The sequence below is a fragment of the Oxyura jamaicensis genome, chromosome 10, assembly GCF_011077185.1.
Source record: "Oxyura jamaicensis isolate SHBP4307 breed ruddy duck chromosome 10, BPBGC_Ojam_1.0, whole genome shotgun sequence".
Taxonomy (NCBI): Eukaryota; Metazoa; Chordata; class Aves; order Anseriformes; family Anatidae; genus Oxyura; species Oxyura jamaicensis.
This window is the reverse complement of record NC_048902.1, coordinates 6972928-7256029: the sequence shown is the minus strand read 5'-3', so window position 1 is coordinate 7256029 and position 283102 is coordinate 6972928. Positions and strand designations below refer to the sequence as shown.

The following is a 283102-nucleotide window of genomic DNA, read 5'->3' as shown; positions in this document are numbered from 1 at the left end:
ACATGGGAGCCTCTGGGAAATATGAGAAAGTATGATATGGAGAAAAGGAAAGGAACTAAAAGCTTTTTAAAAAAGACACCTGGAGGATGCCACCACTTTCACAGAAAAACAAAAACCCAAAAAACATATAAATAAATCCTGAGATCCCATGTGCATGAAAATGTCCAAATGATAAGCTTTCTTTAAATCAAAGACTGCATCACTGCATCCATGGGGCTGAACTGGCTGATTTTTTATTTATTTATTATTATTATTTTTATTTTTCCTTCCTCTAGTAGAGAGAATACGGAAAGTATAGACCCATGTAAATGTGCCTACTTTGCCTTTAATTAACAATTTCAATTGCCTGGAAATTTCCAGCTGGCTAAAAAAGATAGGCTTGGAAAGCAAGCAGCTTGTATAGTCACTCCCTTTTTAATTGGTATGTGAAGAAAGACTGTATACAAATTAACTTTGTATTCTGAAAAAAGAAGGCAGCACAAACTCTGTTGCTCTGACATAACACTAATCCTGCAATGTTACCTGTTATTCCCCCTGCACCCCCCTACCACCACAGGGACTGTCTCACCTCTCTCCTTGACAAATGGTGCAGGAACTCCCTAGCAGCAGTTTTACTTAACTCTGGGGAGTACCCACTGTACTGGTTTTGAATTCTGCTATTTTAATCAGGCTCTTCAGAAAACTAAGCCAGCCAACACAAAGAACTGGTGAAGCATATATATATATATATTTTTTTTTTAAAAAAGAAACATCACTGCTTCTCCTGTGAGTACGTGATGTGGCACTTCAGGCTTACCGACAAGATGATATTTTTTCCCAGGGCAAGGCTAGAATCCATTTATATCATGATGTTCCTGTCATGTCATAAGTCCCTTGACACAGGCAGCATTTGCCTTGCGAAGGACCTGCTTTTCTGTGCATGGATTGGGCTGGTCAAAGGCAGTTCTCACTAGTGATGCTGATGACATGCAAAAAGGCAGGTGGATATATTCATTTGGAAACAACTTCAAATATACCCTTTCCTAACAAAGTTGGAATTGCCTTTTTTTTTTTTTTTTTTTTTTTTTTTAAAAAAAAGGAATATGCAGGAAATGACATCTAACTTCATGCTACAACTGGTTCTTCCAGTTCTATGAAAACATGCCTCTTAAAAGATGATTAAGGATTCGAATTAGGTCAGTCAGAGTGAACTCATAGGCTTGTATGTGTCATTGGAAAAGTGAAGTGTTCCTTCAGAGGGAGGCAAATGTAAATAAAATACAAACTCATTTTGCAAAGTCTTTGAGACATCTGCAGCCCTTCTAACACTGGAAGGTTTATTTTAGACAAAGGAAGCAACATGGCTATGGCACATCATCACAAATGTGAAATAGAAATCACAGAATCATAGAATGGCTGGAAGGGACCTTTAAGATCATCTAGTTCCAACCCCCCCCCGCCCCCCCCTCCCATCCCACCATGGGCAGGGATGCCACCCACTAGATCAGGTTGCCCAGGGCCTCATCCATCCTGGTCTTGAACACCTCCAGGGATGGGGCATCCACAGCTTCTCTGGGCAACCTGCTCCAGTGACTCACCACCCTCTGAATGAAGAATTTCCCTGTATTCACCTAGAAAAGAAAACAATAGGTACTGATTATATTAGGTAGGTTTTACTACCCCCATTAGTGTATTTCATCCTGTAAGGATCTCAGAGAGCTTTGCAAAAGGCAGCCAAGGGACAGTATTTCTAAGAGAAGTGTAGAAATGGCAAAGCTTCCCCCAAGGGAAGTGGTCATATATGCTCCAGCCATAAGGCAACAGAAGGACTTAAAATAGAGGTAGGAATCCTGACGATCAGTTCTCTGCACAGCCCAGTGAGCAGCAAGTGAGTACACAAATACCCCCAGAACATGCCATTCATGCTTGAAAAATGCATGCTATGACCTTATAAAGGCTTTCCATAACATTTCTAATATAACCACAAAGAACACTTTAGCTTTTGAAATTAAAGAACAGAGAGACTGTTGGAAAATGAACCTCTTCTAAAATTCTTTTGATAATTTTCCCCTTCAGAACTAACATGTTTCTTTCTGGTTTGTCATTCAAGAGGGCAACTCGATGAAATCTGTGAACTCCTTAAGGGTGGAAGTATTTATAGTACAGTCTTCTGCACCTGCCCTGATCTATAATCTGAGGGTCTACTCAGATGCCACACCAAATGCTAAGGAACTCATGATCTAACTCATGACCTAAGGTCTTAAAATATCTCTGAGGTCTTTTTTTGCACTGCCCCCTTCACCCTAATTTCACTATTTTTTAGCTAAGCAAGGTTATGTCTCCCAAGGTTCTGTACTGCGTTTCATTTTTAAAGATCAAGAGATGTGCTTTCATTGGTAGTTTTCAAAACCTATTTTAAGTCTTTGAAAATAAATAAGAGCCAAGTAATAGACCAAAAAAGACCACTTTTGGTAAGACGTCTTCCCACATCCTTCTTTTTATAGTGACAGAGCTTTAGACCAAAAAAAAGAAAGAAAAAAAAAAAAAAAGATAAGCAGTTAATCTAAAACTGATTGTTTGTACTCACACATTGTTGTATTTATGCTGCACCCTGCAAAGTCTCTGTTGAAGTCACTTAATGGAATGTGGCTACAGACATCCAGTACTTGAAAAATAGTCTTGCAAAAAAGAAGAAAATTCAGTCCACTTCAATTTAAAGCATGAGAGGGTGAAAGAGAAAAGAAAAATCTAAAAAGGTTAAGTAAAAGCAGAGGGCAAGTAATATGTTATGGGGACGGAGGGACAAAGACTAAAATCAGGTGTACCCAGACAGCCACCTGAAAAGCACTGTGGATCAGCAAACCCAAAAGGAAGCAACTCACCCCTGGTGAAAGGGCCTAGTCAAAACTTTACATTGGCAGAGAAATTGCATGAAATTCAGTGGATTTCCTCCTGACTTACACTGTACTAAGTGATACCAGACTCTGTTCTGTTGAGTGTAAGGTAAGAAAAAAGTTGAAGTATCTACTGACCTGGACAATAAGAAAGGCTAGCTATGCCTTCAGAAGGCATAACTCTATCCTTATTAAGCAGTCCATTTGACAGTGCTCTGAGCTATATATAGATAAATACACTATCGTTGTAGCATCTACAGCCACATCTACATGATTATAAGCTGTATCAAACTATAGCTTTGCAGTTGTGCTAGCAATTCTTTCTTTTCTGGCAGAAAAGTATATAGTTACCACTATATGCATGTTACTGATCTGTACAGCAACATATGATGAAAGTAAATAGTGAAGCAGAGTAGGAATGGTAAAAGCAGCCAAGAAACCTTATGATTTTTCTGATGTCCACCCCTTGATACAGAGGGATACAAAAGGAGATGTTGTAGACACATACCAGGGTGAACAGCTACCTCCCTTCTCTTGGCTGCAAGCGAGAACACTGAAAGTGTTTCAGGAATGTCCTGTAATCAACCTGAGTTCACAGCAGGGAATATACAGCAGTAGCAACTCCTGCAGCACAGAAAGCCAGAAAAGAAAAAGCAGCTCCCATAAGTGAATCAGCAGAAGCCTCTAGGCTGTACATGTGAACACTCCTTTCCAGACACGAACTAGTTTTGTGGAGGTTCATGCAATCATCAGTCTGAATGTGGACAGCATGAAGACAAATACATCCATGTTCATGCAGCCTAAATTCAAGTTACCTGCTCATGACTGATGACCTAGGAAATTAAACAGAAGGCTTCAGAGATTCCTAGTCAAGAAGAAATACCAGCACAAGGAATTTAGGCTGTGTGAATCCGGCTCTGGGAAAACCAAATTTGCTGAGGCAACTAGAGATATCAGAACACTTGATCTTCACCACTTACTCCATTTCAATCACGGCACAGATATAACTCAAGAAAATAAGTGAGTAATCAAATTGTCAAAATGTATTATATGAGACTAAAAGGTAAAGAGATTACTTCTGAAAGACAGTAAACTTCCTTATCTGATCTCAATATTCACCCTTCTGGTGGGAAGATCCTGAAAACCTGGCTGTACCTTGAATTTATTTATTTTTGTTTTCCCTGACAGCTAACCTACCAGATCTGGTCAAAATTTTTTTAATACCAGAGACTACAAGACTACATGCCTCAGAAATGGGAGAAAAAAAGCAAGGGGGTGGAATGGGGGGGGGAGGGGGGGGGGGGGCTTGAGGAGAATCAAACTAATTTCAGGATGTTTTTGGAGCAAATGCTTAGTTGAGCTTTATGCTTACTGAGCTTTAGCCTCCCTGTTGACACTTGGCCGTGCCAGTGAACATGAAAGGTAGTGATTTCTCTGCCCACTTACCAGACAGCAATCAGCTAATTTTAACAGTGTTCAGTCAATACTAGCAGGGGCCAACTGGTATTGAGGCCTTAGATCTAGTTGCTTATCCTTACTGTCATTCATTCTGTTCTTTCATGCATTTAAATACTTAATCTGGTCAAAGAAAACAACTCAACTGAAACTTAGAGGGTTTTTTCTTCTGATCCTTTTTTTTTTTTTTTTAGGGAAAAAAGACGGTGAAGAAAGATGCATTCAGCATTATTTTATAAACAATCATTCATCACGTTGCAGAACAAATAGTATTTTATCCTCTTCACATCAGGCCTTGTATTTGTACAGCCTGAAACTTGCTGCCACAGCAAAATAACTGTGAAAGTGCTTAGTCTCAGTTCAGATGATAGTCTGTAGGCCAGGTACGGCCTCTACCCTTACAACATCTATCTTCATGTATCCCACAATCTCTGCTTGTTCTTTCCTACCCTCGCCAATAGCAGACATGCATTTTATATCACTGAGATCTTTGAGCTGGCAACTTGACATGTTATTATTTAAACATGACAGATGAGATTCAGCAATAATAAACACAGTAAAACCAGTCCACTGCAATAACAAATATACATAAATCTGTCCTCTCCTTAGTTCCTTATCCTTTCTCCTTGTATATCTGAAACTCTTCACTAATTTCTTGGCAGTTGATATTCTTCTAGTTAAAGAACTTACTTATGTTCCCATTAGTCTTCAAGCTATTTTTTCTATGGAAAGCTGCTTGGGCAGAAGTCACGGGTCTGCATTATTTACATTTACACACTTGTTCCCCAACATGAAACAGAAAAAAGAATAAATTGCCTTATCACTTTCCTGGAATTAATTCTGATTTCATATTGAATGTGTTGAATGTGCTTCCCCAAACCTCAGAGGACAAACCTGCTATCACAATGAAAGACTCAAATTAGCAGATCCAAAGGGAAAGTGTGAAATGAGTTATCAAAGTCCACCAAGAATTGCATCTTTCTCCATAAAAATGATCTTTCTGTGAGCCAGTTAAGATCATATTACATACCATGATGCCAAAGTGAATGGCTTGGGAAAGCTGCACAAGAATACTGGATACAAGACTGCCCTGGGAATGCTGTACAAGAGCAGAGAGAAGAACCTCTGTAGGCTCTTTGTAAAAGTACTGTAATAGTTGATTCAGTATAACACAACATGCATATTGAAGCATTCAGATGGCAGTTTCAAGCATTAACATCACTGTATGGTGTTTGGAGCTCACAGCTTCTTCTATTCTGACAGTAAAATGGCCTCTTCATTTCAAATTTCCAGATCAATTTTACTGAGCATTGTTTTGAAGTATGTCTGGGGCCTCATGGCATTCTGTGATTGTCATACTTCTCAGCTAATCGTTGGTGTTGTAACAACACTTATCAAAACAGCAGCTTGCAGGTGCCAACAATAAAAACATCTGAAGAGGTAATCCTCTGCATGTCAATGCGTTTAACATCCATTTCAACCATCCCATGGTCTGAATGAATTGTTAATCAAGTAGAATTGAAAACTGGCACGGAAATGGCATAACTGTTACAGCTGGATAACAGGCTAGGAGCCAGCCAGAAGCTAAAGTTTCATTAGAAGCTATTTTAACATTCATTGGTCTGTGGGGACAACAAGCTTAGCACACAATTGGACTTTTGCTATAGCTCTCTGCCTGAGTGATTCTTCAAAGTTCATGGCTGAAGTTAACATTTTACCAAGAATCAACTGCACACTCTTTCTGTGCAGCCAACAGCAGGTTTAACCAGAGACAGAATTCTCCAATGGCATTTTTGCAAGAGTTTAACATTGTTGATTACAATTTCACTTCAGCTGTTTATGAGAAAGAATGACAATTTCTAACAGAGGCTGCACAACTTTATATTTTACTTCTGACACCAGCATATCAGACACAAATCCTTATGAAACTGAAACCTGCCCACAGCTTTTATTCTTTAGCATTGCAGCTCTACAGCAGTGGGCTTCAAAAACACACAACTGCCAAGAGTTAGAGAGCTTTAGATGTTCTGGACTCCTTCATTTGGGCTATGGAGATGAGTAGGACTGCACATTCTGCCTTATTTCACCACCAACTGAATAAGGTTCTGCATGCCAACAGCGATTCATTCTAGGGACCTTGTTGAAAACTGACAACTACTACAAGCCCAGGGTGTGTAAAATAGGCAGTTTGGGGATTCCTGGCAAGTTGCCAGTTCAGCTTTTAGATTTTGTTACTGCCCTTGATAGTCTGAATGGTTTTCAAGACAAGATTTGGCTGATGTTTTCTGTCTGCTTCATCAACAAAATATCTGGTAACATGCAGCAGATCTGTAACAAGTGCATATTGACACTAAATAAACACTAGGAAAAAAACGGTGTATTTTTCACATTCTACTAATATATTTGACTTTGAGTGTATAACATGTAAGTTGTATTTAAACATATGTTGGTTTGCTGAAATAAATCCTGTGTCAAAAGTTGGGATTTATGCTAAGCAGTCAAACTTTATTTGCATTAGACAAGCAATCTGCCATGCTTTTGTCAAGGCTGTTGCACAAAACATAATTGTTTTGCATGTTATTTTCCCTGTTAAAGCAAGTCATGAATTTCATTGTGTTGTTCTCCACAAGCCCGCAAATCAGAACAGTAGATCATGTACATCAAACACGAGACCTTTGCTTTCACACTAAGTACTTTCCATACTACTTAGCTGTGAAGAAAGATATAGGTGTCTGTATACTCCAGGGTATAAATGTAATTCCTGTACTTACAGCAATGGTATCTTTTAAATTTACTGTTATTATTATTATTATTATATTTCCCTTCCCACAGCATCACTTATTACCAGGTTCATTTTACAAATCCTTTGGGCATGCTCACATAATGAGCACCCTGTAAAAATCCCCAAGCAAGCGTTAAACAAGTTAGTATCAGAACTGAAAGAAGTTTAGCTGCTTGAACACAGAAAGGTACAGAGCTAATTAGCACTCACAGCACTGCAGCACCCAAACTCTGCTTAGTATCTCTGCATGATACTATGCTGCCCAATGTAAAATCAGCAGCTAGCTTGGAGCCCAACTTGGCATCTCTAATATGGATCTATTTTCTGCAGAGCAGACATGGCCCGTGTTTGCTCCAGTTAAGCAGGCTATCTGCAAGACCTCCTCTATTCTGCAAAATACAACCTCAGCATGGATATATAGGATAAACAGCTACTGCTGGCTGCTGAGGACTCTAAAAATAAGAAAGATAATGCACTCCTTCCTGTACCATATGTTAAAAACAGAAATAATAAAATATAATTTGGTCCAAAATGTGATGTATGGCATATTTCATTGTAATGAAAACTGTATTTTCAATCAAAAACAATGGGATCCTTCTGCCACCAATCTGAGGGGAATTAATTCTCAATATTGGTGTAGGAGCTTGGTGTTGAGAATACACTCTTTGTATTTCTTTTAATCCTTTTTGAACTTTGGAAAACCTTACATTTCTCTCCTTCCTCTATGCAGTTTATTTTGTTTAACAACTGGTTTTCAAAGCATGAAGACCTTAAGCTCTTGAGGATTCTAACAAAATGGTTGGGTAGGGGAATGCATTTTTTTTTCCTAATTAAGTAATTTATTCATAAATGAAAACACCAACTTCCACCAGAGCTTTGAATCTCATGCTTAAATTTAAACAAATACTGTAAACTAAAGAGAAATTTAACTGTCTTCATAGACTGGATTCCAGAAATAATTATTAATGTCGTAATTATTTCTAGCAGTCTATGCAGCACATCTTAGCATCGGTATGAAGGGAAGAGGGTCTTAATGGAGAAAATTTTTCTAACAAATTAAAAACATCAACATGAAGCATTATAAAAATCAGTGGAACTAAATGACATAGTGAATCACACCAATTCCTTTAACAGTATTATCTTCAAGATATTACAGCTGGCAACGATGAAAGTTCTAAGGACCCAATTCAGCAAAGTATTTCAGAGCTTGCTTAACTTTAAGCACATACTTTAATGCAAACTCACTGGCTAGAATTAGCACCCAACTGGAATTATCAGCCTTAAAACAAAAGGAAATGCTTTTTCATACAAAACATAATTAAACTATGGAACTCATCGCCACAGGATGCTTTGGAGGCCAGCAGTATAAATAGGTTCGAAAAACCATTACAAAATTACATTAACCTACTGAAGACTGTTAAATTTGATTGGTTAGATACAAACATGGTTCACGAAGTCCCTAACCTGTTGCTGGAAGGAGGCAGAGACCAGACAGTGCACTTGGGAAAGGAACATCTCAGAGCGCTGCTTTTTTTTAAAAAAATATTATTATTATTATTATTCTCCCTTAAGAATTTGCTAGTAAGTATCCTTGGATTATCATATTTCTTTTACCCAGTACTCATATTGATTTCTTGTCCTGCCAAAACACCTCTTTATCTGAGAAGCTACAGAAGATGACAAACCTGGAATGCATGACTTTCCTTCAAAAGAATAAATTCAGCAGATAAATAGGCAAGAACCTACAAAACCTACAAAATCAGTCCAACTGCTTTAAAAATACAAAACAAGATGAGAAAAGCGCTAGAAATATGATTTTCACAAGCATGCATACATACACACACAAAAAAAAGAATTTAGAAAGGTCTTTAGAATCTGATGTGTTGTTGAGGGTGAGGTTGTATGATATTTCTGAGCACATATTGTAGCTCCCTGTCACTGAAAGAGGCAGGTCTGATCCAGGCAGTAGGATCTTATTCCTTCCTTTGAATCAGATTTAATGCTTGTCTAACCTTTGGTGAGCTGAACCTGGCTCACTAAATCTGCACAAAATAACCCAATAACTTACAAGAAATCAGTCATTTTTTATTGTTGTTTTTTGCTCTTTTCCAGTTCAATGATCTGAATCAGCTCACAAAGTGGTCCGATAAGACCCTGATCTGGCACAAGGGAACAAATGACCAACGGTGGAGCACTGAGTTGTTTCAGTTAAGGTATCTTATGGAGCTTTGCCCTAAGTAGTCTGGATAACTGCTTCTGCAATCTGATGGGTCAATGATTTTCAATTAGAATACACACAGAATTATTCCAAATAAGGAGTCATGCCTGTAAAGTTCATTTTAGTCTATGGTACTTGATTTTCTTCATTACCTTGCAACAGATGTTTACCTTCAACTCCTGAAGACTACAGAATGGGATCTTCTACAGAAGAGACTGGCACAGACAGCATGTCCAAACATATGGTGAGAATCTGACTGATATATAGTGTTATAAACGTACAGACATGGGAAGTGACAGATAATAGGAGCACCAAAGATTAATGTACCTCCTTGTGTTCCCCCCCTAGGTTGCTCATAAACAAGAACAAATTTGCTGCTGTTTTACTGATGAAACCCTTATCCCTTCTCATGCATTTATATAAAGTAAACTATTTTGTCAGTGAAAAACTACCTTGTCATTCTCATAATGACATTCTCATGTCATTCTCTCTCTACCTTGTCATTCCCAACCTGAAGCTCATGTTTTGGACAGGAAGCTTTAACAACAGCTGAATTATCATGGCACCACATAGTCACTCCTTTGCACAGATCTGCCCAGAGGGAAAAATTTAAGAGCTTGCGATTTGTCCCTCACCTTTCACCTCTGCTCCCGAGTTTGTCTACTTCCTCCCTGCTGCCCCCCTTGGGCAGGGGGGGCACAGATGGAGCAGCAGGGGGTGCAACTACCAACATGTATATTATGTTAAATATCAGGGATTCCTCACTAACTGCTGTTTAACTCAAAAGTTGCTGCCTTTGAAGCATTACATCTTGTTCCAGAGTGTCAGACCTTGCTTGTGGCATCTGTAGCTGAAGTTAGTGCAGGGCTTGTGGTATATCACAGACCTGAGAAATGCAGCATTGCTGCCTGGAGGTTCTATATCTTACTTAGTATAGCATTTAGAGGTTTTAATAAAACATCTCAATTTGTCTAAATCTTTGCAAGGCTAAACAAATGCTATATGTAACTTGAAATTTCCTCTGTCTTCCCTGCTGTAGAACACATAACACATGGGTTTTCTAACACGTGCAAATTATATTTGCTAACAGAACATGTGTGCTGAGGCAGAAGGGCAGCTCAACATCATTCAGCCAACAAGGCAGTTATGTTTCCTGAGCAAATTCTTGAGGACTTTAAAATGGCCTTCTAAAGCACAATTCAAACGTCATTTTAGCTGGTTGTTAAATATTTGCAGAAAAAAAAATAAAATAATAATAATAATAATAATTATATTGCTCTGATCAGCAAGACAGACCAAAGCATTAAACTACCAGGCCAGACTCTGGCCAGCTTTGCCAAAGGCTGACCCACGCAGTCTCAGGCAAAGCCATCCTATTCACACTTGGTCTCAGTAAAACATGTACTATGGTACTGCTCTTTCTCATGATTCAAATTCATTTTCTCAGATCTTAAGGCAACAGGACATCATCTTGCATCACAGATACCAGAGTACCAGAACTAACATTGGTTCACAGGTAACGTGCAAAACAAAACTCGGATTGAGAACAGTGGATTCTTTGTTAATCTCACAGCACATTTGTTTGAACTTAGAAAAATCTCAGGGTTTATGTTATTTGGTACTGGAATTCAGCATCACACCTACATGGCTTATTTTTAAAGCAAACCTAGGCACCTTAGATAAAAAGAAAAATGAACAAGTCACTCACTGAGTGATTTTCTCTGCCAGCACATCTTGCAGCTCACAAAATTCAGGGAACACTCCAGTGGGGCCACAGCTGCTGCATTTTCTACAGATCCTTTTCTTAAGCTTCAATGTTTTCCTTAATTTAGAACTAAGAAAATTTCCTATTTTTTTTCTTAATCTCTCACTAAATTAAAAACGTATTTTCTTAATGTTCTAATGTTCTTAATGTTCTTAATATTCTAAACATTCTCTCTCTCTCTTCCTGAGTTCTCCGATCACAGTTTAATTGTTGAAGTCATGAGGTAATAGCCATGTAGAAGCTAAATTTTTATTTCCCAGACCAGCAGAAATTTGGCAGTAGAAACATGACTGCAAGAGCACTGGGACTAGAGAAATGTCTGCTACTACTGTCTTCACAACAGGCCATTTATTCCAGAAACAGCTGAAAATCTATCTGTTGGAAGAGAGTTACAATGACTGTGGGGAGAAAATGGCTTTCAGTACATCACGGGGCGCTTAATTTATATTACATATGGGTATAGAAAGCACTCACTGTGGACAGAATACATAACTAAGATGAAATTTTCCAGAAGTTCTCAGAGAAAACCTTAACTGCTATCAAAAGTCAATAGGCATCATTAGTTATAGGCTTTTGTGAATGCCTAACTAAATGAAAGAGAAAAATGAGGAAGAATAAGCATACAGCTATGCTTTTATCTGTCCCTGTCATAGGCTCTGATAAAGTGGAAAAACATAACATATAATAGGATTGCCGAAGAGAGGCCCTATGGGGGCAACGTAGGAGGAAGAGTCCTGTGGCCCCTGTCAGTTCCCTAAATATTCACTCTGAAACCAGAACTATGTCAGGAATCCCTATCTTTCAAAAAAATAAAATAAATAAATAAATAAAAAACCACAACCACAAGTTTTTTCCTACTTAAAAATGGCCAACAAGATTGAATTCAAATTCAAGGAAAAAAATTCCTGGACTGCATCTTTTAATGCCAAGTTTCTGCCTGGAACAAATTTTTGTGGTTGCATATTAATCCCCTAAAAACAGCATAGAAATGTTGACAGCTGTTGTAAAAGTTATTCATGTTGGTCCTTTACTTCCATAAAGTTGCTAAGATCTTGTATTCAATTATCTATGCCTAATTATCCTGCCAACGTTTAAAAAGAAATCAATCCCCACTACATTCTTTTTCAAGAATAGGAGCCAGTATGTTTGTAGCACCAACATGGGTTACCATGGGCTAGGGAACTCCCAAGCTCTTCATCAGTACAATGCAAAAACCAACCAAACAAAACAACAAAACAGGACTTGCTGAAGCCCTTGTGGATTTTGGGACACTGGTGACACAGAGACATCTTATTCCACTGGGAACCAGCTGCTGGGAAAAGGGGCCTCACTCCTCTATTTCTGCCTTTGAAAATCTGCTCTTGAGCTAATTCAGCATCCTACACTTACAGATAGTGACTACATCTCCTATAGAAGCTTGCTGTGTATGAATTAGCCAAGAATACTGCTGAAAACATTTCAGCAGAATAAAGGACCTAAAGGCACTGCAAACTTTTAATTAAAAACAGACAAAACAAACAAAAAAGCAAAACAACAGAAGTTAATTTTAGCCTATAGCTGGTAGGAAAAGATGACATTTGATTATCATGGAATTTTCCAAGCTTGCTGATAATTCCCTTGGAAACAGCTTTATCAGAGTTCTTTTTAGATGAGGTTTTGTTGTACATCACTAGAACTGCTTTAACATACAGCAACTTACCTACTTTTTGTTGTTGCTTTGTTTGCTTTTTTTTTTTTTTTTTTAAACACCAACACCAGTTGGTAAAACAATGTATTTCTTTACTTACGTATTATATGTGCCGTAAGATTGGAAACAGAATAATGAGAACACAGCATTAAAGCCATCATGTAAGCAAGTTTAATAAAACAATGACAAGGGCCAAGAGTCTTTTCCTTTTCATTATAAGCTCGTTTCAAAGCAGACTAATAGGAGGAGATGATGCAGAGCTTGCAGAAAGAAATTACAGCCTTGTCCATTACTCATGGGGGTAGGAATTTCCAGATTTCTAGCTAAACTGATAAGAGGAAGCAGGACCAGGACCAGGACCAGGACCAGGCAAGGATACACTGGAGGCAGATTTTGAGTGGAAACTGGCTGAAATTTCAATGGACAGTTTGACCAAATTGAGTTAATTGTTTCCAGCAGGACCCCAAAAACAATACCCTGATTTTATCTGAAAAATAAGCTATAGATGATGCAATGAGGGTTAGAGATGCAATTGCTTAGATGTTATAATTCCTAACTGCAGAGTGCCATAGAATGTATACTATTTGAATTTTTGTTAGCAGACAGCAGTTAGGATTTAAAAAAGGAAAAGAAAAAAAGAAAGAAAATTAAGCAACCCTCTCTTGGTGGAGTTGTAACTGAAACTTCTGACAGGAGTTTACCACAAGATAGTACAATTAACATCTGAAAGTTTGGCAGGGATATATTTATTTCTACCATAATACTTATTTCTACAAAAATGTAAATGTTTGAGTTAAACTGTTGTCTTCTTGTTTTGGATTGCTATTTTAAGACTATCAACATTTTACAATGTCATGTAAAAGCCTCACTGTTATTTTTTTCAATTTGCAGAAACTTTCAGAATCTGTATTCTTGGGTCCAATTTGTGGTTTTGTTTGTTTGTTTTTTCCTCCTTCCAGCAAGACATTCTGGAATGGAGTTCTTGTTGACAAACAAACTGATGATGATGACTTTGTATTTCAGTTTGATTGTGAAGGAAGAAATCATATTAAGCCACAATTTTTTAAAAATTGTATTCAAAAATGAGGAAGCATGTCAAAAGAATATTGGTTCTAATTAATTTATTGTAAAATTATTGTGATTCATAATCCTAAATTTGAAATGCATTAATAAAAGTCCTTAGATTCAGCTACTTCAGCAGTGATTATATTCACAAACATCGTCAGAAATTGAGAGGGGATTTACCAGTTACATGCTCTCTGCTGTAATTTTAACTGTGTAGAAATGAGTAAAATGGGCACATTAACATCAAGCAAATTCTTTACTTTTTAGAGCGAGGTAATGTACCTTGCAAAGAATGTTCTGAATTTCAGCTATTCATAACTGAGTATAATTGCTCATGGGCAAGAGGTGAGCTAATTGCAGGCAGCTCTGTTAAATCTCTATTCATTCAGCTGATAAGGTCAAAAAGGTTAACACTCAAGTGGAAAAAAAATAACTATAAAATTAAAATGCTATTCTAAACTGAAAGGACTACCTTCACCTGTGTTACTGGCTTCAGTTTTAGGTAGCAAGTAGGCAAAAGCAAAGTTAAGGAGGGAGACTAGTGAGGGAACTGGTGAAGGAAAGACTTCTCTTTGAAAAAAGCATGGATGAAAGGAACATAAATGTTTATTTTAGAAAGGAGATTAACAACAATTAGACTCTACAAAAACAATAAATGCTGCAGGAAAAATACATGAATTTCTTTTTGGCTATTCTCATGTTAAAAGAAAAACAAGACATTCCATAGGGAGTTGGTGGACAGAATTCCTAAAATGGATGAACAGAAATCTTGGATGAAATATGTTTAATCAATGGAATGTACTGCTGCAGGTATAATTAAAGCTAAGACTTCAGCAGATACAAATTAGGACTGAATGGCTATGAGATCATCAGGCATCCAAAACACCAAGGGAATTTTGCACAGCACGTTTGCAGCCTTCTGCATTGCCTCTTTCCCTCCTTCCAAGAAACAAATGCAAAACAAAGACTAAAACAGAATATGGTTCAGGGAGCAAGTCAGCAATTAAAAAGAAATCTAAACCATAGGCAGGTTATGTCAGAATTGTACTTTACAGATTTTCGGCATTCTCTTCAAAATATCTGGCTGAGACAATCAGAGATAGACTTCTGGACTACATAAATCATTGTTCTGAGCTCGCATGTCAGGTTTAGATTTTGCCTTTATATTGTGGGTATTTTGCTTTTCTGTCTCCCTATCTGTTAGAGACACAGTCAAAGCTTCCTGTGTTTATGGAATGTCTGCAAAAACCACTAGCTTTTTGGTGGGGAGAACTGACCACAAGTGCTGAATGTTCAGAGATTGTCTCAAAAGTAATCTGATGATTAAAAACAGGCTTTGGGAACCGGAATACCCCTTTCTTCCTTCCCCAAAATCAGATTACTGATTTAAACGCATGCACTTTTGAAAAGGAAGATGAAGGATTTTTTTTTTTTTTCAGTTAGGGAAAGAATAAAGGAACTTTTCTTCATAGTAGCAAGAACTTGGGATTATGTCAGTTCTGAACTTTGCAAATTTTTTCATTTGTGCTTGCATCTCCGTTGGGCATCCTCTCCCACTGTGCACACACATGCAAGTAATCTCTAGTATTTTCTGTGGAGGAGGGGGAATAACAAGCAAAAATAAACAAACAAAAACACCCCACCACTCTGCGCAAAATGCTCACTAACTCCTTCATTAGTCTGTTGAAAAAACTACTCAAGCAATGGCTTTGGTCTCTCCATCTCTTATACCCTCTCAACCGGTGAGAGTTCATTGAAGCTTGGAACAAAGTGGCATAGCTTTTGCTAGAACCACAGTCCAATGCCCTGAAGCAATACTAAAGAAGCACCAGGGCTACAAATATTCCCACTCAATGGATATACTCTTCAAACCACAGTGAGCTGGTATACACTACAGCACTGCCTTGCTACACCTTACTATTAGCCTTACTGTAGAACTGAGGAGCTGAAGTGCAGAAAGGTGAAAACACCTACCTACTGTAGGAATGCTCCTGAGATAATGGACTTACACTCTGGTCTCCTAAATATGAAAACAGTGATACAATTGTTGGAACATCTTTTCCTAGAGGTACTATTTATTCCCTACCTTGCTTTCCTGACTTCCTTATTTAGATGAAGACACCAGCCAGATACAGAAAAAAATTCATGTTAAAATGAAAAATGAACATTTTTGATGTAGTGAAGAAAACAAACAAACAAACAAAAACACACACACACAAAAACAACAACAACAACTACAAAAAACTTTTATTTGCAAGGACTTGAGAGTACAAAGCTCATGCAGGAGGAGCTCAGGACAAAAAACCACATACACACATACAAAAACAACCAAAACAACCAAAAAACAATAAAACTGCTGTGTGACAAATTCTGAGACCTTAGATCCAGTAACTTTCTTTCACTGCAGTGAAAATGTGTCTTGGGCTCTAATAAAAGCTGTGCAGAACAGCCCTACAAACTAAATTTCCAGGAACAAACATTCCCTCTCTCCTCACCCCTCCAACCCCCTTCCTCCAAGACAGTTGGTCATCTGAAACAGCATAAGAGTGGGCACTTGCCATTTGGTAACTCAGACTGCACAGTGTAACTGAGGATGTGAAGAACATGTTCAGCTGAAACTATAGATTTTAGGTAGATTTTAGGTAGGAATTATTTACTCACACTGAACTTCAGCCAGAAGACAGGAGTTATCAGCACTTGCAAAAAAGAGCAGGTAGCTTAGACTTCTGCTTATCACATCCAGTATCTCCTGCAGTATTTTAGAGCCCCCAGTAATGGCGCATCAAGGAAGGAAGACATGGGAATTTCAGCTTCATATTTGCTGTCAACCTGACATTTTCCAACTGCTGCTAGTACTGTCTTTGCTTCTGAAAACAAACAAACAAAAAAAAACAAAAATAAAAACAAACAAACAAAAAAACATTAAAAGTGGAGAATAAGCAACAAAGCACACAAAATCAGCAGCAACATTAAAAACTATAGAGCCATAGCAGTACGGATCAATTGCTTGTAAGTGGAAGCACGTAGATCTATCCCTGATGGGAATTTGTGCAGGACTCTCCTGCCAGGATGGTCCAATATTCCCTTTAACAGTCTTTCAAAAGTGTTTTCAGAAATGAAAAGTATCATTTATTAGGAGCTAAGGTGAAAGCAACCTTGATTGCTGGTGTGGAGGGGGTGTGGGGAGAGGGTTGATCAATACTTCTGTTAAGTACTGCCTTTTAAAAACCCAGTTTTACTAAATTTCAGACGCTGCTTGCTCCCTTATCAGGCTGCTTGTGGTGTCATTCACTCAACCAAGTGTATTTTGGAGCAGCCAGTTTCCTGTAAGATGTACATTTATAAGAAGCTGGTGTTACTCCCTGCCTTTCCCACTCAGACTCCTCTTTGAGCTATCCTCAAGTGCCTCAGCCAACTTAATTAGTCCAGTCAGACCAGGCTCATTTCTCTGGCACTGGAATTTGACAGCTCTGGTCAGCAGACAGATGTCTGGGGCTAGGTTTTTTAATATTGATGTTTTAATTTTGAAATAATAAGGAAGGAAAGGAAAAAAATAGGACTGCTAGCCCATGGAGGTGGTGCCATCCATCCACTTGAGATGCAAGTACAAAAAATAATATGATCCCATACTTCACAACTTTAGCTCCTGCAAGGTTTGAAATAATGTGACAACTGTCAGTGATAAGGACTGTTTTTATTTATTTATTTATTTATTTATTTATTTATTTTTCAGTAACAAACTGCAAAGTAGAAGTTTAGTCAGAGATGTGAAGACAGGCAACAGTTACAGAACACTGTCCCTTGACTAAGGCATGATAGTACATGCAATGAGTTATTTCTTTTTGTTTGTTTTAAGGCATAAGCCCAATACGGTAATTCTTCAACTGCATAAGCTACCAATTTATTATATGAATTATATTTCCCATTGGTAATTATGTGAAGAGAAGAGAGAGAATACTCCCTAGAAAACAAACAAACAAAAAAAACAAATAAACAAACGCCAGATACTCTGCAATGGCCGAACTATTCTACAGGGATTATGTTCACATTCTGTGGTGATGGGCAGCAGCATAGGCCTCTAATAAGTTGTTGGGTTTTTTAAACACCTTTTCAACTTTGTTCTTAAAAATGTATTTTTTTTTAACACAAGTATTCTTTCAAATGCATTACAGTGCATACAGTACATTCTGGAACACATATGGAAAGAATAACAGAATTAGATATTTAAACTGATAGACCTTCACAACGGGAAGACGGATGATACAGTTTGAGATAATTTTTCTGGAACAATCATCAAGGATAAGAAAGAGAAGCTCATGAAAGAAGCATTAACGAAGGATTAGGAAAACAGTAATAGGGTGTATTTGAGGTGACAGATTTTTGGGAGACTTTAATTAGATTATTCCCAAAGAAAAAACACCAGGAAATCAAAATTATGCATAATTAGATTATCTCATGGTAAATTCCCATTGAAAGAAATCTGTTCTATAATACAGTTATCAATGGAAAGACAAGAATGATCCTCCTGCCTGAAAATTAGAAGGTCTCCAATGAATTTGTCTTTCAAACACACAAATGTTTCCTTTTAGCTGTTCTGAGAGTGAGGCTATGTTTTCAAGCAATGCAATTAATTTCTGGAAATATCAATGGGATTTTGTGTCAAACATCTTTTAGTAACTGATGGCTTCAGTAATACAAGATGTGAGATTATAAAGCCACAATATAGTGAAGAACTAATGAGAACATTTCATCAGATATTCAAGGGCAAAATTCTCTGTTGGAATTCAGAAATTTTTCTGCTGCACAGTTGTCCTTAAACACAGAAGTTAGCCTCCAGAATTAATTCAAAAGATTTCTCATTACTCTTAGAGCATGTAAGTCTACTGCAGAGCAAATGCAATCAAAATTCTTTGCTTTGACACTGACTGCAGTACTATAGACCCCTGGGAGACATAACAGGTAAGTCGAGCAGAAGTTAGAAAACAGATGGAATGTAACAACGGAAGATTTTGCTAGTAATCTGAAAGCACCTGGAGACCATCAGGCTCAGAAGTCTCTGTACAAACTAACCAGGTATTCCATCTAAAGCAGAAGCTATAGACATATGCATATTTAAAACCCTGCTAGAACTGTTGAATGGTTTTACCCTTGGTGTCTTTTGGATATGGACTGTGTGATACGGTGTTTTATCAAAACATAATCCAGTTCATATCTTGGAAGCAAGAAACTTGCATTGTCCTGCAATCACTGGTTAATAAACTGTGTTTCTCAGTATAGCTAACACGCTGGGAGGAGCGCAGACTTCCTGGGGCTATATTGCATCATGCTGTGGGCGTGTGTCTTTTGCATTGGACAGGCTGAATTTAGCAAGAGAGATCAGAGGTTTTGCACCCAGCTGACAGTACACAGTGAACAATGCCAGAGTCTGGGCTCAGAGCTGTGCCCCAGAAGAATCTTCTCTTTTCCTTGCATTGATTTTCTGCATGCCAAAACCACACTTTGGTATCACGTTTTAGCTCCAGTAGGTTGAGTGAAGTGACTTTTATGCACATGCTTGTGGTAAGCAGTTAAGGCAGGTTTTGGAACTGATAGTTATTTATATGGCAAGATATGTTACTCTAAATACTGTGATCCAGAGGGACATAAATTAAGTTTCATGTGGGCAAAAAGACCTGTGAGCAAGACTTGCGACAAAACACTTAAAAATTTTTGCAAAATTTTTTTGCAATCTAAAATTAAGATTATAGAAGAAATCACCTGAAAAAATATGGCAAATATGGCAATTCTCTGTGAATTAGACATTTTAAGTATGTTGTAAAACAGCATGTCCCATAGAAACATTAAAAAAAAGATATATCTTGCCAGAGGCTCATTCTGGCTTAAAATGCTCTAGCGATCACAGCACTTGATGCAGTGATCCTATGAATTTCCCACAGCAGGCAGTGGGAATGACAAACATTCTTTTCAAGGCTGTCCCCAGTAGTGGACCCCTTGCACAGACTGCTAAAACAATCCCTTAATCCCCTCCACTCAGCGCTGACCTAAAAGAGCAGAGGATCAAAACACAACCCCTAGGATGACCTCAGCTTGCTCTGTAACACCTCACCAAGGGTCAGAAGTGTCAATAAGCTCCCTGTGGGCCCTTGCTCTGCTCTAAGGAATGTGCTCTGTATCAGGCAAACGAGAAAGCTCCTTTAGAAATACGTAACATATACACAGGGACTATTGGCTGCCTTCTTTATGAGATCTATATGCAAACCAGAAAGCTAAAATTACATGTATCCAATCAGCTTATCCAGGCCACATTTTTCAATGCTTATTGTCTACATTTCATTTTCCAAATAATTTCTCAGTTTCTCAAAATGTAGCAGAAGACACTACTGAATGTAATGCATTTGACGGATGTATTATGACAGATGTAATTGCATTTATAAACTGCGTTATTACCACCCGAGAGGGTGATTGCACACTGGAACAGGCTCCCCAGGGAAGTAGTCACTGCACCAAGCCTGTCTGAATTTAAGAAGCGATTGGACTCTGCACTTAGTCACACGGTCTAAAATTCTGGGTAGACCTGTGTGGTGCCAGGAGTTGGACTTGATGATCCTTATGGGTCCCTTCCAACTCGGGATATTCTATGATTTTATGACACAACAATTAACAGCAATTACACAAATCCCGAACTGAAAAATAAAAACATCTCAAGCAGTCCACAGCTGCTGTCAACTTGTTAAATGCACTGTTTTCCATTTTTAAGCCTTAAGGCCAGGAACAAAATTGCACAGTGAAGACCACGATCCAGATTCTCTCCTACTCCTTCACATCCAGGGTTAGAAGAGAGGGAAAGAATTTAGGTAGATCTGTAAATCCAATTAAAACGGCTCTGACAGAAGCATCTGTTCAAATTTCTTGTCTCAAAGCTACAAAAGGTTCGTTCATTCAGTCTTAGGAAAACTATGAATTAGCTACTTGTTATCCTATTAATTATGCCTCTCTCTCTAAATTCAGTGACAGCAATACAGAAACATGAATGTATTGGCAAATGATGCTCTACTTACCCCCTTTGACATACTGAAGTTAACTTACAAGCTATTCATGGCTTTGAGGATAATCACTTATCTTTTGGCATATTTACTCTGTTGGGACTCCCTAGCTATCCACTTACCTAAACATGAGATCTTTCTCTGAAGAGATAAGCTAGAAAACCTGGATCTTTTGGACCAGTTATCAAGATTTTCCTCAGTATCAGTTTACAACCTTTGCTGCCTGTGACAATACTCGGCTAAATAAGCAAATACTGTATTAAAAAGATATCCCATACTTGCATGTTGCAGACTCTATTCCAAAATAGAATTCACAGGTTGCTAGAGGGACTCAGGGATCACAGCATCACAGAGATGTGTAAGCTGATTCTGAAAAAAATAAAAGGATCAGAAATCACAACATTACATCTTGGGAGCATACCACTTTTCTGTTGCTTAGCACGTTAGCAAAGAGGCACATTTTTACATCAGTCTTTTTTCACCAGTACTCCCCAGACCAACAGCAGTCTGGGGGAAGCAGAAAACAAAGTAAGCCAAATACAAAACAACACGCATTTGCACACTCCTGTGCACTTCCTTGCAGGAGACACTAAGTAAAATGGAAAATACTATAAATTACAGAAGAACAGTTTGCATTTATCCTCATATTTGTGATGGTGACAATGTGTGTGATGATCTTCCTGTTGTTTTCCAAACAACTTGGTGGTCCTTGGACATACAAAAACCTGCCCTAGGGCGCCAATACATTTTATTATTTGACAGCATGCTGGGCAGATCCAGTTCAGCGTATCGTGCACCCATAGTACATGGTGTATGTGATGGCCCAGTACATAGCTTTCTTTGTCAGTTGAGCATATCCTGAATGAATCCAAAAACTGATGACTTTTTTCTCCTGCTCAGTTCACTTGCAGCTAAGCCATAAAAAGAACATCTCACATACAAAACATTTGGATCCATGGGATGGGAGATTCACTTAGTAGAAAGGGCAGACAAGCTGTATTAGACACTTACAGATGTCAAAGGATCAAGGGAGAGTTTCTGCCTGGAGGATTTTATTGCTCTTCTGCTGGGATTTCTACCAGGAGAAGCCAGTTGCAAAGCCCCCAGCAAAGCTGACAGCCTAGGACTTGTTCCATGCACTTAGTATCCCTACACTGTTTTCTAGAATAAAACCAGGAGAGATGAGCTTTATAAAAGCAAGGGTAGCATGAGGGTTGTGTCACTGCTCTGGCACATTCTATCCTCTTTCCACCATGCATACATTTGGAACTAAAAGTCCAAGGAATGCTAACTCAGGTCCTAGAGAACTTTGATGCTTCCAGAGTAATTCCATTTTCTATCACGGTTTGGTTTCAGAGGCAACTTAAAAATAGATCACCATGTCAACTAGACCTTGGGTTTCCATTGGCAGAGTAGCAAAGAGCATTGTCTGCCTCAAAAATCAAGTTCTGGATCAGCTGACAGAAGCAACAAGAGAGATGCTGCTTTAGACAATGTCATTTTTGGAGATTACACAAGGTGCTGCAGATGGCCAGGCCTGCACATCCGAAGCATGTGATAGAATCAAGGTCCAGATGGGTAAGACAAGGAAATTTTCAAGCGCAGTATCAACCAACTAATCACAAAACTTAGCAATCTGAGATGAAACCTTACTGCTTATCATAAGCCTGCTAGAATATAAAGATTCATTTGTCTCTTTCCTACCTGAATATATGCCAGCTTGGATTTACTGGAATTCCTAATTTAAGATCACATTTGTATCACAGCATTTATCTCAAGTCAGGTTACTTGCTTCCTAAAGAGGCAGTTATCACTAGAGTCAACAGATGCTACTTTCTGCATTTAGTCTTCCTGACTCACAACATAAGAAATTAAAACATACTTCTTCCTCAGCAGCTCCCACATGCCAGACCTTTCTGATGCTCATCCAAGTCCCAAACGAGCTCACTTATTCTCTCACAGACTTTTTTTAAAGTGTTAAGGGGCCTTAGAAATTATCAGGCCATTTCTTAGGATGCTGTTTGATGCACTGAAAGGTCACCACCTCTGGGCTATGCTGCCATCATTCCGATGGCATCAGTTTCCACAAACACATCTGAGCTAGCTTGGTAGCACTGTTGGCACAGAGGTACAGAGCTAGCTTAAGACTGCATCTTATGTATTCAGCCAGCTTCTTAAATAGATTTTACAGCCTATTTTGCCTTAACTGTAACTACACTCAGTGGTGAAATAACCTGTTTAAGGACAGAGGTATTAAATCTTCGGTCAGAGCCTTCCATTCTAATTTTATCTTCTGCTCTAGTCTAGTCTTTTGAAGGAAATGTCTCCAATAAAGGCATTTTCTAGGCATTTTCTTTTAAAATAGAAAAAGCAGAGATGGAGAAGCAGGATCATGCTTAAAACAGCTTGGAAGGAAATGCTGGGATCCCCAGGGGGGTTGAGAAACATGTGGGTTTGGGATAAAAAGAACCAAGCCAAGAGCTAGCTGGCCACTTCCAGCTTTCACACCATAAATCGTTACATTCCTTAATAGTCAGCCAGCTTTCACATACAGAAAGAAACTGAATACAGTAGGACGTAGCAGACAAGATACAGCTTAGTCAAGGGCACACTGTGTCAGGGATCCTTTCATACTCATAGCTGCAGTGCAAAGACGCAACTGGCACAAGGCCCAGCATCTCTGTAAATCAATACAGCTGTTTATTCAAACCAAATGGCTGGCAAGAATATCAAGCTTTGATTGTTGTAGCCATTTCCAAAAGGAAATTAATAACATTTCAGGAGATGACAGCTAACCCATGTGAGAACAAAAGAATTCTTTCCAAGTAAGTTTTTATTCATTTATAGGGCATGCTTTCAGTTCACTGCTTCAAGGCAGCAATAGACAGTACCCATTATGATCAGAATTGATTATCGTAAAACCCAACAGATTACCAGACAGATATTCCTCCCCAAGCATTCCTGACAGTAGAAATTTCCAAAATCTATTTGCAGTTATGAATGGCATGTATTTAAGCTTCTTGGCAATGTGTGGGAATCAAATCCCAAGATTTACGTTTAACTGCTGGGTGTGCTGAAGAGTGGCATGGACATGTGCTGCCACAGTGACACATCATCCCCTGGGTGAGAAGCCAGACTTGGCACGACTCTGCATGCAGGTTCTGCCTGCGTACAGGAGTAAGTGCAACAAGAACACTAATTTTCTGCCATGTGATATCTCACTCTAATCCATTTTTTCCCTTTGTGGTTATGACAGCAGATACATAAATCTCTCTGTTACAATAAAGTAGGAAAAAACAAGAGAAAGACAATGTGCATTGTGAACCTCCTTTTCCACCCTATCCTGGATCATACAAATGTTGGTAGTATTTTTTAATAATTGCTTTTCATTGTACAAGTGCTCCTTCTCCACTTCCAAGGTTATTATTAATTTTATTAATAACCTCCCAAGAGATGGAAACTGATACTCTTAAAAAAACGCTACGACCTTTGACATTTTTAGGCTATGTTGTCACATCTTATTGGAAAGAATTTAAGATGACAGGGCAGGATAAATGAGACAACTTCAAGTGAGCACTGGGAACAAGGCTAAAGCCTGTTCTTTTTGCACTGACTACCAATATTGTTTCACCATGTGTGAGACATGCAGTTGGTGCAAGAGGGTAGCCCAGACACCAGTCTGGCCCAGCGTTATAATAACAACAAACTTCTTGTTTGAATGTTACCAATTAGGGTGCAAGGGGACATCTGGTTGGAGCAGCACTACATATCAAGAGTGAGAAAGCTAGAGATTCAGCAAACTGTAGATTATTCTTTAGCCTGCATTTTTGTCATACCTATTACAGGAGTTAGAGATTCCAGAATATTATTAAAAAAAAAATAAAAAAATCTGTAGTTACTGACAAACAAGAAGCTTCAGCTATGAATAAGGTAGAGAAATTGAGCTAATTTGACAAGAGACCTACCAAGCTGAAAGTAGGCAACAACAGAACATTAAGAACCACAATAATAGCAAGGGCCAATAATCTGCTCTGTAGAGATGGGATTTCCCTCGGGCTGTGCTAATGCACCCAATTAAGAAGCACAAGGACCATCTTGATATTCTTAGTCTGTAGCTCAAAAGAAAAAAAAAAAGAAAAAAAAAACAAACAAACAAAAAAACCTGTGTCCCTGGGGATCACAGGCTGTTAAAATGGCAGAAGAAAAGTTCTGTTACTGTGTTGTGGAAGAGATTTGTAAGACATGACAGGCAAGGACACCATTAGTAATTTAAGTGGCTGGTAGAACATTCACTCCTGCGCTGACACAAGTTGCTGGAGCCTCCTGGATACAGTGATGATCCTGAAATTGATGCAAGGTCATTCTGTATACAGTTCTTTAACTGGGCATAGAATATACCTATCCCTCTCAGAAAGCTCAGAGACTCACACTGAGAGGTGTCAGAGAAACAGTATTTCATTCAGCATTTTTTCTGTTACTATGTTATTGATAGAAATTTTAGACAACCATTCCAAACATTTTCCTTCAGCATTTTAATCGTGATCATAACCATGATAATCTAAGAGAGAAGGAGCACTGAAGACTCTCTCAGGTATGGGTGCTCCAGACAACAGCCTGCAGGATTCCCTCCAACCTATCCCTTTCTCTTGCAGGATCTCTTGCATACACGTTGAGTAGATGCCCTATTGCACCTGTACAAAGCCAAGAACATTGAACCATCAACCACCGCCTCGCACAGGCTGTAACTGAGGTCTGAACTGCATTATTAAATGATTGTTCTGCCCTACATAACACACAGCCTGCAAACATAGGCACTCTGTTCCACAAACATTACATTACATCTTGCCTTCTCCCCTAGCTAATGCTTCTGCCCTGGATTAATCTTCATCTGTTTCAGGAACAGAAGATGGAACAGGAAATAAACCTTACATTGCTCCAAGCACAAGGTCTCAAAATGAGTGATATAAGATTAAAGGCTTATTTAGCGATGTAAAGACAAAGCTATATCAAAAACCAGAGATTAGAACATTAGGCAATTAGGAACAGAGATTCTGAATCTCTTCTCCTATACCACATCAATCCAGAAACGAGTGAGATTATTCCCTTACTCGACCCAAAAAAATTGTAAAGCTAGTCAGTGTATTTCCCCACACAGTAGTGCATTAATTAAGTATAGTAGTGCATTAGTATGCTCTATGTTATAGATAGGAGCACAGTCTATACCTCTCTTTAGAAGTTCTGTCCTGAAGAATCTTATGACTGCTTTCACAAGTCTACTCCCTCAGGAAAAATGTGCTTGTTCTGGTCTTTGGTGGTCTGTTGCAATATTCCCAACCCTGTAATCAACAATGAAGTACAGACATAACCTTACTGCTGGCCTGAAGACATGGACCTCACGATACTGTATATATGACCGAGCACACACAAAAAACCTGCTTCTCAACATCCTGAAAAGCACTTATGATTAACAAGAACAAAAATGATATATATGGTATCAAGAATACTGAGTGATCTAAAACACATTAAAACACTGAATAGGTCCTTACATTTTAATTTTTCAATTCCTTTCTTTACACTAAGTTGCAGAACCCAGATGTCACATCTGCTACAGAAAGACACTTATATTTCAAATAGTGACAGGGGCATGGTCCAACTCAGAGAAAGATCACAATCCTCCTGTCACTTCAGTCTCTCAAGTCCAAATCTCATTTCGTTTTTGACCATGCTGATCAGATCTTATGACTAGCGATCAATAGCATGAGGGTCTTCATTTATAGATTTCTATATATAAATCTATAAATCTATATTTCACAGAATTATAGAATATGATTCAGTGTTTACACAATGCAGCATGGTAGCAAATATGTTACCCACTCTTCTCTACATCGAACCAAGCATATTGCTGTCATTCAAACAAACAGAAGACAAAAAGCAGAGGCCCAGAACATTTTAATATATTAGATCCTTCAACTACAAGACCAGGAGAAATTTTAGCCTGGCTCTTCATAAAGACAGTTCTAAAAGCAGCGCTTAGTGGATAGAAGTGTATAAAATCACCACCACCACTCAGGAAACTAAGAGTTACACCCAGCCTAAACCACAAAATACCAAGTTAGTGTTATATTCCAAAGCAGTTATCTAGCTGCAGAAGAAGGCTGTGACAGTGTGGTTAGAATACGAATGCCTGTGTATTTGACTATTTGATTGGTGATGGTACCCTCCTTGCTATCAGGTAAAAAGACTATTCTCGAAACGTGCCACATGTCCGAACAGTGGCCACTGACTTGAGATAATCCTTTCACCAACATTGACTTGACATTCAGAAGATGAGGCCTTTAGAATAGACCTTCCCTATACAAACAAGATCGATTCCTCCCTGCCAGATTAGGGGTGCTCAGGTGGGAATACTGAGTAAAGGATTTGCCAGTGACTGGAGGGAATCATGCTGACACCTTACAGGGTCTGCAGGAGAAGGTTAGCGTGGACCTCTTGACCCTGCTTAAACTGTAAGAAATGCTAAGGTATGTTATTTTACCCCTCCTTCCCTGAATATATTTCTATAGATAGCAAGAACAGAACTACAAAGGCCTACAAAGGATGCACGATGCCAGGTTATCTGGAAAAGTTCTCTCTGACTCAAATTGCTAGCCTGCAAGTGAGACCCATGGGTTCTGCTTGGAAGTCAATCATGCTGCTTTAAAGACATCCAGGAAAAAGCAGAGGTGGATCTTCAAGGCAGCTGGTTCCGTAACTGTGGTATATCTTTTCATCTGAAATATTTGGAATTTATTCACAGGTGATGATACAACAGGTGTAAAAGTTAATGGTTGCCCAGGAAGCAAGGGTTGTAGGAAAGAAAGGCTGTTTAGCAATATATGGCAAATGTTGTGCCAATTTTCAAGAAGAGTAAGAAAGAAGCAATTACAGGCCTGTCAGTCTCACATCAGTGCCTGGTAAAATTATGGAAAAGATGATCCTTGAAGTTGTTGAAGTGCACCTGGGGGGCAATGCAGTCATTGGTCCCAGCCAACATGGGTTCGTAAGGGGTAGGTCCTGCCTAAAAAATTTGATTTCCTTTTATGATAAGATCACCCATCTAGTCGACCAAGGGAACCAGCTCATGTGATCTTTTTGGACTTCAGCAAAGCTTTTTACATGGTTTCCCATAGGATCCTACTGGACAAAATGTCCAGCATACAACTTAAAAAAAGCATCATACGATGGGTGAGCAATTAGCTGATGGGCAGGGCTCAAAGGGTTGTGGTAAATGGGGCCGCATCAGGCTGGCGGATGGTCACTAGTGGGGTCCCTCAAGGCTCCAATTTAGGGCCAGTCCTCTTCAATGTTTTTATAAAAGATTTGGATGTAGGACTAGAAGGTGTTTTGAGCAAATTTGCCGATGACACCAAACTTGGAGGAGTTGTGGACTCGGCTGAGGGTGGCAGAGCCTTGCAGAGAGACCTGGACAGGTTGGAGAGCTGGGCGATCACCAACCGCATGAAGTTTAACAAGAGCAAGTGCTGGGTCCTGCACCTGGGATGCAGCAACCCTGGCTACACGTACAGACTGGGTGACGCGACGCTGGAGAGCAGCCCCACAGAGAGGGATCTGGGGGTTGTGGTTGACAGCAAGTTGAATATGAGCCAGCAGTGTGCCCTGGCAGCCAGGAGGGCCAACCATACCCTGGGGTGCATCAAGCACGGCATTGCTAGTCAGTCGAGGGAAGTGATTGTCCCGCTCTACTCTGCACTGGTGCGGTCTCACCTCAAGTACTGTGTACAGTTCTGGGCACCACAGTACAAAAAAGACATTCAACTGTTGGAGAGTGTCCAGAGGAAGGCGGCGAAGATGGTGAAGGGCCTAGAGCTGAAGACATATGAGGAGCGTCTGAGGTCACTGGGCCTGTTCAGCCTGGAGAAGAAGAGGCTGAGGGGGGACCTCATCGCACTCTACAACTTCCTCGCGAGGGGGAGTGGAGAGGCAGGTGACCTATTCTCTGTAATCACCAGTGACAGGACCCGTGGGAATGGTGTCAAGCTGAGGCAGGGGAAGTTTAGGCTGGACATCAGGAAGAGGTTCTTCACCAAGAGGTTGGTCACACACTGGAACAGGCTCCCCAGTGAAGTAGTCACTGCACCAACCAAGCCTGTCTGAATTTAAGAAGCGATTGGACTGTGCACTTAGTCACAAGGTGTAAAATTTTGGGTAGACCTGTGTGGTGCCAGGAGCTGGACTTGATGATCCTTATGGGTCCCTTCCAACTCGGGATATTCTATGATTCTATTATTCTATATCATCATACATGTTTGGCTACAGCGATCGCTGAGAAGTATTCCGTATGATGATTTTGGAATGGAACACATAGAGTTCTTGTAATGAGTATAAGTGATAAATTTAAACTGTTGTAGGAACTTTTTACACTCTAGCCATAAAAATGAAGCCTGATTATTCAAGCCTTTTCTTGTGCATTTACATATCTATACATATATATCGATGCACTATTTAATCAAGTTTATTTCACTTCATTTCCAGCATTTTTTCCAACTGTCTAGAAGAACAAAGTTACCAAAGACATGAATTTCAACCATGCTCTGGTAGCAATTCTGAAAAGGACAAACATAATACTGATGTCTACAAACTCCCAGCTGCCCAGCTATGCTGTCCTTGTGCCTGTACCTCTGATCACAGCTCTGCCAAGCCCACAAATGGAGGTATGGTTCTTTTTCTTTCGATAGAGCAAGCTCTGCAAGGAGGTTGTTAGTAGTTTTTTTAATATTGTTAAAAACCTCTCCTAGCCAACAGTACACATAGCTTAGCATCTAACCTTTGGCTTAGTTCAATTTAAATATAATTTCAGTGGAAACAAGCTCATCCCTACACTCACTAGGAAGCTATAGTACATACCATAGCAAAGAACAAGAGGACATTTGCAGCTTTTTAACTACACACAAATAATGCAGAATTTGGCAAGCTTGCTATTCCCATTTCTATCACACCTCTACATGCTTTCACAGTCTTTCATCACTCCAAAGCTAAATTCCAACAGTTACACATGTGAAACTCAGATGTCAAGAAAGATGAGAATTCAGTGGCATGGGCTGTGCATGCTATGCAAATTGTTATTTTCATAAGAAACATTAAGTAGCACCCTGTTTCCAAGACAGCATTTGCAAAGGCAACAGGTGGAAATTTAGTTTTTGACAGCATATTTTTTTCACCTAATATGAAACATGTAGAAGACTTGTAATGGGATATAAGTTGCTCAGTCTTCAGGAAATTCCACTGGTGCTCTCTGGTGCACTGGTTTAGGAAAAGAAAAAGGAAAAGGAGAAAATAAGAACTGGAACTGGCTAAGCAAAATATTACTTCTGGATTCTACACTAACAGATGCATTAGACCCACACAACTTGCAGAGGAGAAGTGTGGAGACCTGCACATTTGTATACCCTCTTGCTCGAGAGAGAACATATGGAAACAGAGTTGAACAAAAATTGTAAAGCTTAATTTTGAAAAAAAAATGGAAAAATCAGCTCGTCGTATTTGCTTAGTATAAAAAATAACATCTCACATTACTGTCTATGTAGAAGGTTGTTTAGATTTCCTAAACTTTAGTAAGAGGGACTTCAGTAGAAAACTGATTCTAAGTACGAAAAACACATTTTGTGGCTTACGTAACTAGTATTTCTCAGCAGGAACATTTTCAAATCTGGAGTTAGTTCTTGCACTGGCGACTGTGCTTTATTTTTATATTTTCTGTAGCCGAAAGAAGAAAGCAGACTTCTCTGGCCCAAGACATTTCTATCTCAATTGTCATGCACTGCTGTGCTAGGGCAATGCTTTTTGCAAAAGCAGATTATTTATTTTTAATCAAACAGACTACTGTAATGTTCTTCTTAAAAAAAAAAAATCTGAATTTCTTTAAAAGCACAACAACAAGAACACTTCTATAAGCCACTATTGCTTTATCTCCTACCCAGCCCCTTTCACATTGGTCTACTTCCTAGGTTGTTTATTTACAGTTCCCTTCATAAACACATGAAACAGAAACACTTTGAGCTAATCAACTGATGTCAATCCACCAAACTCTCTTACAGTTGATCAGTGGTGAATACAAGTGGTTGGTTGCACAGTTAACCAGTTAGTAACCCCTCTGGAACCGTCCCCAAAAAAGGGCTTAAGATTCTGTCAGATTCAGCCCTCCAGCCCATTCCTGAATTCGTTATGCACAAAATTAGCAGTTCTCCCATCTACAGTGAAACATAGCTCATAAAACAGTTTGGATCTCAAAGAAACATCTGTGGAAATGTATTGTGACTTCTAGTGTCCTTTGTCAGGTGTTGTATCAAACTCTGCACAATAATCTTGGTGCTTTGGCATCTTGGCTCTAATGTTTTTTTTTTTTTTTTTTTTTTTTTTTTTTTTTTGGTGGGGGGAGGAAGGTGGGGAAGGGTTCCTCAACTTCTTCCTCCCATTATTATTATTATCTTTATCTTTCTAGATGTAATCTGCTGCTTCTTCCACCAATGAATCCAACTTAGTCTTCAAACAAAGACATTAAGAATATGGTACTTGGAAGTGTCAGTCAAAGACAGAAAACAGAACTCTTTATATTTGTTGACAGTATCTATGTTTATACTGTGTTATAATGTCTAATATGGGCAGCCACAAGAATAAAACCTAAGTCCATGGAAGTGGAACTGTAAAATCCACACTAACCAGTTTGAGAGCAAAGGATATTGGCAGCTTAGGCACGTGTGTAGTTACCTTCTTACTCACAGGTGCGATCACTGGAAAGCTTTTTAGCTGAACATCCATCTGGTCACTTTTAGAGAGCAATAAAGACATAGGCACCGGCAAACAGCAGGGGGGATTACAGAATAACACGTGTTAACAGATTTCATAATTTGTGGATGCAGCAACCAGTTATCCAGGCAAAGCTGATGAAAGTAATGATGGCCTGCCTCATCCACTGCTCCAGCTATAGTACTGCCACCTTTCCAGTGCTCTCAAAAGTTATTGGAGTCTCCATTTGCTAACTGGAAGTATGTATAGCCTAAGAAACCTCATTTCATGTGGCACAGCTAGGTACAGATTACAGGACTCCATTGAGATGAAGTGTGAAAGTACATTTGTGAGCAGCACTGAGAGTAACTGCTAAAACACAGACACAATCTAGGTTTTACACTGTGTAGTGTTAAAGGCATTTCCTTTTGCCCACAGTGAACAACAGTCTACAAGTCTTTATCACCCCTGGGTATAAAATACAAAGAGGCTTCTAGCTCTGGAGACTGAACACCTACAACAACGTAATCACCCATGTATCCACCAAGGAAGTCATTAGGAGTATGTGAGCAGTTTTCCATCAAACCGTCCAGCAAGAGCTGAATATTTTAATCCCCTCTGTGAACACTCATGTATGTGGCAAGGAACCAAATACTTCTTAAGTGACCAAGACGCTGCTAAAGCGTGACAAAGAAGGGAGAAAAAAAGAAGAGAAAAGAAGTGAAAGACTGTCCTTGGAGATGAAAAGGAGGAAGCATCAGCTAACAGAAATCTGCTGAGTTACTGCCAGACTGGCTTTGAGCTGGAGCAAAGGAGGACTTTTAAGACCTCAAGCCCCAACTCCTTTCTTTCAAGAAAATTATGCTATTTGTAAAAATATTATGTATGCCATGTCTTAGGCAGTTGAGAGGACTGATTTTTTCATTCAAAAGTTTTGCACAACAACTTTTCAATTTCAGGGCTATTAACTCAATTTCTGATTCTTCTTCCTCTTAACAAACTGCCAGTCCTTGTTGTAAGCAAATACCTATAAAGAGTCTTTTGTGTAATCTGACCTGCTGAATTTAACAAATTATTTTCACTCTAATAATACTGACTATTGCAGAAGGTATACAAAATTTCCTAGGGACACGCTGAAACACAAAGCTGGAAACGTGGGAGAAGACGTATCATGAATTAAAGGAAGCACCTGTGAACCAGTGGTGGATGGGTCCTCACCTGGAGGACCCTGGAAGTAGCATCCATGTTATCTTGAGAAAAGCTGGAGGGAAAACATGGTAGGGAAAAGACAGGGATAAGTCTATCATGCATCCTGCTCTATAGACATCTCCTCCTTTTCTGCATAGGCAGGAGGCCACGCTCATGCCTTTTGTTTCCGTCAGGGAGGTCACATTGCTGGCAGTCTAAATATTGAACCTGGAGTCTCCCAAGCTAAAAACATGAGCTGACACAACCTGAAATAAGGAGCTAACACTTTCTGGCTAGGGCAACAGCTAACTGGTAACTTTCTATGGGTTGCACACAGAGGAAGATGTACACCAGGCTCACTGAGAAGTTTCAGTTGTCCAGTTTTGGAGACTACTACTAGTAAGCCTACGTAAAAAGAACATGCAGAGGACAATTTCTGCCAGCTTGCTGTCAATTTGGGTAAAATCAGAGCCCTTGCAATAAAATCTGAAATCAGAGCAGACAATGTGCGTTCCAGTCTGAAAGCCCAGTGACTTTTCTTTCATCCATCCAGCCCAGCCATACCACACCACAGGCATTTGTTTTAGCAAGTAGCTTGAGATATACATTTAAAACGCTTCCCTCACTCAAAAATGTCCAGATGAAGGCTTCTCATTTAATGCTGGGGAACGACTAGTAGTACCTTAAAGGTTTGAGCTGTTGAGGCATTATTTACCAGAGATTTGTGACTAATAACACTAAATAAATACACTTATCAATTATAAGAGGTGTTTGCTCTGCAAATGCAGGGAGGTACCTCAGATTTCCAGTAATTCCTCTTCACCCAGTTCTACATGCTCACCAGGTCTTTTTATTACAGCTTCAGGGATTCCACACATTCAGGCACTGATAGTAAGAAGATGGGTTAGTGATGTGACCAAAGGGAACTGGAAGCCAGGGTTACAACATGCTTCTTTGCTTGAGGCTAACATTAATTTTCAGACTTCTTGCTATCAATCCAATCATGTTTTTAAACAATATAGCTTTCAGCTACCTAATACATACCAGCATGCTAGTGACTTCCCTTCGAAAGGCTCTTCTCCAGTCTGTTAGCTGGTCACAAACACATTGATTGACAGGCAGCATTTTTGTCTCTGATGCTTTTTTTTCGATACCACTGGAGAACTCTGGGTTTAAGAAGGGGACACTGTACCTGCACCATCAGGAAGCTCTCCTTTAATGGTTTGCTACACTTTCAGCCCAAGAAGCTTCTAAACACAGAGCAAAGCTTGTTTTTAAAGGGTTGAATCAATTGATTAATATTTGCCATGGGCTCTGTCAAAGTGATATGTATGGCAGGGAACCTGTCATTCATTTTGCTCTCTGGGAAGATCTCCTGATGCCAAGGCTATAGATAACACTAGTAAGGCTTTCAGAGAAGGATCTTCCCCTTGATTATCAATCTGTCCTTATAGGAGGCCAGGATCAACCTGAATAATTTACACTGGCAGTCTGACGTTTGCACAATGCCTGTTTGCATTACACCTTGCTCATACCAACACAATGAGCTACTGGCTTTCATTATCACTAAATACATTACCAAGCTTGAAAGAATGTGGCTGAAATCAAGGAGGATCCCATAGCAATCCTCTGCTGAGCACAATTAATATTCCTTCTGCAAAGTAGCTGCACTTGTTTTAAAACCTCAAAACCAGAGTCAGCCTGAACTGTGATAGGAAAAATGGGACTGAGGTGCAGCACGGAACCATTACAATTACACATTAGCAAACACCAGTTCACACAGGCCTCTGAACCGGAAGGCTGACGTTCATTTTACTTGCTTACTCAGCTTCTTAGCTTGCTTCTACAAGAACACCACTCATCTGCCAAAAATCTTCTGTCTTTAAGGGCTATGTCATTTCCATCCAAACATCATCAATTTCCTATAATGAGCTTATAAAATATCAAGATTACCTGAATATTTTGAAGAAATATTAAATGCAATATTTAATGCAAATAAATAATGAAATTATAGGTTCTAGGTAATTCATTTGAGTTATGAATGCAGTCTGTTATGTAATCAGTGACTCCCAATTAATGAGTGGCATATGGTTTTCTCGGTCCTCAAAACATTTAAAAAGTTTGCCACTCAAAAATCCTAAGTGAAGGCAACATATCAGTCTGTGACATGTTTTTAACAAACACTTATTTGTTAAAAGTATAAATATGTTCTGACATCTGATGAAGTCAAAAAACATAATTTCTGAGTCTGGACATGGAGAAAGAGTACATGATACTGTTTCTATTGTAGCTGGCATTGAAACTGGGCTGCTGAAGATCTGCACTCCCTTTGTTGACTACCTGCTTACTAACAGCTTTTTTGACTGTAAGAAAAATAAATATTCATTTTACCAGTGTATGCATAAGCTCCTTGAGGCAGACCCTCTCTCCCCAGTACTTCTACAGCTCTAAAGTAGGGGTTCTCTCCTTTGATATAATTGAGGTCTCCGCAGATAATTGTAAATGAAGTAAAATACGACTAGTGACCTGCAAAACAAATCGAGGCACGATATGTACAGTATATTTCTTCCTTTCATCTGTTTTTGAAGGGCTTTACATACCTGAAGAACAGATTCAGTGATGCACATACATTTCTAACACTTCCACATGACTGAGAGTGAACTCTGTCCTGATCTTCCAGATTATGGACTAGCTATGCACATGCACCTCCCCTTTCTGCATCAGTCTTATGGCATATTTAGTTCAATTGATATGTTTTGCATTTTCTGTGTTTTCATTTGTGTGACCCCATGCTATATGCCTCCTAAATAATAGCTAAATAAGGATTTGTAAAAAAAAAATTAAAAATAACCACGTGAGATTATGGGAATACTGTTGATCTCCCTAAATCCTGAGATAAACTCTTCCAAAGAAAGGAATGTTCTAATGTCTTCATTTCTACAGTTTCACAGGAAAGGTTCCTTGATGTCAGGTTTCTTTCTGGATTTTGAATTCACATGACACTTCTAGGCTTTTCTTCATGCATAGTAATTTAAACAAGGAACGTTACCCTACCCTGCCAAAGCTGAGATTCTCACTCGCTCATGCTGCTCGAGAGGCTGGGTTTCACTGAAAATCATTCTGTAACACATGACAAATGCTCAAACTGAGCAAGCTGGCAGAACTGGCACAATAAGGTGAAACAGACAGTGTTTCAACCATGTGCATTATTGCTTAACAGTCACAACAATAAACCCTTATTGAGAGATTCATAGTCTTTCACACAGAAAAAAATAAGAGAGTTGCAGTGCAGGGCCCACTGACTGTGAACAGAACCTAGACACAAAACTGGCATCCCCAAACCAACAGATGGTACCGTAACTGTTTCAGAGTTTTTGGCCATGGGAATTCTGCATTTTGTCATTCTAGGCATGAAGAATTATTAAACCATGCACCTGACCAATCAGCATAACTGATGAATTCCAAGAGCTTTATCATATCAGGACAACATAACACTGTTCTTATCTCTCCCAGTAAGAACAGAAGTTTGTCTGTGAATGTTCCAGGTGAAACACTGGTGGAGATTAACTTTTAAAAATTCTTAGGCAGAGATCTGATATGAACATTTCAATCTGTTATATTTATTACTTTTATTTGTTATTCAAATCATTTTTTTTTTTTTTCAAATGGTGCTATGGGATTATACCTTTTGCTCATTCTTCACTGAGGTCACAGACTCAAACACTATGCTTAGGTTTCAGAAGCCATAAGGGAGTAATGACTATTTCCTTTGCTCATGTCTGGAAATAAATGGGGCAATTGCATTCTTCTCTGTGAATGTGAACACTTGCAATTTTGCTACTCTGAACAAAACACAGCTCACCTCACCACTGCCCAATGCTCACATGAATTCAAATACAGCAAAGAGAATGAGCTGTAGCATTTTATCCTCCACTGATACTATGAGCATCCACCACACGTGGCTCACTTTCTTACTCTACCAGACCCCTTAGTGCTATGGAACTTAAAAACACAAAGCCTCAACTGGAAACTAAGTTGTTGCCAGCTGCTTCATCATTCTGGTCTCCTACAGAACTTCTGTGAATGGTATTTAAGCTGTAAATGATTCTGGTGTCTTCTCTCATGTAACAATAAATAAATAAAAAATAATAAAAAACAAAAAACATACCACACAAACAACAGCAAAGCAATAAAAACACACCAACACAAAAAGCCACCCAAAACCCAAACCCACAAACTGTCAAACACAAAAACCTCAAAAAAGCTTCGTCAGAGTATCTGAGAAAGCCATATTTATTCTAATAACTGCCACGTTGAATCAAAGTTTGTATTACTGCATCTAACCAGTGCTAACTGTCCCTCCACATTCAGAGAAGCATCTCCAATAACCAACCAAATGAGGTGACGACTGGTGGCACTGGGCAGCAGCAGCACGCAACTTCCTCTCTCAATCTCTATGGAAGAGACCTGTGAAAGGCAGAGCTCTTCAGCACTTTTTTTAAATTTAAATTTAAATTTTATTTTTTAAGGGTGCAAACAGAGAAGCCTCAAATCCAGCTGCTTAAAATCTTTCTGGAGCTGGTTTCCAACTTCAAAAGAACATTTCACATAGCTGCCTCTCTGTAAAGACCTTTAAGGACCGTTTCTACAATGACAACCAAAATGATAGAAACTTCATAGCCCCAGCTCATCTGTTTGGGAAGGGAGTCTCAAACCCGCCTCTGCTATTGTATGATCATCAAATCTGACCATAACTGGCTTTCAACTTTGACCTCATCAGCTACTCAGAAACCCCTGTCCAAACACTTTCCGACTGGTTTTCATGCATGCAGCTGTCTTCATTTCCTGTTAAGTACACAAGAGAATGTGACTCTATCAACTCCGATGATTCAAATAGTTCCATGCTTGACCACAAAACAAATAAAAAACTGAGTACAATAAATACTATAGATCTTTAGTCTCTAATACTAGCCTGTTCACCACTCCTTATACACAGCTGTGCTAACTGGATTTAAAGATCTCTTTGAGATTTAAAAATACTTACTTCCTTTGTCATAATTTGTTTAAGGACTGCTGCTATCTGCAATTCATAAATGCCAAAAGCCCCATGTCAAGTTTTTCTTGGTTCTAACTTGCCCTCAGGCACTGAAATTGGCTCCTGATGCTTTTAAAGAGAGGGAAGCTCCCCAAAAAAGTCGCTCAAACCCAGGGAGATGTGTCTCATTGATCCCATCTCCTGTTCCCCATCTCAGAGAGAATCAAAGACTATCCTGAGTTGGAAGAGACCCACAAGGATTGCTGAGTCCAGCTCCTGGCTCCTATTATTACAACAGTTCAAGAACCAAAATGCCGAAGCACACAGAAGACTTAGTTCTAGAGATGGAAGTTACTATGCCAAAATTAAAAACATTCCTTACTGCATACCTGGATACAAAGCTAATCCATAGCTGAACACTGGGGATACAAGAAACGTAACATGACTTGAGAAACTCCTGTTTTTAAAGCTGAAAAAGGAGGGACAAATTCTGCCAAATGCTGTAAAGCTTTGAAATTCACCATGATATACAAATTTCTGCATCTTTTCCAGGGGAAAGGAAGGAATAAAGAACACTTCAAACTTTGTACAAGCTACTCCTGCATTTTGAGCCTTTTAAACTTTGCTGATGCAGGAGCTGTGAAAAGTCAGAGTTTCTTCTGGGAACATGTGCCTGCTGCTTTATGTTGACACTAGGAGATATAAATAGCTGTGAGCTGTATCGATAGCTATTTTCAGAATGGATGGGGTCAGGCATGGTGGTATTAATTCCTGACAGCAGGAAAGAGAGGCAGCATAATTAGCACAAATGAAATATGAGAAATCCTTCATGTAGGAAAGGCTGTACAATGTCTAGAAAGGAAAAGCTAGCCTATGCAACTTCTCGTAGCGAGGTAAGGTCAACAATTCTGTCTGGATTTCCAGCTCTCTGACATCACCAGCTCTTTAAATCACAGTGAGCTGAGAGAAAGGAAAATGTTGTTAATCCTTTGATGTCATCCCGGAACATGGCCTCCTCGTCTGACTTGCTTCATCCAGAAGATAAAAAACACTCCACATTGTTCATTTTTGCCACTAACACCAATGTTAACCCACAGGCTGTTCATTGCTCTGCTGTGCCTCTACTTGTTTTATTGGGAAAGGCAATGGGATGGAGATGGCAGGCAGACAAGAAAAAAATATCAATCTTAAGACCAGTTTTATATCAAATTCAGCAGCCATAAGAGCAGTCTGATGGTGCTAACTCCCCAGTAGCTGTAATCACAGAGGTAATGAGAATAAAGATGCTCTGTCAGCCTCCTTTTCTCCCCAAGACAGCAAATAGCACTGCATAGGGCCAGCTATGCTGACTCTATGTCCAGCAGTAAGTACCTCTAGCACATGGTAAGCTTCTGCTTCTTGATATTCTGAAAATACACAGCTGGAACAGAGATGTGGTTTGGACATCAGCAACAATGGTCTACATATCTTCTGTGCCAACAGATATTGGACAGAAGAAATTCAATCTTGTTCACCCGCCTCTGTTAATGTAACTCCTGGATTTTCTACAGATACCTCTACTTTCATATCCACCTTGCACATTCTACTTTGCTCCAGGCTTGAACACTGAAAAATCTGTTCTGTAGCTACCTGTGTATTCCATGGACATGCTCTTAAATCTGCAGAAGCAACAAACAATACAGTATATTTTCCTCTAAGGTCATCCCCTGAAAGCTGAAATGATTATACAGCCATCTCTTCAGTCTACGTTTTTTGAACTTCTGACACTATAAAGAAGTTCTGTCTAGCCCCACTCATATAAATTAAGAAATAACTCTGGGAAAACTCAAAAACATGGGATACATTCTATGCAGTCTCTAGGCAGAAAATAGATACAGTATTTATGAAACCTTTTGTGTATGTATTTCTAAAACGTAGCCACCATGGAGACACAGGAAAATCATGCAGAATACCATAAATGATTATTCTGATACCAATTTACAGACAATCTTACAGGATACTGTCTTTACTTGAGCAACATGTATTGCTTCCCTGTGTTTCCTTTCCCATTATTGTTACCCAGTACCTATTACAGAGGTCAATGTCTTGACCCTGTTTGTGCCGATAAATAAATTACAGGTGATTCCTCTCTGATGATCTGCATTGTAAAGGGCAACAAAGTTATGCAAAACTCCAGATACATACAGAGACAACAAACACTTTAAGAATCAAAACTGACTTTGAGGCTAGAAGTCACTCCACATTATCTGTCTGGTTACATACTACCCATTTAGCTCTACCAAAGGTTCCTTTCCTTTCACAGTAGTAAAGGAAAAGCAGAATAGAATCCATCATCTTCTGAATGAACTTACAGCTTAGTCATACAAACTGGAACCTTTATTCTGAATGCGGAGTATTCTGTATCATTGGTGTAGAATAGAATATTTTATCCTATACCATATTCACTGCCAGTAGTCTGGCAAAACTGCCAGTTCAGTTCCCTCACCACCTCTCAGCTGAGCTCAGGGAACCCTCTCACTTCCACTTGCAGGTGTAACTGTGGTGGTTTTACCGTGCTAGGCAGTTGAACACCACAACCGCGCTCTCACTCCCCCTCCTCAGATGAGGAGGGGAAGAAGTAAAGGAAAGAACAACTCACTGGTTGAGATAAGGATGATTTAATTAAAGAGAAAATATATATATATTGTTAAGGAAATATTATTATTAATTAAACAATTCAACTAAAGGGAACATAAAGGGAAAGGGGAAGAGGGAGGGGGAAAGGGAATAACTAAACAAAACAAGTAAAGGCTATGTGGCAGTGCAGAGGAAAGAAATTACATCCCACAAATGAGCAATGCTTGACCACGTCCTTGAAGCAGGGCCTCAACGCACGTAGCCGGTATTCGGGAGGAGGACAGACATTTTCACAACGAGAGCCCACCCCTCCCCTCTTCTTCTTTCTTCCACCTTTTATTGCTGAGTGTGACATCATATGGTATGGAATATCCCTTTGGCTGGTTTAGGTCAGCTGCCCTGCTGATGTTTCTTTCTCACTTTTTGCCCACCCCCTAGGAGGGTCAGAGAGAGTCCTGATGCTGTGCCAGCACTGCTCAGCAGCAGACACAACACCGGTGTGATACCACTGCTCTTCTAGCTCCAAGTGCAGAGCGCAGCACTGTATGGGCTGCTGCAGGGAAAGTTAACATCCCAGCCAGACCCAGTACAGTAACTCAGAAAGATATGCCAAAGAGGCTATTCCAAATGTTCACTAGCCAGGGCAGGAAAGAGAAAAATCCTAACTGCAAACCATCTCCCACCCCTTCCCTCTGGGGCTACTTCCAAAACCTACATGCGAATCTTAAGCCAGTTCAGAGGGCAGAGTAACAAAACCCCTTATCTGCCCTTCCTGCCTGGGAAGCTGGAAGGGAAGGGAACACCCTTCTCATGATAAACTCAGCCCCATCTTCCCCTCTGGGCTCCCAGCTGACCCAGATCTGCAAGACCATCAGCAGGAATGGTAACTCCTTACTCTGCACAACACCTGTAACTCAGCTGTGTTACTACACAAAGCACACATAAGGCTATTGATTGTAAAGCCACTGGCTCAAATTCTGAGCAGGGAAACAAATGTGTAATACCTAGGATTTTTTGCATAATTGCTCAGCTATGTAGACACGATATCCTTACAACCAAGCCACTGTGGACAGAGGAGAAATAGTAGAGACAGTACTGTTCTTTCCTGAAAACACAACTAGAGATGTTTCCTGGGGGGGTGCAAGCATTCTTGCACCACTGGAACTTAATAACTTAATACAGTTCTTTCTTATTTTTGAAAGGAATTCACATAGTCCAGCTATAGCTTTGAACAGAAACCTCACCCATATAAAATTAGGAAAAATGTGTGAAACAATCTAAGAACTTTTAACGTAGTAAAAGCTAGATCAAAGAGAGATTTTTCCAGGACAGAAAGAGCCTGTGAGGAAACAGTGGTCACCCATGAAGCAACTTAATTTGATTCAGTGTGTATAGATCATAACAACACTTTGCACTTCTAACACAAGGATGAAATGGCATTTTGCACATTCCGACTAATCAGTTTAAAAACAATTCAAGACAACACAAGCATTTTATAAACTGGATTTTTTTCATATATTTTTTAAATTAAAAAAAATAATGAAACAAACTCCCAAACTAACCAAGAAATCTTTAGAAGGTAACTCAGGATATCTGCTTTTCAGGACAGTATTTCCTATAGCCAACATGCCACATGAGGTATGGTTCACCTGAAGAAAACAGGGGAGAAGTGAGAGAACTGCTTAATTACAAGATAAGATGAAAGAGCTCATTTATCCTCTTATACAGCCCTGAAGAAACTCCAGCATCATTACCATCTTAATTTATGGATGCATCTCAATATATGATCCAAAACAAAGCATGAATAACTAAATAAAAGTATTCCAAGCAAAAGACTCTGAAAACAACTCAAGTTCTTATAGCCAGAGCATAGAATTGTCTCTGGAATTTCAGGTTTAAATTACCAGTCTAGTACCATGCTATGAATTATTGCATTCACCTCCTGAAAAGAGGACAGACCTGTTACATCCCTAGTGATTGGATTTAGAAGCAGAACAGATTAGTAATTATTCAAATAGGCACTTGTCATGAACTACACACAAACAGAAGGAGTTAATCTAACACTGACACACCTTCAGAAAAATCTGTTCTCACTGATTCACAGATGAACTATGATGCAACCCCAACTGCTCTGCTCCCAATTTGTAATGACAGCATTAGGTATATTGCACAGAAAGTCTAGTACCTTGTTCCACTGCTACTTTTCCAATTCAGGATGGGTTTGAAGGTAGTCTTAGACTCAGGACCAGGGAAGAACAAGCTCTTACAGATGATGATGCTCTCTGCTATCATACCTCTAAGATTTATAATAATTTTGATTTTTCTATCTGGGGATATCAACTACAATAGACACTTGAGAAGAACAGTACCCTACATAGGCATCAAAATAACTCAATTATCTTAACCTAGGATTTAAAGGACAAGAAGAAAGGACAAGGATTTAAAGTCCAAGAAAGAGCTAGAGAAGGTTAGCTAAGTGTCTGAAATTGGCAAAAGGTATTAATAATTTTTTACTGTGTGGCTTTGTCCAACAGTTTTCACTTGAGATTCTTTTTCTCAGAAAATCAGAACACACATGCCTTACCTCCTCTAGAAGCATCAACAACTGGAGTTATTGGCACAGTTGGGTGATTTCTGAAAGCCTTCCCATTTATCCTTCACAACTTCCACAATATCGTATTGATGTGGTTTGAACTGGATGTTCCTGATAGCATTGAGAGATCTCTTTGAAGCAGAGCATATCTTGCTGATTACATTTGAAAAACATCTTGCAATTTCTCCAAGCAGCATAATTACATTTTAATCCATCCATTTGTTTATTGGAGTTTCACCCTGAAACTCGGGTTACCAGATGAAAAATTCTGTATCAAAACAGGATGAAGCTGGAGGAAAGCCCTATGCAATTATTTTTCAGAACAAAAAATGCAGAGCAAGAAACTGGATGACTATTAAAGGACATGCACGCTTGATCTGTAGCTACAAAATTTCTAAAAATGTGAGGATAGGAGAAATCTTTAAAGTTTGTGAAAAAATTCAGCTGTCTAAAGCCTCCCCTTTATTCAGCCCTTTCTCACAGCTAGTCTTTCAAATCGATAAATCTCCTTCGTACTTTGACAACTTCCATGTTAAGAGACATTCCTGTGCTTTTCATCATACTGCACGGATTGCTACATGGCAAAATGCAGCATGTTTGGCAGGACTGTAGGAAAGAGTGTAATTTTACTGAGGCGTTTGGACGTACTTCAGATATGGCATTCCATAAAGCTCGAAGGTGTTTTGGAGATGGGAGAAAAAAAGAATTCACCTCTTTGTGCAACTGTTTGTCCTCCAAGTAGATATCTGATAGGGAAAGACTGTTCAAACAGTGGCCAGAAGAAATAAAGTCCAGGTTTTCTGGTACTGCAGATCAGTTCTCTGGTTCCACCTATCTCTTGTTAAATAGGTACAGGCTTTTAGTGTGCTGCTTATACTTAGGGAGCCACTCACACAGCAAAGGAAAGTAAAAGCTTGATATGATTTGATTTCAAGGCTCCCCCAAAACAAACACTTTGTAAAGAACAAGACCCAAGGTAGAATGCTATTTAGTACTGACTCAGGGATGTTTTTTTTCTCTTCTAGTCACATTCCAAGGTAACTGAAGACATCCCAAGCAAGAGGGAGGGAGCAATGCAAACTAGAGAAGCCTAATCAGTCCAAATCAATGTCTGCAGAGTCCATTAACAAATGGCATACAGAAATGCTCTTCTATGAGTTCTACATAATATTCCATTTTTATCCTCAATGCCCACCATCAATAGACACCCTAAAGCACTAAAAGAGCTTGAACTGGCACATCAGCAGCAGGCCAAGCTCAAGACCCCTGTATTACCTAATAGCCCTAATATAACAGAGAGAACAGCATCATTACAGTATCAGTGTTTTATTTTTTGCAATTCTAAAACTGTAATTTCGAATTTGCTAGTGCTAGTGCATTTTGAAGCTTCTCAGGAAGCCTGTATTAGGCATATTTTAACAGAAATAGAACCTGAGATTAAGCTTCAAAGCTGAAATTAAATTCTTAAAAAACTCAGTGCTAGGAAAGTTAAGAATTCTCAGTGCTAGGAAATGTTAAGAATTGAGCTATTTGTTTGGGGTCAGTTTGGGTAAGAGCACGTTTGTCAAGGGAGAAAAGAGATCAGAAGATAGCTTGTGCTTGGTTGAGATTCAGGGTTAGTTTAAAGCAATCCTGTTTTCAGCACTTTTCTACTCCCTCCTCAAAAATGTAAATGAATATACCAAAGCCAGGGTGGCACTTTTGAAAAATTCACATTTTAAATATAATACTGGTGGTGCTTCAACTGAATGATAGAATGAAAATACCATTTCTACCTGCAAAAACTGCCAGTGCAAGCTGCTGCTCTGAATCCAAACCAGACACTTTATTTGGCATGAAATCACTAACGCATGTAATTCTTCCACTTGCATAAAACTGCATTTTATTTTGAGTATGACATTATGGTGAATCACATTGTTTTAATGGTATGATTTCCTTAATGGGAAGAAGGCATTCGATCAGTACAGGAACAACTCTCCATTACTGGCCCCTGCTGAACCAAAGGGCACATGTTTCAAATATAGTAAACACGAATTGCTAAAATGCCGTGAGGCGAACACTACTGTATTTTCCTCCATTAAAGTTCCTATCTTCCTACAGGCTTGATAAGGTCACAAAGGAATATAATGAGCACAAAAGATGTCTCAGGCTTTTCTCTTCTAGGTTTTCTCTTTCTGAGAAACTCTGTATCTTTTGCCTTCTGAATACCACTCCTTTTTCTTGTGTAACTACTGTGTAATAATTAATGAGAGGACTCAGCAAAATGCATTAAACTATTCCTTCCTCAACTAGATCAACACTTATTAAGAGGGTGGAGAACTTCTAGTAGCCATTGCCAGCCTGCTACAGCTTGTTAGATACTGGTCCAGAGGCGACAATCAAAGAGCCACCAGTTCCCTTCTGCAACAGTTTCTGTTACGGGACAAACCCTGGCCTGCTCCCTCATGGAGCCTGCTTGTGCCCTGGAGGTCCTGGGACAGCATGGGTCAGCGGCCCTCCGGCAGCTGGAGCAAGCATGCAAGGAATTGCTCTGACCTACAAGTAACAGAACAAATCAAAGCAGAGGGAAGAAAAAAAAAAAAAAAAGAAAAACAAAACAAAACAAAACGCTAAACCTCCAACAGCAGAACTTGGGGCAGAAAAGCGCACCAAGCCTCCTATTTTTGACTGGCAGGCTAGGCAGCAATAAACAGCTCAGCACCTCAGACAGACTCCTTTTTTCCCCTCACCTCTATCCCCGGCCCTCAGCGCTTGCTGCTAACGGCGGCCGCAGGCGGCGGGAGCGGCGCGGCCGGGCCCTGAGGCGCGGGGGAGCCTCGACGCAGGGGGGTGGCCGCCCTGTCCCGGTCCACCCCTGCTGGCAGCCACCGAGGGCAACAAACGCGGGGGGACAGGTAGCTGGGGGGTGCTGGCAGCTGGGGGCCCTCCCGATGAGCCTTCTTTGTTCTGTCATTGTTTCTGCCCGTCCCCAGAAAAGGGCGGAAAAAGCTCCAGGTCCGTCAAGCAAGGGTACAAAAGACTGGAGAAAAGTGTGGCCTGACAAAATTTTTACCTCAGTAAAAAGATAAAAAGTATATGAAGTGCTAGTCCTGCTTTAATTAAAGCTAGAGAAGGGAAGAGGCCAGCAACCACTTTCCAAGTCAGCAGAAAAAAACCTGCATTTGACTGAGGAAGCTGGGGGAGGGAGGGTGGCACACAGGGATCCCCACTGCATTGTCTCATGTCCCATACTACTGGAGACAGCCCAGCGTGTACGTGCACACCCCATACTCCATGGACTGTGAGCAAACACCACATTTAATTGCCTGCCTGCATTGTGGAGTACGGAACGTTTATACCGAAAAATCTGAGTGCCAAAACTTGTATGTGAGAGGGCCATGAAAGCACAGTTTTGCTCAACAACATGTGGGTTGTATTATATGGGAATGGCCACAAAAAGCTTTCTAATGTGTAGAGATAAAGCAAACTACTGCACTGTTGTAAAGATCAGAGATCATCCATCAGTGGCACAGGGAGATTATGAAGCCTCAAAGGCTTTGACTGCACTCCAGAGAGACTCACCACAGTGGTTTGAAGCATTACTGGTCCCATGCAATCACCCTGCCTCCAAGCAAGACCTGGCATCCCTCACAGCACAGAGAGCAGAAGAGACATGTTCCTGCACTTCAGCTGGTGCAATATGTAGCCCATCTTACGATGAAAACAGAAGTTGATGGAGCAAAGATACCAACCAGAGCAAGGGAAGGGCTCAAGCACAGACTCTGCCATGAGGGCGGTAAGCTTTGGCAGATGGGCAGAGCAGACAGCAGAAGCCATTATGGCTTATGTGGCTTTACTGAGGTGCATCCTTACCTTGCTTTAGGGAGATGAGTCGGTGCTTGTCTGTCAGAGCCCCCAGCTGGGTAAAATACACCAGGCCTTGCAAGGAGCAGAGCCCAGAGCCAAGATCATCTGGAACCACCTCTGAGACTCTTCCCTGGGAAAATAACAGCTGAGGTAAGATTTTGAATACCAGCCATAAAAATCCAACAATTTGTTCTGTATAAATTTGAGATGGTGGCTATTGTCCAGCTTTTGTCCCTTTCTTTACTTTGAAGTAGCTTATTTGACTGTAGCTGTTTTCTGTTAGACAAGATAAACACACTTCAAGATTCCTGAACTTGCAGAGAGTTTTGGACTCATGTAGCAGCTCAAAGTGTTGCACTTAAATCACCTGCTCATATCAGAGCAGTATGATGACCCATGAGCTCCTGAGTGGAGACACCTGTGCAGCCATGCACCTTGTTTCCTGTACAGTTTCAGTAGTCACAGTGAGGGCAATGTGGGAGTTGTGCCTAATGATATACCTCAAACTGTCCCTCTCTGTGGAGGAGCTGGAAGACAGCACAGTCCAGAAGAGAAAGGTAAGTTATATTACAGTATTCTTAGGGAGCTATTTCAAGAGAAGCACCAAGCTTACTATTATGCTAGCAATAAGGAGTGGAGTTTAAACTGCAAGTTATTTTCACCTGGTTAGCTAGCTTAGGAAGAACAGCAACTGCTAATCAGAGTTATTAGAATCATCAGTAAAATTACATCCAGTATTATCTGTTACCCATAGTGCAAATCTGAGTAAGGACTTGTCTAATGTCTGGACCAACAAAAAAAGAGTTTTGAATAGTATAATATGGTTACTAAAACAGTATCTGTGCAAGAAGAATTTGCTTTCTAGTATCTGTACAATTACAGAATATATAACCTGCAAATATAGGGTAGGCTAGAGTTTTAACACGAAAACACAGTAATTTTTTGTTCATTATTAAATACAATGTTATAAACAGTTGTGCCTAAAACATCCCCCACACAACTGACTGACTGAAGTAAGAGAGGTAGTATGACTTAGGATGTCTTCAAGAAAAATTGTTAGAGTATCATACGAAAACAATACACTCACAGGTTTCTAAAGTGAGGCAGGCAAATAACTAGGTAAGTGCTCATCAGCCTTCCATATTCTCTCTTTTAGCAGCCTCAAAAGCAGCACTGCAATAGTATGTTGAAGTCCCTTGCTTCATGCAAACCATGCGGTCCAGTTGGACATGTGGTTCTTCACTGTCACCACAGTGTTGGTGCTCTGAGCCTCTGTCCCAAAGTTTGCATGGGGAGACAGGTCAGCTCAGATGTTAAAACCCCTTGAATAGCTTTCTGTCTTAGAAGACAAAAAGCCTTAGGGCCAGACTCAGCAAAACACTGAACAACCTCTGGAAGGATGACACCCTATGTAGACAAGAGATAACAGACTAGGCGCCAGCAGATGGCACCCAAGAATGTGAGCAGCACTCCTGAGCTCAGAGGAGCCGCAATGCCCCTGGTTCTGAGGCACTGCCAAGTACTTGCAGGCTCTACGTGCCCAGTATGTTCCTAGACTGAACTCAAGCAGAGTAATAAATAGCACTTTCAGTGTTTCTCACCTTCAATCAGGGCTCTAATTCCTCTCTCCAATTTGGGAGGTCTTTGCATGTGTGCTGCATGTGACATGTGACCAAGGCACTCTTATTATAGATAAACTGAGCTGATTCTTCTTTTTTTCCTCACATTTCAGAAGTTTTCTTGCTTCTTTCTTGGGCTATGGCAGTTGGGTTGAGGAAATTAAACTTGAATGGATTACAGCTTAAGAGCTGTTTTTAAAGGGTAGCTTTGATATCTAGCTCACTACTCTTTACTAAGATCAACGCAGAACTTTATTTCTGCTAGTCGTATGAAGTTAATCACCTTTTTTGTTAAATTTTAATTAATGACACTAAACAGGTTTTGTCTGATAGAATTTTACTGTTGGAATCTAGGAAGTGTTTGGAAAGAAAAATCAGGTTCTGCCTGTTTATGGCACTGATCTCCAACCCCCTAAGGTCTACAACTAACCTGCCTACTCGCAGGAGGTCATGACTTGAGTTGATGTGGCTGATAAAGTTACAACTTAGAAGGGAGATGTTAACTAAGGAAGGGAATCTTGTTACTTGAATTAACCAAGTTAGACCCTCAGTTTGCTGACAAGAACTTTCTTCTATGATTTATACCTAGACTAGGAAATTTGAGTGCTTTTTTTTTCTCCTTCCTTTTTACACCGTAATAAGGGTGAATATATCCAGCATTCTTACACTCTAGAGTTTTCAGAGTGCCTGAGTCGTACTTTGCCTGTGTTTCTTTGGTCTAATATGGGTAGGTAAAACAGAAGTCTGTCAATGCCAGAAGCTTTTTCCAGAACTTTCCCTGTAAGGCTTCAGACTGAATATTAAAGTCTGGGCTAAAGTCCAGCACACTGAATCCACAGAGGTTTTATAAGCTAAATAGAAAAATTAAAAAACATTTCTGCAGTTTCAAGTCTATCCAAAGCACTATGGGACTGAATGTTGCATGAATCTGAAGCTGTTTGAAAGGGTCATATGCAATTTCCAGTATAAATATATCTGTACAGTGGTTAAAATCTTAGCATTTAAATGCTGAAAGCTTGGTATACAAGTTAAAATGTCAGGATTTTTCTTTTGGTCTAAAAAAAAAAAAGGTTTAAATTGGTAATACCGTTTCAGAATAAGTTTGTGGTTTATATTGTGGTGGTTTTGTTTGTTTGCTGTTGTTTAATAACCCATGAAAATAGGGATTAATTAGAAAGCTGACATTTCTGTACTGATCTGTCTCTCCCTGAGAAAGGCAAAGAAGCGAGCTCGCCACACACACATGCAAGCAGCAGCTCTGGCTTCCAGCCCACTGAGAGATGAGCCTGCAGAAAAACTCATTGTCAGTTTCCTGAGATTTCATGAGCCAGTCACAAATATCTTGATTATTTGGATTTAGTTACCATAGCTCCAGTTGGGATACACTTGTGGATGGCTTTTCATCCAAACTGTACAGCCATCCTGACTGAGGGAAGAGTTGGTTAAAAAAAGGGGACCGAACTGGTTAAAAGAAAAGAAAAAAATACTTTGAGAATGACATGTCTCTGTTTATACCTAGGGTAACAGGTAAGATAGTAGCCTGGAATCATGCTTTGAGATTCAACTCCAAGTTCAGCTGTTTGTTTAATGTTCTGCCTTTGAGGAAGACCTTGTATACTGAGTTTTCTTTCTCCCATCTCAGTTTTGGCTGATAGTTCTAGTTGGATTTACTAGGGCTCTTCTCTAAATGTTTGTTAGTGCAATAGACCTGCTTGCATTCTGGTCCTTGCTATGTGGCTCCAAGGTACCTTGCAGTGAGACTGAAAGTTAAAATAGTCTGTACTGAAGACTTGACCTGTCTTGCAGACAGCTCATCACTGCGGAGCCCGCAGGACCACTGGAATGCTAATAACTTTAATTCAACGTTGCAGAGAGACAGTGTGGAGGCACTGCTGAAGCTGGTTGGGCTCTCTGACTACTATCCCTTGCTCTTACTCCACAGGAGTGCAAACGATACCTCTAGGAGAAACCTGAACAGTATCAGAAGGGACTACAGAGCTCTGGGGGTCGTAGTCAAGGGCATGGGGGCCCAAACAGTGTTCTCAGTCCTGCTGGTGAAGTAAAAGGACATGAGGAAGAGGGCACTTGGCTGCAGAACTGGTGTTGGCAACAGGGTTTTGGGTTCTGTGACCATGGGACCCTGTTTGAGAATCAGCATCTGCTTGGGAAAGGTAGGATTCACCTCACTAAACTGGCCAAAGACAGCTTTGCTGGGAGGGTGGCTGAGCAGACAGACATTAGAGGGGATGGAGCGAGATACAGCCAGCACAACTGGAGATACCAACAAGGCCAATTAAGAGGCACAAAAAATGAAGCTGAAGCAATAGGAAACAAACAGAGAGATGAAACAGTAGAAATAAAAAGCAAGCAGAGATGACTGGGTGCTGCTCCTAGAAGGGTGACCATTTCTCAGCATGTGCAACAACTACAATTAAAGGAATTCAGCACAAGCTTGCTGAAAATGAGCAAAAGGTTAAGTCATAGTGGATTTTGTAGAAGAGGAACAATAAATAGAAATGGGATGCAAGCTGTACGCTGCAGGAAAGGTGACCTGCAACGTACCTGTATGCACATTTTCCCAAGTGTAAGTTCCTTGTATAGTCAATAATCACATGTAGACTGTGGATTGATCTTTAAGCCTTTAGCCAAAATTCCACATAAGGCAAATGATGATTTGACTGGAACTTGTAATGGAGAGGAGGGGTTCAATGCTTGATTCAGAAGCTGGCTTGCACTGGTCTAAATTTGAAGTAAGCTCATTGTTTCCTAAGGTAGAGGAAGTAGTCCAAGTCTTCTGGGATGTTTGCATGAGACAGACTTTTGCCCTTGCTTTTGTTTTATTTCCCTTCTTGTCAGAAGAAGCTTCAGTTAGAATGCCTTAACAACAAGAGGAAAGTCTTGATTCTGATCACACAAAGCATTTCACACCAGGATGACTTCACAGACTTCAGCTGAATTACTTCAAAATATGCTAGGGTAAATGACTTCAGAATTAGGCCCAGGGTACTCATGACATCACACTTCTTCAGGAATTATGCTTTTTTTTTTTTTTTTTTTTTTTTTTGTGATTGGCACAGGCATGTGGAGAACTTGGAGATCACGTCCACTTCAAAACAATATAGCTATGGTGGAGAAAGTTTACAAATAGCAGTGGCTCATTCCACCTGTGCATTCTCCCCTCTCTGAATGCTAAAATGTTGCCTGCCTACATTAAAGCTGCTGTTGGCTGCATACAGAATTCAATTTTCATAATTCATTTTAAAACAAATGAAACATCTACCACAAATGGCAATTCACAATCATCAAAGCAAGCAAATGGCAAACATGCATAAATAAGAGAACAGCATCGTTTGATGGAATTTAGTCTTAATGAGATAGCCAAGAGTCACACAGCCCGTCTCGCCTGTAGGATACCAGTGCAAGTGATAGGTCTTGGCAGACAGCTTCTGAAGAGAGGCAAGAGCATCATACTGAGCTCACAGCTGCAGTCAGTCCTGGCAGATACGATTTCATAGCCATACTTGGGATTTCTCACTGTCGAGGTTCCAGCTGCTCTCTCAAGCTGAATAAGGAAGTGTGAGTGAACACTGTCTCACATTGCCCTTCTCATACTGGGAGTATTTGAAATCTCATCCTAGACAATGACAGGACAAGATAAAACTGTGGCAAAACAGTATCATGGAAATTTTCATTTTTAACCCTTCCCCTCTCTTCCTGCCTGAAATTACTTTTTTGAAGGTAATTCTCCACAGTAGTCTGAGTGGAAAAGCTATAAATATCAAAGCATATTTCTTTCAGTGCTGCAGCTAGTTTCCAACTGAGCTAAACAGATTATATCTGGAGTTAAATAGGCATCCCTGAAACCTACTGTTGTGGAAAACTTCAGGTAAGGCAAGGCTGGTCTCTTGACATTAACCTCATTTGTAAGTTTCACACCTTCCCATATTTCCTTTTACAATATTAATGTCACTTTTAAAGGCCAGTGAACATGCTCTTGTTCATGTAACTTGACAGTAATGACAAATATTAACTTATCTAACATTCCATTTAGTGGGATTTATTTTTAATATATTCCTTAATGTGGATTTTTAAAAATTAATTCTGAAGGTTCATCTGGTAGTCCTTTGACAGAGCTTAATCTTGGCATTCATTTTTTTTCATGTAGTTAATCTATTTAAGGGGTATTTTTATGAGAGCTTGAAGAAACATTGTTTCTACCCATTTCAATCCATACATAAACGTCATCAACTAGAAAATCTGCTGATCATGTCAAAGTGCGGGGCAAAGAAGCAAACAGAACACACAATTCTCTGCTGGCCATGTTCTTTGAATTTAGGGTTCCTCAGCTTTGGGACTGGGAAACTTGCTCCTTAGAACATCTCCAGTTATCTGTGCTTGGGCTCGTATTTTAAATAACAGGGGACAGTAGCTGGCTATAAAGCTACAGTAACATTTAGGACAGACTATTTACTGACAATAGCTGCTTTCAGTGACATTGCGCTGAATCATGCTAGCTAGATGTCCAACCCAATAAATCTAAAGTGTGACAGAGGGGAGCTCTTTATATACATACATACACCTATGCACTGATAGGCAGGTCCTATTCTAACTACATTAGGAAGAAGTGTGTAGAAGTGACAAATTTGTAGAGCAAATCTTTTGTTACTAAAGACCATGGTTTGCCCTACATACCCTTCAAGGAGTTTTATTTCAGATTTTCTCTGTTTTTAGGGGGGACTGAATGCCTGTTTGTGATCTGGCCATAGCTTCTGGTTTCATCTAAAAAGCTGCCCAGTCTGTGTGCCCCAAGGCCATCCAACAGTACAAACAGCAGCACAGTAAAAGAGGTTGTCAGAGATCCTCGTTAAAACGACAATCCTGATCTGAATTACAATGCTAATGAAGATAGATGATACGTCCCCAGTGGCAGTGCATAACTTAAGTGGGTGAAGCAGTGCAGTACCACTCTTCTGATAACATTTTGCAGAGAAACCTTCAGCACTATTAGATGTAAATCATATTTGTATAAATCTTAAGTAACTTCTCTTAAGTACATGCAGCCTGACTTTTCCCTTGTGCTTAAATGCCATTTCAAGTTCATTTCTTCTTGGGTTTAAAATAACATTTAGATTTCTTGTGGCACCTGAAGCTTATAATACCACACCATAAATGTACCGTGCTTTCCACTGTCTTTACAGCTGAGAAACTGTTTCCTTTCCATCCTTTTTTTAAATATATATATACATATATATGAACAGTCTTTATGTTGTTAACTTGGTCAATCTCTATTTTCTACTGCCCTGTAATTTAGAAGGGAAAATAAAATATGCTAAGCTGATGCTAAAATACCATGACATACTTCACTGATTTACTAGGGAATAAACAAAGGACAGATCTTGCCTTTTATAGATGCAAGCTGCCCCGTGCCAGAATCGTATAATCTGCCTTTGCCAAAGTTTCATTACACACAACACAGCGTTTACAGGCCTTCAGAATCACAACCTCAGTTAACTTCCATAGAAAAAATAAATCTGTGTTTAAGTACCTCACCAGAAGACATTTTCTATCATGGGCAGACTGTCACAAAGGAATGAACAGGAAAAAAATATATTGCTCTTGAATGCAGATTCTCTGCCTCCTCCCAGGAGGCAGTATGTATTTATATGTAGACAATTCTGATCTATCATAGCCAATACCTTGCTTCATCAGTGCCAAGGACGGTAAAATAAGTTCTGATGCCCAGGGCTGGCCTGAATATTTAAAAAAGAACAGTAAAATCCCAGATCTCAAAACCGCCTGAATGTTGCCAATAGTGAAGAGCCACAGCAGTCAGGAGCTGGAAGAGAGTGACTGTCTGAAGTTGCTTACATTGTCAACTCAGAGCTCCACAAACCCGACAGTTTAGTCCTGCCATCATTCCTACTGAGCATCCTAATCTCATGTACTCAGGTAACACACCAGGATCCCTGGTATAGGTAGAATGTCATAAACCCTATTTTTATTAATGCAATAATTCCTGTGAATATTTTTAAAGTGAAAACCAGAACTGATTCAATCACCTTTTGGCTAAATATATGCACCAAAGAACAGACTCCTCCAGCTGTACAAAGTCACTTGGATTTAATTTTTCTTTGCTCCATTTGGCAAACATTTCTTCTCCTTCCTATCACCATCCTGCTTCAGTTGCAGATAGAACTGAGGTTTCAGCTATCCAAGCTTCCCAAACACAACACAGGCATTGCCAAAACCTTCAGCTGGCAATGTTTTCCAGGACATGCAGAGAATTTTCAGGCAATCTGAGTAGCTTTTTTCTCAAATGACTCTTTCCCAGCTCCCCATATAGTCATTTAGTGGCTACCACCAGCTGCCTGAGAGTACTGAAGTTTGATGGTTAAAGAGGCAAATGGCAACAGTAAGCAAGATCTGGCAGACAGCAAGATGATGATGCACGTTTTGGAGCATTTCCTACTGACCACTGGAATGAGCTAGAGAACAGAGCTTTAATCAAAAGCCCCTAGGCTGGAGATATTTTACTGCTGACTCAAGCAGCTTACCTGGCAACAGCCTTACATAGATGCCTTATTAGTGCAAAATTTATGCTACTGTGCAGTGATTGTATCCACAAAATTGTGGAGGTAACTATCACTGCTGGATTTCTGCTGCTGAGGCATGAGCACAACTTGTATGCCAGCTGCAGAGGTATTAATGAGACAGAATATTTGGGTGTATGTTACTTGCGCTACAAAAAAAAAGATTATATAACTTATAGAACTCCAAGATATTGCTGAATCTGGATGAATTTAGTTCTCCAAATTACAGCTTTAAAATCTACAGGTCCTGTTACTTACATTGAAACTCCTGGCCGCTAGTAAAGCTGAACAGTGAACTTTTAATGCATATTTAAGTTTCCACATCTGTTACATGAGCTCACTGGCTATAGGTATTTTACTCACTGGCTATAGGTATTGTGCTCACTGGCTATAGGTATTTTACTCCCTGAGAAGTTGCCCACTGTCCATTGTTTACATCAATTCCAGTAAAGTTTAAGGATATTGGATTTACATGCAGAGTAGAAGCCAAACATTACAGGAACATATATAGCAACGCATGGTGGTACAGACTGGACGATTAGGGTAGCCCCAAGCTGTCTGGCCTATAGATGTGAAAGAGGAGCAGAGGTGTTCTTGCAGGTTATTTCTTGCAGGATAGCACTGCATTGCTGAGATCATGGTTTATATTTACATGTCTCTTTCTGAGATCAGACGTTCATATTTACCCAGGAATAGCCACTGACTTCTGACATTGGCAATTCAATTTCAAGTCCCTGCACTGTAGGAATCAGCCAGGAACTTACAGCAATGTTTCCCACATCTGAAATGAATGCCCTAAATGCAGTGACATTGACTGTATAATTTAATTGTAACTTTGTGGTGTCAGGGAAGTCAAAATAGTCACTAGCCACAACAAAAGAGTCAACCCAGCAGACGACAGCATATGAGAAGGAGCAGAGTGCAACTGGAAGGAAATGGTGATAAGTGTAACTATTATTAAGCAATGTCACAGCAAATCAGCTGCTAGGGAGAAAAAACAACAACAACAACAACAAAAAAAAACTCTCTGTAGCTTTCCAGGCTTTTCCAAATCCAAAGGCATCAGCTGTGATAAGAGAGAGTTTTCACTACATTTGTTCAGCACAGGAGGGCCTGGGGTGTGAACACTGTGCTGTACCGTAGGCTTGCAAGGCCATGTTTTCTCTGTTTCTAAAACTGCTTCTGCCAGTCAAAGAACTGCCAGATTTGCCAGTGATCCTGTACTTTTTGTCTGAATCCCACTAATGACATGGGGGCTTGAGCTGATTTCATTGTTATATTTTCCAGAATCTGTTCTAATTCTCCTTTTCTCTTTCAAGAACTAGTACTAAAGGACTGATTCAGAGGGTGAGATTTCTAGGTGACATTAACTAGCATGACCTATGTTAAATTAATTCTAATGAAGCCATTTCAGTTTACAGTGGTTGAGTATCTGGCCCAAAACCCCAACACCAACCATTATGACCAGCCATTATTCTATTTTGGCACATTTGCTCTACTGTGCTCTTCCAGCAGACTAATGGTGTGAGGAGTTGGGGAAAGGAAGAAAAAACATCTGGCCACTTCCATTCAAAATCAGACATTCCCAACTTATTTACATTCCTAAATCATCATCATTTATTTTATTTTATCCCCTAGTCCTAGCAGGAGGCAGGTATGCTTCAGTGGAGGAGACATCTAGCAGATTAGGCAGCTGCTGTCCCCAGTAACCCCTGCAAAGCACTTGGCACCAGTGAGTGCCAGGCTGAGTGCATTACTGAGCTGTGGACGATAAGCATATCTCCAATAGCAATAGAGGCCATAATTTACCCAGCACATTCCCTGACCAATTAACATCTTAACTGCACACACGATGCCTAAAGGATATAGGGAATTTGACAAGGGATTAGACTAGATAACTTGGCATTATTTTTATCATGATCCTAGCAGTGTTCTATCTTGTTTCTATAAAGACATTCTTAACAGAATTTCTGGTAGGGATCAAGCTTCAGTTTGTTACTACTGCTTCCAGGTTAAGTTTTAGTTTTTAATTCTGGCAAGTACAAATAGGGACACTCCCAAGTAATACTAACGCAGCAGACTATTCCCTCGTTCTTACTAACCTGGTAAACATCTAGCGTGCTGTAGAAATGCTTCCAGAATGGCACTGGCCTTGGATGTCCTTTACAACCCTGTTTATCTGCAACTATCTGTAGAGATAAAACATGGGTACAAATTAGAGGCTGCTTTGAAGTCCTTCAGAACACATGGACAAACATATTAAACAAAAAGGCAATCGCTCAACTGTCCAGCGTGGTCAATTGGAACTCCTCTTTTCCAGGAGAACTGGTTGCTGTCATTCTAGTTAGAGTAATATTCACACCTCTGCAAAGCTCTCTAGGAACTAAGTTAGCATAAGATCAAAACACTCCTCAAGTCTTCAGTACATTTAATCTTGCCATCTATCTCTGTGAGGTTTGTGTACAATTATTCAATTTTACAAATGGGGTTGAAAGTATAGAGGACAAAACTTGTGACTACGATCATACAGGAAGTCTGTGGGAGGATGGGGTATCAAACAGGCCAACATCCTCACCTTTGAGAGACACCATCTACAGCATGGCACTGGAAGCTAGCCTTTGTCACTGCAGTGGACTCACAGGAGACAAGGAGTGCTCCAGCTGACAATGCCACAGCCCTCATTGTTTGGTTTCTGCATACTCTCCAGTGCTGTATGAATGCATCTGAATGTATACATACAGGGTAGGAATGAAAGGAATTGCCTGAGAGGCTTTACAGCTTTGACCAGTTTGTGTATGGTACTGTGACAAGATGTTAGTTTAGAAGAGTGAGTTTCTGCTCTGGAAAACCTGAAGAACACAGCTCCTCACCCTCCCATGGGAGGCTCTGAAAGTCCTTGGGACGAACAGTCTTGGTGGGCATCCAACAGGCTGTAAGGTATTTCTTGACTAAAAATAATAGCTGATGCTTTTTCAATGCTTTTGATTCCAACACTTCACACGCTTGAAGTGCTGTACTAGAAGTCATAACATTACCCATTTCTGACATGTTGACACTTGAAGAGCTCCAAGCAGAGAAGCACACCATGCCGCTGTTGCTGAGGGGAGGAAAAGTGGTGAGACTTAAGAACACGGTTATTCAGCTTGGAATTTTACCAGAATTCTGAAAACAACATGCATCTGCTTAGGAAAAACAAACAAACAACAACAAAATTGGACTTATGTTATAAACATGCAAAGACCGAAAAATCTAACATAAGCTTTTCATGCTTCAAGGCAAGGACTGTGAATTTTCTTCGAATGCGACAGCTATTATCAAGACTCATTCCAAGTTTGTAGTTGTACTTTCAGAAGTGCTGTGCTACAACACCTCTGGGCCAAGACAGCTTATCCCTCAGTCAGAGGGACTACCTCTTTGTTACTGCTGAAGAAAGAACAATCCCCATGTGTGATCTTATGTGCGACAGGCACTCTGCTTCTGCCCTCCTCCTCTTCAAAGCCTGCAGGCACATCCATGTCCCTCAGCACAGCTGCATGGAGCCAGGGAACAAGTACACCCTGGAGCATCGGTGTCAGAGGAGGCAGCACAGGGCAGACCAGACTGCTCAAAGCTCTGTCACTCACTCTGCTTTCTGTCTGGGGACTGGGTGTTTGAAATCAAAGACTTCCGTACTGTGCAGCATGTCACTGGACATTGCCCAACTCTGCTGGCATTTCTATATAAAGAGCCATAACCTGGCTTCAGATTATCTGCGTCTATCCATGTAAATAATGAGGCTGGCTTAAAATTGTTTCATTGAAGTGTCAGGTTAAAACTCACAGATGGCCACAGAGCTGCACTTTGCTATGAGATGACAGGATAGCATGCATCACCTTTTCTCTGCTGAAGAATCCCTCTTTCCATGGTCAGCCTTTCTCTGTGCCTAAGAGGCCTCTGTGTGGTTTTGGTTTGCTTAAAGGAAATCAAACCAACAAAATGACCCCCCCCCCCCCCCGTTTTTTTTTTTTTTTTTTTTTTTTTTAATAGGCCCAGTGCATCTTTTTAACTTCTTTTTAGGGGTGCAGAATCTTCTTAGAATGCTGCTCCCTAGCATCAGACCACATCGTTATTCAGTCTTGAAAGCAGGAGGCTTTCAAAAACACTGGTAGAAAGGCAAAGCAATTCATTTGCCTTTTCATCTGCATGTCCCTTATGAGGGACTAAAGTCTTCAGGCATAACACTGAAGTTACCAATGCCTTCTTGTCATTTCACCTCAGCCAAGGGAACTCCTAGTACAGAAGATTAACAGTGCCAATGGGAATAATTTTGAATTGCTGTTCTCCTCTGTTAATCGCAGGTGGTACCACAGAATGCACCCCAAAAAGTGGAAGGAAGTCAAAGTTACTTACTTATGATGCCTAGCTCACTGAGAAATCACCAAAAGATTTCTTTGCCCTTCCTCTAAAACACATGGAATTGGCTGCTGCCCCAGGTGCAAAACAAGCCTGCACTGGCCTCAGGCCTCAGTGGGGCATGCAGTTCCAGAGGGCTAAGAAGGGTTTGCACCCTGTGCCCTGCAGCAAGAGAAATAAGACACAACCCTTCATGGTCAAAATCTCTCCCATTCTTTCAAGAAAATCACTGTACAAAATAGAGGTTTTATTTCTTTCTCCACTGAAAAAAAGCCAACCAGGGTCCCTAGGAACTACAGAAAGCAATAAATAGCAAAGAGTTTCTAGAAACGTGACTGGTACTGATACAGGCAAGTAGATGCTTATTTAAAAGTGACGCTTGGCTTTAGAAAGAGACACTTCATAAAATTACCATGGATTTGGTCTGTTAAGCACACACACACACACACACAAAAACTGCAAGACCAGCTGTCCAGTTTTTAGAGGCAGAGAAGCAGCTTTATATACACTTGCTATGTACTTTTCTCCAACCCATCTCCATCACTTACCCACTTCAGCATGAAAAGCATGAAAACCTTGAAGACTGCTGGAGTTGGATTCTGAATTTCCTACCTTCTTTACTGAGCACTCTAGGGCCACAATATGACGTTCTGTTTTGTAGCACATACACTAACTTCCTCAGGGACTTAGCGATTCCCATTGTTTGCTAGAGATGTTTACTCAAAACCATTAAACGTGATATACTGCTACTCCAGACAAGCTGCTCTTGTTGTGTGACTCCCTCTTTCCCTTACATACCAAAGTTTCTCTAGGAAGTCAGTCTAAACACCCTGATTGATGGTGGAAGAAAATTACAAATCTTAGACAGTTTAGCTACACAAACTGCAAGCATCTCCTGACTTGGATCACTCAGATTACTATGCAGTACTGTCATTTGGAACAGCCCCTAAAAATGTTATGTATGCAAGCAAATACAAGTTCAAAGCTGAAAACTGAGAGAAATTTATTTATTGGGTGGGGGAGAAGTACACAGGGACTATCTTATATTGTACTTTTAAACAGTCAGCATCTCTTTAAAGTTGCATGACAGCTTTGATGACAGAAAGCAGATCTCTCTAATGCACATCTAGCAGCAGTCCAGGAATGCTAGCAGATGCAAAAGCCTTTTCTACAACTAGACAGGGACTGTGAAGAAAAGTGGCCAAATATGGTACTGCTTCAGCATCCCAAAATGCCTTGGGAGTTACACTTGCCTGAGTAGCAGTAAATTCACCTCACCATGCTCAAAACCTGGATTATTACAGAGAACATTTTCTATTGCAGCTGCATTTCGTGCTGCATTTTTACCATTAAAACACAAATTGGTGTACCCTCCCCCATCCCTTCCTCCTTTTTTAAAAAGTGAAGATAGTGGCTCGGAAATCCGCAGTGTGATAGCTAGAGGTGGTGCCTTCAGCACTACAGCAACTGAGCTCCTGCCAGGGGCTCGGTCTGTTGGCACATGTAAAGAAGTGTGTCTGCACAGCCCTGATTTTGGAAGGGTTTCACAGCTTGCACAGAGCAACCTGGTGCTGCAAGATGACAATTGCTGGCTTCCAACTTTGTAGTTAAATGCTATTTGAATGGTCAGTACTTCAATGTGGACACAGCAGATAAGTTAGAAGACTAAGGACAGAGGAGGTGTATTGTGTGGGACTGCCACCCAGACCACTCTGACAAAGAAGGAAAGGGTTAACAGTATCATTTCTGTGTACAAAATGGTTCTCTGCCTTCCTTATCACAACAATTTGTACCTCAAAGAAGAGTTAGTCCTGATAAGAAAGAACACGTAGACTTAGCGTTGCTTCCTCCGTTTATACAGCTGGATTTCTCACAGCAAGATAGACCAGAGGTACCCAAATAAGTCCTAAATGGGAGACCGGAGGCCAGATGTAGTTATATGAAAAGTAAAAAGCTTCTGAGGAAGGCCTTCCTTTCTCTTTGCTATGGTTAATGCTGCAGGTTACCACAACTGAGAAGCTTCCCCTCATTTGTTTCTTCCTCGTGATAAGAGCAGTTGATTCTAAGCTGAGCAGCAGGAATAAAGAAAACCATAACTCTTTTATTCTAATTTGGAGAATGGGAAAAGGAAAGAAGCTATCTATTGTTTCATTTCCTGGATCTCATGCCTCTGTGTAATACTGTTCTGAATAGGTTTTATTTAAGATAAACTGTTTAAAGAGAGCTGCCTGCAACAATTGGAAAACTAAATGAGGAGAAATTATTATATTGACAATTCCTAGAGTGCAGTTCAGTGTTTTGTGTCAAACTGTGTTTCAGAGTGATGCTGGACATAAAACCTAAAGAACTGGAAAACAAGAGTCTTTGAAATGACGCAAAGCTTTAGAGCCAGTTCATGAAACGGGTGATTTCCCCCAGACCTTCTTACCTTAGGGTCCTGAAGAAAAATGCTTCTTCCCTCCCACCCACCCCCCCCCCCCCCCATGTGTAGCATGTGTAGGAAGCATCACTCTTGTGCGTCTGTGGATTTTACAGGTGTGGGTACAACAAGGGAGAGGAATGGTATGCAGCTGTGTTGCTGAGCAGTATTGACAAGCATTACACTGGGCCATTCCAAGGTAGGGTTAAAGGCAATGTTCATTGGTTGATCTATTTCACCCAAATATCTTCAGGAGATGTAAATAAAGAGGAAGCAACAAAAGTTAAAATATAATCTAGCAAGAGCTAAAAATAGCATTGATATTTATCCCATGTTTCAAATGATTATGTAATCATTTTTATTGAAAAACAGTTCAAAACGATGCCAAATTTACTCTTTGCCCTAAATGCATTCTCTACTGAGAAAAATGAGCGCCATTGTCTACACTCAGTAAGAAAACAGATAAAATTGCCAAGAAAGAACCATGTAGCTCGAAGGTAAAAATTGAGCTCTCAGGTTCGAGGGGTGTAAGTTATTAATGGAAGTTTTGCACAATGAAATTGTGCAAAGACAATTTCTGCTTAGCACTAGTGACAAGTAGTGGGGCAAGCTTGGCATATTAAGGCAGAGGCATAAATTCCACCCAACTCTTCATTCTGTTGTTCCCCAACATTTGTTGAATTCTTCCCACTTTCCATGATTTAAGAGCTCTTGCAGATGTTTTAGATTTCTTCTAATCACATTTAAGCACTACTTACATTTTCTTAAACAACATGCTATATATATATATATATATTTATTAAGCTTCAGTTTTCCAAAGCCTATGTCGCCCTGCACTTTTTTGTTCTCATATGTTACACATTATAAAGTGGGCTTGTTAGCCAGAAATTATTCCACAAGTATTTTCAAGTTTTGCCCATTCTGTGTCTGTACACATTTCTATCTGTCATAGTACAAGGACAATAGATGGAATTGTGGTCACTAGTATATTTGACATTTCACACTTTGCCTGGAAAAACAAACAAACAAACAAACAAGCAAAAAAAAACTGTGATACAGTTTGGCATTGCTTGCTGAAGAAGCAATGAACAGTAATCATACTGCAGGACAGAGAACAAGCCGCAGCTCTTCTAGCACAGGACCAGCTCACATTGCAAGACAGGAATGGGAGAAGTCAGAATCATTCATTGGAAAAGAGGAATAGTCTTTCTGCTTTCCACAGCACATCCATACAGCTGAACAGTGCAAACATCTGTGGCCGTGAGTCAGCTATGTGGGAGCATTGTTTGTCTCTGCTCTCTCTCTATCCAGGATGAAGTCCTGGATTGTGTGCTCTGCTGAAACCCAAACCCTGCCTGGAAAACTCTGCAGGTTTCAGACCCACAAAGAGGTGCTGGTAAGTCAGAACAGCTCTGATAAGAAGCAGGAACCTGGAGCAACATGAACAAACCCAATTGGGCTTTGAAGCTGAGTTGGACCAGGAGAAAAATCCTCTGGGAATCTATTATATGAGGAAGTTTTTCACTTTCTTCCTTCTACTTTTTTTCACTTTCTTCCTTCTTCTTACTCTTTAGTCTTTCAATTCCATTCAAGCAAAGTAAGTGGTCTCAGGTACCAGTATACCAGAAATGTGATTAGGACTGATTGAATTTGCATTTGCTTGTGTTCAGTCCACAGGCAAGGAATAAATAGAAAAACAAACAAACAAACAAACAAAAACAAACAAAAAACAACAAAAAAGCAAGCTTCACCCAAAATAACTTCCTGGAACAATCACTTTTCTCAATGGTTCACCTCTCTCCTGTGAGCAATGAGAGAGTGTCAACAGACCAACTTGGGTAGTAAAGGCTTTCAAGTAAAACACTTCAACAGTGATCAAATGCAAAAGACAACAGAAGTGGGTCATTCACTCAGGCACACAAGAACTGTCAGCACTACTAGGCATGGCTGAGTGGAAAGGGCCTCTGTAGAGGCGCTTAGGGCGAGCCTCCAAGTTCACAGTCAAATCATCACCAGATTAAGTGGAAAGAGAGCCTGAGATAGCACAGTAAAATATATTTGTGTTTTTACACTGAGAGCACTTTTCAGACACCAGTAAGGTGAGCACCTATGGGAATAGGATCCTACTGGACAAAATGCCCAGCATACAACTAAACAAAAACATCATATGATGGGTGAGCAATTAGCTGATGGGCAGGGCCCAAAGGGTTGTGGTAAATGGGGCCGCATCAGGCTGGCGGATGGTCACTAGTGGGGTCCCTCAAGGCTCCAATTTAGGGCCAGTCCTCTTCAATGTTTTTATAAAAGATTTGGATGTAGGACTAGAAGGTGTTTTGAGCAAATTTGCCGATGACACCAAACTTGGAGGAGTTGTGGACTCGGCTGAGGGTGGCAGAGCCTTGCAGAGAGACCTGGACAGGTTGGAGAGCTGGGCGATCACCAACCGCATGAAGTTTAACAAAAGCAAGTGCTGGGTCCTGCACCTGGGATGCAGCAACCCTGGCTACACGTACAGACTGGGTTACGTGACACTGGAGAGCAGCCCCACAGAGAGGGATCTGGGGGTTGTGGTTGACAGCAAGTTGAATATGAGCCAGCAGTGTGCCCTGGCAGCCAGGAGGGCCAACCATACCCTGGGGTGCATCAAGCACGGCATTGCTAGTCAGTCGAGGGAAGTGATTGTCCCGCTCTACTCTGCACTGGTGCGGTCTCACCTCAAGTACTGTGTACAGTTCTGGGCACCACAGTACAAAAAAGACATTCAACTGTTGGAGAGTGTCCAGAGGAAGGCGGCGAAGATGGTGAAGGGCCTAGAGCTGAAGACATATGAGGAGCGTCTGAGGTCACTGGGCCTGTTCAGCCTGGAGAAGAAGAGGCTGAGGGGGGACCTCATCGCACTCTACAACTTCCTCGCGAGGGGGAGTGGAGAGGCAGGTGACCTATTCTCTGTAATCACCAGTGACAGGACCCGTGGGAATGGTGTCAAGCTGAGGCAGGGGAAGTTTAGGCTGGACATCAGGAAGAGGTTCTTCACCAAGAGGTTGGTCACACACTGGAACAGCTCAGTGAAGTAGTCACTGCACCAACCAAGCCTGTCTGAATTTAAGAAGCGATTGGACTGTGCACTTAGTCACAAGGTGTAAAATTTTGGGTAGACCTGTGTGGTGCCAGGAGCTGGACTTGATGATCCTTATGGGTCCCTTCCAACTCGGGCTATTCTATGATTCTACAAATCTTATCTGCTAATGCATTTGCCCAGCAGGTAGGAGACTGCCTTTATTCCTAGGCTATATTCCATGATGAAGTGGTGCAGTCCATTGGAGAACAAAGCCATTGAATTGTCCTTTACCATCTGTTAAACAATCCATAGAAAACAGATCTTTTCCTCAGGAGGACGGAGTTATATACAGTATGTGCAGAGAATATACAGCATTTTCAAGGAAAGAGGCAGTCTGGTTTTGTGTGACAGTTCAGCCATACCTGCGCTGCAAGGTGCAGTTTGCATGTAGAGAAAGAGGCTGCGTATGAGAAGTTTGATTGACACATTCTGGAGGCAAATAGGGTCAAGGAAACCTTGACACCAGTTCTTCTCCATGTAGGACAGGCCCATGCATTAAGAAAATTACTAAACTACTAGCAAAGTCATCTAGACTCTCCCTCAGCCATTTCTCTCCGTGGTTCCTATAAGCAGCTGATTTAAGTGTTGTTTGTAGAGGGGTGTTTGCTGCTAACTCATCCAAACAGTAGGCCTCCTGCAGACTTTTAAGAGCTCTCTGCTTGTAGCAGGCATCATTTTCCAGACCTTGTAAAATGTTATTCTGGGCACTGGTCTATACCCTAGGGAAATTCCTTACTGAGCAGATTACAAGGACAGCCAGTGACCCAATAACCTTCATTTTCTTGGGATGACACAATGGCCACTTCATGCTCAGGAAGTACAGCGGGCTGAGCAGAACATGAAATGAGCTGCTGAAATTCCCACATCAGCATTTTGTTTCCATTCCATCAAGGGCAAGATTTCAAAGTGTGGAATGGTCCTTTAAGTTCTGTCTTTTATGAGGTCAGGCTAAATGCTTCCCTTTTATATATGAAGAGAGGGTGATCTTTGCCAGAGTCCACACTGGGTTTGCTCTTGTTTTGATTTGTGTTTTGGTTGAGAGCTCTGTGTAGCAGGAAATGCAACTTTCAAAAGCAGTTCAGGCTTTGCTGGAAAGTGGACCCTGTAAGCAACAGTGGTCTGCAGAAGCATTGCTGCAGCAGCAGCAGCAAAGATGTTCTGCTGTGACCACACTGTCCACAAACTGTCACTCAATCTTCCTTTCTACCCAGTCCTCATCTTCGAGACTATGCTTGATTTGGGGCAGTAAATAACATACATGAAAGAATAAGACAAGAAAAAAGCTCATAAGAGTTGGCTAGGTTGTGTGAGAAGGGCAAAGAATTCAACATAAACCTCACTGTGAGGAAGTGAAAGGTGGCTTATAAAATTCAGGATTGCATGAGAGGGATCCTGTAAGATATTGCACACTGTCCATCTTCTTGATTTAGTCAACTACAGTTGAGCAGACAAGAAAAACAACTCCCAGCACAGCCTGCAGAGACCTCCAGGAAAGCATTAGAAAGTCTATTAAAATCGTTAAATTGGATGAAAGCACCTGAAAATATTCTGTGGGGGGTAGTACTTGCAATGGCAGAAAGATGAACTGGATACACTGACACAATTGTGTATGGTTTGGCTTGACTGCAGGCACAAGGAATATTCTGAAGTCCATACTGCTTTTAAGATTACAGCAGTCAGCAGAAGTAGCTTGAACATTAACTTCAGCCATGTACAGCTAAAATTGCATCTGATCTTACATGATGTGTGTCTCACCACTCACATGATGTATGTGTGAGAAGCATGTCACTGTGAATTACACTGAAGAAAGCACAGCATTGTGCTGGGACACAGTTCCCCAAAGGCTTGGGTAAGTTTTCACAGCCCACAGTGATACAGGAAATTATTTAGATTTCAGGCTGATAAACCTGTAGAACTAGCACCGGGTTCCCATCACACATTTCAGTGACAATTTGTAAGGGACAAAAGCAGAAGGGCCCTGAGGCCAAATCCTTTGTGACTGTATAAGCCTGTTTCTCCTCTTGATGTCACAAACAGGTTGATTACTACTCCCCTCTAGCCATGCTTACCAGCACTTACCTTCTTGCTGCTTTTATGCAGTCATATCCTCTATGAGACTCTGAAGCTTAAACCCTTCACTCCCCTTCACTCCCACAGCAGATTTTTCTTTCCCTTCGATTTCACAATTTACGCCCTTAGAAATGCTGTGCTTTGCCAGCTCAATATTCCTATTCATCGAAGAGTTTCTGCAGCAAAACAAAATATCAGGGCATTCCGCACTGGCACCTGGAACGAGTTCTGGGGGAGCTAGCTTCCTTACAGAGCTACTGGAACTCTGTGGAAGCAGTTGGCCTGAAGAGCTGCCAAGAGGGTTTCAAGCAAATACGTGTCTTTTTCTTTAAAAAACAAATTAAACAACAGGAACTCGCTGCTGATGGAATGGGTTGCACATGAGACTAGACAAATACTGCTAAGTGAGTAGAGTTTTCCAGGGACTGTATAACAGGTGTGGAAACAAACCTTCAGCAGGATGCAGGATTACGCCTTAGGACTGCAACAATAAGAATAGTTTGTTCTCAGTCTAGAAGGGAACAAAATCAGAGGAATTTGATGCCAAATGGTGAACAACAACAACAAAAAAGCCAGACATTTTCTGGATGTCTGTGTTATTTGAGGGACCAGCCAGGGATGAGTTATTTGTCTTTGTGCTATACAGCTGTTAAAGTTCCAAGAAATGAAGTCATGGCTTTCAACAGGCCCCAGTTATAGCATGTGTTTCTGTTTGAACTTTGAAGGTGGCCTTGACTCTCAGAAATGCATGGAAGTCTCAGAAGCCACCACCTACTTGCCTGCAAGATCAAAAGGGACCAAAACAACATCTGAGCTTACCTTATTTTAAACATGATCCTGTAATTCAGCAAACGAGTGCCCTTTCACCATCAATAGTGTCACTGCAGGTCTGACTTACCCATTCAACACTTAGGGAAACTTGTTACCAGAACAAGGCCATCGCAGCATTGTACAACACTAGCACTCAGAGGACAGCAACATTTGCTGTAGGAATTCCATGGTTAATTTTGACCAGCAGGGAGCAATTACAGATAGTAGTCCCTGCTTGGAAGCAAAAATCTGAAAAGAAAAAAAAAATTGTTTTCTGTCTCAAATTATGTATTTTCAGAGTTTCTCTAGGAATATAAAGGTATGACAGCACTTCCTGGCCCTGAGATTTCTGTCAGCATCTATCTTTTACAGAAAAATCCAAGTATATCTCCCCCAACCCTTATGCTGTTTCCTTTTTGCAAAACAGCACAGATGCAGCAACATATTTTATAGTGTTGATAAAAGGGTGCAAAGCTGTTATCTCATGCTTTCACCTTGCTCTTGCTCATGGTGAAGTTCTTTTCTCCAGTGCAGAAGTTACAGTTGTCTGTGGTCTGATGTTTGGCTCCTCTTCAGCCACATTTGCAGTACACCTTTGCACACATCCAAAGCTGTGCTGGCACCTCAATTCCACTATATTAAGATGACCCACCAGACCTGTAGAGACCCCTCTATAAAATACAAAGCTTCCTCTTAACTGTGCCTGCTTCACAACCCCCAAAGAAAATAATATGCAACTTCTTATTCTCTATCCAATATTTCTCCCTCCACTCAAAAGGTTATTAGTACATTAGAAACCACCCAAAGTGCTAAGCAGGGAGGAACAAGAACATGAAACAACAAAATGCAAAGGAATGCCTCTTATCTTCATCTGCTGACATTATGAATTTACTCATAAATCTACTTGGGGACCATTGTGAACTCTGCTGCTAGCAAATATATTTGAAAAGGGACTCTAAGCTGAAGGTTCTCTGTCTAGTGGCTGTTACCCTTATGATAGCGATAGATCTGAATAGAGTCTGGCCTCTTCTGGAATGAGTGCACTGGCAGCCTGGGTTGTTTTACAAATCACTTAGTCTAGGAGATGCTCAGCATATTCCAGTGAAATAGGAAACTCCTTGAGAAATTTTTGCATCTAGCCTCTTTTCAAGATCTTGGACAAACCAAAATATGACTGATCTGGCCATGTAATAAAGAGCCACTCACAAGATTTGGAAGAGATCAGCGATGACTCCTGAACAAAGATGTTAATCAGAAAATTCTCTTTGTGGCCTGTGGCTTGAATTGATGGGTGACAGAATTGGGAAGCATCACAGACGTCACAGAAGTGGTTGGGCTAGAAAATTACCCTAAATAGCCTTTATTATCACTAAATGATAGAGGACGGTAATGGTACTGTAAGCCAAACAATGGACAGTGAAATGATCTATGAAGCTGTTCTTTTGAGGTCTTCTGTTTGAACTTGTTCCCCCCCCCCCCCCCCCCCCCCAATTTTGGTATGTGAAATGTCTCATTAACGCAGTCCTGGGGCAGAAGAGATCAGCAAAATATGTAAGATCTGCAACACATTCATACTGAAGTTCTCGTTTACTTTAATTTTTCTAAGGCAAAAAGAAACATGCTCAAACTTAGGCTGGCACTCAAACATTTAGCTGAAATCACTACTGATTTCATAAAGCAAAATTTTGGGCTTGGTTTGACGAATATATTTGATTTGTTTCCTAACACTCCTCATAGCAGATACCCCTCCAATGTGTGGGTTGCTTGAACCCACCTCATTTCAAATCTATTAATGAGAACGTGATTATTCATGTTCATGACCATAGACAAGGGGGACAAATTCTGTTCCTACAATGCAATTTTGTGAATTTAGGGATTGAGTGTCCTGTCAATAATGGCAGTTAATAAACACTATTGAAGGATTTATTCTTAATTCAGAAAATGTATTAGTTCTGATTTTGATAATAAATCTGTAAGCTAAGAGCCCTAGTTTCTCCCCAGATAGACACAACTGTGACTAAAGCTCCACATACTAAAACATACTGACTTTCAGGGAAAAAAGCCAACCACAACTAGATGTGAGCAGGCAAAAACAGATGAAGGCAAAAACAAATACAAGAGGAAAAAAAAAAAAAAAAAAAAAAAAGAAATAAACATTTAGCTGAAGTCTCCAATGATTTCATGAGACAAAAGTTCAGTCCAGGCTTGAAGAACAAACCCATTTTGTTTCCTAATATGCCTCTGTCTTAGATCATAACCCAAATATTCCCACAGTGACTGTATTGCTTTAACTCTCTACATTTAAAATCTAGTAATCTTTGAATTGTTAAGCAATGAACTTCCTCCCCCCAGTAAAATATACAAAACTGTCGCAAGTACAAGCATTTAATATATGCTTGAGCAGCTACTAGATGTCTCACACCAGCTTTTCTACATATGCCCCCCCCCCCGGGGGGGGTGTTATTTTTTTTAAGTACAGGCAACAATTTACATAGAAGTATAACTAAATATAATCCTCAGACTGGATCTAGAGAAACTGTGCTATTTTAGAAATATAGCATCATTTCAACTCCCTTACTGTTAAAAATGCAAACAAAAGATGGATCTTCAGACGGGAAAATTCTCATCCTTATATAGCCGAAGGCAAAAAGTAAGTAACTGCAGACAGACAGGAGTCATTAGTGTGGTGCTGTTAATGTCTCTCTCATGGATGAGAGCTGCAGATGGGTAAAGGCATTTGTGAGTAAACTTCAAAACTGGTTCTGTGGATAAAGCGCCACAATAAAAGGCTTCAGTGCCTCAGGATTTTCATATTTTGCAGGCAGCTTTGGTAAAGCAAGAGGTTGATTTAAATAACCTGCAAGAGCTTTGGGCCAAAGTCCTAAAAAGCTGTCACTTCTCTTGTAGAAAAAGACAAAAAATGAAGCATTAAGTAAAAGCTGGAGGAGAACTGAGGCTAATGCCTTACCAGAAGCCTTTGCATGGGGGTAAAACCAAGGCACTGAGCACAAATTCTTGCAGATTAATTTCAGCTCTGGAAGACAGGATGTTTGTCTAAAGCATTGGCAGTGAAAGACAGGGTTGTTCTTGGCACCAATCACAATCACTGTTTTAGTCCCTCTGCTATATAGTTACAGGAAAAGAATGCATTTGATTTCTCTGGAGCTGACAGAATACAGAAACCTTAATGTAAAAAAATAATGTAGACCAGTTAGTGACTAAATGGGAATATAAATATTAACCCTTTCCTGGATACGTCCACTACTCATCTATTTAGTTCCTGGCTAACCAGTCTTATTCTTAATCAGGTCAACAGTTTGCTTACTTATGTTCAAGTAAACATTTTAGTCAATAAATTAAAATACGCAATGCAATTTGAATTGAAAGATCATCAACTATAATGCTGGAAAAAACCTCTGTTTTAATCTTCGTACTTGATCAATTGCACCTTACAAAATACAAAAAGCCACCAAAAAGAGTGATTGCGAGCCATATTCAGAGAAGACAAAACATGCTACAGATAATTATTTCAGAGCAAAAAGATTATACTAACAGCTCAGGAAGTACTGAATATTGATCTGTGTGGAGCTGCAAATTCCAATTGTTTTTATTAAACACAGCAGTTTAAAAGTAAGAACTGTATTAAGGAAATAGCCAACTTTTTCTGACTGTCTTCATGCAATCTTCTCCACAGACTTCAAAACACTTCCGAGACTGCTAAATCAACAGTTGGCTGTACCATGAGGGAATTTTCAGGTTCAGTAGTTCTGAAGTTATGAACTTCATGTTCCACCTAACATTTTTAATAAAAAGATTTTGACTTTATAGGCATAGCAGTTATGGGTAACAGGAGAAAACCACTTCACCTGGGATAAACTCTTGTGGTGGACGCTTCAGAACACCAAGTAGTCACCAGCCCATACTATCCATTTTTAACATAAGTAAATATACTTACATAAAATAATCAGTGGGGAAATATAATCAGATCTGATATATAAGGCTTCCATTATCCAAACTAAGAATGGATAAATCCAATATATTAGTATTTATCCTAAGCAATGCTAGAAAGAGCTGATCAGTGGAAAGCTTGGTACATATATTGTTAGGAGATGCTTGGGGATGAAAGACCAGCTCTCATAAATGCTTGGAACAAAAGGGAAAGGGAAAAAAATAAACAAAATAACTTGTAAAAAATGTTAAGGTCAAAAGGGATGGAAGCATGTAAAAACAAAACAAAACAAAAACAAACAAAAAAGCATAGTTTAGTCTTAAAGTCTTCAGACATTACTGGGCAAGCACAGAAAATTAACTTCCCTAGAGTCTCTGAAGTTGTGGCTAGATGTTATCAACACATAGTAAAATGATGCTACACTGAAAACAAGGACAGCAAATACCAAGCAGCTGACATAGACTACATTCTGCCCAGAAGTATCGGAACTACCAGCTACTGAAGAAATGAATGCTGTTGTGTCTCAGTACCAGGTCCTCCAAAGCAGAATAAGTTCAGAGGTGCATCTGTCCCTATGACCATCCTGATGAGAGCCGTGATGATGCTTCTTAGTTGGAAATACCCCCATGTAGCTTCACCCTGTGCTGCATGCACTTAAGTGACATCTGCATTGTTCTCCACTGAATGATGCTTGGTGCCCAAGGACAGAGTTCACACGTTAACAGTAAAGTAGCTCATGAGCCTGATCCAGTCTGTGCACTTGTCACCTCTGAACTTATTTATCAGACTTCACCGCAGATACTAAGGTCAAACAAAATAGCCATCTGTAACAGACTAGCATCTCAAAGTTTCTGCATGTGGCATCAAATTTTGTGCCACAGAAATGTGTTGTTCCATTAACAGGTACAACTACAACGTGTTTAACTTACACTACTGTGAGTACTGAAAAGCAGGTTCCAGGAATCGTGTCAAATATGGACAGATAAATTGTTAATTGTTATGCAAGGACAACAATTACAGTGCAAGTCAAAAAAAAATCCAAAACTGTAGATTAAAAAAACTAAGTGGAGGGGGATAAATTTAATGATGGTGGATGCCATACTCCTGAGGTAAACATCTTACCAGTTTGGTCTGATTAAGAGCCAAAAATCTGTTCATGAGCTAAACACATTTAGACTGAGAAGGTATCTACAACAATTATCCATTCCTTCACTAGGAATTAGGTAATGAAGATGCAGAAAGTCAAAGGAGAAGGGACAGACAAAACAAGAGTCTAGCCTTCAATTTTTTGTTTTAAACCTTTTCTTACTTTGAAGCTTGTGATGTAGAAAAGGAAAAACTTAGACATGATAAAATGTTCCATTTGAGTTATTTTCTGGACAGTTAGGGAAAACAACACTAGACTATTTGTACACAAACAACTTTGAGGCATTTTGCTTTTAATTTGCATACAATTCCTTAAAGTGAAATCCACATGAAGAAGGGTGAGATACAACAGAGCCCATTTACCATTTCACAAATTAACAGCACAAAGTAAACATTTGTCCTCCCTATTAGCTAACTTCCATTCCTTACACCAACTTGTCACTTACTGCTGCAAGTTTCCATGACAAATAAATGCATGGACTAGTTCTGAACTCCACAGATGTTCACACGTGGACTTCATTGGTACTGCAAATTATAACACCAAGAATAAATTGAAATAGAAAGCCTTGAATGTGCTTATGTTCTCTGAATGTTTCCCAGATTGAGACCCAAATTTCACAGTACAAAAAATACTCCTTGAATTATTCTATTCAGTTACTTAGCTGACTGTGGTTCCCCTGTGGAGCACATAGCTGAGGAGAAAAAGAACAATACTTTCTGTCAAATGAGAGAGAGCAAGCATTAAATCAGGACGCCTCTCTAGGCGTCAAAATAACTATGCTGAAATGGACTTCCCAAGCAACTTTACCTGGAACACAATTTGAGCAGGCTCTTTCCATCTATGAACGGATAAAATTTTCTAGCTATGCAATTTCTGCATAAAATTGAACTTGACCAGTCTTGTGGCTTCTTTCAAACTGGCAAATACCATTTTGACCAAAATATATTACAACATTATTATATATACCTAAGGTAGAATAATGACAAGGTACTAAGGGCAGCATCATCTTTCTTCTTGTTTTAATGAGACTAAATAATAGGATAAAAATAGCCTGAAAGGGGAACAGCAACAAATTTGTCTTGCAGAGCTTTCTCAAAATGACAGGAACATATGAGAGATTGCAAAGAAGCTTGGCTTACCATCATCATCAGAAAATCCCCATCATTTACAGCTGTCTGAATTTAGGTCTTACAACAGTAAAACTGATTTACCTTTCCACCTAAAACTTTACATGAAGGCTTTTTATGTGTGTAGGAATTCTTAACATTGAGTTTCCGTGACACTACACCACTCACTGAATTCACTGTGTAAAAGCTGAGTGGAAAAAAAACACAATTGTGCTGAATTGTATATTACAGAACTCAGAATTGCATCTCTCACAGTAAGGGTTGTGTATGCACAAAAGCTCACACATCACAGCACATCTGTCAATAACCAATGATTCTATCTGGGATTTCCTTTTTTCCCCTCTCATCAGTATGGATTCTCCCAACAATTCTATTGTCTGAAATATTTCAGTACCAGAGAAGAGACTAACAACAACAAAAAAATCTTTGTACACATTAATATTTATTTTGTAATCATTTTTCCTATATATTTAACACTAGTGTGACAAAATTCCTGTTAATTATATGTCATGCAAGTAACTTAAATGAGTTAGCACTATCTAAACTGGTAAACCTACCACTAGGGGTTACTTCTGAGTCTACAAGACAAGTATTTCCGCAACAATGTTGACTAGATGAGTCTGCATATAACATAATAGGCTCAGTTGGAGGTACTTTACAGGTATCTAAATGACAGCACAGCCTTCAGAAGCACTGTAGTGGCATCATCCTTTGACCTAAGTAGACTTGACATTATTAAGAGGGCTTGAGTGGAGGTGTAGGTACGTTGGAAATTGCTGTTAAGAGGGATGGTGTTTCTGCAGTTAATCAGTTTAGCTTTTGCCAGTTCAAGTTGCTGTGGTTCATGTTCCTTCTCTGACAAGATAAAAGGTAGAGTTTTTACTCACTCTACCCATGTTGCTATTTTTTAGGTCACAACAGAGATATTGAGAACATACAGCACCTTTCTGCAGCTGAAGACCAAGACTGCTGCTCAGACTGCTGCTATTCTTTCTCTGCAATTCTTTGGTGAGTACATTTTCATCAATACCAAGTATGAAAATAAACTCCCTAGAGTCCAGATCTTTATTATTTACATTACAGGAGAGGTCTACTTGTAAATCACTTATTTTTTTCTCCTACGACACCCACAGGTTTCAAAACAAAATAATTACAAGTGAAATTATTAAAAGAATATCAAGAGTTGTGATAGTCTTTTGTTGTACTGGGTATTTCCCTTTTTAACTAACATACATTCTAACAGAAACCCCACAGTACAAACCAGATAATTTCAATTACAAAACAGAACACAAACTATTCAGTCCAATGTGAGAGCATGTGTATGTGTGTATAATACTGTAAAAGTAGTCACACATTAGAGGTATATAATTCGAACAGCATTTTCCTTCATGAACCTGCTATGATTGAGGCAGTGACAAGGTTTCCATTTCTTTGTTTTCTGCGCTCTCTAAAGAATGGCTATTGCCACATTTTGTGAACCATAATACTGTGCAAGCAGAAGCTTGTTGGTATCAGGTAAGGAGTAAAAACACTAGTGCAAACAGGTGCAGAAATAATTCCTCCAGTTTTGGGATGAACCAGCTATATAACACTGAAAGAGACCAGGCATCTTCTTCAAACCCACATACGTGCATCTTTCCCACTCAAGACATACCTTTTTCTGACTGGATCTTCTCATTACAAGGGTAGGGGGGAGAACCACCAACTCATGTGATATTTATCACATGCATGATTTCTTGACTGTTTTCCTATTAATACTATGAATGTCTTATAACAAGTTTTTATAACAAGTCAAGGAACAATAATTATGTCAAGCATCAGGAAAGTGACAATAATACTGATTTAGAATCTTCAATAAGAAGTAGAACATTTTGTCCTGAGATGCAAGTCCAGGAAGGAACAGGAATGAACTTAATACTGTACCATTATTTGATCATCATGCACCTCAGCTGATCAGATGACAAAGAACAAGTGTTTATTGCCCTCTGCTCATCCAAAGATATGATAAGCAGTTTATTTAGATAAGTGCTTGGCATACCAGAATGTTGTCAGACCAGTTCTCACTGTACTGTCCCCCTTTAGCTTATTTCTTTAAAAGAAGAAAAAAAAAAAAAGAAAAAGGAAAGAAGAACATTTCAGCAGCTTAACCCTCATCTTCTCTCAGCTCTGTGGGTAGAAATTTGTATTGCTGTTGGCGGATCTGAGCTAGTTTTTTTCTTGCCTCTTCCAGCTCTCTTTCCTTCTTCAGCATTTCTTCTTGGGCTGCAATGATCTAGAAAAAAAACAGCATGAATTAGGATATGCAAGGAATACTGTCTGTGAAGCCATCTTTCTTTTTCTATGGCACCAGTCACAGAAAGAGCTCCCAGCATTATCCACAGAAGTTTCAATGACTTCAGTTCAGCAGGAATTGCTCAAATGTTTCCCAGATTCCATCAAGAACAGTACTTTATTCCCACTTGTTACATATAGAGGATTTTTTAAAAAAGGTATCTTCTATCATAGTTTTACCGTACATGCATGTTGGACTTTAGAATGCTGTGCTCCTCCAATATTCACTGTCCAATTAGCAAAAATTAGACAAACACCATGTCTTAACATATTGTTTGTGTGACAGTAGAATTGCATATTCATTGCTGCATGGAACCAAAGTATTTTCCTGCATCTTGTAATGCCAAAGGAGACATGACAGTGCTACAGAAATTGACAAGTTACAGTATGTTAAATGGTAACCTCAGTTGATGCTGTTTCTTCTTATTCATAACACTGAATCCAGAATTTGGTATAACATCAGAGCCTTGAAATCTTTGTTATTATTTCACCATATTTAATAAGGTCGGTGTAATGAAGTGTCATCAGTTCTTATCTCTCACACTTTGATGATATTCACATAAACTGGTGTTCCATTAAGACTTGGGGATATTTAAAGTGCATAATATAAGTTTGAAAAGAACCATTAATTTAATCAGGACAAAAATTGACCAGATATTGGACAACTGTAACTGCTCTTATGGTAACCACTCAATGGTAGAAGTGTAGTCATGCTAGAGGATTTCATGTTGCTGTTATGTCAGCGGTTACCTAACTGAGGCAAGTGATTTATCCTACATCTATATGTAGCTTTGTCCAGTCAGAAATAAAACGTGAACATTTAATGCTATGCTACATTTCCATGGCAGTTTTTCTCCATGTTAGTTATTGGTGATCGTACCAACCTGAGCAATTCCACCCACAAACTTTGTTTTGACTACAACGTCGTCATCCTCTGCTTTTCCAAATGCTGCTTTTTGAGCCGCCCTGACAAGATTGTCTGATGCTCGCTTGACAGCATTTCCTGCAGCCTTGGGAAAAGACAGAAGAAATTCAGTAATAACAAAAATGCGTAATTGTAGCATTGATTCTTCTGAGCACCAAAACTAAAGCATTTTTGCTTACCTTCACAGGAAGGCATCCTTTTTTTGTTTGTTTCCAGTGAAAAGAAAAGTAATCCTTCCAAAAATCTAAGCTTTGATCAAAATCAATCTCTTCTACTAGAGCTAAAAGGTGGAGCTGGCACCTTGTTTTGGAGCACTCAGGTCTCGAAGACCATTGACTAGGAAATACCCTGTGCAGACAGCTGACTAGCATAGTGCTCGGCATCAGATGATCTGGCATTGAATTTGCTCTAATGTACTAAGAACAGGTGAAAAATCATGGAAAGCTGATTCTAAAAGAGTAGCCCATGTTTTAAGGGGTACTGCACATGGAGGTGTAAATGAGATTTTTGATATATCACTGGCAGTTCTTAAAATTTGTCCCAGATAAGGCATGTGTCTGATATTTTCTCTTACAACTTGGTTGATGCACCAAAGATTTGACCTATGCCTCCTTCTTGGCTCTTACTGGAATCCTCCTCCTTCCCACCTCTCTATCTAATCATCAATGTCAGAACAAAGGCAAGAAAAGAAATTCTGGGCTGCTGTGGACTTAGAGCCAAGATGTGTCATTGCTCACTCATTCTGAGAGACTCACTTATCTATAAGTGAGACTTATCTATACATGTGCTACTCAGTTATACATACAAATACTGAAATACATTTGGGGACCCACCTTTCAAGTGCTTTAGCAAAGAAACAACTTTATGAAATGGGACAGAACACGAAAGATATTTCTACCTCCTGTGCAAGAGAAACACCTGTGAAGAATTTAGTTAAGATACCAGAAGGAACATCTTATTAAATCGACATGACTTTATCAATACTCAGACTTGCTTCTGCAATCCTGTACAGCATTACTTTGTACCAAATACTCTCAAGAGTAATTGAATACTTCATGGAGGGAAGGATGTGAATGATTAAATCTCCTATTCCCTTACTCGAACCCCTGGACTGGGAAGATGTTTATCCTGCAAACCAAATTTTACACCTTTGAGCTACAGGAGTGGATTTGCATGTCACTGATATATATATTCCTGCTGCATGGAATGATGTTATAGCAGAAGGAGGTTGGGACAGACGTAGGTAAAGCTTAATCTATTGACCAACAAGACTCTAAAAATTTACATAGGGTTAATGAACTTTTGATCTGATACAGTAGTGTAACATCTCATGCTAAGTCCTGCTCATACAGCAGATCTGTCAACAACATCAACACACAACATTAATGTTATCACAGAATGCAGAGAAAAGGCAGATACTTGCAATGTTGTGACAGGAAGAAAGAGAGAATAGGAAGACCATTCTCTGTTCCATGGCTCCCAATGTCCCCGGGGTGTTATGTGCTGAGAACACTTGTTCCCACAGAGGCCACTGGCCAAGACAGCCTGCACTGACGTGCTGGAGGCACGCAGGCAGCAGGAAGAGAAGCCACATGGACCAGCTCTTACACCTCCTCTGTCCTATTCCACATCTCAAATATCACCTCCCTTTCAACTCAACTCTTTTTCCACCTGAAATGACCCAAAAAACAAGTCATTTGAAATTTGCTTTGCCTAGTCTGGACCTGATCCAAAGCAAATTGAAACATTTCCACTTATTTCCTTAAGTTTTGGAAAAGACTCCCTAACAGTGCATTCCAAGCCAGCATTCATGGGAAATGCAGTTCAAATGCCTTCTCCCAAAGCTTGCAGCTGTTTGTAGGGCTAGAAAAGAGAAAAATAATATACTCAAACTCCTGTACCTAAACTACTGATTAAAGCTATATAAAATCATTTGTGCTGGGGGCAAAGCCAGCTGAAAAAAACATAGTAAATTTGGCAAAAACTCACTGTTTTTGCTATGATAAAGGACATTGCTTCCAAGCGCAAACTGCTTTTCCCTTCATCATTCATTTTGGGACTAATGTAAAGCTTAGTAAAGTGGCAAAGTTCACTTTCAACCCATGCTTAGACTTGTCTCCTTTTCACATTCCCTTCCAACTTTTCACATTCCATGGCTATTTAATAATATTTGCCTACAGTGACTGAGTACCCTGAATTTCCTGGCAGAGCTGAGAAAACACAGCCTCTAGTACATGATTTTGTTCCTGTTTCTATTCTTTGTTCTGCATTTAAAATTAATTGAAACCCATTTTGGCATTTGGATATGATAGTAAAGGTTGAGTTGGAAGTATCTTCCAGTTACTGATACCTCCCCCACAGACCCATGACAAAGCCAGTCCATATGAATCCACATTAAAGCACTAAAACCATCTCATCCCTAGGGATAACTTTAACATGCCACTGCTTTCTGTGGAAACAAACACATTTCATACCCTCATACATTTATTTTTTCTTCCTAAATACTTAACCCATTTTTCTATGTTGAAAAAATGACAGTATCAGTTCCTCTTGCTCAGACAGCTACTCAGTCATGTATTTCTGCTAGACTTGATTCTACCTATCCATATGCCAGTTGTTACATTGGACAGCTTACATATAAGCATCCATTAGCAGTATCTGGTTGACGTAGCACTGCTGTGGGTTTTCAGTAATGAAGAAAACAAGTACCTGTAGCCTCCTCATGGCTTCAGAGTCATGATCAGCCTTTACTTTGCAAGCCACAAGAAGTTGTGCTGTAGAAGCTGCAACTTGTTTCGCAGATGAGATGAGCTTCTCCTCACTAGCGTGGCCTTGTACTGAGGCATTAGCTGCTTCACAGAGATTGCTGGTTGCAGCTGCCACCATTCGGGCCTAGGAGTCAGTAAAGAAAATCAGTGTGTTCTCACAGGATATTATTTCTGCAGAGAAAGTGCTAGTTTGCCTGATATGTTAAAGGACCAACAAAAAAAGAGAAGTAGTTACTCACAGCGGAAATAAGTCCCTGAGACCACTGTCCATCATCAGCTGCATTTGCAGGGATTGCTCCAACCTGAAAAAACAGTTCAGAGATGGCTTACAGTGCAACTGAAAATACAGCTGTTTTGTCTTTGATTTAAATAAGCAGTGATCAGTGAAAAAGGACAACACCTGCAGCTGTAACTGAGCACAACACATAGATATAGGAGCACAAAATCCACTTGAAAGTTAGTTATCACTAAGTGTGCTTCCAGCACACATCTGCCTGCTCTGGTGGTGTCCAACTTGCTATGCTGCTTCAATTGCCCCACCCTTGAAACACGTTTAGAAATCCCCACAGTAATACCTGCAGCCGAGACTTTAGCCTAAGCAACACTAAGCAGTAGATCATTAACTCCAGGCCTTTAAAACAAGTTGTTTCTGTCTCCACAACACATTTGGATTTACATGATTTCTGAATTTGTTCTGATTCTGGCATTGTGAAAAGGTACAAAACAGAAAGTTCCCCAGGGATGTCCCCTAACTGCCTTCGCCTCTAGTAATAGCATTTGAGGAAAGCATCCCATTTTTCTGCATGAATCACTGCTGCTGCTGAATCCATAGCTTCAGTAACAACCAAGAAACAGTTTTTTCCCCATTTCAAATGTAAAACTAGGAAATAAAAGCTTATAGTTGGTCACCAACTCCCAGTTTGCTTGAGTTTGGGAGTTCTGGGGATAATAGCTGTAAGATGTGAAATGTAAACATGGTCCAGAACCTGGCTATGTTTTAAAAGAAATGGAAACAGGGATTTGTGTATAATGAGGATCCCAAGGATCAGAACTGAATCCTTATGCATGGCATCAAAATAAACAGGATATGGTGACACTATTGTAACATTATGAGAGACTTCAGTTATACAACAGAATACGCTAGAGTTCCTGAATTCGTAAGGTTTCAAAGTTTTCTTGCCTAAGCATTCCCAGAAAAGTCATTTGAAGTAGTCCATAAATAAAGGAGTATAGACATTGGTGTCCAGAGTGTGTGTGTATGAAAGATAGAGAGAATATACAGGCAGGTGTGGTAAAAGAACATAGATCAGATCCAACTTCCAGACTTCATCTGTTCTGCAGAAATTGCTATAAAAAAGAATTAATTTCAAGTAAAATTTCTTTAACAAACTCTTCAACTGCAATACTGTGCCAGTTTGCCCTTTAAGTTACTTTTACAGCTTTTCCCATGTAATATGGGAAATTTAAGTGGGACAAGCATGTGCCTGGTTCACATATATTCATGCAGTTGTCTTAGTATTTCCCACTGCCTCCAAACCAATTAAAAGGTCAGTGAGAAATCTAAGCCAGTAGTCATTACTCTTCAGTACTGAAGAGATGGATGTGGAGCAGATCAAACTTGTCCTTCCTTCCTACGTACCAGGATCCACATCACATGCCTCACTCAGAAAGTTTTTTGCAAAAGCAAAACACTTCCTCCAGTATCAACAACTAAATCCTCCCAGCAGGCAGGTTGGAGCCATTCAGTATGGGCAAGAATTGTGTCAATCATTTTAGGAGCCAGCTTCCCATATTTCTGACTAATCTGGAGGTACAGGTGCATGCATGTGTCTGAGGATAACCTGAAGTGACAATTATCTAAGGACTAGTAATGAGTAAAGACAGAAAGTAGAGAAGGAGAAAGGGTTTTCACTTCTTTGTATCAGAAATATCTTAGGCCTTATTTGTGTACCATGAGAGAAACTTGCATAAACAATTCTGAAGGTTTTTTTTCATTACATTTTCATTTTGGCTGGGATTAATTTCTTTCCTTAAAGATCCCTGCATTGTCTGCTGGCTCAAGAGAAGAGATCCAAGCAGGCAAGCAATTAGCAGTAAAAGCCATTCAATGGAAAAAACTTGATGATCTTACAGCAAGTAACCATAGAATAATGAAAGATAAAGCAAAACGGCTAAATTCAGTAAAGCAGGCTGAACAAATCTGCTGTTATGGCACTATATTTGACAGGTGTGCTTCTATTAGAATAGCAGACTATGGCTTTCCTTGAATAGGCACATTAAGTTGGTTTTTAGCTATTTTCTGAGCTTGGATAGAAACTATGCAAGTGACATTAGCCTCAGTCTGAAAGATTCAAATGGAAACATTTGAGAGAACAGAGAATCCGTAAGTACCAGACAGATATGCAGGGCTCACACCCGTACACAATGTGTAACTCTATAGTGGTGGTGGTGAGCAAAGTAAAGCAAGCTGTATATATGAAATGAAACTAAAAACAGGTCTTATCACATAAAAGCAGACTGCACAGTAGTCTAAATGAAGCAGTAAGGTAGGTCAAAACTGTCACTGGGGGGACTGTTTCCACAGTCAATTTCAATAAGAATTAATAGCTTTTGTGTGTTACCGAAAAGTTCAAAACCTACAGCTTATAGAGGGTCTTTTCAAACAATTGCATTGCTATTGTTCCAAAATAAGTGTGTTGTACTCCTGCTGGAACTAAAGCAAAAAGTTCCACAGGAATCACAGTTTAAGTAGACAAACTCTTTTGTAACAGGATCCATGATGCAGTCTGCTCAGAATAAAGATTTAAAGTTTTAGATGAAATTCGAAACCATAACTATACAACAACAATGATCCTATAAACAAATTGTTCTCACAAGCAACATACCCATTCAAATTTTACATTTCAAATTATATTAACAGGAAAAAAAAGAGTAATGAATATGAAATGGATTACAAAGAGTTCAGTTCTAACAAGACCAAAAGGATAATGGCACATTATTAGCACTGTTTCATTGGTATTTACAAGCATGTCCACTTAAATGTACCCAATTTGCATGCAGGCCTGTGTCCCCATTGGACAAAACACTGAGGGCACAACTAGTGAGGCTCTTTGCTATTCCTGTCCACAACGGTATTGTATACTGTGACATTTGGGTTCGGACCCCCAGGCTGTGACAAAGGGACTCTACATTACTAGCTTGAATCACATCTCTTCATGAAATGAAAAAAAAACCCACAACCTCTCTGCAACTGAAACCTTTGAAGCAGCCAACTACTTGATTACAGTTGCTAGACTTAAATTAGAAGCACTATTTTAAACAGATCCAGGCCTGGGCCATGTATTCTGGATGAGGAATGAAAAGATTTACTTTTTCACTAGTCCATTCCCAAGCTTCTTTTGTACTCTTTTAACACAGAACAGTTAAGAGACTAGATTCAGTTTCAATGCTTCCCCTCAACACTGTTGCTACTTTTCCTGTTTACCCACCTTTCCCTGTGCCACCAGTTCTCTCTGTGCTGCTGAAGCTGACTTCACAAGGGCACTGGTAGCAGCGGCAATGGATTTAGCTGCTTCCAGGATCTGTTCTTCAAAATCCAGAGTCTCATCAGCTTGCTATAACCAAGAAAGAACAATGCCACACATTATTCACCAGAAAGCAGTTGCATTTTGAAGATCAACGACACATGTAAGCCGGGACAAGAAGATTTTGAATCCAACGAGTACATTAAAAAAGAGGTGCAACGTTGTTTTTTTGCAAAGGAGTTTCAGCTAAAAATCAACGTAAGTGAACTTAGATATTAAAACACTCTTGTGGCTGATCACATGTGAAATTGAGTATCACATGAGGTATTTCAAGAACTGCCTTAAACTTTCTAATACATTACACTCCACCAGGGATACTCAAAACTACATTCAGAAACTACAAGACTGAAAAGAAATTCTTGCCTTTACATATCAAATTCATCTCCGTAGTGCTATAATACTGGCTTCCAGAATCACTAAATGAGATGGGATGGTTTTCTAAATACTTAAGGCATTAAAAAAGGAACAATGGTAGCCATATAGCATCCCATTCACCTGTACCAAGAAGTGTAATAGAAACTAAGCAAACACAGATTTAGCATCTTTTGGTAAGAGCTGTCATTACATAGAGAGCAGCACTGTGCAGTAGTCCCGTTTAGTCACCTGGGAGATACAAAGGTCCAAAGGTTTGTCTGGAACAATTCAATCACCCAGACATATCTTTCAACAGGCATGTGCGAATACACAGATCAACTGTTCCTAATGAGGTTTCCTGCTATTTAAAAGGCAAATCTCTACCATAAAAAAAATTAAAAAACTTTCCTTGACTTGCTAATCATTTAGACATGCACTAAAAATGGTTATTCATTTAAGCATCTTACTAGTTTCCTGAATGGTTAACAAAACACACAGATAAATGGTTATGACTGGTTGTTTTATATATATATATATGTATACACACACAAAATAAACCAATACAATTTCTTTTGATTGTGATTAAATCACAAACCTACCAGAATCCAACACAGTATGACCAGTAGGACTAGTGGATACAAAACCACAACAGACCACTTTGTGAGAGATGAAGCTTTTGAAATACAGGTTTTGTCCAACTTATGCAACCATCACATTCTTGTGTCAAATAACTAGGAACACAAGCTATGTGAACTTAGAGTTAAGCCTTTCAGATCAAATGCTCAGTTTTTTTAAGTGCATCCATCTAAATTTAACACAGGTTTTGTTCTGCTGTTACTATCTGATGTAATATTAGTCAATCATTAAATAATAAATAGGTAGTGACAATTACTTATTAAATTGCACATCAAGAAGTAACTCAATCCTACAACATTTCATGTAACTGCCACCATATAAAACTAAAACCAAGTCCAGAAGGTGAAACTGCATTGTCCACGGAGAGCAGAAAAACTTAATGATCTGAAAAATAAAAACTGATGTGCAGATGAAGTTGTTTGGCACCTATAAGTCTTTCTTAACCATTAGGAAGAGTCACCTAATGCAAAGAAAAATATTTGTCTTGTGTTGCTGTTGGGCTAATGCCATCAACTGAAGTGTATGTCCTTGTAATAGAAATATGATATGTCTTCGTAAAGTGAGTAACTCATTTTGTACCTGTATTTTTGACTATGCTTGCAATGTAACATCGCAACCAGTTTTATATCTAAACGGTAATTACACTGAGTTTCTCAAACTTCCAAATCCTACATTTCCTGTCATCTCACAACTCCTTTGATTTATGGGGAAAAATAATAATTTATTGACAGTAGATCCCCTTTGTGAAGAAATAATTTTTGAACTGGCCTTACACAGCACTCAAACTATAGAAATTCTGTCGAGTTTTCATCTACTCTAACAGCTTGTTTTCTAGTAATTCCCTGTAGTTTTCCTTCAGCATTCTCAGGTATTACATCTAAGGGCTGGATGCTTATGTCTGAAATGGAGTAGACACAATGCCTAATCAGCACTGTGGGTATGTTTACCTGCCTGTACCCACCTAAAAGCATTCCTTAGCAATAAGGACATGCTGAAGTCAAAAGACTGAGCACAGAAGAAAGCCCTACAAGAGTAGTTATTGTCCTCATTCCCGTTATTGAAGACTGTGTCATGGTAGGTTCACTCATCAACAGTGCTCTCAAAACTTGGATCTGTTCACAGCCTTCATGAACAAAGTTAGCAACAATGGTGTGATATTTGGCAGAAAATTTCACATTGTAAGATTTTAGTTACTTCAGAGGGCTATTTATATATTTATTTTAAAAAGCAAATCTGAGACAAGTGATTAGCTTCTCCTTCCTCAATTTGCCACCATGAAGACCAGCACCACTTTCTCCATAACCTTAAACTAATAAGCTACTAATTACTGTCTATGTATGGGAAAGGTCAGTTGGAAGACAAGGTCACCAGAACAGAAAAGCCAAAATTATTAGGCTAGCTACACATTCTGTAATATAAAATATCCTGAAGAAGTTGATTGTGCCATTGATAAAAAAAATCCTTGTTTTTGTACTGTCTTTTAGCCAGTTTTCTATAGAATCTCCATTATGAGGGGTACCATAAAGTCATGATTAATAGGAGAACAAATAAACCCCCAGTGAGATTGCTAAACATTAGAAAGAATTACAAAAGACAAACCATTTTCTTTTGAAGCAGCTCTCATCTTCTATTTCATAAAGAGAAAACCAATATGGGTAATGTTAGTGCACTGAGCATGGAAAACACAACCATTTCAGTGAAATCAATTCTTGGCATAGCTGCTGCTTGCTATCATAAGAAGACCTACACAACTTACAAGTCCCTCCATGAGCACATCTACTTATAGAGGAACATTTCATGTATATATTTAAAGTTGGATTAGATTAGGAGTCTGCAGGAGGTCTTCTAAACCTGCTTGAGAGCGAATGTACTCCTTCATATTGCATTCTACTATGTTAAAACCCCCGGAGACAGGGCAGGACACTGTAGGAATATGTTTGATATATAGTTGGATTAAATAACAACCTAATATATCAAACATATCACACAGAGTCCTGCAGAAAAAGACATCCAGATTTGATTCATCTTGGGGAAAAAAGGACAAACTGCTGAAAGCTAACAGCAGGGAACTCTTATTGACTGCTACAGACAATTGTGTTTGAAGGCACGGGCCTGCAAAGAAGCATGAAGAACATACCAACAGAATAGTGCAGGTACAGCAATGCTCTCTGTTGCTGTACTTCATCTATAGCACCATTTTCCTTAAAGTGTTCTTTCCAATGTTACTGAAACATGTCGTTTTTATTAGCTAAAGTGATTTTATTGTTCAAAAACAAATTTGGGAGGTTGTTATTTTACAGCCAGTGGCATATTTAGAGAACAAGGGTTAACAGGTGACTGCACTGCAAGACACAACTGCCCAGAGAAGGAAAACAAAAAAATTCCAAGCTCTGAAAAAAAAAAAAAAAAAAAAAAAAAAAGAAGTAACTGTATTTAAAGGAAATATGACAGACAAAACTTGTTTAATAAAAAATAAAGATCTCATTGCTTCACAGATGATTCCCCGCCTTGAACACTGTAATGAAAATACTGATCAGGTTTCCAGTTTTCGTGTTATGGGGAGGAGTAGCAAAGCCTATTTAGGAGAGTCCTCAAAGCACTTGCAAGATACAAGCTCAGAAGACAGATATTAACAGGATATCACTTGGGCAATGAACTAGCAGCAGTCTAAACATCTTAGGATATTTATATATTCACCTGCAGCCAAACTACCAGGCTTCAAAGCTAACAGAACATGCACACGCCATACAATAAAATCTGGGCAGCAGTTAGCAGGGCTGTGTCTTACTAGAGACTGTTCTTCTAAAGAAAGAATGATTCTCCAGTAGCAGAAAGTGAAAAAGCATCATACTATTGTTCTTAGACTAAGACATCATGAGGATAGGATGACTGCAAAAATAGGAAGAGAAAACAAGCAAAATGGAAGAATTAAAAAGTAGAAAAGGACCAAAAAATTTCAGATGGAACAAATGAGAAACAACCCTACCTTCAACAACTGATTTTTTTCTTTAGAGATAACAGACCAACTGGAAAACAAAGATGAAAATTTCAAGTCTAAAAGAGGCTCACCCAGAAATAGAGAATCAGTCACTAATTAATAAGGACTAAGATGGTGGTTTCTTGCAGGCAAACTATTCTAAAATTACCAGAGAATTTATCTGTAGGCTCACTTAATGATGATTACTATGAACTGAAGCAAGATACTGGTGTAGCTGGACCAGCAGTCTGTTCCATTGTAGAAAATCACTACTACTGGTGCATTTCATTGACTAAGCATAAGAAAAATCAACTGTATCAACCCTGTTACCTAGCCAAGGCATTCACTCTGCAACACCACGTATGCTGTCAAAGACTTGAGCATCAGACAGTCAGAGCCTGTTAAATGCAGGGAATCCTACTCTGGGAAGATACTAGAGAACACCGGTTTTGTCCAAACTAACTCTTCAAGAGAAAAAACGGTATTTGAACCACTCTGCCATCTTCCCTGTACCGTTGATGTGCATTACAATCCGTACTGTGAAAGTGATTAAACATCTAAAAAGAAAACATTGTAAGGGCTGTTTAATTCCCAAATTAAACAAAGAGTTGAATATGAATTTTACTTTCAGAAAATGACACATAAGCAGACCAATAAATCACACACAGACTGGACACTCAGATTAACATGTTAAATGAGGAGCAGGTGTGGGATCTGTATTCACTAGAAAATTACAATGACCCTGGAGTGGCTTCGATGTTGGAAGGAAACTGCTCCACAGTTACTAGGCAACGCACATATGTTATTGTGCAATGATTGTATAGAAAAGGTGATGGAGGACTCTTCCTCTCCTCCAACTCAGCCTGTGTCCTCTGCTCTGTAGAATCTCATTATAAGGGACCATTTTTTCTTTATAAACAAAATGGATGCACTTGTTAAAAAAAACGCAGTACAAAGAACATTTCTTTTCCATGAGGTAATTTATTCCTGTCACCAAAGGGGGAAAAAAAGTCCTGAAACTGTGAAGTTACCAAGAATTATTTCATCTTATATTCCTGAATGGCAGAATACCACTCTGCACTGAAAACAAGAATCCAACACTGTATGTTCTTGAGGCCCTGCTTTTTGGAAAGACTTTTCATTAGCTTTACTGTTAGCTTTAGTTAGAAAACAATTCTGTACCTACAAAGCAGCTTAAGCAAGGAAAGAGATACATAGTCCTTCCTGAATTCAACTACAAAGCTAAAGTGCTTTGTTTTGAAGAGATACAATTGTAGGCAGCATGGTAATTTGTTCTAAAACCTGACTGTTATTCCACACTAGGCAAAAGGTAGCAATTCTGGGTGATCCAGTCATGCATACAGCCAGAAGTAACAACACTGTCATACATTCGCTCTGTACCACTCATGAAAATAGTTGGCTTTATTTTATACAACATATTCAGACACATTTGAAATGACCTGGCAACATACAGCACTACCTGCTTTCACAGTGAACTGTAATTTATTTTCCTTCAGGAAAATTGAAGAAAAAGGGTCATACCACACATCTGATCTGGTACCAAAGTAGTTACTCTTTTATCATAGAATAAAATATTATGGTTTTTATCTTAGAAAATCCTGAAGGTCTTTTGCATTCTGCTCAATCTTTTCTGTTTTCCTGCTGCTTCCTCCCACTATACTACACACATTCATTCAGATGAGAACAAAGGGTCTTCAAAGGACAGCAAGTAAGAATGACTTTTCACATCAGTAAAGTAAGTATGTTTGGAAACAGAAAGGTACATAATCAACAGTAATGATACTGTGACACTTACAAGCATTTCTAACATTAGGCTTTTCTTCCTTTGCTTGCTCATGACTTGTGCTTGACTTGCTCCCTGAAAAGCATCTTTTCAACCTCTTCCTTCAGGGCTGAGTCCCACCCAGTGCAGCATCTAGTGGCACTGAGACTGATGCAAATGTTTGATTGTTTATACCATTAACATGGATGGTAACAAACACTAAGCCAACATATGGGCTATTTGCATCATCTGCTTTATTCAAAGAAACAATTGGGATAGACACTCACCTTTGGCTTGGCTCTTGGTTTCAGCTGCTCTAACTTCTTTGCTGCAGCCTCAATTGATGCTGCAGCCCCTAGTAGCTCTGTCTCTGCAATGACCGTTGGATCTTCTGGATCCACCCACTCCGTCCCTGAAATTAACAGAGACGAAGACAATAACTTCAGTGCCACTGTGAGCTGCCATTCAAACAGGGTGATTTACAATCATACTTCAAGTGTCAAGTATGGCATGTGCATTGTAAAAAAAACTCATTTTAGTAACATAATGGGATAAAATATTTATGCCAGTGAGAGCAAAATAATAGTAATAATAGAAGTATTCAGCAGGCAAATCTGTTATGAAAGTAACTTAATTAAGAATTGCATAATTAAAGCAGCTTCAAAGAGGAACACCGTCCACACTGGGAACAAAACTAGCTCTCACTCAACTTTCAGTTATCTGGGCTCTTACTAAAGCCTTGATCAAATTGTAAGGTACAGTGAGAAATCTACATTGCTGAAGATGACAAGTTATGGACAACAGATAATTGTACACAGCATGCTTTTCAGAGTCTCTTTTTTTGGCACTCGTTAGAGATGAAGCTAGCACTGAATGAAGAAAGCATGGTTTTCAGCAGTGTGTTTCTAATGGATTTTAGAAAAGGCCAGTAGCAGTTTCTGCAACATATCCAAAGGTCAGGTTTTTTGTTGTTGAGTTTTTGGCATTACTCTTGGCTCAAAGAAATGTTGTAGGTCCACGAAGTGAATACTTGGCTAGAGATCATCTTCAACTTATTAAGTTCACAGTGCATCCTTATTTTCAATTTCATAACATTATTCTCTGGGTGACAAGATTTAGAAACCATCCATGTTTTGAACTGAGGGAAGCAATGAAACAGACAAAAGAAAAATCAGCTTCTGGGGAGAGAAGGAAAAGAAAAAGGAAACTTCTGAGTTCATAAAAGGCAAAGGGAGAAAGTAGCATCACAGATGGAAACAGAAAAGGATGGGAAGCAATGTACACTGACAAAGGAAGACTAAGTTAAAATTAAAAAATAAAGAAAACAATCTCGTTGGACCTTGTTAAACTTAGTGAGACTTGATTAGGAAGTTTATGTAAACTTAATAAAACATCGACTAAAACATTAATAATTATTAAGGATGAAGGGGTAGAAGGATGCTAGCTCTTTGCATCAAGAGTAGTATAACCCATTCCTGATTCAAACACCAAACAAAAGAATCTTGAATGCTTATGGATTCACACCAGCTACAGAATGAGGCACTTTCTGTTATGAATGACCAAATCACAGGAGAATACAAAATGACTTGCACCTATTTATGATGTGCTGGAAAAAAACTGAAGTTCATGGTATTGTAATCCTAGTGAGGTAGATCTCATACACACGTATATATAGAAGACCAAAACATTACCAGAAACAATTTCTCAGCCTAAATGGTGTACAAGACAAAGGATTTCTTTATTAAACCCTAACCTTTCCAGATAAACAGGGAAAAAATAATGGCACTTTTGTTAGAGGCAGCATACAGAAACACAATAAATCCAAACTTTTAAAATTTAGGATTTCCTCTTCCAGAAAAGAGGCATTTTGCAAAGGTGAAAACATTCACAATCTAAATCAGTTAGGAGACAGAATTTTACCATGTATCAATAAAAGATAACTATAAATGTTTTTTTTAAAAAAATATTTCGCATGAAGAAACTTCTGAAGTGAAGAAAAATTGCCAACAGGCAGTAAATAAAAAAGGAATTCGAGAAGGAGAAAGTGTAATTTAATTTTAACGTATATAAATGAAAATCCCAAAATTACTGGAAGTAATTAAGTAAATGTCTCTGAAGATGAGGATAGCAACAAGATTTTTTAAAAAGCATTTAGGGAATACAAAATATCTGATACTGGTTTAGTTTCTTAGTAAATAAAAAGAGAAATTTCAAAACATCCTAAAGACTGCAGAAAAGGCTAGAGTATTCAATTTATTTACCTGGAGAGGAACATTTGTTCCTTGCTACACATGTAGAAAAAAGCAAAGAGTTACTGCTGTCTAAGTGTAAGCTTACTTACATGGAAGTGTCATGACTAAGATCATGATAATGTACACAAGTGAGTGCTGGGAGAGAAATTAAAGGTATTAAATTAGATGGTACCAAGATCCCTAGAACATAGTAAAATGGTATTTGTTAGTTTTTGTTTAAAGTACAAAAATCATGGATCATTGTCTCTAAAAGGCACACCATGCCAGTAACTAGGCTACCCAACTCACCTTTCATTGCTTCTGCTGATTGGATGAGCTCTGTAACAGCACCAGCAACCCGCTTGGAGAAAGCTGACAACTGATGCTTTAGCTCTGGAGTTGGTTTTTGAAGGATCTAGAAAAAAGTACAATTGTCAATGAATCACTAGGAGCAAGGCTTATACTGCAATGGCCGTTGCATACTAGGAAAGAGGCAGGACTGGCCATTTCTACAGGAACTGCCAATGTTGTCTGGAAGTTCGCAATACTAAAACGAGGACAAAATCCTTCAAACCTCAGGCATGTGGGAGTATGTGGGAGGAATAGACAGCTTGGGCACTCCATTCTCAGCTATTACAGTCATTATATTTAGGCATCTTTCTAAACTGTGGGAGAAGAGAATTTGCTAGTGTTATCAACTTGGCTGAACACTAATTTCCTCTCTTAGAAAGGGAGTTGTGCAAACTTGTGCTAGTTGCCTGTCCTGGGAAGAGTCAACAAGTGTGCCTGTCCTGGAAAAAGTCAGCAATGGTGAACACAATGGAAATGCCAACCCTGCCAAGACCCTTAAACTGATGGGAAAAAAGAAACCTCTGAAATGAATTTGCATCAAGTACTACACTGTCCTTCTTCAAATGGACATTATAGACAGTGAATTTGACTTCTAAAGATGTCTGGCTTCCCCTAAACAGAAACAACATTTGCATTTTTAATTACCATATTGTCAGAAGAAAGAAGATTAAGTTCTGGAAATTAATTTATACTTAACAGCTGCTTCTGAGAATGACAGATATATGGAGAGATTTAGGAGCAAAACAAGATGTTGAGTCTCCAAAGTCACATTCAGTTCTGTGTTTCCTTAACATTTGCAACCCCCACTCCCCCCAAAGCAGCTCAGAAAACTAGGCACACATTGAAAATACATTTGTACATTTGATGTTTTTGTAAGCCTGTTTCCCATTTTGCAGTGAAATGCCTAGGCCCTTACTCCGAGAGAATAAACTAAACGTAATTGTTTCCTTAATTTTGCCTGATGAAAATTCTGACACATGAGGAATTCGATCTCTTTGGAACCGCTGTGTCAACATATGTGTACACTGGTCTGCTTCCTCAGGATGATCCTTAGCCAACTAGTTTCCATAGTAAACAGAAGCACATGAATCCTCAATAGCTAAACAATCTGCAGAATTATCAAAATGAATGCCTCCTGTAACAGTAAGGTTATAACTAGGATTTATTAATTGCATAATTCTTTAGAACAGCAGAAATTGAGCACCTCAAAGATAATCTTTTCACACAAGCAAATATGTCCAAAAATGCTTAAGTGCAGTCAGGCCCCATAGCAAGGAGTAACATGTTCTGCTCCAGCAACTGCAACACTAGTGCCACCTGTATGATTGCTGTGCGTGTTGGAATTGAACAAGTGGATGCAACTATTAAAACTGAATGGTTTATAAACTACATTGTTTTAAAGGCAATTTACAACTCGCAACAGACCCTCATCTGCTGCAGACCCATGTACAGATATGACATGAGAATAACAATGAAAGTTTCAAAGTTTCACTCAACTCAGCACACATCAATACTGAGATGGAACAAGCATTGGCATATGCGTAGAAGAGCAGATCAGTCCTCAGCCTTCCTAAGAACACAGCTTACAAGTTGTTTTAGACTAATTTGTGCATGCCCAAGAAAGCCATGACACAGATGGAACCGAACTTGAAAAGGGATGCAAAGAATAACAAGGGATTCTACAGGTACATTGATCACGAAAGAACAAGGAGAATGTACCCCCTCTGATAAATGCGAAGGGAGAACTGGTAACAACTGACACAGAGAAGGCTGAAGTGCTCAAGTTCTTGGCCTCAGTGGTATCCATCAGAGGTCCAACTTGGGACCGGTGCTGTTTAGCATCTTTAGCAATGACAGACAGGGGGATCAAGTGCACCCTCAGCAAGCTTGCAGGCGTCACTAAGCTGAGCAGTGCAGCTGATACAACAGAAGGAAGGGATGCCATCCAAAGAGACACAGACAAAGCTTGAGAAGTGGGCCCATGTGAACCTAATTCTTCACTCTTAATCTTCTTTCTCCTTACAATGTGGTAATTAGAATTCTTCACAAGGAGGTGAAGCCCTGGCACAGGCTGCCCAGAGAAGCCCCATCCTTACAGGGGGATGTTCAAGGTCAGGTTGGACAGGGAGCCTGGGCAACCTGGCCTACAGGGCGGCATCCCTGCCCATGGCACATCTCTGCCCATGGCACAATTTTTAAAGACCACCTTCCAAGCCAAGCTATTCTATGGCTCTATGAAATACAGTGGCTGAATACTACTCCTTGGCATCTCAGTGTTGAGATACCCACAGAGTCATCTCTAGCAACTGTAGACCTAGGGGTGCTGAAATACCAGAGTAACGTAGAGCAGGAAGCAAAAGAATTTCTGACTCTGAAACTATCTTGCTGTCATTTCCTTTAATCTGAGGAAAACAAACCTGAGGCAGAATGTGAATGGCAAGAATGCGTATAGCAAGAGAACAGATCAGGTAAACACAGAACAAACAAATCATTTGGATCGCAGACTGTCTCTCTCAAATCCAAACAGAACTCAGGAGAAAGAGTCCTGAGATCAAAAAGCTGTTAATCTCCTTGGTTCCGTGCTCCTCCAGAAGAGATCTTTTTTCATGTACTTTCCAGATTCTTTTTGTATTTATGGAACATATTATGGATGTATTACGTACATGACTAGCTCTATACAGCCTTCTGCAAACAGTCAAGATGAATTTATCATTCCACCCATTTTTTTTCAAAGAAGTCATTATCCTCTTCAATTTTGGTTGGAATCTGGGCCACAGTGAGTTTTCTAAGACAGCAAGTATTTGGGGGAGGAGAATATTCTCAGGGCTTTAGGGTAAAAAAAAGAAAAGAGGCTTAAGATAAGAAACGCCTGTTTGACTTATAGAACAGAACAGAATGTGGAAGGTAAGCAAAGAGGGAAGAATAAAATGAGCAAAAATTGACAGGTTCTGGTGTATAGTTTGAAATCTGTTCTGGTGTACAGTTTGAAACAAGTACTGTGACTGAGTATGGGAGACCAAATCTAACAAAAAATACCCAGATTTATTTTAAACAAAGAAAAACATTTAGACATTTAATGTGAAAATTTTGCAAGGGCTACAAAGATGGTGAAGGGTCTAGAGGGGAAGATGTATGAGGAGCAGCTGAGGTCACTTGGCCAGTTTAGCCTGGAGAACAGGAGGCTGACGGGAGACCTCATTGCGGTCTCCAGCTTCCTCCTGAGATGGAGTGGATGGGAAGGCGCCAACCTATTCTCCTTAATGACCAGTGATAGGACCCACAGGAATGGTGTCAAGCTGAGGCAGGGGAGGTTTAGGCTAGACATCAGGAAGAGGTTCTTCACTGAGAGGGTGGTTGCACACTGGAACAGGCTTTCCAATGAAGTAGTCACTGCACCAAGCCTGTCAGAGTTTAAGAAGCAATTGGACTGTGCACTTAGTCACATGGTCTAAACTTTTGGGTAGACCTGTGCGGTGCCAGGAGTTGGACTCAATGATTCTTATGGGTCCCTTCCAACTCGAGATATTTTGATTCTATGATTGTATTGCTACGTAGCTCTAGGAATTACATTAAGAAACTCAAACTTTCTTCAATTATTTTCTTTGCTAGTGGCAAGCATAAACACAAATTTGACTTTATGTCTATGTCCTGTATTCTTAAACAAACAAGTTGATGTAATTGATTAGACATGCTGTATTCTCACCAGTAAATGAGGCTTAGATTTGCTAATCTGTAGTTGGTGGCTGCATATTTCAGTTTCAGATACTTTAATATGTCCACTTAAAGCCACTTAGAAGAAATCTCTAGGAGTCCATGAATGTCGTTGCCGATTCAAATAATCTCCAGAAACTTGAATATTTCAGAAACCCTTGTTCTAACACACATTATTGCTTCCTGCTGTTATAATATATTGCTCTTCTGCTGCTATTATTTGTTAATTATCTGTGGTCAAGAAAAGACATCTGAATACAGGATTCATGAGTATGGATTTTGCAGGATAATTTTATTCAGGGCTTTCAGGGTGTCGTGAGTTGGAAAGCTCTTTGTGATATGGTGCTAACTTAGGGTTTGGGGATGACATTGGTAGGTACCTTGTCTTTTTCTGGAATCAGAACTGCAAAAGGCATGTTTTATATTTTTTCCTAAAGTTTTCACAACCTCTTTGGTGTGGAGAACAGGAGTGTGCCTAATACATCTAGAGCTTACAGTAGGTTTAAAAAAAAAAATACTGAAATGCCTTATTTTAATTTCTTTGCTGGGGACCATTTTTACGTCAGCACCTTACTACCTCCACATCTGCTCCAGAATGCAATCCAATTTAGGTACTTCCAGTCTTCCTCATATCCTGCAGTTTGAGCTGAAGTACTGAGTTTGCTCTAGCTTGTTTTTCCTGAATAACAAAACTGTTCATAAAGTATGTCACTAACAGCCAGTATTATAAAAAGTTCAGAGATGTAATTTCCATCGGAAGGGACCCAGCACGCGCACGGAGGCCCCTGCTTACCAGGAGAACGTGTTCCAGGAGTTCCAGGTATCCCAGCGTACATTCTGTTCCAAAGCGCAGGGCTCTCTCTCGAACTTCTTCACTCACCTCTTGGTGATAGGATGCTTGCTGTGGAGGCAAAACAACATTAGTACCCCCCCAGCTGCTCCCAGTTGAGGAGGTCAATGCAAAGAGGATAGATGAAGAAGAGGGGAAGAGATTTCTCATAATAGACAGAAGACATTAGAGCTTGAGAGCCAACTATTTCTACTGTAAAATAGGTGAGCAAACTGGGCTTCAAAAGTAGCAAGGTTCCAGTTTTCAGAAAAGCATTAATACATTTCCTTTCATTAGCACATCTTCCTCTCTGGCTATCCTTCACCAGTATTTCTCAGCATCCTTCCTTAGGTATTGTCAGCAGCAGTACTACTTTCTACCAGTTAAAGCCAAAGACAGAAACCCCTGAAGAACACCCTGAAAATAGAGGAATATTTCTGATTTCTTTTAATGAAAATGTATCACTTGAAAAACATCTTGAGGCTGGAATTGGCTCTTGGGTTGCACACAATGTTCTACAGTGCAAGGTTTATGCCACTGTAGCTCTTCCTGTTTACTAATATCAACAAAAATAAAAAATGTAAGAGTAGTTTTGCAACCCACAAATGAGTGTATACATGTTTCAGTTCACAGAAGTGCTAAAACCCTATTTTATAGTAAGCCTGGACAGTCAGTCTTGAAGGAATCAATACAGAAATGGTCATCTGGTTTAGAAGCCAAAACACTGGGCTGAACCCAGAAAGCACTGTACCAGAGTTCAAGCACCAGCCTAGTGCTTTTCCTTTTTTCACTTTTCCTTCTCCTTTCCACAAAAAAAAGACAGGGGTTTGTTCCTTGTAGAAAACTTTGCAAACAACAGATGAAAAGTGCTCTAGAAGCACCAGGATGTTGTTATTCTACATGAGAGGGAGAAAAAAGCAAACCAACCAACACCAAAAAACACTTGGCTGCTTTTTGTTATCTTCAGACATTCTAAGTAAAAACTTAATAATGGCTTTAGCTTGACATAGGGATTTCATACAGCAATCGACAGCGTGAGAACCATTCCTTTAAATACAGACAAGCAGCAGCAGCAGCTTTTGACTTCTTAATGATTTCCACTAAGTATAATGTCTGATATAAGCCTGAATAATTCAGTCATTTAATCCATAATAAAAAGTGAAAACTGCAGCCTATTCAAGCTTTGTATTTTCTAAAATAAAGGTCTGTTTCATTGGGAACTTCTAAATTGAACATAAGTACTGGTTGTAGACAAGTAAAACTTGCTAAATAAGTTAAAAAATAGTATTTTCTCTCACTGAACAGCCCCCCATTCACCCCCGCAGCCTCCTGCCTTCGATTAGGGCTGAAGATTATCGCTACTATTTGGGGTGCTCCTCGCAACCCTCCACACCCAAAGCCAAGTGCTGTTGTCAGCTGGGCCTGGAGCTGGTCTACGGGCTCCCTCTGCTGGTACACTCAGCATCAGCAGAGCACAGAAACCATCCAACCCTTCATCTTGCAATAAATAATCTGAAGGGAAATGAGAATTGAAAAACAGGATAGGTTTTTCCCCACCTTCAGCGTACTTCAAGTAAGTTCTAGAGATCCTGCAAATGCAGTACTGCTTATTTTCCTTTTTCAAATCGAGCAGAAGGCTTCCCCAGTGTACCATATGAATATATTGTGTAATACCCTAAAATGCCTCATGTACTTAAGTATTTTTATACATGCAGTTAGAACAAACATCTGTAGGAGAGAAATATAAACTTCCTCTGTGCTTTGCATGCATGACCAAGATTGATATCCAAATACTTACAAAGTATTTCTGAGGTTTGATAAATCTTAAACCATTTACTTCACAGCACACTAAAGAAGTGATAAACTCATTTTAAAAATACATTTTTGTAATCTAGAAACATTCTAACATAAATCTCACTACATCAGTTAGGACTTATAACGGAAGTTCCCTGATGTGCAAAGCCTGACAAAGCTTCTCAAACAAACATGTTTGTTTGTTTTGATTTCCAGACATTTTCCTTCTGCATATTGCTTGCTTTGCAAAGCTAATTCCCTGAGAATTCGTGAACGCTTTTCTAGCCTTCCTTAGTACATTATTCAATTTGCAGAAAGTTTCATCCTGTAGGCCATCAGCTACAAACTACAGAACCATTAAATTAACTGCGAGCAAAAATGAACATGAGAAGATAAATACTTTCAAAGCAAATGTTCAAAACTACATACCAAGCTTTGCACTGTGCATATAATATTTTTAGAAACAGGTGACTCTTCTTGAGAATTTGTTGCTCATTTGGAGAGAGATCCAAACAAAAATGTGTCTACACTAGCCAATTCCAAATGACAAAGGATGTTTAGTGCATTTCAGCACCTGAATTGATGCTGAAGCCTTTTGTCATAACATTGCACGATTACAAATTGTTCTACCCTATCCTAGAAGTTTCAATTAACTGGATTCTGCCTAAGACATTATATGGAATAGTTCTTGTGTAATTAGCATGGTTGCTTAGTTTTCCTGTGCAAATTATACCTGTTTCATTTTGTTATGCTTCTGAGATTAGCAAGTAGAGAGGGTAGAATCAAAATGTGAAGTACACAAAGTATTCAAGAACTGTCAGGCACTAAAAACCTTCTAAGAAAATTACGTCAAAATAAAAAGTTTAATTCAACAGTTTGTATAAATCCAGCTTTATGTTATATTAGACTTTCCACTTTGTTTTTTAAAATGATCATTAGTCAAAAGTTATCTCTCCAATTTGGCCAGTATTAAGCTAAAAGTAAGCTGGGACAGACTTTGGCAGGAATGCAATGAAATAATGAAATTCACAAGTCACAGAGAACACCATTTTCCCGTCATCTTCCATGCATGTAAAGACATAATAAATACAATTTATAGACAAAGATCAACAGGAATGAGTTAGTTCATATGGTCTTTACAGTCCCAACGTTTTTATTTATGCATAGATCCTTTTTACCATCAGAAAAAAAGACAAACGATTCTTGAGTCACTTACACAACATATACATGGCTGCCCCAAGTTTTGTACATCTGCTTTTAAAAGTTTTCTAAACTTGCTTGAGCTAGATAAGAGGATATCAATATTTTCAGTGCAAATATCAAACACATTTTTGTAAAGCAAAAAAGAAGCTGATCAAACCAACACGTTTGGCTAGGGAGAAAAAGACTACTAAAATAGACCTAAATGACTACCTTCAACAGGGGATTCCTAGAAATACTGCAATCATATTTCTGACCATAGTGCTATTCTTATATTCTACTGCTTGTGCAGATTGCTTGTCTCCCAGTTTAGTAAGGTATTGGAAACATGAAAATTAGGTCAATTAAAACTTAATTTTCACAAAAATTAAACTGCGAGCATTAGTATTGTTTTTTTTTTTTGTTTATTTAGCACAGAAAATTCTGATAGGGATGTTACTATATTACCTTAGAATTATCATAACCATTAACTTCCTCATCTGAAAAGTAAAACATTAATAAAAAGAAAACTGAACAGAAGCTATAATATTCAAGGGATTTGGAGAGAGAGGAAAAAAAAACAGTCTTAGGCAAGGAAGTGAATCTTTACCTTACAAGCTGTTAGCATGTCAGCTACTGCTTTGCGGCTCAGATTTGCTGTAGCAATCACATCCTCCTGTCTGCATGAGTTCCCAGCTGCAACAGCTTTGGCTGTTGCCATGGTGATTCCTTTCGTCATCCGGATTGATTCTTCAGGTGATGATGTCTTTTCTGGAACCTCATTTGACTGAAACACCTGTAAGTGGAAGCAGAAGAAAAGCCTGACACCCTTCAAGTCAAACCAGAACAACTTAAACCACAAAAAAAGAGACAACAACTGGAAGCAGCCTTCAAATAGCAGGAAATTAGAAACATATTCAGAGTACTTCAATATCATTCTCATTGGTCATCAGCCTGGTTCTGATAAGCCTGCTCACCTACAGACAGAGAAACAATAAGCTGAAGAAAGGATACAAGAAAAGCTTAATCCATTCATCTCAAAGGACAACTCTGACATCTAAGTACCTAGATCACAGTTTTACAGACAGTTTTTTAGAGTGTTACAATATCAAAAGAATTAATATTCTTTCAGTTACATGTATTTTTTCATCCTGACCTCTACCTACACTGCTCTACTCAAATGAGGAGATCCTTCCTTAGCAAAGGCTGTGGGCTACCAAGCCCTTGCTGCCAAAACCAGCACAGTGCAGGGTAGACTGAGAACATCACCAAAATATTCAAATGCCTCTTAAAAAAATGGAGGTGGAGAAGGGATTTAAAAAATGTAGAGCATTTTCTCTTTCTCTACACTTGGTGTCCCTTAAAAGTCTAAAGATTTTCCATGGAGAATTGTCTGAAAACAGTTCAAACTATCTAACAGTACATACCACTTATGGATAGAAAAATACATTAACTGTTGTAAGAGATAGATAAAAGCTGGGTAACCTTAGATTTAGCTCATATTTCCTGTTGTCAAGCTTTAATCTATTTGCTTGCCAATCTTTTACTGCAGTAGCAATTCCAAGTGTACAATTAATCTATTTTCTCTAATACACACAGTGCAAGCAATGCTTTGGGAGTATTTCAATCTTACTCATGCTAGTGGTTACAGAATCCAAATATCTTGACAAACATTAGCCTGGTTTATCCCATGCTCCTGGTTCATCAGTGGTGGTTTTTTGTTGTTGTTTTTTCTTCTTTTTTTTTTTTTTTTTTTTTTTTTTTTACTTTTTCTCTCCAGAAATGGAAGTGATATTAAAAATTAAGTCTAATCAAGTATGCAAACAACATTCCTTGGTGTTGCTCAGCTTCAGCCCATGGAGTTCCAGGTCAAGTTTGAAACATTTTCCTGAGCACATATGTGCCATTCTTGCTTCCTCTCTGTGCCTTCCCAGCACTCTGCTTTTCTTCCCACATCCTCCTAGAATTCCACTTTTCTCCCCATGAAAAAAACTGTCACCACCACCACCACCACCACCGGCCTGTTCCTTACCAAGTCCCATCACTAAACTATTTCCCTTAGTGCCATGTCCACATGTTTCTTGAATATCTCCAACTTTCCAGCCATTCTCACCCAAGCTTATACCACTGCATGGAGTTGTTATGACCCAAGTGTGGCACCTGGCTTATGTCGTGACTGGACTTGTCCCATTGATCTCTCTGCAAAGCCTTCCTAACTTCAACCAGATTGACTGTTTCTCCTAACTTGGTGTTGTCTGCAGACTTACTGAGGGTGCACTCAACTCCCTCATCTGGATTATTGATAAACAATGCTAAACAAAACTGGCCCCAGTACTGAACCCTGGGGAACACCACTGGAGACCAGCCGCCAACTGGATTTAACAATGTTCACTAGGACTCTTTGAGCCCAGCCACCCACCCAGCAAACTAGAGACCTGTCCATGCAACGAGCAGCCAGTTTCTCCAGAATACTGTGGGAAACAGCAAACACTTCATTAAAATACTATGAAGTATTTTTTTGAAGAAAACGTCTATATTTTTCAAAAATGGATTTTAACCAAAAAGGGAACAAAACAGGCTTCTTCACAAACGCACAAGTATTGATTTATGTCACTGACCAGTCTACTAGTAAAAGAGTAACTGAAAGGTGCAGTTGTAGGTTATGTGATTATGTCTTAAAGAGGAAGAAAAACAACTGTCATGGTCTAACACCTAATTTGGGAGAAAATTCTATTCTATTGTTAATTCCTACTTAGACAAAATATTGGATACCAGGCTATTTATTACGATATGGAATTAGAAGCGCTAAAGGAAAAAGAAACAAGATTAACTGTAATACAGCTTTGATAGTAAAGAGACATTTTGAAAACTAGGGTCAATAAAAAAAGCAAAGAGCATTTGACTCAAAATAATATCTGCAGTGAACGCATTGTGTCTAAAGAACAAAGAACCAGTTCCTTCCTGATTTTTACATGACAGTAGCATCTCAAATCCTGCAGTGGGGACTGGTAACATCTGAAAGGACATACGCTGAAGTGGTATGTAATTCTACTTTCAGAGATGATTTATAACAGATGGAGGGAACCAAATTGCATCTAACTGCAATTACAGTTACTTGCAGGGCAGTAAAGTATAGCTTGAGGAGTCCCCAGGCAGCCTGGTTTGATGTTAAGAGTTTATTTACAAAAGCTGTCAAGTATGGCTATTCTATTCTTTACCGTGAGTTCCTGTTTGATATACTCAATTGTGGCCTCAAGAGCTCTTGTCCCTCGAGTAGCTTCATCTTCTACTGCTTTCACTGTCTTCAAAAGTGATGTGACATTTGTTACCATCACCTGAAAAAGAGAGAGGTAAAGAGAAAGATGCATGATTCCTTCTTTGCATTTTTCAGAGCATGGTATGAATCAAGGCAGATTGATCTAAGTAGTCATATTATTTCTAATAGGGCCTAAAAAGCTTCATGAACTGTATTTGTTACAGGAACAAATATCAACTCTCCTGTTTGCCAGCTTATAAATGTTCCCTGTAAGTAGCAGAAGCGTAGCACAACTTGCTGCAGAGTGAGACTACAGCTATTGTTCCCGTTACAAACCCAATAGTTCTAATGCAGCGTAACCTGTCGCTGTCTTTTCTATACCCCCCAGTGTGCTGACATACAAACAATACCTAGTCACACTTGAAGTCTTGGGAATTAAGAGACAGAAAGGTCAGCTTGTTGAGTTTAGGAATTAGATAGCTCTTCAGAGCAAAAAGAGCCAAGAAACTGCTTTTCTTGGCTAGACTGGTCATTTTTAAGTAGTGCCTCTACAGCATGCTGTTCTCATCTGCTCCAAAAGGAACAGACGTGCAGGTCTTACAGGTAAGGAAGAGACATGAGTAAGAACTTGTAGACAAAAAGCTATCATTACACTCCCATAACGTGAAAGCAGAAGTAATACTGCCTAAGTCTCCACATCTGGAAATATTTTGCAGACACAAAGTTGAAAGATCTTTCTGAGGCACTGTCATAATACATCACAGATGCAAGGAAAATATAGCACAAATATAGCATAGATGTGATGGAATCTACATGACTTTTGAGCTTTGACACTTATGTACTACTTCCTGGAAACATCTAGGAGAAAAGGACTGGACATGCACAACATCTTGCTGTGGAATTCTTGGTGGTGTCGTTCCCCCCTAGCCTGTAAGGTCTAAATAAGGAATATAACATGCTTATCTTGAGCATTATTTAGATTCCAGGATGTAGGCAACATTTTCTTATAAGATACAATTTAGTCTATAACAGTATTAGATGAGAACTTGCCATCAGACATGCAAAAGATGCAAGTTTCTCTTTAGAAAGATTACAGTTCTTACATCAAAAACCCAAAAGTTACCTGACAGCCTACAAAAACTGATAGCTTCAGGGAAACCCAATAGTATCTTACTATTTTCCTGTATCATCCCAGAATGCTAATGAAACAAAGAAAGAGATGAAATCTCAGTGAACCAGAAACTGCTGAAATCCAAGCTTCAGCTCCTAGGAAGTCTGACTGTACCTGATACTTTCAGATAAAAAATAAGAACAAGCTTTCACCTTGGCAGCCCCCTTCAGCTGGTACATGGATGGGTCATCTGCTGGTTTGCTGGCAGCTCCTTTGGTAGCACCAATGAGATCAGAAAGGGCCTTTGCAACATCCTTGATAGCATTAATCAGGACAACCTATAGGAATGAGAAATAGCCTTGAGTCTCAGCCAAGAAATGTTAGCCTGGATGAAAGCATGATTTTTAGAGAACTGCTAAACAAAGCCTAGTAGTGAGAGTTAACGACACAAACATACACCAATATAATCACCCTCCCTCTCTCTACCCCAATAAAACATGTAATATTCTAGAAAAGGAAAAACTGTTTATAGCTACAGTATTTCATACAACCAGTCAGTTTATAAAAATGACTATTTCCTGGGAAGAAACTGAAATGCTGACTGCAAGTAGGCTGTTGTTCCTCTGAACTTCTGTAACAGGTTTACTTTACCCCATGTTCTTGTTGATGTTTTTCAGACAACAGCAATTAAATGGACTGATTATACAGTTACAAACTACCACTACATACCAACTGTGAAATTCGCTACTAAAAAGCAAGTGTATTTGCTTCAGCTAGATGTTAGAGGGAGACATTACTTTAGGGAAAAGGATGTTGAGTCTCCTTAAGTGGCCTTACAGAATTAAGTGCCATACACCTTACCTGTCATTAAGGGCAGGAAAAGTAAAATCTAGAGATATTGCTTCCTAAAAGAATGCTCAAGTAGTGAACTCCCAGACAATATATAGACACCACAAGAAGTTATATACAGACAATACACAGACACTAAAGCCTTGTTAGATACTATAGGGTACTATTGAAATAATTTCTCCAAAGCCTTCTCCCTTGTGCTTTCCACTTACAGAAAATGTGCTAAGTATTTTTCCTAGGTTTCAGAATATTTTTTCATCTTAAGAAAAAATATTAACACATTCAAGAAAAATAAAGCTCGGGAAAAAAAAGGCAGAGTCAGTTCTCAGTAACTGCATTTCTATAGCATTACATAACAGCAGCTTCCTTCCAAAGCTGTGATTCTATAAATGCTAATGTGCTCAGCATCTGAAATGCAACATGTAGATGCTGAGCTTATTGACATGGTTTAATAGTGAGCTTGGCGGTGCTAGGTTAAAGGTAGTACCAGATAATCTTAGAGGTCTTTTCCAACCTAAATGATTCTATGATCTTTTATGCCTGTTTTTAGTTCACTGTAACCTTTATAAAGTGAAGTCCTCACCACTGTAAAACATCTGAAACTCTATCACATCAGGTAAAGTCAGTTTTGCTTCCACAGAAAAATGCTGTGATGGTATTGTGTGCTAAAGCTATTAGAAATGCTCCATTTAGGACAAATGGTGCACTTAAAATTTTCAACTGGCAATATAAAATTGCTCCCTCAAATACCTACTTTTGTAAAATAGCTTTTATTCTAGATACTTCATTCTCAGCTTTTACATGGAGAGTAAAACAATGATAAATCTTTTAAATTTGCAAATATGTTACTAGATTAAGGAAATCCTCTGTTAAAAACAAGAACATATTTCCAGCAGTGTTTTTTTTCCAAAGAGGAACATCTTGGAAGTTTACTCCATCATGGAAATCATGCAAAAGCAGAACACACATCCCTTTCAGAGCCCTAAGCAAACAAGCAGACTTTTTCAAACCAATTTGCCACCACAGGCACATCTTCAACAGTTGTAAACCTCCATTTCACCAAGATCCCAAGAAACAACTGAAGAAATATTTGAGATAACCTACACTGAAAGCTTAAGTTACTGCATTAAATTAAAAAAACTCAGAGATAGATATCAAATGCTGAGAATTTAGCCTATGCAAGTAACACAGTGCCTAGTTCAGCTGTAAGCTCAATAAATAGCTTTAAAGTGATGCAATGTATTTACAACTAAGTGATAACTCAGGAGTCCCATCATAACTTAGCAAAAACAATACTTTGCCAAAAGCATCCAAGCCATAACACACCCGTGAAATAAAACCGAGTGTCTTATATAAAGGCTTGTCTATTTCCACTTGGTGTTCTAGACTGTTGATTGCATTTTTAAAAATGAGCTATGTCTGACCCAGAAGAGTCCCCAGAGAGGTAAATCCTGCTATCTTGCTTTAAAGTACAAGGCCTATAAGGTCTTATCAAACAAAAAGTTCCTTTAGCCTCTTTTTCAACTTCTGTAAACCCCTTTGGTCTATTTCAGAGCATCAAAAAATGTTAAGAAATCTCACCTGTGTTTCAGGATCATCTGATCCCAAGCTAGCTGCTCCCAATTTTACAACCTCTGCAAGTTGAGTGATGGTGTTAGCTGATGACTGAGCTGCTTGAGCCAATTTGTCCTGACTTGAGGCAGCGCCAGAAACCAACAATTTTGTATCTTCAACTAGTGCTTTTGCTGTTTTCAGAATATTTTCCCTAAAGGAAAAAAAAAGGTGGGGAAGTGAGTAAAAAGGAGAAGAGGAAAAAAACATGTTTTTCAATGTTCTGCTGACTAACATCTTCATAAAAGAGCTGATGTAAGTCATCACACCAGTCATGACAATCTATCACAAGCCAGGCTGCAATTTAAGAACAAATAAATAAAATAACAAGATAATTAAAACAGCAGCATTACATTTATTACAGTATTATGTACAAGGCAGTTCACTGAAGTTACCCTGTCTTGAAAATACATGAAAAAGGGAAATCTTGGAACAAAACATTGCGTTTTAACACTGAAGAAAATCAAGCCATGCTGTGAACAAACTGACAGGTGTCAAACCTCCACCTTAACCAGCATACCATATGGAAATGAAAACAATCATTTTGACAGAGGGAAGCAGCAGCAAGAATGGCCAAAGGAACAAACAACATGACCTTATCAGGGCTCCCCTTCACCACCATATACCTAAGTTTTGGCACATCAGGCAAACAAACACACAGCAACATTCAGATTAAAGAAAAAGAAACCATTTTGAGTATACACTTCGCAAATGACACAAGTTAACTGAGAGCTATAATTGTAGACATATAAAAAGTCTGCCTGGAAATTATTGGCACCTGCAAGAAAATAAGTTGTTGGTTTTTCCAACTCACTCAGTGTAACAAAGGGAGAGACTCTCATTCCATGGTCTTCAGGTAAGCTTTAAGTTCCACACATTAATGTGTGTAAGTAACACACATTAAGAAACTAAAAGACTGGTATGGTACAACCATTTAGCCTTCATTTACCTTCAGTAATCTAAACTAACAAATGTCCTTATAATTCATAGCTTTAAGGGGAAAACTGTTTGAGGCCAGTCTTCAGTATCTAGCCATAAAGCAACAAAGAAAACATTAGCCCAGTGAAAAGAGACCAAGCCTCGACTTCCACTCTGTAGAACAGCAACAACTTACACACCATTACATCTTGCCTCTTTCTTGAGCAACTGGTAGCAAGTCAGGAAATAAATGCAGGCTCTCCAACAGCTGTGTTGGCCAGATAGGTTGCTAAGCAAAAATTCAGTATTGTGTCTGTGAAGCCCCGAGTTTTACTGCAAACATAGTCAGTCAGATGGCATAAATCTCTTAATGTGTTGAGAAACACTGAGATTGTTATATTCCAGATGCTACTAGAAGGAAAAACTGGCTTCTCTCCCAAAGGAGAAAACATGTGGCATAGCTGTGCCATTTCTTACTGCTGCTTACATCAGCATTAATCATATGCAGTGTTGAGGAAGAAAAACTAGCAGACAGTCATAAACAGCTGTTGGAAAAAAAAAAGCATATAGACAACATTTGTCTTCAACATCATGGACAGTGATTCTCCCTACTGGAATGACAGTGCATGGTAGTCTATACAATGAAACAGTTTAATCAAAAACAAAAAAAAAAAGCCAAAATAGTGCTACAGATGTGGTTGTCTGTTGGGAGAACTCTTGTCAGATCATCTCCAGGTGTTAAAAATACTTTCCTCTCAGAAATAACCAAAGAGAGGTTTGCTGTCCTCTACCCATAACCTAATTTTCCTATTACTCTTCTCACTCCACTGCTTCATTTGATTGCATTCCTGGGAATCTAGAAAGGTAGAAAATTTATCTCCACGTGCCTTTTGCTTCTGCCAGTTCCATTGTTCCCCTGTGCTTGCACTCTTCTGTCTTTTTCAGTTACACTGACCTGTGGTCTGCAAATGATTCGTTGTTTTCAGCATTAAGGGTTCCAGCAGTAGCAAACATGATAGTCGTGTCTAGATCTGCAATTATCCCAGACACAGCACTGGCTGCAGTAATACAGGCTTGTGTGCCTTTGTTTCCTGCTTGAAGGGCAGACAAAACTAAGGAGACCTGGAAACAACAATAAATGAACAAGGTGGTCAATAAAACAAACCCTTTTTGTCTGATAGGAGTTAAGTTTGCTCTTTAAAACGACTGCAATCAACATTTGAAACTGATCCCACACAGTTATTTTGCAAACTTGAACAAAACTCTCCTTTTCCTTTCTTGCTTTGTAAGTGCATTAGTCACATAGGTTATGTTTTCCACCATAGGAAGCCTGTTACTAGCCTTTGTCATTCATGCTAAGACAGGCTGTCTCTTAATCAGGCATAATAAGCAATAAATGAGCAGATCATGAAGGTCTTATCTATATCTGCTCAGAGCATAAACAGTGGCATTTGGCTATCAATACTATAAGCAGTTGTCTTCCTTATTATCTAAAAGAAAAGAAAAGCTGCCCCTGCTACAATAAATAAGAATTCCAATTATCTTGCAATACTTTGTACAGTCAATAAAGGGCCTGGCTACATTTACTTCAGGGTCACTTTTCCATCTCTCTGGCACTACTCAGTAATATGATCACGAGGATAAGAAAAATTTCTCATTGTGGTTCAATGTTGTCATACAGACAATAGTAAAGGTGGTGAATTTCTGCTGGCTGATGTTACACAACTGCTGCTGAGGTGAGATCCCTCCTATCCCTTTTTGGTCAATAAACATTTGGCAGAAAACCTGTGAAGAAAATAATGGCTCCGTGTCTTGTACTGTAGTCACAGTGCAGTCCTACAGAGCTAAGGCATCATTGCCACTCCAGTTCAAACACTCACTTGAAAACAATCACCATCTGGTAACAAACATCTACATCCAAACGGTACTTCAGTCCAAACAAGTGCAACCTACATATGCAAGCTACCCGAGGCATCTGCACCATGTGCTAAGTGCATGAGGACAGTCCAGTTTTAAAAGCAGAGGACACTGATGAACAAAGAACATGTCCTCAACCAACCTCATCATAACAGTTGTTGCCACCTACATGGACTTACTGTTTCCAGGGAAGTAAGACACAAGTGGCATCTCATGTCTTGGGGACCAGATTTGGACCACAGTCCCTCCAGTATGACGATAATGTTTTATTATAAGTTAGAAACAGGACTGAGACTTATCTAGTACATGAACTGTATTGAACACTTGAAAGAAAAGAAGGAAAGTAAGAACCTACAATAATTCCGTCTGTATCATAGTATAATGGGAAGTGAAAAAAAATATTTTGTGAACATACACATAACTTGACTGATTTACTCCCTGGTGAAGTCTAGTAGACAAACTCTGTGGGACAATACAGATGGATGCCTTACCTTTTCAGTCACAGCACGAGCACATTCTATCAGCTCCCTTTTGGTGTAACTGTCTGTAGGGCAAATCTGGAGAGCACCAGCTTTTTGCACAAGAAAAATACAGCCATGACCAAGTTCTTGCACCCGAGTCTTGATCTGGAACCCTATCTACATGATAAAGGAGGTACAGGGTAGAAGGGAGCAAAAGCAAAGTAAGTAAATGTCATGCTGGTACATTGTGTCAACACAAACGGAAATGTGTTCACTCTGGTGATTCCTTATTACCAAACTTCTGCCCATCACTATATTTTTGGCAGAGATTGGACTGATTTATTGTCATCTACTCACGTAGCCCCTACAAAAGGCTTACTGATTAAACTAGAGAGCTAGTGAACCAGACCCTGGGAAAGAGAACACATCTGTAAGCCTAAACTGGTTAGCTTAAGGCATTTATCCAAGCCAAGAGTATTTAACTCAAGCACACACAACTTCACCAAGAAGGCTGCATGCATTGGCGTAATGCTATTTAATCTCTCAGAATCAAAAAGCAAAAAGACGTTGTTGTCAGCAGGAGCTGTCTTGAACATATTTATGATGGGTAAAAAGTAAACATTTGCTCTGCACTGTTGAAATTGGGTTGACGAATACATGACTTGTTTCATTTGTTTTTGAATCTTGCACAGATTCTCATCGCCCCAGCAGTGACTATGTCCATATGCGATATTGAAAACTGAGCTACTTCTGATTTATTAATAATTATATAGCATAAGGTGTGGTGTCCCTGACTGGAAATGTGTGCTAGTTCTAGTACCTGCATGTACTGAGGCATGTAATTTTGTATTTGGATTAATATGTAAGCAGGACTCACAGCCATTAGTATCACAAATGAAATTATTTCTACTTCAGGCAAAAAGTAACGTGCAATGGTCATTCAATTTAACAATATAAAGCTGAATGCAAGACATCACTTTTCATTTAGCCACTGATCATGAAGCACTCAAGTAGTCTATCAGTGGTGAAACCTAATTACAAAGTCAAAATCTCTGTGGAGATCTTTTATCTAGATAACCTGATACATCTCATGTACCCCCATCTTGACCAAGTTCTTCTATGCTCCATAACCAGAGGAATTCAATTAAAAGAGGAGAAAAAAATATTTTTGCTCACAGAATATGCAGCACCTACTATAGCTGGTTAATCCAATTGAGGTAAATAGTAAGTGTGAGGAGCTTAATACCATGTAAGGAAGCCACTCCTCCAACATTGTTTTCTGATTCTAAGGTATGAAAGATGCCTGGAAGTAAAAGACAACTGTGCTCCTACTGTGCCCACATCCTGCTGTCAGGAAGCTATACTTGAAAATAAGTATAGGAAGTACTTTTTTTTTTTTCCAAGTACAACAGAAAGTTATATTTGAAATCTCTTACAGGCAAGATAAATAAATATATTTGTAATTCATCAGATCCTATGACATTAAGAAAAGCTGTATAGTAAATAATAGCTTTCACTGTGTTTCCAAGTTGTCTGTAAGTGATATCCTCAAGCGATTTGGAGGATTCTGACCTGATCTAAAGGATTGTTAACTATCATCACAAGCTGTTGATTTTTGAAGCTGGATAGAGGTTTTCACTGAACATTTCTATTCTTTGATCTTATACCAATTTCTTACAGCAAATTGAAATGTTATTGCTTTTGCGTAATCCCTAATGCTTGTTAAAAATCTGCTGATTCATAGCTCTACTAATAGAAAACTTATTCCCTATAGTAAAAGAATACCCATGTTGACGCCACCGTGTGCACAGAATAAAGAGGTCTAAAAGCTGCAGACCTCCTCTGGTTCAGCTGTAGCTGCAGCCATTCGGCCCTGGAGAGCCAAATGCCCATAGTCATTGGTCATTTGTGATGCAAGTCCTCCCAACTCTTCGGGGTTAGTAACCGACTTAGTCATCTGAAAAAAGAACACAAGCAAGAGAGAAAGAAAAATGACAGGCATGAGAATAATTTGTTAATACACTCCAGTTTAGAAGCACACTCATTTGTTTGGCCACACTGATGAAACAGGGAAAAATGCTTGAAGTATAAGGGAGTTGTCTTCCAGCAATAATTCCGTGAGGAAACCCAAGCGAGCATGCTTTATTAGAGTCACAGTAACCAGGCACTCGCAGAACATCCGGAGTAATCAAAGAGCAGCAGTTAGATCTGGTAATTCACCCTTTGACATAGCAGGGCAATACGCCAGCTACACAGTTATTCACACTGAATAGTGATGTGGGCTTTGCCTTTCAGAGCCACCTTATGTTGGCAAAAGTGAAGTAGCCTATATCAGCCTCAGCCCGTGTGGCATAGGAGCATAAAAATGGAGAAAGTCCCAGGATCGATGCAAAACGTGTCTAAGATAGGAATACAAAGAAATAGCCACATATGCAGACTGCCGTGGTGCAGCATCAGTATAAAAGCTGGAGCATCTCTCTAGGAAAAACCTACCTTTAAACAAAACTACTTCTTCTTTCTCCAATTTATGTTAGCAAAAGCCACGAAATTCCATCCTTGAGGCAAAACTAGTTTTAGACAAATTCCTACTATTAACAAATAAGCTGTCATGTCATAGAGAACAGTAATATCAACATTTCTGGACTGCAAAACCAAACAATTTCTTAAAAATCTTCTCCACAGGAAATTCTTGCATCAAACATACACTAATAATCCGCCATCACTCTTAAAAACAAACGAGGTATTCTTCAAAACTTAAAACATTTTTATCATAAACAGTATACTGAAACAAACAGTTTCAAATAAAGTTTCTTTTGTTCCGTTTTTAAACCCAGATTAATCTCACAAATGAATGAAAAAACAATTTAACATCTTGAACTGCATTCATAAGTATTACAGTGATCTGAAAAAACTGATGTTATTTCATAGGCTAAGTTAAATTACAGCACACGCTGTGAAAAGGCATCTTGCAGTCATCAATAAACCTAGGGCAGTATTTCAGCAACAAATAAGCAGACTGACTAAAAAGAACAAACATATTTTTGCTGCATTTCTAATAGAAAACAAACTAAATAGAAGTATCTTTGTACAACAGCTGCAACACAATACATAGACCCAACACTCCTCTTCTAAAGAGCAACCTTATCAGCACACCAGTAAGGTCCCCAAGTGGATTTAACAAAATCGTGGCTTCTTTTATAGAGTTATTGCCAAATAGACAAGATTATTGGAAAACAGCATTACACAGAGTTACTCAACAGCATGTAATGAGTTCCATGATGCTTATGTACACAAAAGAGCTTTTACTCAGGTCTGGCCAAATTTCTTACCATTTCCTGTGCTGTAACAGCAATAGCTTTAGAGTATTTCACCACAGTGGTCTGATAATCAACAAATGTTCCCTTGGGATCTGCAGGTGTGCCTTCATCCAGCTGCAGGAATGTAGGAAAGTTATGGAAAAGGTAAAAATCTCATAATAGATAATTTCAATATTATGTGGGAATTTGCTATGTATTTTTAATAATCTCGCTCTTTCCAAATATGCAAATAAAGACAATGCACCAGGGATATATATATAGATAGATAGATAGATAGATAGATAGATAGATAGGAATAAAAAAAAAAATGCTTTATCCTATTTTGTGAAAATAAATTGAGCCTGGTTAAAGGAGTTTTCAAGTGGAAGGCCAACTTTCCATGCAAGTTCATACCAACTTTTGTTGTTCTCCACTAATGCAGAAATGAATGTGTAAAGGCTAAATTTATTCATGAGAAAAAAATTACTTTAGATTCCCAGTTCTGCACCCCTTTAGAACAAAAAAAGAAAAAAAAAAAAGCTCACTTTTTTGGTTCAGCTTATTTACATGTTACAGTTGCAATATTCCAGTATGACACCATTCAAAAGACAGCAAGACACCTCAGGCTTTGCTGCTTTTTCCCACAGGCACTAGTCTGCTTCAAGGCTGAGATGCTACTCATTTAAAATACTAACTTAAATAAGAAAAGGAGGACAATTAGAAATACAGCTGACCTATATTTATGACCTTTTTTCCCACTGTCAGCATGGTGCTAGACAAAAGCATTCCAAAGTAATTGTAGTCATCAGTTACTACCTAGTTCAGTAACGTGAACACCATCCCACATCTCAGTCTGAAAAATAGCACGTATCGTGAAGTCAAACAACCACTGAATTGTCTGTTGTTGCATATCAGTTACCACATAACACTGAGATGAATTAGCAGTAACTTCTCCAGAACCCTACATTGTGGATCTGCTTTAAGTGCCAGGGAAAAAAGGGTGCTCTTCACTTTTCTCCTCACCTTGCTCATTGCCTCTGCTATCGAGTCTACCATGCCTCCAACCATGCCTACTTCGCTAGCAGCTTCATTTAAGGTAACCATGATATCATCCACAGCCTCTTTCATCAGTTGAGCTGCCTCAGTGATTGCATCATGTGTATGCGATGCCTGAAATAAAGAGAACAAGATAAAAATCAACATTCCATAAGAGAAAGGCAACAATAAAGCCCGTATGATTTAAAAATAAAGCTTAAAATATGTGAAAATCTTATCTTAATACAAAGACCCTAATAAAATAGGTTGGTAGAACCTGTTGTATAAGGGTCGGACTGATCGCACCAGGTGTCTTGGAGACACATGCTCTGCCGGGGGAACGTGCCCACTTTTTAAAAGGTGGGCTGCACATACCATGTGTCTTGGAAGCACACACTACACCTAATTTGTAAGTATCCTAAAGCATGTATAATTTATTAGTATCATAAGGCACACTGTGTGTGGCCGCTCTATAAGGGACTGCATGCAGTGTTCCCAGTATCTTGGAGGTACCTGCTGAGCCTGCTGTTGTAGAGTCATGCGCAGAGCGCCCAGTCTCTTGAGGCACAGTGTGCACACCCACTCTATTAGGGGCATACACAGTGCCCTGGAGGTGGTGTGCTGTACCCACTGTAACAGAGGCATGTGCGATGCACCCATTGTCTTGGAGTCACGGGCTGCACCTGCTTTGGAAGGGGTGGGTGCAGCATGCTACTGTCTGCCCCCAGTAAAGCAGGCATATGTGGCCCTTACAATTCAGGCACATGTATGCCTAAAGACACTGGACACTCTTCACATGCCCCTTACAGAGCAGGTGCACACACCCATCTCAAGGACACTGGCCTGCTGCGCACACCCTTAATACAGTAGATGTGCTGTGCCCACCCTTTATTGAGCAGGTGCACAAGTGCCTCAAAACACAGAGCACACTGTGCCTGACCCTTCGAGAGTGGGTGCACACTTGCTTCAAAGCACTTGGTGGGCAGATCTCTTCATTTATCCCATTTCTGTCCAAGCGTATTCCAAACCCCAGTTTTAACATCTCTACCGTCAATGACTGTACCACAGCCTATGTCTCCATACTACTATTACAGCACCAACTTATTGACAATTTCACCTTGTCATGCACACTTCTTTGGCTGCATCACTGCAGGATGCATTTCACCCTTCCTCCTCTCATGATTTGCTTGTTACGCACAGTGACTATACCTTGGGATTTCCTCCTCCTTCTTTAGCTGCGTACAACATCTGTAAGGCAGACTCTGCAAGTGTCTTGCTCTGGTCCAACACTGTCATCTGTTGCTGATGATCTAGAGTTTTGGATGCCACACCAACTGCAGCTAAAACTAGGGGTTCAAAGTAACTTGCCAGCTGTGTAACCTAGGAAATCCAAAATAATCTTTTAACTCCATTTCAGAACTAAGATGAAGAATGGTACTCTTTAACTAACATACATTTATAAAATGTAGAACTGTACCTTGTGCCCAAGCTGAGCTGCTTCTCCCCGTGCTGCGGTAGCTATGGGATCAATTAGGTGGCCAATTTCCTGAACAACTGATGTTAGCTGCTCCTGTAGAGCCTAATATAAAGAGAAGCTGTCAGTTATTGTTACAGCTGTTCACTTATCAAGTCATACTGTACCATAACTACCAGACTGACCAACTGAAATATTTCCAACTGTTAATTGACCAACTACACCATGACAAAAATGCACGCTGTCCATTTGATTTCCATGATCATTTCTTCTCCTTTATCCTTCAAAATATGAAAACACTGAGATAGGCCCTACTGCTCTTTAGATTGCTATGGCAGGTTTAGGGAGGGAAGGGAAAGATGGCTCCCTCCTACTCCAGCTGACAGTAGCAAATCAATTGCCATTTATCATTGCAATGTGACACCCTCCCCTCACCCCAAACAAACAAACAAACAAACAAAAAAAAAAACAAATAAAACACCTATTCTTGCCCCGCAAAGGGTTGATATTGCTACAGTAATCAGGAAAAAACAGCAGGAGCTCCCATTTAAATATGCAGATATTTTTCAAAGAAAACAATACAGCACAAGAGCTCTGCTCTAGACTTGAAACCAACAGCTGAAATTCATAAGTAGTGAAAGACAAAGATGACATCTCAGAGATGTGGACTGACCCCCAAATACACTCTGCGGGACAGAATTCTAAGCGCATACTAGTGGGCTTGCTAAGACAAATACTGGCTTTTAATTCAAAGGCGGATCATGTCTTGACAGCCAGGCTTTAGCTCATTCTCATGCAAGGCAAGAGAAAAATACTATTCTTCCATTTAGTTATATTTCTATATTGCTTTGTAATTAACTTGCTATTTTAAGTACTATTTCCATTCAAAATGACAGCTGAGACTTGATTATTTAAATAAAAAATATACCTATGATATATTTCCTGTAAAAGCTTATTTTATACAGCTTCATTTAGTCTGAAAGGTTTCTAGTATGCAGCATTACAGCCCAAAAAGACCACTGGAAAACACAAACAGATGTAATTTCAGGAAGCAACAGTACAATACGACACCTTGGGGGGAAAAATGAGAACATACCAACATTGATTATGGAATTCAGTTACTTAATGACAAAACATACATTAATAAAAAGGACATTTATATCACTGCACTTCTAGCAATAGATTCATTTCATAAACACCCTGACTTCCACAAAGCCAGACACCACAGAAACATTAACTACCAGTCATATCACCAAAGGAAACCAAAATGATACACAGGTGGTTCTTAAAAATAACTACTTTCACCAGTACTGGTGATTCTGTTACCTTCCCAGAAGCAAAGCACTTCAGCTAGCCATGTGATTTTACCTAGAAAGATTCTACCAAGAAAAAATCTTCCCTCAGGCATAGATTCTGCTGAGTGCTCAGCTTTACACATTCAAATGCAAATGAAAGAAGCAGGGTGAGCGAGGCTGCTCAGTGCTCCTCTGTTACTGTGCCATCTCCCTTACCTCCACTGATATGTCATCTCTGGTGGCCAGACTCTGACTGACAGCTGCAAGTGAAGCCTGCTCAATGTCTCTGATGCACCTGTTGATCCCGTCAATAGAGTAATCACATTCACGCTGGCCTGGGGCCTTATCCCTGAAAGACAGCAATAGTAATTTGAGCACAATGAGAAGGAGACAGGCTCTACCCTGAACGCACACCAGCACACTTCATTAACTGATGATACATAAAGCACATGGGAGGAGGACAACAAGGACCTAAGCAAGCTTTGTGGTACTGACAAGATTTGATTTATGTACCAAGTACTCCAAACACTTTGTAAAAATCAGTACAAGGTCTGGAGACAAAAGGGAGCACGGAAGGAAATATTCCTCATTACACAGAAATAAGTGAGCTGCCTCAGAAGAGAAGGGAAACCTCAACCTCCTCACTATATCAGAGGATTAGCCCAATCAGGTCAACATGAAAACGCAACAGACACTTGGAAACAGGCAAATGGAATAAATATTCCAATTTCTGCACAGTGCAACTGTCTCAGAAAATAATTCCTTGGTCATTATTTTTTTAAACTCAGTCCCAAGTATCTCTTAATGAAAATTAGTTTTGAAGTACTTTGTCCTGATGTGCAGTTTGCTATTTCATCAGTATAATCATTACCAGAAAATAATTCAACCGAAACACTCCCTAGTGCACTACGTTCATACAATTTAGACTTCATTGATATTGAGTCGTTAAGGACAGAGTACACTCCTAATGAGTTCAAAATTTGTCTGCAATAAATAGATAGAGCAGTTTAGTTCAAATATTAAAAGATGTTGTTCACACTTGGTAATGACATTCTTACAGCTAAACCAAGAAGACTATAGTAAAGAATAGATAGAAGAGAATTTATTTACTATCTGACCTGCCCACAAAAACTACAATTTTCCACACAGCCCATGTAGGTAAGTAGTCTGGATGGTACTTACTACTGAAGACATACCTGATAGAGGTGATAAGACTCTTAATAGAATCTGAGACAGTATGGGAATGACCAGCTAGTACAGACCAAGTAGGGGGATCTTTTGGATTGATAGCTAAAGAACGAGCAGTCTTGATCAATAAAGATGAGCTCTCCAACATCGTTTTAGCAGAAACTAGAATTGGCTCCTGTGCCCGTGATCCCTGTGGTCAGAAAGGTGCAAGATAAAGAACATTTATATAGCTATTTGAGTTTGTACATGCATTCTGCTACTAAAAATAGGTTTAATTAAAAGCAATGTAATGGCATTATTGTTTCTTGTATAGTACTACAATATTTACTAATAATCAATATGCAAATTGTAGTAAAGTCACTGCCATCAAATTGTTTTCTCTGTAACATAATTCAGAAAACAGCGTATAAGTTTCTAAAGGCACCATCTGGCTGATAAACAGGACAAAACAGAGACACTTGTAAACTAGAGATATTTAACAAATCTTTTGTCACAAAAAGTGTAAGATCCATGCAAGTGTGCTCTTTTCAAAGGAATTACTCTGACTACAACACTTATTGGATCATCATTTTCATATCTATTTTAACTGGAAGCAGCAGTTGTAAAGGCAGTAATAATACTTGACCTCTGCACTTCTAAGCTTTTATGAAGCTAGAATAATTTTCTCCCCCCTTAAACTTTTATTAGTTACTTTAAATACTGATCTGTTGTAGTTACAGGGATTGATGACAAAACTCTGGGGAAAAATACAGATAACCTGTGAAAAGTTATTCTTTGCAAAGAAACTGCTTCTTGTCATCGTAACTCTGCATCATGTTTGGAGGGGAGGAAGCACAGTGACATCCATTCAGTCCTTTTCATAACTAATTAGACTGTGTGTGAAAGCTGTTCTTGAGGGAAAAAAAGGAGATTTATTACTTTATCACATGCAAGAATCCAGCTAACATGATAAGCAAGTCACTTGTATCATATAACTTTACTAACAGGAGATTGCCAGTGCTTGCTGGAGCATAACTAGTTTTATCTTACTGGTGGAAAAGTCAAGATCAGAGGATAAGTGAAAGACTGCAGAATGTCTTATGAACACTCAGGAGCAGAGCCACATTCCACGGCCAAGTCTCTACACCCACCTCATGTCTCCCACCAAAGGATTATTTCAACGTTTTCAACTTTTTTCAGGATTGAAGCGCAAAATCCTGCCTACCTCAGTGCTGATCTGTGCTGGTATGCTGACAAATTCCGGATTTGAAGCAAACGCTGTCAGATTTTCCACAGCCTCTATCAAAGGTGCTGTAGCAATTCTGCACTTGTTGCGATTCTCTTCAGAGAAATCGCCATCCAGGGCCTGGAAATTAAATCATGATTGAGCTCTATGTGAAAGGGTTTCCTTGTGAAATTGAATGAAGATGAATTCCGCATAGGTTTAAACTGTTGTGTTTATGACATCTGAAAATTGAAACTTCTTCCAGAAGCAACACCGGGGGAAAGAATGTGATTCTTTGAACTTTTTTTTTTTTTTTTCAAACTTAGCTGATTATTGACCCTAAACTTGACACAGCTGCTTTACTTCACAAGACTGAATAAATGCTTTAAATCATTCCACTCAGATGACTCTCATAAATCATGTCTCACTCAGTACATCTCATGCTCCAGCAGGTAGAAATGGCTAACAGGTTAGTGCTCTCGTACAGCTTTTCTTTTTTAAAGCAAACTGAATTTATTGTTCTCATTTTCACATGAATGAACTAACCTCTTTCATAATCTAACAGAAATATTTCAAAATGAAGGACCTTCTGTGTAACTTTGTAACTTTCCAGTCTTAAGAAGATAGCTATTTTTAAAAGAATTTCAGTAGTGTATCAGCTAATGGCTTCCAGAAAAAGGACTAAGATTCATTAGTCCTCTATACCTTAACAAGTATTATTTTTGCTTATAAGAAGTAAAGCTACTGCCTGCCAAAACACAGGCAACTATCTGCAAAACACAATATTACCATTAACAGAAGACTATTGAACAGCAGCAACATAAACTGCTTCTGTTCGGTTCCAAGTACTACTATTATTTTACTTTTTGTTTGTTTAATTAACGATACAGCTGTCAAATACTTCCAAAAGGCTCTGGATAGTGAGTAATTTAACACCATTAAAAACCTTCACATTCACTTGTTCACAAACTATTCTGATGGTGCAAGCTCATCTAGTATATCAATACAGAGGTATCACATAAGGAATGGGCCAGGCGCCTTTTCTAATACTAACATCATCTAGATCTATCTATTTTGACTATGGCACAGTTATACCATTTGTTATATTTTGCAGGCCAGAGCTTCAGAAATGTAATTAATAATTTCTTAAAATGTACATATCACAGAAGTTTAAGTGATACCGCTGTTCTGATTCAGGGGGAAATATGCAGCACATGTACCTTGATAGTCTTAACCAGGTTAGCTGTGCTGTTTGCAACTTCCTTGGCAGACTGCACAAAGTGTCTCTTGGCAACAGGATTTGCTGTCTTTGATGAAGCAATGCGACAGGCATTGCACAGAGCAGAAGTGTGTTTGGCCACAATTGTAGCAGCTGACAATACCTGTAAAAACAGACAGCACAGAAAAAGGAGACTGTCAGAGCACCAGGGCAGTTACTACATTCTAGCTCTGCAAAGCTGTGGTCAAAGCCAGGCAACAGTTTTAAAACAGAACTCCTTTGCTTGGTCACAAACAAATTGAAGTCATGTGTCCTAGCAATGCTAGTCTCAATGCAATCCTTCAGTTACCTGTGATGGGCTGCTTGCTGGATCCACCAAGTTCTGGCAAGCCATCTGGATCGCTTGATTGGCTCTGGCAAACTGAATTGGGTCAACAAGACCCTGCTGACCTGCCTGACTGTTGGGATCTGAAATGCCAACCAAGTAAGCAGCCTAGAAATGGAGAAAGGAAGAAAAGAAAAACAATGAAACAATGCTAAATCCACCTTACTATTTTCTGATAAGCTTGCCAAACGTCACTGCATTTGGTAGTCAGCGATCATCCAGAAATCATACTGTAAAGTATAAGTAACATTATTTTTAGTAATGCATCTCATCAAACCTCTGAAACGAAGACACCTCAGCCATTGCACTTCTGAAATTTAATTAGCCAAAACAACATAATTCCGCTTGCTTAGGCGACTAGTCTTCCTGTAAAGCAAACAAACGCCTCTCCCATCTCCTCCTTACTGACGTCAGATCATCACAGCAAATGAACTACTACTACTAAGTAGCTGACCATCACATCTGCAGGTGAGCATCTTGAGTTTCAGTGAGACCATCATATCTGCAGGTGATGGTCTCACTGCAGCTCAAGATGTCTTCTGGCCAAAATTATTTTCTTTCTTCCTCAATGTAAGATTGTTTCATGCCTCTGAACACAAACCTTTTGTCTGGACTGGCAAAACAGTGTTGGAAGACTACTTGATGAATTTTTGTTACAGATATAGTTTGTCAGCTCCACATACTGGTAAGGCAACCCAGGGTTAGATGTGGAGAAGACTAAGTTCAGAATGAGATTCTGCACTGGGGAAATCAAAAAGCAGTTTCCAGATGCAAAGCATAATCTTCCACAGCCAGATGCTTCACTGAAAAGGCTGTATGGGCTTGAAGCACAAATGAGAGAATCTCATGAGTACAAGTCAGCCAGTTACCAGATCAAACCACAGTGACCTTGTCTTGACTCTAATTGTTGTGATAGCTTAAGATATTTGGTTATTCAGAAAGTAAGGAGCTAGAAGGCAGATTGCTTATGATCTGAAATGCAGTCTCAAATTAGGAGTGCAAACTAAAACAAAGCTGTATCATTTATTTTTACTGCAGCTTGATTTTGTGTTCTTCTCCATGATGTAATATATAAGCTGCAAACATGAATTCTATAGCCTGCAGCTTTGACATTTGCTTTATCCTCAGGAAAACTTAACTTCTTGATGTCACTTCCTTTCTTTATAAAAATTTGCATGTTGTACTCTGTTACTCCTACAACAAACAGCAGCATATTCACGATTTATGTGTATCCTACGCAGAGCACACTGTGCAGTACAACATCATTATTTGGTCAATATTTAGCCAATTATTTGGCCAAAATGAAGAAAATTTCAGAATTACACATGCATAAGATTTTTTTAAACAACTACATATATTTGATTCACAGACTTCAATAGCTTACCTGAGCTGCTGCCTCTGTGAGGCCACAAAGAGCCTTGGATGCAACTCCAACACATTCACCAAAGACTAAAAGATCCCCCGTTTTTGCGTTCTGGGAAATGCCTGCCATTGATTCTCCAAGAACCTCGGAAATTAAAAAAAAAAATAAAGTAAACTTTCAATATGCTTCCCTACCAGTAAAAGGCAAGTGATTTCTGGCCATGAACCTGTTCAGACTCATGACAGTGCTTGACCTGGCTTCCAGAAATTTTAGCTAGTTAACAAGCTCGTAGATTTGAGCACATTCCTTTGTGTGGCATGAGGGATAAGACATTCAGATCAGCACTGGATTTACAGGGCCAAGAACTAACACTATTATAGCTCAATTGACTATGAGGGTACAGAAATAACATGCACTGCTTTTTCTACAATACATTATTTGTCACAGGTAGCCTGGCTCTAGGTATGTTTCATGGATTTCAGAACATGGCAACCAAACCAGCAACTGCTTTCATACATCCTGGATCTTCTTTGCCCCCAAACTCATTGAAATTCACTGGAAATCAAGTTGTATCTAATCTGCTGGAACTATCCTGGTATCAGAATGCACATTAACTCTCAAAGCATCTCTCACCAAATTCAGTTTACGTTCTTTTTAAAATTCAAAGTTAGGTCTCACTACAGTAGAGCACAAGAACAAGATGACGTACATATTCCCAACCCCTTCAGCATTCTGTTTTCTCTTTTAGAGAGCAAAGAATGTGAGACAATCCCAACACATCAAGTAATAAGGACACCAAAAGCAAAGCTTCAGAGCAAGATGTATGACATGGTATGCTCAAAAATAACTTCAGAGATTTCATACAGATCTTGTGGCGTGCTGGAATATCTGGACTGCTCAGACATTTCACTAAGCTGTTTCACACAGAACAATACCATGATATTTTTTTGCCAAGGCTCCCATTTACACTTTGGGCATTTCTAACACAGCTGCAGTCAAAGCATATAATTGTGTATGACAGACATCCTGTAAATTGTCTAAGAAACTGGAGGAGAAGGGAGAAAGGCAAAAGCTTAACCAGCATTGCATGCTAGTCACATAATAAAAAATATTACCACTGAGAAAAAACAAACAAACAAACAAAAAACTTCAAAGTGACCAAAAAAAATGCACCTGACCTCTGAGAGACTGATCTCAGGCTAAGTTTTACCAAGGAATGCAACACACACTTTAGAAATACTGTGCTGTGTTTCTAACATGCTTGATATATATGTGGAAGTGTATGATAACCAAAACGTACTTCACAATTGGCACAGAGGTAGCAAAAGGAAGTTACCTTTGAGTTTTCCATTACGCCCTCAATACAATCAAAATATGAGAGGTCACTCACAGGCTCATTGGGGTTATCCAGCATTCCCTTAACTGTCTGAAAGAAGGAAAGAAACTTGGCTTACTGACAGAGCCAAAGACTGAGCTGAGAAAAATGTACACTATCACAACTGTTCTGCTTACCCCAATGTAGTTGTAACTGTCTCCAGCCAGCACAGAAAACTACAGTCACTGAAGATTCACATAAAGATATGTGCACTACACATTAAATGCTACCCCACATCAACTGAACTACAGTAACTATTCATTTTTGTACTACCCACCTGTTGGAAGTACAGGTTAATGTGGTTTACCCTGCATTTGTTATAGCTGGCCTATGGTCAGTTAGTAATGCTTGGCTCACATGAGGCAACCTGTTTTTGCATCAGTTCTGAGTAGTCTAACATGTTTTCAGTAATATTTTAACATTTTATAACTGGAATGAAAAGACTAAGTGATAGGAGAACGAGCCACCATTTAAGTATTGTCTAGAGATAAAAAGGGCTACCAAACTAAATGCCAGTAACCATCTGCCTGCTTCCTCCTACTGTCAACAGAACCCACCAATATAGCTCCCTCTGCCAAAAAACTACAAGCATAAATGGGACTTAATTTTTCTGAGGTGAAACTGATTCCTGGAAATGAAGAAGTAAAAGTTCATCAGATATTCATTTAGAAGATCTAATGCATTTAGAAGAAACTTGTAAAAAGATGCAAAATACTATAGACAATACTCCTCTTATGCTTAAAATATTTCTAACGTACCTTTTTTCACGTTTGGAAGAACAACCTCACTAAATATCAGGCAGAAAATACTTGAACTTTCTGAAGAAAAACTAGGTAAGGACAGAAAGATCTGACCTTTGCCTTGCACCTGAAGGAAGTCTGGGCGTGAATGTAAACTATTAGACTTGCTACAGAAATGAACTCCTAACATTAAGGCATACCTACTATATTTGTAAAGGCTCTTTTTTTTTTTTAATCTTTACATCCTTACAGCAATTAAGAAACTGTGAAAACAATGCGATGTGAGGAAAAGGTTGTATTTCGAACACAGTTCCCAGCATCTTCCCATCTCTTTCCCAGTTCTCACAGCAACTGCAGCAATTCCTCATTGTTATGCTTGATCCTTAAATAACACCCTTGTAAAATAAGCCATATTCTTGCAATGTTCATAGTACTATGGAAACAGAAGTCCTCGGAATATAAAGAAACAACAGCAGAACACAAGCCAGCACAACTTCATACTAACAACTAACACCTTTTTGCTATTGTTATAACATCTCTGTGTATTCTATAACCCTTTCAGCTGAAATTCTGTCAAAGTTTAGCTGTCCCTCTAGAGGCTATACAGGAAGGTCCTCCCAAAACACGGTTGTCCAGTATCTCCAGAAAAGACTACAGAGCATCCTAACAAAGTCCTGAGTGAAACACACTAAGTGTTTAAGTAACACCACAAATAACAACCTTCTAAGAACAGAAAATCAAGGAATTACAACTCCCTTCCATACACTGCAGGCACTGAGGATGTCCAGCCCACTGAGACTCCTTTTAAATTCACAGTAATTATGAATAATAATGACTGAACTGTACTTTATGGGGAGCAAGGAAGAGAAGGGGACAGTAGGGCAAATTTCACTATGGCCAAAACTACGAGATATTTGGAAAGGTTCTGTGCTTACCTGGTATGCAATTAAAACCCCTGCCATATATGTAAGTGAGAAGACAGTGACAGCAGCTAATCAAAGAAAAAGGAAAAATCAAACATTTTGGGCCCACTGCTCTTCAAAAGACCTTTCTGGAATGCAGTAATACCTCCAGTTCTCTGAGTGCATTGTCACATTCCTTCTGCCCGGGAGCTTGCTGGGTGCACAGTGTGATGAGCTGGTTTATACTCTCAGTCACAGCTCTAGGGAAAGTAGAAGAAACAAGGTATATTTTTAACTTGAACTATTCATTTAGTTAAAGCCTCTGTTTCACTAAGTGCATACTACCAAGTTTTCAAGCTTTGATGTTCTATTATTTTTCTTTCCACTGTTTGGGGAATAACTGCTGTAAAGTAATTGGCCTAAAGACCCTTTCCCTAATAAGCTTCATAGAATCGGAAAAAAAAAAATAAAGCATTTGATAGTGATCAACATCAGAGACAATTGCAAACAATTAAGAAATTAGTCCAGAGGTAACAGCTTTATTTCACAGTGACATGTGCATTAGGTGTTCATGGCAAAGTCTTGGCAGGGAAGGCTGCAGGGGTGGCCTCTGAGTTCAAGGCCAGGGGCTGCCCTGTGCTGACTGCAGCTGGTTCCAGCTGACTCCGCAATGGACCTACCACAGGACACAGCTGAGGCCCAGCAAACAAGCTGGAGGTGCCTCTGGGAAAACACAGTTCGGAAAGGGCGCGTGGGCTCCTCACCACATGGCAGTGAAGACTGGGAGGGAAAAGTGCAACAACCCTGCAAACACCAGTGCCAGAAGAAGGATGGGAAGGTGCTGGAGCAGAGGTTCCTCTGCAGCCTGTGCAAGAGACCATGCCGGAGCAGATATCCAACACTGCAGCAAGTGGACATTCCCTGAAGGAAACTACAGCCTGTGGAGAGCCCACAGTGGAGCAGGTTCTCCTGCCAGGAACTGCAGGCCCACAGAGGTCCCACAGTGGAGCAGGTTTATCCTGTCACAACCAGTCTGTGAAGGACACACTCTGTAGCAGCTGGTCCTGATAGGAACTGTGCTTCATGTAGAACCCATGCTGGAGCAGGTTTATTCTTAAAGACCGTGGTCTGCAGAGAGAACCCATGCTAGAGTAGTTTGTGAAAGACCGCAGCCCATTCCAAGAACCCACACTGTAGCAGGGGAAAATGTGAGGAGGAAGGAGCAGCAGAGGAGCTGTCATAGACCGACTGCAACCCCTCATTCCCCAACCCCCTATACTGCTCAGGGCAGAGGAGGAGGCAGAGTAGTCAGAAATTGAGTGAAATTGAGTCTAGAAAAAAATGGAGTAGGACTGAGTGGAAGATGGTTTAAATTGGTCTTTGTTTCTCACCATCTATACTTTAATTGGCTATACGTTTTTCTCAAGTTTTTGTTGTTGTTGTTTTGTTTTAAACTGTGATTGTAATCACAGTCACCTCATGTCAACCCATGAGCTTTTTCATGTTATTTTCTTCTGTTGAGGAGGGTTGTGAGAGAGCAGCTGTCTGGGCATGAGGCAGCCAGCCAAAGTCAACCCACTACACTAGCACAATGACATAACTCAATTGCTAAAAGACATTTATGACATTACCAATATATTTTCCTGGTCTGATATAAGCTGAATAATTTCTGAACCAGCACCCCAGAGATCTTAAAATACACAGAAACAAGTGGCCATTATGTCCAAAATGTTTACATGTAGAGGAGTACTACACCTTTTGCTAGCAGTCTTCCATCCTGACATACTGTATTACATACACACACACACACGGTCTTGGTATATATTTATAAAGTCAGTTATCTTTTTTCTTTACCTGATCATTGATATTTTGAGTCAACATATCTCACTTAAAATCAGCACAGATCAAGGTATTCATTGCATTGAGTTTCTCTGAGAGTTCACAATGCTTGTGCTGTTGAACACAGCCTGTGTCCGACATACTATCTAGTCACTCACTATTTGTGCTTCCACTGCAATATTCATTACCCCTAGCAGCACACTAGACTAAGTGGCTAATTAGTCAGGGAAGCAGCTTCTAGAAGAGGCTTTGCAGAAGGAGGCACAAGTCCGCCTTTCATTGTTACTAGTCAAAAATCATTTTCTATAGCTAGGCACGCTAGGCAACTAGCAAAACCTTAACTTATATTGTGACATAGGGGAATGCAAATACGCGTTGTATCTCATGGCAAATTAGAAAAAGGGTGAAGGAAGAGTGCATGGAGAACATGCTTTCCTCTGACCTTGAAAAAACTACATGGTGTATGGATAGTTTTCTCTTTAGAATACTGGCACTGGATAAAAATGACTGACAACCTCAATAGCATGATTACCTAGATGGATGCTATCATACTGTTACGAAAGGAAAGAGGACCTACTTTAAAAATAAAACTGACCTATTTCAGGGCAACAAGAATTGAAACAAAGGAGGCTGAAGGGTAAACTTGTTCTCTACTTCCTGAGGAGGGGAAGTAGAGAGGGAAGTGCTCATCCTTTCTTCCTAGTAACTAATGACAGGATGCATGGGAATGGCTCAGACAAGACAGTAGGAAGAGCTTATTTACCAAGATGATAGACAATGGAACAAGCTTCCTAATGGGGTGGTTGATAGCCCATGCTTAAGAGGCATTTGGATAGAGTTCCTAATGATATGTGTTAACTTTGAGTCACCTCCAAAATAGTCTGACAGTTAAACTCAATATTTGCTTGTCCCTTCCAGCTGGAACTGCTCTGTATCTATTTAATTGAGAAGCCTACCCTTTTTGGTAGGCTTTGGTGTCCTTGTGGAGCCATTTTTCCAGGCTTGACCAACATACCATCAATACAATAGATTCTTTCTTAAAGCCTCTTGAATGTCACAGTGATTTCTACAAATCAGAAAAACTTCATTGCATTCAGACATATAAGCAGATGACAAAAAAGAATGGTTCTGTTAACTCCCAGAGAAACTTTGTGTACAAATATTCCATTCTCTGTTGATTGTAACGTAAGAGAGATGAGTTGACTTGGAGAATATCAAAGATTAAAGAAAAAACTTGATAGCAGACTCATAGTTTGCTTTGTAGAGGATGCAGTGTGGTCTCACTAACATGAATACTACACACTACAGAAAGAAAATACAAGATGAATCATAGCACTATAAAAGATGAGAGAAAAAATGAGACGGTAAGCCAGTGAGAAGCAAAGAAGTTGTGCCTTTTTTTTCCTCATTTCCTCAGAGAAGATGAAGTGGAAATATTTGACCTGACCACATCATAGCAGCAAAGCAAATGGATCCCTGGCAAGCTTGTCACAACTACTCCATTTGCAAAGCCACAGAGGATTAAAGAAGGGAAATATGATGGTCCTTTGTGTCTCAAACACAAACCTAGAATTGATTAAATATTTAATTTTTGTTGCTATCTAATGTCTATGCACAGTCTTACTCATGCAGACATGCCTTTGCACAAACACCATGGCAAAACGGACCATCTCTGATGACTCTATACTTTATACGCTGCTTGTGTCTCCCTTTTTATTAAATGTTTCTACAGACAGAATACCAGCCTGGAAGAAACAACCAACCAACTGGCTTTCACTGGAGATATTAACTTGCTCTACACTCTAAAGAAACAGCAATGTTCCAAGTCTAAAGCAGAAATCCATAGCGGTCTGGTGCTGTGGCAGTAACACAAACAGATGCGACTTCTTCAGTATATTACATATATTTATATTCAGTAAATATATTCAGTATACCTTTGATTACCTACAACTTCTCTACAAGTCTACATATTTCTGGGGAGACAAGGTAAATGTCAGAGTATTTTTGTCAAGAACACAACAAAAAGTAGCATACCTTACTTCTTTAAGTAGTCCCTTATTAAGAGTGGATTTTACTTTTTTTAATCAAGTTATTTGACATTAAAGGAGTGATGATTCCAGGGTCCAGGACAAACATCAACTGTGTTATCCTCAAAGAAGTAAGTCTTAAATTACTCACTTGCTCTCCAGGGTAATCTTTGTGTGAGTAAACGTTTTGGAAGACAGTACTGAGAGTGACATCCGAACTTTATTTCAGACTTTCACATGATAACATTGACATTTCTAGGTCTGAGTGCCTAGCTGTCCTTCAGCAGTCCCCTTCTAGTTTGATAGTTGAACATTCAATTTAAAGACATAAATAAGTTCACTTGAGAAAAAAAAACATGAAAAGGGTTTGGGAAAATGAACAAGAGGTGATTATCCGAACACCAAAAGTGTTTATTTTTCAAATGAGCACTGAGGCTGAGAAACAGAATCCGAACAATGAAATTCAGGGCACGGTTAAAAATCCTTAAAGTAAGAGAGTATCTTCCATCAAATAAGCATACCCTATCAGGTAACCCTTTAAAGTCTTCTTGATCATACACGCTGTGTTGATAGGTAGCCACAACACGATTTTTACAAACAGCCTATATAAGGACATTATTCAATTTCTTGTCTTTATTAAGGATTGAGGCTTACTATTACCTAGCAACTTGTTTGAATATAGATGGAAAGAGAAGCAGGTAAAGCACAGTAGTCCCTTTCAAAAAACAGGCCAACTCTTCAACTAGTAGTTTATGTTTCAACCAAGGGTAACAAGTTATGTCAGATAAACAAACGACTACTCTGAAATAAGCAATTTGCCTGGGAATTCATTTAAATAGAACTTTAGGTTCCAACCACTCAGTTAACTGTATCAGTATGAATACTTAAGCACATGTTAAGTAGCACCGAGGAAAGCAAACACCTTAAGTAAAACAAAACAAGCAATATATCCTTACCTTGCTGCTGCTGCTAAGAGATTTTTGGCATTAGGAGCTCCGGGATCAACAGACAGAGACTTGGCAGCCAGTAACAGTTTGCTTGAAGCCATAGAGATGCTCTTTAGGTTACCTATTACTTGAATCTGATCTTCTTTAGTCTGAAAGATCGTACCCACATAACATTAAGCGCCTAGTTTGCAATGAAGTGTGTGCTAAAACAGCATCTAGAAACATAGTCTGCTAACCACCTGAAACCACTGACATGCAAGGGAATTCAGTCCAAAGGAGGACATGGACCAAAGCCTCTGTTCACCCAGACAGGTGCCTCTAGCTCCATTCACATAACAGAACAAGAAACCCATATAACAAATAGCTTGATTACTAACAATAGCAGTATTCATAAACAAGCAAGAGAGAAACTTTACTACTCGTTGAACAATGCTTTCATTGTCAAGATTCTCATACATCTCTGCCTGGCACAACTGATCCACATTACTCCATCAGTATGTACTGTCTGTATTCTATCATCCTGAATAACCCACAAGCTCTCTTGCATTTAACTGGGATTACTCCCACAAAGATATCTCCAGGAAGTCCTCTGCCTCAAGAAAATAATTTTTTATAATCTTACTTCAGAACATCCAAGTCAGAACACTTACTATTCTTCACTAACTTTAAGCCATTGCTTGAAAAGGATAACATTCATGTGTGAACAATTACAGGGAAGCACTGCAAATAGCTAGAACAATATTCTTCTATCAGTTATAAGTTAACTTCTATCAGGTAGAAGTTAATTTGTTCTAACGGTCTGTTTAGGGTTTTAAATTTAGAGGTTGTATATTACTTAGATGATGTAAATAGCTTTTAATCTGTATTTACATTCTGCTCTCCTTCCTACCCTCTTCTGCCCATTTGCAAGCAACTGAAATATCTGATACTGCTTCTGTTCAGGCCAAATAACTAGACACAGACAAAAGGCATTCTCTATTGAAAGATCAGCCAGTAGTAGCTAAGATGGTTTTAATTCACTATGACAGCAGGAGAAGCAAATCCTCACAGTCCACAAGGTCATCAGCACCTGGAATTCTCTTTTCAAGTAACTGTTTGCGCCAGCTCATATAATTTCTACCCTTGCCTGCACTGAACTGTTTTGTTCAGATTGTTTTATTCAAATAAAACATTTTACAAGTTAATGAGGCCCATGGCTGAAGAGATAGATATCGAACTCCTATTTCAGAGGATCAGCTGATATTTGGTGCCTACTTCACTTCATGGATCTGAACCTGAATGATTAAAGTTCAATGAAGAATAATCAACAGTTATTGCCTGATCTCTCTGTTCTGCATTATCTACACAGCATTTGCTTTATAGAGACTTTGAAGGACTAGTGTAACTCTTTAGATTTCCTTCCTATTTCTTCTGGCAGCAGAAGGTTCCGCTTAGGTTTAAAAGCTCCTTTTACTAAGACAATACAGTCCAAAAATTCCGTTTTTCTTCACCCTCCTAGCTCACCTGGTACATGACCCTTCTTTATATGCTGGCATTTGCTATGTTAAATCATCTGTAATTGACCAACTTCCTTAAATCTGTACATGTAAACCCAATAAGATAATGAATGAGATAGCTCCAACTTGAAATGAGCACCCACACTACTAGGAATAAACTAGGTAATGTGACAACGCTCCTGAACATTACTGAGTTTGTCAGAATAGACCTAGGCCAGGTGGTAAATCACCAAACAGAATTGCAAGTGCTACTGAAATAAAAGCAACTCTTGCCATAACCCGTGAGAGGTTCAGCAGGCCTTTGTATTTTCAGATATACAGCTTATAAATTAGTTAGCTACCAGCCCAAACCAGACAGAAGAGCATGAAATCACATTTCTGACCGGCCACAGAAATGAAGACACAAATGCTAAGCTCACTTCACCCCAGATGACTGCTTCATAACATACATCCTCTGTTATATTTGGATACACTTACACTAATATATTATACTGTATTTCTAATTTAACCTTGGTCCCAGTTAGCAAGATAAAAAAAGCACACACGCTTACTTGGGCTTGGCCAGCCATTTCAATCCCAGCATCAAGGAATTCATCAAAATCATCACTGAATTTTCCAGATGCTGCAGCCAGTTCCCCACTTTGGCCCCGTGTAGCATGGACAACTTCTCCTGCTGACTGGTTCAGATCTGCTGCTGCCTGGTTCAGTTCACTCTGAGCTTCTTGGAATGACTTTGAACTTGGAGGTAGCTGTAAGAGACCAATAACTATTTTAATGTCTACCATGTCACACCAACCCTTTGTGATGATAGAGTTCAACACAATTCAAGAACACTAAATTCAAGACAGCAGTAGGCACCACATACAAGCTAAAATGGAGTACTGCATCTGAACTGCTAGTTAATCAGTCCTAAAAAGCAGAATAGTCTAACTATGGGATAGTTATCAACCAGAAATTTGTTCACTTCCACAAACAAGCCTTCCAGAACAATCTGCAATTATCAACAGTTCTTCAATGACTATATTTAGTCCTGACCTGATTCAGCCAAGCAGCATTGCACAAATATTAAAATATAATCCCTCCTTCATTTACAGGGTAGCAGGATCACCAGTAGATGAGACAGAGTTGTTCAAGTCATGCAACCTTCCAGCAAGTTAGCAGTGCTCACAGTTTTGTTTTTCTTGTCCCCCCTCCACCCCTCCCTGACATGGATGCAGATAAATATAACAATTCATCTCTTCACACTAAACTGTTGTAGATACACTAAAACTTTTTAAAGGACCTTTCTCCTTCATCTGAATTGGTCACCTAAGTGGGAGATGGATTATAATTTATAATTCTCATTTTCATATTCAAATTGTGAAGTCACAGCATTCTCAAAAACAAAACAAAACCCTAATGGTGATGTAAGACAGCAATTTTAATACTGCTTTCATAAGGCCTAGATACATTTCAACTTTCACATGAACTAGAAGAACAGCCTTTTAGCCAAGTAATTGATTTCTTAAACCTGCAAACAAATAAAACACACGTTAAGTATACTTCAGACACACTTGCTACGTAATTTGGTACGTGGAAAACCCAGATCAGCTCTTCAATTCTCTGAATTTATTTGTATGGTAAAAGACATCTCACCAAATCAACAAGAAGTTTCTTGCTAGACTCTCCAATACTCTTTAAAGCCACATCGACATCCTTTTGTCCAGGTAGACAATTTACACAGTTATTCAGCGAGTGAGACACTGCTTTTGCCACCTACAACACAGAAGTAAACACACAGACACTGAGAAGGACTTAAGCAATCATTTAGCTAACAAACAGGAGGAACAACCTAGAGCCAGCAATTTTTACAATTCTGAATCTTACAAAGCCATTTTTGAAGCTTGGGATAAAGGCTGTACCACCCTAGCTATGGAAATGCACCAGAAGTTAACTATATACTAAACAGAAAAATCCTTTGCGTGCCACTTATTTCAGATAAAGTCCAGATATTTATTTAAATCAAATCTCACCTCCTAAGAAAGTATTTGAAATACAGGCCAAATAAAGATCTCATTAAACCGGTTAAAGAACCTATTACTCCTTACAATCTTCACAAGCAGTTGTGCTACTCATGTAGAAAAAAGTGTGCTCACTTTTTGAAGATGAGTATTAAGCCTTCTTTTGGCAATGAGTTTAACAGGTGTTTCATCTTGCAATCAAGCATCCCACTCTAAATATGCTGTGGGTAAAAAGCACCTAATTTCATCTTTTTGTAAGTTGATTTCTCTGAAAGATGATTAAAACGCCCTAAGCACCATCTACATTCTTTTGACACAAGCATAATGTTATTATTTGAGAGCTACTGGCAGTAATAGGCGGCTCTCTGACATTTCTTGAGGCCTGATCTGTTGTATTCTTTAACTGTTTAGGGCTGTGTTCTGTGCAATTTCAGGGGGTGTTCCAGAAATCACATCGCCGCAACTTACCTGGGCTAATCTCTGCTGACTGTCCGCATCCCCCGGTGCGGCTAGGGCCTGCTTTGCCTCCTGAATAAGCATAGCAGAGCCTTCCATGACATCCCTTGCTGAATCCAACATTGCATGCGCCGCTACAGGGTCAGTAGTTGATGCCGCAACCCCTCGTGCTGCCTGAGCCAAAGTCTTCAAAGCCTGAGCAGTTTCTCTTGCAGCAACTCCTATGTTCAGATTTCATCAAGGAATCTATTAGCACTCTTAAAGAAAATTTTTGTATTTTATGACAGCTCAATTTGCAGGTTATGATCACATTGCAACACAACATTTCAAATGCAGTTTAAAATATATCCTTCAAACATGACCACATTTGAAATACACGGCATCATTTGCCAAGAGAAACACCTGTAGTGAAGCCATAAAGTAAATCTTATACCCCAAAGGGAACATTCCAGAGCAGCTATAGATCAATGACTAAATCTCAGTGAAGCAGGGGTAAAGAAGAAAAGCTAAAAATTGGAAATAAGATAAAAACTACAGGGAAAAGTGATTGTCTCCAAGAACTGTGTACATGACTTCAAAGGGGGAAAGCGAATGTCTGCAAGAACTGTGTATATGACTTCAAAGCCAGAGCATCTGTCATTTCTGAAAATGTGGTTTGGGGATTTTACAGAATCAACAGAGAAATAGCTTAAGTTCAAGCAATTAAAAATTAAATAAAAAGAAAACACTAAGGATGAGGTAACTTGATATAACTTAACCCCACTGTGAGTACAAGCATATAAAAATAAAGTCAGAGAACATGTCACGAAATTGCTTTTAAATACATAGTGAAAAGAAACTTACTATTGCAGCTTCAGACAAGGGGGAATGATTAATTAGTGAATATAAGCTGTAAAGACTTTTCGTCACTGAGAACAGCGGAATATGCCATAATATCTGCAAACACTCATCACTTGCTCAAGCAGAAAAAAAATCTTGCATAACAAAATGCCATGATAGAAAACAGCTACATGGGCTCTGAAAAGGAACTCATTGCAAAACTTCCCAATTGAACAGCTTTTATAGCTTGATGTTAGGAGAACTAGATTCAGTTATTAGGTATGAGCTGCAAGTACCTGTATTCCTTCACCAGATATCCAGTGCTAACTTCTGTTTAACTATGTAATAGAAACACAAGCCTTATTAATCCAATTACATCTGCTTCAAATGAGAGCAACTGTAAGTTACTTAGCCATGATGCAGTTATATCTAATGAAGTGGTAATTACCGTAACAGATTTTATCAGTAATATAAAGAAAATTCTACTGTAGCATTTGCATCAACAGCTTCCATTTTTTACATAAAGCAGGGAATGGAACATTTTATCATTTATATGTAAACCTTCCCCAGCAACCCCCTGCAAGGAGCTTTCTCCTTATTAAGTGCTTCAGTCCCTAAAAGTCCCTAAAAGCACAGGTACAAAAACTGGGGCAATGTATAAAAAGAACCGATTACAGAATCTGCGTGTCAACATTCCCTGTTGGCTTTACCCCGAACTATGTAAATGTGATTAATGAGCCATAGAAGATAGCTGCATTATACATGGGAAATGGTGAAACACCTAGTAAGAGATGCAATGTTTAAAACATTACCATATCATCCCAAGTATGTTTGCATCTTGTGTTTCAAAACATATCCAAAGACCCTTTCAAGACTTGTGAAAGGACACAGCAACATTTCAGTGGCACTCGACTTTAAATTGCTTTACATTTTAGTTCTGTCCAGAAAGAGTTTGTGACACTTTCAAAAACAGCAGATGTCTCAATCTGGTTATGTACGTACAGCAGATTGGAACACTATTCTTTTATGAAGGACATTATTTACATGAGCAATTCCTACTAACTTCCCAAATTTCACTGTCAGCACAGAAATAAAGAAGTGAACAATTACTTGACTTCAGCACTCTGTGATAAGAAAGCCTTCTAACAAGCATCATCTGGGAAGCCGACATTATGAATAAAATGGTACCTGTGTAGTGCTCATTGCCTTGAGCAGCGCAAGTTAGCAACTGAGCCATTGATGAACCAACTGCTTTGGAGGTACTTCCCAGATCCTGAGCACATTTCTCAAGCTGTGAAAATTTGCAAAGGACAGAATTCTTCGCTTAAACTTATCTAAAACACACTTGCCTTTTAAATGGTATTAAGAAAATACTACAAATACTAAATCCTAAAACCAAGCTTTTATCTCAGCAACTGAACAGAGTTCCTCTGAAGCCTGATTAGCATGTTTTCCCTGCTGAAGTTGAAATAAATTTACATATTAGGCCATAAGAACAACAAAATTAGAATTACAACATTTAATAATTAGCAATGGAAATCACTACCTTAAACTGTGGTGAGAAGGGAATTTTTACCAAATACAATATTTCCGTTTCTAAGAATACCAACTTTTGAGTTCTCATCTTTGTCCTCTATGAAAAAAAATATCTTTTTGGAAAGACTGAAACATTGTTACTACTAAATAATATTTTGTTCAATATAGAAGGAGGGCCTACAGTCCTGTGAGTACTTTGGCTAAAAAACGTTCCTCTGGTGTAGTAGGAACACATAATCTTTTTAAGAGAAACACTGCAAAATCCCACCAGCATGATAATTATCCAAAGCCTCACGACTTATTTTGCCTCAAACACTTAATTTTTTAACAGATAAGTTTGTTTATAAATGAAGGACACCCTTCATTAATTACAGTTTCTCCTGGGAGAGGTTTTAGCTGTCCATCCACAGCTGCCATCTTTGCATCTTGCAGTTCATTTTTGAGTGTCTGGACTGTATTCAAAGCAGAATCAATCTCCATCGGGCCACACGCTTCATGAGCCTATTCAGAAATCAGATCAGTAACACTGTTAGCACCTGTAAGACACTATTAGAAATAGTAAATGCTTTAGATACAATCCCTCCAAAATATCCATTGGTCTCATGACTTCAGTGGCCCCTGTGGGCACTCTACACATCATGGCTTCCAAGCTACTGGACAATACTCTTAGCTTGTGAGTAGAATAACACTGGTAAGAGCCACCACAGGAATGAGATGCACTTACCTTGTGTATACATATCTTCACTTTAGGTAGTCCAGGTACTGAGAACTTAACTCCTGCAGTTTGGACTTCACCTTTGACAAATAGTGTAACGTAACTCAAGTCACATTGAACCCTCTAATCTGGCAGCCCACACTAATGAATAACTTGGCTGAAAATTTTGCAGATTGCTGAGGTGAAATTTTTGCTACAATCCTGGTTTGGGGCTTCAGCATTCACAAAAAGATAAGGCCTTCCACTAAGACTTTTTTTTTTTTTAAATAATACATCAATTTTAGAAGTCTGTGTGTCAAACACAGATACTCTCTATCCCTCATATTTAAAGGGAATAGTTCCAGGCTAACTCTGTGCATACCTCCCTGCCATGTTTCTGGTATGTCAGTAGTACCACAAGCTTTTTAGTTTTCTTGTCATTTATTCTTCCCCCTTGTCCATTACAGCACAGAAGCCACATGGGACTCTGAGCAAATCATGCATGAAGTTAACACTGAAGCAAACGCTGCCTGAGCATGAACCATTCCCTTTGGCTGGAAGTGGGAGAAGACAGAGTCAAGGAGTGAACCTGTAACCACCATTTGGGCCATCTTGCTTTAGCTAATTAAAACTACTATCCTACCTTCTGAGAAGCAGTTCGTAGCTCAGCTAAGCTGGTTGCAAGGTTCTTCGCGCACTGACTTAGCTGCATTGCTGCTGCTTGATCAGTCACAGTGGGTACTGCAGCTTTAGCAGATGCCACCATTTTACTTCCAGGCTGTCCAAAGAAGAACCAGGAACACAATTTTATGAGTTCATTTTCTTTAAATTAGGATTTAATGAACATGCTGGTTCCCCCATTCACACAACGATGAGCTTTTTACATCTTCTGCAATGATCACTTCATGCACTTGCCTGCTCCTTATCCATGAACCTCCTAGACTGCAATCTTTTAATTCATACGCTACACCCAATCATAATTCCAAATTGCAGTGTCCTCTGCAGAAGAAAACATGTTCTTTACTAGTACACCAGTCACTTTGTAGGCAACAATGGAAGCTAAGAGGCCTCCAAGTATTTGTATAGACTGCTTAAAACTATTTAAATTTGCAGTTCTGCTATTCAGCATCTAAGTTGTATGATCAGGTCCAGATGGTATCAATGGGAAATTTCTTTCAGCATTTCCAAATATTAAATTATTTCAAAATTCTGTACACTGAAACAATTAAGACAAGCAATGACTCTTCACAGGGTTGGTTTCCTGCTAATGCAGTTAAGCTGCTTTCCTGATTCACACCACCACCGTGGTACACACACACAACCAGAGAGGAAGCAGATCATTTTAATGATTACAGAGGGAATCATACAGCAAAATAGTGACAGAACTGTATGTGATGCTTCAACTACATGAGACTATAAAGAACCTGCTAACAGTATCTAATGAAAGAGTTCACTTCCACTTCATATTGAAGGCATAACTGATGCTTATTAATTACAGTGTCATTACACAGACAACTCCTTCAGTTTGTTTCTTGTCAAGAGTAAACCCAATAGCATTATCAACACTCTTATTTTATCTTTTTTCCTTTTTTTTGGGGGGGGTGTTTTGGAAGAAGCAGAGTCAAGATTTGTTTTGAACAGAAGCCAAATCAAGATCTATAACATTTCTAGGTTAATATCTAAAAATCATCATAATATTCCCTTTTATTTGTGAATTCTCAAGATTGTTGCTGCAGCACTGCGACTCTGCCTTCACTACAAATGGTTACAACAACACCTCTTATATTCAAGATCCCCATTTAGAAAGATGCTGAATTGTCACCACCTTCTTCATTAAACTCTTTCCAAGAAAGCAAATGCCACTACAACAAATATTTTTTTCTCCATACATTTCAGTTTTCCTGTTTCTTATATCTCAAGTTTTGGCAGTTTTCACTCTCCACAGGTTCAACATGTTTCAGCCACCTGACCTGAGGAGCTAAGATCTACTTAGCCATGGCAAAATCCCAGTCTGCAATGAACTTATTTACACTGTTTGTAACAGTTTACTGTTTATTTGTCACAAACGAGAACATAATTATGAAGTGCCTTTTCTTCTGATGGAATCTACTACAAGGATTGATTTACTTCACCTGAAGGAAGTTTTGGCTGGAATTTATTAGAGCAAGCTGAGCACTGAGGTCTTCTGCCTGAGCTTGACTTCCTCGTACACCCTGCACCAACTGAGGAATGTGATCTGCAACATTCTATAGTAAACAAAAGGAGAAGTTTTCAGCATATAAATATGGACCCTCTGATATTAAAACAAGCCTCTCAAATACTCCCTCTCAAATACAACTGTTAAAACTCACAAGTATAATACTCTTATGACTTCAAAGAATTTGTTTAGGAGTCCATGGAACTCAATTAATATATGATCAGATTTCTCAGAGACGTTCTGTTTTTACTTAGAAACATTTATTTTCTCTACTTTTCGCTACTCATTAGTTGAAAGATCCTACTAGACAATCAAGATTCTTGTGAAAAAGTAGGTATTTATACAGCATTTTGAATGACTTCCTTTGTATGCATACATGCCAGTAGCGGAGATAAGTGACAGATTTTCAAAAGTGTCTTGTTTTCAGAAAAGCAAAATTGAGTACTTCCTGCTGCTTTTCTTTGACATCTAATAATAAGTTTATACTATAACTACAGAATTCTGAAGTGTAGATTGTCAAAACAATATTCTTGGACTGCCCAAATTCAAGCTCATATAACTCTTTCACTTCACAGTAATCTTACCTCAGCAGTGCAATACTGCTTTTAAGCCCCAAAGTACAAAAATAGGTATTGATCTTCTCTACTATCTAATAAATCATCATCAAGATCAAATGAGAATGGACTGTAATGTATGCAGTGAATCAGCTTATTATTATTATTATCCACACTAATACAGCAGCTGTCTACAACAGAATCCTGATATGTACTGCATTATTTATTTCCCAAATTTCTTAGGAATACTACCATAACAAGAAGTAATTGCTGCATATTAATATGGTTTTTTAAAAATGCTTTCTTTCATGGTTTGGTTCTCATTCCTTGCATAACTGTTCTCTGCAAGAATACACTTTTGCCTTCTATTATCCTTTTAATTTTTTTTTAATGTAATTTCTTTTAGAATTGTGAAGAAACATCTGTCTAACATTTGTTAGAAATTAAACTGTCAAATGTAGCTCAAGAACAAAGCAGAACAGCTTCTTACCACAGGGACTCTTAATTCTAGCTTGGAACTATAAAAACATGCTTGATTTTAGCCATACCTTGAAATCTGTGGTCTTGGCAGCTTAAACTGCAAGCTAAGAATCATGTAAACCCAAATTATGGTCTACACCTTAGTTCTGAGTGACATTTAAGGTCCCAGCTGCTTGTAGGCTGAACAGCAGAATAGGATGAACAGTGTTGTTAATTATATAACCAATACATTAAATAAAGATTTCACTGCATTATCCTATAAGTCACTATTGCTACTCCATCCATCGTTTTGCACAATTCAAAAGCTACTTTTATTCCACAGCAGACTTCGGTATCATTTTACTGCTTTCATCATTCAACAGCCTGTCTTTATGACCATGGAGCTACTCAGTTGCCAAAGAGCATAACCGTGCACTGAACTGATGGCCATGACTTCTTGCCAGTGTATAAATTTGAGCAACCAGATTCATATGCACAGTGCTTTCAGCATAGCTCTGCATACACACTACTGCTGACTGTTTTACAGCAAAACTTCCACTTGAAATGCTTGCTTAAGGTGACTTGTTTATTACTCGGATACATGCTGAGGTATATAAACCTGCAATCCTTTCTAGTAAGGTGTTTTCAGGGGTACTGTAGGAAGCAATTCTTTGCACTTACAGTAGCTCAGCTTTCTAAGGCTCTCCATATATTAAAACATATAAACCAGGGGAAAAAACAACGAATGATGGTTCTGCCGAATTCATATTGATAAATGTGGGGATATATATATTTCATTTTTCAATCTCCGTTGAGGTTAAAACAATATGACAAGAGAGCTTTGTCTTCATCTCCCCATAAATCTGGGTTTGAGAGAGTTATTTGTCAATAGGTAGTGATAGCTTTACCTTACAGCTCTGCACAAGTTGCTGGTGGGCTGCAGTGTTCTTATTTGAAACAGCTGCATTCTGAGAAGCTGCAATAGTCTGAGTAGCAGCAGCTGCAGCTTGTTTAGCTGCAATCTTAGGAGAAAAAGAAATAGATAAAAACACTTAACAATTATTGTAATTCAGAGGATGAAATACATACTCTAAGTAATTTTGAAGCTGACAACTTTGATAGATTAAGACACTGTATCCCTTGATTAATTTGATTTGCCTTAAAGGAACTAGGGATTCCTCAAGATGAAGATGAGATGAACACTATTATACAGATGTTTACCTGATTTATTATTTGATTTGAAGGTCCCTTCTGACCCAAACCATTCAGCTTGTATGATCCATCTTGCCAAAAAAGCAAATGGTGAAAACAAGCTCCTGCTTTGGGTGAAAGGGTGGTTGTGAGCTCCTGCCATTTGTATTTTAGGTTGCAATATTACCGAAAGATCTCACTTATAGAAAACAGAGATGCTCTAATCAGTTAGCTGCTTAGAAAGAAAGCCAGAGAAAACAAGCAAAATAGATGGAATATTGCTACATTAACATCTCTGACCAAAGACTGAAGGGAGCCCATGCTTTCTTCTACTGAGATGGCTCTTAGGCAGAAGTGAAGACACTAAACTAATGCAGAGGTACAAATTGTTCTGGTATGAATGAGTCTAGATGCACTGAGAAGGTCTTCTTCAAATACTTAGGACTTTTATTATTTATTACTCTCCCTCTCGCAAAATTAAAAATTCAAAAATTTATCTGAGACATTCTGAAATGTTGTGCAATGCTCTTCTTTAACTGGCCCACTAAACAACAACCAAGCATATGAAGTTCATCCTCATCATTAAACACTTCATTCCTTTAAGGCATTATGTATCATCAGAGCAATATAAAAAATAATTTTTCTACACAGTTTTCCTGCATTCAGTTAGAAAATTGAGGCATGATTCATTTCCTAAAATACACCTAATTTTTGTTCTATACAGATAAAGGAGCTTAAATGAACTTCTGGAATATGGTTATTGACTAAAGTCTTCTTGTTTGTCTAATGTAATTGTACCTGAAACATTTTCAGATTACCAAAAATAACATTTGGAAACCAGAGATTAGTGATGGGTGTTTTTTTTGTTAGTTTGTTGTGTTTTTTAATGTTTCTACATTCTAGCTGAGAACAGGAAGATCAAACCCTGCCTGCAACACAAACTTCAGATAAATTTCACCTTTAGTGCACAGTGAACCTTTAGTTCAATGCCTTCTGAATCAAATGCTTACACCAGTTGACTACATCAGTGATACAAGTTATTCAAATTTCCCGTATCTGACAACTATGGCGTCCATTGTAAAATTTCAAGCCCTGTACTCTGGAACTGATCTTACAGCACTTAGAACTTCTCCTGAAGTATGCATTTCTAATTGTTTCAGCTAGAGATTTATCAAAATATAGTAAACTGAACCCAGTAATGGGTTCCAACCTCTAATCTGTTGACGATTTTCTTCTTGATGGCATTCTGTGCAGCAGCATTTGTAGCAACACGCAATCCCTCTGCTGCTTCTCGCAGACGCTGTTGTTGATCCTCATTTTCAGGATTAGCTGCAGCTCCCTGCACAAAATTTCAGAGCAAAAACCATCAGCCTCAGAAGCTGTTCCTGGAGAGAATGTAGATGAATATCAAACCTTTAGTTACAGACAGTCTGCTACATCAGTCTTTATTTTCTATATATTACCTTCGCCAAAGTTAGAACATTTGACTACTAGAAGAATATTAAACCATTAAAAGCATATGCAGAAAACTTAATCCTAGTGCAAGATTGTTTCTGTTCTTCCTGACTGTTAAGTGCTTTCAGGAAAGATTTATTTATTTGTATACAATTTTTTGCTTTACATACTAGTTTAACTGTTTGAAGAAGAAATTGTTTTGTTAAATGATTCTGTTGTGATCTGTGGAAATATACTTTGATTATATGAATGTTTGTTTTGAAAAACAAAACAAAACAAAACACACATTTCAAAAATTTCTAATTCACTATGCATTTCAGTAACTGTAGTCCAAACCCTGACATTTAACACAGTCCACTTTCTCCATTTGAAGTCTGAGAAAGCTGAGAAAGTACTGGAAAGTCAAGAATATGGTTGTAGCTAGGGACACGGGTCTTTTAGAGGCCTAGGACAATTGCTGGCCCTGATCTATAAAAGTCTTTTTGAGTACAGGATCTGGGACTCAACTCAAAGAATCTAGGCCTAACTTCGGGGATTTAAATAGTTTTCCAGCACAGAGTTTGGATATTTGCCTCTTTGTGAGAACAAACATGTAGCAGGAAGGTGGGGAGGTATACATGGTATACAACACACCAAACATTCCCCAAATGTAGCAATCTGTTCCCAAAAGTAACAGAGGCAGAGCAGACTAATCCATTACATTCAATACACTTATGGGACAAGAAAAACTGTCTACCGTCAGCCAAATCTAATCTGTAATATACCACATACTATCTCTACTTTATGTCTAACTACACAATTTTAAGCCGACAGTTACTTCAATTACCCAGTACCTTTGCAGCTTCAACCATGCGGGCTGTAGAATCTGCCAGGAGCTTTGCAGCAGCTAGGAGCTTCTTTGAGTTGTCCATATCAATTTCTGCTTCAGCATCCGACCTCATAGCATTGACAAGATCTGAGGTAGCTTGAGCCAGTACCCTGGCCTGCCGTACCATTTCACCTATGATATACAATTATGTTTTTACTGTTCCCATCTTTACATTTCAGCTTTGATTCAAAAAGTCAGCGAGGTAAAAATAGAGTCACATTTGCTGAAGTACTCATTTTATTTGACAAGGATATACAAGTAGTTCATAGCACAGTAGCTTCACAAAGTCTCAGATGACAATAATAAATGGAAAATGTCATCCAAGATTATCTTCTACTAAATCCTTCTGTACAGAAGCCAAGTGATTTATATTAAGTCTTATGTTCAGCTGTCAATTATACTTTATTGTATATATATACACACACACACACACTAATTAAACCCCTTTGAGTAGCAGAGTATTATTATTTTATTTTATGTTTTATTTTTTGGCATCTTTCAACTGGAAGATTTGGAAGGGTTTAGCAAACAATGGTCCTGTATGTCTTTTAAAAATCTTGATCATTCATTTCTCAGGGAAGCTGCTTTTAGGGCCAAAATACCCCAAGAATTCATATTACTTCCCCACACAAGTTCCTCTAGAAGAACACCGCATAGCTGAAAATGACAGTTCCTTGAAAAAAAAAAAACTATCTGAAAGAATCTGAATCTACACAAAAAGATTAGTTGGTCATATTGGCTGTACTATGAATACAACTGTGACAGTGATATATTTAATTTCCTGTCCTTGTGTTCAGGTAACACAAAAGAGGGAGTAGATCAAAACCATACAATCCCCAAGAGGTACCACAACCGCTTTTTAAAATTGGTGCCATTTTAAACCTTGATATGAACTGTCTTGTTATCAAATAGACACTGCCTCTTTACGCCGTTGATAATTCATCGCATTTTTAACCATTGAAATATCACTGCTCTATTTAATTTCCTGTGGGGTTTTGGTTTATTTTGTTTCTGAAAGTTCATATTGGGTCATTTCACAATATTAGGTATCTCAAGTCTGCCTGGTTCTAGAATTTGTACATTTTAGAAACATCACAAGCAGCAAAATAATTTTTAAAACCTACAACAAAATCTAAGCACAAAGAAATCCACCATTAGCAAGTCTTCACTTAGGTACCTGTCCTCCTATTCAGAGATGAGGGCTTACTGGACAATTTTGTGAAGTGAAGCAGCAAAAGAAATAAGACTGAATACTACAGTGATCCTTTAGCATAGTATTCATTGTTTTCATAGAATATTCATTCTATCTAGCACGCAGCTATGTACATTTCACTGATTTAACATTATGGGTTGAATGACCCATGAGAGTGCTAGCAGAGTACCCTACAGAGTTTTGAAACTTTCTGTATTTGAAATGTGCAAATCTCCAAATCATGAAATGCTATTATCCATTAGAGAGACTTACCAGCATCCCCCATTGAACTGAAAATACTCTCGGTGACACACATGATGGTATCTGTGGCCTGATCATAGCGACCAATAGGTTCTCCCCTGCTTGCAAACTGGCGGACATGCTGCAAGAGGTCATTCAGGGCTTGGCTGACAATGCTGGCAGCTGCACCAACTTGCTTCAGTAACTCAGTATCATCTGTGGCAGCCTGGCAGGCCCTCACACAGTTCTCCACTGAACGGTCCACCAGTTTTCCTGCCTCAATCAGCTGTTCCTGGCACACTGGGGAGCTGATGGTGGGACTCACAACCTGCATGGGGAAGACAGACAAAACATTCAGAAAAGGGCTTATTTGCAAATTTTCCAATTACCAGTAAGCAAAATGTCTGCTGTATTAGAGTTTTTAATCCTTAACATATCTGTTTTCCCTAGACAGAAAGCCCTGTAGTGAGTATTTTGATAGGTAGCTTCACACATTTAAGTTAGGAATCTGGGCTGTGGATGTCATTTATCTTCACTTAGATGCAAGAACACAAGCCACCACCTTGTTTCATGCTTTTTCAGGCAGCTGCTGACCTGAGCAATCACTTAACAGTGGTTCTGGAAGACAGGCATTCACCAAACTCCTCAAAAAAACGTAAGTACACTTAGCACACTTGTGTACTCTAGAGTTTCAAGTAAAATTAAATCTTAATTGGAATTGGTATTTTGTATAGCCTTCTCATACCAGCCTTCTGTTTGTTTGAAAAAATTACTTGTCAGAAGCCACACAACACTATTTCTGAAGCTACAAGTAATAAACTCAGTAATCTACAGATTAGAAACAGCCCTTCCCCATTTTGTCCAGGCCTATCCAGACAGTTTTTAGCAATGGGAAAGCTGTGGATATCTTATAAGGAAAAAAGGATGCCACTGGTCATCTAATAATGTACTGAAGAAATTCACAGGCAGTAAGAACATCAAGTTGAGATAATGAAAATTCATACATATTCATTACAAAAAGTCCTTACAGCCTTAGATATAAGGTGAAAATATTGAAAATGTAATAGCTAAAATTGGCTATTAGTTTTATTATAAGCCTCCTGGATGTTTCAGAATAGTTGAATACACATTTTCCAATCACAAGTAACCTTATGAAAACTGAATCTGCAGACTTTGAAAGCAGTTTCCAAAGTCAGTAGTATGAATTGCTTTCATTAAATATATATATGTATATCTTTTTTTTATTTTTTTTTAAATCAAAAAAGGCTACAGACAACATAATGTTCCAAGTGTAGACTTGAGAATTTGGGATCTGATCAACTCTTTTGTACTTATACTGAGAAACAATACTTGGCCAAAAGCAATGGGCCCTATTAAAACAATTGGGCTACTGTGAAACAACGCAAATATATTTAATATCAACGATTACTAACTTCATTTAACTTCAGCATGAATACTAACTTTTAATTATTTGAATTTCAGAGTAGGTGAATTCTGTGTAATTCTAGTCTTCATCAGAAAACTTGCACAGTTCCCCAGGCATGCTGTATTTCTAGGGCTTTTTTTTTTTTTTTTTTTTTCTTAAAGTTAGTATTTTGATCATTATCATCAGATGATCTATATTTTTTACGGAATCTCCCCTGGGGATTACAGCAGTACCTCAAATCCTCTGGGCTGATATTCGACTGCCACTCTTATGGGTGGCAATTTATTAATCATCAAGTTTGATATTGCACAAGCCTCCAATTATGATATTATGACAGTATATTGCCTGAGCTACTGGAAACACACAGAAGCAATCTCATGAATGCTGCTAGCCTCACCTTGGCACAAGCCACGAGCTGGGAAGTAGAGAGTGCACATTGTGTAGCAGCTGCAATGACCCTGTTCTGCAGGACTGTATCTTCAGCAACCTGTGCTACATTCTTGGCCTTCAGCACTAACATGGCAGCAGCATTTGCAACAGCTTTGGCCAGACTCATTAGAACATCCTGATAAAATAAACAGAAAAAAAAATCAGTATTATAAGCAAACAGTATATACTTTGTTTATACAAGATCAAGTCTTCTCTATATATATATATATATATATATATATATATATATATATATATATATATATAAAATCCATGTATCAAAACATGAAAAAAAATAAGAAAGGCAGCAAACATAGATACTACTGAGAAAACTTAACAATTTTCTACTTTCAGTAAAAATAATCTGATATGTGCTATGGAGTGTTGGAGAAACCAGGTAACAAAGAGGGATGGTTTATCATGCCTTCATGTCTTAAAAATACAATGAAAACCTGGTGTTTTCAATTTCTGAAATTCAAGTTTTCCGCTACAAAATTCAAGTTACACAAAAGTATATGGAATGTGGCATTTTAAGTGGTATAACAGGAAGCATTTTTTGTTGTGCTATTTAATTGCAGGAATTAATTCATGAGTGTTTTGATTTTTCACTTTCAAGGAATGTTTAGGTTCTTTCCTTTACCAAGGAAGAAAGTAGAGGGCTGCAATATATATATTAAACTAGGAATACAAACAGGAACTGATGAAACTTGCCAACAGGTTTACTAGTGAATCAAGTATTAAAATGGCCTTTATTCCTATGAGTAGAGGTTTTTCATGACATGTCCTCCAGATTTCTACCTTCTGCTGTAGATTACTTCCCCTTGTTTCTGAGGGGAACCTTATCTTGGCACTGAGTGAAAAAAATGCATTTAAAACAGAGCATTTAAGGACAACAGTTTTAAACTGCTAATAGGTTATGTGATTAAGCCAAACAAGCATTATCCTTTGACATCTGATAATACTAATCACCTTAAAGAAGTTACATTTGTAATCCAAAAGTTTTCTCCTCGTCAGTTTGCCAGAAAGTTTTGTACACATGCATACATATACACATAGTAAAACATATACATTTAATGAAAAGAAATACTCATTGTTTATTAATCGTCATAAATACATAAATTCAATAGGTTTAATAGTTTGCAAAAACAGGGAAACATGAGGCAAAGCAAGAACTGAAGTTGCCTGCATGCAAGCGCAAATTTTAATCCCATAAAATCCCCGTGTCTTACAGAGCAAGCAAGGATCTGACTAGTATGTACATACTATGAGTCATGCATTCTCAACACAGGGGAGTATAGCACAAACAGCTTTCTATGGAGCAAGAAACCATCTGTACAATGTATAGAATGAAGGAGTTCCTACAGAATCAGCATTCTGTGATCATCAAAATAATTTCACAATGAATTAACATGAATTACCATTGAGCAATCTCAAATCTAACATTTCCAAATCGCACTTGGCAAAGCCTAGCTTGATGCAATGGCCTCCTCATTATTAAGCTACACAGCTCTGGCAAAGACAAGCAACCCCCTCATTACCTGGAACCTTTCATCTGTTTCATTCTCTCCAATCTGTCTCAGCAGCTCCCCGCTTGCTTGCCCAATGCTTCCAGCTGCAGTCAAAACTGTCTGTCGAGGCTGGAAAAATAATTGTGGAAAAGAAATTCAAAGACAACAGGCTTTATTTAAACATCAGATATCTTCAAGGAGCCTCTGCATTAGCGTGCAGCCAATATGATTAAAAAATTAAACTAAAAATACTTTGGAAAAATCTTTTCTATATACACAGCTGGATTATTTTGCAAGTTTCATCTGCAGTGCTCCCTGAGAATGTGTGAAGAACTCTGAAGAATTTGAATAAACATTATTGCAATAACTCCAAGGAAAATTAACGATGGACAGCCAATAGGCCAACTGATCTGAAATAGCAGCAGATTTCAGTCATCTTCTTCAAAACAAGTATCTCCTTTATGCTGAGTCTGTTTTGCCTGTGGCAGTAATTTGTGAGTGAATTTCCTTGTCCTTCTCTCAACCCATGAACTTTTTCCCCCATCATATTTTCTCAAAGTGTCCTTTTGAGGAGAGGGAGTAAGGCAGCAGCATGGTGGTGCTTAGCTGCCCATCAGTGTTAAATCACCACACTCACCTCCCCTGAAGTAGGTTGCACAGCCTTCAACAAGTCTGAGACAGCACTGGCTAATGTTCGAGCAGCTTTCAGGAGGTCCTCTCCACTTCCAACTTCATCATCCATGAGAGCAGCAAGCAGTTTTACACCTTTAGACATCTCAGTGAGGTTGGAGGAGATGGTTGTAATTGCACATCCCACAGCAGTATAGTCTGTGTCAACTGGATCACCTGCAGAACAAATGGTTTCTCATGAGCAGAATGCTTCAGTGGTTAAAAGGGAAAATGAGGCAGCTACCACAAGCTACATTCTGGTGAGAGATAACAGATACATTTAAGGATGGCCAAGAAATATCTACTAAGTAATTTCAGTGTCATTTAAAAATTAAGGTCAGCTATCACTTTTCCCATCTCTACGTTTCTCTTCTAATAGAATTTCTATTCATCCAGTGCAATTTGCTGGCAAGTCCACAGTTTGAGCTACTTTCCCAGTTTCAACCTTGAAAGAATCCAAGGTCACATGGTATTAACCCCTTTAGGTCACTCACAGCTCCTTCAACTTGTAACTTGCCAAGGCAAAACAACTGTCAATAAACATCTATAACCTCTAACAACTGTCAAACAATTAATGCTTTTCATAGTAACCTTGCAGAGACTGCTTTGTTGAGTAAGCAAGCTATACTTTTCATCAACAGTAGTAACTTTAATGTTAGAGATGATAAATTGAATATAAGAAAATTGTGTTGAGAGGGACATAAAGCTTGTTTTGCATGTCATTGCACTTAACTATTGGACTATTTTGAAGAAAATTTCTCCCCAGCCCCCTCACAGTCTGTCCCTATGATACTTGAATTAGACTGATAAATAATTAGGAGACTGCAAGCAAGTCCTTCCTTTTGAAATTTACCTGCCGTAAGGTTAACAACAGATGCAGTTCCTGCAGTGATAGCATCAACCTGAGAGTGTATTTCATGTTTTGATTCATCAACCTTGTTCTGAACCCATACTCTTGATGCCTAAAGAGCAACAACAAAAACAAGAATGAAGGACTGCAGCAAGGTTCTGTAAGACGAAATCCTGTATCAATCTCTCCTTCCTTCATCAATCTTTTAAAATGAAACAGAGGACAACTACTAAGCCTTTAAAGAGAAAAAAGTAAAGCAAACATTCTCTTTTGCTGAATCTCTTGCTACAGAATTGCTGTTAGTCCAACAGCTTCCCTTTTAAGGTGAATACCATAACCAGTGCATCATCAAGGATGATGATTTTTGACTGACAGTCCCACATGAACAGTAGATTATTGATCTGTCCTCCTACCTCAGCCTGGATCAGATGTGACAGAATCGTATTTTGTTCTTTTTTCGTTTGTTCATATTTTTCAGGTGTCTGGGAGACAGTCACTCTCATCACAAATATTGCTTATAGTTTGCTTTTACTTGTACATATGCACATGAAACAAATAGAATTATGGACACAGTTATGCAAGGAAGTTTGCTATAACTAATCTCAGAAGATTGATGAAAGTGAGATGGAGCAGTGTACATGAATTTCTTATAGCAAGCACAAACTTTTTTTTTTTAAAATCTAACTTAAGAAGCTTTACCACTTCACCTCCAGGGACAATTATTAAACTGATCTGCAAACACCGCAAAATATTAATTTCTATGGGGACTAGAAAAACTCACCATGTCCTGCCCTAGAGGTGGAAGGTTATCAACTTCACTGAGGTCGGCTTGCGCTTGTTGAACAGCATGCATGCTCGTGTTAATAGTTCCCATCAAGGCCTGCTGAGCTGAGGTCTGAAAGTCAGAACAAGGAAATGGGTGTGTGTTGTGTTCCAGATGGCAATTCAAGCAGGTGTTGTTACTTAGGCATTAAAAGATGGTGAGTGACAACTACACCAGGCCATTTCAGACAGCTAGCATTTCCCTCATGCAGTCAGGAAAGCAGCTTAGTTAGGCTCACTGAAACTCCTCTCTCTTAGTCTTGATTCTGCCCATGCCATTTTACACTCCTCTATACTTGCACACATGTGTAAGATGTTGAACATTCACAGATCAAACAATGCCCAGACACTCACAAATCACTGAGCTGTCTTACTGACTTGCATCCTGCATACTGAACTGTACAGGACGGACTTCCTGGAACAGCCTACAAATGTTACAAAGAACAATTCTGAAACTAAATTACCATCAATATGCATAAGCTAATGAAAAATTGAAGAGTTTTAAGTGAGACAGGATAGCCATCTCTATAGAGCGTCCATGACAAAGTCTTGGCAGGGAAGGCTGCAGGGGTGGCCTCTGAGTTCAAGGCCAGGGGCTGCCCTGTGCTGACTGCAGCTGGTTCCAGCTGACTCCGCAATGGACCTACCACAGGACACAGCTGAGGCCCAGCAAACAAGCTGGAGGTGCCTCTGGGAAAACACAGTTCGGAAAGGGCGCGTGGGCTCCTCACCACATGGCAGTGAAGACTGGGAGGGAAAAGTGCAACAACCCTGCAAACACCAGTGCCAGAAGAAGGATGGGAAGGTGCTGGAGCAGAGGTTCCTCTGCAGCCTGTGCAAGAGACCATGCCGGAGCAGATATCCAACACTGCAGCAAGTGGACATTCCCTGAAGGAAACTACAGCCTGTGGAGAGCCCACAGTGGAGCAGGTTCTCCTGCCAGGAACTGCAGGCCCACAGAGGTCCCACGCTGGAGCACCTAGCTTTATTTGGTCCCACCTTTAGCTGGAACTAAAGGACTGCAGCCCATGGGGGAAAACCAATGCTGTATCAGGTGAAAAGTGTGAGAAAGAAGCAGCAGCAGAGAAGAATTGCCATGGATTGACCGCTTGCAGGTGGGAGGAGGAGGTAGAGTAGTCAGGAATGACTAAATGAAGTTGAGTTTGTGGGGAAAACAGGAGGTACCACTGTGGTAAAGATATTTTAGTTTTTGGTCTTTGTTTCTTACCATCCAACTCTATTTTAACCAGTAGTAAATTAATTTTCACCAAGTAAAATCTGTTTTGCCCATGATGGTAAATTGTGATCTCCATGCTTTTATCTCAATCCATGTTGAAATAAAAATCTTTGTCTTATTTTCTCCTCCTGTCTGGGTGAGGAGGGGTAATGAAAGAATCTGGCAGCCACTAGACATACCACACTTTTAGTGATATTTCATGAGCTTAAGCACTGAGCATACTCTCTATTGCCCATTTAGGCCTTTTGGTAGTGTTAAATTTAAATGAGAAAACTCAGCACTAGCTTTAAGCCATCTAGAAACATCTAAATTGTAGGCTATTGACAAGCTAAAGATGAGCTTTTTCCCTAAAATTGCTTACTTTTGCCCATCTTCAGCATGCTTTTTTTCCTAACCCTTGAATACTGGTTTAACTACTTAGAAGCAAAGGAAAGGGTGGAAGCGCTGTTGTTAAGACAAATGAGCAAGTCATTGAAAATGTGATAACCTAAGTATTTCAGCTCAAATTCAGTAAGACAGCCAGGATACCACACTCTACACTTAGCAACATGGAAAACATCCTGCTTCTGACAACTTGCAGCACCAACAAGTTTCAAATGCTACTACAAAACAAGGAGGTTCCTCACAAGCGGGGGCATATGTCCTCTGTGCATCTGACCAATGGTGACCTGTTGCTGGGGAGAAGGCATGATGCCGATGTTGAAAGTCTCTGGGCCACTGGACCCTGAACGCATAACAGCTGGTAGTGCCACAGAGCCATGCTCTACCTTCCCTGTTCGGTTGAACTGCTGCTGCAAGATGGTGGACCTAAAAAAAATATATATATTTTTTATATGTATATATAATTAAAATAGAAAAACGCAATACAAAATTAGTCATCTCCTGTAAGTCCTGCCAGATGTTCTTCCATTAGGATTTTAAACTGCATTTCATAACATTTGGAGAAGCTGGAAAAGTTTTAAACAGTCTTTTCTACCAAGCATTTTCTAACATTTTAGAGAAAATATAAGTGCCACTTCTGACAGATCAAATATTAATAGCATTAATAAGCAGGCAGCAAGGAAAGAAGGTACAGCTTTGGTATATGTGGTACAATAGATTTACCCCCCTAACATGCCTTACAGACAGAATAGGGTATATGGCATAACAGACTGCTTTGTTTCAACTGTGATATAGGCTGATGAATAGAAAATAGAAGCACCAACCCTCTGAAGATATTTTTGCAAGCAAGCCCGATGTTTGGGATAAAAACTAACTTTTTTTTTCCTCTCTTCTTTATATGCATATACACACAAAATGCTTGCTAATAATCTGGAAGCCCGTAATATTAGAGACTGGGAGGTAGGATGCTTTTAAGAATAAAGAAGTTTTTGTCATCCATGGTCACAATCTCCTTTGCCAGATGTAACACCCATATTTAAATAGGATTCCAGCTTTAACAGCTAGAGGTATTGACAGGACTTAGCTTTAGCAGCAGCAATCTGCTGGAGGAAAGAACTAGTTTTAATTATGGAAAATCTTGTAATTATTTATTACAATCTTTGGGCTTTGCTGTATAGCACTTAACTAATAGAGCATATTCTGGAAGTAACTTGGAAAGGGCAATGTTGAAAACAAACATCTGAACATGTGTGTCTCATCAAGAGTTGACATTTCACATAAGGCCAAATGAAATATCTAACCAGTTCATATCCACTGAACCACATGTTGAACAGTAAACCAGACTTTTACGTATATAATGCAGACGCTGTCATCCTTAAAGTACAAACACGAGACTTGAGGGGCTCATTACAGCTTAAAATGTCAAACCTGCTTCTATTTCTTCACAGCAAGGAAAGACTGAATATTTGTTTCCAAGAGCATGTCCATCTCTGCAATTGTACTTCTTGCTATATTCAGTTACTTTCCCATCAGAACCATCGCCTGACCTACTAGAGCCAAAACCTTACCTTGAACCATACCACACATCTGACTGGTTTGTCTAAAGTGGTTTGGTGTAACAAGCCAGCTCTGTTAGTGACACAGTGTACAATTAAACTGCCAGGAGTCATATTCTGCAGGAAACCATGAACCTAGAAAGACAAGCAACTAATATCTTGCAAATCCTAGGTGTTTGTATGAAGATCAAAAAACTACTACGATATTTTCAGCTTTTTTTTTTTTTCCATCTTACTGACCTACAGTCTGAACTCCACTGTTAAAGAGTCAAGTTACGACAAATTGGTACCACTGCTGGTTGCCTTAACCAGAATTCTTAAGACAAAAAAGCCTGCTCTGCAATCCTAGGATGAAGCTGGAAGTCTACAGAACTTTCTTGAGATAATGCTTCCGTCTGTTAAACTACCCTGTAGAAAATCATTTTAAAGAAGTAGTAACTATAATTTTTATAGTTATTACTATATATAATAATAACTATACTTTGAGGGATGAAAAAAGCTGCCATAGCTAAAAGGTAACTGTTAAATAACAAGCATTTCCACTCACTTCTTTGGTGAAACAGATTCTTCCAACATCGTTGATTCCTCATCACCTTCAAGACCAAATCTATCTTTACTTTGTTTCTAGAGAAAAAAACAAAGAAAGTTTAATATATGGCTTTTTGCTTTCTCTCCAGCATTTTTTTTTATGACATAAAGGACAAAGGGCAAATGTACACAAGGGAACTACAATATAAGGAAAAAAAAAACAGGAAACTACAAGCAGTTTTAAAAGCAGAGCCGTGTAAAAATAGACCATTGCCTCCAGTGACCAAGTGCAGTTTGCTTTCCACCTTGTTACATGACTTGAATATTCAGCAGATAACAAGAGGGAAACACCCACTATGATCTTCGGTACATTTAACAGGAACTCTTCATGCATGTCCATACATACACGTACCCCAGCTTTCTCCCCACAAGTCCTTACTGTAATAATTTGAGTTTAAGCATGAAATGAAACCGCTTATTTCTAGTTAAGATTGTGTCATACTTCCAGATTAGCGTGAAGTAAACAATAAATAAACAAGTAAAAGCTACTCAGGTTCAGGATTCCCTGTCAACTGTTTAGCAACTTATTACTAAAACTGCAGGACTGCAGGACAAGAGTTTGTAGGGGTATTTTTTTCCTTTTTTTGGTGCATGCCTGTTCGCTTTTTTAATTTAATACTTTAATAATACTTTAGCAGGGAAAAAAATGTGTCCCTAAGCCACACCAGAGTAAACCAGTTGAAATAGTCCAAAACACACCAGAAATTAACACTAAGCAACTGAGTAGGATGACCCATACTTTGAGTCATGCATCAATGATCAAAGTTGAGCTCAACAACTGGGAACTGTGTGCTTTACACATGCATCATGAAGGTGTTTATTACTTAACCTGTTCCTATTTCATCCATTTTACAATCTGCTGACACAACCAGTTTAAAAGAAGAAATTAAGGAACGGAAAGGGGTGGAAATATGCACATCTATCAGGGTGGAAAAGCTGCTTTTGTTTTCAATTAGAAAGCAAAGGTAATTGTGAAGCCTGAGAGCTAGAATCAGGTTTTAAACCATCTATAGAAGCCCGTCATTTATTTAACACATTAAGTCTGAGATCAACAGTCTCAGAGAAAAAGGCAAGTACTTTGATGAATTCTGGCAATCCTCTTCAACCTCTGATTTCACAACAGTTGATGTTACATCCCACACTGTTTGCATGAACAAAGGCCAAAAATTCTCCTGAGCTGTTTAGCTTTCTGTCATTTCTTTAATAGTAAAGATCTGTTAGAGCAAATTGTTGAGATTCAAACAAACTGCATCAAGTAAAATCTTCTCAAGAAGCAAAAAGTGCTATTTGAAACACTTGGCTTTTGTACACAAGAATAAAATCTTTCAGCTTCGTGTTTGTTGGCAAAATAGGTCTTTTTTGCGGTTGTGTTTATTTACTTGTGAATATCTTTTCCTGGAAGTGCTTATCAGCCTCTACTCTCTTAGCATTTCGTTAAAAAATGTTTCAAGATAGTCTGGTGACTTGACAAATACCAATTTCCTCTGTCTCTCTCTGCAGAAGTGTAATATAAATCTTTGCTTTACTGACCACAGTATTTATTAAGCTATATATCAAAAGTGACTTTTTTCTTTACTTTTGCCAAAATACCACCTCAGCTTTGATGATGTGTATGCAACAGACAAAAGACAACTACTACATAGTCTTTAATATTGTTTTGAAGGCTGCTACCGTGTGATCATTTCCTCCCATCTAACTCACTATTTTGATCCATATCTTAAAGTCCACAGTTGAAAAGACTTTTGTCTGTTCTATGTATATACACTTATAGCCAGCTGTTCATCTTCCAGATGGAAAAGCAAAGCCCAAGCATTCTGTATTGAGCCTAACTGCTGTAGCTAACAGCCTTGGTATCTGTAAGAAACAATCACTGAGGTTGAACTGAAAGGGCTTATAATAAAGATAAAAGTAAATAACACCGAAACACTAGATAATACTGACTTCATGAGAGGAAAAAACTGCAGCCTGCACACATTCAAGCTTTTGCAAATGACTGCTGTACAGTCATTTTATGGCATTTTTACTAGATGTCATCCCAATATTATACCTTCTTCAGGATGATATCAATATAACCTGCAATTAACTGAGAGATCTGTTCTCCTTCAGTGGTCTGTACTGAATAATAGCTTTCCTGATATTCACCAAAATCCTGTAAGAAAAAAAAAAAAATTAACGCTTGGCAAATGAAAGATAAATTAAGCGGTGTCAAACGTGGGATTAATTCCCATTTTAAATTTGTTTGTATAGGTGTTTTTTTATATCCAACAATAATTGAAACTACTCTAAGATTCTAAACCACACTATACAGGGGAGTAAGGAAGGAGAGAGGAAGGATACTTTTTATGTCTGCTTCACAGAAGAATCACAAATTGAAATATAAGAGGACCAATAGATATTTAGTCTGACTTCATCAAACTTAGTCACTGAATAATGGAGAAAATTCTTTAGAATTGTATTCTAAAGCATAATCAACTATGTCAGTGGAAATTAAATGCATATTATTAAAGTGAATATCAGCTGCTAGTCACTGACTCTTACACATTAAACGACCTTTTTTTATATCCAGGATACTCTTTTTGCAGTGGATTCCTACGGATCAATTAACAACACACATCATATTCATGAGAGTTTTTTAAATCCATAATTATCAAATGTTTTCATGGCAACGTAACGTTGCTTATGTTCATATCCTGCGAGTCACAACTTGCATTTTGAATGGAACCCCGTGATCGATTAAGCAGGTTTTAATGGTATTTTTCATAACACTAGTTCTAAGGTACAGAAGGGATTTAAACACTGCTTTTGGGAAAATGGTCTGTCTAGAGACATCAGAATACAGACTGACCATAGACAACAAGATAAGCCAATTTAACACTTTAGGACTTTGCAGCTCTACTTAATTCTAGAGAATTCCAGATAGAAGAGGTTGCATTAAAAAAATTGAGATTGCAAGTCCATCTTCCTTTCTCCCCATCACATGGACTCCTCTTCCTTCTCAAGATGGACAGAAAGATTACCAGAGTAAAGCTTTTAGGTGAGGCAGCCCAGCGTTTCACAGTTGTCAGTGGCCATTCTTGTAACACTTCCTTGGTCTTCTCATCCACACGCATCACTGAGTCTTTGGTGACCCCCAGCAAGCGAGGAACCAGCTTGTTTTTGCCTTTCATTTTTTCCTGTAACAGGGTGTGAAAGATTGTTTTTCATTAAAGCGTAGCATGCCAGAGGAGAAAGGGGAAAAAAGTCATGATGGAATACACTGATAAAAGGCAAAAATAGCATGCAGATGAGGACAATTTAAGCCTCAAGGCTCAGTTTTTCTGGTCATATCAAGTCATCAATTGGCATCAGAAGGACTGAAAAGTTGCGACCAATTTTTTCACTCAGACTCACCACTTCTCCAAAAAAATTCTGGAGAGGGAAAGAAGGAAAAGAAAGGACTGTTGGGGTTCACTTGGGCTGTAAATTCAGCAAGATCAGCCATAATTTGTCCCATATTCTGGATTTTAAATTTTAGTTATTTTCAATCAACAATAGCAGTCTAATCAAGGGGAAAGGAGAGGGTGTCAGTCTGCATGCTGTGAACTGCTCTGTCATAATATGTTGGTCATTCCACCTCTTCATTTTTCAAAGGTTGCAGAGCACAAGCCCAAACTACTAATCTGCTACATAAACTATCATAAATAGAAACGAATCCACATCTCCCATTTCCCTCAATTTATGTAGGCCATAACAAATCAGTTCCTAGTTATAGCTGGCCATTTGAGAGGCTTCAAAACGGACCAATTTGTCCTTTCAAAACAAGTTTCATGACAAAGTTAACTGTTTCAGTTACTGCTTGCTTTAAGTTATGACCAAAAAAGCAAGATATTAATGAAAAATACAGAGATAGCCATGTTACCTTTTACCATAAAAAGGAAAAATAAAAGGTAATTATTTCAAGGGCTACTGTATGAATAGTATTAAGCTCTGCACGTTTTTTTTCCTTTTATTTTCATCTATCTGCTTCACTAGAATTTCTCAGTGACTAAGTACTTTAGGAAAAGGCAACCTGTTGATAAACAAAATTCAGAACTGTAACTGTGGCAAACTAAGAATAAAAACCTTTAACAAAATTCAGCCTTCTTTTAATTATGTGGTAACTAAATACTGAGGCACTAGTGCTTCAGTCCAGTTTTCACAGCAGAACATCCGTATCTTGGTATGAAATTGTTTCAACACCTTTAGATCACAGCCTTATTTTAAGGATTAAGAGAAATTAATCATGCAACTGATGAAGTTCTTGGTCAGATGCTGGCTTCAGCATGCAATTCATATTATCAGTAAACTTTCAACAGAATCAGCTTCAGAGTTTTTTTGTGAAAGTTTTTATGAAGAAAGTACTTTGATGGTAATCAAAATTTAAAAAGAGAAGTGTTAATTTAAAGAAGTCAAATCAAGACTAAACTGTCTTTCTGGAATTCAGCATGACAAGCATCAAAACTCAAATCACAATTAGGTAGTCATTTCCGCTGTTTTTTCTGAAAGCAAGATCTGGAGGAAAAAAAGCTTAAAAACACCTCTGACCTTTGATTAGCGGAAAACCTGTGGTAATATATAACTGACCATGCAATATGGTCAGTAAGATCTGCATTACCTTAACAAGAAAAAAGGACACTCCATAGGTCCGTAGGGAGCGGGCTAACTTCACGTATTTCACTTTGGCTTCTATTTCAGTCATCTCACCACAGTTTTTGTGCTCCTGTAATGAGAGTTCAGTATCACTTACACAGAAATAATATTCTTTCTGGAAACAAACAAAAATGGGGTGTTAACTTTTCTCTGAGAATGTTTAGTTAATAATCATTCCAATTAAGGTATTTGAAACAATACTGTGTAGAAATGCTAGTATGACTATATCACTTAATTCCTCATCAAAAAATATAAACTACATGTGCAAATCCAATGTTCGTCTTTGACCATCATCCATGTATTTGTGCCTCAATCAAGCAGATTTAAACCATTTATGAAACAGCTTTAAATTATTGGTATTGCTGCTATGTGACACCGTTATGTTTCATAGAGTCAATGTCTACTTACTTGGCTTAAATCATTTAAAACTCTCAGCACACAATTTTTTCCAGGAAAAAAGTATTTCTGCTTTGTACCCTAAACCTCCGGCTCACTAAAGAAAGGCTCGTGCTTTGTAATTGGCCATTTGTCATCTCTTAAATGCATTTCCTGTAGTTTATTTATTTATTTTGCCAGTTGCACCTTTATACACATTTTTGTCATAAGTTGAAAAGAATTCTACAGATGAGAAAGGTGCAATTATTTTTTTCTAGTTCATTCTGAAATGTTCATCTAGGTGTATTAAAACTCCATTTTTGTTATTAAACAATTTACTCATTAGTAAATTTTCATACCTGTAACTAATGAGAATTACAGATACTACCTATTCAAACTTCATTTCAGCATCTGCTCTCCTACTCTACCGAAAACCCTGTCCTGAAGTCCTTCTGTTTAAGTACTGTTTGTGGGTTTCTGTTGCACACTTCATCTTCTCTTCACCATTGTCTTGTGAACTGATGGTTACCACCTCCTTCATGCTGACTGATGGCAGCAGGGGGAGCACCAGTAACATGGGAAACACTTGCCTACTCCAGTTCACTCTTCTCAACACTCCACAGAGAAGCACTGGTAGAAGCAAGTGCAACTCCAAAAACCTTCTTGCATCCCAAGGACACAGACTAATCAGACCTCTCAAATTCAGTACAGAACAGAGTCAGGATCGCTGAAGAACAAGAAGCCCAAACAGTCATTGCAGATAGAATACTTGGAGAAAGTCACCTACCAAACTCAATAATTTTATAACTCGAGAGAAAGATGCAAGTTTTTCAAAGCATCAGTTTGCATATTCTGCCTTGCTGTTGTGTTATCATCCATCATCTAGAGCCCTAGTGATTAACTTCTCATCCATGCACTGAAGTATGTCAGGAACTGAAACTACTCAGATCATATTTGACGTAGGCAAATCATTTGCTATGAATCCCACAAAGAAATGATTTTTTTTGCTTGAAGTGTAGTATCACTGCCACCAACTAAAGGTATACACAGGGAAGTGTTACAAGATGTATTACAAGCTCTGGATAGAATAGGATTTACTGAGCTACAGAATTCCTACATTAGGAATGTAACGGATATAGAAAAGGATGTCACTTCACATGATTTCAAAATCACAGGTCACTGGTAGGCCTTTCCAGAAACTGTACTGTTTCAGCTGTTGACCTCAGATTTTTTCAGTTTAGATTACATTGCCAAATACACATTTTAATCAACATAGACATTTAGTGCATTTATAGCGCTTCAGCTTGGAGAACATTTCCAACAGTATCAGTACATTGGAGACTCAACTGCTTTACGTCATTTACAACTGCATGATTCCCAGGTGCACCACTGAATTCAAGCATTGGCTAGCAGAACTACATATTACTTGAAGCTCATGCCTGAATCATGAATGCATTAAAGGCCACGTGGAAGAAGTTAAAATTATTTTCCTAAATGTGCTTCTATTTTAGTACAAACACACATCCTTACATTTCAATGCAACTGAGAAAATGGTCTTAAGAATATTAAATATTTTCTTTGTCCCCTTCAACAAAGTACTCTGAATAGTCATCAGTGAAGAAAAAAGGATCAGGACAATAAATCTGCTGAAGAAGGAAGAGGAAGAGGAAAGCTGTCAGATTCTTCAAACCTGATTTTCTGGTAGTTATACAAGTCAAATATATAGAGATCATACACCTGTGAAAGAGAGATCATTTTTATTATAACAGAAATGAAACTATAGTAAGTTTTTCAGCCTCACAATTACCTGAAATATTCTCTTTTCAGCCCCTCTTTGCTTGGTATATTCTTTAGGCAGGAACTCTTTTAGGCTAGAAAAAAAGAAAAACAATACCAGAGGTTAGTGGTGCCTTCTTGAGGACAGACACTTTCCACACTATTGTTGACATTATGTTCCCCAACATTCCCAAAGTGGGCATAAAATCTCTCTACAATGAAGCAAACCTCTGATCATTAAGTAGGGTAAGGTCAAGGTCAAGAGGATAATTGGCATAGTAAAAAAAAAAAAAAAAAAAAAAAAAAAAAACACACACTTCAGCTATGTCCTCACATAATACCCTTTTCATGTTTGAAAAGTCAGAAGTAAACAAAGTTGGAACACTTTCTATTGTTCAGCTATATAATGTCTATTATTATATAGCTGCATTATAATGTCTATTAGCAGCTCAAAGGGCTTCACATTTAATCCACATACACTCGCTATAGTCTGAGAAATCAAAGCTTAAGCCACTTAGTTGTCTGAGTCCAGACACTACTATTACTGTCCCAAAGCACTTTGATTTACTGACCTGTGGGACATGGTTCTTCCTCTGCATGTTCGAAGACACGTTAAAAAAAAGTATTTTATTGAAAAACTGCAAAGCTTTTTTTTTTTTTTTTTTTTTTTTTTAAGTGGACACTTAATACCAGCCATTATCTCAAAAACAAAGTCACAAATAACTAGCCTGAATTTTTTATTTATTTTTTTGCAGTACTCAAATACTAAGGTTTCAGAATATAAAGTAAACAAAACAAGTTCAGCCTCCCTGATAAGTTCAGTCAGAAAGAACCTTTAAACACCTCACAAGACTGTCTAGCTGTACGTACCTCCTTTTCTTTGCAATTAAATTAGACTTTTATTATCTCAGCCAAACATTAACCCAACTTGAAGACTTATCAGCATCATGCATTAAAAAATGGCATTTCTTTTCTGGATTTTGTCTTCCTATCTGCAACACTGAACTCTAATGAAATTATGCCACATATTCAGCAGTTCACACCTTCAGTCTGAAGAAAACTCTGCCCTTCAGGACAAGTTTTGGGTTTCTAACCTAAGTTCAACATAAAAAAACAAACAAACAAACAAACAAACAAACAAACAAACAGCACTTCCACAGATAAAAAAATAAAATAATAAAAAAGAGATTTCTAAAGATCCAGTATGACTGGAGGATTTTATCCTCATTTTGGTCTATTGAGTTTGAGTATACAATCCCACTATTAACACAGAAACTACTAACATCATGAAAAGCTGCAGGTTTTGAGGAGGACATCTATTCCAGGTTTCCTAAACTTGATCGGCAAAAAAACTGTCCCATCATTCCTCCCCCCGACTCCCTTCAAAGAAAGCCTGCCACTGCAGACAAGAAACAAAAGAACTTCAATACTGTCATGAATTTGTGCTCTCCTCAAAAACACTGTCTAGTAGTTAGAATTTTCATTGTTATTGCCATAAAGCTCTAGCAACTCCAATCCAAGTAAGAGCAACTGCGCTTGCTAATCTGCCTTCCAGGGTTTCAGTAGTTGTGTCTCAACTGATTACATCTTAATTAAATCTCTTCTACAAAATGAATTCCATAGATAAGGTCTGAATACAGCTTATTATCCTAAAAAGCTAGCACATCTATTCTACAAATAAAAAGCAAAACTAACTAAACAGTGCTTTTATGAATTTCATAGGTTCAAACCAGTTTGGTTACATTCACTTCTAAGAAAAACAAAAATAACTGAGAAGAATGCTCTCCTAGCAATGGATTTATACAGAGAAGGGATAATCATGCACTTCCAATTCTCATCTTTTATTAACTAAGTTAATTTTCTCAACTATTCTTATGCAGACAAACTATTGAGAATGTCTGATTTTTAAGCATGTCTACTTATCTTGTTAGCTAACATACACTTTAAGAAGAGATTACTGATTAAACATTATTTGGAGCATCTTGAGGAAAAGTTACGTCTGCCAAGTGCCAATTGGCATACTCTTGTACACGCAGCCAGCAGTTAGATATGAGCTTTTTTTCCTTGTATGACCCTCCATTTCTCAATCAATAGAGAAGCAATCACCTCATCTGAAAGAGTGAAATACTAGCTGCAGACAAGTTATTTAGATGCTGCCCATAATATTTTCTTTATGTTGCAACAAACAATGGCTTTACTTTATTTAACAGTTTCTGTAATGAGTTCACAAAACCACATGAAATATATTATTAATTTAGCCTTCTTTAAAATCTTTAATTATACATTGTAACAATGTATAATGAACTCAGTTAATAAAAATCTAATAGCAAGCTGTGTATATCTAACTTCATCTAATTTGAGTTATTCCTACAGTTCTTCAAAAACAATTATACCAAGCGCCAGCATATTATTTTTCATTAGCATACAGGTATATTGCACATTCTTGCAGAAGTTTTAGACAGTAAAACAGGCGATATTGTAGAAGTGAACTTAGTGGTCACCAAGCACACTTAGAAATAAATGGCAGAGGCGAGCAAGTTTTAGCTGCTCCTTTCTTACCTACATACAAATTGTAAGATTTCTTTAATAGATATTCTCTCATCAAATTTAAACACAGGGTGCCTCTAGATGCAATGCAGAACTTCAACTGTATGAGGTAGCACTATTTGCAATTATATAGTTTAAGAGCTTTCACGATTTACTTTGGCATGAGCTCTAAGGAAATTCCACCAATTACTATCAAAGGGTTAACAAGACACAGGCAGTAATCTTCACCTCTGCCAAGAATGACTTATCAATGGAAAAAAAAAAAAAGGATAAAAAGTAGATCTGCACACAAACATACTGCAGACATAGCCAAGTAAGCCAAGCTGCTTTAAAATAATACTAAAATATACTAGTACTATTCTGCTACATGCTGTTTTCTATATGAGCAGAGACTTTCGTTAAGGGAACCTGTAGGTATGTTCAGGTGCCAGCAGCAAGTCAATAAACACTTCAACAAGAAGTGTTTCCTGAAATGACAGCAGATGCACTCTTCAGTCAGCATTCATCTATACTGTTTTTATATATTGCTCATAACAAGATAGGAGAGCTTGGCTTGATTAGACTCAACACAGAAGCATGAGATTTCACAAAAAGACTGTCATGAAGGCTTAGTACAGCCACTCATAAAGCTAAATCATAAGCATCTATGCTTTAAAACAAAAGGCAATGACTAGGACCTTATGGTTCTCAAGTAGGCTTCTCCACAGAGAACAAAAAGGCAACAAGAATTACTTGTAAATCAGAAATGCTTAATTTCATGAAACTAGTTATACACCTGGACAGCAAGAGACTAGACTTGGTGGCCTGCAAGGCTCAATCCTCATACAGTCAAAACCCATTTAAATTAAAATTACACATTAAGTAGAAAAAACACCCTGCAGGAAAAACAAAACAAAACAAACAAAAAACCACAAGGTTTTAAAATTTGAAATTCCAGTTCTAGATTATTTCCACTGGAGTAATGTTCTCTTTTCTAAGATGCAGTTTAGTTATTTATCCTTTTCACTCACATTAGCATATAAAGATACTGCACTTTCTGTGTAACATTTTATTCAGTGATGGACTTGCAACTAGCCAGCGTTCTGTATAAAGCGGAAATGTCATCCAAACAGCAGTTCTTGTTGAACATAAAATGCAGTTATGATAGATCGTAAAAAAAATAACTTAAAATTTAGAAGATCAAGAAGAATGCCTAAATAATGCCTGTCATCCCTGTTCTGTTAATTCTGTTAATTCCACTGCAGGCAAAACAATCAAAATTTGTAGAGAAATGGAACCTGTAAATGTCAGCCAAACCAAGTTTGCCCATCTGACAAAAGGAAAGTAAAGCATGACAATCAAGGTTAAAGGATGGGTCTCCAGGCCAGGACTGATACAAAGAGCACAATACTAGATCTCCATTCATACAATGCCATGAGAGGGTGAATCCACACAACTAACTAACATCATTAAAATGGTTAGGAAAATTCCATATCTATACACAGCAGTATTAACTTCAGTAACATGAATTGAAAGATACTTAGGCATTTGTTTTCCTATCAAGTCAAACATCTGATATATACTAACATACAGTTACTTCACAAGTGGCATTACTAAATGCAGGCAGAAGATGACATCTGAGCAAGAACAAAACTCCAGTTCTCCCTAACTCCATAACTCAGGCATAACAAAACTTCCAGTACACTCAGTCTAATCAAGGATGCATATGACATGAGGATGGATACATTAAAGGAGAGGAGACTATTGGATAACATGAACCTTGGCTTCCAGAGAAAGCAGAAAGGGCTTCCATGGACAACATTACCACGTGGTTGGAAAATCCAGTTGCATACCTAACTGGCACCCCAGGGGAAGCTGGCACCCTGTATTGCCTAGTAAGTCACTGTCACATGTCCCCTCACAGCAGCTGGAATTGCTGATTTATGCAGTAAGGCTCCTGGTCACAGAAAACACACAGGATCTGGCTACCACTAACTGGAGTACTAATACGCTTCTAGGCTATGAAAAGCAAACACTAGTTACACTTTAGGTCACCTGAATTTATAAGTTAACTTAAGTATTTACTCTAAAAATCCAGGTTTGTGTTTGTGTTCTACATGAGGTCCAAACTGGATCTGCGCTTGAAAGCCTCCAAACTCGCAGGCCTTCTCAAAGGAGACAGGATGGGAGCCATTCAGAATGTCATCACGAGCCTATAAGAAGTAAGCAAAGACATATCAGGGCCATCCAGAAGAATTACTCTATCTCTGAAATTCATCAAGAACTAAAACACAGGCCAAGAATCCAGCAACACACTTCTCTGTCTGAATGTCTTCATTATTCTGTTGTGGATCTGTCTATGACTAATAAAATAAACAAAGGGATAGATTCTTCTCTGGTGAGTATCTACAGAGACATGCTGAAACCATGATTGTAACAACTGTCATCAAAAAGATGATTTGATATACATTTCCTGCGGCACATATATATCAAATACAACTTATATACACGTACACACACACACGTGTGCGTACACACCCAACATAACTCTTATCTTACCACCTTGTAATAGCAGGGAAAATGATGTAACTTGCAAGTAAAAAAAAATAAAAATATTGTTACAGAAATAGTAAGAGGTGAAGGCAAACAGCATTTTCCTTCTTTTTGTTTACATTTTGTAGTCATAGAAGATGATGAATTTTATAGTTCTGGCATGGGAAGACTCATCTATCCATACAGAAAACAAGATAGTGTCAGTGCATACTCTTGTAACAGTAACCTGGACGAAGTATCTAACGGACAGGAGAACAGCACAGTGTGATAATCTTTTAAAACTCCTGAAAATTTAGTGCAGTCCCACAACCAATACTATCTTATAATCATCTTAAAACCATTTTATATTTTGCCTCAGAGCTTTAAAATGCGATTTGGAGCAATCCTACTTGAATCACCTTCAAGTATAACAAGTGAGCATCCCATTAATCATTCAATGGATTTTTTTCAACTAACAAAATCAACCCTAATGATTTCAAACTGAATTACAGCCAACTACTCTGGAGACTACAGTTAGAAATTACCTTCTGCAGAAAAACTCAAGTTTCCTAAGCATATCTAGCAATATGAGGAACCTGCCTCGGTGGGCTCCCACTGTGTTAAATGATATGGTCCATCTCAAACAGAAAGCCCACCTGCTCTGTGCTGTTTATGTTGAATATTTTAAAGAAGGTACAGAAGCAGCTCAGGCAGAAAGAGATAAGTGGCAAGCCAGCTGCAAGAATGAAATGAGATTTGACATTACAGAGAAAGCATCATCCATATTACAGAATGGGGAGTACTATACCTGATACCTGAAAAGAATGATCTAAATACAAGGCATTAGCGAACACATTTATTTATGTATTTAAGGAAACAGGAACGACATGAAAATCACTGTATTTTTGAATGTCTATTATTCGGTTGAAAGTACTGATTTTGAGAATCAAAGCCTCTACACTATCAAGAGTGCTAAACCAAAAACCAAAAAACTAATCAAAATAAGAAAAAAATAAAATAAAATAACCAATCCATATTCAGAATGAGAAGTTTAGATGATGGAATACCTGAGCAACAAAGGAGTCAGTTATTTAGCACTTGTTTTTTTAATATTTTTCTTCTAATTAACCTACGTAAGTTTCCTCAGGGAAGCTGGAACTGGTACTCCTGGTTGACATACTGTACCTGAACATAAAGCAAATTAAGTTGAACAGGATCTCTTGAATCTACGTTCTGGTCTGAATAGAAGAACTTTCGTCTCAACAGTAACGTTTCATTTTCATCCACTCCTTGTTCTCTAAATGTTCGGCTATGATCTAGCCAATTTACTGCAACAGAACCAGACAGACACAGTGTTTAATCTGCAGTGTTGCCACCATTAATAGCTATTGAGAAAATCAGATGATAACTGGCCTTCCCATTGGAGGGGGACACCTAGCAAAAAACGTTCCTTTTATTTATGTTTCTAGTCAGTACTGATGGTTGCTATAAATGAGAATTTAATAACAGAACAGCACTGCTGAAAAACAGGAATTTACCTCATGGTGTAAAACACTGAATACCATTGAAGCAGCAACTACAGCAAAAATAGTATTTCAACACTAGATTCAGACCTTCAAAGCCGCATTACAGCATTACTTGAAAGATTACCAAAACACCACCACTAAAACCAGTTGCTTTGCTCTTTTTTTATCCCTTAATACACTTTAAAACATATTCCTTCCAGTAAAAGTTCATCTTAGTCCCCTGATGTTAAAACAAAGTAATTTTCATCATTTTGCATATAAAACAGATCAAATATTGTCTTAGTTCTTTGGCACACTCCATTTACACTTCAAAGACATAACTACACAACTTTCGATGGCTTTCAATAGACATCAGTAGTTAAATATCCAGCTTGAATGAAAGGTTGAAAAGGGTCATTATGGAAATAATCTTCCCTTCGCACTTTAAGTTATAACTCCAGCACAAAAAAAAAAAAAAAAAGGCAATAAAAACACTTCAAAAGACATGCTATCTCTCATAGCTAGCGGCAACAATTTGTCTACTTAACTAAACTCAAAAATGCACAGTAGTAGATGACACCATATATGAACAGATGTAATACAGGTGGGGAACAAGTGAGTCATACTGACGAAGCTAAAAATGCATTCCTGTATAGTTTTCTTGCCCTGTTCTGCAGAAAGGTAGCAGTGGAATTCACTACTCACAATCATCATCAGTATGAAGCTTTGCCTTCAATTTTTCCATTTTTCTTTCATCACGCAACAATGTCCTATCTTTCTTAAGTGTTCCTGTACTCTCTTCTTTCTTCTCTTCAATGCTCTCCTGGATTAAGGAATATTCCTCATAATTGGTTATTCCTGGAATAAGAAATAAATCCAGTGTTTGTAATAACAAAAATTTAATACATTCAATACACAGATAAAATTCTTTTCCATATATTAAAACACCAATGGTTCATTACAAGTATAATGAAGATATTCCAGATGAAATGCAAACAAAAGCATGGGGCAAGGGATCCCAGGAATAATCAACAAGTTCTGAATTGAAGATGTTTCTCTGATGTTTGGCATTATTCTTCAAATATATCATATTTGAAGGTGCATTTCCCTTCACGGATGCCTACAATTGCTTCCTGAGAACTGGGTGACTTCAGCTTGCCCACAATGTGCAGAAGAAACATGGCACAGCAGACCGAGGAATAAAACACATGAGTAGACTTCCAGATCTCTCAACTCTTCCTATGAATTTTGCATGAAACTGAATTGAAAACAAATCAGTTCACAGCATTTAGTATATATGCTATGCTGTTCCTAGTTCTCTGTTCTCATCATCTTTCTCCACAGCATTTTTATGTTATACAAGAAAGCAAATTAAATAAATGCTTGCCTACATGACCACATTCATGAACATTAGTCAAACTAATTTTTAGAGCAAATTATTTTCAGCACATTGAATCCAGCATAGGAACACACAATTAAAACACACATTTTAATATACCTTGAAAGTGAATTAAGCTAAATCTATCTCAGTCAAATTAAGATCATTAATTCTAAATGAGAATAAAGCAAGAGCTTAAGATCATTTAAAGTAATCCATGTTGAATGCATGCTTATAGGTAAATTTGAGTTAGTTTCCTAAAACGTCTTCATTTAGATAAATATAAAAACAGACTATAACCAAAATGATACATTTTAGGTCAGCTGCTCTGGATGGTTTCCATACGTAGTTACACAATTAACATGGTATTGTGACTAAACCTAAATCATAACATAGAAACCTAAGTTTAGGTGTATTTCAAGATCAACAACATCCATGTCATTAATATTTAGCAAAAATTTAGTTCTATTTTTCTACCACCTAGCAGGAAAGCTTGTATAAGTAACACACAATGAAGAATTTGAAACAGTACTGTCAGATACCTGTGCCTTCAAATGTTAAATACGGAAGTATAAGGATAGAGCTAATTCTCTACAGACTTTCACAAGAAAGCATGGACAACAGCTTTCAAAAAAATGTTTGGTCAATGTTAACTGATAACAATCTCAACATTTTTCAACGTGTCAACTTCTATCCAATAACACACATGGCATCCTAAATTTCAAGATGTCAGTATGGGAATAAACAAATAAATATTCTTGAATATGTAGGTCCCAAAATCTTACCTATCCTGCTGCAAATGGTAACCAGCAATTCACCAACTGTTTTAGAATCATCCACCATGACTGTTTTCACTGAACCATCCAACATACGTATTTTCTGAGGTCTCTGTTTCTTTTTGTACTCCAATATATCCTATGAAGTAAACAATACTGTTTCTAAACATTTAGGGAAACCACTACAAAAACAACTCTATAGGGTAGATTCCTGAAGCAAGATGCTCCCCCTCCCCTGCCTTTTTTTTTTTTTTTTTTTAAAAAAATGCATGTATGTATGTTTGAAATGGATCAGTTTCAAGAAAAGACTCAAATTTCTCCTACCCCTCCAAACACTAAATATTGATCTTGCTACTTGGGAAACAAGTTTTCTGAAAACATGTTGATGAACAAAGCAACAGACTTTTACCATACCCCATTTCTCAGCATGTAATAATCCAGCGTTCTTCCAGCCTCCAACCATATACCTTTACGAGGATCTTCATCTGACAAGAACAATCCGTAGTCAGAGGCTGTGTAACAGAAAAGACAGTTCTTTGAAAAATACGAAACCTCATCAAATCATCATTTTATTCAAGATTATTCAGGTTCATGGTTAAGCTTCCATTATGTTTACCTCCCATTCTTAATGAACTAGTATGCCTTCATTTTTTTCCGTGCTTCAGAGAAATATTTAATTTAGCAGCAGATAGCAGGGTAGATCAGGCATTACAGAAGACTTGAACAAAAGCTTCACTAAATATGCACATTTCACATCCATTATGGATCATCTATATCATATTTGCAATTAGTTCTCTCTAATAAGACCTTTTTAAAATGCTCATATGTCCTGCTTAAAGACCTATAAATTGAATAAGATGAGAGGTTTTCAGAATTATATTTGTAGTAACGATCTCAGGAAAAAAAAAAAAAAAAAAAAAAAAAAAACTGCATCTATTGAAGGCTAAGCACAAACCAATTGATTCTTTCAGAAACACAAGTAAATGGTAAAACTCCTGTGGCCATAGAAGAACAAATTCAGGCTTAAGCTTCCAAGCCCAGACTCCAGGTATACAAAATGAATACCATGACTGTCAACTGAAGGACTCCTAAAATATGAAGAATTGATACACAGTACATTCTTAGACAAATCCACTATCACAAACAGAAAAAGCTACCATTCTTCCATTGAGCCTGCTCTAACTGTGGTCCTAAAGTTGAAGCTAATGCTTGTTTCCATAAAAGCTGGTCACTTGTGTGCACACAGTCTGTTACAACAGCCCAGCGAAGGGACAGCGCCCTCTTAGTTTTCAGCCATGTGATCACACCCTCTGATTAGAATGTCAAGTAAACACAGCTACAACTTTGGGACAGCGTTTCATCTTTAAGCGTATCATAAAGATACAGTTCACATTTATTCAACAACATTTACATTAAACACAGTGTTACTTATACAAAGATATAAAAACATAACTGAAAGATACCAACTTTTAAAGGAAAAATCCTTCCAAGAAACTGTGTAAGAACAACTTTTCCTACAGACCATAATTAAAAACTCCACTGAAAAGGCAAATGATCCATACAGAGATGTTTATGGACACAAATTCAGTACAGAATCAATTATATGAAATTTTAGAATCTGTGCCTATAAGTAACTTGTGACCTTTACAAGCACACAAAGGGCCTTTGCACTGAGAGCAGAATTACCAAGGAAGTGTTGACTGCTCTACTTCTGGGGAACGCACCCTAGTAATGAAATAGCAGTAGCTGTGCAGCTTGCACATGAATATCACAGTCACCTCTGTCCCTGCATATAAGCTTGCTGGAGAAGTGAGACTTACATGGTTGATAGTAGAACAACAAGACAACATTTTCTGTTGTGCAGGAACTGGTTAGATCACTCTGTACTGCACCACTATGAGTTTTCCTAACGAACAGGCAAACAAATGTTTTAACAGCCACAAGGAAGGGGAAAGGATACGTTGTTTTATATATATATTGTTATGCATTGCAACTTCAGAAAGGTGTTTAAAGTTCGTAATTGTACTGCAATCACATAAAAAAACTTTTTAAACTGAAGAGAGTTCCCAGGCTTCTCTGAGGTTTATGATATTCAGGGCAATTTATTATTTGACATCACTGAATACAACAGCTGTTCAAAATAACTGCCTTAGGAGATCAGTATATCAAAAACGCACAAGTTATATCTGAAAAATAGAAGCTCCGTAACTAGACTTCCTAAGGGCTTCTGCAAAGGAGAAGCATTACAAAATAATACCAAAATCATACATTACTGGATTTTTTTTAACAGTTGATACAAGGCTTTCAGAAGACCTCTAATACTGGAAAGCTGTGCATAAAACTCAAACCATTCTAATGGTTCTACACAGTAGAGAACTAAGTAATTCTGAAGAATCTGGATTTTTGAACAACTTTGGCTAAATGTATAATAGATTTTCTGCCTGATTGAACAAATATTTCAGTGTTTTCATATCTGATTTGCTCAATATGTATAGAGAAATTTGTTTAATGAATAGCACCATTCTGAATATGGTGGGTTTTTAGTTTGTTTTGTTTTTCTGTTCTTGTTGTTTGTTTTTAAACTTAAACAGTTTAAAGCATTTCCCTTTCTGCATTTTGAAGATGTCCAACCTTCTTTGGTAACCCACGCTGTCCCTTTCTTTGCTGATGCATTGAAGAGGTTTATCCAGACCTTCCTAGAAAGCATAGCCGCAAGCTTTGCTTTAAGATGATACCACAAAATCTGTTCTCCAATAACTTGACCTTTCATAGAAGAGCAAGTTTCAAAAAGGCTGGTGAATGTGTGCACACAGGGAAAATGATCCTTCAGCCAAACAAGCAGTTTACATAGAAAGTGAAATTTTCACCAAAAAAAGTTCCCCTTGGAGAAAAAAATCTGTCTCACCACAAGAAGAAAGAATTCAGCTAACTTCAGCCAGTTAAAAATCTGTTTCAACTCTGTGTCTTTTACTCCAGAGTCTTCTTTAAATTAAATCACAAACACTACAACTGTGAAGATAAATGAAGGAACACAACAGACAGTAAAAACAGCACGGGTCTGTTTATTTTCAGTTCAGCCAGTGAATCGACTAAGGATAAATACAGGAACTCACCTTGTCCCATTTGAGCCTCTGGAACTCGTTCACGAATAACTCTGCAGGCATCATACACCGCAGTGGATGGTTCAAACTGCATCGTCTTCACTACATTGCACTGGCGGACACAGATCTTCAAAGAAAGTGCTACCATGGTGTCAAAAATCTTGCAAGTTTCTACTGAATTGTCTGAAAAAGCAGTGATACATTATTGCTCAGAATTTTCCACTTAACTCTTTCATATACTCAACTGTTCATTGAAAAAATTTCAATGACTTTAAAAGAATGATACATTTTCAATAGCAGTCCCATATATATACAGTCCCACTAGCATCCTCAAGCTAGAAACTGTCCCCAAACAGATATTTTTCTTGGCATACAGGAAGTTCATTTTCAGAAGAGGTGCATACACATTCCTAAAGGTTAATATTTTGTCTGAGATAAAACAAAATGCTGCATAAGAAAACAATTCACTTACTGGGTATATCACCAACAGTAAGTATTTAGTAGTAACAGAAAAGCAACTGCATAATTTCCACTAAACCCATTTTTCACTCTTCAATATGACAGATTTAATAACAAATACAAATTAGAGGTCAAATTTTCAATATGCAAAACTCAAATCAAAATGGTTATTTTTTTCCTCCTTTTTAGATCCTGACACATGGGAATCAGTGAGTGCAAGAAGGAGTAGGTTGCTTTCCAAAGACAAAGGTTACATATTTTCAGATGAGGAAATTAACTGGTTTCCCTAACGATGAACATGACTCTCACCATCCCTTTTTGTTAGAACATTTAGATTAGCTGGTAATAAACTGCTTAGAAAAAACTGCATTAAGCAAAGAAGATTCAGAAGTATGCAATACTGTGTGTTCTTTTCAAGTCTGCATAAATCCACTAGATTTTTTTCTATCCTGTTGTGCACCTACCCAGAGCTCCAAGAATAAGTTATTTTTCATTCCAGTTCTACTTCAGAGATGTCGTTGAATTGACAGCATTTGTCTACAAAAACAGGAAGATACAAATGATTTTCGTTTCACTTTGTAAATTGTCTGGGGGTTGTCTCAAGTGTCTTTCCTCACTGTCCTGACATTCCAAATCACACCTCCACCACTGGACTTTCTATAGGGATGTTCAAAAATTCTTCAGAACTAAAACCCTTTCTGCATAAATGCAGAATCAACAAAATCTTAAAATGCTTTCTGCATAAATGCATGTGCATGTTTTTAAATAGGAGGGTGTGAGATTCTAAGGACTCAAATTAGCTGCTGCTGATAATTTGAGGACACATTCCACTAGCTAAAAATTTAAAGGCCAGTTGTGCATCTTTTTAAAGTCCAGATACTCAATTTGGCCAACTCATTTGAAGAATTAGGAAGGAACCACCATTTATATTTCTAGAGTGTTAAGAAAACACAACACCAAAGCACTGGGCTCTATGACTGCACCCTTCTCTAAAGCACAGACAAATCATCTCTCTCTCTACTGATGCCATTTAGGAGTAACTCCAGCTCTAAAATGTAACACTCCCACATATTACTGGGGCAGCCCACCCAGCTGCCTCTCAACAAGCTAAATCTTTCAACTTTGTGTTTGTTTTGTTTTGCTTTTTACTTCCAGAACCACTTATTACCACCAGTATAAAATGCTAGACTGTGCAATATTTTCAGACTGACAATGGAAAAGAGGTCACTGAGAGGAAAAATGTACAAGAAACATTGATGTATATACCTCAGTGCTTTCTGAATCTATGAGTGCCTGATAGAAATCTGGATTTGAACCATTCTAGGCAAAGATATACATTTATTGACCTGACCTACTACCAAACGCTCATTCTTTATTTTTATCCAAAAGGTCCTTACTTTCAGAAGTAATCATTCAGTACAGCAGCAGGTCAAAATAAATGCATAAGGAAAAAGACAAAACTCTGCAGTATTTCCACAGAGAATCACCATAGTCAGTATTAGCTTAGTACTTAATCACTCATAAATAAGCAAACCCCAGAGCATCACAAAAACAAAAATATCTTAAGAAACCGCAGGTTGGAGCAGTTTTCACCATCCAGAAGGGTCCCTGGGAGAATTATGTGCTCATATGTATGTACGCACACTGTTAAAAACAAGTGGCACACTAACAGCTGGAAAAAAAGACCTATCAGCTTGAAAAACACCCTGAGCAAGTTGCTCAGAAAGCAACCCTAAACTCACAAGCCACCTCTAAAACCTGGCTGTTGGTTCTGGTGCAGTATGGTGAGCCACAATTCCTGTTCCCTCCTCTGTCTGGAGAATGTGTTAGGACAGGGACATTAAATGCAGCCCTCTGGACTCTCACTCTCTCCTAATTGCTACTCCTCTTAAAAAGATTAAGAGAGAAATTGACACCAGTGAGTACAAGTTCTAGAAAACATTTTCCAGAAAAAGATTTCCTCTCTTCTTTGCTTTTTATTGAACCCAAACGTGAGGCTTGCAAGCCACTCGCATTAAATAGAATATCCCAAGTTGGAAGGGACCCACAAGTATCATCTTAAAACTTGAGCTGTGTTGTCCATTAGAAGGTAACGTGGATGTTGACCTTTTCCTGGATTTTTCTACTTTTCCATGAACAAGATACAGTCTAGCTTTTGGTATGAATGCCTTTTGTTGAAGCAAAATATTCAGAGAAAAACAGAAATGCATTCAACAATCATCCTTAAAAAAAAGAGTAAAAACATGGAAAGATCTCCCCTCTCTTCTGCTAACATATACATTCAACCGAACCTGTACACTCTAACATTAGAGCTAAATAAATATAATACAGTTGCACAGGCACATGGCAGCCCCTTCTCCAAGATTCATCTAGCCACCTTCTTTTAAGGTTAAAGAAGTGAAACATCACCATGTCTAATTAAATGATTCATTGTTTCTTGGTAAGAAATACTAGACCAATGACTTAATAGTCATAAATTAGCACTTAGGTTGAAAGTTTCCTGACATACATAGAAATCCTTTATTATCAGCACTGACAGTAGTCAGTGGGGCCTCATGTAAGTTATGATCATGTATTATTATGCTTCCTAATTCTGAATCTTTATAGCATGTCAGGAAACAAAATTTTCTTTTAAGGTGAAGGGTCACAAAGTAACGGCATGAAAATAGACACATTTACTTCCAACAGATAAGTTTTAAAAGTTTAATTAATCCTTTCATATGGATTGCTCAAAAATGGATTTTTAAAAGGGCACACTATGAGGAAACATTTAAATTCAGTGCCGTGCCTCATCTCCCTCCATAAACGGAGAAAAGGGGACAGAGAAAAGCCAAATGGTGAAGCTAGACTATGAAACTTCAATAGGAAAGGTAAATATCTATAAAAAAGATATTCTGCTAAACTTGCTGTGATTTTGCAGTTTGTACTATTTCTTTTGTTAGGTTAGTATAAAATTAGCAAAACGCAGCTTTTGGGCAGGATCTCACCAGAAAGATATAAAACAGACTAAGTCAGAACTTGGAAACAGCTTCACCAGTATGACCTCATCACATACTTGATAAGTTTAAAAACAAGGTGATGATCCATCACTTCATATTTACACCAAAAAGCCCCTTCAAAATGCATTACATTGTTTCCTAGCTTGAAAATATTTTTACTTTGTGATTGTGCATTAGAAGAACCACCATAAAAGCATGTGTCCAAAGGTACCTCCAGAGGCAGTCTAATTTAGTCTCTGTTACTGAAAAATGGTGCATCCCTATGGTGTCCCTGGCAGGTGCTTATTTTACCTGGTCTTACAAAGTGTCAAAATGGAGTCCACAACATCCACGGGCAAGCCACTCATTGGTTATTTTTATTCGTTTTTACATTTTACCACCACCTCACCTTACAAGTATTCAACCTAGGTCTTCCATGCTGCAAAATAACTTTTTTCCCCCCACTCTACATACACAGACACGGTAAATTAATCCCTGTAGTCATTAATACAATTTTACAAGTTATGAACCTGTTACCGTGGCCTCCCAATGCCTTCTTGTTATTTTTTCCCTCTAGGTTCCAATACTACTCCTTAAAGAAGGAAGAACTTTAATATGCAATGGTCTCATCTCCCTTAAACTCAATGCTCCTGTTTTCAGAGATGCCAAAATACACTTTATTCAGAAAAGAGCTTACTAAAAGAGCCCATGAGTTATCAGCTTCCTTCAGCACTGTGTTCTCAAAAACCAGAAGTGGGTATTCATGTGTCTACTTCAGATTAGCCTCAAGCTAAACCTCCCCACCTGGCTTTCAGCAGTAACTGGGACAGGCAGTTTCCATCTCCTGGGTAACAGCCAAAATACGAGAGCTGTTTTTCCTCAAAAGAAAAATGAACATGGTTAAGAAAAAGGGCTGACACCACAGAGGAAAAACAATGGAAAAAATCCTTCCATGTTCCCTTCAGCTTCTATACCCTGATTCACACCACTGATTCAAATATTTTTCTGTGCAACTAACAGACACTGTTTCTCCTCCCCAATATCACTTACACTCTGGAGCAGGTGATCAAAAAATCAAAGGATTCCTGGAAATCAAAAGGATTTTGGAAGCAATGTTTCACCTCGTACTAAATCTAATGCCCTGTAAGCACTGGAGTAGGCAATTTCTAAATCAGACCGTAACTGATCCGTGCTTGCAAGGTTGGAGATTGAAATAATAAGTTACAGTCCAGAGAGCACGGGAAAGAGAGCAGCAGCTCGAAGTTCTTCAGCAAGAGAATCATCACTGAGAGAACCCAGCACTGACAGGTATGTACCCATGTTCTGGGAAATCCCAACGAAACAAGAGTATAACCAGTGCTTGAATAAAGATGAGCAAGTGCCTATGCACCCACAGAGATACCTTAGATAGATCATGACAATAAGAAAAAATATTTCCAACATATTGGAAAAGATAATTAAATCCTGGAAAGTATGAGCTAAGAATGAGACAATATTAAGTTTCTTTGGAGTGAAGTAACAACAGGCTGTGGGGATGCCTGCCATTCCGGCCACAATCCAGCACTGGTGTAACCACTACTACAGCCAGCTACCTTCCAGCTGCAGACATTAGCAGCCTCTGTCAGAGCTGCCAACATTTGTCTGCACAATCATGTTCACCCAGTTCTGACACTTTTTTTCCTGTGATGCCCATCATGTTTTGAAGAGAATCTTCTCCTTAGTTTTGACAGAACTGGGTTATAGAGTGATTATATAAATGATATGCCAGATCATCCAAGACAGAAGTGATCTTCAGTAGAGGAAGAGGAGCACAATGTGGTAAAGGGATGATCACTGTCCCATTTAGGTCACCAAGAGACCAGCATGTCACCATAGCTGGCAGTCACTAACCTGGGGGGATAAAATTTGCAGCAGACACTGTACTTCCATTTGCAAAGCCCTACTTCAACTTTCAGCAGATATTGTTTTATTCTTCCTCAAAGCCCCTTGCAAAGACATGCATTCACACAACAGCTAGAACTAGGATGCTGTTACTGTTAAGCTACAACAGGTCTGGGTTTAGATGCAGATATATACTCAGTGAACAAGTAATCTATTTTTCTTTTACATCTTTTTCCCATTAGAAGAAATTTTCTGAAATTCCCTAGGGAAAAAAATATTTATATTATATATATACACACATATGCATGCATACACACAGTAAACGTGCCTTCATTTCTTAATTTTTTTTTCAGTGAAAGTTTGAATTTCAAATACATTTTCTATACTGAAAAAAATATAAGTATCTGTAGATCTGAACATTCTATTTTCCCTGAAATAAGTTGGTAAAATGCTTTTTTATTGATTTACTTGTTTGATACAAAATAAGCCAGAAAACGTACATAGTCAATGATGGACAACAAGTCACAAGATAGTAAGTCAATCAAATGTTTATTAACATTCCTTGAGAAATGTCTTGAAAGTAACAACAAGAAAGCTGAGTGTCAAAGCATACTCACCTTTTACTTCCACTGGCAATTCATTTAAAATTGCTTTCCCTCATGGTGTCACATGACAAATACAGAAATTTCACAGCACATTCCCTGAGAAGCTAAATGGTAACAGAGCCCAGCTCTGCCAGACTGGGAAGGTGGCACTGACATGAAAACTACCTCATCAGCTGCTGTGCAAAGAGATAGAGGGAGAAGCATAATTATCTCAAGAAGCATTTTACAAGGACTCTCAAGAGACATATAACCCAAGATAAAAGGCTGTGCTTCTGAATATTAACAAGAACAGGAGTTTGCATCCTGTAATTCAAGCAAGAATTAACTATCATCAAGGTAAAAGCATACAACAAAACAGTAGCAGCATAGCTTATGAGAGGCACAAGAAGTGAGATTTACAGGGGCATTCACATACTTACCTGGCTTCATTCCTACCCCAATGCTTGGGATGTCTGACTGCTGATGAGGCAAGGACATAGTCTATATATTTTGAGCTACATTGCTAAGCAAACAGAGAATGCAGTCTTTTTTATTGAAAACTGTCTCAGCTTAATGCTATGATGAAATGAACATTACTTTGCTTCCATTTCACATCCCTGCCAATAGAATGCTTGAAGTAAAACAAGCCAAAACATCTGCATTTTTAAACCAGGCAAACATGGAACAGCTAACACTGATTATGGACATAGTCCATATTTGACATGTCAAAGTTGCCACTGCCAGTACTATTGGTGAACAACAATGCTCTGCTATGATTTAGCAGAGGTCTGTCTCCCCAGAGATGTTCCTTAACTTGTTCATTTAGGCTTGAGAAAATACAAATCTAGATTATGGGAGTATCAAAGTCTAAAAGCCTACATGTATACATGGTAGTATAAGGCAAAGCTATGTATTTTTATATTAGACTAACTTAGTAAGACAACCCAGTGGCTCAGAAGTTCTCTATTCATCTCAGTACCTACCACCCTACTGCTGGCTGTGGTGGTTTTACCGTCCTAGGCAGTTGAACACCACAACCGCTCTCTCACTCCCCCTCCTCAGATGAGGAGGGGAAGAAGTAAAGGAAAGAACAACTCACGGGTTGAGATAAGGATGATTTAATTAAAGAGGGGAAAAAATATATATAATTAAGGAAATATTATTATAATTAAACAATTCAACTAAAGGGAAAAAAAAGGGAAAGGGGAAGAGGAAGGGGGAAAGGGAACAACTAAACAAAACAAGTAAAGGCTATGTGGAAGTGCAGAGGAAAGAAATTACTCTCTACTTCCCACTTCCCACAAATGAGCGATGTTTGACCACGTCCTTGAAGCAGGGCCTCAACGCACGTAGCCGGTATTCGGGAGGAGGACAGACGTTTTCGCAACGAGAGCCCACCCCTCCCCTCTTCTTCCTTTTTCCACCTTTTATTGCTGAGTGTGACATCAGATGGTATGGAATATCCCTTTGGTTGGTTTAGGTCAGCTGCCCTGCTGATGTTTCTTTCTCACTTTTTTGCCCACCCCCTAGGAGGGTCAGAGAGAGTCCTGATGCTGTGCCAGCACTTCTCAGCAGCAGACACAACACTGGTGTGATACCACTGCTGTTCTAGCTACAAGTGCAGAGCGCAGCACTGTATGGGCTGCTGCAGGGAAAGTTAACATCCCAGCCAGACCCAGTACACTGGCACATGGCACCAAAAATACAGCACATGCTATATTTTCTACTAGTCACAACAGTTGAACACTTAATTCTCCTGCAACATACCAAACACTTCTTCAGTGGACTGCTGCCTGCTAAAACCTTCCTAAGCAAAAAGTAATCAAAAACACAAACTCAGTTGTCCTTCTAGCTACATTCCTTATTTCCCAAATTGAATGCAAATTGAAGTGTCATCTTTCACAATCAGTAACGATAGCACCACTTAGCAGGCAGGCGACTGTGCAAGCACTAAGATCAACAAAATATGTTTTACTACAAACTCACAGTGGCACTTAAACCAGTCAGTCTCTGTTGCCACCTTATGTTCTTATCCTGTAACAGGTCACACTTTCCAAAAAAGTCCACCCTCTCTACAGTGCTCCACTGCTGTCTGTTTGTAACTCATTTGTACCAGGCTGCTCTCAGAAGTGCTTATGGGGTGCTATTTATATTTTTTCTTAGAACAGTAGGCTGATTCTCCACCGGCTCATTGTAGAGCAGCTGACCAACCTGCGGGTTGCATGCCTGAAACATGGTCATATGGCACAGCAAGGCCTTCTTCAAACTCCTTGATAGACAAGACATTGAAGATGCCATCACTGACCGGTTGCTTTGCCGTTTCACTGAGAACACTGTAGAGAGGTGCTTCAGGGAGAATTATCACTGATGTCCAAATATCACACATATGTATGCTCAACTAGAAGTTGTGTTTCATCAACAAATTTAGAAGGGAGCAGCATGCACTCTTCTGGCAGCCAGAAACAGAACAACAACAACACAAAAGCAAAAAAGCGCCCTCTGTTTTGATCAAATAAGCTTAAAGATGAATGCAACAGCAGTAAACCAACTGCCCATTTCAAATATTAACTTCTGGTCTCTGAGTACAAAAGGTATCAGCTTAGGAGTGTCCAAAAGTAGACAAAGTCTCAAATACTACATGCTGTCTGGGGTGGCTAGTCAGAACTGTTTTAATGTGAACAAGCAAACAAGAACTATAAGCCTTCCATCACTTATAATACAATAAACTTAACACTACTCCAAAGAACATTCTTTATCCTGTGTGTAAGATGTGTATTGACAGTTAAATGCAAGACCTTAAACATACTGTGCCCTAAGAAAAGCCCGACTCAGCCACAAGGCCTATATATACATGCCACACAGCAAAAAAAGCTTACACTTATATGCTGTGAATTTTTGCTGAGATTTTTTTTTAAAGATTTCATCTGTAGTGTCCAAAACCAAGTCTTAAAAATAAGCCATTTGAAAACCAGTAAAATGAAGATGAACTAGGACCACCTTTGGAATCATTAGTAAGTATCAATCACGCCATTTGCAGTTCACACAGTCATACAGGAACATTATCTATTTTGGTCCGTATCCAGCAAGCAAGCACATTCAAGCAAAATTATGTAAGAAACCAAAATATTTGACTCTAACATTTGTTTATAGGACAGTCAGTTTATTACCAATTCAACTAGTTTGCTTTTCAAGTCAAAAGGCAGATTTGCTAACTCGCATGAATGTACCTTTAAGATGAAATATTCCCATATCATTGTAATTCATATCACTGTTCTGAAAAGAACCAAGGCAGCTTTTGGGTAACAGAAGCAAAGAGCTCAACTGAAACTAGTTATAATGTGGAAGTCATTAGCCTCAGGAGTAAAAGCCTCTGACTCTGAGTCAACAGCTGAACTCTTTGAAGAGGCCCTCCAGGTGCTTGCTCCTATTTGGCAAGAACACCACAGAACGAAGTTGAAAACAGGGAATATGAGTTTCTGTTGAAGCCAGAAGAGGTGAAGCAACATCCTTTTGCTAGGTTCCTCTCTAAATCAAGTAGATTGTAGAGATAAGCCCTTTTTAGAAGGTCCCCTGGGAGGATAGCAATAAACATCTTCACAGGTGTCAAGAGCAAAATTTACACAATACCTGAGGTACAGACGTATTTTATTTATTTAAGAAAAACGTAACTGCTTGAAAGGTTGATCTATATCCATCAAGAGAGGAAAAAGTTGCTTACAGTCAGATAGACAGTTAAACAGTTTTGAATATATTTCTGGTAATTTAAGAGTATGCATGAAAATTAAATAGCATAGAGAGAAATGAAGATAAAAATAGTTTTTCTATGGAAGAGTCAAGCCAATATGAGACTGATTTTTCCAAAGCAGCAGATTATTTTAAGCATTTCATTCAGATCCTAAATCACACTGGCAATGATAATAGGTCAAACTACCAACTGGGCTGCTTGATCCAGGCTTGCAGACTTGTGCATATTCACTGCGTTTTCCACCAGTGAAATGCTATCATGTTTTGAAGGACTTTTTTTTAAAAAAAAATATATATATATATATATTTTTTTTATGCCTGGGTTTACAACCTTTAAGAGCATACTTGCTTTAAAGCTTTGCTTCATTAATTCAAAGCAGCCATCCAAAGTTCCGGCTATGTCTGTCACATCTTGGCAACGACCCCAGTGTAGGATGTGATAAACCACTTCACAGAGCTGTTAATTTAGTCATTAGGTGACACAGCTAGTATATGACCTGCTGGGTTCATCTACTGTGGTCTAAGCATTACTCAGCATTTCCTTATTCTTTTTCAAGTGGCATATAGACACACTGTAGAATGTTACACTTCTTACACCGCAATATATTCTGCCCATTCAAATGTAAAAAAAGGAATCCTTTTCTTTACACAGTGTATTGGCATTACATTGCTAATATCACCAAGTGGGTCTTCAGAATACTCTTTTTTTGTACCTTATAATATTTAGTGGAAAATTCAATGCTTAGCCATCACTACTTGAATCTATTAATTCAGTTATGTTCCTACCTCTTAAATACTCTGTTCTTGATCCCACCTACTGTAATAATACCCCGACAATTTTTCCTCATGAGCAATCACAATTTGGAATCATTGTGAGATTACCATCATTTCTGTATAAATTATCCTTCTTTATCAAAGTTCATGTCATGGAGATAAAGTTTACAGAAAAAAAAGATAAATAAATAAAATGGTGAGGACAGCAATAATAATCCATCATATATCCCCTCACTACAAAGGCAGTCCCACAGAACTGTGACACTTCCATTATATCCAAATAAATGCTAGATTCCATTATATCCAAATAAATGCTAGATGAGTGTATACAACAATTTACACACTACCTATGAGTCAAACGATACCTTCATAAAACATGTCAAATTGAAAAACAGTTGATAGTGCTATCTCCTCCCAACATACTTCAATAGTTAGTAAAATAAGATGTTCATGCTCTTCCAACCTCCAACACCTGCTTAAAATTTATTGTGAATACACTTACCAACCATAGTTTCCAATATCTAGAATACCAAAGGATTTTCAAATGCTATTGCAGCAAGGCAGCAAGTTTGAATGAGCTTAGTGCAAGCTCCTTTAAGTTACTGAGAGCAGCAACTGAATAGGGAGTAAGGAGAAAGGAAGAAAAAATAGTGTCTTGATACTTAACCATTTCATGTCATCACCAAAGTTTAATGTTCCTTGTAATAATTTTATTTTTAACATCAAGGTTTCTGGTAGACCCACCAGGCTCCTGTGTTTTTATTAATAAAAAAAACACTACTTTTTCAACATGAGAAAAACAATAAATGACTAACAAGAACTCCAGGTAAGAAATGTAGACTACCAGAAAGAGTAACACTAAATGAAATAAACAAAGTAATAGAAAGCAAGCAGAAGGTTCAGTTGCTATCAGAAACACCAACGCTGATGAAAGCAGAAAAGCTAAGCAAGGATAGTGTCCTTGCACCTATCAAGTCAACATTTCATATGTGTTCACAATTTCTGTATGCCAGCTGGGTTCACACTGGCAGAGTTGGGAGTTCTACCCAGCCATGCGTTACTCCAGCCAGCCTTCATCACAGCCCTCTCACATTTCAGCTCTGACTCATTTGGAAGGATTCCAATACATTCACAGAATTGTTAAACATGAAAAGACAATGGCTACATGCTGAAGATGAAAGTTGTTAAGACTGATCAAGATCTGACTACTTCACTCTATGAGGGAAGTAACCTGAAAAACTAGGAAAAATAATCCCTCAAAGCCAGTTCTCTCTCTCTCTCTCTCTCTCTCTCTCTCTCTCTCTCTATGGAGTAGCATCATAACAAAACAGCCACGAAATATGAGAGCAGAGAAACTGAGACATAAAAAAGCTAACATTCATCAGTGACTGGTTCAAGCAAACACCACAATTTTAAGCTTTAAAACTATTTCCATTCCCCCACAGTAAATTCTCACAACTACTGGATAAGGAGGTGAGGACATTATAGAATGGTGTAATCCCCATGACAATTCCTGAAACTAATTTAAGCTTGAGAAAAGCCTCAGTCTCTGAAGATACCAGGATAAAAGCGCAAACCAGCTACTACTGCAGAGATAAAAAGGATAAAATCATAAAATGCTGCTGGACTTTACTAGGGCTTAACATGATGCACACACATTGCAAGTCAATTAGAAGATAATTAGTCTAGTACATTGCCAACTGTGTGCTAATCTCAGGTCAAACCTGTGCAAACCTTTATGAGCAAATATACTCATTAATAGATGCTGGTGATGATCTTACTTAAAAGCTCTTAGTCAAATCAGCAGACTCTTCAGTTGGTTGAGCCCCAATTCACCTATTTTATTATTTTTTTAGCAGATCCTATTTCAAAATGCACCTAAAACACTGGATTAAGCTTATGGCTCATAACCATCTGCTCACATCTTAAAATGGGTTATTCACACAGATGAGCACAATACTACATATGCCCTAAATATGGAAGAACATGTACTCTGCACCTACATATCTAAGTACATATGAGCAGATGCATATGGAACACACACTTGCACATACAACTGAAAAAGTATTAGGCTAGTATTTGTGACAGAAGTATGAATTCATAAGAAAAGATGTATTGAATTCATGCTACCACTGTCATTTTAAGTTCACTATCCAGAAGAGGATTACCAAGTGTATTCTCTACAGAAACCATCCCTCCAGAAAACTGTTTCTTAATTCAGAATAAAGTGCCTGACCAGGATCTCCCTCACCTCAGCTCATGGACAGAAGCATTCAAGGAGAAAGCAGTTCAGCAAGGAAGTCAACTATATTAAATATACTAGATTCAGCCTCCAAGAAGAATTAAGCCATCACCATTTGCAATGTATACAAAAATATCAGAGAGCAATAAAAACGTTACTGCATAAAAAAAGCAACGAGGTTATTTTCCAAGTGGGAAAAATAATCTGTTATTGTTACTGCTTCTATCGATTACATCCAGCAACAAATGGGAAATGAACCTGAGATCCAATTTACAACTACAAGTATCATTTCCTACCAAAGCACGTATGATTCTACTTGTTTCAGCTGGTATCAACCTTCAAAAACTACCAGTTTGGCCACCTCAGAGACACTTACCCGGCAGACCTGCTTTTCTAAGATGAAAAACATCTTCCTTTAATGTTTTTTTTTTTTAATTGGGAAGCAAAGGAATATATAAAATGGGGATAGTCAGAATATTTGAACTATTCCTGCAAATCAAGCAGCTAAGCTCCAAATTGGGGACACACTCTGACTTATTTCCCTGTAGGGTTTCTACCTGCAAAAATTGTTCATTAAAAAAGAGCCTGCCAAGGCAGGCTGCAGGAAGTAGGACAACAAGATTTCGCAAATTTCACGTTCACCAATGATTCCATATACACAGTCTGAAAATACCTTCTTCTCTGACTCCACTCTTAATGAAAAAAAAGAGCACAACAAAATGACTTGATAGCAATTTATCAAGCAATCATCCAACAGCCTTTTGAACATTTGCATCTTTTGTCCATGTGTAGCCAGCACTAAAATTGTGCCTATGAGCTGGTGCTTGTTCTCTGAAAGTCCACAAAACCTTCTTTGAGAATTTTGTCAAGAGAACAGAAGAAAAGCAAATTAAAAACTTGGAACATTCAACACACATCCAGTATTTGAAAATACCTTTACCAATCCAATGATTGAGAACTGGGACTTAAAACCAGTTCACCATTAACAATAACACTGTTTACAAAGGCTACGGTTATTGCACAGTAAAATAAAAAAGAGGGGTGACTAATTTATACACACAACAAAAAATACACAAAGAAAACTCAGAATGAAGGGAGCAACACTCAAGAATTCTTGCAACACAAGACCTATTTCTGATCTGCTTGCCCTGTAAGACTAACGGCTGCAACCCAAGTTGCATGCTGACCCAATATTTATATTTGAATTAAGTTCACCATTGTTGCATGCATCAAGGTACAGTGTTGCTTTTAAAAAACACTATTCAACTATCACCACATCAAATACTGTTTACCTTGTTCACCATCTGGTGTAAACATGTCTGGCTCTACTGTTTTACAAACTGATAAAGCTTTTAATGAAATTAAGAAAGGTTAAGATTTTCTTTCTGGAGAACTGCTAGCCAATTTACTCAAGTGCAATAGAATACGTAGCTTTTTTAAATTCATACATTATTGATAAGCAAATCACCCTCTCAAAGCCATACAACAGCAAATTTTCTCTAACATCAAACTTCTTGTCGTAGTATCTTGAACTGTCTGATACAGAAAAAAAACTGACACTTTTGTATCAGTAAATTCCAAGGAACCACATTGCCATTAACTCTCAGAAAGTATTATATTGAGTTAGATTTCTGCAAAACAACCACAACATTAAGCGATTCAGAGATCAGCTTCTGTTCTTCTTCCATCCAGCATATGCATGCCAAGAAGACCTTGAAGCATTCCTTACTATTCATACTCTTCTCTGGCAGTGATTCCACTAGTGGTTACTGTCTCCTATTACTGGGTATTATTTTCGCTCATAATTGTACACAAACACTTCAGTTCAATTTCCAGTCCCCACATGCACTCTTCATTAATCTCCATATACCAAAAGAGACACAGCCTAGGTAAGCTTTAGATTCAGATTTACGTTTTCCATGACTAGTTCAGTATGAAGCTTTTTCAGAAAGATCTTAACTTCAGATACTAAAGCAGGTCTTACTGCCATCAGTGAACCAAGATCCCATGTGAAGAGGTCAGTGAATTTAAGCATAGTTTGTTCTCCCACCATTTGCTTACGTTTTTGCTCACATTTGGAACAGCCAGAAGCACTGATATATTGCTGACAGAGAAGAGGTAAATGATTGCAGACTGAGCAATACATTCATGAAACAGGTCAACATGAATGAACTGAAAACATTTCCTTGGGGAAATCTCCTTTCACAGCTAGGCATCCAGGAATATTCCCAATAGCATCTGTTATGTCTGATATGTAAGGAGTTACCAATCCAGTTCAATCCGTTGCACAGCCAGACAATTAGCTTGACTGATACAAGATGGGATACTTTTTAAGAATGAATTTCTTAAACCACAACCTAATTAACAACTTTAGCTATACTATTTGATATCACACTTGGTAACAGTGATTTGATACAAGTATCACTAAAGTGAGGAAAATGGTGCCATTGCAAAAGAGGACCTAATACAGTGTTAATTCATAAAATTACACTAGTTACAAGATTCTGTTAGGCTTGATCATAAGAATTCCCTATACTTAGCTCTACCTATAAAACAATAAGAATTAAAGAGTTGCTAACCATCGAGCCTTAAGACTTGCAACTATGATCAAGTAAGTATCTATTTACTCTTTAACAATTTTACATCATTTAATCTTGTCCTTAGACATGCTGCTTTAATTATAGGCTGTTTTCAAGCTCACTGAAGATATTTTTCAAAGATTTTGGAGAGTAACAGGACAAAATTCCATTAGCAACCTTTTAGTATTACAAGCACCATTTCCAGATGAGAAGTCAGAGCCAGAGACACACTTATAACAATAATGTGTACAAGGTCAAAGTAACTCAGACAAATTAAGAATCTAGAGCAGGATTTATCAATGTTTTGTCCAAAGCCAGTCTTACCACTTTCTAAATGACATTCACTTATCAAAACATTATGGTATAGAAATAATATATCTGTTTAGTCTAGTAATGACTTTCCTTTGTTCTTTCTGCCACTTTTCTTCCATGTATTAAGAAGGAACAAAGTCATCTTCTCAACTATTTGTTCTCATACCAGAGAAACGCACAGCCCTTTTTTCCTAAGGCTTAGAGAACTCATTTATTTTATGATATTATCCTCCAGTATCTAGGTTTCCTCCCTGGAAACTGTTTAAAAATAGTCAATAGCTGTAATGGTCAAGTTAGTCTCCTGGCTGTTAATCGCAGTGTTTACTTGGAGCTTTAGCATTCATGCATTGCATTTAATTTTCACCTTGATTTCTCTTTTAACAAACACGGCAAAAGATTTATGTATTCATATGGATTATTTAAAGAAAATACTATACTAATAAGTACAGGCAGCAGATAAAGGTTTTAAATTTCTGTAATTTCTCATCCCACATCATATTGCACAAAGAAAGGTAAAAGTAAACCTTACCTCCAAATTAAACTTCATTTCATAGAAAATAAGCCTGTCAGAGAGTATTGCTTGACCATGCAGAATGTTTCCAGTAGCCAGATCTATAACACAGGAAACAAACAAGTTACTTTCTTATCCCCAGTCCATTCATTTATAGTTTTAAAGTACTTTCTGCCAACACACTGAAAAGGAAGCAACTCAGGAAGTTATGAATTTCCTTTTCTCTTTGAGAGTTGGAATTAGCATTGCAGAAAAAAAAAAAAATCTTAAGACAATCAAATTCAACCCAGGCTTCCAAATAATTCACACTTAAAAGTTCATAATAAATTAACTCTGAGTTTATAGAGTTAAATACCTTGAAATTGTCTAGTCACTAGACAAAAAGCTTGTCAATGTAAATAAAACAGCTACAGTGATGTATGACAGACTACTATTTTGCGATAACACTGCTTTTCTGTGGTTTAAGGTATCTTTGTCAACTACCTTAAGTGTAGAAAACAGCCCAGCAAAAGACGCTCTGGGCTATTTCCCTTCACACTGACCTCCATTCACTGCAGAGTATCACTACAGAAAAAATAAAAGTAAATTAAAGCTACTGTATGTTTTTTTTTTAAAAAAAAAAAAAAGAAGAAGAAAATATTTCATAGTTTTAGTTGTTTTGGGGAGATGAGCTTTGTTACTGAGCTGGTTTTAGATGCTGTATTCTTTCTGCTTTGAGGGGTTTGCAGATCTGTTGTTTGTTTTTACTTCAAGCAAAAGCCAATTTAGTATGCAAACTTAATACTCATCTCATGCAGATGACCAAATCAGTTGGAACATCAAAATAAATTGCAATTTATCATTTTTTCCCTGCAGTGCTATACGATGAACAAAATCTTCCAAGTATGTCAGTGATTACAAAATTGACTGGTCACTCTTTCAGGCATAGAAATAGATCTGGACAAACAAAAGATGGCCTAAAGCTTGCTGCTACGAATGGCCTGTGTATGTTCCATGTGTGCAGACTATAGTCATAGCTGTTCATCCTCTCTTTTAGATCTCTTGGAGTACTCTCTTACTGCGACTGAAGAGAAAGTTCTGATCCACAACAGATATCCAAATTTGAAGTTTACATAGCAATGTAGAAAGACCATGGAGTTAAAGAACAAAGTTACACATGTATACACTTACATGATACAGAATGCCTCAACTGCCCCCAGCAACAAAAGAATTCCTATGATTTTTAACCAACAAAAAGCTGGCAAATACATTGCTATAAGAATTACTTAATCATATTTCCCTTGCCTAGGCTGGTTAGAAAAGTGAAACTTCTTTTTTTTTTTTTTTAAGTGACTTTTAAGCAGCATATCAACTATGCCAACACAGCTTTTAACTGGAGATGAACAGATTTATTGCATATCAGAGTAAATTAAGCCTATGTTAACTATTTCAGCGTCCAATAGATCATCTGCACTGAAGGTGGCATTACAATAGTTTACTACTTTTCCAATCAGACATCTAAATGACACATTCCATGTCTCAATGCAGACCAAGTCTCCAGTAACGTGCCAAGAATCTATAATTAAGCTTAATTATAACGCACACCACCAGTCTGCACTACATGGATTTCCTGCTAAGATTTAAGGTCAGGATAAAAGCAAGTTCGGTGCAAAGAATGTCTGCATATCTAATGCATGCATATCTAATCCCTTAATGTGGTTATATCAGTGTACAAAGAATTTCTCTGGAATGCAAATATTTATATTACTGTAACATGTCAGAGTCCTGTTCTGTACAGACCATCAATTTGCTAGCCACTCTATTTCCTGGAAACCACTATTTACTTTTCCATATTTGCACATACTTTAAATTTCTAAAATACATTCTAAACACAAATGTAAAGTATTTCCATCACTTTCAACATTTACAACTTTCTTCATCGTTAGTTATCGGTTGACAAAGGCATCATAATCCCTTTCAAATGCGAAGTTGTGAGAGCATCAAACACTAGGCTGGAAGCATCTTCCCTACTCAGAGCCTTCATCAATTGAGGCTGATACTTACCAGGCTTGCATCAGAAATCAATGTCTAAAGAACATCACATCTACAGGACCCTACCTGAGATAGCAGAGAAATGAGATAACCATCTCAATATTGCTGCTTTCTAGTTATGCCTGACAAAGTCCTCCAAACAAATTTTCAAATTCAATACAAGCTGATTCGTTCATCATTGTTGCGATAGTTGGGAAACTGCTTTGAAATCTGCCCTTTTCAGATGCAATTCTATAACAGAATTTAGTTCTGTTGCAAAGGAAAAATGAACTCTTGTTTTCAAGCTAGAAAGCAAACATGATGTTAAGGTTTTCCTGCTCTGACAGAACTCAAAATAATTTTTTCTCTAGTGTATCAGTAGGGTCTATCGATTCATGCAGGTGTTAACCCAAAACTTAACTACATAGGACTGAGGTGAATAAACTGCCCTCTGATGTTTTACGTCAACAGAACAAACAAAACAATGCATTTGCACATACTGCCAGAGCAATCTAATGAGTAGAATATCACGTTTCATCATTAAAACTACTTTTAAAACACTACATTCAGTCACCTGCATATTTAATAGAAGAAAAATGAATGTATCATCTGGAGTCTTAAGAAAAAACTGCTTACACTATGTTCCATTTTTAGGTTAGCTTGAACAATTATGACTGTGGGAAGAACATTAATTTTTCAAGTGGGTTAGTTACTGCTGAAGTAGCCATACACTTTTCCTTTTCATTAAACTTGCCAAGTGACAATCAGAGCTAAACAGAGCCTAAAAATGATTAATCACTGTTTATTTATTCTATTGTCCTCACTTCTTGGAATATAGCCAGAGATGAAACTGAACTGCCCAAAAGCCCTGTCAGCAAATTAGCTGCCCTGAACCCTGGATTTACTCACAGTATGAGCCTACTTAGTAGCACTCAACCTACAGTGGGATGAGGACAATGAGTGCATACAGCACCTCACTCTGCAAGTTTCTACAAAAAGCAACAGGGCTGAACATTTCAAATATTTTACTGTTGTTTTTTTTAAACCATAAGCAGTATTGTTCATTGTGTACCCCTGCCCTTCAATTCCTATACCCTCCCCCCCCCCCAACTTAGCTTTAGCTACATAACTGTGAAGGGGTTTTAGTTCAAATGCTAGTGATATTATTTACAGAAAAAGGTTGAGTGAAAAAGAAAAACACTGAACTAGCATGCTTTCTCAAGTTTGCTGCAGAATCCTACACTGTGAATTAGAGATAAACATCAATTTTGCCCTCCATGGGTAATTCCCAGGTAGTCTGCATTGCCAAAATTCATCGTGTTACTGTAATTTATTTCAGTAGTATTTGCATTAGAGGCTCACTGAGACTGTAACGATAAATTCCAGTATTCTGTTATACTGTTATTTCTGCCCACATATTTCCTTTGGGTTTATATGGGTTTTGCTATATTGTGTGCTTTTTGGTTTTAATTTGTTATTGATAGCCAAGCACTGCTGCAGACAGCAAAAGGAAATCAAAATACATGGTCTATTACACAAAGCATGGATTCCACTGTTTTAGTCCTGTTGGCATTCATCACCATATTACTGTACCAGTCCTGCTACATGAATCTGGTAATAGCTTAATATTTTTGAGCTGTAAGTGGGGAAATAGTTCCTTCCCCCCACCCCTTTCACAACATTGAGAAGTTTAATCCTCTGATTGGAGGTTTAATGCCTCAAAATTTTGCCCCGTGAAAACAAGAACAGCACAGAATGACCATTTTAAGCTTGTAGTTCCTTCACCTTCCTTCAAAACCACTCTCAATAACTTGATTCCTTGGCATCCTGCATATTGATTTGAGCTCCAAATCCTAAAGATACCCACGCGAATATAGCTCCTATCCTCTTTTCAAAGGTTTCCTTTTTTCTTCTTCTAACTTGGTTCTAATCCTTAACCACAACAAAAAAGTTGCATTCTGTAAAACAACATTCTGAAAACATGCTCACACCACTACATGCACTCCTGGGGAGGGTCTGCAACATGCTGAGGTAGGACATGCACAGTTCAATGAGTTTTCAATAACGTTGCAGAGTTTACAAGGGAACAAGAGAGCTATTGCTCTTAGTCAGCACTGTACAACAAAAAGCCCGGACAGCAAAGCAGAAACTGTCCTCACTAGGCAAAGATGACCTACTGACCAGTATATTTCAGTTCCTATATTCTAATTCAGCTACAGCACAGAAGAGATTGTACTAGCACACTCTGAAGCAAACACAATTTAAGTAGGACGTATGAATGTAGCAGTGTTATCTGTAAAATTCAATTCTGTTTTAAAACAAAGTTCCTTTTTGATGTAATGCTTGATAACTTTTCCACCTTCACTGACAAGGATCTCCACCCATTTCTATTAAAAAAAAAAAAAACACAACACACACAAATGAACACTAAAGAAGAATCACTTAAAAGTTTGCCTTGTAATGAAAGCTATGACCACGCTTCTAGACCTCTATTTCTCATTCTTTTTCACATACCAATGCTGATTTAACTTCTGCTGGTAAATGTAGCATTCACACATCAGGTCTACTTATAACAAGATTATAAAATAAAGATAAGAAAAATTATTACAAACTTAAGTTAGTTTGCTATTGTTAGAAAATACCAAGTAGCTGGCATTTCAGTTTTGAGACTAGGGCAGCATCTTAATAGAACTGGGAGGCATCCCCATCATGTGACACTTGAAAGCTGTAGTAACTTTCAAGTTACCTGTTCTATTAAAGATCTGAACATGTACTGGAAACTGCCACACATCTCAGTAAAACTGAGCTGTCATACAACTTAACTAATCAAACTTAAATTACAATGTACCAGCAACATTTTGGTGCTGTGGATTCATACATGATTTTTCCACAGTCAAAGAAATTTGGTATTTATCACGTTAAATATTCTTGTAACCACTCAAATCTCTGTAGGTTACCGCCATAGTTTTGCAAATGATTTCCCAGAAGTGATACGTTACCTGTTCCTATTACCTGGAGGTAATACGGCAACAACTGCCAAAAATCTGGGGTACCCTGTGGGTCACTCTGAGACAAAGAATACGGGTATGTGCACACCATGCCAAGACAAGTACATAAGGAGTCTACTGCAGAAACACTCTCAGAGAACCACAGTTGTACTCTTCAATTTGCTTATACTAAGAACAACTAGAGTCCAACAAAGAGCTGATAAAAAAAACTTTGGCTGGTACTATTTGAAGAAGCTCTCATTTTAAAGATTTCCTAAGTGGTTTGTGTTCAGTTTTAATCTGGGTTCATTACCAAAAAGCCGTTACTGAAAGCCATTAAGATAAAGCTTTAAATATTTTATATAATGTTCCTCTAGGGTACCATAATGACCGTAAGTGTGAAAGGTTGAGCAATCATAGCACAACCATTATAGTATTCTTCTTAGTTAATACAGAGAAGTTATTAAATTATAAGGCTGAACTTTCCTTTATGCCTAAAGCCGCCTTTCAATTAGTGATTTTTTTCAAGTTTTAGGTGTTGGACTACTTTGAAACCAGAAAGAAGTTCTAGCTACAAAAGGTAAACAGATGAACACTGTGTATAGATCTAGCAATCCTACATTTAGTTTCATCACATGACTTCCTCAAAGACACATAACACCGACATGCTTTGGCACTATGCTTACTATTCATGAGAAATAAAGCAGGCAACAAATGGGGAAAAGTGACCAATAAGCACCCTACACCCCAAAGCAGCTACTGCAGATAAGTCAGTTTTTAATAGTATTAAGAGAAACATGAAAGGTACCGTTGAATATGAGAACAGTTTTAATTAACCTCACCACCACCCCCCCAAGCAAAACATTACAGGAGACTTTATAGTCAGAAATCCATGTGTGCCAACACAAACCAATATGCTGTGTCAACTCTTGCTCTTCCACCCACCCCAAAACACATGGTCTATCATTTACACTTCAGATTTGAGAAACTACTATTTATCATGCAAGTACAGATTGCCCCATCTCCCTAGCCAGACTCCTCAGATCATGTCATCTCCCCTGCCCCACCCTTCACAGTTTTTAACATAATAAACTGCTACTGATTGAGAAACAAGTTAATAAGATGAAAGGTGGCATTTCTTCTTTCAACAACGAGCTTTTCTCTGTAATTTTCTGCCAGTAAACACCAAGAATCATTTCAAACTTGACATACAGAAGAGATTAAAAGTTGTCATAAACACAGCATCTGAAGAGCAAAAGCAAATATTTAGAAAAGGTTATAATTTTGTAATGGGGACTTATCTTAGGGAGGCTTTTCTGAAACAAGTATGAAAACTGTCACAAAGAATTAAATTACAGTTTGTTATTTTTTATTCTTTTTATGTTCTTGAGCAAGTCGGACATACCTAAGTCATCACTGAAAAAAAGCAACCAAGACTGAAGTGCGACATGCTCAGATATTTACACTGACTCCCAACAATAGAAGTTAAAAGGAAACAACCCCAGCATCTTCAAGAATCTGAGGCTGTACCTACCAGTGTAGGCAAAACTTCCCAGATTAGTAGGGAAATTCAAAACTCACCTACTCCCATCCCCACCTTGAATTTGGGAGTTTTGATTCTCCTGACTGAATTTCAGACACATTAACTGCTTGTGCACTGTTTTTCTTAAGTCAAGTGGTGCTATTAAACCGTGCAGTGAGTTTGAATGCTCATTTAACCCTGACAGCCAATTTCTGTTAATTAACACTGTAACAATATAGAACCACTTCCTGCTCCAATAATTGGACTCTACAAGTGACCTCAACTTCTTGGGCATCCCTTGGTAAAAAAGGCATAAATTAATCATCTTAGTTAATGTCTTACACTTCACTGCATCTGTTCAAACTATCAAATATTTCTGAGTCTTTTTTGTCTAACTCCTGTAACTTCAATCTTATCTGTTCAAAGCAACCATTACAAACATGTTCCTTACTGATGCCACATAACCTACAGCTGTGTCAGGTAATTCATAAACAGAAACCTACTGCAACAATGTATTCAGCATGTAGGCAAATTTGACTATCCTGCAGCTGAAACTGTACTCTCAAATACAATTCTTCACATACAGTTGGAACCAAGCATTATTCCTTTAAAAATGTAAAGCATATGAAAATAGTGATTCAGGTATGAGCTAAAGTATTTGAACTAGGCTTTTTCCTTTATACTTCAAAAGGAGGTGGCTGCTCAGTCCTACACTGATCTGCTACAACCCAGTCTCAGCCTCTTAGTATCTACTATGCTTCTTAATTATTTGCAGCTTTGAAGATTCATCGGCTTCATTGCATCCTACACATATGGGATGACAGCTTTGAAGAGGTCTGAAAAGGCACAATGGGTAAGTTTTTCAACATAAGAGGCAAGTATGCCATCAATTTCTTCTTAAGGCTGCATGTTTGTATACAGGCCAAAAGAGTGCACGTTGTGACCATTTAAAGCCAACTATACTCTGCTGCCTTTTCAAGGTAATGTAAATCTCGTATCTCCTACATGACAAAGCTGAACTGACTTTCTGAAATAAATATAAGACATAAAGCTCTTCCTGTTTTCACAAATTCTTTGTTAGGCAAACACTACTTTCCTGCTGTTCACAAATCTTCAGGAGTGGTAGGAAGTTCTCCATAAAGCAACAACTACTCAAACTTTACTCAGAATTGTCCAATGAACTCCAGGCTTACTCTCCAAGTAAATTAGAAAAACAAGTTCTAACTTTGTTGTCTGATAGGAAAATAAGATCTTGTTTAACATGTATAATTGTTCCTCTTAAGGGGGAAAAATTAGGTTTACCAGACATGAAATAGTAACTTACTTCAACTTAATTATTGTTATTACAGTAAAAGCTACAGCAAATACTCACATTCAGTCACAGTTGTTAAGTTCTTTGAAAGGCATTTGCCTGAAACAGTATGTCATCCTGGCATCACATTGCAGTGCCTTTCCTTTGATGACAGAAAGCTAGTTTGACTGATTTACCAGAGTAATCTGAAGTACAAGGCAGTCATGCTTTACCACCCTCCTGCGAAACCAAGCACTAAAAATGTGTCACGTGTCAAACCCATCTATTCTTCTGTCACAATGTGAATGATATTTACTCTCCAAAATGTCCAGAGACTCTCAAGTATCAACTACTTAGGCATGTCAGACTCACAGCCTCTGCGAGGAGTTCACTACAGCTATCATCAATTGTTCTTCATTTAATGTAACATGTCTGGCTCTAGACTTGAGCCTAGAAACTGGCTTTTAAAAATGGAACATTTTTCCAAATGGAACATTTTCCAAATGGAACATTTTCCAAATGGAACATTTTTCCAAATAAGGGGATACAAAACATCGTAATTAAAAATGACTGCTCATGATGTGAAATAACAAACCTTTGAACTATGAGTACACGGCAGTTTCTACATCAAGGTACCATTCACGCTAACTGTAACTTCTCACCTTTCTTGATTTGGAATCTGCACTGAGGTTATCCTTTATTTACACCTGGACAAACTGTAAGCTGCTGAACAACTGTGAACGAGACATTAAGCTTATTTGTCCTGGAAATGGAAAGAGCAGCTTGTCTTAGAACAGTTGCTGGCTATTTCTCTGCTGGTTACTGACACCTCAGCAGTGAACAACCCCGTAGTATTAAAGAAACTTCTCAGTACAGGGTTTATTTCGTTCCCACCTTGTGATGCCATACACTCAGAATATCCAAATATTTACTTGCATTCAAATCAGAATTCATTGGATTTCTTACCCATTTATGCTGATATACACAACAGCAACTTTTGTTCAGCAATCCTTTACAAAGGCTCACTGGTTCTGTGGAAGCTATTCAGCCTCAGCAATTCTATGGCAATATATTTGTGTTGTTTTCATTTTAAAAAAAAGGTATGAATTCAGCTGTCATGTGTCATCACTATCAAAAAAACATACAGGAGCTTCTACTTTTTCTGTACTATTAAGTCATAAATTACTCAGGCTGCAAACATTTCTCCTGAATTAGCATCCTTTAAAGGAGGTTCATGTTTCCCCTTCAAGATAGTCATCCAAGAAAGGTCTATCAGTACACGATAACACTAGTCCTGCTCCCAATCCCCACTCTTCACAAAAACATATTTAACCTCCACTTATTATTAACAAGTCAATTTTCATGTTTCTTCTCAAAAAGGTTAAGTCAAAATATTTATTTTCTTGTTAATGTACTATCTGCACAGCAGATTTTAGCCCCACACAAACAAACAAACACTATCACCAGATCTAAGTCTTATATTAATCTCATCTTACAGTTTTGACTAATGCTGCGAAAAGGCAAGCACACCAAGTGAGCCTAGAAAGCTGTCCAGAACATTGCCTGTTGCAGCACATGTCCTAAATACGCTGGTGACTATGCACTTTCAAAAGTATGCTCACCTTTCAAAGTTACAGGTACAGCCTTTGAAGCAGTTATTTAAGTGCAAAAACATTCAGCACTGATCACCAAGAATTAGTGTATATACATTTTAGAGACCATAACAATTCATAACATATGTGCACTACAGAAAGATTTTAAATCCCAGTTAGTTATATAAAAACAAAAATTAATTGAAGATATAAGAAGGCTTAGCTGAATCTGAGGTTTTATACTAGTAATCCACCTACATCTGCTGCTGAGCAGATCTGGAGAATCACATGTTTGAAGGCACATGAAGTTAGTAGGTAATTACGTGAAAACAGGAGCAATTTACATGGCCAGCCTCTGCCTTCACAACAAGCACTAAAAAGCATAGTTAAAACAAAGAATAATATGCATTTCTAAAATCAAACTCAGCATTGAAGTGTGAGCTATTATTTTACTAGAACAAATAATATATACGTATGAGTATCCACTTCAGTTCTAAGATGAGGTATCTGCTCTAAGTCCATATTAGGCTTATTGTTTCTATTAGGCTTAGTGGGTAGCAGTACTCTTGGAGACTAGATACAGTTCCAACAGAAAAACAAAAAAGGCAGAATTTGCAAATTTATGCCAATGCAAAGCACTATTTCTACATTCTAAGTCTAGACAGTTGTACATTTAAATGAGTCTGGTTGAAACAGATCTCTATCTGTATTTTACATTAGAAGCTACAAAGACCTTTTAGTTGATTCAGTTTGCAGGTTTCATAAACATTAACTTTAGAAATAAGGATTACCACCATTCACTTCCCATACACACACTGAAAATTTATTTCATGCAAGATAGTCAGAACCCTAAGATGCATGTGTACTAAAGTGCAACTAAAAATGCACTTTCCTTTATTGTCTTTTTTTTTTTTTGAAGTTGAGTTAAAAGGTGATTTTTTTTGTTAAGCATTGACCACATGCCTGGATAACAAGCATATATGAAAAAGAGGAATCACTTCTTATGTTGAAAACACATAATATAAAGGAGGGAGTTAAAAGTCACTATATTTTGTATTATATGCAGTGTAACAGTATTACAATCTCATATTTATACAATTTAAATATTTCTGGAACAAACATTCAATAACTTCAGTTCTTAGTAGAATACGGTAAGTATGTAAGTATTTTGTGCCTAGAAAATACAAGAGCATTTCATGAATATAATTCTAGTTATCATTCAGCTGTTAAAACTCCATATATTTCTGAAAAGCAGCCAGTACACAGACCTATGCTCCGAATTCAGAGTGCTGAAAGGGAAGAATGTGGAGTCAAATACAATATAGGATTTTGTAGTACTGCAGAAATATTATACCAGGATATACCAGCCTACTAAGGAATTCCCGAGAGGGGCCCAAATTCAATTAGTACTCTGAAATCAATACATTCCTCTATTGCATTCTTGCACTCCAGAAAGTTATTCTAAAAACACAATTCCTTTTCAGAAAATCAAAACTGGCATAACATGTCTGATCTTCAGACTAAACAGTTTAAGATAAAGTTCTCCTCAAAAAAATAGATATTTACTCCAGTGAAAATTTATCAAGACATCTCAAAAGTAATCTTACAATTTGCCTTCAAACTACACAAATTAAAAGTGTCTACTTACAAACAACACATGCAGAAGGCTGTCCAGACCAATAGGGTACCAAAATGCTGTTCTGGAAAGAAAGCAAGCTATAGCTCTGTACATATGTTTTATCATAGCTCTGTAATTCACAGTACGGCATCTCAACACAAGTAGCCAGAAAAATTGCAAACAAATTAAGACTTAAAACTGAAGTTATTTAACTCATAACAGGCTTATTTTTTCAAAATTCAACAGTAAATAGTTTTCCTCCTTAAAATTTCTCCCTACAATAACAGCCATTGTAGATCAAATTATCTACTTCTAAAGATCAAAATACCCTGGATTGTTAGGAAGCATACTATCGTATCATTTATTTATCTTTACTTTCACATCACTTGAGAATTAGAAGAGATAAAATGCCAGGAAGCCTCCACACTGACTACTGCTACACAAGCTATGCAATCATACACACAGTGTTACACATTTTTTTTCCCCTCTATGCATATAGTCTAATGACATACAGAAGCAAAAATCAAACTTTCAGCACCAGGAAATTATTTCCACAAGTATATTCTGGTAAGATGAAGAGATAAAGAAACGTTCTGCACTTGAAAATTATTTTGTTTTAGGCTTCCTCAGTAAACAGTAATGAAAAAAAAACACCACCTTTTTTACAAACAGCAACTGCTGATGCAACTATTGTGTGCTTTTAACAGCCATCAGCAGCTCAGGAGTTCAAAATGGGATCACAAGCAGCCACCTGAGGCCTATGGCTGCTTTCTGTCAAGGAAAGTTACCACTCCACTCAAGCTTTTAAGACGGTAGAAATCAAGATCAAAACCAACTGGCATTACACATTGACCAGAGTGAATGTCGTTGACTAGAACAAATGCAAAGCACTTCTTGACCCACAAACAGTAGTCTCCTAGATCAAAGCAAGCCCACTGGCATCAACAACTGTTCTAAGTCTTTCCAGAGGAAGAAAAGTGCTCTTTAGAGCAGATTGCCAGTAATAAAGTTTTGTGAGATTTCCTAAGACAGTACTTTTTCATCCTCTTGTATGCTTGAAGGTAATCTTCACAGCACAATCATTTGGTAACCAAGCTTTCTGTACAGTATTGTAACCCCAGCAATCTATGGTTTTTAAATTACTTGCAATGTGCCTCCTTCTCCAAATAACATCCATTTATGCAAGTAAGCCAAGTCACACCGAACGGGTTAAGACAACTAGTGGCTATTTCATGGATTAGTAATGGAGGTACTAGTCTTCTGATATCACTTCAAAACAAGAGCAAATTAAGAAAACACAAGCAAATTAAAAGGCAGCTTTTTTACTACTACTTATCAGAGCTCTTCAGTGACTGAAGATTTCATAGTTCCAGGAAGCATATATACGACCGCTGTACGCTATACCAGATAGCATAAAGCTGTTCTCTTTCTGCCTGCTATGTCTTAGAGGACAGGACGTTCACTTTTCAGAAGAAAACAGTACATCCTCAGGTCCTGACATCACCACATTTTTATGTCTATTACTTTAACTATGCAGCTGCCAAATGAATTCTGATTAGAATACACTTTGAATTTCATAAAGTCTTCCCACAGACATATATCTTTCAGTCTCAAGCACTTCTTGTCATTTTAATTGCTTCACTTCAAGTACCCCTAGAAAAAAAAAAAAAAAAGATGCTTTGCAGTATTCACAGGCAGTTTGAACAGCACTCACACTGTCCCATGGGAGAACACTGTCTGGAATCACCATTTAAATAGGGGAATAAGAAGAGAGAATGCTGAAAACACATACGTAAGAAATGCATGCTGCTTATACTCTTCATTAAAATCAAACATACGACCAGCTCAACTCTCCCCCACCCCCATGTGCCTTCAATAAAAAGAAGAGAGATGTCTTCTCTTGACAGAACTAAGCTTTCCAAGCATGTGTTTTGAGGCTGAGGCAGTGTCTGAACTATGTAGGAAAACATGAAATAACTCTTTTCAGGATGCCTTACCTATTTCTAGCTATGTGGTCTCAGATTAAGGCTTTTTTGTTTGTCTGTTTTTACACATATTTTATATTTACCCAATAACATAAAGAGCAAGTAGGATGCCATCACACTCCTGCAGCAAAATAGTCTTTGTAAAATCCTTGAACTAGGTCAACCCTCCAGTTGTGTGCATGCAGGCATCTAACCCCAAGCACTAACCATCTCAATCACTCCCTATACTGGGACTGCTTCAAGTTCAAGTCTCCCTACCATTTCACTAAGGTTCATCTTTGACAGGAAAAAGCAAAATCATTGCATCCTCAGCCTGCTGTATGCCATAGCATTTAAGTATCTTCAGAAGATCATACAGTTGATATCCAAAGTTAACTCCATTAACTGAGTTTTTTCTCATACGCTATCTGCCCAAGGGACTGATTCCTCTGCATTCTGAAAGCACATCTGAAGTGTTTATTGCTTCCAGATTTTGAAAAGAGAAATCACTGTTATAACTCAGCTGGGTTGTCTTAAGAGCTCTGCTAAAGCCTCTCTGGTTTTCATCACAGAGTCTCACTTCAGAATAAACACATTTCCTGTATATTAATTTTCTCCAAGTATACAAAACTCACACTCAAGTCTTGGGCAGAACAATCCATTTACCAAGGAAGAACACAGCAGCATTTACATTGCAATGTGCTTGAAACACTTGCAAAATATTTAGAAACTTCAGTTGCTACACGTAATACTTTTGCCCTAACCTTTTTGCCACTCTCTGCCAAGAATCTAAAGCACTACGTCCAGAATTCGCACTAAACACAAAATTTGATAATCATGACTTGTGTCCAATTCTGCACTTAGTTTTATTGAATTAAGCTTGCACATAGGTGAAAACTGACTTCACTGTCCCAGATACACAGTTTAGGTCAGACAACAAGAGCAACAGTTAACACAGAGGTCTACCCAAGTTAATGATAAATGAAGCTGAAGTATAACCTCCAGATCTGAAAGTCACCCAATGTAACAGCCCAGCTACCAGTTTGACTCTAGTGATCAGAGCACAGACACTAGCCAAGGCTGCAAAAAAAAAAAAAATATCACAAGTTTACCCAGAGAGCTTTTTCTCTAACAAGTCACAAACAATAAAATTAAAACACAGCCATCTACTGAGCAGGTAATTTGACAGCTGTATTGTTTGAATCCACAGTTTAACCTCTAACCAAAGACTCCAGTGTAGTTTGATATGCCCAGATTCAGACTAAGCATCATGTCTTTGAGGTCAGGAAAAGCCAGTCGCTCTTAAGCAACCATCAGCACAATTCAGCAAGGCTGATGTTTGTGCTCAGCTCTTACCACTACACTGAGCCAGTATTTAAGCTAGCTTTTTAAGCACTCGAAAAAACAGTTTCTATATACATATACTCTCCCTGCTGTCTTAAAAAGCAAAACAGCTCCTCCACACTCTAGAAATCTTTTGTATTTAATCATAAAGTCAGGTATCAAAAATCACCATTGTTTTACACCTCTTAACATTCAATTTGCACACAATACAAACTGCTGCATTACACAACAAATCACCTCAGGCCACAACGCTCCTGTGTCCTTTCTACAAAGGCACAGAAAGGCAAGAGGACATTTCTTGGTTACCTGATAAACAACCTCAACTGCACAGAGCAGGATTTGAAACACTTTCATTACTGAGTGGAAAACCAAAACCAACTTACACAAACGCCATAAGAATCAGGCATCCTATTCCCTTCCTATTTGCTGTCTCACAGAGATGAGGTCACTTCTTATCCTGACCCATTACTTGCTAGAAACATCTCTAACTTTGCTAGAACTGTCTGGGAAAAAAAGGCCTGACATGCATGTCCATTTGCGAATGTTGGTTTGCAACATACAGACATTAGAATAGAATAGTACAGATGGAAAGGACCTTCACTGACTGAGTCCAACTGCCTGAACAACTCAGGGCTAACCAAAAGTTAAAGCTTATTCATGAGGGCATTGTCCAAACACCTCTTGAGTGCTGACAGGCACAGGGCACCAACCACCTCTCTAGGAAGCCTGTTCAGTGTTTCACCACCTCATGGTAAAGAATTTATTCTTCATATCTAGCACACCTGCAATATAGAAAATCCCTATAAAACGTCAGGTTTGCTACCTAACTACCTAGAGACATTAATGCTAGTCATATGCTCTTACCAGCCTCACTTGCAAAGTTCAGTCTGCAAAACTTCCTTGCTTTCTGGCTGTCTCTCTCTCCTTGGTACCACGTTTAACATGCTCAGTGTCATTCAGGAGAATCCTACATGAAAACTGATATGGTTTAAAATCCAAGTGCAATCCAGCTGCCAGGAAATCAGGTAATTACTGTACTTCTGGAATATGATACCAGCTCAAGTGTTAAAAAATCAGCACCATTTCTCTCTGTAACACTGTAAAAGCCACGATACTCAATCACAACCACTCAGGCCTCTTTAAGAGATGACTTGATCCCCCCCATTTCACATTTCTTATAACTAAACAAAATTGAACTACTTAATTAGCAGGTAACATTTTATGCAATAATTATACGGAAATCCACACAGACCGTGCATTCCCAATTTCAGCCATTTCTGTCATCAAATAGAATAGATCTTCTCAACTGGTGTTTCTAGTGGCATTAAGACAAACACATCAGCCACCTGCAACCATTTATATTCACTCTGACACCTTATTACTTAAACACATGCTTAGCCACTGCAAATTAACCATTACCATTTAGTCTATTTTGATTTTCTTTGCATTAATGTTATTATACTGGTATCTATGCACCTAATATTGTCTCAGCCAAGCATATGAATAAATTGAAACTAAGTAATATGTCCACATAAAAGATGACTGCTTTCTTGCTGTAGCTGTAAAAAGATCAAAATCCTCCTTATTTGCCAAATTTAATTTCTGAATGCTGGACTTCTCAGCTATGCTGCAAGGATATATTTAGCTGCTGTACTACAGCTCTCATCTCAGATTACACTGCTATTTAAATCTAAAAGCAAAGCGTGTGTTCTTGAAAGCTGTTAGAGTAAACATTCATGTCCAAATGTGAAGTCTTTGTGGACTAGGTTAAGACGTATGCACAATAAAATTTAGACATTACAAGGAAGGACTTCAGTGTCTTGATTATCACAGCTTTCGAAAGGTAACTGTAACTAATTCCTCAATTTAAGATGGGAAGAGATGAATAGTTCTCATTAGTGCAGAAAAGCCTTTCCAAAGCAAGCTGAGAATATAGAAATAGACACACCATAGCCTCCACTCACAGGCCACAGCTTAGGTTTCTTTCCCAGCCTTTCACCCTTGAAAGAGCAAAAAACACACAAGCCATGTAAGAAGATCAGAACCGAGTACTCATTTTGTGTGCCCGATCTAAGGAATCTTTAACAGCCTAACAGAGCAGAGCTCACGAGTCTGAGGGTGGTTCAGGATCATGCTCTGGATACAGAAGGCATAATAGTACTGCTCCCAAAGGAAACATACAGCCTTTACAAGGATCAGTAACACACATGGAACCTGAAAGCCAAAGGGGATAAAACAGTAGGCTAAAGGGAAAATGCACTGGGAGGAGTTTGGCAGCTATTTCTCCTTCTGTACAGTGCTTTTGAAAAGACAGTCAGTGGCATTCCCACTTGGTGATATGAAGCTTGAGAACAGTAGCTCAACCACAGGAGGCTGAACTAGCAAACCACAATTTGTGGCTGTTGGTGCAATTGCCTTACACGAGTCAATCCACTGCAGAGCTACACTTTTCGCTGTTGTAGCACCAGAGCCTCCATCCAGCTCTTGGATACTGATGCACATTCACCAGTTTTATGATCCATGCTCAGAGCACAGATACTTGGTTGTGCCAACTTAATTTTGATGTGACAAGAAGAAATAGACCCGGGTTGTAGGTAAATGAATGCTAACAGTATTAAGCAGATGCTAGCTATGCTCAGTTGTTAGCAGAACAACTGACTATACACATGTGCCGAGTACATTTAATTAATACTAACTCCAAGTAACAACAGGAGAAAATATTCTGAAGATGGAAAAAAGCTTACAAGATTTGAAGATCGAGGAAAGAAATAAAGTAATTAAAAAATTAGAATTGTCATAGTAAGGAAATTCAAGATTGATGAAGCTGTCCCTCAGAAGCCTTGTTGTAGCAAGCAGGCAAAAAGCCAAGTCAGGCCATTCAGGCTGCCATGAAGACAAAGATGACAGCACGCAGGTGACAAGCTAATTGTGCTACACATGGAAGCTACAGTGGACACTGAAGACAAGATCCAAGATCACTGCACATTTCACTGCACATTTTCACAACAGTTATAGCGGTTTGTAAAGCAAAATATTGCACAGGGCTCTGCAGCATTACCAGAATGAAAGCATCAATTCATACCTGATACATGTCAGCATCTCACTCTAGTTAACCGCATTAGCCCCACACAACTTCTTGTTCAACTACGGTATGCATATGGACTTGAACCACTACAACAAGGAATAACAGCCCTCTTTAAATTTGCATAGATGCAAGAGAAATGTCAGGCTCTCCTACTTATAAATATAGGAAGAACTAAGAGGTTCAAAGAATGTGAACAGAAGTGCACAAAGTTGAATTAAAACACGATATTTGATACTTGTTTAAACAGTATTGTTTTGTTTTTGAGTAATACCAATGCCTTAGCCTGAACTTCAAGGCTATATCTGAGGGGTCTTTCACCACTGCTGGAAAAAAAAAAAAAAAGAAAAAAAAAGCATAGGAATATCCATTTAGCCTTACAGCAATCTACACAATTTCTCACAAGCTTTACATTTCCTCAAATTTATATATATATAAATTGATGCCACTTTTTAAAATTTGAGCATAATATTTAGTTTTTCTTCATTATGTTGTATAAACTAGCTCTGCATCTCAGAGTGCAGTTCAGAGCAGTTCTAAAATGTTCAATATTCCTTGTAAAAAACCTTTAGAATTAACTTTGAGCTACAGGCCACTTTTAATCCACTTGGTTAGGATAGTCAGCACAAAAATATTAAACCAAAAATCTCACATTCTGTAATCACAACATCCAGGCAACTGTGATACTTGCAACAAATAATACTTGCCAGCAGTATACAAATACATAACATGACTCTGTAGTAAGTCTCTGAAGATGCTGAACTACAAACTATTGGCAATCATCCTAGAATTTATTTTGTAAAGAAGTCGAGGACACTGCCACCACTGCTGGACTAGTAGTGTAACAAAAACCTTACGTATAACTGAGCATGCTTACAGTTATGACAAACTTCACTTCACTCATGTTCAGCCTACACAAATGAGCAAAGAAAAAAAAAGGTAGCCTGGAAAGCTCTGCTTAAACAGCAGCTTTATCACTGGATTGGTGCTGGCTGCCTAATATTTGGGTATGTCAGGAGGATAATGCCCTCCTCAGTAGGATTGACCACTTTATAACTCTTGCCTCCTCCCTAAAGCTTTCAAAAAGAAAAAAAAAAAAAAAGTAAAGACATGAGAAAGTTAGCATATCTGACAAATAGAAGAATCTATTTGCATTCTTCTGTGGTATTTTCATTGTTGTAAAATCTGGAAAGTTTCAGTGCCTTTGTGTTCAGAATATCTAGGAGTCAAGAGTTTTAACCCATGGTTTCAACTTATTCTAAAAACAAACTGTCCAAGTTATTTCCTATTTGCACTATAAACATCAACACCTGAAGATATTTTAGCATCCACCTGCAAAACAAACTACGGACCAGTTCAATCAAATAATTCATTCTTGACTTCATAGCTCTGTAGGAAGAAAAGCCATAGTTCTGAGTCCATACATGTGCATGAGACACAGATATTCATCCGAACTATAAGGATAACATGGCAACTATAAACTTCATTACAAGCAAGATTCAGTCAAAATTCACTATTCGTTTTTAACTTTCACCATCCAACATGAAGCTCTCTTAAGCATTTACTCCTATTCTCTGTAATAAACAGTCAAATCTTCCTTGCAATAGCTGTGATCGACAACATATCAATGGTCGCAGCCCAGAAAATGAGAAATAAGTGTCAGAATGGTAGTATGTACATATTTCTAATATTTAGGGGATGAGATTCCAAACAAAGTTGAGTGGTCATACTTCATAATCAAGTTAGTAACTCAAACTGAAGCTAGTACTCAAATAAGCAAAGCTGATGAAGAATTAACCATATTGACACAAAGTTACATCAATGGAGACAGGAGTGACAGCAGGGGAAAATTGGTATTTTTATTTAACCTAAGAACTCTTGTGCCTGGAAATAGTCACAAAGAAAACACTTGGAAAGCTGAGTTATCATGCCACTCTTCATTAATGAAATTCAAAACACTGCTACATGATGAAGCAATGTCATTTTCAGAGTAGTGTAACTGATGAAGAGAGATTCTCTTGAAGGGATTACGTTCTGCAAGTGCCAGGAAAAGAACCGCAGTTTCCAATCACATGTAAACTGCATTTTGACTGAAGTGTTTTCATATTCCTTCCTGAAGTCAGAGTTGATGATAAATATAATCCAGTATTTCCTATTTCTGAACTGCCACAGTATAAAATACTTGCAACAATACTTTTTTCTTGTTTAAAGGTTTCTCTAGAACCCAACTATTACAGGATGGCAGCTGCTTGAAACACTGTGTATTGGTTAGTATGGCATTCCCAGTAACAAACAGCTGACAAATCTCTCGAGACTTACTTTTTTCTTTTCCAGTATTCCTGCTAAACCATAAGAGCAACTGTTATCTTCATTCTCCATTTCTCTGTGGGTAATGCCATTTTTTCCAGAATATGTGTTCAAATATGGTAGTCACAGTCCTTTTTGCAGTATTACTTTGCAACAACACACCAATCAATACAGCAAAGGCTGTGTTAAAAGGATCCAACTATCCCCTGTAACCTAAAATTCCTAGTAGGTAACTCCAAATTATCAAATTAAATACCTACCATATTCTGTTATTTTAAAGTTAACGTGCTTCCCTATAGTCTTCTTCCTCCTATTTTAGCTTTGCCTAAGATTGTAAGACACTGAAGAGAGATTTTGTTAACAGAATTTTCTCCTTCTTCTAATATTTTCATTAAATGCTAAAAATACAAAATGGAGTTTTAATAAAGCAATACCTGAACTTTGCTTATTGATCAACTGCACGCACTAAATCAGAGAAGACTACATGGTATAAAACAAATGCTGCCACTCACCACTTACTTTACAAGGTTTTATAAACAACATTACACTATCTTTACAGGATGCATAGCTTTAAGTGACAGCAAAGTATTCCCCCATACCATTGTACTTACAGATTCCTTTGTGTCAGTCTGTGGTCTCAGAATATTGTAACAGGTCAATAGAACAGTCCAGCAACCAGACAGACCTTGATGTTATCCCACAATGTAGTACTGCTGGAAAAAAAAAAGGGGTAGGGAAGATAAAAAATAATTTTATTATTTAATATTCTAAGTGAAAAGGTTAGCAAAAGAAATATCAAGTTATGACAGCAGTCAAGATGACAGGCACACCAAACCCAATGACAAAGAAAAAGCTTGAAATATGGCAGTAAAATGACCCATAAACCAGTCCTTTACAGTGAAGTTATTAACAAACCAGCACAGTTTATATTGCAGAATTTAGCCAGAGTGACCTGACAGCAGCAAATGCTATCCAAACCGATACCAGGAATTGGAAAACTACAGGGTTTGGTCAACACTCCTGAGCATAGTGGAGATGCGAATAGAAAAAACAAACTGCATGAAGAAAAAAGAAACATGCACCCAGAAGTTGCTTGTGAATCCAGTTCCCCTTAAATGCCAGTCATTTGTCCTCACTGACAAGGTCACACAGACTGAGACAGTCAAAAACTATGGTATTTTGTCCAAATTATAACAAAGTACCTTTAAGAAATGCCGTATTTTACAGGACTTTCAAAAAGGCTGTATTTTATTTTCATGCAACTCAAACATTTGACATGAACATTTTTAGGCTTAAACTTAACATAAGCAAACTAAGCAAAGAAGTAACACTAGAGCCAGTAAAGTAATAAACACTGCAATCAAAATAAATACTTTCCATCTAGGTGAACATTAGAACATTGGTGCTAAAGCATTAATTTGAGGAGAAATGCACTGTCTACAACTGAGGTGCTTTTTCCTGGACCTCATCTCCCTTTCAAGTAGCTGACCCCCAGATTACATAGGTCTAACAAACAACTTTTCTGATTTTAGTGCCTGCCTTTTCAACTTGCAATGTGCTCATTAATTTTAAAAAATATAAAATAACTTGCAGTATTCAAATACAGCTTAGAAGCTGCTGACAGTGTTATTCAGTGATGCAAATATACATGCAACCACATATATGCATGCAGATACACGATACACAGTGTACCTTTTACTCCTCATTGGTTTCATTTCTCCCAGTTTCAGTAATGAACATGCTGAACTACTACTTGCTGTTTGAGGCCTCAAGGATTACCATACAAGTGGTTAGCTTTTCACAAAAAGAGATCTAGGAAATGAAGTCATTTGTTTGTCTTGAAACTATAGCAGCTGTCATTACTATTCAGTCTAGCACTGCTGCTCATCTGTGTAGTAAAGCTGGCCATTTCAGAAAACATCAGTCATTCACAGCATGACTGCCCAACTGCTTCCCCTCCAATACAGAAGGGGATCAGATTCAACTATTCTCAAATTACGCAGGGTAATCATAAAACTAAGAAAGTAATGTAAGATATTAGCCTCTCCCCTTTGATTAAACAAATCTCAAGTTTATCCATAGCTTTTCTTCAGTTTTATGGCTCAGCAGAAGAAGGTACTTCATGGACAAGGATAGATGAACCTAAGGTCAGTTCCTCTCAGAGGTTTACAAATAAAGGAAATAACTTTATCTAACAAAGCTGAAGGCACTCTAGAAATAATTGAGAATTCAAAGCAAACCTACATTGCAATCTACTTTTAGTGCTTACTAAAACTATCATATGCTTGCCTGACTGTAAGACTGTAATCTTACCTTATTTTCTTCTACAAGTCTGTAGAAGGAAATAAAAAATAAAAAATTTTGACTGCATGGTTTAGCAACAGAAATAGAGGGTGACACAGAGAAAGCCTAAACTAATCCTAAAACTTTGACTTGTATGCTAATTAAATATCTGCAGCTGTAACTGAAAATTGCATGCACCTCGTCTGCTAGAATAACACTAACAAGAGATTAACATACAGATCATTTGAGTTGGCATTTGGTATTATTTCCTCATGCAGAAAAAAAGACAGGCAGGATCCTTCCTCACATCCATACACAACTCATGCAAATAACGAGACAGTATTTTCTCCTTCTCTGGCACCAAGTTGATTGTGTACAGCAGGAGAAGCATCTCTCCTAGAAGCAGTGTCACTTCCTTTAATCAATGAACTTGTGATATGCCATCAGTCAGTCAACTTGTATAAAGATAGGTATTGAAATTCTGACACTGGTCACAAAAGCCTTCTGCCTGGCAGCACTGAAAACGATCTGAAAGAAATATCATTATGTGTGGAAAACTATTCAGCAGACTCCTTTCAACAAGGTGATAGCTGTTCACATTCAACAATTTCCTCAACATCACGAGGGATGTTTCATAGAATATTTTTCCTTATTCTACGATTCTATGATTTCCTTACTCTATGATTCTATAGTTTGTCTTGGCTGCTTTGTAATACCAATACCACCTGCCTGAAAGCCAGGCAGTCCTGGTACATGGGCAATACCACTACTTGGGCACTGCATTCATTATAATCTAACTGCCTGCTCATACCACTTGACCAGATAGCAGCACTTCTGAAAGCCTCACATTTCTGAGAGCAGATCTAAAGCTCAGGCATCTGAACTCCCACAAGCACTGTCCTACAGCACTACGTAGACAGGCTACCTGTGAAATGTTCTCCCACCAAACCTACAGTGTCTGGAAATACTTAGAGCACAGCACTGATGGGCTGCTCATATGAGTGAAAGCACCAAACAAGAACAAGCAGACTTTTCTTTCACCGTAGTTTCTTAAACACATGAAGTACTGTACACAAACCAGCAACACCAACACAAAGTCTTTTTTCACATCACTCACTTAATGTACTCTCTAGAGAGATACATATATATAAACTACAGAACAATGTACAAACCAGAAAAAAACAAGTTGGATTTCTGCTGTTAAATACTCAACAAAAGGACATTTTCTCCAGTGAATATAGGACTAGTTAAAAACTTACCTTTGGGGAAGAAATCCTATCTACTTGAAAAAGTTTTTCTAAAAGACTTCAACACAAATCCTAATATCCCACACTTAATATTCAGAAGGCTACTGGAAATGCATTGTTTAAAATGTGAAATTTTATAGGTGTATGACTACAGGTATAAATAGTCTTGCCCTTTACCAATTCATCACTTATTAAGGGAAGAACTATCTCCCTTACAACCAATCTTCTCACCATATTAAAAATTAATGAAAAGTGTACATGTTTAATCTAGGAAAAATCCCTAACCCTCGTATTACTTGCTTGTCATATGACTGTAGATAAGTCATTATCGATATCGTCTCACTGCTTTATCACAACCAAACACGTTATACATTTGTTTCCCCTTAGCTTTCTCAGAACTGTCTTGAAGTTGTTTCATAACTCACGAGAATTATTCAAGCTGAATAATGGGAAAAAAAAAAATCACTAAAAAGATTCAAAAGTTACCAGAGCATATACATTTCACAGTCAACACACATATCCAAAAGCCAAGAAACATCAAGCTAGAGACATGATTAGTATTCCAAACAGCACCACTCACTTCCAAGATGTACAAAAAGAAAAATTTTGTTGTATAAGTAACTAGTGGAAATTTACAGAGTCTAGCTGTCATGATTGCTCCAATAATCACTATTAAAATACTCAGTTATGATCACTGAACTGTCATTATCAATAATACCATTTACAAGATTCCAGGATTTAAAAAAAAAAAAAGTTCTGTGTTATCAAACCTTAAAGTAACACCCTCTGCAGTACAACTTGTGAAAATGAGTGTTGAAGAAAGCAAAATGAAAAAAAGGACCCCATAAGCTTTTAATGTTACAAATAACATGATTGCAAGCAGGGATAGCTTTGAAGAAGACGCCCAAAAAATGAATGGTTAAAAACTAAAACATTACTCCTTTATGAGAATTTCAATATTTGATTCCTATTTAAATGAACGAAGCAGAGGGCTTCTTGCAGACAAAGTGTGTGCTTGCAAGCTATTGCACCTGCACCCTTCCACTACAAATATCTATTACAAACTAAACTATCACCATCAAGTATTCCAGGCACAAACTCCTGAGATGCATAAATTTACATGTAGCACCTTCTCACCACGTTTTCTGAACGTAGTAACAGCGATTTCCCCCTTTTTTAGGAAAAAAAAAACAAACAGAGAGTTGGTACTTTTGAAAAGGCTCCATTTTCTAACAGTGGCTGTTTAACCCTAATAGATGTGGCTTCTTCAAATGCCATATTCAGTCATCCTACAATTGATGCCTCTTACCTCTGCATTACTAAAATGCCAGCTAGTCCAAACAGCTGGTGGGTAGCCAGCTAAAAAAAAACACTAAACAACAGCTTATGAAGCTTATGATCTTGGGTCCATAGAATCAACTCAGGGCAGAAGAGTTCTAAACACGCTTCCACCCAGCAGTTGCTGATACAATCGGAAAATTTAGATTCAACAGCAGCACACACCTATCTTCAGTCTAATTTCTCTATTTACACTAGTCAGTAAACACAGATTTCAAATAAAAGAAAAAGTTGGCACACCAGTGCTTCCCTCCTAATTACTCATGATCGGTGAGAACACCAGCAGGTAAGAATCTATTCCCAAAGCAGACAATAATTGACCTAAAACTGATTTTACAAGTGGTTTCAAATTCATAGGGAAGAATGAGCAGACTTGCGTGTCAAACTATTGACAGAGTCAGACGTTAATGGACTGTCAATCCAATTTGTGCCAAACATTACTGACTTGGTCCCTAGAGTTAAGGGCTGCTTGTCAGCCACCCAGGATTGGCAACCCCTTTCAACAGGGCACATCATTCCCCATACCGAGAGATCCAAAAGAAACAATTTTTATCTACTCAAGAACATAAGCTGATGGCTTAATATTGCCTGACCTGTTTCTGTACCATGATAAACATGCTGTAATCTGTTTTGTTTCAGATTTCTTGTAGTTTACTCCATGCCTCCGCAGCTGGACAGAGACAATGTTGTTGGAGACCTTAACCAAATCACGTTACGCTCATGTTAAACAGAAGTATACAAAAAGCACTGACATGGGCTTGTTTTCATGTCAAGAAATGCTACAGGGTTTGCTTATGCACACCATGTTTGTATGTGTTCAGTTAATTCTATGTAATCCCCAAATCAACAGTTTAAAGGCATTTTACAAAGCTTGGCTTTGTTATGGATAGCTTAATGATATAGTGAATGAAGGAAGTTTTTAAAACGCACCGTGAATCCTAATCAACACAAGAACAGCCTTCTAGAAACAAGACTGTTTCTGTGATACCTTTGCATACAAACAGCAGCTTTGTATTGTATTGTATTGTATAGATCTTCTCAAATACAGGTGATTTCCTGCAGAAGTCACAAGCACTGATATCAACTACAAAAGATTGAGAAGTATTTGATGCTTCATAAGTTTCACTGAATGCACCTTGTGCTGTCCTTGCAAATTCTCTCTGCCCTGGCTTTCACTGCCAGCCAGCACTCTACAAAAATTAGGAGTACAGAGAAGATACAACCTGGTTTTTTTCCAGTATTCCTGTGCAGGTGCCAAAATAAAACTATTGACTAGCTGACACAATACTTTGGTCCTTCCTGGCAAATATGTCAGATGATGCCCAAGTCTGTAATTAAGGGTAACTTCTGCAGCACGTGAGGGGTTGATGTATAGGCCGGGGTAACTCACCATCACTCAGTACAAGCCAGGCAATGCATGGGACTCTCCATTACCTCCAGGAGGAACAAGTACTGATGACAGTGTGACACTCCACCTGTACAGCTGCAACTAAAGCAAGACGGCATTTTTGTTCAAGTTATGTGACAGAAGTTAACTTTAACATACCAAACTTTTTTTTTTTTAATTGAGTCAAATTTACTCTTCAATATGTATAATTGGATGCTAAGTCATATTCTTTTTTCTGTTTTCATGTGTTTGTCAGCTAGCATCATTGTACATTAAGGCACAAGTAATATTTTTAATTTTCACATACTAGAATTCAACTACAGTAGCAGTTTATGCTACTAAGTAACTTGAAAAAGATAAGCCAAATGCATATTAAGCATCAAATTCTCACACTAAGAATAGCTTCCACAAAGAAACTACCTCTCAACCTCCTGCAAAGCAACATTACAATTAAGTGTCCAGTATCAGACAGGCACTGACTTAATGCTGCCTTCATTTACAGCCTTTTGCATTTAACCCCACAATACATCAGAGAAATAAAGCTACAGTGAAGCCCCTCAACATGAAATAACTCCAATGCAGTTCAGAGGCCAATGTAAATAACTTTCTTCCCTTTCAGTTTGGTAATGTTTCTGAATACATATTTTTAAGTGAAATTTAACTATTTACATGCACCTTGTTTAGCTTCATTGGTACCATGCAAGCACCTGCACCCATCATGCAGCCACACATACTGAGACGGGTACTGCAGCAGGTGGCAATGACTTGCACAGCTGGGAACGACAGGAGCTGTACCATGGGGTACATCCTAAGAGAAACTGGAAAGCACAGATACCCACGAAAAAGAAGTAGCTCAACAGGAGGCTTGTCATTTAAAGGATGTAGTAAATTAAGCCAACCCAACCACTGTTTGCCCTATATCTGCAGTTACCTCCCTTATTTTACTAAGACAAAACCATAGTTTTGTTGGACTTGGTTGTTGTTGTTTTGTTGGTTTTAAGTAGCTCAACTACCAGAAATCTTACAATGAACAGAAAGTGTTGTAAGAAATATCTTCCCTTCTCACCACCATTTCACATCCAGCTTTCTACCAGTGCAGTCACAAGGTTGCCAAGAAATGTCAAAGCAGCCGTTAGTGTTGCTTACCAGTTGCTCAGCCACACAAAGCAAAAGCTACCACTTTGACTGAGTGGCATCATAGCCCCCGTCCCTCATAGCAGCCCACACATTCATTCACATGTATAATTGGCTCACACAAGCACATTCCTCCCTCTACTCAATCTTTCAGTTGCTTTGAGTGCTTTGCTAATTACATGTCAGGTACAAGTTCACTTTAAGGGACCTCAGCAGCGTGTGCCACAATTTGAGATACCCCTTTCCAGCACTGGAGGAAAAAAAAAAAAAAAAAAAAAAAAAAAAACACCACCACAAGAAAAACTTTACACCTCCATGTCACAGAACAAAATTTACATTTCCATCACCTACCAGGACTAGAATTTGTAGCTTCACATTTACATGTACTATGTTCTTTTCCTAACACATCTGAGAGCTAACAGCACGAATTACTGGCCTTTCTACTGCAGCACAATCTTCTAGACTGCCAGTAGCCACTCTTAAACACCTTCCTTGCTGGTTATTTGCTCAGACCTGTATCAGTAGGCATACCCACTTGAAAAACATGCTTTAACCATTCAATGCTGCAGACATTGTATTCCAACCCTGGAGTTGTTTGTTGTTTTGGTGTTTTTTTTGTTTGTTTGTTTTGTTTTTCTGCACAAAAGTTTACAAAAACAACAGCTGTCATTTCCAACATCAGCGACTCTCAGTTAACACTCCTGATACTGTCCTGTGACATTCAACTTGCACATTTGGTCAGTTGGAATTCCAAGTTATAAGAATAGTGTTCTGAAAATGTAGTATTTCAGTTTAACACAATTTTTAGCTATAGTCTAGTTAAATACTGATAAGCTGTCAGAGATGTTGGTGAAATACTGCCTGAGTATCAAATGCCATATTGAATTCTGAGGTTATAGCACCACAACTGTAAGACTCCATCAGTCCACGGGATGAGAATGCAGGACAATGCAGGACTGCCAGTGCTCTTCTAGCACTGGGTGGACACCCTGAAGTACTCCTTCATGCCCACGTTGTTTTGGCTGCCCCAAACATGTAACTACAAACTCTGTATGAAGACAGAGAATGCAGTATTATGCTACAAAATTGAACAATGAACATTCAGAAATGCCATCTCCTGCACACCTGAAGCCCATGGAGATCAGGGAACAGTAAGTATTTGGAGTCTTTCTACACTCATATATTAGCAGTTGGCTGTAAACAGTATTGAAAGTTTGCCAACAACCACACTGAATGGCGCAGTTGACACGCGGGAGGGAAGAGATGCCATCCACAGGGACCTAGACAGGCTTGAGGGGCGCGCCTACATGAAGTTCAACAAAGCTAGGTGAAAAGTGCTGCACCTGAGTCAGGGCAATCCCAAACACAAATACAGGGCAGAAAATGGATTGAGAGCAGCCCTAAGGGAAAGGAATTGGGTGTGCTGGTTGATGACAAACTCAACATGAACCACCAATGTGCACTTGCAGCCCAGACCGTCAACCATATCCTGGGCTGCACCAAAAGCAGCATGGCCAGCAGGGCAAAGGAGGGGATTCTCCGCCTCTGCTTTGTTCTCACGAGACCACAGCTGAAGCCCTGTGTTCAGCTGTGGGGCCCCTAGCACAAGAAACATGTTTGTCAGCTCAGTCAATGTCTCAATTAAAAAATCACCAGATGTTATTTAAAAATTACTTCCATTAAAACCATTAACACAGCAATGGCAGTGTAACTGCAAAGACTGCTGAGCCAATTGCATTAGCACTGAAAATGGATACCTCAGGTCCACTCTTCCCACCTTCTCCCATCCATTGTTCTAGCTCCGGAAGTGATGAAAGTAAAAACAGAAGCATTCTCAGAGCAACACTCAGAGCAGCAGCAGACTGCCATCTGGATGGTTCTATAGAGGGTTACAATGAATTACTTGTTTTACTTCTCATACAACCTGTATTTAGAGTTGTGTGTCAAGAACGTTCATCATTGTTACTATGCCCATACAACTCAGCCCAGGTCAGCAAGGTAGCAAAAAGTTTACCCACAGCAACACATGACATTTGAGAGTTGTTTTTTCACCTCTTATTCAAATTAGCTAAAAGGTACAAAATAAGACAACCTTCAAACCGTTAAAACAGCTAACTTTTCTTCAGCTGAGAATACCTTTTTCTCTTACCTCATCCTTTGCTGTTTTTTGAAAGGAGTTGGGAGAAGACAAAAATAGATAATAAAAGTCATGTGAAGTAACATTGATACACAAAATCAAGTATCAGGATTTTTATTTTTATTTTAAAAAAATATACAAGACATAGGGATGGCTAAGAAAGAATAGATGTCCCCGCTAGGAAATTTGCTCCCACTAGGTTTGGTTATTGTTGCTGTTTTATTTGTTTTAAATCTTCCTGTCAGTCTCACTCAAGTTTTAGTAGAGATGAAAGTAAGTATCAAGAAACACATGAACAGAAAATTGGCCATTGCAAGTGTTTGCATTCTACAAGTTAATTCAAAACAATTACACAAGAAACCAAACTCTGTTCAAATAACTATTTCCTTCCCAGAGGAAGGAGACAAACTAGAATAATAATGCACACAGAAAAAGTGAGTGATGCCAGCTGCGGGAAAGCAATGATGCATAACGGAGCCCACAGAAGGCACTAAAGCAAACTTCAGCATCATAATTACGCTCCAGAAGCAACTTGTTTCACCAATCCAAGTTGGAAGCTCATAATGCTGGGGGACATAACCATCTCCACTCTAACAAGCAGTCAGGTCAATACTAGGACTGGTACAAGGGGGAAAGGAGGAAGAACAGACAGTAACTGACCTTGGTTTGATCTAAACCAGCCTCCTTGATATTGCACCCTCAGACTAGAGAAGCGTTCCTGTATCAGGAAGCATTTCTTACATACACCGTGTGCTTCCTTCCTGACATGATGCTTATCAGGATACAAGGTAGGCCTGAGGGACCCATGGTAACAAAAAAGGCTAAAGCCTCCTCTTCATCCCAGTAACAGTTCCAACAGCAGGATGACACAGCCTAGGTACAGGAAGTCAACAGCAAAGCAAAACTGCTCTTGCTCGAGCTGAGGGAGACACAGCATACCAGAACTGATTCTGCAGTCTAAGGAGATGGTACCCAGAAGACCCACAGTGCTGACCCAGCCTTTTCAACCCTTTATGACAAAGTATCCAAGCACAGATGCTCTAAAGGAAGCAGGAAATAGCTCAAAGAGGTTCTCTAACAGATAAGGTTGTTGTTCAAGTCTATGAACAACAAAGAAGTTCAAAGTTGGGCTATTTCTTTCACTGTTGTCAACTGTACTGGAAAAGGTGAACTTGGATGTTATTTTGCATGAGAACGAGCTTTTTCAGGCAAAGGATTGTGCAAATATGCTTAACAGACTTCACCATCACAGCTTTTGCAACACAATCAGTGTTATGTTTATATTCAAGTTAAGAAGAGCATTTATGGCAACTTCTGCCAAAGGCAGATGGCACAAGCTTATCTCTTCTTTTAAACAAATTATCATGCTCCTTTACTCCCCAAAATCACTCACTTCAATTTCAGCCCAAACCATTTATATTATGTATCTACTGGAATGAAAGGAATAAGAATAACGAATTTACACAAAGACTACAGATATTTCACTGCAATGCTTATAAAAGACTTCAAGACACATGTAGAATGGAATAGTGCTTTATTAACCTACTATTTTATTAACCTACTACTAACCTATTTATTAACCTCTGCTTTCTAAATTTGTGCCTAAGAATGATTTTTCATAGCTGGGAATACTGCACATTATTTTCTTAGCTGTACAGTTGTAACCAGAGAAGACACATCCTTCCTATACTGGTAGCTAAAGAAGCTAAATAAAGTGTAGACTAGCAAAAGATTTACCATCCTATCCTTAGAACATTTAATATGAAACATCTTCCCAGTGTTGAAACAAGTCAAATTTTCCCAGTAGCTTATATGTTACTGACAACTGAATTTATCATGACTTAGCAAGATGCTTTATGGTAGCTGAAGGAGCACTGAATATGCAGGTTCCCTGTAAACATATGGACATATCTTTCTAGTTTCACAGACACTATAGGTGCCAAAGGTCCTCATCATCTGTCTGCAGTGCAGGTTGTTACCCAGCACAGACCTTTGTGAACACAAGAAAACAGCCTGGCTTACAACAAAACCAGGCATATTTGCAAGTTACATTGCTCTGGAATGATAGCTGGCTTTGTCCTTCTCCCAGCTCTCATTTAAGCCTTAACTCCCTATAAATGCCATAGATAAAACTATTGCAGCCTACTTTATTTAGCTGCCATTCATTTGGAATAAATAGGGGCTTTGTTTCTAAGTTTCAAGCACAGAAAGGCGGCCCACCCCACACATTTGTGCAAGGCAACTGGAATGCATCAGCATAAAGGTCTTCAACTATTAGTGGCTTCATATTTACAAGATACAAGTTTGTCAGTAAGTTGTCAAAGCTGAGGAGTTAATGCATTAACTGTTCTCCACCTTAAAAGAAGTGCTGGATATACCACAAACATATTTACTAGCAGCTTAAAACAGATGCTGTTAGTCTACTTGAGTGTCAGATAATTGTTCACATATTAATGAGCATGTTGAGACCAGCAACTTGGATTGCACTGCAAAGAATCAGAACAGCATTAAAACCGAAAAGTTTCCACTGTTAACATCCTCCTCCCTCCCCCTCACCCACATCTTATTCTAAAACTTTTATATGTAAAGGTTTTAGCCTTGCTTCCTCAGACCATTTAAAAATTCCCACTAAGGCTTCCCTAAGGAATTTGTTGTTTTGCAGCAAAAAGTGGATTTGAGAAAGATTATGCTTCAGATCTGAGACAAACACTTTCTGTAAGCATGAAAGGCATCTCACTGAAGTACTGCAAGTGACAAGAAGTGATTGCTTCTATTAACACCAGCTCTACATACCAGACATTTGCAAGGAAAAATCCTAAATATATGGTCTGGAGAATCAACAGCATCAATTTTTACAGTAGTGTCATATTCAAATACATTCAACCAAAGGCGAAATAATGACTTAAGCTTTTCTTGTTTTCCCCATATAAAATATATGGGTTTAGGGTTTCTTTACCAAGCTATTCTGTATTCAGTTGGATTATTTTCCTTTATTTAAGGAAAAGTGTTAGAACAAATAAGCTGGAAGTAGGGCAGCGATCACCAACAGAGATGGGAGAAGAGCAGTAAGGTGACCAACACAACAGTTCTCTGCTGTAACCTTATTGCTTAAAACAAAGACAGCCATAAAACCGCTAGGCACCCAAACCACTATCCTTTACCTTTCAGACACTTGCTCTCTTCTTCAGTCACAGAATCATGGAATGGCTGAGGTTGGAAAGGACCTCTAGATGTTATCTAGCCCAACTCCCCTGCTCAAGCAGGGTCACCTTCAGCAGGTTGCACAGGATCACATCCAAATGGGTTTTGAATATCTCCAGAGAAGGAGACACCACAACCTGTCTGGGCAACTTCTGCCAGTACTCGGGCACCCTCACAGTCAACAAGTTTTTCTTCATGTTCAGATGGAACTTCCTGTGTTTCAGTTTGTGCCTGTTGCTTCTCGACCTAAGTGAGGCAAGAGAAGCTCCAGTATTTCTGTTCATTGCACCACAGAGCAAACTCTCCCCTTCATCTGCCTTTAAAATCCATAACCCTTTCTTGGAAAGATGAAGAGCTGTATGGGAGAGAGAAGAGAAGTGGCTAAGGAGAACAGTGAAAAGAAGAGAGGTTAGTTTCAGCAACTAACAGTTGGGAAGTAGCAAGTGGAAGTAACAGTCATGGCTTAATGGCAAGTATCTGTTCACAGGGGGTGCAGATTAACAGAAAAGAGAAGTTGGCCTTAAGTGACAATTTGGAGTGTCTAACAGTCTTTCTCTTAAAGACTAGATTGGTGATTCAAGTTTCTGCAATGCTTTTTGAAAACAAAGGCTGCTATTCAACCAAAAAAAAAAAAACACATCTTCAATATTTCAGCCATTTAACAGTTCAAGTCCAAAAGCTGTCTTTGTACATCCAAAAAAAGTTCATAACCACAAGACAAATTAATATCAAAGCAGTCTTATTTGTCTAGATTTTCCCCACATTCCAAGTGTTTAAACTTGGTAACAACTCAGGTGAAGAAGACTTTGAACTTTTCTCTTTCTCCTATCAGCAACCTGTGATGGGGTGAGGGAGGAATCCCTCTAGACAGAGATTTTCAGACACAGAGTGGAAGAAGATCAAGGAACCAGAAGTACAGAAGTGTAATCATCCTACCCAAAACCCTGGACTAATTACTATGACTTCTTACCTGTCACTGCCTGATACTGGTACCTGGTCCATCAAAAAGCTCTGACCAAAAATGCTTAACATTTTGAAATAAACTGCTCTGCTGCTTTTACAGCTTTACCAGTCGCTATAAAGACCAATCTCACATCTGGCACCATAACCCCCGCCCCTCATTTAGAAAGTGACAGTTCATGCTCATATTTCATCCTTTGCTGTCCGTGTTCTACATTGCCATCCACCTCACGCTGCAGGTCTCTTAATCACAATTGTTCGCCTCTCCTCTCTCACACCGGCAAGTCCAAGCAACCTCTTTTCTCACTACACTCCTAAAACACAGATGCCTTACACACTGTAGTTGATATGTGGAGTCCCCATGATAGGTGGGAAGCTAAGGAGGAAAGTGAATGCAAGGAAGATGTAAAACTCCATTTTTGAGGTAACTATAAATAAGGGAGCAGCTTCTCCCTTATTAAACAATGCCACTGACTTCTGATACCTTACATTTCTATCCTTAGGACAAAAAAAAAAAAAAAGTCCTATCGCATAGTTCTGAAAAATGCATACAGCATTTCCATCTTCATTCACACACAAGAAACAGCTCTGTGAATGAAGCTGATTGCACAGCTACTAACCAAATCCATGACAAGCCTGAGCTACAGACCCTCCTGACTTCATCTGGGGAGCCTGGTAATGCTAGGAGAAGAAACAGAGGGAGAAGCAAGTTGACATCAGATATCAAACCAACCTAGGTCTTTCACAGGGATCTCTGTAATGACATGCCACAGCTTCTGTAAATCCATTCTACTGGACAGAGCAGAGGCCACAGGAATCGCTTATTTGAGGTTAGCTCTGTGTGCACACATACATATGTGTCATGCCCACATGCACAAACAGGTAAGGGAAAATTGTAGGCACATCTCCTTTGACCTTAAGGATCAAGAACTGAGGACATGGACTATTCAACTCACTTTCAAGCCTGCTTCCTTAGGGTTTTTCCACTGTACTTTCAATTGTGCAGCTGGAGTTTCCCCACTAGTCCAACCAGGGTACATATTTTCAAACCATTGTTTGATGCCTAACAAGCTTGTAAGCTCTCCAGGCTCTAACCAACATACTGCAGATGCAGTACACAATTATAGAACTACCTCTGGACCGATGCACCAGAACTGGCGCATAAAAGACAACAACCAACAGTGACAATACTTCTGGGTTTCAGTCACTTAAAATTGAGTAAGTATCAAGTTAACTAAAGCAATAGCAAGATTTTAACAGCATGTTGCCTAGCAAGTTATAAAATAATGCCCACAGAGGTATTCAAAGCTAAAGCTGTGAGGTATTCAAAGCTAAAGTATTGTAGGGTTTCTGGGCAGGTCTGTTCAGGTCCTAACAGAAGAGTTTCTACAATTAGTCTTAATTTTTTTCAGTTCTCGAAGGAGTGATGTTACTGGTCAACCAGCTGCCTGCATGAGACATTAGTGATTCATAAAGATTGCATACAGATGGAGTCAAGTCCAACAAACAACAACATGTAAGATCAAGGACTCCTTATAGCTGTAGCTTCTTCACTGAGAACCCTATTACTGAAAATCATGTTTCACAAGCCGTATACACACAGTAACGTCTGTAGAGATACTGCTTGCCTCACTGCCATAAAAATAATTTTGCTTAGGAAAGCCATCAGGACATCATACTACATAGGCACTTCCAGTGCATACCCCCTCAGTTTTTACATTCAACAATTGAACTGCAACCAAAAGCTAGGCTTTCTGAGAACTCATCTGCTCGTAACTGTAACCATGCTCATTAACAAGACCTGAAAAACAAAAATTCTAGCTCTTGCCACTCTAACAAATAAGTTTACATGTTGGAGTTTTTAAAGTTGACTGCAACAGCTTAAGGGTCCACAATATCAAGCCCTGCTGAAAAGTTACATTCCCTCAGTGGTACTCTCAAAATACCATGAAACTGAGCTCAACAGACTACTGAACATAACAGCATAGAAAGAACAAAAAAAAAAAAGAACAAGTTTTAAGCCAACTAAACATTCTGTTAGCAGGCAGATTTCTCACCTGAAACTAAAATAAATGAAAAGTTATGTAATGATTTTCAGGAAGGGTTTTAAGTAGAACAGGAAGTTACTTCCAGTGTATCTTTAGTGAAAAAGATGATTCTGGCTAGTATCGCTGACAGCATGAAAACCTAGGAACAGTTCTGGGAGTAGAATCAATGACTGAGTAGTGAAGCCAGCAGAAGGGAAGAGAAAACAATGATCGCATCTGAAGGACTGAGTTACTGTTCCAGCAGTCTTCAGTCCAGCATTTTTAATTAGAAGACATAGGTGACAAAGATCCAAGACATGAAATTACCAAATGTCCAATCCCTAAGGGAGAATTACACTACAATGGGCACCCAAGGGATGGGGGCGGGGAAGCGGGGCACAAGCAAGAGATGCTGTGCAAAAACAATCACTGCTCCTGACCTAGTTGTGTCAGTCATGGAGAGGCTGAATCAGACAAATCTGATTTTAGCCTGTCTGATGAGAGCAAAAGGATGGAGAAGGAGTGACATGAGTCTATTTGCAGATCACCTTTTTCAGACTAATTCTAATTTCTCCCACAGTTTTAGTACCTTGATTTGATAAATGATGTAAAACAAATACCTATGCCCAATCAGTTTAATTATCCCTTAAGTCAAGTCAGAAACCAAGCTTAACTCTATTTTCCCTTAAACAACTGAATCACATCATGCACAAAATAACGGCACACCACTAACTGCTTTATCATCCACCTGCCAGATACAGAACATTTTACGCAGCAGTGCAGTGATCAGGTGTTTTTCATTCAGTCCACTAGAAATCACTGACTAAGGACTCTTGTTGTCCCAGTGGTATTACTTACAAGATCAAAGATCTAGATCGAGTATCAATTGTGTTTTAAGTAATCAGCTGCTTCCAACACACCAACACCTACTGCATTGCAAAGTCAGAGATATAAGTACTAAGATCTGAAGACAGCATACAAGGTAAATGCCAGCACCTAGCTATATTTGGCCAAAGATACATTTTAGTAAGACGATTATCAACTAGCTAGCATTGCAATATTTGTAACTGAATGGTTGAGAACGCTTAGCAATAGTGATATTAAAATACCTGATTTAATAAGAGTGCGTTTTTATTAATGTTTTATATCACAGATAGTTTTGAAGATTTTTTTTTTAATGTTAAAGAAAGATCACACCAAAACATTGCTAAGTTCCTTCATCGTTTATTCCAAGGACTTAGCTTCCATAACAGCTGCAGTACAAGAACCATAGCCACGTAAGGGAAAGCAATATAAACAAAAAGTTTTTTTCCTTTCTATCATCCAATCAAGATATATTTTCTTCAAATTTCAGGCATACCATATCAATGCATGAAATACGCAAAATAACATGTAGCTATGAATATCAGAAGAATTGTTTCAACAAGTCTCCTGTTACCTAGCTTTTTATCCTGTCCCAGGCAAAAACAAACAAATTAACAAAAAAAGCAAATAAAATAAAATAAAAAATAATAATATTTAAAAAAAAAAAAAAAAAACACTTATCACAGTGACTTTACCAGCTCATGACCCAAAGTGCATTGTTTCTGGAGTACAGCTGAATTTGTTGCAACTTGTTGAGGGCTCGAAGTCATAGTGCACTGTAAGACACAGTCTGAACAGAAAAAGGAAGCCATGAATGGGGTGTGAGCAGCAGGGGAATCCCCTTCTTTCTAACTGCTATTTATAAATGAAGGCAAGTAAGGTCATTTCCAAATTAACACTCAATTCTCTAAGCTACTTCTGCTGGGAAGGGAGAAATAAACAAAAGGCACAAGTATTTCAAACAAAATGCTCTAAAGCAACAATCAGAAAACTTCATAAACTGTTGAGACCAACTACACTGACCATCTCTACAACAAACCAGTAACAAAGTCAGCAGTTAGTGTTCTGTGTGTCATTTCTTTAAATGTCAAATGCAATGAACTCTGAAGTAGCTGGCATTGAAATGTGGAGTAAGGAAGCACAATTAACACTAGTTTCCTTATCAGCTGTAGGAATAGATTTTGCATTATTTAGGCTTATTTGAAAATTTTTGTTTGGCTTCAAGTACCCTTTAGAAAGCAAACTTCAATATTTTGAAACATTCTTTCAAAGGGAGTCTCCAGCTTGTAGTCCAGCTTCAAGTAAGTGGGTAACATTAATTACATCTGTTTCCCCACAAAAATAATAAAAAAATCAAAGCACACTGTTGATCACAACTTCCGTCCTAATGTCAAATTAATTAACACTAATTCAAATTATGGACGTAAGAATGTTTTGAATTTTGAAGAGTTAGGAGGGGATTTTATCTGCTAGGCACATCGGAAGTCAAACACGTCTTCCATCAACTCGTCGCCCAAATGTTTTTCTGCCCTAAAGAAGCTAAGTGTTGTACTATAGTTCATTTATGGTATTCATTTCTGGAAAAAGTGAATGGCAGTGAGCACTGTAGCTACTTGTGTCAGGAGGCTGGTTTGTAGATGCTCCTGCACCCAAAAGAATTAACATCAGCTTGCTGCTCTGTTGGAACCACCACAAATTCTTTGCCAGCACAAGAATCAGCACAGAACCTGCATTTTCTTTGCTTACCTGAAGAAATAAATAGGCTTTAGAATCATGTTTACTACAATGTTTAGCACAGAACAGTGATCAGAGTTCTGCATGAAAAGTTTCATGTCTTCTGATAAGGCAGCTATTACAACCTGGTACCAACAGCAAACCCTTTACCTACTCTTGAATGGAAACAAAAAGACTTCCAGAGAAAAGCATGCATGACATTATACTGGGTGCTGGTGACATTTGCTTTAAAACCTAACTTAAGGAGTAGAATCCAGTTCTTAATGGACCTTGAAGATTTACACTGGTTCAATCAACAACCTTACATGATCTATCAGAAAACTGTATTTGACGAAGAGATGAGAAGTCAGTCACTCACGTAACACAAGCATCCCCAGCTTCACTCTATTTCCTGCGTGCACTGCCACACAGGATTTAAGACTCCACAGCAAAGTTAGGCTCCTCACTGGATAGGAAGTCTAAGCCCTACCTCCTTAACATAAGATTTAGACCTTGCAGAATTGTTGCTATCAATACTTGCCAATCCATGAATAAGATCCCCATCTTCACACAGAACATAATGAACTGAGAAGAAAGTGGAATTAATGACAACTGTTCTGTCTGGATAGTGCATCTCTGTGCTGCTGGAACAACTTGGTAATAAGCTCTTCTTACCAGGATTTGGAACTAAGTATTTCTTGTAAACCACGCCCAACATGAAAAATCAAGGCTTGTTTTTAGTATTAGCAGCAAGTGATTGAAATACATGCTCCCTATTTAGGGTAGCAAAAGGAGAATCAAAGAAGAGCAGCTATCTGTCCTGTGATCTGCCAACCATCAAAGAAAATAGCTTTTTACAGAGGCCCAGTGTTCTAGGCCACTTAATGGTATGGGGTTTTTTTTTTTTTTTTTTTTTTTTTTTTTTTCTTTTTTTTTTTTTTTTTTTAGATGGCATTCATCTGAAGTGTTGAAACACCTAGTTAATGAGACAAAATTACTGAAGTTGAGGTATAATAGGATTTGCTCTTCTCAAAAGAGGAAAATAGGACAGTACCTGCAGCAGTGCTTGCAGGCACTCATGTTCCATGGAATTACTTCTTTTTTTTTTTTTTTCCCACAGGCTGCACTCCATTATGCAGCTACTAAATATTTTGGGAGTGTTTACCACATCAACAATTGGGGAGGGTGGAAGGAGGGCAAGAAAATAAAGGAAAAACACATACACATTTGCCCTAAAAATTAAAGCTTCACAAATAAGAAAAAAGAGGTATTTAAGAAAGAAAAGTTAAAAACCAAAATCCAAGAAGTGTATTTTTGAGTTTTGGGATAAGTAGTAACAAAGGCGAACAGACTTTCATCTTAAATATACATGATACAGTTACAGTGCACCAAAAAATGGGCTCCTCACATTCCAGGTACAAGTCAAAATTAATAAAATCTTAAAGTTTGCTCTTTTTTGCCACTAAAAATTATCAAGAAAATTAAAAACACACACATCTTAACAGCTCATCTTAACTAAGTTTAACAGAATTTGCAACATATAAAATCCTAAACAACAACACAGAAGTAGAAAGCATGCCAGATGCTAAAAGGCTCCTTGCAAATTCTTCAGTCAAAGTGATATTAATGCTCAGGAAGCTATAATAAAAGTTACACATCACTGCAAGATGAGGTCAATTATATCTTCTTGAATACAAAGGGATATACTCCCAGGTAAAATGGATACGATACACTTATAATCTTTCCCAAACTGCTAGCTATCTCAAGACAAAATATCATTAGGTATACAACCTAGCTCAGTATCATTAGGTTTGGTTTTCAATATTCATTGTGATCGATAGCAATTCACCCATCAAGGTTAAAAGCTGCACTTTCATTATCAAAAAACAGCTAAATTTGTTCATTATCAAAAAAAATAGCTAAATTTGTCATGTACAGCATCATCAGTAACAAGTTCTTGAACAAGCGTTGTCAGAACTGGTTTTTGGATTATTAGGCCAGTACCTTGGATATCGAGCCTATAAGATGTGCTTCAGATGTTCTTAACCTCAAACATCGATGTTAAATGCAGTAGTCTTGTTCACCTATACAGTCTTCATTTTATCCTGCTAACAAATAGTTTCATAAAAATATGTTGCTGTATTTGAATTATACTTTTGTATAATTCCTATCCTACATCACTAATTCCTATTCAGTGATACCAAGAACACAACTGGATTCTGAATGTCAGCTGTACAGGAAACAAAATCCCTACTACTGCAATGTTAGGCATGGCATCTGTTGAATACACTTAAAGTAACATCTATCATCAGCCAAACCTGATGGGGCACATCTGGAAACTGTTTGCTGTTGTGTTGTTGTTTTTTTTATTTTACTTATGCAACAATTTGAAAATATTAAGTTTCCTGAGAAAGTACATACTTTTGTGATTAAGAGAGGACTTTTAAAATGAACACTGATGTGCATAATCTACTCTCTGGGCTTCTCTCGTATCATCAGAACACAGCAATTCAGACTTGTCATCATGTTCAGAGAGTATATGAAAGGTTACTGCAGAAGGGGATATGAAAGATGGGGTGGGGGATACAGTTTAATAAAGCCTCAAACTCAAGCTATTGGTCAAAATATGCCTGCACAGTCAGTATTTCAGATTACTCTTACAAATCTGAGCCTGACATTGGGCTTAGGAACTGCATTTGCTATGACACTTAATTTCTTTCCCCTCACCCTTTCAGGAGGTCTCTAACTTCAACTTTGACAGAGCAAACACATGCCTATAATGTTTCTGAGAAGGGCAAAATTCTGATCCTTCAGCCAATACCTATACATACAAAGCAACAAAAAGAATTAGTCCCCTTTAAAGTCTCAACTTTAACTGTGCTAAGCTGAGGACTTTGACTGTAGCATGTATAACCACATCAGTCCTGCCCACATGGCTACCCAGCTGTGATCCCCAGAAGTGCCCTGGAATCCACAGATGGGCTATGTGTGGAAAGGACGAAGTATCAAGTGACAGGAGAACTTGGCCTTAAATTATCAAGCTCACTTTTCCCAGAGAGAGAGAGAGAGAGAGAGAACAAGAATGCAGAAACAAAAAATAGATGCCATTAATTCTTTGATAGAGGGTGCGATGGTTCTGTGTACTTACAGGTACACAGACTTCCGTTGTATTTCAAAGACTTCAACTGCTTCCAAGGGTAACAGAAAAATCGCATTCAATAGAAGAGAACATCTTAAGTATGTGTGACAGAAAACACAACTTGATCACCTCATGAATAATCTGCATTGTCCTCAAGCATAGTAACAGTCATATGACAAGGGTAGCCCTATCTTCTCAAAATACAATCAAAAAGCTTTTTTTACTTGAATGTTACTGCAGTCCTTACAAATATCAAGTGTAAACCAGTTTTGCAGTGTATACACAGTCTTCCACATTATCCGGAGATGCACTCTTCCAAGTTGTAAACATAAAACCTTACATCCCAGATGTAACCTAGGGCTCTAGCAAGTTAAAAACCATTTTCGTAGTGTTCAGGGTCCTGTAGTTGCTACTGAGCCCTGTCAACAATCTTCATTTTGCACTTCTATCTTGTGTGATTGTTAGCAACACCTTAATAAACAAACAGTAAGCAGAAACACCACACCATTGCACAGCTATTCCAGTAGGACCAGAACTTGGAACAACCCCATTCAATCAGAGATGGTATCAACACACTTCAAATGAAGTTAAAAGCATGGAAACCTCCTCCAATCTACACTTGGGTTTATTTAACACTAAGTTGCTATGTATTTGAAATCATTAAACAGAAGACACATAGCAGGACAACAGAACATACATGGAAAAATGAGATTCTTTTCCTCTTTTCCTGATTCGGGGATTTCAAAGCCATGTTACTGGCAAATTCATTTTCTGCACTACCTGGTAAGCACTGCCTCTGGCCTGTATATTTCTTCCAAACACCCAAGAAAGACTGCTTCTTTGTTTAGCTGTATGAGACATTAACTATTGCAAGACTTGCTGCCAAACAAGCCAAGAGACCACTTGAAACCACGAGCTGTCAATATAAGCAAACTTAAATAGCTGTGAATATAAGCAAACTTAATTGTTATCTATTATACTCATAAGCTGCAGCACTCTGCAGACTTTTCCAGACCGTCTCAGAGCAGTATAATCATCAGATTATTTCCTCCAGAGCAAGAAAATCAGACTCCTCTAAAGCAAATGCATTTCAAATGCCTTAGTTCTTTACTTATCCCACTAGGAAGACACCACTGTATCATTCATTTGCAGAATAGCATTCAGATGAGAGAACCTTAAGATCAAGGCTTTGCCAATTTTTATTATTTAACAATCAGACAGTTAAGCACACAGTCTTTAAACCCCACCCCCCCTTGAGTGGAAAGAGCAGCCACTATCTGCTCATGTATCAGACAGATAATTTCAAGTTTACATAATATAGAAATTGTCTTTAACAGAGCTTCTATTATAATCAAAACCTTCCTAAGGGTATCCTCTTAACATAAAGGATTTTGCAGAAGAGGTGAGAACCTTTTCCCTTCTGTGTGCCAAAGAAAGCATTCCAAAGTAGATGCAACTAAACAAGGAGAAACAAATGCCATAGTCTCCAGACATCTAACTGGGGATGGCTCCAGAAAGCTGGTATATGTCCCCAGACACCACACACTTAAGAGAGGCCAATGCTTATTGATTGTGTGCTCTTGATCCCCACTTTGTTTCTTGAATAAAAATCAAAGCTGCAATGGAAACCAAGGGTTGCTGGAAATACACATTTTTAGCTTTTGAAATTCTGCTCTGAATTCACTCCAATAACTATTAGTCAGGACTTGCATCTTCCACATGACACTACAGCTTTTTTTTTTGATGAACACAAACAGATTCTTTGTTATAACCCCCTGAATTTCTAGAGTAAAGAACTAGCACCAGGATACTCCAACACCATTCACATTCACTTCCTTGTTCCCAAGACTTGCATTACCTAATCAAAGTTTGCTGAACAGTAACACAGGTTCACTTGTTAACATTCTTCCCCAAACCATACCACCTGAAATTTTTTGTACAAATACTTCAGTCTGTCCCCATTTTGAAGGAGTTGCTTTCATGCAAGCATTCCTTAACCCCCAAAGAACAAGAACCAAGAAAGAGACCTAACAGCTAACCTCTGCCCTACTTGTTCCAGCTCCACTATCACAAGTGCCCATTGTTTCCCTACCACTGACACACTCGCAGTGCTCTGTCAACCAGCACTGTCCAAGACGAGATCCAACCAGCTGCTTCCAAGAGTCATGCTTCTTAGACAAGCTTGGTTATACAACTACTAGGTCTTCATTAGCGTAGTACTCAGTAAGTACATGGTTACATACTACATAATTGCATAGTACAGGGTAACAAGCATTTTCCTATTGCACGTTTGAATATTCTGTAAGTATTGTCAGAAGAAAGCTTTTCTAATTCTAAGCCAGTTGGAGACATCTCAAATATGAATTGCTAGAATTCCCAATGGCAAATTCCCAACAAGTACAAATGTTTCAAGTATCTCTAAATTGACCAGGCAGAAAAAAAAAAATGCCCTCTAATGAACACCAAGGAAGGTGGTTTTACCTGAAGGAAGGTAAAAATCATTTTCACAACATGTCTCCAGCATCTTTACTCACCTGTCATGTGAAGTAGCACCCATAGCTGCTTCCTGCTATTCTTACCCATTCAAAATGAGGGAGAGAGGGATCCCAGAGAATAAACGTATAGAAAAATGTCACAAATAGAATAAGGTAAACTGGGGACTCTCCTCTTAAAAAATAATTTACTCGAAAAGGAAAAAAAAAAAAAAGCCTCTAAAAAAGCCTGTAAGAAATACACGTTGGTACCACATACTCACTACATAAAAACAGACTTTCTGGAAGTTAAGATGATTGCTTTCTCTATGATCATACTAGTACAAAGACTACTTCACAGGTAGTAATGCAATTTCATTTTCAATAACAAAAGGTACAACCTGAGCAAGAAATTTCAAGTATAGAGTCAAGAAAATAAAACATTAGTCAATACCAATTGCACTATACTGCAAATCTTCAGTCGTTACAAAGCCGTAACTACAGCTTCAAAAAAAAAAAAAAAAAAAAAAAAAAAAAAAAAAACACCTGCCTCTCTCTGCCTCTCTTTTTTTTTTCTTTTATCCATGTATATTCTGTCTTCGTTCTACATTTTTCCTTTGGTTTTATGAGGTTCCTTGTAAATAACTGAAAAAGCAACTCCCTCCTTAATCTTCCCTCTTTACCGAAGGGACTGTTATCAGCAATCCCACCTTGCTTCTGCATCCTCTTCAGGGACTGAAGTTGTGTTTAATTCCTTACAACTCCCATGACAGCTACAAAAAGCTGAGCTGTACATGAAGAGATACACTTATTGGGTGGGTACCAAGACAGTATTACCGCCTGATAGCAGATGTTTAGCAGGTACTTGAAACTTATCTTTAAGGGAAGCTCAGTAGCCTAAGGTAGGATGAAAACTACATTGTGTTGGCCAATAAACAAACTGAGTTAAGAATTACTGTCCCTTCTTAGAAGTCCGAGACAAAAGAAAAAAATACTTAAATTATTTAGGAGTGCTTATTTCTAAAAGCTTATGTAGCATGACCTGAGGCCACACTTCACAAAGGTGGTGTGCTCATTAGAATTTGTTTGTTAACACAACACAGAGGGGTCACATTACCGAATGCCCCATTTTAGTACAAGAATGCAAGGCAAGTGAAGACAAGGAATTCTAACCAAGGAAATGCACGAGTGGTTTAGGGCCCTCTGTAGCTGTGATCTTGTTGATTTCATCTTGCTTGAAAAGCGTTGCTGTAGGTTGCATGCAAAGATACCGTGGCAGATTTGTTTCTTTTCGTTCAAAATCCATGTGCATCAACCAGCAGGATCAATGTACAGCTAACAGTTTTTCTAATATGCATCTATGCAAGAATACAGGATCGTGAACACCTCAGTTCAACACCTGAGCAAACAGACTTCAAATCCCCCTTCCCACTCTGCTTTGATCATCAGTATTTGAACACAAGTACTTCTGTTTAACAATGACTACAACACTACTCACGGCTTCATCGGTAGCTTGCCAGTTACCATGTGAGGAAATGGGTAATATATCACACTAAAACTAGATCTCACAAAGTGAGGCAAAAAAATGAGATAAAATAAAAGGGTTTCGTAGTTCATGTGTAGTGCACACAAAGAAAGAGGTAGCACCCAAAGCTGCAGACTAAAATGAAGTTTTGGAAGTTATGAACAAGCAAGTGATCTTACCCCACTGCAAGACCGTGAAAACCCAGAAACCCACACCGATGGGCTATAGCATGCCATCACCATCCCACCAGCAATTACAGAATTAAAAATACCTCATATGGTCAAGGCTTGTCAGACAACCAAGCATGGTAAACTGTATAAAGCAATGCTTCATCAAGACCAAACAACAAAGAGCTAAAGACAAAGTATTCATAGGACTAAGAGAACATGACTTGAATCTCCACAAACAAATAAATGTAGATAATTTTTTTTATTAAAACAGGCACAAGTTACAAACTAAGAGCACCCCTTGTACCAGACTGTTCATAAAATCAAGTAGGAATCTCTGGTTTGGAGCTGGGCTAACAGTACTCCTTGTTACAACCTCCTCTATGGAGGGGAAAAAAAAAAAAAAGCCTCAACCAAAGACAACTCAGGTATCTGGTTAAATCAGGGTAGTTATCGTGCTTAGGTAGCGGGCTACTCCAAGTGATTTAATACAGGTGTGCATGCACACACACACACCAAGCAGCTGCTGAACTTTGTGTTAAAATGACTCTTACAGAACTTCCTAAATCACCTTCATAAAAAGTTGGTAATTATATTAAGCTCTAGATTCCCTAACACTAATAAACAGAGCAACTACTACAAAAGTGGTTGGCTAGCATGGCCACTGTCAGGCCTGCCTGATTCCATGATGTCTGTCCCCAAGTGGTACGGCTGCTATTTGTCACCCAGAGTGGCCAGCAGCATTCTGAACACAACATTGGCCAGACACTGCAGGACTTGTCATGAATTGCCTACAAAGTAAAGCATGAAGACATAATACAATTCCAAATGCATGGTTACCATGTTCCCCACACACACACAAAAAACCAGACCGTAACACTATTAGGCACACTGAAAACCCTGCAACTTGAAAACTTCCCAGGTTTTATCTGATTTGCACAGCTGGACTTCTAAACCATACTGTGCCACTACATGGTCAGCTACTAAACGTAATTCTTTTCCTCGAGATCATCAAGCTTCATAATATTGTTTTCCATGGTACTTCGGTACTTAGAGACTTGGTGTTCAGGTGGGATGGTTTGTTGTGATCACTACCATGGGATCTCTCAAGCCTGGACCATTTTCTTTCAGGAACAGTTAGGCATCTCCCCATAAGAGCTGAGTTATCTGCTTCTTCTGGAACGAGGTGGATGTCTTGGACAACACAACAGGGCAGTGTAGAAAAGGAGGAAAAACTCAAGCATCCATGTTCTCCAACTACCACAGTCAGTGCAGTGGATACAGGTAGCATCACTCGGAAACTATTTTCTGCTCCTGGGAAGGATTCGTTCTGTTTAGCCCCTGGCCTTTGTTTTCTCATCTCTCAAGGGACAAAATGTCACTCACTCATATAGTACCCATGAATCCATTTGAACTGATCCCATATTTAACTACATCTTCTAACATACAGTGGCCTTAGACAAGGCCCATCTATCTCACTGCAATCCCCTTTCTCTCCTTTAGTGCCTGGGTTTGTGCTTTCCCTAATGCACAGTCTGGCCTGTCCTACCTCACTATGCAAAATCCAGTTAATCACACCTCCTTCACGTGTTTTTCTTCTATACATTCAGTTATGTTTCTCTTGGCCTCCTCAGCTGCTATTGAGTCTGGTTAGCATCATGCTTCAGCTGAAGATGCAATTAGGCAATTCACCTACAACCACACTGACCTGGGCCTTGCCTACAACTGCAAAACCAGCCAATGATTTTTTTTTTTTACTTTTAATTCAAAATATTAACATTTTCTGGGGTGGGTGCATATAAGACCTTGGGTTCTCCTCTGGGGACTGTACATCTTAAGCCAATGCACATAACATTTCCCAGGAGTGCTATAAACATCACAACAGAATTATCTCATTTCCCACAGCCTTTGCTGTTTTTAAGTGAAGATGGGCATTTCTCTCTCCCTACCTGTAATAGTTCCTTCAGTGATATTCTGGCTCAGGAGGCCTGCCACTGTTTCTTTCTGCTTGACCCTGCAGTCCTGCTGTGGTTGCTACTGCTGCACTCGACCCTTTCCCCAGGTAACTCAGATACCCCTTGCCAATGGGAAATGTTTCCTTAAACCAGGAACAAAAGACAAGAAAATCTGTGGCCCAAAATAAGAAGATTACAAGTAAACACAGAACTTGCAAGCTACCGGGAAATGTAGCATTCAAGTTCTGATTCCTGACCTCATTTATTCATATATCCATTTATAGGGCCATCAATGAATTTCAATTCTGTCCTGTTATTTCAACACGTTTATCACGCCTAAAGCACTGTGTTTTAGTTCTACACCACCATCACACCACCATTCCTACCACCACCCCTCCCAATAGATTACTATAGATCTTTTCTTCAACACAGCTGAATTATCAATTCTGCCAGAAATTCATTCCCTGCTTTGGCTGCTTTCTTTCTCCTCTGTCTCTCCAGCAAGTACCACCTTGCTGTTTCCTGTTACACAATACTTGGCATATTGAAATTGGACAGTCAAAGATAAGAGGTACTTCCCATCAATGCCTTTAAGGCTAATTAGTGTTTCCACTAATACACATTCAAGCCTGATTTTTACTACCAGTAAGTTTTCAAGATTGTTTTATGCTTATGTATTTCGTCTACATTTGAATATCACATTCCAAAAAATAAAACAGCTTTCCCATTAGTACACACCACCTCTGTAAATTGACGACATTAAAAGCTAGATTCCAGGTGGCTGCAACAAAGGCAAATGTACAATATTACAATATTACAATATTACAGATATTACAGATATTACAAATATTACAGATACCAGCTCCCAAGAAAAATAAGAGATCACTGGACATAAATATACAAGCATTCATGTGCTAAGAAAATCCCTATGCAGCTCTGAAGGCTTTCCTAAACTGAAGACAAGGCTATCATCATTTAAGTTCTCACCCCACTCAACACTGACACACTACAGTAACAAACACTTCTACCTCAGCTGAAACGTAAATTGTTATTCAGATAGAAAAACTGAATGTCCCATACAGTACCACTAATTCTTTATCACCCTAATTGTTATTTGCTGTGATTTAGAAGAGTGAAACCCTCCTGGCCTCTTCCTGTGTTAAATGTCACTTTTCTATGGAAATAAAATCTCAGTGTTACGAAAGCTGCCAGATAGAAAGACACAAGGTCCATTTACAATTCACTTCAGTTGCCACTTGCTTCCTGCTGCCCAAACACAGAAAGATGAGCTACCTACGGAGAATGCAAGTGAGGCAGTTTTGAGTGCCTGTCTGACCCACCCTGGCAGAAATTCAGCTGGTTGCTGCCAAGTAAAGGGACTACAAGTAAGAAGTCAACAGCGTAGTACTGTAAAGATATTTTAAGACAAGACTTATTATTGTATGGCCACCCTCATGTTGTGAAGACAGTCAGTGTGTTCTCTGGCTTTATGAATATGCTTTGGCAAAAAAGCACTGGAGCTTTGAGAATTGAGGGGGTGGATCTCGGGGGATGGAATACCAACTTGCAGCTGGAAGTGGAAAACATCAAAATGTTATCACAATTGCTTTAAGTATGCAGGCTAATTCAAACTCAATTCCAATATAATCATGTGTGTACATAACACACTCAGAAAAATGATTCTCTGCCACTACCATGAAATAGGTTTCCAGCAGTATTAACAGGTACAGAAATCAGCGTTCACAGTTACAAGATTAACATCAAAATTAACCACAGGCTCATTGCCAAGCCTCACTCAAAAGGCATCTGCCTATTGCATCCACAGATAGAAGGCCACAGTCTTCTAACAACTGAGCAGGCCCTGAATTTCAGCATCATGCGGATCAGCCTTGCATTTGCAAGTCTAAGTAGTTCAGGCTACTTGCAACACAAACTAACTTTTTTTTTTTTAAAAAAAAAAAAAAAAAAAAAACTCTGCTGTTTCATTTGCATTGTCCCTGCCACCACAAGTTCTTCAGTTCAATTTACTTATTGCTCTTATTACCACGTGTGGTCAAAAGGAAAGCTCTCTAAGGAAAACCAGGCATTCCCCTTTGGGTACAAACAGACAAGGCCAGACAAGGCTACCTGAAAAAACTTCCAACTACACACCAGCAACATGTGTTCTGACTGACATACTGCAATGCAAAAGCAAACAAATGAAACCTAACATGCAAAATATTACACACTGAGACAGCCTTCCCCCCTGCTTTGCAACAACACCCAACCATTTTGTTTGCTCTTCTCAATTTGCATCAGCATTCTATTGTCTGCAGAAACATGTATAAACAGACTTGCCAAATCTTTAAAGGATTCAAGAGCAGGGAAAAAAATGAATTTTGGAAAGCTGGATTCAGTGCTCTCACACATCTCTCCCCTTCTCAGTTATGATCCAGTGCAAAAGCAGAATCTGGATTAGAAATTAGCATAGAAATTTAGTTTATTTTTAAAAAATCAGGATGTCTACACATTTGGCAGTTTGTTGAAAACCCCAAAGTTTAGAAAGGAGATGAGGATTACTTCAAACATTGTTTTTGGTATTTTAATGCTAACATTATGTACTGGAATGGTGGTTCAGCAAGCAGCATTGCCCACATCTCATCACAAGCACACAGTATTGCTCCTGCAGCAGCTATCAGACCCTAAAATGCCACACACAATAAGGAATGGAGGTGGATGTCTACTCCTGTCTAGCTGTAATGACTAATTAAGTGCTGGCATTTTTGGAAGCTGCCCAGACCTCACATTTGCACAGATTTGATAGATATATATTCTATAGGTAAGCATATAAAGTGACTATGAATGCTTCAGAACATCCTTTCTATGCTGGGTCAAGTCCTTCCAGGCCAATATCAGATAAAGTGATTTTTTCACAGCAAAAACCAAGTCATCATGAAGATTATGCAGTTCAAGCGATGCCACGGCCAGATACTTCTGTCAAGCCCACACCTCCCTCTCCAAAAATAAAGAAGAATTGAGTTGACTGCAGTGCTGTTTTACACTAATCAGTTATATTTTTAACTACAGATGCATTTCCTAATGTAAGTAGAATTTGGTGATTAGATTAGTTGGCAGATCATGAAAGAAGTCTAAGAAAAACTGCCCAGCAAACCAAGCTCAGAGTTAAAGTACTTAATCCTTTGCAGTTCAAATGCAAATTCATGTTTCTCAGCATCTTCTACTCCTATCCAATCCATCACATACACACCCCTCAAAAAAACCTCTCGCCCTCTGAGGCACTACTACAGTGCAATGGCGACGTTTCAAATCAACTTAAATTAAGCTGTACCACATTCCATTACATGATATCATGCAACAGATGTTACTCTAAGAACACACAGAACAATTATTCAGAAGCATTCAGGGTAAAGTGCTATAATTTGGATGATAAAACAAATGGATATCCTACTAGAAATTGTTATACTCATCAAGTTTTACACAAAGATTCAAAACTTAAATATTGACCAAGTTTGTCACAGCTAACCCAGAGACTCAGACTCACAACCAGAAACAAGAGTTTTTCTCCTATTTAGGCTCAATATTTTTGCTTAAAATGGGAAAGCTGGGAGAAAATTGAACTTAACCCTCTAGCTCTGCAGTACCAGTTAGCTAAATGAGCTGTTGTTAAACTCATATGAAACACATTTGCCAGAAGCAAGAGGCTTTTTCCTAGCTCTGTGGTAGCCTTCAATCTCAAGGAACTGCCTCAAATATTTCATATTTTGAAAGATAAAGCAAAAGTAGCAGTTCAGACAACTTCATTCATCATCAGCCTAGCTAACAGGTGTACCGCCTGACCATTACCTCAAATAAATGTGAAAGTTTTTCACATACTACAATTTGTAAGGTATTCTTAACTAACACTGGAAGCTTTCACCTATACTTAGAACATGTGGACACGCACATAAAAATAAATGTTGTGGTACATAAGCAAGAGCAATCTGGTAGATCTGTTGTTTGTTTGCTTTCTAATCATATGGGCATTTTCCATAGCTAATGGGCTCTCTCAACCATGAAGATCTGATGCTTTGAAGTACCAGGCTTTCAAACCCAGTGTTGGCCTTCTGGCTTGAAATTTAACATGGCTCAAACTTGGCTCTAAAACACAGCTCTGTAAAATAAGCTTATAAAAGAGTGGAGAAAAGCAGACAGTTATTTAATCTCACAGAGCTTTGAATCAATGAACATTCCCATGGTCTTTACAGCTAGACACTGCAGCAGTGTTTTAACACAAAACCCAACGCAGAACCCAAATAAATCAAAGCTGCTAGTCAGCACAGCGGAACCCCTCAGAAGACGAGCATGAAGACAGCAGAAGCTCCAGCTCCAGGACAGGCGCTGTGCCCAGACCGTGGCGGGGGGCACCCCAAGGCACGAGCACATCCCGCACCCCGCAGCCACGGGGCAGGCTGGCACGGAGGAAAGGAGGGTGTCCGGGCACGTCGGGGGAGGCCAACCCGTGGTGCGGAGAGGACGCTGCACCAGGAGACAGTCCGGCAGCACCGGGCCGGGCAGCCCGGGGCAAGGGACGGCCAGGGAGCAGCGGGGCTCACGGACCCCTCGCCTCGCCTCGGGGGTGGCCCCACGGGAGCGGGCTGCGAGCCGCTTCTACGCGTACCAGTCCCGCGGGTCTGCGGGCAAGGAAGGCACACTCACAGCTGCATGCACGGCACGACCGTCCTTGGGAGGTCGTCACTTCCAACGTGCTGCGAGGAGAGAGCTTTCTCCCGCACGCACCACCTCCTCCTACCACCCGGCCGCAGCTCCGAGGAAGCCGCGGTTCCCCCACGCCCCGGCTCCGCTCCGGACCCAGGGCACGGGGCTGCAGTGAAGCAGCGCTGCCTGGACCCGGCATCTCGCCGGGCGGGCAGCGTTCCGCGGGGCTCCGCGCACGCAGCGCAGCTCCCACCCGCGGGACCGGCCGGCGGCAGCCGCCCCCTGCCCGCAACGGGCTCGGAGCCTTCCCCTCCCGGCGGCTCGGCACGGAGCAGGCGCCCCTGCAGCGTGCACCGGCGGGGCAGGACGGGGGTCCCCGCGGGCTCCTACCGGGAACGGCGTCCTTGCAGCGCTGCCGAGCACCCGAGCCCGCTGCTCTCCTCCTTCCTTCCCGTCCTTCCTTCCCCCCCGCTCCTCCCGTTCCCGCTCCGCCGCCGCCCGCAGCTGCCGCCGCTGCGGACTCGAGGCGCAGACCCCCGGCGGGGAGGGCAGGAAGCGCGTCATCACTCCGGGACTGCATGGCTTGGCTCGGCTCGGCTCGGCCCGGCCCGGCCCGCAGCCTTCGCCGGCCGCCGTGCCGGCCTCCGGCCCCCGGCCCTTACCTGGGCGCTCCGCAGCGGCCCTGCGGCACCCGCTGAGGCGACGTAGGCAGAGCCGCTGCCGCCCTGCCCGCCCACAGCCGCGCTTCCCGGCCGCTCCTGAGGGAGAAGGAGGAGGCAGGGGGAGCCCGGCGCGTTCCTCCGCCAGAACGAGAAGCCCGGGGACGGGGGAGGCGACGGCTGCCGCTGGGGCCGCCCCGGCCGCCGCGAGTCCCCTCAGCGCTGTGAGGGCGCGAGGCGCTAACGGCCGGGCTCGTGCCCGCGGCCGTCCCGCACCTGAGGGGCGCCCCTGGCACCTGCATCGGCCCGAGCTCGCCCCTCCCGCCCCCTGAGCAGCGGCTTCAAACAGCAGGTTTCAGTACCAAAAACACCTAAATACGGCCAAAGCGATCTAAACTGCCTTCGGGTCTTGTATTCAGCGCTCGTAATGCCACCGGCAAGAACTTCACTGCTGTAGTTACAAAGGAAAGGTTTGAGACTCCTTAGAGGGTCCTGTTTTAACTGTGGCACTGCCCTCACAGCTGTATAGATGGTTTCCATACCAACACACCTATATCTGTATGACAAAGGAGGTAACTGCAAATTAAGTCCCTCGCGTGAACTACTTTCATGCATGCCGGGGACTCTGTCGGTGAAACCACTATGATTCAGAATCCCACAACCAAATATGATGAAGCTTTCCTTGTTCAGCACACAACTCGGCTTCCTTCTCACAAAATACATGACAGCCACTCCAACATTGTTCCTATGCTGCGTTACCTTGCTTGCTGGCCACAATACTGCTTCAAAAGCAGTATTCCTCAAGCTCATTGCTTTACTTCACTTCATGGCCTTTTTCTGCCTAATTGTTTTAAACTTTCTCTAGCCTGCATGGTCTTGCACGTGCCAACATGCAAGTTCTAGACTCTATTGCTCATTTTGGATGAGCGTTCTCCTGTGATCACCTGCCACAACCACTCACAGTAAGCCTCTGTACAATGTCCCCCAGACCTCTTCTTTGAAATGCCAGCAAAAACACCAAGCAGTGGAATGTTCCTGTAGTATGCAGTGCAATGATGAGACCAGGCTAGCCTGTACCAGTTCAGTTTCTGGCTACTCCCAGTCCATCCGTGTGTCTGGACCCATTTACTGCCTAATGTCTTTGCAACCAGCCACTGCCTTCTTTTGCAGCACAAAACAACTTTTTTTTTTTTCTTTCTCATTTTTTGCTTGTACACTACAGTAACAATTCACGAGAATAATATTATAAACAATATATAGTAATATAATAATGTTGTAATAATAAATTAGATCTATCAATCTGCCATTTGAGGATCCAGCTTTTGTTACTCCAGTAATAAGGAACGGTCATATTTTTACTGCAGTACAGTGGATATAGAGATGGCCATGACAATGCTTACATCAGTGTACTCATGTAAATTTCTCTAGCATTTCTAGAAATCTTTTGGCCTCTCATTTCACTTCTATTCAGTCTGCCACTGGTTTCCTGGAGTATCATTAAACCAATTCTACTAGTCATAGCTGCTGAGTTTGAGATCTATGTGCACAACAAAACGATCTCTTGAGATTAAATCAGATGTCAGTCACAGTTACCAGCCATTACAAGTAAAGGTTATGATTTGTTATGACAGGTGAAAATTATTTTTTTTTTAATAATATAATATTTTTTGGCTTTACCTGTATTCAGACAGTTTTTAAAAATTGAAACATTCTATCAGGCATCTGACTTCACTTCTGAAGTTACGTTTTCCTTCCATCTCAGCTGTTCTAATACTTTTCCTTTCCATCTCCCTAATCACCAAACCCCAGAGCCTTAACAGTAAGAGTGTTAACTGTGCTGTGTACTTTGTCAGAGCAGAGATACAACAACCTTATGTGCTCCTACAAAACAAACTGGGACTGGCACATGCACATCAGGGATGCTCTCCAGCGGTTTGTCAGGTAGGACAGTAAGGCTGGGGACATTCCTTCAGCTTGGGAGGCAGATGTTAGACAATCCCCCAAACCAGAGGAATGAAACAGCTGCACAAACTATCCATAAATGCTGTCTTACCTGTTCATAGCCCTGTGATAATCCTGATGAAAATATTTTAGGCATCTGCTACTTAAAATAGCCCATGGATGACAGCAATTCTGGCATATTTACTGATGTTTCAGGTGAAGCAGAACGTAGTCAAGCATGCATGCAGGGGCCTTCAATGAGGTGTGCTATAAACAGTTTTCTAATCTGTCATTTCAAATACATTTTAAATCACTATCTCAGAACACGTCCATTAAAATGCAGCATGAATCATCCCCAAGCATGTAAATTGGATTGCGTGTGTGTGTATGAGTGTGCGAATGAGCATATGCATTTCCACTGTGGTATGGCAGATTGAGAAAACTGTCAGTGATAAAATAACCTTCTCCCATTATATAAATGAGTGTTGTGCCATTTACCAGAATAATTCAAACACCTCAGTGGAAATGATGTCATTTAAAAGGCTCGGGAAGCAAAATTCCAGCAAAATAAACTGCTTAGGAAAAAAAAGAAAAAAAAAAAAAAAAAAAAGAACAAACAAACAGAAACAGCTGGTTAGAAGAGGCTGGAGCTAAGCTGTAACCAGACTGGTAACTGCATTAGGTTATCAGTGGACAGATGAATTTAAGAGAGATAGCTTAAAAAAAAGGGGGGGGGGGAGGGAGGGGGGGAGGACATTTATACTGAGTCAAAGTCATTCTTGATGAGCAAAGTCAGGCAAACATCAGTACTGTCATTACTACTTCAGCATGAGGAGGCTGTGATATTATCAGGGCCCTGACTGCACTAACAGCCTTTAATTGCTCTGACCTGTCTCACCTGGGGTCTTCACCCCTCACCCTCTACCCTGGGTGTCCTGGGGCTCTATTTAAGCTCAGCCTTGGGCACTTAATCTATGTAGGGTCTAGTTTATTGAATTTTCTGTTTGTTTTTAAGCTTCTTTGGTATGTGTGTTCTTGCTCTGATCTTGTTTAATGTTTCAGTGCTTAGTTGAGTTTAGGTGTTATCTTAAAGTTTACTTTTTTTTTTTATGTTATTGTAGGATGGGCTCTGGCTGTTGAGCATTTTGTGTTAGAGGTGTTGCTGTGTGTGGTTTTTCTTTAGGAAGTAGCTAACTCTTATTGTTTTCTGGTAGCTAATAGCACGGTTACAAGCTGATTCCTCCAATTGTTAGAGTACTAATGTGTGCCTTATGGTTTTAAGGTTACTGTTATTGCTGATGTTAAACCTGTGAAAGTTGAAATTTGTTAAGGTATTAAGTAAGTGTAGAATAAAAAGTAACTGTTCTTGAACAGCTTACTCCATGTAGTGTTCCTCACTATCAAGTTCATGAGCAAGACAGAGGAGGAGTAAGGTGTTATTAGTAAACACAATAAACTTCTGTACATCAGCAGCCTGAACAACTGTGAGTTAATTGAAAACCCTGTTGCAAAGGGAGGCCCTAAAGAGATATGAGGGAGACTCTGAAAGCACCTGCAGAAATAGCTGAGATTTGTTGTATATAATAGTAACTAATTATATAGTCACTAAAAAGAAATCTGAAAGAAACTAACACTCCACATAAGAGCAAGGTATATAGGTTCTTAAACACTACCTTTTTTAAAAAAAAAAAAAAAGAAAAAAAGAAAAAAAAGAAAACTTTGTTAAAAATCATCAGGGTAGGAGATACTGCAGTATCTCTATGTAGCTGGTTCTAGTGTTCTACCTTCCAGTAGAAGGCTTATTTAGGGACCTAGCCCAGGTTTATGGTGTTAATTCAGTAGTCTTCTACCTGTATTATTCTCTAATGCAGGGTAAACCAGTGGGTCATGATTTTGGCTGTGCAGTTACTCAAACTATAACTCTACAAGTGTTCACAGAATAGTCTAGGTTTGAAGAGACCTCCAAGATCATCTAGTCCAACCTCTGACCTAACACTAACTAGTCCTCCACCAAACCGTATCCCTAAGCTCTACATCTAAACATCTATTTAAAGACCTCCAGGGATGGTGACTCAACCACTTCCCTGGGCAGCCCATTCCAATGCCTAACAACCCGTTCAGTAAAGAAGTTCTTCCTAATATCCAACCTAAACCTCCCCTGGCAGAACTTTGGCCCATTCCCCCTTGTCCTGTCACCAGGCACGTGGGAGAATAGACCAACCTCCACCTTTCTACAGCCTCCTTTAAGGTACCTCTAGAGTGCAGTAAGGTTGCCCCTGAGCCTCCTCTTCTCCAGGCTGAACAATCCCAGCTGTTCCTCCTAAGACTTGTTCTCCAGACCCCTCACCAGCTTCATAGCCCTTCTCTGGACTCGCTCGAGCACCTCCATGTCCTTCCTGTAGCGAGGGGCCCAAAACTGAATGCAGTACTCAAGGTGCGGCCTCACCAGAGCCAAGTACAGGGGGACAATCATTTCCCTGGACCTGCTGGCCACGCTGTTTCTTATGCAAGCTGGGATGCTGCTGGCCTTCTTGGCCACCTGAGCATGCTGCTGGCTCATATTCAGCTAACTATCCACCAATACTCCCAGATCCTTCTCTGCCAGACAGCTTTCCAACCACTCATCTCCCAGCCTGTAGCACTGCTTGGGGTTGTGCCCCAGGTGCAGGACCCAGCTCTTGGCCTTGTTGAACTTCATGCAGCTAAATATTTTAAATATATATTATTAAAATACATTTTTTTCTTTGCTAGACTGAAAGTCTTGTGTGTTCTTGAAAGATAATTTCCTGTATCCTTATTTAGATCCTTATTAGATCACTAGCACTTCATGTATGACTCAAAAAATCTGATGGATGTCTTTATATTGTTTTCTACCTTTTATTTATTATTCAAATCTATCTTCTAAATAACTTCTGCTATTCTCATGTTGAGCTAACTATTTTCTAATTGGTGTTTGTACATGGACTTTATTTTTCCACTTCAAATGTTTCTCTGCTAACTGAGCTTTTTGATACTGGGCAATTTACCTCGTTTGTTCAGATAGTTTAGCTCTCTTCCAGGAGTACTCTAAGTAAGGTATTTTAAACTTGAGGTGTTACAACTGCTAACTCCAGTAGTGCACAAAGGATGTTTTCTTGATGCAATAGTGCCTAAGAAATGAAAGCTGGTACTGTGGACACCTCAGGGGCTTCTCAAAGATTAAGTCTTTCTGTTACCTTCAGTCATGTTGTTGCAATCAGAATTAAATCAAGTTACCAGTTTGTTCCTACATTTCTTGGGCAATATCCCACGACATCTCTGAGCTGAGAGGCAGTGAATGGCCCTTACATTACAGGTACAAAAAGGAGAGATAAACAGGGCATGTTATGACTTTCTTCCCTGTCACTCATTCCTACTTACAGGTATGAGACACCAGCAGCTGTAAGACCTGTGCCATGTATCGTGTTAGATGGATTCAGTGAAGATCTGGGGGGGGGGGGGGCGGGGAATTTTCTGTAACAATGCTACTGCTTGCTTGTGTGAACACTATTTTGTTTATTCCAGACTAATCCATCTTCCTTTTGAAATAACAATTAGAAGAGGCATTATACTATTGCTTGATCTTCAGCTTGCATAGTAATGTCCAGGAATTAATTATTTAGGAAAGAAAACTTTAGAATGTGAGACTTAACAATAAGTGTTACTGAATGGAGTACTTATTTTCTTGTATACTTAGTAGACTTAGCGTTCAAAGTTGTGTTCAGAGTTGTAGCAATTTTGTCATGACCTTACCATTTTTTCCCGGCTCTACTAATTTTTGTTGCCTTAAATGCAAGGCACAGAATGATGTCTGTAATTCAGGATCAGGTGATCTCATCAAATTCCTTTTTAGTTCTGTAGTTACAGTACTGTAAGATAAGCCTAGTGATTATATTTCTCTTGTGTGATAATGGTTATATCTGCAGAAAATCTTTTGGCCGGTATAAACTAGAGAATGCATTTAGAGAGTTAACTTTCTTGGTATGGAATACTGAAGACTAAGACTGCAGAAAATAAAGAACACATTTTGGTACCTAATCTTAAAGGGAAGAGCAGTTTCAAGAGCTCAAAGAGCATGAAGAATAGGATTGTTATTCAAATCTGGTTCCCACAGAAAATGTCAGTCCTGATGAAGTTAATGGGACACAGATTTGGCAATGTGTGAGGTCAGGAGACTGAGAGCAAAACTAGTCTCCATTGGAATTATATCTTGCACAGCACCCAGATTGGAAGGGTCATAAATGTGCGTCCCAGTCAGCCTGGCTGTGCTTATGCAGTGTCTGTATCATCAGAATAATCCTAATGCCTCCACAGTGGTGGTTTCTGTAATAACCTCTCACAGAAGGCAACCAATGTTGCCTTTTGTTTGTAAGCTCCCTATGGCTTCAGACAAATGTCTTTTAATGTTGGTGTTTGTAGCTGAACTATCTGATCTGATGAATGCTTCCAGGATTGCAAAACGGCTGTGGGAAAAATCAGAAAATAAGCATCATGACTGTCCACAAACCCACATGCATTTAGCTAATTGATAATTCTCAATGTGAACAGTGAGTAACATTCTTTAAGCTCTAGATACTCTGGAATATAATTACACATGCTTCATCCTTGTTTTTAAGTGTTAATTTAGCAGGTGCCCTTATTTTCCAAAGTTTGGCCCTTTATTTTTCTTTTCCGTATCCAAAGAAAGAGCAAAGTTTTTTAGTGAAAGTATACATGGAGATATTGTATTAATTTTCAAAACAGGATTTAGTCTTCCAAACTGCTTGAGTAGTACACTGGTCTAAATCAGATGCTACTTGTATGGAATTAACTTGAACTTTTTGCATTGTCTGAAATTCATATTGTAACAATAAAATCATATTTTCTCAATTGCCTATATTTTGCAGATGTTGATAAAGCACTGGAGTGATGCCATGTATTTTACAGAATTTATTGCTATTTCCATGGTTCCCCAGATGTTACAGCACATTAAACTTATTGCTGTAATAGAGTAACTCTTGCTGAATTTCTTAAAGTACAGTGTTTCAGTGTTAAAGAAAAATCCTCACCTTAAAGCAAGTGATGTTGTTAGCACTATTTCGTCAAATTAATCATTCAGATAACAAGCACTATAATATACAACTGTTTCCTTTCTCTTTCAGTCTCCTTCAATGACTGGCAACATCTGCATGTCATTTTTCTCATGTGGTTTTATTGTTTGGAATTACTAATTATTTGTTATGATTTATAACTGCAAAATTCTTTGATGCTTTAAAACAATGAAGCACACTTGGAGTTACTGAAATGAATCCAACAGATGCATTGTCTGAGTCTGTATGATACCAAAGGAGAGTGCTACAGTTGACACAGGAATATTTCCTGCTGGAGGTTTGCCAGAGAAAAATTGGCAGCAGTCACGTTTTTTTATTGCAAATCTCCTCTAATTTGTATGTTTAATAAAGCACTAACATCTGGACCCACAGGGTAACCTCTGTGTACAAACAGCATAGCTCTCTTTAAAATCATTATTTGCACACTTTTTAGGAATGAAAAAAATAAACCCCATGATACTGGCTTTGGGGCCACAGTGTTTTAGCATGACTACGGGTTTATGTGGAACTGCAGTGTTAGGTAAGGTTTGTTCTTTCCTGCAACTTCTATTCAACTACTGTCTTCTCTGTATGGTCACAGAGGGATTTCTATGGCATGGCCCCAGGCTTCTGCAGGCAGCTGGTATTGGTGCAGTTACTGACTGCCACTGGACAGCCAAGGAATGAAATCACAGGAACAGGGAGCTCTGCTTGGGGATGGCCACCTCTAAGGTAAGGTGCAGGGAAGTGCTCTGAAGGTATCAGTCATTCTGGCAGCTGAAAAGCTGCATATGTTGTTGAACCCCTTATGCCTTCCCTGTTTCTGTTCCTCCTCCTCATCCCTATACATAATTGTATAGCAATTAGTGGGTACGTGCACAGGGCTGTAAGCATGGGCATGTGGGCTTATATCTTCTGCAAAGGTTTTTTCCATAGCAAGAAAGAAACTGTGCTGAATGCTTACTTCTGCTGTGCCAGGTTGCAGGCCTTTTAAAATAGCTCTACCCAAACCCTGTGGGAATCTTGTTGGAATTTCTTCTAGATCTCTGGCTTTCTCTCCCTTGTTTTACGTGAACCAAAACCTGAGGCCTCCTGAAACAGGAGGCATGACAAGTTGGGTAGTGTTTTCCTTGGTAATATGTGTTGCCTATATGAAAATGTAGATTAATCTGTGCTAGAAATATGCTGGGGTATTTGCTAAAAAGTATTCTACTGTATTGCCAACAAAGACTCAAATACTGATAAATGACAAATACTAATGTAATGTTGGGGGAGGGGAGAGGCGAGTGGAATAGAAGGTAGGGGAAGTTATTGTGGCTGCTAAAGCTTTGAATAAGCTAAGGAGCTCTTCATCCCCACATCTGTCTTGGAATTTCACTCCATAAACTGAATGGCTGGATAGACTATCCAGCCTAGACTATCAGTGACTTAGGAGGACAAAGGAGTTACTGTAAAGAGGGCAGTAGGTTTTTTGTAGATTGTTTTCTACTTTCATGCCTTACATGAATTCACCCTTTTGCACAGAGCTGGATAAAAAAATACAATGTTGGCCAAAAAAAAAAAAAAGTAGTTCAGCTTGTGCAAGTACTGTGTAGGTAAGAGCCACTCCATAAGCTAAATAGGAGAGAATTATGTATAACTTATGCAAAAACATGCATGTGGAGTCCTTGCCTACCAGTGCTGAGCAAGCAACCTTGACCTGGGTGTTCTTTAAGCATAGCAGGATGGCCTGTATTTAACACTTTAAATATCTTTATCTTATGGAATTTTCCCTTTTGCAGATGCTTTTTTTAAAATACTAGTGCTAGTGTATTTCTTTCTGCTTATGCCTAATCTAGGATGTCTTTTCCTGCTGGTGCATACCCAACCAGGTTTATAAGATGAACACTTGCAACCAAGTAATTAATCACTTCTGAATATCAAATTTGTATATAATCAGCTTTTTACCCTGGGGAATAGCATATTACATCTTCCCTCAGCAAAATGAAAAATTCTTTCTTCACATGAAATCACTGACAGCATGTAATTATTACAAAATATAACTTACATGGAAATAGTTTTATAAAAAATAGATTAGTGTATCCTTTGTCTCCTACATATCCTTCTCTTAGGCTGCTTCCTCAAAAGTAAGCCTCCTTTTCTATGATTGCATCAATAAATCTCCTGTCTGTTTGTGGTCTCCTGTTGATGTATTCTGTCAGTAATGATTTAATGGCCTTTTTTAATAATAACAGCAGATATTAATGAGAACTGTACTACTTCTGGCATGCCTGAGGTCTGGAGGGAACATGAATGTAACAGCCTGACTCTCTTAATTTTATGCTTAACTGGAAGACACCTTTGTGTTCTTGGCATTTTACTGCCAACTGCTGGCCTCATTTATGTTCAGATGCCCATACTTCAGGCTGGATGGTGGCATAATGAGTATAGCTGGCATTGATCCTTCTCCTATCCTCCACATTTCAAGTACTTGTCCCTTGTCTTCCTGCAGGAAGCCTTGCTGCCAACCCTGTGTCAGATATGAAGCCCATTCTCTAGTCAGTAGTCCCTTCAGGGACTATTTCCAACCCTTTTTTGGTGCTTTTGTAATGCAAATGAAGTGGGATGCCATGGAGCTTTTAATGTATGTGGGGATAACTACATATATTAGGGCAGGGCTAATGTTTGTTAATCTTTCCTACATTTTAAAGATCTCATAGCAGAAAAGTCTATTAAATCTACTAATTGTAATCGGGAGTTGTGGATTTGGCGGTTTTCCCTTACTCCCTAATCAGCTTTACTATTTCTGCCAAGCCACCCCTTCCTTTTCAGAGCTGACAGAGCTTTGTGGAGTTGGACCTGAGGCAGCTTGTTCCAACTGCTAAAAACAGAGCCATGGATTTCTTTCTACAGTTGTAATGACTTCTGCAATAGTTTGTTCTTCTTTCATCTTATTTATCCCCTCAAGGGCAAAATTAACTGTTTCAGTGCAGACTTCCAGAATGGGTTAGTCTATTGTATTGTGTGCTTACACCCTCCTCTGTGGAAGAAGGGGGAATGAGAGCATCATAAAAGGATCAGTTGAACAACTTCTGTATGGATAAATCCCTGAAGCTTTCTTTGTTGGAACATATCACATTGGATTGCAAGCTATTACTCATTTCATGTTCAATTGCAAAGAAATAAAAAGGTATCCCAGTGCAGAGGAGCAGTACCAAGCCTTATAAGTGTGTCTGGGGTCTTCAAAGTATAGTAAACTTTCCTTAATCATTAAGCATGAGCTTAGACTTCACTGGGGCACATAACCTCGTAGGAAATAGATGCAAACTTTAGCTCTTACATGCCATTCTACACCCTCAGTGTATATCTGGCTTGTAGTTTGTATTTTTTAACTGCCTTTGCAACAAATGATCGCTGACAAAGCATAAAACAAGCACATTCTGTTATATAGTAAGTGTCTGTGCAAATGCGTGTGTACATTTCTATGTAATTTGTTTACTAGAGAAGCAATTAGTAGCACTGACTTGGGCAACTTGTGAGACTTTTTTGAAAATAATGCTGTAGATATGAGTTAAAACTCCTGACAAGATGGAGACTGGTGCATACTGGATATAAAGATGCAGTTTGCTATTTGAAGCTTGCAGGCAAGATTATTGATGTAAAATGTTTCTAGTGAGATGAAGTTTTTTATTTAGGTAGAAGGCATAGGTGGAGATGTTGAGGATTTTAATTTTGAATGTGGCTAATCCCTTAGTGCTCAACAGGGCTAGGTCCAGGCACAGGCAAAGGAGGCAGCACCAGTGATGCCAGGATGAGAATGAATGGAACAGCAGTTACTTCTGGAAAACAGGGCACACGGGCCTCATAAATCCTAGTCACTTTTCTGTGGTAGAAGCAGCTAACTCAGAGTGTAACACAGGTACTTCATCCTCAGGGCAGTAAAACTTAGTTTAAGTGGATAAGAAGCCTTGAGACAGCTCTGGTGGTTGACTTGCGTTCCCTGTGCCTCCCAGGTAAAGTCTGTACAATTAGCAGTTTCACACAAAGTTCTTTTGTTTTTTGTTTTTTAAATAGAAAACTTCAGATAAAACATTTATGAATGGTGGCAGACTTAGATGTAGAGGATATAGTTCAACTTACATGGAATGAAATAGAAAAGATGAGCAGACGTACTGAGGAGAAACTTGATTGTGCCAGAAGAGCAGCAATCTGCATGCTTCTAAGGTCTGAAGACAGGAGGAAAACTGGTGAGATGTAGACATACAGGAGAGTTACTCAACACATCCAAACTGCAGAGAAGGCTCTTGCATCAGTTGTGAGGCTTTGTGAGAAGACTCAGGTGCAGCCAACTCTCAATGAGGGGAGGAAGGAAGGGATAAAGATGATCAATGACTAATCTCATTAAGAAATGTTGCTTTTATTTTTTCACAGTTTTATCCAGAGAATTGTGATATTATCTGTAATAATATCTCCAATTGCTTCTGAGTGCAATGAGTAAGTTTCTCCAGTGGCTCACATCCAACTTTCTTTGTTCTGTGCTTTATATGATGGAATATTCTTCCCTTGCCCAAAGGGTGATCTCTTTCGTGGCCTTTAAACGGGCCAGAGGCTTGGGTTTCTCTGCAGGAGTCCAGACTGCAGATTCTTCTGCATGTCTAAATATAACAATTTCAAAAATCAAATTTATTTTCACAATTTCAGATGTAGCCACCTCCAGTTAATCCAAATATTGATGGATTTGGCTGGAATGTTAGCATGTTATGAGAGATTTTTCTTTACTATAATGCTTTGGGGAATGATGCAAGTGCCACAGTATACCATACTCATCGTCTGGTGGTAACAAATCTGTACATTTAAATGTGTACTGAACTGATCTACATGTTAGTTTGCTGTGTTACATGTATTCCCCCAGGCTTTCACTAACTACTGGCAACTTCATGACCTTTACATGCTTGTTATTTCTTCACATTGCTTTTTCTGTCACTCAGATAGTGTGTCACTGATATTTTTTTATTATTTCTATGGCCTAGTTTAACAACTATCATCAGGACTGAATGTCTCTGGAACAGCATTATAGCTGAGTTATGAGCGTGGTGATGTTAAACAGGTAAAGTCAGCTAAGCTTACATAATAACATCCCTTTTTCTTGTTTGGAGAAATAAAATGTTTAGATGGGTAAGAAACTGTTTTCTGAGTATAATTCTCACCTATTCTGTTACCCACTGCTGAGCATGCCAGGGCCATTTTATATAATCAGGCAGTTGCATAATTACAAGTGATACTGGACAGTACTATTAAATGTAACCAGTCCGCCTTAGGGATGACTTCAGCATTATGTCAATGGAATCTAAGTGCCAAACTACCATTATGCTAATTAGAAGCAGAGCTTGCCCAGAAATGTTGTGCGGTCCTTAAGGATTTAATTCAATTTTATCCTTAGATCAATTTACATGAACAGTTCTACTTGAATTTTGTTTTGTATCCGTTTATATTCATAAAACTGAAGTGGTTAAATATTTAATTACCTAGGGAGATAGGAGTTTGTCTCCTGCAGTAACAGAGCAGGCTCTGTGGAGTGCTTTCCCTTAGCTGAAAGCCCCCCCCCCCCCCCCCCCCCCCCAAAACTGAGACTGCAAACCTGTGAGCTAATAAGAGCAAGATGGAATGAGGGAGTGTAGGATACAGAAGACCATGTTTTTGTGTGATCTTAGTGCCTTCAAGCTGTGGTGTTGCTGGGTGTCAGGAAGAATGATTCCTAAACTAACACTTCCCAGGCAGCAGAGGCACTGTATGGTGTACTGCTTCATTCCCCATCCCAAGCACTTAGACTGCACATCAGGCCTCCACTGTGACTTGCTTTTCAGTTACTCAAGAAAGTAAAAATCAAGTGCTGGTAAGCTGTAAATCAGATGTCAGGCCTCAACCAAATAGGGGAAAAAATGCTCCTTAAGAACAAGGAGATAAAGGCCAAATGAAAAATGTTTAGATGACTTTGCAAGTGTTTGAAGAAAGTGAAGATTTCTCTGAATATGTGAAGGACTAGGGTTAGGAAACTGGATTCTAGGATGCCATCTTGTTGCAATGCATCTCAGTCAACCTCAATGCAGTCTACAATGATTGTAGTGAGATCTGAACTGCTGTTCAAGTGGCAAATTGGCAAAGGCATGTGGCTACCTAAGAATGTATGTAGGCATAGAGCACTGACTGTAAAAGTAAGCTGTCATGAGGTGCTCAGCTGGCTGCAAGTGTTCTGGGAACACATCTGTGGTTGGAGGTGTGCAGCAACACGGAGTGCTGGGGGAAGGAGCACGAACTGGTTATGGTTTGAAAAACAAAGCTATTAGACAAGGGAGAGAAAATGGAGGGAGAGCATGGCATTAGATTTTCTGGGCATTAGTGACTGTGGAGGGAGTCAGTTACAGCTTCATAGTTCAGTGTGGAAATTTATTCTGCCTCAGAACTTGGCCACAGGGCAACAATGCCTACCAGTCTCACAACTCTAAATCTTTCTGGCTTTCAGACAGGTTTTGCAGATGTCTCTTCTGTGCTTAGACACTGCTTCTGCCCCTCAATTCAATAAGGAAATAGTAAATATTCTACTGGACACTGAAGCACAGCTATTTCCAAGTAGGGGAGCTATGGTGATCACCAGTCTGGACTTGGTTTTTAAATGCACAGTCTTTGAGGGGAAAACAATTGCCAAAACAAAAGCTACATACTCCAGTGAAGTAAGGTGCGTTTATGCTTGTTAGTTGGAACCATGTCAACAGTGAATAGCTCAAATTTGGGTGGTGACCTTAACACTGCAGACTGGATTCTACTGCCTGTAGCCCAGCTCATATACTTCAGGTAAACCTGTGTGTTCCCCCCTCTTCCCAAGGGGGAAGGGCCAGTATTTCAGTGAGTATGGTCAGCTCTGTGCTTTTTAATGGTGTGATTTGATTTACTTCCTCCAGATAACTTCAAATATTTCTCAACTTAAAGAAGAATTAAGTTCTAGTATCTGCATTTTACAGCTGACTTCACAAAAGATTCTACAATTAAAACCACATGTATTAATAGTTCTGATAAAATTATCCCCTAGTATTGATAGATTGAGGGACTGACATGAGTTTTGAGTTGAAAAACATACAAATAATGCATTATATATCAGTCTCTCTCACTTTTAAATAAGGAATTTGAGATAAAGCAGTATTTTTTTTTCCACCTAATCTTTTGGGAGGTTTTTGATGCATTGGCTGCTTTATCTTATATCCTATGTATTGCTTTATGAAACTTTGAGCTGTTTGGCTTATTTTGTATTACTGAATATAGAAGAAGGTTGTAAAAAAAATTACAGACATGGTGGTGACTCTGTCACCTGGGTATGCCTTAACTTAAGAAATGTCTAGTTTCTGACTAGTAAAACTAGTGTATCACTTATCTTAATGTTCTTCTGAGTTTGTGCTATAGTTTCCTGCAGAAGAATCAAAGCATTTGCCAAAAAAGAGATTCACTCTGAATTTGCAAAATTTGAGACCAACAGCTGTTCCAGAGCCAACAAAAATAAAAAGCATGTAGCAGGTGGTACCATGTATGTATGTCTAATTGTAGTCCAGCAATCTGCTATCCAGTTACCAAACAGTAAGGAATTTGATCGTGATTCAGGCAAAGGAGGGGAGTAAAAAGAATGACAGAGAAAGCTCTGGCTCAAGCAATTACTATCTTTATAGATTATGATAATCTGTGCAGCTAGGAGCAGTGAGATGTTTTCTTTTCCTTGTTTGAAATGTTCTCCTTTTGACTACTCACTGTTTAGAGGAGCTGGTTATAGGTGCCAAGCTGACTGGAGAAATAATGGCATGTCCATTGCAGGGTTCATTATAAATAAACCTGGCTGTTGGACTTGCTATACCAGTGACATGCAGCTCATGGTCCAGAGACTGATGCGAAGCAACTGTACAAGTTCTCTAGGGGCTTGCATTGCACATAGTAAATCCTCCATGTGTACATGCTCACACCTGCACTTAGAAGGACCAATGATATGACCATACTTCTTCATTTGCACAGTCCTGATGGCAATTCACTTGAGCTCTGTGAATGGACTGTTCCTACTCAGCTTTCCTCTGGCCTCTGTCCAGAAAGCAGTTTATTTGGATTTCTGATGACCAAAATATTCTCCCTCTTCCCTCAAACAAAGAAAACCTTTGCTTGAAACATCCTGTGTAGGAGGATTTGGATGAGGTTGGAAAAACTAGCCTTTCTTTAAGACAAGGGGAAAAGAACTGTTGTCCATTAGGACTGAAGGGATCAAAAAAAAAGTTCAGAGCTGCAAAATGTATGGTCTTGCAATTAGGAACAAGAACAAAACCCTCTGCCATGAAATGTGAGCCATTCAGGGGAGTGGCTTGGGTATGAAGTCAATCATGAAATCTCCACGGGCACTCAATGTAAAGCAGTTGTGAAAAATACATCTACTAGGATATCTGTTTCCCTTAGATACAAAGAATACTGTTTCTTTGATATAAAACCCCAGTGAGAGCTCCTATTGCAGGGAAGGACAGGGCTAGTCTCTTCTACAGGAAAAGATCTAAGGAGTGTGATTATCTGCAGAAAGGCTGAAAGAGTTGCCCTTCATAGAGCATCAGAGGATGAAGGCTGGTGGGAGGGAACAAGGGGGAAAACTGAATGAGGTTCAGGAAAATGTCAGCATCAGGATAGATGAGCCTGGGAGGCTGTGAATAAATTGAGCCTGAGAAGATTGCAGTGGTGTTTGGGATCTGGAACAGCTTCCTCTGGGAGAAATAGTGCTGAAACCTGATTTTATTTATTTATTTTAATGAGGTGGTGTAAGTTTATGATGGGGAATTGGATAATGTGGTGTCTGCAATAGCAAGGGATCATGTTCAGAGATCCAGGAGGCCTTTTCCAGCTCCACACTGATAGTCCAAAAATGGCCTACTCAGCAAGTTTGCCCTGTATAAATAGTCTGGGATTCAGAGAAACTCCAATGTCAGCAGTAGAGTATTTGGTAACAGGAGAGGGATCTCTAGATCCGTCATACACAGCCAAAGCCTTATCTCAGCTGCTTATTCTGATTCAGATAGTTGCAGGACCTGTAAGAATGGGTTTAGAAAATGGATTTAATATGTTAAGACTGGCTGGATTTGAAGGTGGCAGGAAACTGACAGGCATTTGACTTCTAGGAGAGGAAGAAAATAGAATTCTGGAGCATGGTGTAATACACAGCTGGAGAAGTGATAAAAGATGAAACAGATGGAATCGGGCTATGCTATCTACTAAGCTTTTTAAAGTGTTTTTTGAGAAGAAATGTTCCAAGTATACTAGACGAGCTTCTTTTGGCCAAATTTTTGTGAGTCACACTGAAATGGGAGTGAGAAGAACTATGATAAATGGGTTTATCAACTGACTAGCACAAGTCTAGTTGGAGAGATAAAAGGGTGGCATAGGAATTATGCTTCATAAAAGGACTGACACTGAAAAAATATAGTACAAATGAAGACGTTAACTCTACTTTGGGAGCTCTGAAGAAGGATAATTACTGCTGCTCTTGATGTTAGAAATTTTCAATGAGATGATTCAAAAGAAACAGAATAAAATGAGCGAGTGTATGCCAGCAATTGCCTTGTACAAGAACTGGCAGGAAGCCTCCTCTCAAAGTGCTGCATTTTTTGAGAGTGCCCTAGTGCAAAAGGTGACCAGGATGGATAGGAACATTATTGTTGGAAAGTCTGGAGTTAACATTGTGAAGTTTGGTCAGAGCTAGCATGGTGTGTATTTGGAGTGTGATTCTCTTCCCACTTAAGCAATAAAAGCCTGAAGCCACCAGCCTTACACAAAGGTAAATCCAACACAACTGAGGGGAGCACTGACTCCCAGCTACTTGGGCTCCAGGTTCTAATGGTGATTTATTTTCATCACAAACTGTCAGTTTCTGCTGAGCTTTTCACTGACCCCCTAAAGGTATAATTTGTTTGCATTTCCTGTGATCAGATCAATCCTTCATCTTATTGTCAGTCATTCACTCAAGTAATTAACTGAAGATTGCTTTCCTTTAATGATGTCTTACCATATAGATAAACCAGAAAGGGTTTCTTTGCCTGGAGGACATGAAGTGCTGCTAATTTAAACTGATTTATGAAGTGCCTTTTGACGTTTTCACTGAGCAGCACACTAAAGCCACTTTTCAGAAACATAAAATCCAAGTGTTCAGTGTATTGTTCCCCACTCTTTTCAGAGTGGCAAAATTTGTGTCCACATAGTCCTAGAAGTGTCATGTGTCATATCATATAACTGGCGTAACAGCTCCCTAATACTGCAATCGTGCAAAAAACAAAACCTGGGAGTGTCTGGGGGAAAGCAAGCATCCAGGGCAAAGCTAACAAGATATACAAACCAGTATTTTATTTTGCAAATTTTCTTCACAAAACTGACCTAAGGCTAGAGTCAGGTGAGGTCTCTACATGACTCCAAAGGGGCTTTGGTACAACAGAAAGCAGAAGAGATTTGAATTATGTTCTTAGAGCTTAAGTGGGTTGTTGCAAAGAGGATTTGACAAATCTAAGGGCTGAATTGCTGACAGGTGAGGTGGGGTAGCTGTTAATGACTTCAGACTGCCTGAAAAGGCTGATCTCTGAATGGGCAAAACCAGTCAGGTATTTGGGGGCTGAAGCTTCTCTGGGCTGGCTACTGCTTTGTCTGCTGTCAAATGCTTCCACTTGAACAACTTTCCTAAAGCAATGAGCAGTAAGTTGGTGAGTATAATATTTTAATTGTTCTTTCCAACCGATCACAGTGAAGAGCAAACAGTGCAGAGTGAGATTGCTGCTGCTATGCAGCTCAAAGCTAGAACTATCAGAAGCCAGAGCTATGCTTGCTGGTGCCTGTGAATTTGCTGGCCTTCAGTTTCCTTACTTAAAAGCAGCAGGAACAAGCTCATGGCTTTCTGATTCTGGCCATACTGCTTGAGGAATGCTGATGAGGCAGACATGGCTTCAGCACTGACTCAAAGTGGTCTCTGTCCGGGAGGCCGGCCACAGATGGGATTTTCTCTTAGGTAGTGAAACAACTCCCAGGTGTTTCCAGCCCCACAGTCTCCAGGGAGGGGCTGCCCCTGCCCTCCCTGTACTCACACGTGCCCATGACTGAGCATCTGCATCCAAATAGATGAGAGAGTGCAAAGCTGCTGACCAGGAAGTTTTTAATACTTTCCTCCCACCTGAATTAGTGATTAAAAACCTGCTGGATCACATGTCCAGTTTCATACTCAGCTCTGAGGTGGTGCTATTGATCACAAAGGAAGAGCTGTGCTTCCCATAAGTATGGGTTGGAAAAGGTATTCCCCAAAACCCCATCTTTCTTCTCCATGCAGCTCCTAGAAAACTGATGTTGGAAAAACATTTTTCTCATCTTTCATTGCATTTCTTATTTTTATTAAGACAGAACAAATGGCAAAAGATACTTGCAGGTGTTACAAAACAGAGGAAATTGCTTTTTAATTTCCATGTATGGGCAGCAAAAAGCACATCCCAACAGCTGAAGCATTTGGTTATGCCATGCTTTTGGGTAGTGTGAAACATGCATGGCAAGCAAATTGCAGCCTGTTTTCTCCTAAGCGTTTTGGGTGGAGAGGGAGGGTTCCCAGTGCCATGTGGTCCCCATTGCCTGCTCCAGCAGGGAGGCTGCCAGACCCAGGGGGCAGGGGAGTAGGCTTAGGCTGGGTTCAGACTTGAGACTTGCTTGAGGGGATGAGGCAGCTAAACAACCAAGGGTTTTATTGCGTCTTCCCCTCTTAAGCAAAGCTCCTCACCGTGCAACAATTCTTACTAAGTGCCAGAGAATCCCTTATGGTCACATGAGCCTGTTTCTACTTTTCCCAGTGGGAATGCATGACAGCAATAGCTTCAAGTTGTTTTTCTTTATATAGTAATATCTGGCCATATGTTAAACGCTTTGTGTTTGGGAGCAGTAGTTAAGCTGTTTGTTCTCTTATGCCTGTGGATTCCCTGACTTGGAAGCAATTTGTTCAGAGAATATCCTTGCTTTTCTCATACTCTTCCTGTTCACTGCTGCGAGCCAGTGTTGTTCTCTAAGCATTTTTAACCATTTTGCTACTTTTCTGGTGATAAATCATTAATGGCAGTTATTTCCCACAAGGATTTGGAAGAGGAGAGGAGTGGCAAAATCCCCCAAAGCTTTTCCTGGGAATTATGACAGTATCCTGTGACTTTCTTCTAGTTTTCTGTTAAATGAAATTTCTGATAATTGCCTCCTGATAATAAAAATGTCACTTTTTCTTCCTTTCTTTCCTAGGGCCACAAACAACATCTCCATTAGATCCTGAACCTTCTCCCAAAGTCACCTGAAGTCTATAGGGCTCCTTAGTGGTTCCTGAAATCAGATTCTACTTACTGGTATCAATTTCATTAATGGCTTTGTTTTTTCTACCACTGATATTCAAAATTACTTCTGTTCTCCAAGACTTCTGCTCTCCAAGTAGTCTGTGGGCATAAGGAGCTCTGGCATATGTGAGGTAATCATGGATGATCTCGATGAAGGTTTACAGGGTCAAGGACTTAGCAGGCCCTGGTTTTTAAGTGGAAAGTAAAAATGTGGAACACTCTTCTCATTCCAGAAAATACTTCTGCAGAAACACAACAAATTGGTGTACAGAAAACTACAGTACAGCTGCTGAAATGCAACTGGGTCCTTCTGAAATAAATTTTTTAGAAAGCAATGTCCTTCCTCTGTGCACAGAAGTGCAGAGGACGGTCTGAGATGGAGAGTCTAGTTTTCAGTGTTTTTCAATGTGTGGTCTCCAAAACGAGGAACTGCTGGTGAGAACTTGAGTAGTAAATAAATAAAATAATAATAATTAAAAAAAACAGCTGCTGAAAGTGGAAAAAATGCATTGGTTTAGGTAGTAATTGCCAGCCTTCCAACTTTATTAAAGTGCTGAATTCATTCAGATGGCAGAAGCCTTGTTAAAAGATGCAAGGAAAAATGCAGATATTAAGGAAAATGATGTTAAGGGGGAAAAATGCTTTGTAGAACAACATTAACACTGAAGAGCAGAATCCTTTTAACCATGTTGTTTTCCTGTTTTACACCATGTTTTCAGCAATTAACATTTGGCCTGCCTCTATCTGGCTCATGAGTCATGCAGAGAGGCAGGGGAAAAAGGGGTTGTACAGGATGATACCCGACAACAAAGGAGGATAGAGTTCTGACCAATGCTCTAGCCACCTACCTGATGGTAAAATATCAGGTATCTCAGACTTGTACAGGACCCAAGCTTTGAGCTACTATTTATCTAATATGTGGTTCTGGCCACACATGAGATAAAAGATTTAAGCCAGTAAGCTTTTATGCAGTTGTGTTACGGGCTGTGGAATCACACAGGCATATTGGAGAGCAAAATACATCTTAGGAGCTTGCAGTTTGCTTGGTCTTCTTGGGTTTGAAGGTCTCTTGCATGTGGAATTTTTACATTTCTGGACAGGTCACAGCCTGGTAAAACAAACCAAGTTATTTGCTCTTATAAAATATAAACCAGGTTATTTACTCTTCTCATCACCTTTGCTGTTGCATGATGAATGATGCATATAGAAAAGGAAAATGAAAAGGTTTGCAGTGGCACAGGTCTTGGATGAGCTGACACTTTCAGCACAAAGAGGACTTGTCATCAGGTACTCTGTGGTAAGGCTCTGTCACCTGCTATTCTGTCGATGGACTGGCTGCTGCAAAATAGATGGAGTGAGCAAGAAAGAGCATAGTCTAGATTTGACAGGTCAAATGCCATAGGTGTAAGAAAACAGTAACATTCCTTATTGCACTGGGCATCCATCAGTTTGGGAAGAACTCCAGGTAAAATCTCTTCCAATTATTTCTCTCTTCAGCATTTTCAACGTTTTCCCTGTGGGAGAGGCCAGTCAGGTCTGGAGATGGGATGTAGATTCAAAAACAACAGTGACGACTCATGCTAGAATCAAGTGCAAGAGCTAGGAGTAGATGGCTTGTTTCAAACATTTTTTGAAGCAGTAAGCAGTTTAAAAGAAGTACGTCTCTAATTAGGTGTTGCTGATTAGTGATACCACTGAAATCTATTGCACTTAAATGTTATCCTAGGATACTCTTCTGTTATTCATAGGCTTTCTATTTAATATTCTACTTGCAGGGTCTAAGTGAAGCTGCCTGGACTGGCTGGCTGTCTTAACCTGCTCCAAAGCAGGAATATTTCCAAGTCACATCTTGCATCAAATGAAGTCTAGGGGAAAGTTGGTACAAGCAACTAGGCATTCACCATATAGGATCTGGAGAGGAGGGAGACAGCTCTGCCTTTAAAATCTCTTTGTGCTTAAAAAGCACTTCTCGCAAGTCTGAAATAGCACATCTTCAACTCAACATTTGTCCCTGAGAAATATGTTTGATGCTGTATAATTAAAGAGCACAAAATACAGATGTAATTAGTGTTCTGCAAAAATAGTTTTTCCACTACCAGGCTCTGAAATGCATGTTTGCATGCGCTATTTGCAAGCTGATCTTGCATCCTTGATGTACCCCTGTGCCTATGTCATGGGAGCCATCTACCTGACAGTTCCCCATCAGAATTCTCCCCCCCCCAAAAATTGCGGAGTTGCTCCCTGATGCCCGCCCTTGCAGTGTGTGGCTGGGTAGGGGCTGGGGAAGGAATGCCCTGGGAATGTCCAGGGTGCTTCTACAGCCTGGCTCCTTGGAGCTGTGTTGTGTTCACAGGCTCTCAGTCTGTTGAGTGTGGCCTGCAGGTAACTGCATTTGGTGTTGTCATAGCTGAGCCTAGAAACTCTCCTTGCTCACTGACAGCCCAGTCTTTGTAGCTTGTGGCATGGGAGGAAAGGGATGTCTGCCAACACACCTGTTTTTCAAAACATTAAATGCTCTGAGTCAAGTCGTAGCATGTTTTGACAAGGTAAGTTATCCTTTTTGAAATGGCCTTGGCTTGATGTCTCATTCATTCTCATGAGCCTTGTTTGTACTAGCAGGCTGCTGCTCCAACACAGCAACGTCACTTAGTGCATTTAAGCTTTATACGTACTGTACCTGCAGGACACACTGCAGACAGCCAGGAAGCCCCAAGAACCTGTGTTTCAGGTGCATTAGAGAACTAATCTTTCCGCTCTTCTGTTTAAGGCTGTTTCTGATCTGTGCTCTTTAGGAGAGGACAGTATGTATGTAGGTTACTGAGAACTATTTGTTTAATAAAACCTGCCAGTAAATCCTTTGCTGTGCATAGATCAATCTCTCCACATACAGGGAATCAAAATTGACTTGTTACGGGTTTCTGCATGACTTTCAGAGCATGGTGAGATGCAGTCGGACAGGACGCACTTGGTATTGCTTTTTGTGCAAGTTGTGGGCCACGTGGCATTGTGTCTAACTTGGCAACTTGAGCCTTATGTCTTAAATGAAGAAGACAAGCAGATAAAATCCTAGGAGCTTTTCTTCCAAAGAACGATTAGTGACATCATAATGCCTGGTTAATGTAGTAGTTACTTGCTGACTATTACAGTCCTTTTTGGAGGATTAAAAAAATGTATCAATAAATCAGCACATAAATCCATAGCTTTTCTGAAATTTGATATTTTTGGTGAATTTTTTGCCCTCTGACTGATGTCAATGATTGATCTAGACAAGCATAGTGCAGGGCTGTGTGCTAGGGTACTAAATCTTTCCTTTTTTTTTTTTTTCCCTTCTCTTTCTCAATCTTGCATTTTTTTTGTAAGTCCATGATGTAAGTGACCATTACTGAACTTCTTACTAAAGTTTTACCAAGTTTGTTGGAATCTTGTGTTATTAGGTCTAAAATTCCGAATAAATATGTTTATTCTTTCACGCTTAAGTTTGTTTAGAGCACAAAAAGGATACAGAGAATAGTTCTGCTGAATGTGTTATTTGCCTTACAGGTGTCAGTATAGCCTGTAAGTGCAATAAATTCTTTTAGAATACATGAGAATTAACTTAGTGTTATTTCACGGTAAGCTTTGGGCCAAAGTGCAGGCAATGTTTTCCTGTCAAGGTTACCAGGACAGAGACAGCTGCATGAAGTGCTTGGATATTTTATGATTTTGTTTCCAAGAAGGGAATCTGAAATGAAGAATTACTAGATAAAGTTGGACTGTCTGACTTTATTTTATTTTTTACTCTGAGGGAAATGTGAGTTATAACTCTCAGATGTGGTACATCCAGGTACAAGCCATAGCATAATAGGTCTTCAATGCCATGAGATGAATGGTGGTCATTACTACTGTAACAGAACACACTCCTGTGAAAAGAGATGACCAGTTTGGGGGACTTTTTTCAGGAAATCCTTAGAAGCATTCACCTGGCCTAGTGGAAAGAGAAGCCTGCCTTGAAACCAAGCTAGATATTTGTACTAAGGGGAAAAAACAACCCAAAGGTCAAGTCAATGCAAGACAAGGAATCTAGGTCTCGGGAAGGAAAGCTCTTCTGTCATGTTCAGAGTTGCTGTCACTTTGCAGTCATCTGAATCTACAACATTGCAGATCGGGTGGGCTACAGGATAGGATGATCTTTCCCGCTGATACTAGATATCTGTGCCTGGCAACCATGAAATAGATCAAGCCTGGTGAATTTGGTTGACAGAAAGCCCAGGCAGGGATGGCAGTGTTGCTTTACCACTGTTTTTAAGGTAAGCCTCTACATCCCAGACTACTACAGTGGAATGTGACTTATTTGTGCTCATTAATTCCAGCTACTGATGTTAAATTGTCACTACTACAAGATGAGCTGTAGCATATTCTAGCATGCCCTGTCTCTCCTGACAATACATCATTGTCATCTCCTGTTCCTCAGTGGCTTTGGTGTTCTAGGACCTGTGAGCCCGAATGTATGGCCAATCCACCCAGCTCTGCAACTGTCATGGTTTCAGGAATGGAGAACTGGGGGCACCTACAGAGTAATCTGTGGATTGTAGATCTTTTTTTTTTCTAGAAGATATTCAATTTCCATTCTCTGCAGTTGTGCCTGCTTTTCCCGATCAGACATCCTTTAACCATACTGACAATATAATTCCTAGGAGAAGTATCAGATACTCTTGTGTCACCCTTCAGAATGGTGGCCAGCAATTTACCAATTTACCAAGCCCCATCTGAAGTTGCACACTTCTCCTATTTCCAAGTGTAACAGAACTTTTTTAGAAGCAAGCAGAACAAGCTGAGTCATCCTGCCCATCATTCCAATTAAATAATCTCTCTTTGTCCCCTATCTTCTTCTATTCTCAAACTAGTTCCAGCTGCTTTTAGGATTCTTTCATCAGTGTACCTAAACTGCACAGGCTGATTAGGTGTTTGTCAAACCCTCTGATGATGCTGGGAAATCCATTATGCTCTGCTAATGAATTTTGTCCTGGTCGTCTGTGCGCAGAAGCTTGCTTTTCCAGGTAATTGGCTGAACTGAGCAGTGAAGCTTGTTTCATGACAGGCATGAGAAGTATAAATAACGAAGTACCTGTTGTGTGATATATTTTCATGATGCTGATAGCCTTTAAAACATTTTCCAGTTCCATCCTTCCCTATGGTGTAACAAGTCTACCTGACAAAGTTATTGGCAGTCTTGAGCTCTTCATATGCTACTGCCATGAAAGATGCACCTGTTTTTTGCATTAATGTCTGAAGTGATCTTTGTGTGTAACAGTACTCTGGGCTGTTGGGCTGCTCATTAGTACTGTGTTGGCCACAGCACTGTAACTACAGCTGAACAGTAAGCAGAGAAACATCTTATTAATTCAATGAAATATATTGTCATAGAAACAATAAAAAATAATTTAACTTTATTAGTCAAACTCAGACAACAAATATCCATTTTTTTAGTCTAAATAATTCTGTAGATTCCAAGATAGTTGCAGAGTTGTCGATTTTTTTTTTTTTTTTTCCCCTCAGCAATATTGGTATACTCTAGTCTGAGTTTATTTTTTTTTATTGGTGTTTTACTAGAATATTCAACGTTTCCAGCTTTCACCAGGAATGTTTCACAGAGCTTTTCCCAGGATACATAATCGTTACTTTCATCAGACAGAAGACAAGTCTGGTAACCTGCTACTTCATATTAGCATGTTCCAGTTCATTGAGTGGTTGGTATAAAATTTTTAGTTCCTGTTTAAAGTCTATAAAGTTGCTACATATTTATAATGCTTTCTCTGTGTGTTCTCTGTAATACCCAAGCCATCTCTTCCTTTATATTTTAAAGGAATTCAGATGTAGTATCTTATCTCCTTGTTGTAAGAGGTGTATGACTCACTCAGAAAAGAATGTGTATTCAGAATCTGCTCATCTTGTTGGTTTCAATATAGTGGTATGGACTTTGTAGAGACATAGGGAATACTGAAAAAAATGATTTACCATCAAAAGCCAGCCTGCTCCCCAGGATTTATTGCCTGTAGGCACTTTAATAAATGATGCATTAATTTAAATGAAAGCTTCTAAATCTTTTCTGAGGGCAAGGGCAATGATAATAGAGAATTAATTTTCACATTCAGCTACTTTCAGGTATTCAGTCAATGCAAGCAAAGCCAGCAATTTGTCCTTCTCTGTGGCCAGCTCTTTTCCTATGGTAGAACTTGCTCTATGTCAGAAGTGTTCCCTCTTGTTAGTGGTGGTTATGGGAACTAAATTTCCATTGTAAAATAGTATATTGTTTTCTATGCTTCACAAATAGAATAAAATCTAGGCAAAAGGTTTCTGATGGGTACAATTATTGACTGTTGACAAGTGATGTTGGTGTACTTTGGAGTTGTGTTGAGTATTCTTTATCATTTCAGGTAAAATCAGTGCTAAATATTCATATGCTAGCACCAATGTAATCAAGGCTAATCAGAAATCAATATTATTTACTGGTGCTTGTTTGTAGTCAAACTTCTATTGGTGTTTGGGAGAATGGAATAAAATGTTTCCCATTTAAGCTTTAAAGAAGACAGGCAATTTCAAAAAGAATGTTAGTCATTACTGGTAGGCTTCTTGAACACAGAAAATGCAAGACCAACTTAATTCCCCTTTTCATTAGAGCTATTATCTTTTTTTTTTTTTTTTTCTCCTCCCAGCTTTATACATATTCATGCCTGCTTTGAGAGTTCCTTTACACAGCTGAGCACGGAAATTGCAATTAGTGAAAGTTACTCTACCTTCATGTTAAAATGTGTGAGAGAGAAAACAGACTAGAGCAGCTCACCTATTCTTGGGCACCAAAGACAAATTGTTGTGAAGGAAAATATTTCCTTGAGTTGTGTTGATGACTGGCTTTTCCACAGTTAGCATCTGAATTTTAATGGACTTGGACACCATGTTTTTATCTTAAGTGTTTCAACCTGTTTTGCCTTATGGGGACTTAAATCTTGGAATGTATGCAGGGAACAGGAATCAAATGTATGGAAAACAATGAAAATGTTTTCAGATTTGAAATAAATATGAAGTAGGTACTGCCTGGAATTCAGTGTATTTCCATTTTAAACATAGAAAGCATTTAAAGCCACATGTGGTTAGATTCCTAAGTAGTACTGTATTTCAGACTGAGCTCAGTGGCAGTGGAACTAGGGGCAGCAAAATCTCTTTGGATTCTTCATGGCAAGTGTTAGCTTCTCATCACAGGCCTGTCTAGTATGTGACAAAGAAAGAATTATTCAGTTCAACCTAGCAGATTTGCCTCTCAGGAGGAGAATTATACTAGGCACTTGAGATACTTTGCATAAAGTCCCTATGTGCCTGAAGGCCCTGCCACTCATGTGCTCTTGCTGCCAAGCAGCATGCAGTCATCCGTTGTTTCATTCACGCATTCAGAGGAGCACAGACACATCTTAGAAAACTGCATGGGAATCAGCCTTTGCTGGTGAGGTAAAATACCAGCTGTTCCAAGATAATAATAAATAACAGAAGAAAGATAAAGTTTTTAGATGAAATTTGCTGGACCTCTGTAATACATTGCATTACTTTCTATGTAAGCTATGCAAAGTGACTTGATCTAAGCTGGAAATGGTGAGCAGACTGCTAGTAGCTATCTTTTGCCTATGTCAAAATGACACGAATGAATCAATGTGCTAAATATTTGCTCACAATATTGATCTCTGAAAAAAAAATTAAGTGCCTCAGTATGTTGAGGCTTTTTTTTCAGAAAACTACAGCTGGGTGATGGCTGTTCTCTTTAGGAAAATAAAACTGAACAGGGTTATTTATTCTCACAGAAGCCTGGGGAAATTTTGCATATATCATGTGAGGCAATATAATGCACTAAACCATTTCTCCTGCTTTAAGAATGTCAGATTTTGTGTTCCCTCATCTATGCCTGCCTTGCACATTCCTGATTTACAGCGGAACAGAAGTTTTTCTTTCTCTTCCCACTCATCTTGACTGGACACGTTGAGCAGGAAGGACAGAGCCTGAGTGGTGACCAAGCTCACCTTTCCACAGGCTTTGATGCCTTCAACAGGGAGCCCACCCTCAGCCCCTCCACAGGGCTGTGAGGGAGGCGGCTGTGCTGAGCCCCTGCGAGGGGAACTCCCCATCCCCGCTGCCCATCTGCTGCGCGAGGCCTCCTGTCGCTCCCCCTGTGACCCCCTGCCTACCCCTGCGTGTAAGTTTTCCCCTCACACTGCAAGGACCCAGCCCCTGGAACCGATCACTGCCAGAGGTGAAGATTGGGAAACCAGTTCTGAATTTCTGTCATTACTCCAGCAGTTACCTTCTACCAAAACAGCTGTGCTGCACAGGCCTTGCAGTTGTGCACGGTAATGTTGTTCTCCTCCCCTGACAGAAACAGGAGAGGGTGAGTAGTTTGTGTGGGGGGGTATACACGTACCATTTTTTTTTTTTTTTTTTTTTTTTTTAATAAATAAGCAGCACACTGCTGTTGCTTACAGCAGACTGCAACCAGGGGTAAGCCAAGTCCCGAACCAGCCCCAGAGGGAGCTGGGACAGGCAGAAGGGAAGGCCGAGACGGCGCGGCCACCAGGGGGGGCTCGGGGCCGGTCCCTCGCTGGGCTCGGGGCGGGATGGAGCCGGCGGCCCCCAACCTTCTCCTCGGGAGAGAGACCCCCGTCACGGCTCTTGCAGCCCCCGGGCGGACCCCGCGTTCCAGCAGGGACCGGGACGGGAGCTGAGGTGAAGCCGTGCCCCCAGCTAGATCCCTTCCGGTTTCAAAGTGGCTCGCTGCAGAAATTTGCTATAGCAACAGGAAGCCTCGTTGGCAGCGGTTTTTAATTACGGTCTGAAACTAATCAAGGAAAGGAGAAGCTTTTGAACGCAGGAAGCTAAGAGCTAATCATCCGTTTGAGTGCCTCTTTCCAGGGGGGATGTACAAGTACTCCAGCGCTGCTGAGCTCCCAGCGCGCCAGCCATCTGGCAAATGGCTGTAATGTGCAGGCCTTAGGGGAAGGGGGGATTCGGGGAAACCGAGGGATTTTCCACTGGGTGTACAGGAAGCCTCAAGAGACTAAGCAGAAACTAAGTACCTAAAACAGGGCGGCTACTTTCTGTAACTGCTGCCTGATGCTAGTTGCTGTACTTGCTCTATCAGGACAACGTGTGTGAACCATCACTGGAAGTAATAATGTTCCTACTAAAAATCTCCAATTCCGTAATTTTTCTCTATTTTTAGAAGCCAATCTTGTTGTTATTAAAAGCAGAGGTGTGCACATTGGGAAGAAGCTCACTTTGCAGAAACTACATGGTATGTAAGGTGTGATGCGTATAGGATCATATTGCCTGGTCTGAAACAGTTCCAGTGTGTGCCCTACGCTCTGCTTCCTGAAGGAGCCATCCCCTTGTCTTCTCCTCCCATGCCACCAAAAAGTCCTGTTAGCTGGGGAAAGGGCCAGCCCCCCTGCAAGCCTCTCAGTTTGGTCGGGGATGACTTGAACCACACTCACAACAAGCAAGCCCACTGAAGTAAAATGCAAAAGTACTAACGATTGAAACATTATTAGGACATTTTGGGGTGTCCTGAACTCTTTCACAAAGCATGGCATATTTTTTTCCCCATCACTTAAACCCCTAGAGGACTATTATGAAAGTGAAATTTAGTTGTTGTAAAACAAGCAGGAGAGAGGCAAGGCTCAGCCCCAGAATGTGTGTTCCTATCTAAACCTTTCAGCAGGTTCAAAATGTTCCCTGCCCCTGAAACCCACTAGATTTGTTTCCTCTGAGTATACCCAGTCTATTCCAAGCACTGAGTAAACATGAACTTCAGCTCTTCAGGGAGAAAAGCAAAGACAAAATTGTCTATTGTCAGTGTGTTACAGGCATACAGCTTCAACTGAGTATTTGGCTAACCTCTGTGGCAGGTTGTTTTGGTTTTGCTGTTAAGGTTTCTCATGCTCTTGCAGAGTAATTACAAAGAGTTTGCAGAGGCCCATTTGTGCCCTGCTGCACCGAAGAGCTGCACTGGGAAAGTTAATGGATCCCACCCGCTCTGTGCAGTGTCTGTTAAGGGTCACGCATGCCTGCGCTTTGGAGATACTCCATTTCAAGGTGACTTGCCAGAGCGTTCCTTTGCCTCGTCTTTCTCCTCATTTCACGTGCATGCCCATTGCTGCTGCTGCTCAGCATCAGTGATAGGACACGGGGTCGGGGCTTGGTCGTCTCATGTTCTTTGCAGATAACAAGGAGAGGGGGGCACATATCCCGATGCAGAAAAGAGACCAAGTTCTTTTTAAATGAGCTTGCAAAACTGCAATCCACGCTTCCTACTGCTCTCACGCTGGACACCCGCCAGGATCTCGAGAAGAAAAGGAGCACTGAGACAATCCCGCCTTTGTCCCGGGTTTGTTAGTTAATGCCTCGGGACGCCGGCGGTAGGGCAAGGACGAGGGGCCCCGCGCTGTGGGGCTGGCTCCGGGGCCAGGTTTGGCCACCCCCGGGAGCGCGGAGCAGGGCCGGGCCGGGGCCGGGGCCGGGGCTGGGGCTGGGGCTGGGGCTGAGGCTGGAGCTGCGGCTGGGGCTGCCGCCCCCTCTCTCCCTCCTTCCCTCCCTCCGCCGGTGGCGCGGTGGGAGGCGCCCGGCGCCGCTAGAAAAGGGCCGGCGGCCGGTGTGGGGAAGCGGCAGCGGCAGGAGAGGGCTGCGGGGCGCGGCTTCCGTCGGCAAGGTACGTGCAAAGCTCTGCCCTGTTCTCAGACAGGGCTCGCTGCCGTGGGGTCTGTCGAGCGGCTTCGTTTCGTCCTCTCGGCGCGATCCGCTTGCTGCAGAGCCGCGGGTTGCGCCGGTGCCGGTCCTGCCGCTCGCGGTATCCCCGCTGCCCCCTTTGCTGTTGTGCATCCGAGAAAGGTGTTCACGTGCTTTTGTGTTTCTGTGTCTGCAGGTGGATTTGGGCTTTCGGCTGTTCCCCTCCGAGGACGCCCAGGCTGGCTACAGCAATGTGGTTCTTGGAAAAGATCAGAGCATCCCATGAAAACAGAAGCCTCCCTTGCCCTGCCTTCCTGGGACTGCCCCCTGGCCAAAGCGTGCTAGAAAAAGGCCGCCTGGGGGCTGCTGCTTTTCCCAACGTGCTCACCCCGGACAGAATCCCGGAATTCTGCATTCCCCCCAGGCTGGCCACCTCTGTTCCTGTGAAGGGCCCTGGCTCCCACCAGCACCACGGTTCGGAGGACACAGATCTTAATTCCTCTGACTGCAGCTCCAGCTCTTCTTTGCCCCATCTCATCCAGGTGGAAAGTGCTGAAGAGATCCCAACCCTGGAGGAAGAAAGCACCAACTCAGACCCACAGTCCCAAGCGGCACTCTCCCTGCCTCACTTCCCCAGAGCCCCCACTTCCTATGGCTTCTGTACGTTGCTGGAGAGTCCCCACACCAGGAGAAAGGAGTCGATCTTCCATGGCGACACATGCGGTGCTCTGCCCGGCCTGATGCTGCCTCGATCCAGAGCTAACACTTTCAGTGGCAAAGGGAATATGTCTAATCCTATTGCTATCAGCTTTGCTTCTGTAAGGTTGCCTCCTAAGCACCTCTCCCTCCACAGGCAAAGTGCCTGTGACAGCGATACTGCCTCCTCCAGCGACTCCTCTCCTTTCAGCTCCCCACTTCTCAGCAGATCACCTCCCAAACCCTGCTCCTTGGTCAAGACACGAAGCCAAGAGGGATTGCTCTGCCGAGCATTGAAAGCCAAGAACAAATCCAGCATGGCCAGGAACAACTCTCTGTCTACAGAAGAGAGTAGCTCCACTGATAACAGCCCCAGTGCCATCAGGCGAGCCTCAGAGGGACTGCTTGCCACGCGGAGCTTTAGCATGTCCTGTTCTCCCATCTTTCCCCTGGACCTTACCCACACCCGGGAGAGACTGGTGGGAGAGAGCACAGTGGTAATGGACAAGGGAGGCATGCTGAGGCTGTCAGCTGAATACTGCTCAGAAAACGAAAGACTGCGGATCCGCCTGATCAGTGCAGAAGGTTTATATGATGACTCTGTAGACCCCAAAACCATAAACTGTTGCATCACCTTCTCCCTGGTACCAGGGAAAACACAGAAGCAGAGAAGCACTGTTATAAAGAGAAGCAGGAATCCCATCTTCAATGAGGACTTCTTTTTTGATGGCGTTACAGGAGAAGAGCTTCACAGCCTCTCTGTGAGGATGAAAGCAACAAACAAAGGGTGCAGTATGAAACGGGATTACACCTTAGGAGAACGGGAATTGTCTTTAACAAGCATGTTGTCCTTGTAATACTTCAAACAGTTATTTTGTATACTGGAAGTTTTGTACTGAATAAAGTTTTGGTTCTTTTTGTTAAAGAGTACTTCAAAGCACTATGTTGTTTGGTATTGCTCTCATGCTGTTGTGCCTTATTTTACTTAACACTTCAAGCTCTCTAAGGCATTTGGTGCTGAATTCAAAGGTGGCTGGGGAGCAAATCTTCTGCCTGTGAAGGTGGAGGAGGGGAGAGAAGAGCTCGTTTGCCTTTAGGATAAAGCATCAAGCAGTTACCAAGTCCAAGCTGTTTGGTATATGGCTTTGAGGGGGTGGGAGGGTTGTTTTTCACTCCCTCTGGTCCATAAGCACATACGTGGCATGTGCACACAGCAGGCGCTGAACTCTCACAGCTCCTAGGTATTACATTAGTTAAATAGACCGTTTAAACAGCACTCATTTACAGAAAGGAAGGTTTAATGTGCCCTGTGTTTGGGGAGGGAGAGAAAGGTTTGTTTAGGAAACAACTTTTCTCCTAGGAAGTGAGGGGAGGATTTGTATTCCCAAAGCAGACATTAGTGGTTTTCCAAGTTCTGAGGATAATAAGATCAGCTTCTGCTGAGCACGAGCTGAAAGTCACTGCTTGCAGGTTCGGCTCTTTCTCTCACAGACTTATATTGTCAACATTAAGCAGTCAGGTGGCTCCTGCCATGCGTAACTATGGAGAGGGTGATCGCTGTAGCACCGTTAATATCTTCATTTACCTTTCTTTTCCGTGGTTGATTTTGCAGCTGCCAGGATGAAGTTGCCAGGTAATTATGTTTTGGTCAGGAACGTACCCTGGAGCTATGACCCTCAGTAATTCAGCTATTGCATCCTTTCTTCAACTGAGGCAGATAGGATATCAGTGCTGAATGGGTAAAAGCTAGCTTTGGATCTTTGGGTAGAATTCCTGCTTCAGCTAATGGTAAAATTAGGATAATCTTTCTCCATATTGTACCAGCAAATGGTGAGTGGCTGAAGTGCTTGCTTCAATGTCATGAGAATCACAAAGGTACAGAGCTTCTGCATGCTTGAAGGGTTCCCCCCCGTTCCCCTCCCCCCCCTTTTTTTTTCTTGGCTGTGGTGAACTGGGGGCTCAGTGGAACAAATAAACTTGTAGAAATTGCAGCTCTGCAAGTGCAAGGAGACAGAAGCTCAGTCTTGGAAATCTAGGCCTGTTGCTGCCTCACTTGATTAAGCTGCAGGCTTCATTATGTGAAAGGCAGATAAGCCTTAATGGGGGAGCAGTCCACACAGGCCTGGGGCACAGAAAAGGAAGGGTTGTTTTTTTTTCAGAGTTGATTGTGGAGTATAAGTGCCTGCAGACCATGAGCCTATTCAGGGGAGGTTGTGGTATTGCTTGGCCACCTAATCATTTGATTCTCTTTCAGGCTTTACCACCCCAGGAAGGATTTTCTTCCTTGGTATAGCAGAAAAAGCCCAAAGGATGTTAACTGTGATGATGAGTGGTCAGAAATACTTATTGCTAGTCCTTGATCCATCTCTTGTGACATGTTTAAAACAGAATCCTCATACAAAGCACAACTTGCACAGGGGAATGTCTGAGTATATTCCCGGAAGCTGATTAAAATAAAATGTAGTAATAATTCCTTTGTGCTAAAGGAGAGAATTAAATGTACTAATACATGTTTGCACAGCAGGAGGTGATGCACTGTCACTTGTACTCCTGAATCTGGGCAAACTGATTATAAGCAAAAATACAAAGGTAGGGGGGAGATGTGAAATTAAAAAGTGTGATTTCAAGGAAGAATTAAGATTGCTGCAAATGAAATGAAGCCTTTTTAAATGGTCCTTGCATGCCAAACTGACTTACAAAGGAGCCATTTCTTCCTACTTCTCCCATGTTGTATGGAGCTCCCCAAAGGAAGTCAAATGCTTCTGCTTCAGGCTGATCACTCATCCACCATCACAATTTTAGTCCTTGGGACTTAAGGTTTCTTTGCAGGTATACCCATGTGGAGAAAGAGGCTGAGATATACAGAGGAGAACAGTTCAGAGGTTCACTCACAGTCACACTATAGCGTGCATCTACCTGCCCTGTGACAGGGATGCAGAACGACCGATCAGCTGAGGTGGAAAGGGGCCTCTGGAGACTGAATCCCCTGACTGCTGCTGTGAGCAGCGTCCTCTTTATCGCTGCCTATCAGCCCATTATATGCAATTATTAGATCTCTCCTGAATCTTCTCTTCTCCGGGTGAATAGGCATAGCATATTTTCTGGCATCAAAGACAGGTGGTTGTAAAGTCTCATCCATCATTTTGTATGGAAGGAGTTAAGTCCTTGGAGAAAGCCCTCCCTTCCTGTAATAGGAAAATAAGCTTCCAGTTCATCTAGCCAGGTGTTTGGAGAGGAAAATTCTTTGTCTCTGGTCAGCTGAAAGAGAATTGAGCTGTTTCTAATGCTTTTTAAAAGTGACTAATTTCTGAGAAAGTCTCCTTACAGAGGTTTGATGACAGACCTACCTGCCAGGGGATGACTTGCTCCTTCAGCTGACAGCAGCAGCAGACTTGCAGACCTAATTCAAAGGCAGAGTTTAAACTTGGGAGGGACGGCTGGACTTTGCTTGTGTTTCTCTGGTAAATAATGTAACTTCAGTTTTTCTTTGGTAATTTTCTTCTTTCATATGAGAACTTTGAACTAAGTACTTATTCAGCTTCATTAGTCAGACTCAGGACTAAGTATGAGTGTAATGCTGGAAGGAAAAGAGTTTTGTTCCCTTTCTCCCCTTTCTCTCCTCCCCAGGGTTTATCTGATCATTTTACATTTTGGGGTATTCGATTCCTTCTGAGCTTTGGGGTGTTGCCTATCAGGGCACTGTTTTTGTTAGCAATGCAAAGCCAGAATACAACTTGAACAGTTTGATTTGCCTTAATATCAAATATTGTATGACTTATTTTCTTGTGCTCTTAGAGGTCAATTGAACTGTAAGTGGTGAACTGTACAACATTGCCTGTGCTGCAGCTGCTTTCCAATAGCGTCTGTTGTCTTGGGGCTATTACGTAAAACACCTGCATAAGCAAACAAGAAGGCAACCGGATACTTCAACCTGGAAAAGACTCATGATGCTTCACTGCTGATATGAGAGTCAACAGCAGAAAGAAAATCCACCTCCTGGCACTAGAAAACAGCTCCTCAGAGTGAAGAAATGCCCTGTTCAGAAGTTTTCTAACTTTAAAGTACCACATATAAAAATGTGTTACCCTAAGTGGCTCTCTCAAGCAGAACTCCTGTTTTGGGCAGTCTGGTCAGTGCTGTTCAGTGGTGCTGGATGGCCAGAAGATCACCTGGTAACATTGTGTTTTAAAAGAATTACAAATATTTGAGAAAAGAAGTTCTTTCTGCCAAGGTCCTGGACTCCTGTTTTGCTAAGCAAATATTATCTGTTTCTGCTGCACGGGAAGTACTTGTTGTGCTGGCCTTTTCAAATAGAGTTATTTTAGGCATGCCTCTTCAAATGGTTGGGGACAAATGTTACCACAAAGAAAGTCTTATGTTTTCCTTTATTTTGATGCCATTTTTCTGATTATAAATCCAAGGTCCAGAAACAAATCTGTGCAGATTCCACTCTGTGGTGCAACATACTGAAGTACAGTAGGGCAAAACAGTCCCTATAACCATGCTGCTTTTCACATAAAGTTCAGGAATAACACCGAGGGAAGCAAATATCTATGACCTCAAAAGCCTAAGAGGACAGATGTGTAGATCAGGGATTAGGCGGCTCAGTGACTGCAGTATCACGTTCCATGTATTGCACCACTTGTTCTAAGCTGCTCCTGTTTTTTCAGACCAGCTCTGGAAAGGCACTGCTGAAAATGGCTCCCCCCACTGTCTTCGAGCCCTTCCCAGGGGGAGCTGTTTCAGGAGGTTGCCCCTCGGCTTTTCCAGTCCACTACAGTGGCTGTACTGAAAGACTGAAAGTATGGTGGGATCTCACGGGCAGAAATTCTTCTGATTTCACCTATTAATTGCTGCAAGTAACTTTAATTTTCCTCTGAAAACTAAGGAAAAAAGAACAGCTTAACAAATGTACAAATCTTTGCAAAACCTATCTTCAAGTTGCCAGGCTGTTTCCCCCAGGCTAGGGTAGCTGTCCTGGAGATATCTATGTAAATAGGATTGGTCTCCTCAGGACTGCTTGGGACCTCGTGCCACAGGCTGTGTGCTCACTGGGCTGTCCCAGTGCTCTCCAGCACCCACCACCTGCTTCGGAGTTGCCCACTTGTCCTGCATCTAGGTCAGAGGTCCTCCAGCTTGCTTAGGGGGCCCAATTGTTGGGCACAATATTTGGCCAAGGTAGGAAAGGTAATGAGTCACATCTATTGATGGCTTTTTGTAGCAGGATGTTTGATTAAAACAAACAGCAGCCTTACGCTCACAAAATGAATGGCATAATTAAATGCTATCTGTCTTCCATTATGATGTGTTCTGAACACACACAAAAGCACGTACACAAACACACAAAACCCACAAGATTTTGTCTGCATTTTAAAATAAGATGGCATTTCAATACAGACTTAATGCTGATTGTCAATAAAATGTACTCTAGAAATATTAACATTATTAATAGTGTGTTAGAAAACAATCTTTCTTTTTTCCTTTTAAATCTTTATGGAAAATCCTTTATCACAGTGGAGGTCAAAGGAAGCTAAATGTTGCAGAAGTGTCTGTGAACTGATGTACTGTGCAGAAAAGGGACTGACAGAAAACCCAGGTGGCTGGAGGAGACAGAGCTGCAGATGCCCGAAACCAGACCTCAGCCTGGTCTGTGCACAGAAGCACACTACCTGCGGAGAGGGGCTGCTTTGGGTTTGTGCATTGGTCCTTCGTGTCCGCATCCACTGGAATTGCTATGGAAGTCATGCTTTATGCTGCCAGTTTATTTGCATTTAGGGAATCCTTATGAGAGGAAAAGATCTTCCAGAAGTTCTGTGCTCATGTGAGGAACAGAAATGGCTACAGCTCACATTGCTGGTGGTATTTGGCAACTGGAAACTGAACACAGTCCCAAAGATGAGAAGAATGGTCCAACAAACGAATGAAAAGAAATTACAGCCTCTTTTTGCCCTCATACCACCACAAGTGACCAAACAGCTATGTCTTCTGATATTTTTTAAATTCCCTCTGCTATTCCTTTTCTATTTCTGGCCATAAATGTTGTCATGCTACAAAATTAGCTATCCTGAGTGGTACAGTGAGAACCTGACCTTGCCAAGCATCGCATGTACTGGACAGAAAACAGTGAACAAGATTTTCCAGCTCATTTCCTTTCTGTTAAAGCTAAATGATTTCTCTACTTGCATTTCTCAGCCTCTTCAGGGCAAAATCAGGAAGCATTTGAAAGAACACAAGGTAAATGAGAAGGCTGTGGCTTCTTTTCACTGCAAGTAACAAAGGAGTAGTGCCTTTTTTTTTTTTTTTTTTTTTTAAGTAAGAGGGCCAGCCAAAATTCTGTGTCTTCACTACATTGCTTATCTGAGGAGCCACGTACAGGGAAACAGGTCACAGTCTGTTTAAACTGTTGCTGTGAAGTCCAGGAGGTCACACAAGTATAGTTTTCAATGTTTGCATAACCCTAAGTGCTGTGGGTTGCTTGTGACTATCTTACCAGGTTCCTCAGCTGCCTGTAAGGATAAGCCCTTCCTTGCCTTGACATAATAGATGAGAAACACACTGAGAAGAGCACTTGGGTAAAAGGCTCATACTAAAGGTGCTCGTTTTCTCACACGCAGAGCTGAAGGATGAGAAGGAGTAGCTCAGAGTGGCGCTGCTCAAATTCCTATCATTATTTCTGTCATCCCCTTATCAAAACGCACAGTTCCATAAACTGAAACCATCTAACTTCAATCTTTGCTCTGTTTTTGGTTAAACCTTCCTGTCCTAACCATTAGCAATTTCCAGCAAGCAATAAACCTCAAAATATCGTCCTAGTAAAAACAGTAACAGTAACAGACATTATCTTGAAATGGCAGAGACAGCCTAAGTTTGTCTGAAGCTTCTCTGATTTCACCATTTTATTTATGTAACTGTGATTCTAGACGATACCCCAGTTGAGTGCACTTCAGCTTGAGCCACTTTAGCAGCTCCGTGCCCGTAGCAGAGCTGTGCCTGCCAGATTTGCTTTTGGCTGGCATCCCAGTCATCAAATTTTGGGAAAGGAGTTGGGCAGTAGACACAGCTGGCTTTTGTTGTGTTGGATGCTAGAGCTACAGCTAAGCTGGAGGCCCCAGCACCGCTCCCACACCTACTTGGTGTGACAAAACTTTGATGTTAAAAATGGGCTCCACATAACCTGCTGCCCAGCCTGCAGGGACTGCTGAGCTGTGCTGAGGCTGAAGCCCAGGTGAGCAAATCACCTGTTAGAGCTTGCTGAATGCAAATGCCTCATGCTGAGTGTTGGCAGAAGCGTTCTCAGTGATGATGAAAGAGCAGCTGTGGTCAATGCTGACTCTCACACCCTTAATTATTTTGCCTGAAGTGTTGAAGCTGATCCAAGACAGTAATTCAGTTAGGTAGTTTTCAATCAGTTAGCTGGGGGTGGTAGTGCTGGTGGTATGGCCTGCAGGAAGAGCCAAGCCTCCACAGATAACCTTTAAGGGAAACATCTCAAATTGTTGCTGGGGTTTTTCAGAGATGTGATCTAAGCTTGGTTAGCCCAGCTTTGTACTTGATATTCACTGCCTCACATCTTGGAACAGCTAAAACAGACTTTGAGTTCATCCCTTGCAGACAGCAGGGCAGGAGCGTGCCTGAAGCACAAACCAGCAAGGAGCGTGGTGATGTGCCGTCTGCTTAGTGGGCTGTAGCCTCACATCCACAGTTGTTAATCCTTGCTCATTGTCAGTCTCTTGGCTTATTGCTGGGCACAAGGAGAGCTACTTTTGTGTGGGTAGCTGAGCAGTGCAAGGCAGGCTTATTTGATGCCATGGAAGAGTTGCACCTGGAATTTGTGCTCCTTGTGTGTTCTCAGGGCATGGGGCTCTTAGAAGTGAAGGTGACCTTCAGCAGGGAGTGTCGCTTCCCAATAGGGTGATTATCCCAGTGCCCTGACAGAGGATGTGATACAGCTGAGCAATCATGTTACATCTTTCTTTCTAAAAACTTCTGATTTCTCTTCAGAAAATTTCCTAAACTGTTCTCCAGATCTGTCACCCAGCTGCCTTTATAGCAGGATGCTGGAGTATGTGCCTCATCCATAAGAATCTGAAACAAAACCATTAACGTGAAAAAGCTGGTAAAATTGAAAGTTATTCCTAATCCACTGGGAGCACCAGACATTATCCGAGTCTGTGTAAGATTTGAGTACAAATCTAATTCAATAGAGAGTTTCCTAAGGCTTGTCCTAAATATTTCTACTGGGAAGGAATGGGCACATTTAGTATATGTAGGCCAGAAGGATTATGTGAGCCTGGAAGATTTCTGTATTGTCCTACAAATCCACATGGCTTCATTTAAAGATACCTTGCTAGCGATGAATGAGTTAAGTATGCCTCAGGAATAGGACTGGATGAAAGTTACTGGAGAATGGATATGTTCCAGCTGGCTGGAATGATCTGTCATGGTAGCAAGTTACTATACTATATGGCTACAGAAGATGAGGCTTTTATGTCGAACAGCCCATGGGAACAGAGAACTTGACAACTGCATGAATGCAAAGGAAAACAAAGAGATACTTGCTTTGTGGGACCTTTTTAAAGGTTGAAATTCAGCATACTGTGAGGGAAATTACTGGAGGAGAAACTGATAAAGTGGAAAACCAAAATGTGAAACTAGGATTATCAGTATGGAGCTAATCTGCTTCACTTATTTGTATTTCCACTCAGTGTTCTTGTAGTAAATAAATATTATTTGAAGTCTGGATACCGCTTATAATTCCCTTTTCCTGATAACAACTTATTAATAGGCAAACTCTCATTTCTAATGAAGATCAGTCCTTGCTATGGCATTGACGTTTTGCCAGCTTCAGAATCACAAAATAGTTGAGGTTGGCAGGGACCTCAAGAGATCACCTAATCCAACCCCGTGCTCAGGGTCAGCTACAACAGATTGCTCAGGACCATGTTCAGTTGCATCTCCAAAGTATGGAGAGTCCACAACCTTTCTGGGCAACCTATCCTAGTGTTTGACCACATTCAGAGTAAAAAAAGCTGTGGTTTTCTTTCTTCTTCTTTTTTTTTTTTTTTTTTTTTCCTCTTGTGTTTTCTTATGCTCAGATGGAATTTCCTGTACTTCAATTTGTGCCCACTTCTTGTCCTTTCACTGCATAGCACTGAGAAGAGCCTGGCTTTGTCTTCTTTGCCCCCTCCAATCACACTTCCATCATTGCTTTTAGTCACTTTCACTTTTCAAGGGCAGAGGGTGACTTTCCTGGATGTGTTTTGCTTGTATGTTTTGCTAATGACAGAAATCTAATATAAGGTGTCTCATCCATCTTCACTTTCTTAAAGGAATACAGATAGTTTTGGCCTGATCCTGCTTACATTATGTGTAAAGGGAATCTCAGGAAAATGTCACAAATGCTGAGTTAGAAAATTACTTGTAATACTCAAAAGAGATGTAATGTCTTTAGTGTAAAATTTAAGTGTTGGAAAACTACATCTCAAAATCCAAAAAGCAGAAAGCCTTACACATTTACTTGTGAGAGATATTACAATATTAAGGCCTCCCCTTTCATTATTCCACTGTAAACTTCATGTTTACAACTGAAATACAAAAGCAGTAAAATGTGGCCCATCATAAGATTCCAGTACAACTAATAGTCTTGTTTCTTATTAAAAACAGGCATTTCTCAACAATGGGGAACTGCTAAATCTATGGAGAAAGATACAAAAATGAAGCACAGCAACAAGGTTAATCAGACTGATGTACTAAACACAAAAAAATGTTGCTGATGTTTGTTTGCATTCTGTACGGAAAAGTCAACAAAGACCTTGAGCTATTTGGACTGATTGTGGTTTGCAAAGAATCAAAATATTTAAAGTCGTGTGTTTCTAGTGATGTGCTGAATTTGATAATAAAAATAAGTATGTCACCAAGAAGCTCCCAGACCTTAGTGCACCTGTAGCGCTGATATGGGGCAGCATGGGATATAAGTTTCTCCATGCTGTGAATTATGGGTGTAAATATACACATATCTGAACAGTTTAAAATATCTACATTTTAAGACTGACTTGAGTGTTCTAACATTTCATCTCTGCAGTCTAAAATTGAGGCTGGTGGCTTAGGCCTACAGACCTTATTTCAACACAGGTGGTTCCTGTAGTTCTTAGTATATTTGCAGTGTTGAAGAGCTCATATGCATGAGCTATGCATTGATTTAATTTTAACAAATGCACCTGAATAATATGCCTAGGTCCTGTTTTAGCTCTGGTCTAGAGAG

General features: G+C 39.2%; 2 protein-coding genes and 3 long non-coding RNA genes across 8 annotated transcripts; 3 read left to right on the top strand and 2 right to left on the bottom strand.

Annotated features, from left to right (window-relative positions):
- Window positions 1-16243: 16243 nt before the first annotated feature.
- Window positions 16244-30131, bottom strand: LOC118171905. The gene is made up of 3 exons (XR_004753462.1): window positions 30119-30131; window positions 22677-22683; window positions 16244-16709 (listed from the first exon to the last, which is right to left on the bottom strand). It is a non-coding gene; the product is annotated as an uncharacterized LOC118171905 (long non-coding RNA).
- A 9689-nt stretch (window positions 30132-39820) lies between these two features.
- On the top strand, window positions 39821-41160 carry LOC118171906. The gene is made up of 2 exons (XR_004753463.1): window positions 39821-40434; window positions 41110-41160. It is a non-coding gene; the product is annotated as an uncharacterized LOC118171906 (long non-coding RNA).
- Window positions 41161-71367: 30207 nt separating this feature from the next.
- Window positions 71368-242112, bottom strand: TLN2 (talin 2). Of its 2 annotated transcripts, XM_035336333.1 has the most exons (59): window positions 242001-242110; window positions 209707-209808; window positions 189397-189479; window positions 173327-173497; window positions 170628-170725; window positions 170223-170352; window positions 168765-168917; window positions 167740-167882; window positions 166108-166235; window positions 161528-161591; window positions 159311-159415; window positions 157695-157850; window positions 156725-156826; window positions 154637-154713; window positions 152779-152959; window positions 150875-150988; window positions 150097-150205; window positions 149212-149420; window positions 148605-148703; window positions 147035-147202; window positions 145245-145539; window positions 143745-143911; window positions 142667-142795; window positions 141174-141287; window positions 139188-139301; window positions 137699-137833; window positions 136734-136862; window positions 136014-136116; window positions 134019-134227; window positions 133186-133305; window positions 132102-132299; window positions 130064-130203; window positions 125408-125501; window positions 123561-123650; window positions 122246-122368; window positions 120826-120969; window positions 120478-120639; window positions 119258-119398; window positions 118062-118243; window positions 117082-117214; window positions 115574-115675; window positions 115306-115476; window positions 114085-114231; window positions 113095-113196; window positions 111603-111722; window positions 109796-109942; window positions 108343-108509; window positions 106440-106623; window positions 104222-104347; window positions 102861-102977; window positions 100253-100438; window positions 96634-96741; window positions 92088-92193; window positions 89835-89959; window positions 83702-83827; window positions 80453-80515; window positions 80155-80337; window positions 77405-77530; window positions 71368-76461 (listed from the first exon to the last, which is right to left on the bottom strand). In XM_035336333.1, the coding sequence occupies exons 4-59, from the start codon at window positions 173460-173462 to the stop codon at window positions 76333-76335; spliced, it is 7629 nt and encodes a 2542-aa protein (XP_035192224.1). In that variant the 5' UTR covers window positions 173463-173497; window positions 189397-189479; window positions 209707-209808; window positions 242001-242110; the 3' UTR covers window positions 71368-76332. The 2 variants fall into 2 exon arrangements, with proteins under 2 accessions (XP_035192224.1, XP_035192225.1); XM_035336334.1 differs by lacking the exon at window positions 111603-111722 and having other exon boundaries at window positions 242001-242112.
- A 2842-nt stretch (window positions 242113-244954) lies between these two features.
- Window positions 244955-263970, top strand: LOC118171858. 3 transcript variants are annotated; one of them, XR_004753434.1, is made up of 4 exons: window positions 244955-245030; window positions 249627-249757; window positions 261317-261417; window positions 263181-263970. It is a non-coding gene; the product is annotated as an uncharacterized LOC118171858 (long non-coding RNA). The 3 variants fall into 3 exon arrangements; XR_004753435.1 differs by lacking the exon at window positions 244955-245030 and adding an exon at window positions 248434-248503; XR_004753436.1 differs by lacking the exons at window positions 244955-245030; window positions 249627-249757 and adding an exon at window positions 259661-259758.
- An 8007-nt stretch (window positions 263971-271977) lies between these two features.
- Window positions 271978-273778, top strand: LOC118172348 (C2 calcium-dependent domain-containing protein 4C-like). The gene is made up of 2 exons (XM_035336192.1): window positions 271978-272128; window positions 272342-273778. The coding sequence occupies exon 2, from the start codon at window positions 272397-272399 to the stop codon at window positions 273696-273698; it is 1302 nt and encodes a 433-aa protein (XP_035192083.1). The 5' UTR covers window positions 271978-272128; window positions 272342-272396; the 3' UTR covers window positions 273699-273778.
- Window positions 273779-283102: the final 9324 nt, after the last annotated feature.

Bases quoted from the DNA above. Each gene is read 5' to 3' on its own strand.
- TLN2 (XM_035336333.1), bottom strand. From the start codon at position 173,462: ATGGTAGCACTTTCTTTGAAGATCTGTGTCCGCCAGTGCAATGTAGTG. The intron at 114,232-115,305 runs GTATAGTCACTG...TCTTTATTTCAG, and splicing joins AAGGAGGAGGAAATCCCAAG to GCATCGCATACACATGATGC. The intron at 76,462-77,404 runs GTTGGTACGATC...TTTTTTTTCTAG, and splicing joins TTGTGGGTGGAATTGCTCAG to ATCATTGCAGCCCAAGAAGA.
- LOC118172348 (XM_035336192.1), top strand. From the start codon at position 272,397: ATGTGGTTCTTGGAAAAGATCAGAGCATCCCATGAAAACAGAAGCCTC.